Source organism: Leucoraja erinacea, chromosome 33 (assembly GCF_028641065.1).
Source record: "Leucoraja erinacea ecotype New England chromosome 33, Leri_hhj_1, whole genome shotgun sequence".
Classification (NCBI taxonomy): Eukaryota; Metazoa; Chordata; class Chondrichthyes; order Rajiformes; family Rajidae; genus Leucoraja; species Leucoraja erinaceus.
In genome coordinates, this window is record NC_073409.1 from 11,908,545 (window position 1) to 12,119,262 (window position 210,718).

Genomic DNA, 210,718 nt, shown 5'->3' on the forward strand with positions numbered 1-210,718 from the left:
CAAGTCACTCTGTCATTCAATCATGGATAATCTATCTTTCCCTCCCAACCCCATTATCCTGCCTTCGCCCCATAACACCAGCCACCCTTCCTAATCAATAATCTGTCAATCTCCGCCTTAAAAATATCCATTGACTTGGCCTCCACAGCTGTCTGTGGCAATGAATTTCACTGTGTCTCAAAACTATTCTTTCCTCAACATGAGATAATGAGTAGCAATGGGCAAAATATTATGCAGACTGATGCTTGTTTTCCTGAGTAACAACCACACACATCTTAAGGGAATCAATGGCGCCATTATGACTTGAAGAGAATACTCAGAGCAAATGTAACCCCAAGAGATCACAAACTCACAGTGGTGTCCATGAAACACAATCTCATACAGCTGAATTCCACCTGTAACATTTTGCAAAAGATAGATACAAATAGCTGGAGTAACTCAGTGTGTCAGGCAACATCTCTGGAGAAAATGGATAGGTGATGTTTCGGGTCAGGACCCTTCTTCAGACCTGTATCATTCTACAGCCCGAGTTAGCCCGTGTTTCAGATTTACTCTGTGTGGCAGATTGCAGCACTGGAACGCAATTGAAGGAACTGGTTACACTTCAATTCCCAGCTCCTGATCTCAGGCAGAGGGGAAAGAGCAGCTGGAGAAACTGGGGATGGTTTCTCAGCCTGATAAGACAAACATGCATAGATCGTAGACAAAAATGCTGGTGTTTCCGCTGAGTTTCTCCAGCATTTTTGTCTACCTTCGATTTTCCAGCATCTGCAGTTCCTTCTTAAACATGTATAGATTGTACTTGGGCTGGCTTACATGAATTTTAGTATCAGTGGGGAGTAGGAAGAACTGTGTAAGAGAAAATTGACATGGAGAATCATAAATCAATGATTCCCTCTATTCAGTACCCTGAAGATTTGCAGAATTGAAAATTGGGTTGCTTTGTTATCTATATTACTAAAAATCTGATCTTGACCACTTCCTGTAGTTCTGTATATTGATTTTAGAAAAAACGCTGCCACTTTCGGTTGTGATTTTTGGCCATCATACTCGGAGTCCTCTGCTGCTCATCAGATGCCGAGGATTTTTCCCATTGATGAAAAATAACCCAGAAGTGTGGGAGTGGCTCAGTCGCTGCAAGATGGAGGAGGGGGAGGTCACGACTCGCTGTCTTTAGTGGCCTTGCACCCTGCTTGAAATGGTATGAAACTGCACTTGAATTTGGTGGCCTTGCATCCTGCTTGAAGTGGTAAGAAACTGCACTTGAATTTGGTGGCCCTGCACCATGCTTTAAATAGAATTTCAAGGAATAGCCATAAGTCAACTGCCAGCCCACCAGCCATGAGTAAGTGAGCTGCCAGCACAACAGGCTTGAGTGACTGAGCCACCAGCGCAAGAATCCATTCGGCCCACAATGTCCATACAAGTCCTCTGGAAACCAGTCCCTTCAGCCCACAACACCCGCAGTAGCGCTCCTGAAAGCCCCCCCCCCCCCCCCCACCCGTTGGGGGACCAGCCCTCCCGTGTGATGCTGGGAGCCAACAGGTCCCCCTCAGTCTAGTCTTATTATATTAATTCTTCAACTCACTTTCTACTGACTGCTTTGAATTTGTCTTTTTGGATTTCGGAATTTGGAATTTGGTCACCGTGCATCATATATCAAATATATGAGAATGTATGTGGCATGCTTACCAAGTTTGTGGATCACAGCAAAAGTGGTGGTATGGTGAACAGTGCAGAAGGTTGTCTGAGGTTACAACAAAATCTAGTTCAACTGGGCAAGGAATAGCAGATGGAATTTAACTCAAACTGCAAAGTAATGCATTTTAGGACGTTAAACCAGGGAACGACGTACACAGAGAATTTAATGATTGAAAGATACAGCATGGAAACAGGCCGTTCGGCCCATCGAGTTCATGTTGACCTCAATCACCTGTTCATACTAGTTCCATGTCATCCCACTTTTGCATCCACCTCCTACACACGAGGGCAATTTACAGAAGTTAATTAACCTAATAAAAACTTTGGATATGGGAGGAAACCAGAGCACCCGAGGGAACCCACATGGTCACAGGGAGAGCATGCAAACTCCACACCAGACAGAACTGAAGGTCAGGATCAAACCTGGATCTCTGGCGCTGTAAGGCAGCGGTTCTATCAACTGCATGCTGTGCTACCCCACACAGCAGGCTGTGTGGTGTGTTGCAGAGCTGAGAGACCTGGGGTACTAGTGCATGGTTCCTTAAAGGTAGCAACACATATAGTCAATGTGGTAAAATGTGGTAATATGGCATGCTTGCCTTCATCAGATGGGACAATGAGTACACAATTGGGATGTCATATTACAGCTGTGGAAAACGTTAGAGAGACCGCACCTGGAAGTACAGTTCTGGTTGCCACGCTACAGGAAGGTGCAGAAAATATTCAAAAGGATGTTGCCAAGACTGGTCTGCAGTACTGCTTCAGTACTGTCCCTCCGACATTATGGCAGTCCTGCAGCGGTGGTCATTTTGTGGGCTGGCACTCCCTCAGCACTGTTCCTCCCACTGTGCTGAGTTCCCTCAGCACTGCCACTACAGCAATGCAACACTCGCTCAGTACTGTCCATTTCACATTACATAACCTTCTTCAGTACTGGTCCTCTGACAGTATAATCCTCTCTCACTGCAGCCCTCTCTCAGTTTTGCCCCCCCTAACAATGTTATATCTCCCCAGTACTGTTCCTGCAACAGTACTATGTTCCCTCGATAGAGCCCTCTGCCAGACTGCCCCTCCAAAAACAGCAGTCCTTCACTAATAAAGAGTGCCAGCCGAGGTTATTGAGCTTAGGTCCCTGGCATGGGATTGAACCTACAAACATCTGCCTCAGATGCAAGAACACTGAGACAGATGTTGTTGAAAAGCCAACCAAGCACAAATTCTCCTGAATGCTTTGACCTCGAACTGAATTTGCAGCCAACCTGTATTTACTCTGATATCCTCCACGCCTGATTAACTGACAGCACCCTCTGCAGGCACGCATCAGTTCTACAGGGCTGTCAATGTTTTCTGTCGAATTCCTTCCCACTTCCTCTTTGAAAGCCATTATTTGATCTCTTAAAACACACTCCCACCCTGCCCCCCTCACCCACCCTCCCACCACACACCCGCCGCCCACCCACTGCCGCCCACACCCCCTCCACAACCCTCTCCCCACCCCACAAACTCCGCCCGCCCCCCCACACCCCCCCCCCCACACACCCCTCACCCCCACACCCCTCCCCCGGCTCACACACCCCTCCACCCCACAACCCCTCCGCCCGCACACCCCTCCCCCCCACACACAAACACACCCCCACACACACACACCCCATACACACACACACACCCCACACACACACACACACCCCTTCCACATCCCTCACCCCCCCCCCCTCCCCCCTCCCGCCCACATACACATCACCCCCCGCCACACACCCCCTCCCCCACAAGGGGAGTTGTGTAGATGGATTAAAAAGTTAGCAAGGCCATGATGGGCTAAAGGGCCCTTTTCTATGCAGTACAAATCTATGACTGTTTATGAATTAGCATTATAGGCTATTTCATTTACAATTAAGGATTAAACGTAAAGAGAAGTAAAAATATTGGATTAAGAGATAATGCAGATAGGAAGAGTAGGATTTAAAAAATATATTATAATTATACAAATTTCCAACAGATTAAAATTAAGCTGCAGGTGCAAAATCTGCTTGAATACCAGAGAGCAGATTTTTGAATAACTTTCTTCTGATGAGTTTACTTGCATTTCAATAGCAAACCTTTAGATTAATTGTTGGCGCAACACAGGTTCTGGTGTTGGAGCACACTTAGATCCGAAACTCTGTGATTTAAGGGCATGTTTTATCAAATATCAATATACAGTGAATACTGGCAGTTTCATTACAATTTCAATGCTATTGATCACAACAAGAGGTTGTTAAATTAATTTTAAATCCATTAAAGTTATCCATTCAACTTGGGCAATTGTCATTAAAACCTATGAAGAGGTTACAGCATTGAGATCTTATCCTTCAACGCAAGTTGCTTTTCTCTTCATCAGTAGGTTCCAATGAGTAATAAATAATTATCTAAGGCACACCATGATATACGGCAATTAGATGTGGCTCATTGGACACGGGTTAAGAGGAGCTGAATGGACTTTTTATACTGCTGTGGTCTCCATCTGATCGGAGTTACAACAGTTTCGCACATTGCCTCAGTGACAAAACTTCAATGAACGGTGGACTCTAAATGTTGGAGTAACTCGTCGGGACAGATAGCATCTCTAGAGAGAAGGATTAGGTGAGGTTTTGGGTGGAGACCCTTCTTCAGACAGAGTCGGGGGCACGAGGAACTAAGAAATGGAAGGGTACAGAGAGAATGTAAGATGCGAAAACGACAGATCAAAGCAGACGGTGATCAAGGAAATGTAGAATGGTTCATTGTTGGCTGAGGGGAAGTTGACAACGAGGCCTACAAACAGTAAAATTAATTAGGAGGACATTGAAACTAGTCGGAGATGAACGGGAGATTCTGAAAGGATGCGGTGGGTGGTATAGAAGTGTAAACGTGCACAGACAGGACAGGGAAGGTGCTGGGACTCAGGGCAACGAGCAGCCGACACGTCTGGAGGCCTTGGCGCAGCTTTGGACCCGCCAAGAATTGTCGGAACCAGGCTGAAGGTGCGAGCCCAGGAGTGGAGGTGGGTTCACCGGACACTGGGCGCAGCTGGGTTCAGGGCAGTACCAACCAAAGGGCTCCGCTCTATGATCTTTGGTACCAACAACCACAACAAGAAACAACATGCGGGAGGAATTAGTGTGCAAGAAGGAACTGCTGATGCTGGTTTAAAGCGAAGTTAGACACAAGACAGACACGACCTAAAACGTCACCCATTCCTGTCCCGCTGAGTTACTCCAGCTTTTTGTGTCGATGCTGGAGCAATTAAACGGGTCAGGCGGCATCTACAAAGGGAATAGAGAGATGATGTCTCCGGGACCGGTCTCTTGCGTCACCTTGACCACGGGGTGGGCGGGACCTCTGGCGCGGGGCGGGCTGGCCTATGACGAGGGGGCGGGGCCTCTTGCGAGGGGCGGGGCTTCGGCGAAGCCTCCGTGCATTGAGGGGCGTGGCTTGCGGCAGGGGAGGAGCCACCAAAATACGGCGTGGGGGCGGGGCCACACCTCCTGCCAGTCATGCTCGGCACCGCCGCTGGGGGTGCCAGAGGCCGCCTGCACCCACCGGGTGGTGGATGGATGATTGACAGCGAGTCTGTCCAATCCCAACTCGCACCTCGACCACTGGCGTCCCTCCCCCTCCTGCCAATGACGTAAGAATATCGCCCAATTTCAAAAGCTGATCTATGAAACTTGCTATCCTCCACCAGTGACAGAGTCTGGAGGGATTTTGTAATATTCCCAATTAAACCCAATAGGAATCGCGTAAAATAATTGCAGGACTGAAGCAGAAGCTTTTTTTAATGAACTTTGGCCCGGAAGAGGAAGTGCAGAGTCAGTGTTCTATTGGACTGGCGTTTGGTTGCTGTCTCCAACTTTTCCTTTAATTTTATTTTTAATACCGACAGGAATGGGGACGCGAGACGACGAGTATGATTACCTGTTCAAAGGTGAGTGTCCTTCACCTCCTTCCGCGGCGGCTGATCTCTCAGTCCCGGGGAGAGGCAACTGACCCGCTGCGGTGGGCGGTTTCTGCGACGCGGGCGCCTCAAGCCGTGGCTGATTCCCCCGCCCTGGAATCTTCCTCTGGCCCCGGCCCTTCCTCTTGCCCCGGCCCTTCCTCTGGCTCTCTCCCTTCTCCAGTTGCCGTGTTCCTTGTGATTAAGGGTGACACTGACTGTCTTAGACTCTCCGCCTGCGCTGAGCCAGGACCAGGTTTATTCGATAAATTGCTTTTTCCCTCGCTGCGCCAAGGTTTCTGACCCGACGAGATCCTTTTATAATCACATGTCTGTTTTCACAGCGTACCTTGGGCTTTACTCCGTGAAATACAGTCTCGAAGTATTATCCTGTGTTAAAATTAGTCCCTGTTTTAAAAAAAAATAAATAATAATATTTGGTAGTTTAGGAATTTGATCATCTGATTAGGCCCAGACCAATAACATGTCTATGTTGTGGAGTAACATAAAGATTATTAAACAAATTTGAAGCGCATAGTATTGGGATAATATACTGAAGTGACATTTTAAAACCTTGTCTGGGGGGAAAACAGAGCAGGCAATGGGTTATTTTAGCGTTGCATGGGACGCCAGTTCACAACTTGTCACTGAATTGGATAAGGAGATCAGGAATAATATTCATGCTTGCCCTCAGAACTAAACTAGGTGGCAGTAGACTGCGAAGAGAATGTGGAGACGCTTTGGAGATCGAGACAAATTAAGGAAATGGGCCAGGACATGCCAGATAGAATGTAGACTAGAAAAAGTGAGGTCATCCATTGTGGTAGATAAAATAGTTGTTTTTTTTAATTTGAGGGATTGGCAGTTGTCTGTATTCAGAGAGCCAGAGTCTTTAACCATGAGTCACTACACCTACAACAAGCAGTTAAGAAGGCAATGATAATCTGCTTTTGTTTTACGGGTGATTTTAATGCAAACATGGAAATGTTTGGCTTCAGGTTTAGAGAGCCTGGAGACACTATCTGGAATACGAGTACAGGTCTGGTTTTCCTACCCACGGAGTCAGAATAGTACATCACAGAAAGAGTCCTTGCTGCTCACCATGTCCTCAATTACCTTTCCGACCATGTACATGAATCCCATTTGCCTACACAAGGATTGGATACTTTTATCCCTCAAGTAAAAATCTCTTAAACAAAGTAATTGTATCTGATTGCACCACCTCCTCTGGCAGTGAGCTCCAGATATGAATCACTCTCTGTATTATATTAAAAAAAGGGAAAAAAAGCCTCTCTAAAGCTCCTACTTTCAACCAATGATCTCTTGTTTTTTGATTCCCCTGCAATGTCAAATGATTTTGAGTATGTTTTCTATTTAAAACTCATACTTCTATCAGGTCACCTCGACCTCCTTTGCTCCAGGGAAAACAGACCCAGCCTATCCATGACCAAGTGCAGGCTCGGCGATTGTTTCGCTGAACACCTCCACTCAGTCTGCCTAAATCTACCTGATCTGCCGGTTGCTCAACACTTTAACTCCCCCTCCCATTCCCACACTGACCGTTCTGTCCTGGGCCTCCTCCATTGTCAGAGTGAGGCCCAGCACAAATTAGAGGAACAGCACCTCGCATTTCGCTTGGGTGGCTTCCACCCCAGTGGTATGAACATTGACCTCTAACTTCAAGTAGCCCTTGCTTTTCCTCTCTCTCCATACCCTTCCCAGTTCTCCTACCAGTCTTGCTGTCTCTGACTACATTTTATCTCTGTACTGCCCATTTCCCTGACATCAGTCTGAAGAAGGGAAGTGACCGAAATGTCACCCATTCCTTCTTTCCAGAGATGCTGCCTGTCCCGCTGAGTTACTCCAGCATTTTGTGTCTACGTTTTAAACCAGCATCTGTTGTTCATTCCTGCACACCCAGCCTATCCAATCTCTCCCTATAACCGAAGGCATCTCATCTGGGCAAGATTCTGGTAAATCTCCTCTTTACTCTTTCCAGAGCAATCATGTCCTATTGTGTGGTGACCAGAACTACACACAACAGTCCAAGTGCAGCAAGCCATGTGCTGCCTTTAACACCCTATGACTCGTATATCTCTCTGTTCATTAATGCCCTTAGCACCCTACCAGTTACTATATATCCTACCCCAACTTTGCTTTGTATTTGTGATAGAGGGAGTGCAGTGCATCAGCATGAGTCTAAGACTGAACAGTTTGAACCGTCAAGTGGGATTAAGCAAACTGGGATCTCGACTCTCAAGCTTTTGGAAGAATAATGGGTGATCTCATTGCAATATTTCAAACTCTGAAGGTGTTTAGCAGGGTGATATGGAATTGATAGATTTTAGAATCAGTGGTCACAGTTTCTAAGGAAAGGGTCAATCATTTTAGAGATAACGGGGTTCCTCTTCACCTAGAGTCCTTGGAACCCCCTGCCCAAGGAGGATGTGGGGGCACAGGTGAAAAGTATATTTAGGGCAGGTTGTTATATTTTAAATGTATGGAATTAAAGGATATGGGGATAGCGCAGGAAAGTAGTACGGAAGTAAATGATCAGCCATTATCGTGGTGAATGACAAAGGGCTGAATGGCCACCTCTTTCTATACATCTGAACGAAAATGTTTGCCTGTTAGGTTTGCTGTAATTGCTGTTGAGCAGGAGAGATGTGATGAAGTAAGCAGTTGTTTAATTTTTAATGCAACCAAAGCTGCTTTACTAAAAGCACAGTTCCTGTTGCTTCACTCTTTTTGTTATTTTAAACTTGCATTATCCAACCATGTCTGTAATTGGACAAAATTTGATCATTAACCTGAACTGGGTTTATGGTGCATGGCTTCAAGATCTGTGAACGCACAACTGTTTGATTGTTTAATATTAATCTGTCTATTAAAAATCAGCTGTCTTTAGCAATCTGGTCATGGGCTTGGGTTGCATTGTCACTTTAGCAAATTCACCATTCCTTTTTATGCAATAGGCCACAGAGTTTGCTGATTGTATGAACTGACTTCAATTGACACATTCTTTCTAAATACTGTTTTGCAATGCTTCTCAATAAAATATGGAAGTTTGTCTTTTGTGAGCTCATCAGGGCGAAGTGCAGTATATAAAACAGAGGAATAGTCCTTCTCAGCCCTCCATGCTGACCATAAGGCCAATTTAAACTGCACATCTGCCTGTTCATGTGTTCGTCTTAAAGCTTCTTAAACATTATCATTTCTGCTTTCACCATTTCAGTCAGTTGTGCGTTCCAGGCACCTTTCATTCTGTTTAAAAAAAAAAAAATAAAAAAAATTATTGCCTTGTCATCTTCATTACATTTCCACATCTTGCCTCAATGCTATGCCCTCTAATATTTGATATTTCAACCATGAGAAATATTTCATTTTAACCCTGAGAAAGACTCTCCCTGCCCTATCAATGCCCCTCATAATTCTATATACATCTGTTGGGTTGCCTCTATTACTGCTCTAAAGACACCAGTCCAAGTTAAGCTAATATTCTTACTAATATAGTATCCTGCTCTGTTTATTTTATCTTGGGCACTGCGTGATGTCCTTGCATAGTTGCCTCAATAGCTCAATTTTGTTTTTTATTGTATCTCAGTATGCTTGACAATAATAAGCCCGCACTGATATACTCTAACCCCCTCCAAAGCTGCCACATCCCGTAAAGTGCTGAGGAGAGCTACACAAAATATTAAAATATGGCTTACATTTTTTTTTTACCGAATTTGTTTGGAGTTGCAACATTACTTTGTACATTAAACACATTTTGGATTACTAAATTTTGTATACCGTACCCTTCCTTTACCATCTATCTACTTGTGTTGCCACTTTGTTTGAACTATGGACTTGTATCCTAAGATCCATTTGTGCATCAATGCAGTTAAGGGGCAACCAGTGCTACCCAGAATCTATAGCTCATAATGTTCAGGCTCATGGACTGTGAAGAAGGATCTCGATCCAAAATATCACTATCCATGTTTTGCAGAGATGCTGCCTGACCGGCTGAATTACTCCAGCACATTTTGTAAACCAGCATCTGCAGCTCCTTGTTTCTACATTTTACCTGCTAATGTATATCCTTGTTCGGTTCGCCTACCTGACTTTCCCTTAGCAGTTAAACTATACCCAATCTTATGCCCAGCTTCTCCTCTGGGATATGGTGATATTGTGTCTAGTCAAACAAATTCTAACTGACAGTCATTTGTAACCACACTCGGTGCAATGGCGCAGTGTTTGCGTGTATGGTCTGAAATTAAATCCTTTTCCAATACTTGGATTTACCTGTGCATTTCCATCTAAGAAGCAGGCGTCTGTGGGGGAAAAAAAGGCTGTAGACAATGTTATGCTTCCATGACCTAATGTTGGATTTCATACTGATGTCTGAATCAACAGAAAAAGTGACTTGTGCTTTTTTGCTATCTTGTCATTGAGCCAGCTGCTACAGCTTTTGCTTGCAACACTGAACACTGAATTGATCAGGTATTCCAGAATCTTTGGTGCAGAACATTGCTGACATTGTGATAATATAAATAGCCATTGGAGGGTTTTTTTTTTTTTTACTGCTGTTGGATAGTTGGAATTTCCAACAAAATATATCTGGATGAACTATAAGTGAATCTGCTTGTCATAAAAATGTGAATCTGTTTAATTGGGAAAATGAAATTGCTGATTCTTTATTGAGATGCAGCTCGTGCCCAGCATTACCTAAATCTTGCTGGGAATGAAACCAGCTGTTCTTGCCCAGGCTAAGGCTTTTATTGTGACGGCATGGATGGCACTTTCCTTTGATTTTGTGACCCAGCCAATGGCTCCATCCGATGTTTTAAGCTGACCAACAATAATCTCCGCAAAATTATCTTTTCCTGATTTAATTTCTTTGTTGCCTTGACCGTTCACCTCAACATAAAATGGACATAATCACTTTTGAAAGATCATGCAACATTTGGATATAAATATGAAACCATTTTTACAAAACCAGGTAATTACGTGCTCTTTACAATTTAGAAAGCACCTGGGAGGGGACATTTTAGATTGAACCTTTCATTAAAGTAAATGTGAAAAGTCATCTACCTGCAATGTTTACCATTTCACGCTCCTTGGGTGTTATCTGATCCAAGCAGTTCCTATTTTTTTTCTAAGTTCAAATCTGCAGTAAGTTGCTTCTGTAATGTATTTTGGTTGTCATCAGCATTAAATAAGAGAATGTTTCCTTTGTAATGTTTGTGGAATGGTATTGGGTAACGACAATATCTAAGGTCAATTTAATTAGTAAATAAGGGTGAGGGGTTTGAGATTCAAACTGAAACAGCAGAAGCTTCAGTTTGGCCCTCAATTGAACCAGTCTGTAGCTCTCCAGTAGATCATAGAAATGTTCCTAATTTATTATTTTAAAGACTTGAATGAGTTTAGTTCTAGATAATTGTTGCTCATGGCAACTATCCGCCTATTCCACATCTTCATTGTGTGTGGATTAAAAAATTCTCTGGAAAGTCAATTTAAATATCAGCTATTTAAAACAATCCCTATCTGTTTTGGCATACAGTTTAATGCATGATCACCTCTCGACCTTCTGCTCCAGCTTTGATTATACACAAGTCATTCTTTCCAGAAACACCCAGCTTATCAGCAGCTGCGATATGTTTCCTCCACCATTTGAGATCTGGACATGCTCAAAACTCTCATCCTGCTACTGGCTGCATACTTTGAAATTGTTAATCAAAAATCCAGGCTTGCATCTGAAATTTAAACTCGAGTCAGCCTTGGTTGGGTTCTAAAAGGACTGATATAATCGTTCTCACAGCAGCCCTGCCTGGATCCAGCCAGATGCAGAAAGGAAAGGTTTGCCATTTAGACAGAAATGCTGATCAAATGTTACCTTTCCTTCCCAAAATGTCCACCTCCCAGTGACCTGTCATTTTTTTGGCTTTAGATTCAGGGTTGACGGATTGAAAATATTACACTGTGTTTGTCTGTTCAATAAACAGGTCACCGACTGTCCATAACTATTCAAGCATAATTTAATTTGTTGCAACAAGAAATCATGCCTCAGAGAAACTAAAGCCAATTACTAATTTTATTGTCTCATTGTGGGGCAGAGGGAGGAAAGAACGGTAAGGGTAGAGTGTGTTCCAGGTAAAGAACTGAGAAAACTACAAAACAAGTGATTTAAATTCTAGGAAGAAGGATGTGGCAAATAAAAGGAAGTGTCTGGGATGCTCTCCAAAGTTGTTAAGGTAACAATTACTTAATAAACCAGTAGTTGGAGACAACGAAACAAACTTAAATTTAAATATCCAGTAACCTCCGTGTAAAGGGAGGGGGGGGGGGGGGGGGGGGGGAGAAACTGTGAACATGTTAACTTCAGTGAATGGAGGTCTGCATTGTGCCCAGATGGAGGATGAAATGTTGCTCAAGTTTACCCTGAGCGTCATTGGAACAGTGTAGGAGGCCAAAGACTGGGGTCAGAGTGGGAGTAGGTTGGTGAGGTTAAATGCCATGTATCTAAACCTCGGGGTCACCTTGCTGACAGGATTGAGATGTTTTGAGAAATGGTCTCCCAATTTGCACAGTGTAACGGAGACCATATCATGAGCACTGAATAATGTACACTAAACAAAGTGTGAGTGAATTGCTGCTTCAATTAAAGGCCTGCTTGCCTGCTTGGATGGTGGAAGGGAAGAGGTTGGATAAGTGATACAGCTCCCCACGTTGTGTTGGAAAGTGCCAGGGAATGAGATCTGATTGGTGGAGATGGAAGAATGGAGTAGGGAGTCAATGGAATAGTCACTACGAAATATTAGAAGGATGTGTGGAATTCTGTTGAAGATGGCAAAAATAATGGCAGATGATCTGAAGAATGTGTAAGGTGAGGACATTTGTTATTCTGGTCGAGAGGAAAGCAGGAGTAGCAGCAGTGCAGAAAGAATGAGACACAGTGGAGAGCCCTGTTAACTGGCAGAGGGAGAGGCCAGCAGTATGGAGAAAGCAAGGCATCTCAAAGTCTTGACTTTTTAGTAAAAATGTGAAAACTGAGGCCCCTTCTGCCTCTTAGCTGGTTATAGGAGTTCTCTGAAATCCCTGACAATGTTTATCCTAGCATCATTAAAACTAATGAACTGATCAGTTATCTTAATGTTATTTGTAAGTCTTTGCTCTGCAAATTGGCAGCTGCATTTCCTACTTTACAATAGAAGCAAAGTGCTTTGAGACTTCCTGAGATGGTGAAAGGTTTGTAGAAATGCAAGCATTTATTTTCCAAAGGAAGCTTATCAATAGCACAACTGTGCTGAATAGAACAAATGCTTTCCAACAAAAGCTGATTACTTTTTTGTTAGTTATTATCACAGTTCAGTTATAACAGTTTCCCCTGAGTCGAAGTGGATTGACCCACTCTGAGAGCTTGAGTGGACATCCAAAGTGAACCTTGTATGGACTTTCAAATGAAATATTAAACTAGGATCCACCTGCTGTCTAGGTGGAACAACTGGAAAAGACAGGAACTTTCTCAATGACTACATATTTGCATATCTGCTGTCATCTACAACATATTTCCCTTTTCTGTGTGAGATCTTGCCACATGCAGATGTTACGACACCTCAGTTAACGCATTACCAGTAAAAAGCTTTGAATTGTCCTGAGGTTGTGAAAGGTGCTTGGAATATCTCTAGTTATGTTTTGCAATTCTGCGAATTGGATGCGAACCAGAAATCAGCAAGCAACTCTATCTTGGGCCTGTGCTGATGCCTCATAGCATTCTGAGTTTAATATCTCTGCCCTACCCCAACTGTGTCACTTAAAGAAATTTGGATAATGGGTTTCTTTGGGTGCTGGGGGAGGGATCGGTGAGCAGGCACACAGAACATGCAGAAACCTGTCGTGGTCCAGAGAAATTTCACCCATGGTGCTCATCACTGAGGTCGGGTTGCTGATTCATTCTCCATGAGTCAGTGTCTTATCAATTCCTAAATGGCTTGGTATTTTAATCCCTTGTGTGGGAATATTTGTTGTCTTAAGGGCAATGTATAAGTGTAATTTTGTCCTGCTCCCTGCCCTCCACACCCAGGGTTTTGGGGATGAAAGTGTTTGCTTGGTTGCTTTGTTTTTCATCCTACAATGCAGCAATGAGTTGAAAGCGGGAGGATCTTCTGTAGATTATGTCATAGTATCTTTAAGGATTGCAATATAAAGTATCTTTGTTGGGTGGGGCTGCATTGTAACACTGCCTCAATTTTGTACAAGGTCAAAGTAAAGCTGAAATTAGAGTGCAACGTGAAGTGTAACCTAAGTTTCTTGAGGCAGGACTAAGCCACTGGCTTTGCTCCTGCATTTGAAGTCTGTAATTGGGGTCCAGCTGAGTGTTATGAATAATGAAGATATTTGCTTTAACAATGTGATAACATGGTTGGCAGTGTAATCTGAGGCCTGCCTGGAGTTTCCATTTTCTGCTTGCGATCAACTTCTGCTTGCACAATGGCAAGTTTGTAATGATGAGGTCATGCATTAAAGGAACTGCTGTGAGGTTCGACTTTGCCGACTAGTTTTTCCTGCTCTGCTGACAGGTGGCCATTGTTTAATGTGATTCCCTGCTCTGGACAAGTTGCCACTGTTTGATGCCCGAGTGGTGAAATCATGTTTATCTTAGAAACTTTAATTGTCCAGGAAGGACTGAAGTGAAGGAACTTGATGTTAAGTGGGCTTTATATGCTGATTTCACTGATGCAGCATGGAATATCATAGTCGAAACAAACTCTTTATTGTTAATAGGGACTGCTAATAAGTGATATCAGTGGAGATGGGTGAGAGCATTTTGGGGCAGAGGAGGTTCCTCTGGAGTTTGGAGGCTGTCATTGGAAGGACATTAAAGGGAGCAGTCAGTGAGGAGGGAGGAGAAAAGATTAGGTACTCTCTCTAGGGCAAAGTCGGTGAGAAGGGGATTAGTTGTGGACTGGTGATATTTACACAAACAACGGCAAAGTCAAATAGTCATTATTTGGGATTATCTCTTAACCAACAACCAAAGCAATATGTTATTACATTTGGTTGGGCTCTTGCTGTGCATGCTGTTGTATTCCACTATCCTAACCAGATGTTCTCTCCAGGAGTAAAACATTTACAGAAAACACCTCCTGTTCATAAATGATAGGAAAACTGTGCCATAGCTGTCTCCAATATTAGTACACGGACCACACTTCAAAAGTTTTGTTTTGGTGTGTCCTGAGATTGTTGAAGGCATTTAAAAAATGCGAGATCTTGATTTGTGATAAATTGGGTCTGAACAGATTGTAGCACTGAACAATATGGCCAGGTTATTGTATTGGATGGCAAAAGGCTGGGTGACTGCAGTTACAAATCTGTTTTTCTGAATTTCTAGACTGACAATAAGTTGTCTCTGTTCCTGCTCCACAAGTGATTGTACTGTCCTGATACTATTCTCTGTGCCTATCCTGAGTTAAAATCAACCAGTGCCGGTTGTAGTCAGTTGATCGTATTGGCTAGAATAATGCAATGATGCCACAATGCTTGCCTCTTACCTGCAAGAAAGCTGTGCAGAAAGGTCAAGTAATGTCCTGGGCAGATTTGGAAATATTTGTGAGGGAATTACTGATCGTATGGAAGAGAAATCTGTGTTTTAGGACCAGAGGATTCTCCAGTATCCATGCTTTTACAACACAGTGCGATGTTATGTGGGGATTTCTTTGGGAAATCTGAAGTCTTCAATGACTTTCGGATGTTGAGGATTTTGGGATGTGGGGGTGGTGCTAATGTTTTGCCATGATAATAGATCTTGGTGAATGTTGATGCAGGGTTGCATCCCAGGGCCTCCCATTTCTTGTTTGGATTTGCTGACTCCTGCTGTCTCCCGCACAATCCATTGCATTCCTCGGAGGAGCTGGGAATCATTGTCTGGCCACATGCAGTCCAGACTCTCCCTTTTCGGCAGTGTGATGATGGCAGTTGATGACAATTCCTAACATTAGTCGATTAAAGGCTGTTAACTCTGGACTTGCTGCTGTCGTTGATTGTAGGATTTGAGTACGAGGCAGTGAATGATTTTTTCATATGTCGCTTCTAACTGCATCTGGCCACAGGCCTTTGGATTAGTGCACTGCATTTGATCAATAATTGTTTCACTATTCTGCAGTTGTCCTGATTGGTGATTCGGGAGTGGGGAAAAGCAACCTCTTATCACGCTTCACACGCAATGAGTTTAACCTTGAAAGCAAGAGCACAATTGGAGTGGAATTTGCAACAAGAAGCATCCAGGTGGATGGGAAGACGATTAAAGCCCAAATCTGGGACACAGCTGGTCAGGAGAGATACCGAGCTATCACATCAGCGTAAGTTTGCCTTTTACTGGATCATGGAATTATCTTTGTATGGAATTCTCCTTCCTCTTACCGCTCCCATATGCAGGTACAGAGATGAAGTGGGTGCAGTGGGGTGAAGTATTTATGGGCTTGGGAAAGCAGGCTGTCCAACTGAGAACTTTCAGACACAGCTAGAGGGCAAGCTGGATATTTGAATAGCAGTGAAGAAAGGAATTGCAGATGCTGCAATCTTGAGCAAAGTGCTGGAGTAACTCAGCAGGGCAGGCAGCATCTGGGGAGGAAACAGATATATTTTGGCTCTGGTTTGCATAGAGATGGTGGGGAAGGGAAGCGGTGATGAGATATGGGTGGGGTGTGAGGAAGGCTGGGTGTTAACAGGGTGTTGCTGTTTGCAAATGTCAGATCAGCCAATTTGGTTTGATGTTCCCTGTTTTAGTCTTTTACTCAATAGTGAATGAGGTCAGTTTAGAGTACAGGTGCTTCCCGATTTACGATGCTTCGACTTGCAATATTTTGACTTTATGATCGGCAAACGATCGGCAACGGCAGCGAGTCGCACGTCACCTCCGCTCACGTGATCGCAATATATCGCATTGCGTATTCGATGTGCGATATTTTCGATTTACGATGGGTTTATTGGAACGTAACCCCATCGTAGGTCGAGGAGCAGCTGTATACAGCAAATGTAAACATATAAGCCATTAAACTGTTTCAGTTTGGGTGAACTAGCATTTTATTCTAGTTCAATCATCCAACATTACAGTCTAACTTAAAGGTTGAATTCCTCTTTAGTGTTACTGAGCTAATTTGTGATTTTGTTTTGTGATAGGTATTATCGTGGAGCTGTAGGTGCGTTATTGGTTTATGATATTGCCAAACACCTAACATACGAGAATGTGGAGAGGTGGTTAAAGGAGCTGCGGGATCATGCGGACAATAATATAGTCATCATGCTGGTGGGGAACAAAAGTGATCTGCGTCACCTCCGAGCTGTGCCCACAGACGAGGCAAAGGCCTTTGCAGGTTTGTGATCCAGGCCAGTTTTTGAGCCGTTTCTATTTAATAATGGATTTCACAAATTAATGTGTAGAGAAGGGTGGTTTCTTCCAACTCTTTGCAGGATTTGACTGAACTTGGGTTTCTTGTGAGGGACTTTGCTCTGTGGCTGATCAACATTTGCCTTGGGGATAGGACCCGTCTCCTGCAGATTATATGTTCAGTATTTTAAGGCATCAAAACAAATCTTGATTTCCACCCAGTTTCCCCGGGGATGGACCTGCCACGTTTAGAGCAATCTGTCAGGTGGCTGGTTCTCTGGTGCAACTTCACTTGGGCCAAATCATTCCCTGTGATCCTGGGTAGTCGAGAGTTTTTCACCCATTCACAAAGCTGTTTATAAATTCATATAAAAACAGAATTTATAAAACTAGATTAAATTTATTAAAATATACAAACAAGTAACAATTTGAGGAGCAGGTGAACAATTTGGGGAACATCTCCGATGACCTCTCTTGGACCCACAATCTCAACTCTGGTCAAGAAGGCTCACCAGCGTCTCTTCATCCTGAGGCGACTAAGGAAGGTCCATCTGACTCCTCTGATTCTGGTGAACTTCTACCGCTGCACCATCGAGAGCATCCTTACCAACTGTATCACAGTATGGTATGGCAACTGCTCTGTCTCCAACCGGAAAGCACTGCAGAGGCTGGTGAAAACGGCAACGCATCACCGGTTCCTCACTCCCATCCATTGAATCTGTCCAAAGCAAGCGATGTCTGCAAAGGGCGCGCAGCATCGTCAAGGACTGCTCTCACCCCAGCCACAGACTGTTTACCCTCCTACCATCCGGGAGGCGCTATAGGTTTCACCGTTCCAGGAACAGCTTCTTCCCTGTGGCTGTGACACTACTTAACTCTGCACCTTAGCGATTGCCAGTCACCCCCCCCCCCCCCCCCCCCCCCCCCCCCCCCCCCCCCCCCCCCCCCCCCCCCCCCCCCCCCCCTCCCTCCCCCAGAAAAAATTGCACTACTACTACTACTGTTTGTACATATATATATATATTTTACTGCCCATTATTCTATGTTTGCTCTTCTGGGTGAGATGCTAACTGCATTTTGTTGTCTCTGTACTGTACACTGCACAATGACAATATAGATTGAATCTGAATCCGAGGTGAGCATGGCAGATCAGTGGAGATTTCGTGCTGTGCTAAAACGAACCACTGCAAGGTTGCAGTGGAAAGCAGTGATGGTTGGGGAACCATTTGAGTGATGGTTGGGGAACTGGCTGGGGCTTGGTTGCCTGTCACCATGAGGGTGGGAGGAGGAACATTCTGCCACCATGGAATTTGTGCGGTGATTTGGACATCCTCTATTGGTCACTGAAAAGGAGCAACTGATCTGCCCTTTGCCCAGACCTGACAAACAAGCTGAAAATAACATAAGGATTTGTTTTGTGATGAAATTGTTATGGCTTTCATTCCAGAGAAAAATGGACTGTCATTTATTGAAACTTCAGCCTTGGACTCGACAAATGTAGAGACTGCATTCCAGACTATTCTCACAGGTATGTTCTTCCTGTGTATGGTGTGCACAGCCTAAAGTTGTAGGTCAACTTGTTCTATTTGATCTATTTGTGCACGTGAAGGTTGTAATCTCCCACCCCACAAGTATGTTGATTCATTGGGGCTAAAATAAAGATTGTCTTAAAATGCAAGATGCAGACCTGATAAACAATGTGCTAATAGTTACATTGTGCAAAATAAAGGTAATTGCGGTTTTTATTTGTGACACTAGCTTCCTCTCGTGTGGGGGACAGTGGTGGTTTTTTTGGGTGATTTGTCTTCCTGAGGGAGGCTTCTGTGGCTTGTCTCTGCACGTCCAGAGTGCGGTCACTCAAAGACGTCAGGGCATGCAGCTTGGAACAACTTCCTGTCATTTACAGCTGTAACTTGATGAAAAACAAGAATTCCCACTGCCATCAGCCTCTGAGATGGGGAGGAAATCTTGCAAGAGATATTAAAAAAATCTCACTGTTTTGTGTGCAATATTTTGGGTGGTGATTGTGAATAGTTCAGATAACCAGTGCTTGCACTACACACCCAGTAAGTAATATCTCTCGGTAGATAAAAAGATCTTTTCCTCTGCCTTAATATAACAACTCGTACAGACTTTCACATTAGTCCACTTTGGACAGCAGACTTCTCTGGTGGATTCATCATACTTGATTTGACTCGTATCATGCAGAAAGATCTTGATGCCTTTGGAGAGCCTCATTTTATTGTCTCGATCAGAACCCTGTACAAGTGGTGAAATAGCCACTAACCCAGGGTTTAACCTCTCATCCAGCTAAACAAGTACCAAGGCAGAACGGTGGCAGAATTTCAGAAGTGATGAGCTGGCTGTGTAATTATTTCTGTGCTGGACAAACCTCAATGTGGTTGTCAAATGAGCTGCCAATACAGTCTAGCAAGTGCAGAGTTTGGGAGAAAAAAATCCAAGCTGCTGGTGGAAGTCAGTGGGTCAGATATCATTTATGGTGGCAAAGAGATAGTTGTCATTGCCTGCACAGATACGACCTGACCTGCTGAGTTCCTCTTGCTGTTTAAAAATAAAAAAAGTTTGCTCTAGATCTTAGCATCTCTTGTGTTTTGTCTCCAGTTTGAATTCAGTGTAAGTTTCCGTATTATTATTGTGTGATTGCATGGGACAGGACAGCCGAGCTGTTTTTTTACAAGCGTACCTTTGTGGGCACTTTAATAGTAGTTCAGTCAGAATGAGGTGTTGCATTTTTCCAAAGGAGAAAAGGCATCTTAATATTTGGGCATTATTGGGATTGTGGACACTGAGAATTGACATGAGTATGGAGTATTAGTTTGGGTATGAAAAGGATGTGGAATGGTGTTATTGATTATAAAGGAAAGTGAGAAAGGATATTGATTCCAATGATGTGGCCCAGTGCAAATTGAAGGAACAGCACCTCCTATTTAGTTTGGGCAGCTTACACCTCAGTGGTATGAATATTGACTTCTCTAACTTCAAGTAACCCCTGCTTTCCCCCCTCACTCCAGGCCTCCCTTTCCCAGTTCTATGGCCAGTCTGACTGTCCCTGATTACATTTTATCCGTTTGCTTGTTGTTACCTAACAAACTAACAATGATCTATTCTACATTTTCCTTTATCTCCACTCCTTTGATGTCTCGTTCATACACCTTGCACTTCCTTATCTCTGTATCTCCCCTGACTCTCGGTCTGAAGAAGGGTCTCAACCCGAAACATCACCCTTTCCTTTGCCCCAGAGATGCTACCTGTCCCGCTGAGTTACTCCAACATTTTGTCTACCAATGATGTGAAATCTTTAGGGGTACGGCTTCTTAATACATAAGAAGTATTATGGGACAAAAAATAGACTGTCTACAGAACCCCCCCCCCCCCCCCCCCCCCCCCCATAGTAGTAGGGGATATTGGGGATGGCACTAACAGAACGTGTGCATTGACGATATAACTGCAATCATGGGTGACTTGAATCCACCCACAACTTGGGCTAACCAAATTAGTAGCAATAGTATGGAGGGGAAATTCCTGGAATCTACATGGGATGATTTTCTGCACAAATATGTCAAAGAACTAACCACAGAACAGGCAATCCTGGACTGGGAATTGTGTGATCCAAACAGATTAATTAACAGTTTTGATGCTGGAGACCCTTGACGTAGTGTGACTGCTACATGGTAGAGTTCTTCATTGAGATGGAGAGAGGGGTGTGGTGGATTGAGATGACTGTCATAATTTTAAATAAAGAAAATTACACTGATATACAATACAATAAAATGTTATTCATCCCTGGAGGGAAATTGGTCTGCCAACAGTCACAACACCACAACACACAACAAGGTACACAAAAACTTGAAATTAAAATTAAATTAAAAGTGAAATTGGAAAAGACGAGCAACTGTTGGCTGGCTGCCATGTGCACGGCACCTTAATGAACAAATGAACGCAAGCTTATCCCCTGGGCAGAGGGTTCTACAACTAGAGTGTGTGTCCCCCCCCCACTCTGGGTCCCCCTTTGTTCTCACACCGTCCCTCACGGCGGTCCCCCCACTCCGGGTCCTCCATAGTTCTTCACGGTGGTCTCACACCCCCCTCCCCAATGTCTTTCTTTCCCCCCCCCCCCACCAATGCTCATCGACTGCTGATTGCGCCATCATGAGAGTCGCACTGATCGCCCCACAACGCTGCCGAGTCGTCTCCTGAAGCCTCCGTGGTGCTGACCCAGGCCCCAGCCGCCGACTCTGACCCGCGAGGCGAGGTTCCTCCTACTGACACGCGGTAGTAGGTGAATGAGGGATAGTATTGAATCCAATAAGATGTATTCCCTAAGAAAGCCACAGACCTGAGGCCTGCAAACAATTGAGAACTAAGCAGAGGTACACCAGGGGATTTGAAATAAAAGGAGAAACATTGGGTATACGAGTAATCTTACAGAAAAAGTCTGAAGTGTAAACTGAAGTTTTGAGTACTGGAGCATGGATGTTTTGCTGCAATTGTAAGGGTGGGGGGGGTTGGTGAGAACACCTTGATAATGTGTCCCATTTGAGGAAGGATATTCTGGTAGCAGGAGTGCAGTGAGGGTTACTCAGACTGACTCGTAGGATGTCAGTGTGTGTTACTGAGGAGAGATTGGAAAGGTTGGGCATTTCCACTGGAGATCAGAAGAATGAGAGAGGATCGCATTGAATCTTGTAAAGTTGCGATGGGAATCAACAGTGGATGTTCCTGTTAATGAGGATTTTGGAACCAGGGGTCATGGGTCAAGGATGTGGGACAAGTTGTTTGAGGCGGAGGAGGGAGAATGTCTTCAAGTCAGGAATTCTCTGTAGATGGGGGAATTCGCTATCAGACAGTTGAGGTTAGATTGTTAAATTTAATGTGGGGTTGCTGTCAGAAAGGAGATCCAATGCACAAATTTATATGCTCAGCCATCATGTTGAATGGTAGAACAGGTTTAAGGGCCAAATAGCCCAGTGCTCCCTTTCAATTTTCTAATTTTCTACGTTTTCTTATCTATATACAATGGGACTTCTGGAAAACTAATGGTGTGAGAATGAGCCTGTTATTGGGGCATAATTAGTGCAGCGATGACCTATGAATCGCCCTGTCACAAGGGAGTTTGCACTGTTCTACTATTAGCTCATCCTTGATTTTGTGAAATTCATGTGTTGTTAATTGTGTGTTAAACTTCCACTAAAATCATGTAATTAATAGCAGTCTACTCTTGCCAGCAAATTAACAATTAAATCCTTCAGATAGATAATTCAGATTTTAATACTACAAATATTTTATTTTTCCTCTGTGCAGTATTTCTTTCTGAACTTGGCTCATTTCTTTTAATTTCTTTATCAATCCTATACTCTCACTCGTTCACTGGATACCTTTGCCTTGTCAGTTACCTGAGATTTCTGTTGTCCTTGCCCCATCGTTCCTGGAAGTTGGAACGGAGGGTGAAAATGATGGGACAGATCCACCAGTAAATTCCAACCCAATCAAATTCTGATGACTTGTCCTCCAAGCTGCTCTTGGTCTGAAAGGGTTTGGTTATGTTATTGGGTGGTGGCAATGCAGAGTCCCAAATTTTCACCAGTCTCTTCATGACAACAGAGCAAACTTTGTTTGAAGCTATCTTCCAATAAACCGCAAGCGATGACTGGGTCGTGTTGTACAATAAGCAATTTACAAATCCCGTTGACCTTTTTGTGATTGTGTTCTATGGCTGGCAACTGTTGAATTCCATGCACTGAAGTTACGGAACTCAACTCTCCAGTTATCGGATATCTAGAACGTCCTTTGTGGAATGTAGAGCTGTATCCAAGGTCATCACTCAGCAGTGTTGTTGATTTTGCATATAGATGAAGCCACATTCATAAATTAAAGTGGAAATTAAAAAGCTTTTTCAAAGATTGAGTTAATCCAAAGTTGTATCCACCAATGTTTGTGGAGGGCAGAATGATCCACTGTCTAATCTGAGTTGCTGCATTAACTGGCAAAAGACGGTGTAGTCTGTAACCATGATCTCTGAGCCTGGAGATAATCGGGGAGCTTGGGGAGATTTGCTTGTTTTGATCATGTGTTTGGTGTAGGCTTTATTTCAATTGGCATTAGTGTTGAAATTGATGCGGCAAAAGGTAGCAGGATCAAAGATTTTCTTACAACCATATGGGAGCTGCTGGTGATGGGGGTAGGGGGGGTCCAGGTGTATGTTGCCGCATTTTGCTGGATATGAAGTAGTCACTGAGAAGATCAATTGGGCTTCTTGGTACTGCCTAAAGGGCAAGACTAACAACGCTAACAAGATTAACATTCCAGGGTCTGGAATCTGTTGGTGTGGCCTAGGGATGCAAAAGAGGAGGTGACAATGCAATGTCGATTGTCCATGATTGTGGTAATGAGGAAATTCAAAAAGGGATGCTCACCTTCATTATCTCATCACAGTGAGAGTGTGAGAGAAATTCTGGATATGAAAATTCAGAGATATGACTAGTAAGTTTGCAGGTCTTGTTGATTGTAAGGAAAATAGTTGTACGATGATACCGGATGGTATTGATCAATTACTAACATAAGCAGAACAGATTGTGTTGAACCTTTAATTGTGATACTCATTTGGAGGACTGATAAGGATGGGACATACTCTAGGGTGCTTGAGAATGTGAGGTAAAGAGGGTCTTTAAAGAGGGTGTACAGGTTCAAGCTACAAATTGTTGTTGTGTATAACATGTCACAGTGAAAATGCATTTGTGTACTATCCAGGTAAATCGTACCATACACGAGTACAACACAAGTACAACAAAGTGCAGAGAGAAAAATAACCAGAATGCAAATAGTGTTACAGTTAAAGAAAGTGCAGACAGCAACAAATTGAAGGGCTGAGATAGGTTGCGAGATTGGGACTACACCCATGGCGTATGAGAGGCCCATTCAATAGTCTGAAATCAGAAGACAAAGCGGTTCCTGAGTCTGATTGTATGTGCTTTCAGGGTGTATCTTCTGCCTGACGATGATGCAGTGACTGAAGTATGGGTGGTCCATGGTTAGGTTGGCTGCTTTCCTGAGGCAATATGAAGTGTAGACGGAGTCTGAGGGTGGAGAGGGGGAAAGAAAGCTGGTTGTGATGCATGCAAATAGGATGCTTTTTATGGTGCATCTGTAGTAATCGGTAATGCGTCATTACAGCAGCTCTTCAGGGCTTAGTTGATTTTGAATTTGCCCCACACTATGACTATTGGCACTTAATGACAATGGCCCAATGCATTCTTTTGGAGTTTGTATTGACTGTAGAGATATTGCACTCCAACAGACTGGCGAAACCTACCTTTTTGCTCCTGGCACGACCAGTCTTGGCCTCTTGGTCCTGCTATTGAATTGTGGTTCAATGTTGCTTTCTTACCCCTGGTGAACAAAGCAAAAGCTACTGCATTGGCTAGTAAACTAGGAGACGGGAAAATAAAATAATGGGAAAATAAACAAGGTTTAAAGTCCACTTCCTTTAGTTGAATTGTGGAAAATTCTTAGTTTGTGTGACTTTTTCTTTATTTAAAGATATACTGTTGGATCTTATGAATTTAGTTTTTTCACAAAATGAAACACAAATAAGATTGTTTTCAGTTAATGTAAAAACCTGTTTTTTGGTTAGGCTGTTTTAGCCTAACTTTTCACGACGTTATTTGAAATGATTCAAACTGTCTCTCCTGGGGAACATTCAACTCCTGCTTACTGGCTAAAGGCAGATTATAATGCACCTGGCAGAGATCACTTTAGATTAAATTTAACAATGTAAACTAATGGCCATTATTTCATAGTTGATTTGTGATTACCCATGTACTGAAAACATTGTAACCTACTAAGAACAAGGTTTGGGCTTACTGCTTGTTTGTTTCTGAGATGACAATCTTGGCTTGGCATCAAACTTGGGCGAAGGGAGGTGAGTAAATAACGAAAAAGGGCTTGTCCATTTTTATTCTAGGGACACTCCTATATTGTCACCAAGATTTTTGTCAATGCTAAATTAATACATTTGGTAAAATGAGCAAAAATGATCCCTGAATTAGTTAGCTTAATTTTTTTTTTCAGTTTGAGGATTGTCGTACTAATTCTTTAATTTCCCTTTAGAAATTTATCGTATTGTGTCTCAAAAGCAAATATCGGACAAGCGTGAAAATGACATGTCACCAAGTAATAATGTGGTCCCCATTCACATGCCTCCAACTACTGAAAACAAACCAAAGATGCAGTGCTGTCAAAACATCTGAACTGACTTCCTTCACCATTCCCTGGGCCTCGGTATATTGTATGTACGTCATGCTTGCCGTTTGTTTTTTGTAATTCAAACCTTGCTGATTAATGTGACAATTATCTTAAACATGTTGCACTGTCTTTCTAAGCAAATTACTGCATTAAATTAATTTCAGCTTTGGAACATTTTTATAATATTCACAAGTAGTGTAAAAATAAGTTTATCATGTAAAGTGATGGTTTTTCTAAGTGGTGTTTAGCAAAAGGGCAAATTGAATAAAACACCCATATAGCCTTACTATCGTAGGTGGTTTACAAGATTCACAAGATTCACGTGCTGTTTAACAATAGGAATGTTCATGAAGTGTTAACCACACAGACGGCGTTTCTTTTCCACTCAATCACTAATTTGTCCTTCCATTTCTTTCTGTCACGTTTCTTGGTATTAAATGTAATTGTTGTTTTGTAAATTACTCCTGTGTATTTTATGCATGTACTATGATTGTTTTCCAAATTTTCAGTTTATAACCGTTTAAAATATATTCTGTGCATTTAAATCTTAATTAAAATGAAATGTTGGGGAATTTGTTTTGTTTATTTCAAGGCAAGGTAAGGCTACCATTTGCAGGACTGGGCGTTAGACGATGGTAGACAAATGACAATTCCTTGGTGTTGGAACCAATCCTGGTCTTGGGCCGAGCATGTGCTCCACAGATACACTCTACCACGTGTGTATTTAAATTTAACACACGTACCCAGATTGTCCCAGATCTCTGGGGGGGGGGGATTATCCCATTATGTATGGGACATTGTTGGTGGTATCAATTCTGTCTGTCTCCAGAAGGATAATGATTAAATACGTCTATCACACAGAATCCATACATCTAAAGCTGCTTTGCCTAATCCACACACTTGTTTCTGTTCTTCAGGAGTTCCAGAAGCATTGATGTTCAGTGCTTGTGGAGCTGTTGTAAAAAAGTGTAGCAAACCTGTCTGCCAGCTAAATGGAGTTATTTGGATTAGTTCTATTTCACAACCTTGGTGCTTAGCTGAGGGTTGCAGCTCTTCAGGAGCTCATCAGGCACGTTTTAAATGCAGTGAAAGTTTTTGCCTGTGAATTCCATACCCCACATCTGGGTAAAAGGTTTGCTCCTCCACTCTAACCCTGTCAATCTTCACTTTGTTTAAAACCCCACGAGGTTCAATCCTGACCTTGAAGTTTGCTCGTTCTCCCTGTGTCCGCATGGATTTCCTCCATGTGTTTTGCTTTCTTCCATATCCCAAGATGTGGGTTTGTAGGTTAATTGGCCTTTGTAAATTACCCCTCGTGTGTAGGGAGTGGATGAGAAAGTGGGATGACATAGAACTCACGTGAGCAGGTGATCCATAGTCGGCTTGCTCTCGATGGACCATGCAGTATCGCTAAACTATATACTTCAACTAAGTTGGGGTTATTTTCTTTGGAACAAAAAATGAACTAATTGATCTTCCCCTGTAACAGTCCTGACAATAGCATGGAGGCCCTTCAGCCCATCATGAACCATGTTGATCAAGTGTCAATCTATACTAATTCAATTTACTAGCATAGATACATGGTTCTCTATGCCTTAGCATTTAAATATGTACATGATCATTAAATAACTAAGAGTATTTCTCCACCATATAAACCACCCTCTTGGTGAAAAAAGTATTCCTCCAATCCTCTGTAAACCTCTTTCCCTAAGCCTAACTTTAGATATCTCTGCTGATAAAACGTTACCCACTATCTACCCTGTCTATACCCTGCAATTTTATATTTTGCTCCCACCTCTAACCTGAGCAAACCAAATCCAGTCTCTCTTAACTGCTCCCTATCCTTGTATCTCTGCACGTTCTCTAATGCTGTTCAATCCCCCTAGTGTTGTGACCAGAACTGTATGTGCACTAACTGGGAATCATTTAGTTCTAGCCTTGTGTCTTTGTGAATTTCAGTTTTTCTCCTTGCCTCTGCAATTGACATGTCCTTGAAACCATCTCCTGTCCCTTGTTTAACCAAAACAAGTGAACTGCTTCACAATTCTGAAGATTGCATTTCATTTGTCACTTGTGCCCACCTATTTACTGATTTTTGGAGCTGCAGCTTTGAACTTTCTTCTTTGGTAATCCTATTACCAGTTTTGGTATCAAAGGCAAACATGCTTCCAGTCTAGAGTCTGTATCTGTCAAGAAAAGCAATAAGTCTAGTACTGAATCACATACCCACAACTCGTGTTGGTTAGTACCTTTTGACCAGTTTTTTACTACTTCTGTTATGAGACCAGCATGTTACTACTTTTCTCTAGAAACTTGTCACATGCTTTTCTAAAACCATGCCGGCTGCTTCAATTATGCTGCTCTCGTGAGCACTCCTTATAACCTCAAAACAATCATGTTGGGCAGAGTTTCTTCTTAATAATCAACATTGACCAACTTTGATTAGTCAGCATTTCTCTAAATGCTAATTTCTGTTTGCATTTCTCCACATTTTTTGTACATTGATTTTGGGTTGACTGCCTGTGACTTATTTAAATTGAGTCTGCCTGATCAGCATTCTGGCATTAATGATGCTCCTTGATAGCATTGACTGGAAAACCAATTGGAGTTGATCCATACCAAACAGTGAAACCATCTAATACCTTTCCCCTTGATTGTTGTCCCAAAGAAATTGAATAAAGTGATTGCATATTGAAAGGCATTAAAATATAATGTTGGTGAAAGTAACATTTATTTTTAAAGTGAAAACAGCAAATATGACAAAATAGGTCGTAAATGGAGAAGTACCTGCAATTATGGTGTTATCCATACTGTTAATGGAGCCAGTGCCACTGATCTGTTTTGCACTAATCTATTACATGTTTTGACTAAAGGGAAATGTGAAGCATTCTGTCAAGTTACAATTTGAGCTGCAATTTCAAAGGTTAGTATGGTAAAACCAGTTCAAACTTCTAGATGTTTCACTTCTGTATGTTGGGCACAAAACCTACTAAAAGGTTATCTGCCTTAAACTGAAAAGAACAAGATTGTTAATCCTTGAACATTAAATTATTAATAGGATATGCAAGAATGAACTTACAAACAAACCTCAAGATACAGTGACTTTGGAAATGCTCCAATAATCTTTTGGCAGTTAAAATGAAATATTCCCCTTTTACTACTTTCGGAAATAACTTTGCTGCTGTTTTATATTGATTGGTGCCTGGGGGAATGGGCAGGCAGTCACTATCACGATTGTTTTGTGTTTTTTTGGAGTTGTACAACAGTGACCCGGGGGGGAGGGGGGACATTTCATATGGAACTTTCACCTAACTCATTGTACAAATATTAACTGCTTTCTTTCATAGCGACACCTAGCTTTTTTCACTGCTAAAACCTACCTCTTCCTTGTTCATGTGATTTAATTTATTTCACCTCCTGGCATTGCTGCCAACTATTCATTAAACAAACTACTTTAACCCTTGATCACTGCTCTTTCTAATTCAGGAATATTGAATGGGGAAACTAAGTCCTATTGCTACTTCCTACTGATACTGTGCATTCATCCCACTCCCAGACAAATCTGTGAATAGTTTGTCCTGATCTCTGATTACAGAATTGCTATTAATTTCATTACTCTTCATCTCAGCAGTTTGTGTAAATGATGATTTCTGATCTCAGCACCACAATTTATTTGATAATTTGCAACTGTCTCTATTTAATCCTGTAATTTTAGTTTATTCCCAACCAATTGTGTTCCAAGATTTTGTAAGAATTAACAGACAGTATCAACTGCTAACTGCTTAGATTTTGGTCCTAGTATACTCCCAGGTAAAACATCTGATCACAAGCTTAAAAAAACTTACTTTTTTAAAAACTGAGGACATGATGGAAAGTTTAAGAACTGAAATATATTGCAATTTGACAGTAAATAGCTCACTGCAGTGGTGAAAAATAATCCCTGCCTTCATGTTAGGTTTATTTTCACATGTAGGAAGTTGGTGAATGATATTTAATTTCCTTGTTACTATAGTATTCCTGTAGGTGTAACTATACTCACTGCAATTTAGTCTGAAGTTTAATTTCAATTGCCAATTTTTGTGCTGGTGCCTTTTCTGTCACTTGTATTTGGGGACATTTCCCATTGCTCCTGCTTGTCTCCATCTCAACTGTCTCTGACGACAACTAACCAATTAGGTTGGGGGGGAGGGAGGAGAGGAGAATGAATAGTTCATGTGGCAGGTAGTATTATGTTAAAACTGAGGTGCAAATTGCAGCATTGCTCAAACCAGGCCAATGTTTAATGGGAGTGTTGGAGTTTCAGAAAACCCTATACAATAAACATTCTAAAACGGGGAAATATGAAAAAAAAAAATTAAATAAAAAATGGTATTGGTGGCCTTCAAATCTTGGTATTGTTGTAGTGGTTTGCAGTTCAATTACAGATATACAAGCCAGACAATAGCAAAATAATCACTAAATTGGAAAGACAAAACCATGCACATATACTGTGAATGTTTTTGATAAGAAATCTGCTTCAAGGACCCATGAGCTGTTACTCTTGTAATATTGTAACCTCCTACAAGAGGACAGCATGAACATTCTTTTTATAATTAGTTGCAGATGTCCAACTGGAGAATCCTAACACTAATATTATATGTTAACATAATTCAACCTGAATAATGCAATATGTCAGTGTCAATCTTTTTAAAAATATAGAATTATCATTTTATTGCGCAAAGCAAAATTCTGTCCCAGGGAATGTTGATGGTGCAGCTGCTGCTAGGTTTCCATAGCCCTCATAGCTTCAACCTATGCAGCAGAGATTGAGTGGATGCTATCTTATAACTATTTTACAAAAAAAACATTCTCATTGCTAATTGTAGTCTCTTTCTGTTCCTACCCTGACCACACACACAATCTGTATCAAGTAATATCCTTGACAAATATTCTGCTCAACCACCTGCCAATGGCACAGAAATTAACCAGGACAAGAAGCTGAACAATAGTGATGGATAACACATCTCAGTGGTGTCTCACACTATTTCATTGTTAATCAATTGAAAACATGCTTGATTGTGGAGCTTGTAACTGTCTGCCCACTATGTATCTGTCCACTATGACCAATGGATTTTGTGATCTCCATTGCAATTCTGCCAAGGATTATTTATTACAGTGACAAAACCAATTTTGTCTTCCTCAGAATTTTATTAATAGCAGATGCCCTCAATACTTTAAGTTGGCATGCCACCTACTTGGGACTTCCTTTGTGTCTGATGTTTGTTTCAGCACAATACCTATTCTTATGGTTTATTTATTGGACAGTGTGATCTCAATACAACATGCAGGCAAACCTGTCAGGAAAACTCATCCTCATGGCAAATCCAAACATGAATATTAAAGTCAGAGATTCAATCTGACCCCAGAATAATTCATGGTGATTTGAACATAAAGATAAAGGTGGATATAGTCATTCATTTCCCCTTCAATATCTTAAACTATTTGACCCTGCAGTCCTTTTGGGGGGCCCAGCTGACCAAACTATACACTGCTCCTGATGCGCTTAAGTGACTGAACCAGAATGGTCAATTAAGCTGTGGCTACAATATTATTAATATTCTTAACTGATGCCACTCATTCAATGCCATTAGAATTAAGTGACAATAAAGTCATTAATACAAATTAATGTCAACGCAATGTTTGCTAATTTTGTTATTGCCTCAATCGTAAAATTGTATTTACAACATTCAATTCTGCTGCTGTGTGATTGAATCATTTCCCTGACACCTTAGGTTACAGTGCATGAATCATTGTTGGTTTAACCCTGTACTACAGTGCCCTTCCTAATGTTTGGGACAAAGACCCATCATTTATTTATTTGCCTCTGTACTCCACAATTTGAGATTTGGAATAGTAAAAGGTCACGTGGTTAAAGTGCACGTCAGATTTTATTAAATACCATATTTATACATTTTGGATTTACCATGTAGAAATTACAGCTGTGTTTACACATAGTTTCCCCCCCCCCCCCATTTCAGGGCATCATAATGTTTGGGACACATGGCTTCACAGGCGTTTGTAAATGTGTTTAATTGTCTCCTTAATGCAGGTATAAGAGAGCTCTCAGTCTTTCCTCCACCTTTCCATCACCTTTGGAAACTTTTATTGCTGTTTATCAAGATGAGGACCAAAGTTGTGACAATGAAAGTCATAGAAGCCATTATGAGACTGAGAAACACGATTAAAACTATTAGAGACATCAGCCAAACCTTAGGCTTACCAAAATCAACTATTTAGAACATCATTAAGAAGAAAGAGAGCACTTGGTGAGCTTACTAATCACAAAAAAGACTGGCAGACCAAGGATTCCACTGCTGATGACAGAAGAATTCTCTCAATAATAAAGAAAAATCCCCAAACACCTGTCCAACCGATCAGAAACACTCTTCAGGAGTCAGGTGTGGATTTGTCAATGACCACTGTCCGCAGAAGACTTCATGAACAGAAATAGAGGCTACACTGCAAGATGCAAACCACTGGTTAGCCGCAAAAATAGGATGGCCAGGTTGCAGTTTGCCAAGAAGTACTTAAAAGAGTAACCACAGTTCTGGGATAAGGTCTTGTGGACGGGATGAGTCGAAGATTAACTTATGTCAGAGGGATGGCAAGAGCAAAGTATGGAGGAGAGAAGGAACTTCCCAAGATCCAAAGCATACCACCTCATCTGTGAAACACGGTGGTGGGGGTGCTATGGCGTGGGCATGTATGGCTGCTGAAGGTACTGGCTCACTTATCTTCATTGATGATACAACTGCTGATGGTAGTAGCATAATGAATTGTGAAGTGTCTCGACACATCCTATGCTCAAGTTCAAATAAATGCCTCAAAACTCATTGCCCGGCAGTTCATTCTACAGCAAGACAGTGATCCCAAACATACTGCTAAAGCAACAAAGGAGTTTTTCAAAGCTAAAAAATGGTCAATTCTTGAGTGGCCAAGTCAATCACCCGATCTGAACCCAACTGAGCATCCCTTTTATATGCTGAAGTGAAAACTGAAAAGGACTAGCCCCCAAAACAAGCATAAGCTAAAGATGGCTGCAATACAGGCCAGGCATAACATCACCAGAGAAGACACCCAACAACTGGTGATGTCCATGAATCGCAGACTTCAAGTAGTCATTGCATGCAAAGGATATGCAACAAAATACTAAACATGACTACTTTCATTTACATGACATTACTGTGTCCCAAACATTGTGGTGCCCTGAAATGGGGGACTATGTGTAAACACTGCTGTAATTTCTACATGGTGAAATCAAAATGTATAAAAATGGCCTTTTTTAAAATCTGACAATGTGCACTTTAACCACATGTGATATTTTTCTATTCCAAATCTCAAATTGTGGAGTACAGAGACAAATAAATAAATGATGAGTCTTTGTCCCAAACATTATGGAGGGCACTGTAGTTGAGCTTGGCAGTGCCGGCAAACTTTTATTTCAGAAAAAGTTAATTTCTGAGTCTGGACTTACACCTTCTCATTTGATTAAATTAAATACTTTGTCTTAAATACCATACAGAAAATCCCATGAGGCTGACAGGTTGCCAGTATGCAATGTCCACATTAGGCTCAGTATCAAAGTTTATTTTCAAGTTATCTTTGAGTTTCAGCATATTTTAGGGCAAAAAGATTGTCTTCTCTGCCATTTCTCGTGAGCAACAGGCTGATGTGTGGATCATTCTTTAATCGGCTGGTGTGGTTTGTCCCCAGGGATGTGTACTGGGCTAAGCCTCACTGGGAGCAGGTCATAGTGACTTGGGATGTGGCTGTTCTTCGGCAGGTCATACGGGTTCTGGTTGCAGCTTGGGGCAAATGCCTGCCCACCTTGGACCACGCTTATAGTTGGCTCTAGAAAGAAATGAAAACAAAATTGTAGCAAAGATCGACATTGTTTTGGTAACTTCAAATCCTGAGAACCTGGAGGGCAAGAATAATAGTTGTGACTTCCACTCTGTACCCACTCTGTGCTAATTATGAGATGGCAATTCAGTTTGAGCAATTGTCCCCCTACATCTCCATTTATATTATTCGAATAGATTGGTTTTAAGAGATTGTCCTTGGCTAAAATGCAATAGATCCTTAGATAGGCAAACATTCAAACTGAACATTTGGATTCAGAATGGTGTTGACTTAATTAGTAGCCAAAAATTAGGAGAAATAGGAACAAGGCCACAATCCTACAGCACAAGGCTCTTGCTCCATCCTCCTAGTTGACTGCTGGGATATGTGGAAAAGGTCAGAGCCACTGCCACAACTGTGTAAAAACTGGGCATCAGATTCTGGTCAGAGAGTCAAGAAGTGAATGGAACCTTGCGTCATCGTTTTTATATTTTAACAAGAGAAAGTCACTACAATGATCAGAAAAGTTGATCCAAGGACTTGTTCAATACAAGTCTTAATCGTAAGACTTCTCCCGCCCGAGTTGCGGGGTCGAAGAGCTCCTGGAGCAGGGCCTACATCACTGCCCCGCGCGGCTGGAATGGCCGCGGACTCTGCGAGCGCACACCGGGGGCTCCAACATCAAGACCCGGTGTGCGACCTCGCACCACCCGGCGTGGCTTTAATGGCCGCGGGACAATCGCCATCGCCAGCCGGGGGCTATGACTTTGACTCTGACATCGGGGGGGGGGGAGAGTGCAGTGGAGAGAGAAGTTTATTTGGCCTTCCATCACAGCTATGTGATGGATGTTTATGTTAAATGTAATTATGTTGTGTCTGGGGTCTATTTGTCTGTAATGTATGGCTGCAGAAACGGCATTTCGTTTGGACCTCCAGGGGTCCAAATGACAATTAAATTGACTCTTGACTCTTGACTCTTAAGTCTTTTGATATCCTGAACTAAAGTAAATTTCGCATCTGCGTGGATCCTGGTCAATTAGGGATGAGACAATCATGGAACTAATTATGGGTCAAGACCATGGAGTCTGTAAGAACCCAATAAATAATGGGCTGAAATCAAAATACCAATCTCTAAAAATTCACATGAAGTAGGGTGGAGATAATCGAGGCAGGGTCTGCAGGAATGTGAGGTGGGTGACTGGAAAGATGATAGAGATAAGCATGGATAAATAATGTTTGACCATAATATTACCCTTAGAATTATGACATGTGCAGGATAAATGCAGAAAAAAAAAAAAATATTATAAAAAAATATTGGGTGGTTCCCGATATGCACTTGCCGACTTCGTAGATGTTTCTGTTTTTGGTGGTTTCGGTCTCTGGGTAGGGAAGGTCTCTATGGACAGGGGACTTCATCTCTACGTAACTGCTCTCAGAATGTTTGCAGGTCAGCACTGGTGGGTCTTTAATGGTGGCGTAAGGGTTTTCACTGCTGTTTAGTGAACATGTGCTGGAACTGCAGACCGAACCCTTCACATAGTCTGTAAAAATAACAAAAAGCAAATTAGAGATCCCATTTAGTTCTGAGAAAGCAGAAAAACATAAAACTAGGTACACAAAAAAGCTGGAGAAACTCAGCGGGTGCAGCAGCGACTGGAGCGAAGGAAAAAGGCAATGTTTCGGCCTGAAACGTTGCCTTTTTCCTTCGCTCCATAGATGCTGCTGCACCCGCTGAGTTTATCCAGCTTTTTTGTGTACCTTCGATTTTCCAGCATCTGCAGTTCCTTCTTAAACATAAAACTGTAATGTTTTATACCTCAGTGTGCAGTGCAATTGTGCAGTGTAAACATCTTCAATTGTAAACTTCAGCAAGAATCCTTGATCTGGAACACTGACTTACCTCCTCTCCTAGAGTACGCAAAGCACTCTCGATGTGATTTATTCTCACATCTTACCCAATTACACTCTATGCAATAGGACCAGATGCCTCTCTGATACGATCAACAATACCCATCTCTGCTCACTTTAAAAATGTCTTCTGCCCTCTCTCCCTTTCTCACAATTTCATATGAATTTTCCCAGTCATACAGTCCACTCTCACTTCCTGACTACGACAGCCAGTTATAGTTTTCAGACGGTGCCATTTTCTGCGGTGATCATACTGGGACTCAAGTTTGTCCCGGTATTGTCTCTTGACATCCTTAATAGCTTTACAAAAAACATAGTGAGCTTTCTTGTAACGCTCGAGATCGTTTGACTTATGACAGTTGTTGGGGACATGCTGAACCTCCTAAGCCGTCTAAGGAAGAAGAGGCGTTGGTGTGCTTTCTTGACCATTGCTTCAATAGGGTTATAATAGGACATCAGGCAACATCAATGGTGATAGTGCAGCCCTGCCTAATGTGCAGTGCTTTCTATGTTCACTTGAGCAGAAGGCCAATAGGGCTATGACATCTGTCCCATCAGACTCGTGTGCTCTTCCAGGGTCACTGTTGCAGAAGTTAGACTGGCCTTCCTGACGGTGAACCCACGGAAAACAGCTGGCCCGAGCAGAGTCCATGGTCGTGTCCTTAGAAACTGTGGATCATCTAGCGGGAGTATTCACGGACATCTTTAATCTCTCCCTTCTCCATTCTGAGGTACCCACCTGCTTCAAGAAGGCCACTATCATCCTGGTACTGAAGAAAAACAAGATTTCATGCCTTAATAACTACCGACCAGTGGCCTTGACATCCACCATCAAGAAGAGCTTGCGAGGCTATTAAGGAACGCATTAAATCCAGTCTACAAAGCACTGACCCACTGCAATTGGCCTACCCCCATAACAGGTCCACGACTGATGGCATCTCCCTGGCCCTATTCTCATCCCTGGAACACCTGGATAAGAGGCACACTTACATCAGACTTCTATTCATAGACCACAGCTCAGTTTTTAATACCATTATTCCATCCAAGCTCATCTCCAAACTCCTGGAACCTATAGTCATCCCTCTAACTGGATCCTCGTCTACCTGACCAACAGGCGACAGACAGTCAGTGAGGATAAGAGACAAATCATGCTCTACAATAATCCTCAACACTGGTGTTCTCAGACCCCTTCTTTATTCCTTATACATCCATGACTGTGCAGCCAAGTACAAATCCAATTCAGTTTACAAATTCGCGGACAACTCCACCGTAGTGGGCCGGCCATCAAATAATGACGACATGGAGTACAGGAAGGAGATTGAGAACTTTGTGACCTGGTGGCAAGACAACCTTTCAATGTCAGCAACACAAAGATAGTGATAGACTTCAGGAAGCAAAGCAGTACGCATACATTGACGGCGCTGAAATAGAGATGGTTGAAAGCTTCAAGTTCCTAGGAATAAATATCACCAGCAACTTGTGTTCGACCACCCAAGAAAGCACACCAATGCTTCTATTTGTTTAGAACTTGTTTAGGACTTTCAGCATGTCCCCAACAATCTCCGCAACTTCTACAGATACGCCATAGAAAACATTTTATCGGGATGCATCACAGTATCAACTGAACCATCCTATCAACAACTAGAGAGCGGTCCTGAGCTACTATCTATTGCTACTTTCTATTGAGCTTCTATCTATTGCAATCTGGCACACTGACCTCATTGGAGACCCTCAGACTAATCTTTAATCAGACTTTATCATGCACTAAATGTTATTCTCATTATCATGTATCTGTACATTGTGGACAGTGTGATTGTAATGTATAGTCTTTCCGCTGACTGGTTAGCACGCTAGAAAAAGCTTTTCACTGCACCTCAGAAACAATAAACTAAACTACTTTCTCCTGCCTCACTTCCATTCCTGCTCATTCATTCCTCACCACAACAAGTTGAAAAAGAGTCCTGACCCGTAACGCCACCTATCCAAGTTCTCCAGAGATGCTGCCTGACCCGCTGAGTTATTCCAGCACTTTGTGCCTTTTTTTTTGTAAACCAACATCTGTAGCTCCTGATTTATCCTTGGAAACATAACATCTAGTCTCTTCAGCTAAACTGTTGATGTCAATTGTGAATAGCTGGTGTCCAAGCATCAAACCTGCCCCAGCCTGCTCACCTGAGAAGCATCTTATACCTACTCTATGCTTTCTGTCTGATAACTATTTCTTAATCCATGTCAGTTCATCACCCCGTTTCTGTGTTCCCTAACCTTGTTGACCAACCTGCTCCGTGGATCATTATTGAAAGCCTTTTGTAAATACAAACAGGTCATATCCACTGGTTCACCGTATCAATTCTACAAGTCATAAATGCAAAGTACCCCTATAGATTTTCATTTCATAAATCTATGCTGACACTGCTTGGTCCTTTTATTCTTTTCAAGATGTTCTACCTTATATCCTTCAGTGAAAACACCATGTTGCACCTAACAGGTCAGTAATGATGTGCTTTCTGTGTCCTTTACCTTTTAAGTAAGACCTCCACAAACAAGTAAGACCTCCACAAACAGTAAGACTAAAATAATTTGACATCAGTGATTTCCCTGGTTTTCTGGGCTAACGGGACCTTCAGCTGTGCTGTAATGTATTTTGAGTGGTGGGACCCACATAATCTCAGGACCTGCCAAAACCAACAGCAGTAGCCATAAAGATTGTAGCAACTTTAATAAGGGAAACACCCAAAGATGCACTGCTGAAGCATGCAATGAGCTACATAATGAGATCTAGGGGGAAAAAAGCTTAGTTAAACAGATAGATTTAGAGCACATCTTAAAAGTAGAAATTAGTTCAAGAGGATTGGAGAGGAAGCACCGAGTTAAGACTTTAGAATTTGAAACCATTAACTCGGTAACAGAATCCCTTGTTATTGGCTCTAGCCTTCTTGATGTCATTTAAAATGTGCTCAAAATCCATCTGTCTATCTTTATGCTGTGTGTTTATGGGAGAGCGATGGGTGGGGACTTCACACAGCATCTCCCATTTTTCTTTCAAGGTTTGTGTTTGATCACTAAGTCCCCAGGACGTCCCAGTCCATATTCATCTCTCAGTGAGCTTGGCCATAACAACTGCCCTTACACCATCATTGAGTGCGTAAGAGATGCATACATATACAAACAGGTAATAAATAAACACAATGAGATTGAGGGAAGCAACGGAAAAAACATACATAGTGCATCCTGATGCGCAGGAAGCACAAGGGGCAGCTTACCAAGCTCGGGCTGTTTCTCTAACAAACATCACAAAGATTTGTAGCAAACTAGCAACATTTCACACTTCAAAACTAACCCATTATTTCACACGTAAAAACATTGAGTGACAGCTGTAAAAATTCAAACATACGGGAAGTGAACTTTACAAATAATATTTGAATAATGCAGAATAATGACTGAAAGAGGGAAAGAACTACTCCTGCCCCCTCCAGCTGCCCCTCTGCCACTGACAGTAATCCGCTGAAACTTCCTCCAAGCTCCAGAAATGGCTGGAAAGGAAGAAAGAGGAAAAGTTGGTTAATGGCAGAGATACCCAGACATCTCACCACAGTGTTGGCCAGGTTTGCTTTGCCAATTACATTTGTTTGGTTTTGCTTGGTCATGACTTGACTCTGCGTTTCATATCATCAGGCTCCCTAACACCCCTCACAGTTACGTCCACGTGTCTAGGAAGCTGCTCCTGGGGGAAAGGGTCAATTTAACAATGCAAATACCAAGGGCCAACACACAGAATCCCAGGTGCACTTGGCCCTGGAGCATTACTGTTGCAGCATCTCCTCTTCCTGATGACCCCCTTCACTGTGTGTAGGTCCAAATCCTGATGGCACTTCACCAAAAGCATAAATTGAAGGTGTGCCTAGATGGTGCAGGAAGCATTACAACTGAGTCAGACCTGGTCCTCATGTTACAATGACGGAGAGCGGTTACAGTGCTGGCAAAGCCAACCTTACTGAGATAAATATGGAATTTAGTTAAAACCCGGAACCAGCTGGGACTAGCAGAATCTGCTTTACTGTAGGAGTAAAAATCTGAAAGAAAAACTAAAAATGCTGTAAAAGCAACTGAATGCATTTGGAAATAATTATAGGGCGACGAGGGAAATGTTGAGCAGTGGAAACAAACTGGAATGCTCTTTAAAAGAGCGAGCACAGACACATTCTGTGATCCGACATTCACAGCAGAACAAGCAGCATCTGTGGAAAGAGACGATGGATTATGCGGTTTTAATTGGATATATATGTGAAGATATGGTAACAGAGACTAAACAGCTGAATTGTCCTTTCTTTCTGAGGGACAGCACTTAGTTAATCATGTATTATAAAGGGAGAGTGCCTTCCACGACGAGAGGCTGAATGAGATCTTTTCTACACCATCAAATTGAGACAAAATGTCCCACTACATTTCCAAAGAAGAGCAGGGGCATTTAGCAACAATACTTTCCCTGGATTTCACAAGGTAGATGTGGCAATGATCTTTCCCTTTGCGGAGTCCAAAATTATGGTCACAGTCTCAAAATTAATGGTCAGCCATTCCGGACAGATATGAAAAGAGTTCATGAGTTATTTTTACAGCATCAGAACAATGTGCATGGCTATCCATATGCCAGTATGTCTGAATTTCTTGCATTATAGATGCAAATTGTAAGACTGTACAGCTGTCTGCAGCTGTATTTCCACACTGTGAGAGGGCATTCCATAACCTCACACTGCAACTTTCATACACAAATCAATAATGCATCAACCTCAATTATCATGTCGAGCTCCTTGCTGTGATCGTAGTTTGGGTTGTCAGTCCACAGCTTCGCAATAGAGGCACATCAGTAATTCTGTTCAAATAAAGAAATCAAAGGCTGTGCAGTACTTTGGCAGCAATGTGATTCTATGGGAGCTATAGAGGGGAGATAGGACAGTAAAGTGAGCATTCACCTTGTCACCAGTGAACGAGGTTCATCTACAATATTACCACTGCCATTTTAGCCAAAACATTTCAAAGTAAAATCATGTTGAGGGCTTACTGACCTAAATCATTCAAGTTACTGTAGTTTCGCCATTCAGGATGCAATGAGTTGTTGACATCTTGTCTACAGCCTTCATGCCCAGAAAGCTCTACACTCTTGAGACTTGAGAAAAGCTGTTTTTTTGTCTGTTTGTGAATTAATAAAAGATTCAAATTTAGTTCATCGGGCTAACGTTTGGTATGACAGAGTTGTCACTTCAATTTTAAAGCTCATTTTACATAATGTAATGCATAGCCCAGTGTGTATCAGGACATCGTTCTAAGGGGTCAAATAAATGATTACAAGTAATTAATTGATTAATATTCTCTGCTGCGATCTGACGATGGAACAGATCCTACAAATTTTAATATGTTTTTTAAAATACTGCCACATGTCCTCGGTGATTAGATGTGATCAGGTACCAAACTCATAGCTGCGTTTTGTTTAGTGTATTTCCCCTTCCTCTGGCCCCTTGTTTACCGCTTGAAATTTCTCTCCCAGACATGGTATCTGCATCGTGGCTGTGTATAATCCCAAGGGAGATTGCCTCCCAGGCGAGAGGCTGACCTGAGGGAAATCTCAAGTCTTAACTATATAAAACTGCCATTGTGTAACAGAGCTTCTTGACACAATGACACCAAGCTGCTTTAGTTTAAGCGTATGGCTCCAATTTAATCTACTTTTCTCTGTTCTCAGCTGTAGCTTTGAGAACAGGTAGCATGCTCTTGGCTCTGCCTTTCTGATCATTATTGCCAGGACATTTGAAAACATTGCACAGTGATAGGGTTCCCAATGTTCTCTCTGCCACAATGATTAGCAGCAAAGCTATCTCCATAACTTGAGCCTGCTGCAGTGTTTTATGCATTTATCTTGCTCGGATGTCAGTTTGGGGAGAAATATCAGTAAAACATTTTGCTGCATTTAAAAGGTGGATGGAAATTATTTAATAAGTTGCGATTGTCTTTAATGCTTGCCAATTTTACCCAAAGTAATTATCTAATTAGATTTGCAGCATTTGTGGCTTTAGATCACAAGGTCACAAGTGAGTGTTACAGCCACTGCAATTTAGTGGAATATTGTTTTGATACATACCTTAATGTGACAGCTTCCATCTGAGTTATTGATAATACGAGTGAGTCGGCCACATTGGGAGAGTGTGTGGTAACTAGGGTTGGTGAAACAGTGAAGGGTGCTGGTACTCTGAGATGGATCTAAGGAAAGATAAGTCAGCACAAAATATACGCACATGGAGTAAATATAAATATATCTAAGAGTGAGACAAGCAAAGACTGAGCAGAGGGACAGACAGTAGGAAATGTATGGTCCAAAAGAAGTCTGAAAAGCAGGAACGAGAATAAGAAAGGAAATAGAGACAGAGAAAGAAAATTAATGAAAGATTAATGATCTCCAGTATCATAATCACCAATATCTTCTACATTAAATGCCTGTGGACACTTTAATGCTATTAAGACTTTCAAATAAGACACAAGTGTGAAGCAGAAACAAAATACATTGAAGTAGAATAAATAAGCACACATCGCCACAATATAACACACTGGTTGTATTTTGCAAACAAATCTGAGCCAAGAATAAATGCTGTAGAGACACTGAAATGCACCAATACGTACCAACTCTGCAGAAAGAACATCTGAGATGTTGAAGGAATTCTTGAGACCAGTCACTTACACAAAGTCACTGTAAAGATTACATCAGTTCAACCCTGCAAATGTTTGCTGAACACATTATTTCTGACATCAATAAGATTTTGTGGAAAATTGGAAACTTAAACACATTACTCGAGGAATTGAGTTACCAGCCTGAACTACTCCGAGGGGAACAAAGCATTTGGGAGTGAGAAATGTTTGACTTAAACTTTCTTTTTATTTTCAGTCCGTAAGATTAGTTCTCTTATACTTTAGATCTTCCCATAATTATATCACCCACAGTTTCCTATTCATTGTATGTTGTCTGTAGGATACCTATTAAAGTGAATGGGATAAATTGAGAGCTTTTTCCAAAAAAACATCACCAGCAGGATGGGAAGAATGTCCTTCTTCTGTATTGTAGAATTCAATAACTTACAGCTAGCTGCCAAAAGTTGAATTAGTGGTGATATTGAGGTTTGTTTATTTGGCCGAGACTGAGAAAATACTGCAAAGCCAAATGCCACAGAGATATTAAATAAAAACAGAAATGGCTGGAAATATTCTGCTGGTCATGCCACATCTGTTGCAAGAGAAACAGAGTTCACGTTTCAAGTCAAAGACCTTTTATCAGAACATTCAAATGGGACTTTGATCTGAAATGTTAAGTCCGTTTTTCTCCCCACAGATGCTGCCTGACCTGCTGAGTATTTTCAGCAGCGTTTTTAAATTTTCATGTTCAAACAGTCCCCAACTTACACCACATGCACCTCTATTCAAGTTCCATCCTTCACATTCAAAGTCAGGTGGGATCACAGATAGGTTCAAACATCTCCAACTCCAAGTACCATTCAGACATTCACTACTCTGTGTGAAATCCGTACCCAGACATGTCCCTCGGTGAAGCATGGTAGCGTTACAGATGGTGAATACTAGCAGGGCAGTTCATTGGTTTCAATGGCAGGATCAAGTATTACCATGAATCATATCTAACTACTAAATAAGAAACACAAACATTTCTCGTCACATACCTAACGATATAAACTAAACCAAGTGAGTTACAGTTTGACTGGTCCAAGAGAGTTTTATTTTTTCCCCCCCAAAAGGTTCTTACAATTAGCCTCATGAGCGAAAGGCAATGGTGACACACAAATGACCTATGATATCAAGATGAAGTAGAACTATGCAATACAGAGAATTGCAGACAAAAATATTAAACATTTTGTACCTCCAAAAGGTCAAAGGTATCAGCTATAATTCTGTGACGGGAAACATAATGGCTCGGACTAAAACATTTTCCTACCTTCCCTGCCTCATATCATACCTTGGACCAGACGCTCTAATTCACAGACACTCTAGCAAAATAGAATAGATCATTCTAAAACTCCATTCACAATCAATTAATGACATTTCAACTGAATTATTTATCCATGGCACATAGTTTCCCAGAACAGATATTTTATCTATCATGGTGAAAATTGTAACAATATGAAAAATATATAAATTTACAAAATGGCATTCAAGAATGAGCCACGGATCATGTTGATTTTTTGAATCTCTTCCTCTTCCCCACCATTACTGACCTTGGACTCACTGCCCAGTCATTCTCACCCCTCCCTACCATACGCCCACTCCATTAGTCACTACACTACACATTAGTGATACAATGACTATCTCCCTTCTAGATTCTTATGCCAGTATAGAATAATCACACACTGTCCAGCCTGGTGAAACGGTAATTGATGGATGTTGATACAGGTTTTTTTGTTAAAGAGAATGAGGATTCCACCAAAACTATTCAACCCTAAAAAGCAGTTGAACTGTTTAATCTCCCACAGCAACCCTGACGTTAATATTAACTACAATTTGTACTGGACCACCAATGTTGAAGTTATAGCCAAGAAAGCACACCAACACCACTACTTTCACTGAAGTCTAAGAAAGTTCAGCACGTCTTCAATAACGCTTATCAACTTATGGAATGCACTACAGGAAACATCTGATCAGGACACATCACAACTTGATATGGCAACAGCCCCACCCAAGAAGCAAGAAATTGAAATGATTTGTGGATGTAACCCAATCCATCTCATACACTGCTTTCCTCTCATCAATTCCATCAAACCAGCCTCCCACCACATTGACTTCATCTACATTTCACACAGCCTCAAGAAAGCAGCCAATATAATAAGAATCAATTACATCATTCCCTCTGCCCCTCTTGTCAGGCAGAAGATATATAAAAGCTTGAAACCATGTACCACCAGATTCAGAAACAGTTCCTTCTCCAATATTATTAGACTAGTGAACGGTCCTCTCATAAGCCAAGGGTGTAATCCTGTGCACGAAGGAAATGCAGATCCTGGTTTACACCGAAGATAGACACAAAATGCTGGAATAACTCAGTGGGTCAGGCAGCATCTCTGAAGAAAAGCAATAGGTAATTCTGATCTCCCAATCTACCTCAATGCACCCATTACACATTTTTAATACTCTGCACTCTCTTTGTAATTGAAACTGTAATTCTATAACACCATATTCTACACTCTGGCATGTTCTCTTTGCACTATTTGTACTTGTGTATGGCTCGATTGTACTCATGTATGGTATGATTTGACAGTGTAGCACACAAACAGTTTTTCATTGTAGAGTGATACGTGTGACAATAATAAACAAATACCAATAAATTGTCCTTACCAGAGAGGGAATAATCTTGATTAGTCATCCGCATGGCAGGTGTGTAGGATACACTGGGCATGCCATGCCCTTTCTCCTTTTGCTTCCATTTGTACCATATGAAGAGAGTCAGCAGCATTACTATAATCAGGAGAAGAAGAATGATCCCAGTAATGGCTCCAACAGAGTGTCTGTCTGATGCTAGAGCTGGACTAATTCTTGTATAGGGGTTCAGTTCATCCATTAACAGGGCAGCTGTATGATAGAATATGCTCATTAGATGAAGAATGCTTGCAATTAGACCACATTACATGGAATGACAAAGAATGTACAGCATGGTAACTGACCATTCAGCCCATTTCCCTCCCACACAGCCCGCACAAGCCTTCTTCGCATCTCCCTACCACAATATCCCTCTCATAACCCCTCCAACTCTCCTTTAATATAAAGAAACAAAAGCAGGCCACTGGCCTTTGATGCATGATCTACCATTCAGTACGTTCATGGTTAATCTTAAACTCAGACCACTTTCCTGCACTAGCCCCATATTCCCCAATTCTATCAATATCTAAACATCTATTGATAGCTATCTTGAATATACTCTGTGACTGAAGCGTCATGGCCTCCAAAGGCTCAACATCCATTGGTTGAGGAAATTTCATCCAAACTCAGTCCTGAATGGCTAGTTTAGTTTAGAGATACAGCATGACAACAAGCCCTTTGGCCCACCGTCCACACCAACCAGCGATCACCCCATACACTAGCACTATCCTACACCCCAGGGACAATTTACACCATACAAAAGCCAATTAACCGACAAAACTGTATGTCTTTGGAAAGTGCAAGGATTCCAGTGCTCTCGGAGAAAACCCACGCAGCCACAAGGAGAATGTACAAACTCCATACAGACTGCACCCGCAGTCAGGATCATACCTGGGTCTCTGGTGCTACAAGGCACCAACTCTACCACTGCGCCACCGTGCTACCACAAGTTCCTATTTTGAACCTACGATCCCAGGTTCTAAACACCTCAGTCAGGGGATATATCCCTCTGCATCTAATCATGAAAGAACCCTAAAATGAACAGAGTACATGTCCAGTCTGTTTAATCTATCCTGATGTGATGAACATGTAGCTGAGGAATTAATCAGATGAACCTTTAAGGCTTGCCAAAGCAGATAGACCTGAATTGTACATGATATTCTAGGTGTGGTCTTAAACACATCATTCCTCTCACTACAATTACCTTGTCACCACCTGGTATGCGGTGAATTTTACTTTCCGGAGATTAAAGGGTGAAGTCAAACAAAAAGTTATTCTGATGTTTATGCAAACTTTGACAAAGCCTTTCCAGTTTTCATTAAAATCACTCCCAGATTCTGGCATCCAATATATGACTGCAGTGTGACTGCAGTGAACAGAAGCTGCAATTGCATAGACACAAGACCCACTTCCCACAAGTTCCCACTTTATTTACAATGTTCATTTAAATGCCACTTGCAATTCCTCAGTGAATTAGATCAAGATTTCCCAAATACCCAAATCTTAGATTTAGATTCAGGCCGGTAATCCAACTGGCAACTACTTTGTTTTGTAGTCACATGATCCAAGTACCTTGGTCACAGCGGATGCCTTTGAATCCAGGTGTGCAATAGCAAGTCCCAGTCACGTGATCGCAGGTGGCATTATTCAAACACTTGCACAATTGTTGACAGCTATAGCCAAATGTACCAGGAGGACATTCTGAAATACAATGAAAAAGGATGTAATTAGGTCCCCCTTGAGATCAATATTTCAGTAACATAAGGTTTATAGCAGTTTGTAACAGTGAGCATCAGAATTAGCAGTTCTTCTTGGAAATATTCTTTAAACAGTTGTACTTGTTTATTTTTTCCCCCATATAAAAGGTTTTTATATTGAACAAGCAAGGATGCTTTATTAGGCTTTCCTACTATTTATTCAGAACCTATTAAAAATCTTGCCTCTCTGCCCTTGTCCCATCAACCCTCTACATTATAAATGCTCTGTCCTCATTTATATAAGAGTCTGACTATATAGATTTCTTTCTCATTACCAGTGAAGTATGTAATTATAAACTAGTCAACCCCTTGTCAAGCAGAGGCAGGCAATCAAAATGTCATTTTCAGGTTGTAGTATAAAGCATAAATGGACCCACACAGCAACATGGTACAGATCTCTACACTCAACTGAGATGAGTATCAACTGCTGTTAGATGACTATCAGTTTGTCGAATGATTCACTTTGATTTTCTCGAAACTTGCAAGTCATCTAGTTCAAGAAGCTTTCCATGGCCCAATGGGGCACATTCAAAAGGGCCAGAGTATGTGCTTAGTGGACACACTGAAGCTCGTGCAGACCAGAGAAGAAAGGAAAGGTCTGAGAGGAAAGGTGGCAGATTAAGGCCCACCCACCAATGCACACTAAGGGGCTGGAAGAGATAAGTGAATGGATAGGAGGTCCAGATACAGTTCCCTTTTCACTTAGTTCTGTTTCTTTTAATTCATGCAACATTTCCTTATTTTATATTTGCATTGTAGACATTTTATTCTCAAAATTTGTTAGTTACTTTTCAAACTGGAAATACTCAGAAATTACAATTCCTCAGTGATTTCCCAAAGACCCAAATCTTAGATGCCATTAGAGAACGCCATTCTAATTGCGTGGTGGTCATATAAATTGTGACAGGAAACTTGGCACTTGCTTTGACTCAGTCTGTGCTGCAATTTGAATTTCAGGCTTTGCAGGCCAGGCCTAAAATATTTATGGTACAACCTAAACTTACAGAAGATAGATAGGGAAGTTTCATCAAGATAATGTAAAACATTTGCAAAGGTGTTTGTGTATTTATCAGACCTTTGCTATATTAGCCCAGCATTTCATGTCTGGTTATACCATAAATGCTGATTATTCTGTGATCAAAAACCAAATGCTTCCATGTGTTATGTGCAGTCAATCCATTGACAAAGTGAAAATAGAGGCATTGTCAACAGCCCAGCTTGCTTTGGTGCAATGACAGGTTCAGTACCTACTCATCTTCAAATGGGGATGTGCTGGCACCAATAGAGAAGTAGTGGGAGACAATGAACAGCTGGTGAATTGGCTCCTACAGAAGAGCTCTAATTCTGTCAGACAATGCATTACTCCAGTAAACAACCAAGGTTCACGAGTGCAGCTCCTTTGAAATACAGTACTGACAATTAAGCAAACATTAATCTGTGAATATAACTGCTGTCATGTCGCAGGCAGAATACTTCACTAGCAAATTATTATGTGTTGCCTTGAGGCTGTAAGAATAAAACAGAAAAAAATGGATCAATACATACAATGTTGAACCTTATTCCTACTTTACTTAAATGTCCTGTCCATTAATGATTCAATTTCCATCCAACCTAATACGTGAGAAAATGGATAATATTGTTGGGTCCCTAACTTTGGTAGATTCATCCGTGACTGCAATTTTTGGTGCCTACAAAAGTATGATATGGAGTGGTTTCCCAAACACAGGGAAATCCAGACTTAACATGCATTACATGAATAATCCCTGTGATGACGAAACATGTAGAACTAACTGAATTTCATGGTTTCCTGTTAAAGAGGGAGGACCAATCTTCACAGCACAGCTACAACCAAGAGACACATGGTGTGCAGACAGGTAGGAATGTAATTACAGAGAGGGGTTTGTACATTAATTGGAGTGAGCTTGGGGAGAAAAGATATACAGATTGGTTTTTGGTTCTCATTTTGTGTCTACACCACTATCATTGCATGAGTGACAAGTAGTTCTCTGCAACATGGCTCTGTACTAAAAATATGCAGAAACACCTTTAAATACCACTCCCAACAGCTCATTAAGGTTATGTCTAATGGCTAGTGAGGAACTGAAAAGGTTTAAACTCATCCTATTCTCGAAAGGAACTACTTCCTGCATTAATGACTGGTTCTATTGTTGAACTTCAGAGATATTCATGGGGAATTAAAATATCAGCACCTGAGGGTTCCCCCCATTGAAATTAATACAGGGAAATTTCACATCATGTGTTCTGCTAGAAGTACCAAGTGGGCTTAAGTAAATTGTGTGGTATTTTAATTGCAAGAAAACCCCTACTAATTTTTTTAAAGACGTGAAGCAAAAGCACAGTGGTTTTACCATCAGGTATGTTGTGTCCCAGAAAATATCACGTAGTTGAACCTTTGATTAAGACTGACAGGGAAACTGGATGATGCAGTTAGCAGATTGCTAAATACATGAATGGTAAATCTTGAAATCTCCAATATATATGGTAGGAATGTGTGCGTTAATGGGAAACCTTCCCTTTGGCACCTCTGTCTCACTCACTCTGTTCACAATATTTCCCGAAGAATCCCGTTCGACACTTGCATCCTCCTGTCTCGTGATCACAATCTGCTCCATTCTGGCACTTGCAGAGTTGGATGCAATCTTTTCCAAAAAATCCCACTGGACATCCTTGAACATAAATTCTCTGTTAGAAAAAGCTCTGTAAGGTTTTAATACTTCCTGAACCATGGCATTCCGAACCATGAGGGAAGAGCAGGGTTTGAGAACTGCAACTAGTTCCAAGGCGTCCTAACTACAGATCTCCTGTTCCCAGCATCAGCAACTCTGGGAGGTTCGCAGAGGCTAGAAACAGAGACATGTTGTGTTTGGGACTTTTGCTAAAATCTGCCATAACAGTGAGAAAATAGGGAGGAATTTGTGCAGATATGGAGGCATGTTTAAGGTGCTTTAAAACAGAAACACTCGAATCCTACAGCTCAGATACATCTGTGGAAAGAAAAAAAGAGTGAATGTTTTAGAAAAACGTCAAACAGATTATAAGCAAATGCAGAGGCTGGGTAAAGAGGGAAGTGAGAAAAGAATAAATGGTGGCGGCAGGCAGCAGACAGGCAACAACCAAAGGGACAATAGTGCAAAGTGAAAAGCTGGTGGAAATGAGTTAGACAGAATTGTCAGAAGACTTGCTCATTCAATACATGAATGGATTGGTTGTCTTAAGAGGAAAGCTTGGACAGTCTATGTTGTGGATACTGGAGATTAGAAGATTGAGAGGGGGTGATAGAAGTATACTAGATCTTGAAGTTTCTCGATAGGGTGGGTGTGGAGAAGATGCCTCCTCTACTGGGTGGATGATCTAAACCAGGGTCACTGATTAAAAATAGGTCCTTTTAAGTCAGAAATTTAGCAACTATTTTGTCTTAGGTGTGTGTCTTTGAAATTAATTTCCTTAAAGGGCAGTGAAAGTAGACTTTGGATACTTTTACTATAGAGGAAATGTAGTCTTCATAAGCAAAACATGAAAGGTTACCAGGCGGAGAGGGACTAAATGGAAAAGTAGAATTGAAGTTATCATCAGATTAGCCATGATCTTATTGAATGCCCCACTGGTTCGAGAGGCCAAGTGGCCACCCCCTCCTGCTCATGTGTTCAGATATTCCAAATTTGCATGACAAGTAAATGTGGCAAAGACAGGGTTGGATAAGGAGTAAATAGAAAGAATAAAATTATTATATTAATTCCTGGGAGATGTCAAATATAGAAGAATGTAAAGTGTCCTGCTGGAAGACAAGGTGCTGGCCTCGAGCTCGTATTGAGCTTTATTTGAAAAGTGGACGTGAACAGAGAGCTCAGAGGGGGAATCTGATGGAGAACTACAGGTAACTGGAGGCTCAAATGTAGGCATTTTAGAGGTGATCACCCATTGCATTTAGTCTCCTCAGTGCTGAGGAAATGATGTTGAGAGCCGCAAGTACAATAAATGCAGCTGTGAACAGCTTCAGTCACAAATTCACAATCTGATCATCCACATGTGGGAAATAAACCTTATACTAGTGGACTGCAGAGATGCCGTAATTGTGGTCGTGGTCAAGAAAGGACACATCGGATTGTGGTAACACTGCTGCTTAATCCATGGAACAGTTCCACAGTTGCCAGAGTTCCTCACAACCGCCTTGTCCTATTGGCTGAAAAGGTAAAACCTAATCCAGTATGGATTCCATACATCATGAGGGACAATGAGTATAATCTTCACCATGTGAATACTCCAAGACAATGCTGAGAGCAGTACCAGTCACTTTACATGGCCCTTTTAACCTCACTAATGCCTTTAACTCCTGTAATTGGCAGGGACTGCGGAACACTTTTAAAAGATTCCCACAGAAATTTGTCTCCATTTTGTTAGCTCCAAGATAGTATGAAAGTCGTGACACCAACCAATAGAAGATCGCAGTGAAGACCTCATGTGGAATAAGGCTGCATCATTCCATTCTCGAATCTTTTCCTTGCAATGCTACTGTTCACCCACCACAAACTTGCTGGTGTAAGGCTAACCTTCAGAACCAATGGGAAACGTCACCCACTGAGCCTATGTACTACCCTTTGTAACTGGATGCTTGACTTTTTAATAGGCAGATCTCAATTGGTGCGGATTGCTAACCACATCTCCTCCTCAGTGACCATAGACGCAGGTGTACCTCAAAGCTGTGTGCTTATTCCTCTGCTCTACTATCTTTATTTTGTGACTGTGTGGTTCAGTGGTTCTTAACCTTTTTGACACCAGTACATGCATACGTGAACAAAATACTGTATGTGGTATGTACCTTTGTTAGGTTCCTAAACATGGGCTCAACAAATTGATATGTTATTTGTGTCCCCTTCATGCCCCCCGGCAAAGCCCCAAATGACCCCCAGGTTAAGAACCACTGGTGTAGTTAAACTCAGCTCATTTGCCATGGATAAATTTGCCAATGAAGCCACTGTTGGTGGCCGAATCACGGGTGGGGCGATAAGTTAACGTACAGTAGAAGTAAAACACCTGGTTGAGTAGTGCCACAATCTCTCACTCAACATCAACAAGACCAAGGCACTGATCATTAACTTCTGAAAGGAGATGCCGGAAGACCACTTGCTACGTTCCATTTGTGGGTCGGCAGTGGAGACCCACAATTCCTTGCTTCAAATTCCTTGACATTAACATTTCAGATGACCTGTGGACCACTTCCCATAACTCAGCGAGTGGTGAGCCTGTGGAATTCTCTGCCTCAGAGGGCGGTGGAGGCAGGTTCTCTTGATGCTTTCAAGAGAGAGTTAGATAGGGCTCTTAAAAATAGCGGAGTCAGGGGATATGGGGAGAAGGCAGGAACGGGGTACTGATTAGGGATGATCAGCCATGATTACATTGAATGGTGGTGCTGGCTCGAAGGGCCGTATGGCCTACTCCTGCATCTATTGTATATTGTCTAACTCGGGAGCTACCATTGCCAGCGGTAGACATTGATGTTAAAGTTCACCATCGCCTTCATTGTTCCAGCAGAGTTGGTTGACTGAGGTTATCTGAAGATCAAGACTTCAGACCTGCATAAAACCTGTCATCTACAAGTGGCCACTACCCTGCTCTATGCTTCAGAGACCTGAACTTCCGTCCAACAGGCATCTCAAAGCACTGGAAATAAAAAAATCCTTCAAATACACAATGAGGAGGAAATGATGAGGCACAAGGAGAGTTGCTAAATTTTATGTGACTGTGTGGGGTGGAGCTGGTTTTGGTGGTGACCAAGGAAGACACCAGAAGGCAGCAGCGAGAAGTCTCACTCCAGAATACCGAAAGGGGAGAGAAACCGAAAATGTGGTTGGAGTGGCATCACAGGGAAGGTGAATAATGGGGTGGGTAAAGGCAGGGCAGGGATTCTCTGTGTAAACTTCCTCGTTCTATGTTTAACATAGATTTATTTTGAAATCACATTCTCAGGAGGCACTTGCCCAATCACTTTCTGGGGATTTTGTCAACCTATCAGTTTCACAGAAAAATGGGCATTTTGGAATTGAGGCCTGACATCTAAGAATATCACAATTAGTTGTTGCAATTTAATCTATTGATGAAAGAATGTCATTAAACTGGCTGATCAAACATCAGCAAAACATGCATTCAAGAACAAAGATCTCTTCAATTTATTTTTAACCAAAGAAATTATGGTTTAATGACTGTACAAATGAAGGATTTGCTGTTTTATTTTATTACACCACAAGGTGGCAGACTCTTCCCAGGGTGATTTCCACTGAAAGTTACTTACTCTGCGTGCAATACATGCCAGTCCAGCCCTGTGTACATCGACACTCTCCATCATAAGCATTGCACACTGCTCCGTTATGGCAATTACATGTGTGGATGCAGTTGGGGCCCCAGTAGCTTGATTGGCAAGCTGAACAGAATGGAAAAGCAATGAACAAAGAAAGAGAAACAAAAATTACAAAATGAGTGTAGTTGCAGTATGGTTATTGCAAACAATGAAAAATGTGTCGGGTATTTCCAGGCCTGAATACTTCGTGCACACATAGAGCAGAATTGATGTTCACATTTCTTTGATGTATTCATTATTATTTTGATTAGAAACTTGTTTGGAAGGAACAGGCCCTTCGGCCCACTATGACTGCACCAATCATGATACCAATATAACTCAGCCCATCTGCCTGCCTGCTATATTTCTCCATTCCCTGTCCGTTTGTGTGTCGATTTAAATGCCTCTTAGACATTGCTATACCTGGTTCTATGACCTCGTCTGACCACCCATTCCAGGCATTTACAACTCTCTGTGTAAAAAACTTGCCTCGCCCATCTCCTCCGAACTTTCCCCCTTTTTTTTTATGTTGAAGTTATGCCCTCTACCCTGGGAGAAAGACTAACTATCTTATCCATGCTTCTCATATTTTGTTTTACTTCTATCAAGTCACCCCTCAGCCTCCAACAGTCCAGAGCAAACACTCCAATTTTATCCAACCACTCCTTACAGCTAATGCTCTCCAATCCAGCCAATATCCTGGTATGCCTTTTCTGCACCCTTTCCAATGCCTCCAAATCCTTCCTATAGTGTGGTGACAAGAACTGCACACAATACTCTGTATGCCAATTTTCTATCCAACTTACCGACTCACCATGGGTCCCATGTGACTTAATCAAATTAGGAGATGCAGCGAAAGAACCAGAGATGACATAATAATTTAGTAATGTTTCGTAAATAAAAGGAAAGTTTGATAATCGGGATCTAATTAGAGCCACAAGCATTTTGGTAAACACATTGATAGTTTTGTGTTTACTTGTATCCATGTTGATTAACGCAGCTGGTGTCATGGGAGGGAAAAATTGGTTTTGAAATCTTCCATGGAAAAAGTGCAGTGCGAGGGAAATAATCCAGAATAGCGAAAATGTGCCCAATCACAATAACTGCTGGGCAACACGGATGTGCTGAAAGCCAGAGATTCATTCAGCAACGCAATGTGTGCAATTTAACCCACATTTATGGAGCACAAAGTATCGACCCCACGTATCTGTCTCCCCCTGCTATTGAGGCAATGCAGTGTAGGTTCACTAGGTTAATCCCCGGGATGGCGGGACTGTCATATGAGGAAAGATTGGAAAGACTGGGCTTGCATTCACTGGAATTTAGGAGGATGAGAGGATATCTTAAAATAAAAACATATAAAATTATAAAAGGACTGGACTAGCTAGATGCAGGATAAATGTTCCCACTTTTGGGGGAGTCCAGAACCAGGGGCCACAGTCTAAGATTAAAGGGGTGGCTATTTAAAACTGAGATGAGAAAAAACGTTTTCACCCAGAGAGTTGTGAATGTGTGGAAATCTCTGCCATAGAAGGCAGTAGAGGCCAATTCACTAAATGAATTTAAAAGAGAGTTAAATAGAGCTCTAGGGGCTAGCTGAAGCAAGGGATATGGGGAGAAGGCAGGCACGGGTTACTGATTGTGGATGATCAGCCATGATCACAATGAATGGCGGTGCTCCTGCACCTATTTTCTATGTTTCTATGTATGCAGTAAATGCTAATAATCCAGACATGTAACTGCCCATTTCTCAATATGTTCAGCAGATAACACTTCTTTATCACAGTCAGTCATTCAAGCCCTTACTGCCATCATGTAATAGATTGCATCCAGAAGTCAGCCAGCATGGTCCACTGGTAGTAAATTGTGAAATGTGTGAAAAACAATGTCTGGAAGATGAATAGAGCATTTTTAATGTTCAGTTTCTTCGAGTGAAGCATTTCCTTCTGGTTACTTTCTGCCATGCAATGATTTATATATGACAGACTAAAGCCCATTATCAAATGAGGTTGATATAATGAGTGAGTGCATTTGTGTCTGTGAGCAGGCACAATATGGGGATGGGACACGCACACACACAGTAACTCGTATTAAAACTTAGCATCTTTTGGTCAGGCACTTTAACCAGGAGGAGAGAAGAGTTGTACATGTAGTTAGGATGAACAGGTCAGGTCTGTGCATGTCGTAATGAATAGCGAAACAAACTGCTTAAACAAAGAGGGAAGCCTTTTCTTACTGGATTCTCAAAATAAAACAAATATAAATAAATCAAAAGAAGAAATAAACCTCAGCATCTAATAACATTAAAAAAAAATCCAGTATTACATTAATGTACTATTTTAAAAAAAACTTCCAAACTAACTTTTTGTGTTGCTCACATATTTGGGCTTGGATTGGAGGCTTTGAGGCATGCCTACTGAAAGTGGCCGACTCACTCCACATCAGGCTGGAACTATTGGAAGCCGACTTAAAATGATTGTTTTATACCACAATTGCAACATTTCTTCTAACTAACAAGGTCTATACTTTGCGTGTATCTATTCATCTCCCTCAAAAGCAATAGACGAATTGCTGGTATCATGCACATTTTCAACCAATGTCTCCATTATCTTTGAGTTTTGTAATCTGACTTGACCATGGAACCTAGTTCTCATTAATGACTTGTTCCAAGGAAGTTCCAGCTCATAGCATCTAATGTTGTAGTGCAGTGATGCCCCACAGCTCCCGGCCAAGGGGAATGTGAATGATTCTTCGTGGCTCCAGTGATCAGAGGGATCCAGTGATGCTGCACATTTATCAAGGAGTTATGTAATTCGAAAAACAATTTGTTTTCTCCCATTTCAATCCTTTTATCACTTTCAGGCAAGATCAGGATAATTGGAAAAAATTCCAGATGGGAGATGAGTTCAGTATGATACAGGGGTTCATGGTCCAGGAGCACAGGCTGGAAGGGAGGTTGAGGCAGATTCAACAATAACTTTAGTGGAATATAGATTAAATTGGGGGGTTCTGCGGGACCAAAACTAACGAGAGCGTATTTTCAAAACCCATCAGAAAGATTCTCTGGAATGCTTCCATTCCAATCAACCTGCAAAGATAACGTGAAAATGCCACCTCTGCCTCAGTTTCCCCACGTTGGGGCGTCTCTGCCAATGATCTGCTGGGTCCCTGGTGAATGGTGCTCATCTCTCAATTGCTTCTGCTACATTTATATATTTACGTTTTTTTAAACAAGAATCTGCTTCAATCAGGAGTGAAATTCCAAGATAATTGGGATCGAGGGAATCATGCCTTTTATATAAAGTACAAGTGTGAATCTAACACATCGGATTGCTGGTAAGGTGCTGGATATATACATATCTTCCCATCACTTACTCTGAGCACAATCTCTTCCAATCCAGCCTGGGTAGCACTGACAGGAACCATCAATAGGGTTGCAAGTGCCATTGTTTGAGCAGAAGCAAGTGCCAGAGCAGCTCTTGCCAAACCTTCCACTTGCGCAGACTGTGGAAAGAAACAAAATGCAGACCACACTCATTAACAAGCTATTGACACACTGGACTTTTGTTTTGTTTGGTAAAATTATTTATTGAAGGGTTAAAGTAACCTGTATAAATATATACACACACACCCACACACACACACACACACACATACATACCGTGAGAGACTTTGCTGAAAGCTTTATTAAAATCCATGTAGACAACATCCTTTCCCCTACCTTCTTCAATCTTCTTGGTCATCTCCTCAAAACACTGCAAAGAAGTTGGTAAGACAAGATCTCTATCGCTCAAAGCCACTTTTTAAGAAGGGAGGGAGAGAGAAAATAATCTTAATAACATCGGTTGGGGAAACTGCTTCTCCAGATGCAAGCAATTTAGAAAGTCCTAAATCCCTACGAAAGGTAAATCTTCTTTCTTATATTTTTCTACCACTAGCATGGATAGGGGAGAACTTATGTGGCCTACAATTTCCAGAATTTTCGCAAGGTCCCACATAAGCTTAGTATACAAACTTAAAGCACATGGCATTGGGGGTTCAGTAGATGTGGATAGAGAACTGGCTGGCAAACAGGAAGCAAAGAGTAGGAGTAAACGGGTCCTTTTCACAATGGCAGGCAGTGACTAGTGGGGTACCGCAAGGCTCAGTACTGGGACCCCAGCTATTTACAATATATATTAATGATCTGGATGAGGGAATTGAAGGCAATATCTCCAAGTTTGCGGATGACACTAAGCTGGGGGGCAGTGTTAGGTGTGAGGAGGATGCTAGGAGACTGCAAGGTGACTTGGATAGGCTGGGTGAGTGGGCAAATGTTTGGCAGATGCAGTTTAATGTGGATAAATGTGAGGTTATCCATTTTGGTGGCAAAACGGGAAAGCAGATTATTATTAAACGGTGGCCGATTGGGAAAGGGGGAGATGCAGCGAGACCTGGGTGTCATGGTACACCAGTCATTGAAGGTAGGCATGCAGGTGCAGCAGGCAGTAAATAAAACGAATGGTATGTTGATTTCATAGCAAGAGGATTTGAGTATAGGAGCAGGGAGGTTCTACTGCAGTTGTACAGGGTCTTGGTGAGACCACACGTGGAGTATTGCGTGCAGTTTTGGTCTCCAAATCTGAGGAAGGACATTATTGCCATAGAGGGAGTGCAGAGAAGGTTCACCAGACTGATTCCTGGGATGTCAGGACTGTCTTATGAAGAAAGACTGGATAGACTTGGTTTATACTCTCTAGAATTTGGGAGATTGAGAGGGGATCTTATAGAAACTTACAAAATTCTTAAGGGGTTGGACTAATGCAAAGATCCGATGTTGGGGACCCAGGACAAGGGGTCACAAACAAGGATAAGATCAAAACCGAGATCTTTTTTCAGCACAGAGAGTGGTGAATCTCTGGAACTCTCTGCCACAGAGGGTAGTGACCATTTTGGCTATATTTAAGTGGAGTTAGATGTGGCCCTTGTGGCCAAGGGGATCAGAGGGTATGGAGAAAAGGCAGGTACGGGATACTGAGTTGGATGATCAGCCATGATCATATTAAATGGCGACATGCAGGCTCGAAGGGCCGAATGGCCTACTCCTGCACCTAATTTCTATGTTTCTATGTTTCTATGTTGACTACTCTTAATAAGCTTATGCTTCTCCAGGTGCGAGCAAATCCTATCCCTAACAATCTTCTTTCATATTTCCCTACCACTCATGTAAGGCTTACTGGCCTACAATTTCCTGAATTGTCGCAGCTGCTTTCTTAAACAGAGGAACAGCATTGGTTAGAGCGTGAGAATAAATGGTTGGAAGGATGAAAGTAGCGGAATGCCATGAGGATCAATACTTGACACACAATTATTTATAATCTTTATAAATAGTTTGGGGGAGTGGCAAAGTATAAGACTTCCAAGTTTACCGATGATCTGAAAAGAGGTGATATTGAAACAGGTGGGACGGCATGATTTGATGAGGATATTTGGATCTGCAACCAGATACAGGTAGGTTGAGGGAGTGGGTGAAAACTTGGCAAATAGATTTTAATGCAAAAAAGTGTCAGGTCACACAATTCGGTAACAAGAATCAAAAGGCAGATTAACTAAATGTAGAGCAGTGGGAGATTGCAACCTTCACCCTGTTTCAACTAATGCAATCAACCCGACGTGCACAAACAAATAGATCAAAGTCAGCACATTTCTGGTAAGGATGCACATTTTGTGTCTTTAGCATTGGTAACCTATTGACTCGATATTACAAAGCAGTTTAGGAAATGCCATGTCATACTGTATTATAGAAAACCACATCCACAGGAGTCTCTACTTTTGACACCAAAGACACTTGCAGGTATAATAAAGGCATTCCAGTGTACACCACAGGACTGAAGAATCAGCTCATGAATCCCTGAGGAAACTCAGTGCAATAAAATGGACAAGGGGCAAGTGAGGGCAGTTAGTCTGAGAAATTCAAAACATGCACTCATACAAAGACTGCAGACTCAGCACCTGTCACACAGCACCAAGCAGTGATGAAACACAGAGCATCGAGGTAACAGCCTCATTGAGATAAGAGAGAAACAAGTGAGTGCAGCAGCTTCAGTACACTGTATAACATCAAGTAAAGGGCCTGTCCCACTTGGCCATCATTTGCGCCTCATTTACGAGTCATATGTAAAATAGGTTGATGTGTTGTGATGCGTGACGTCATTAGAATACCCTGTGGCGCACGTCGACGTAACCATGCGTCACCACGCGATACACGTGAGATGTCGGGACGCCAGCGGGAGACGCCAATGCGTCAGCGTGCGTACACCATACGTCACGCAGGTGCCATGCAAGGATTTAGTTACACTACGAAATCCTGGAGCGCCGCAAGATACTGCGCGCCACCGCATGCAATTCCACACCTCACCATTGCGCAATGAGTGCGTCACCCACGCGCACCCCATGCGTCATGACGTGTCGACCTATTTTACATATCACGCGTAAATGAGACGCAAATGACGGCCAAGTGGGACAGGCCCTTAAGGCCCTTTAGCTCAAACAGCTGGTGCTGGTGCTAATACTTTAGCTGCTCTCTCAATGGTGCTTTATGGTCACGTGAAGAGAATGGGCTAATTAGGGATAGCCAGTACGGCTCAGTACATGACAGGTCGTGTCTCACTAACTTGTTTGAGCTTTTTTGAGGAGGTAACGAAGGAGACTGATGAAGGTAGGGTGGTGGATGTTTTATACATGGGTTTTAGTTAGGTTTTTGATAAGTTATCTCGTGATAAGCTGATGCAGTAGCTTAAGATATACAGGATTTATGACAACTTAGTCATGTCATTGTCATTGTCAGTCACACTGTGATACCCTGCACAGCTGGGTATTTTGCTTGCAATTATTCCCAAGGCATACACTTGGGTGGCTGCCCAAGAATATTCACCTTCTCTGGAACTGTACAACAGTGGCAGAGTCAATGTCTTCAGGAGAAGAGGGACAAAGAAAAAATGAGAAAAATAATAATTCTCTTATGCAAAACTTTTGCCACAACACAAGTACACTTATTAGACCAACTACTCATAAACAGAATTCCTGAATTAGAGCATCTTCTTGTTTAACTATCCCCCACTGAGATACAATTTTGCTGAACCACTCACTGTTCACTGCCATTGCAAATGTTAAGCAATAAAAGCAATGTTGTAGGATTGTTAATACTGTAGATTACAAATATTTTACGACTTGAAAATAACTTATTCCACAAACTTTATTTTAGTTAATCAGGTTCCAGCCTTGAAGCCACATATAACCCTTCTAAGCCTTTTGATCAAACAAACATATCGACCTCAGACCACTCATTTGGCAGATTAAGCCCCGAGTCAATTAGAGACTCTTCTTGTTTTAAGTTGCACATGACAGGGGTTCTATAGCACAGCATAGCAAATCCTCCTTCAGATGACTTCTTTGATGGTATAGCTTGGCTTTTTAATGGACTAGGAATTAATCATATTAATCTATATTCAATCAATATTTAATTACTGTGCATAAAAACTTTATGAAGTTGGGCAAATAAACTATTTGGGGAAAAAAGTTGGGCAATCATTAGAAACTTATAATTGAACTTGCTAACAAGCTTAGCACTTATTTCAGGTACAGTGCCATGGGAATACAATCTAACTTTTCAGAAAAAAATCAAAGAGATAAGCCTGCATGGTGCCAATGAAACATCTCGTTAGTTAGAAACATTGCTTCGGAATAGGGCTACATCATTACTGCTTCATCCTCCGACATATAAACAGTGCTCATGTTCTCCAATGCCGGACACCCTTAAAATGTAGAGAATCAAGAGAAGACAGTGTTTAGGGAATGTAGAACAGTTTGGAGTCACACTTTCGGAGTCATTACCGACACGTTCCTGCAGGTGATGTGCCAAGGACAGTCACAAGGACACAGATGGATTGTGTTTGGTCAGTATCTTGCTCTATTGCTGAGCTGTCTTCTCAGGCACCAAGCGATACAGGAAATCAGCCTCGGCAAGCAGCCCAGAAATGTACAGAACAGATAACTGATGCATTATTCTACAGTATCAACACTTTGATCTTGTATACTATTGAACTGCAAACACAGCATGACAATATTCCCTACCATAACACATCAAAAGGATCTGCCGATATACTGAGGTTCTTACCACAGTAGGTATGTGTCCATTGGCACAATGGTCTATATGAACAAAATGGGAGCAGACTCCATCAAAGTGCAGCTGGGCAGTTGCACGTTACACTGACTTCTTGGCAGAAATCACAATACTTTTCATATTAAAATCATGTAAGCCCATGTCAGGTTTACTTGATCTGAGAGTTAGCCTAATGTAGTCAAACACAATTAACATTCCAGTCAGTAGTCACTGACAGAAGAAGAAAAAACTACAAGGAACTGCAACCAATTCATTATGGCATGAACTGCTGAGTCTCAGCAGTCCTTCAGAAACCATAACAGGTGGGATGCACTGTAATGAAGCCCTCCAGCAGTTCCAGGATTACTGATGACTGATGATACCATGCAACGCTGCTACCCAAGGAGGAACAAACTGTCCCCATGAAGCCAGAGTAGGGACATACAATGATCAAAGCGATCAGATTTGAGGATCTCAGAGATCTACCAGCATTTTCAAATCCCTTCGGTACTTCAAGTTATCCTGTTGGCTCTACTGGCTACTCTATCAGGAAGACTGGTGAATCTTACACAATTAACCTGTCTGTGGATATGTGCTTCCACATCCCTTTAAGGAAATCTACTGTGTACAGGGATAGCTCCAAGCAGACTGAGCGACACATTGCTATCTTCCTTGTGTCACAACTCTTTAGAGATGGGGGAGAAAACGTCTCAAGATTACCCTGCAGAAACCTCTTAAACCTTGGGTGCAAGGTCGTGGTCAGAGAGTGATACAGTGTGGGAACAGGCCATTCAGCCCAACTTGCCCATACTGGCCAACATGTCCCAGCTACACTAGTCCCACCTGCCAGTTTTTGGTCCATATCCCTCCAAACCTGTCCTAGCCATGTACCTGTCAAACGGTTTCCTACATGTTGGGATAGTCCTTGCCTCAACTGCCCTCTCTGGCAGCTTGTTCCATACATCCACCACCCTTTGTGTGAAAAGGTTACTCCTCAGATTCCTAGTATATATTTTTCCCTTTGCCTTAAACCTATGTCCTCTGGTCCTCGATCCACCTACTCTGGGCAAGAGACTGTATATCTGCATGAATTATTCCACTCATTATCTTATATACCTCTATAAGATCACCCCTCATCCTCCTATGCTCCAAGGAATAGAGTCCCAGCCTACTCAACCTCTGCCTATAGCTCAGACCCTCTAATCTTGGCCACATCCTCATAAATCTTCTCTGTACCCTTTCCATTTTTCCTACAACATGGTGCCCTGATCTGAACACAATTCTCTAAATGTGGTCTCACCAACGTCTTATATAACTGCAACATGACCGCCCAACTTCTATACTTGATACTCTAGCTGATGAAGGCCATTGTACCAAAAGCCTTTTTGACCACCCGATCTACCTGTGACTTCACCTTCAGGGAACTATGCACCTGCACTCCTAGATCATTCAACTCTACAACACATTGACTATTTGATGGTCTGTAGTCCACCCACAACAAGGTGTTCATCCATTTCTTGTTCATCAACTCCAGGTCTGGGGGATGCAGATGGTAAGAGAGCCCAGGAATGAAGAAGATTGCAAAAAGTGGTGTTCTCTACCCAGACCATCATGGGTACCTACCTCCCCACCATTGAAGGGATCTACAAAAGTCGCTGCCTCAAAATGGCACCCAACATCATCAGGTACACACGCCACACTGGTCATGCTCTCATTTCACTCCTGCCATCGGGAAGAAGAGAAAGGAGCCTGAAAACATTTGCCTCCAGGTTCAGGAGCAGCTTCTTCTCTACAACCATCAGGCTATTAAACATTACAACGTCCTACTAAGCTCCAAAGAACAGGCTTGGGTGGGACAATTACTGTTATTTTTTTAATATACTGAACTTTTTGTTATTTATTACAGTGTTTGCACAGTACTATGTTTACTTAGCTGTGTGTGCTGCTGCAAGTAAGAATTTCATTGACGTTTGATCTCTTGGTCATGTCAAAGATACAACAGTCAAAACTTAAATGCGATTATAGGGAATATACACTGACCAAGAGAGTAAATCTTGATCCACCAATTTACCAATCAAAATCACGATGGTCTAAATCGAATTCACCAAGTGATCTCCTCCACCTGCCCTTGAAACTCGCCAGGGCCCCACTTGCTATGCTCCTCTGAAACCTGCCTGGGCCACAGGGTCCATACTCCACTGAAACCCTCCAGGGTTTCACTTCCCAGAAACTCATCAGGTTTTCTGGGAAATTTATTACACTACTACATAGTATCTAAAAAAGTGAAATTGTGCTGGGAAATTCATCAAAATAACGTTAAAATAGTTCACAAAATCTGACATTTTGGTAGCAGTCCAGAGAATGCTGGAATATTAGAGAATGCACATGGTAAGAGTCACTGGGAAGTACAGAAGAATGACACTGTGGGATATCTATAGAAGATTTACAACAAGAGATTTACAAGGAGTGCACACTATGAAAAGTGGGGTATATGGAGAATACATATTGAGGAAATAGAGGAGTTATATGAAGATGGTATGGAATCAGAGGATTTTAAACAACTAATAATGGTATAGAGAGATTAAGATTGGTATATTTAAGAGATTTGCACCAAAATAATGTGAGATACAAATGACAGAAATAGTCAGAGAATAGATAGGGAAGAGGGAGATGTTTGTATTATATATAGACAATATGTCAAAAGACAGTGAGAGAGACAATGAGAATTTATGGCCAAACATTCTGGTTTATCTAACAGTTAAGAACAAATCGTATTGGTTGGTTGCAACCTGAACTATACCCACATGTCATGGGATAACATAACATGAAATCATTTATGACATTCCATTCCACCTTTTGGTTATTGCAGCTTTCAAACACGACCTGAAACGTACGTGTGGAAATCCCCACTGTCAACCTTATGATGAAGGTCATTCATTTGATTTTTGATACTACATTTAATTTTACACTAAATCTGCCACTGAACTGCAGGAACACATTGTTTACTGCGAATTACATTTTCCCTTCCACCTCCAGGAGTCTATTAGTTAAAACACCAATGCGTTTCATAAAACTGTCATATATACTGAGCCTGAAAGAAGGATCGACCTCCTGGTCAGTATTATTTAATCTTGAAGAAATGCTGGTCAGAGGTATTGTTGAAGTTTGTAATGTTGGATTTTATCGTATACTTGAATGAAGCTTTAATATCACATTCTGTTCTTTACTGAGCTCACCTCCAGCATTCTAATCATTTACCACCTTGGGAAACTATAGAAAAAGTAGTGGAATGAACTAATTAAACTTCTCTTCAAAGAGTTAGCCAGATATCCTGATTCTGTGCTGCATGATTTTATCAGATTCCTGTAAAACAATAAATATGACAATTTTTTTACATAATGTAAAATAAAATAATTATATTCTTGATACTGCAAGTGCAAGAAAGTCCATTCAGCCCGGAGGAAGTGATAGAGATTTGGTCTGTTGATACCAGTGAATGCAGGTTCAAATCCACCATTCCTTACACAGTGGACTTTGAGGCTCAGACTCGCTATGCTCTTGACATCAGAGATTTTGTTACAAAGCGAAGAGTCACTTGCTAAAATGCACAAAAAATAGAATGCTGGTGGAACTCATAACAACCATAAGGTTGCCTATCTTTTTCCTCCACATATGCTGCCTGTCTGACTGAGTTCCCCAGCATGGTTTTTGCACCAGATTCCAGTATCTGCAGTCTCACATGTCTCTACTTATTAAAATGATTTCAGTTTTGTGTTCATGTAGTCTTCAGTAACTCGCATTGAATATTCATGATATTCAACATATTGCCATGTTCCTTACCTTGGTCGCAGAGGGGACCCGTAAAGCCCGATAAGCACTCACAGTGGCCTGTGACGTGATGACAAGGTCCATTACTGTGCACACACTGGGGACAAGCTTGCTTGCAATGATGGCCATAAAATCCAGGCGAACAGACTGAAAGAAAGTAGAAGCGCTCATAGACTAAACAAATTTCACAGGGTTTTATTTTCATAAAATGCTGATCAGAAGATTATCAAGCACTGAAAGAAATGTCAGAGCTTAGGTCTTGGATGAATGATCAAAATCAGTGATGTGCCAGAGGCCGGAATTACCTCTTCTTAAGCAGACATCTGAGAGACAGAGTGATTTCCTTCCTTCTTGCCAAGGGTAATATGTGGAGATCAAATGTATGAAAGGAAAACAGCTTTTGAAAACCCATTAAATGCAACCAGGCTAGGCTTCATACTTACTCCTCTGGCATGTAGCTCCTCGATATCCAGGCGCACACTCACAAGTTCCATCCTCGGGTGAGCACGTACCCCCATTGTCACAGTTACAGGAATTGGAGCAATTTGAACCCCAACGTCCCTGCACACATATATTATCACAGTGAATCCCTGGAAAAAGCAAATAGGACAGTGTTAAACACAACCAGATGTACACCACAAATCCGCAAACTCCGTGGGGGGGGAGAAGAGGTTAAAATACTTAGGATCAGGCTTGGACCTCCATTGATTGTACCTATTCAGCAGTGATTTGAATGAAAATGCAGGTGGTTTGATTTGTAAGTTTTCAGACGAAACAAAAAATTGAGGCCAATGGGGAAGGTTTTCAAAGTACACCGCACAATATAGATCAATTGGATATTTGGGCAGGGAAATGGCAGTTAGAGATTAATCAGGGCAAGAGAGGCGTTGTATTTTGGCAAGTCAAATGTACGAAGAAAGTATATGGTTATTGGCAGGAGCCTTCAGAGCATTATGTATGCAGGGATCATGGAGTTCAAACCCATAGTTCCCTCTAAATGACAACACAAGTGGATGGGGTGGTAAGGCATGCAGCATGCTTGCCTTCATTGGTCAGGACATAGAATATAAACATTTGCAAGTTACATAATATAAAACATTTTGGTTAGGCCCCTTTTGGAGTATTGTGCACAGTTCTGAAGGATGTGGAGGCTTTGGATAGGGTGCAGGAAAAGTTTACTAGAATAGTTGCCACGAATAGAGGGGATAGAGTCATAGAAAGTCATAGGGTTATACAACGTGGAAACAGGCCTTTCACCCCAACTAGTCCACTACACTAGTCCAATCCACCGGCGCTTGGCCCAAAATCCTCTGAACCTATCCTACCCATGTACTCATTCAAATGTCTCTTGAACATTAAGATAGTACCTGCTTCAACTACCTCCTCCAGCAGCTCGTTCCATATACCCATCACCTTTTGTGCAAAAACGTTATCCCTCAGATTCCTATTAAATCTTTCTCCCCTCACCTAAAATCCATGTCCTCTCGATCTCGATTCCCCTTCTATGGACAAAAGGCTGTGCATTTACCTGATCTATTCCCCTCATGATCTTGTACACCTTTATATGATCACCCCTGTGCTCCAAGGAATAACATCCTAGCTTGCTCAACCTCTCTCTATAGCTCAGACCCTCGAGTCCTGGCAACATCCTCGTAAATCTTCTCTGTACCCTTTCCAGCTTATTAGCTATGCAGAGAAGTTGGATAAAGTTGGACTCTGGACCACGAGAGGTTTATAAAAATTGTAATACTAGAGGGCACAGGTTTAAGGTTAGAGGGAGAAAGTTTAAAGGAGATGTGTAGGGCAAGTTTTTCTTTAAACAGGAGAGTGCCTCGAATCCTCTACTAGGGGAGGTGGTGGTAGCAGATATTATAACACCAGGCTTTTAGGCAAACACATGAACATGCAGGAAGTAAGATATGGACTATGTGCAGGCAGACGGGATTAGATAGATTGGCATCATGGTTAGCGCCGACGTGGTGGACCAAAGGGCCTGTTCCATGCTGCACTTATCTATATGTCACAAAACATAGTCATGTCAAGATTCTGACCCACTCATTATAGCTAATTAATCTCCAATATTCAATGATGTATAGCTCTTCCACAGATTTTAATGACTTAGGAGGAGATTCGGGCAAATGGCAAAAACACCAGCTTCCATGCTGTATGACACTACAACTCCCTATGACTTTATGGGGAATAGTTTTTCTCTTGGGACTAGGGACTAACAGTTTCTTAATATTAGCTTGCATAAGGTGAGGCATGATCCCAAAGACTGGGTTTGACTTCTGACTTTGACTTACTAACTTCTTCTTGGAACCCTGTGACCCCCAGTTGATAAAAAAAAACTGATAAGACACTCTGACTGAACACATCTGTGATGACAGAAAAATATCAGGAAACCAGCCAATGGTTCCTTCTGCTGCCTAAACAATGTGTCCCGTCCCTCTGGTATAAACAGATTCTCCAAGTGTTAGTAACAGTGGGAATATTATTGTACTCATTAGCAGCTGTTATGTTTAAATGCTCTGGGGTGAAGTTCTGCAAGCCCTTGAGGTCCTGGCAGACAAACAAAACCCAGTGGGAATTCACAGCACAGCTCGAAGTAAATGTGCTGGTAGACTACTGCACGTGCTGCCTGACACCAACAATCCAATAGCAATGGCACAAGGCTTGAACCACTGAGATCTCATTTACATTTCATCTTTCCATATACTATGTGCTCTTAGAAGTTTCTTTGCTCCCACTATGTGGGAGTGTCTGTGCTTAAATGAACAGCTCTGTGGTAATCAGATATATATACAAATTTAACTCTCCCAGAAAAAAAAATATTCAAAACATTTCCTATCCTTAATCGCTACTGAATAGTGTTCATGTCAAAGGTTCTCTGACTGGAAGGTCAAGTGGAGTTCCATTCCAAGACTTTACCAATGTTGAAGGCATCCTTGATTACACTTATTACTACCACTCTGTGGGGAAGTACATAACATGTTAATGTCTAATGACAGCACAAAAGAAGTGGGGTTTCAAGTATGAAAGGTCAATGTAAATTTCTACCATACCAATTTATTAAGTATTTTACATCATCTCCACAACTTGAGTATTATGTCTTGTTAAAAAAACAATTATAATATAAAAAAGTGCATCCTTATCATTCTGTATTGCAAGATACTCAAACCGCTGAAGCTCTCACAACAAATAAAAACTGATAAATCGTATTTTAACTTTTGACCCATAACTCCACAATTCACTCACAACTCCTGTTTATGGTCCTGTACCCAGGAGAGCAAACATTCAGCAAATGACAGCTTTCTTCATGACAGTACACCGCCTGCCATTGGTCCCAATCTTGGCTTTTAATAGATAGTACATACATCACTAGAGTCAGGAAATAATGTTCAGGATTAACCTTTTCAAAGTGACATAAACCTTATATACCTCTACAACATTTCCTGTCTTTTTCGGGATTTAGTGTTCAAGTTGCTAAAACTATTCCTCATCACTCATTTTTGTGACAGTCGAACTTGGTCTTGTGGGACTTCTGTATATCACTTCCAAGACAGGAATGTTTCCCTTGTGCCTTGTTGACCAGAAATGATCATATTATTCAAGGTGCAATGTGGCCAGAGCATTACACAGCTGCAGCACAATAGCCCAATAAAACATTGTTTGCTTTGTTCCTGTCGATTGATGACTGGATAATACTGTTGCCTCTAATCTCTTTCTTAGCTACTGTAGCGATGTTCACTCAATGCCCATTTTGCCTTTTATAGCTTAACACCCTGAACTTATTTATCACTAATGTCATCCGTTGTACTTCTGCTCATTTGAAAATATTGTTGGGAAATTATTGCATGGAATCTTCTTTACATTCCATGGCATTTTATCCATAAAAGGGGTGTGGGTGCCATTAGCATTTAAAGTTAGTAAGTAGATGACAAAACTGGCATTTTATCTAATTAATTTCTTGGAACCCTCTGCCCCAAACCATTGACAACATTTCTATATTTAATATTATGCTTTTTTGAGGAATGTGGCGTTAGGTAGAACAGATGGAGGAGATCATAATATAAATTTGTGAGGAGCAAGTTTCTTCGAGTTACGTTAACAGAGCAAATGGTAAGGTGTTAGGTGATTTATTTTATTTCTGTACCATGAATCTGAAAATACTGTTGGTCGTGAATGCTATACTCAGAATAGGTGGCATTTTATCAACAGCAGGTACGATGAAATAATGCGCAATGCATTTACTTAACGGCCCTGACATGTTTCAAGTCAAAAAGCAGACCATGCTCCTTGAACACTTATCACCTTAATTTTAATGTTTTCACCATTATAAAATAAGTAATAAGGTTTTTCCAGAATTTTAAAGGCTAGTATTATTTTTTTAATATCAAAATGTAATTTTCCCCACACATTTTGAGAGTATTTTCATTTTCACCTTTTGGGGTACACTAGGAATGAGGAATGAGGAAATAGTCTTGACGTTTGTAGCCGTGGCCTGCGTTCTGGCAGCCTACAGAATCTGGGGATAGTTTCATTGTGTATTATGCCGGACAGCATCTGAACTATATTTGGGGATTCCATCAGATATAATGTATCAGATTTTAAAATTCATCATAAAAGGCGTTAGATGATATGTCTGTACCCTGATACTGTTCATATATAGATTTGAAATAAGTTATAGTTTGGATCAGCCCAAATTCTTTCTCCTTTCACAAGGACGTGAATAATCTCATCATCAAGGGGATCTGCAAGTAGAACAAGATGCAGCTTTGGAAGTGATGAAGAGCATTGTAGATTTAATTTTCTTATATATCATTTAAGTTGATTTTGGTCTCTTTAGATGAGATAGTTCACCACCAAGACATGAGACAATTTTGCTTATGTGACTCAGCATTTACTGCTCAAACTCCAAACTCAAGACTGCCTCTACATCACCAAAAACTTCCAATAACTCTCAATTTCTTGAGTGTGTATGATGTGTATGAATCTGTGATGTTATTCGTTTTGATCTCTATCCTACTTTCAGGCCTTCACCCCAACCCCTTCTCACAACAGTCTGGAAATAATACAACCTCTAACAATCCCTCCTGGCAATAGGCAATTGTGATTAGGAACACAGTGACATTAAAAATGAACCTTCTCGGTTATTAGTCCATATAGCAGCACGTTAAACAGGAACAGTGCTGCACAGCCTGTTACATTGCCGATTCATGTGGCATCCATTGAGACTTCTAACTTAAAATTAGGGGAGTTTCTGCCACTTCTTTCCTTTTCTTTGGAAACTGCATTGAAAAATAGTTATTTCACAAAGCACGTCTATAACTTTCATCTCATGCATTAAAAAGGAAGCTATGATCACAAGGGAGCCTGTAACTGTGTTCTGGACTAGCCAAAGATAGACACAAACCACCCTTTTTCAACCGCTCCTTGCAGTTCATGCCTTGCCAAATTCCTTTCAAATTCAGAAGGAGATACATTTTAATTAAAGGATTTTTTTTAATGTGCTGCATCATTAAATCAAAATTAATCAACCCGTTTAAATTTATTGAGATAAGAGTATGAAGCCAATTTTAAACAGGGCATATATTACATTTAATAATTATTAGAAAGAACATCAGTCAGAGTTTAAACATAAAAAAGAATTCCATATTCAGAAAGTCAGAGGTCTAGTTCCAATTTTGGAAGTGCATGAGATACCGTCTCTCTGCAGAAAAATCTTGCCACGTATGCAAGTTTCTCTTTTAAAACTGGTGTGGCAAAAATCATAAATATTTCTATCTGCTTGAAAGTGAAGCTTAACATTTTCTTTCAATTCTTAGATCTTTTCTCTTCTAACAATTCTACATGGTGCACATTCTGTAAATGACCCCTACATTAGATAGCAGTGCATTTATCACAACAGAGAACAGGAGACATATCTGCATCTGGATTCTCCACTTGGGGGAGGGGGGGGGGGGGGGGGGGGGGGGGGGGGGGTCCTCAAGTCAGTCTCTCTAGTCCGCACCCTCATGCACAACTTTCATTCGTCCTTCACCATTAATTTAGTGAAAATCAAGTCACTGCAGGAGTGTTATCAAACAAAAATAATTGATGGTGAGGTGTCAAAGATGCAGGTTTTGAGGATGGGGATGGAGGCAGAGTACTTGAGAGAAGATAGTCCAGAGCTTGCAGCCTTGGCAGCAGAAAGTTATCGTCATGGTGCTGCAATTAAATTACAAGATGAGGGAGAGGATAGAAATAAAGAGCAGATATTTTGATGGGTTATTGAGTGAGGGAAATGACTGAGTGGTGAGGCATGGAGGCATTTGAAAAATAGAATGAGCATTTTAAAACTGGGGATAGCTTATCTGGGGATCTATGTGGGTCATTTGCAACCACAGAGAAGCCTGGTTAATGGGTCTTGCAGTATCACGATAGAGATTGGAAAGTTTTGGATGAGAAAGTGAGCTTATTGGAAGCTAACGATGCAATAATCAGGACGAGAGGCAGATGAGCTTCTTGGCAGTGGAGCAGATGAGGCAGTGGCTGAGATGAGTGACGTTACAGAGTTGTGAATAGACGGTCTTACTGAAAGCAGGGAAGCAGAGTTTGAAGCTCAGCTCGGTCAAATGACACAAACTTGTGAAGAGCCCAAATCATAAAATCAATACAGCACAATAAGACCATGTCAGTTCCTGCTGAACAATTTAGTCTGTTCCATTCTTCAAAGTTTTCCTATTGGCTTGTAAATTACTTTCCTCAGGTGACTACCCACTTCCCTGCCAATGACCGTTCCCTCTACCTTTATAAACAGGCCATTTTACTCCACACGCACACACATGTTGTATCTTTCATGCTTCCCTATGTAAATGCAAGCTTCCAGGCTGAGCCAACTAGAGCAATCTCTCTCTATTTAGACCATTACAATCTTGAACATCCAGTCAAATCTCTTCCCCACTGACCTTGCACAAAGGAAAAATGCAGCTTCTCCAGTCTATTCCTGGAACCATACTTGTGCATCTTCTTTAGGACCTTCACAATCTTTGTCAAGTATAGCAACGATAATTTGGATGGAACACTCCAGTTGTGGCCAACCAACCTGTTGCAATAATTCACGCTGACCACTGCTTTTGTATTTTTGATATACCAATGAAGATCTAGTTTCCATATATTTTATTAAAACACATGGATATGGAGAGCATGTACATTTGTTAGAGAATCTAGAACTAGGGGTCACTATTTAAAAATAAGGGCCTCCTATTTAACACGGAGATAAGGCATCTTTGCTTCCAGAGGGTGGGGGTTAAGGTTACGTTTTTTAAATCATGAAACTGTCTTCCTCATAAGATACGGAAGCAAACAATTTGAATAATTTTAAGGCAGCAGTAGATAGATTCTAGATAAGCTTGGGAGTGGAAGGTAAGCAGTAATGCAGAGTTGAGTTTATAATCAGATCCACCATGACCTTAGTTAATGGTAAGGAGTCTCGAAGACCGTAGCCTCCTGGTGCTCTAATTTGTACATTCATGTGTAGCAGCTTTGTATATATTCTTCTTCCCAGGGCTACCTTTTATTATGTGTTGGAAGTTCAAAACTCAAGAGGGAGAATCCAAGATATACACTTCTTAACAGGACTAACAAACTTGTTATAAGATCTTGTTGAATAATACCAAACCTATTTTTATTTCTTATCATAATACATACTATTGCTGTGGCAGAATATGTTTTACTGATCTCTATGACCTTTCAGGAAGCAGCATCAGATGTCTACGGTATTTTGAAGCAAAACATCAATGGAAATACCATTCCAAAGCATTACACTGGAATGGTATGTTATGTTAACGAGCTGGATTAAATTTCTAGTTTTTTGATTAGTAGGAAAGTAAAATAAAGTGGAATAAAAATAATACATCAATATCAGGGTTGTACTCCAAAATGGTAACCAAAGAATATTCAACTGTATTAATATTTACCAGTCCAGCCTGACACACAGTGACAGAATCCAGTGACTGGATCACAACCATCTGCATGACAGCAGTCGCAATGTTCACTGCAGTCTAAACCGTAGGTTCCATCCTACAACAGAGAAGAGAGGGTTAAAAGCACAATCCCCAATTCAGTATTATGCAATAATTTTGGTATTTTCTCGGTATTTTCTGCAATAATTGTCACTGCTCAAGTCGTGGGGATATGAGAGAGGGCCGAGTGGTTCAGACATGTGATCGAGGGGGGAGTGAGGATTATCACTGTTGTGGGAGGTGATGAGAAACCAGAGATAGTCATAGAAGGCAAATATTTAGTTTAAAGCAGGACTACATGAGGCCGGTTCCCAGCTCTGGATCCTGTAAGGCTGATACTCTTTAATTAGTGAGTACTGTGAAAGCATGAGTACCTTGTGACATATATGGATGGATCAAATAAAAATCACAACATCCTGCCATTGGATGTAACTGTGCATATCTGGGCTGCCCCAGAAGAAACTGTAGATTTTGAACAACTCACAAAATCCCTGACTTTACTGTATGATAGTTTAATTCCAATGGGAAAAGAAACAAAAATCAATGGAGTGCATGGAAGTGTAATATAATCCCATCGACTCTATCAATATTTAACGCTGCCTCAGGAGAGCAGTCAACATAATAAAGAACCGTTTCCACCCTGATCATTCCCTCATCTTTCCTCGCCCGAGCAGTAGAAGATAAAAAAGCTTGACAGCATGTACCATCAGATTCAGGAAAAGCTTACTCACTGTTATCAGAGCACTGCGCAGGCTTCCCTTCTGCTAGGGTGTAGTCCAGATCTCCCAACCTACCTCAATGCAAACCTTGAAATAATTGTCACATTCTCTGTAACTGTGATGCTGCAACTATAATATTCAATCTGTTTTTTTTCTTTGTACTACCCATTGTCCTTGTATATGGCTTAAGTGCATTCAAGATTTGACAAGGATAGCACACAAAAATTTGCACTATTTCTCAGTCCTCATGAAAATACTGACCCGGGTGGAAACGGTTCTTTATTATGTTGACTGTTCTCCTGGGGCAGCGTTAAATATTGAGAGACTCCAGGCTATCATTTCAAATGTGAATAATCACCCAGCTTACCTAAATATTACAATTAGGACGACGTCTATGATTAGAAATGAAACAGGAGTATCAGTCTTGTCAGATAATTTAATTGACATACTAACAGCCAATTGTGATAAGACATTTGCACACATAGGGATTTGGGTTGTTCTTTGTAGTTTGAGAGATACAGCATGGAAACATGCCCTTAGGCCCACCAAGTCCACGCTGACCATTGATCACCCATTCATACTAGTTCTATGTTATCCTTCTTTCCCTACACATTAGGGGCAAGTTACAGAGGCCAATTAACCTATAAACTCACACGTCTTTGGGATATGGGAGGAAACTGAAGCACCCAGAGGAACCCCACGTGGTCACAGAGAGAACTCCACACAGACAGCACCCAAGATTAGGATTGAATCCGGGTCTCTGGCGCTACAAGGTAGCAGTTCCGGCAGCTGTGCCATGGTGCTGCTCTACATCACAAGCATGTTGCTACGTAGGTAGTGGAATGTGGATTTTCACCAGTGTTGCATATTCTCAAGGTAAACCAGAAATTTAAAACAAAACTTACTGGGCATGGCAGGTTGCAATGTTTGCCACTCCAGCCTGAAGAACATGTGCACGAGCCATTTTCTGGATTACAATCTGCTCCATTGGCACAGTGGCAACTATTATTGCACTTAAGTCCCCATGTACCACTGGAACAAGAAATGGAGCAGTCCACTCCCTGCCATCCTGAAAGACAAGCACCATCAATCAAGGCAAGAGAACTTTTGTCAGTAATAAACATTAAATCCAATCCCACTTTAACTTTTCAGCATATGAGAAACACTTCCAAAGATCCCACGGCAAATGATTCATTCAAGTGTTTCATTTGGAATGTCTGTGTATTTTGGGAATGGCATGAAGCAGAGGTAAATCTTCCCTGGGGAGAACAGTCTCAGCTTTCATCAGGGCAATTCAGAAGTGGTTCGGACCAGAACTGGGCCTGGAATCCAGGTGAGTTGACGGCCCCGGCCTGTTGTCAGTCTCACAACCTGTTGTCGTTGACTGATGGATACTCCAGTGGATGCTCCAGTCTGGTTCTGCATCCAGCAGATACCCAAAAGGTAAGTATATCTCTTTGCTGGCCTCTACCGTTTGTGCTTCTTAATTTTCAAATACAGTCTTGCAGACCGTTGACCCAAAACATTAACTGTTTCTTCTTCCACAGATGCTGATTGACCCGCTGAGTGCTTCCAGCTTTTTTCCATTTTGGTGCGTTGCTGATCTACATTGGTTTCCAGTCCCTAAATATTACAATTCTTGTCCTGCTTTCCATGCCGACCCCATTCTATCTTTGCAACCTGCCAAATGGAAACCAACTCCTGCCCTTTGGTGCATTCTGATTCCAAGCCACAAGCTCTCCCAACCACAGACACCTACCCAAACCCTCTTTCAACCTACTCTTGTGGGCAAAGTTTTAAGCCATCTCAGTTAACGTGCCAGGGATTTGTAAATTTGTCACCAAAATTTAGAATCATATTTCTGAACCTTATTGAACATTCCTGCTAATTTATTCCTAGACTCTTTGAAATACCAATTTTATTTTCTCATTCTTAGAAAGCATATTGGGACATTATTGATATCACTGTTCCTAATATTGTTAAATTTCTGTGTGATTTATCTTCCAAGCTTTTTAAGATTTCACCGTACATTAGTAGTCATGCCCACCCATAATAACTGTAGAGAGATGCAAGAATTACTGGCAAGGAGTGCTCTATTCCTCTTATAAAAAGTGGCGGAATAGATACCATAAGAGGAATTTCCTTTTCAATTACATTTCTCACCTCATTTCATAAAGAAAGAGCATTTATGATAGAACAATGAAAGGCAGATGTCTGTACCTTCTTTACAAATACAGGTACCATCAATAGGAGAACAAGTTGCACCATGTTTGCAGTTACAAGTGGATGAACAATTGGACGCAAATTTACCAGGAGAGCACGAAGAGGAGCAATCTTCCCCCTGTAATGCAAAGGAAATGCATTTTGCCAGATAAAGAACAAATGTGTTATTTGAAAGTACATCAATGTTAGCCAAAGTAATCTGAGCTATCCCACAGCAGTTGTCATGTTTTGTTTAATTTTTACTAATGCACAATGCAATCAGACACAATCTGTATTTATCCAAAAACTCAGCTGTTTATTTACAAGGCAGTACACAAATACATATGTTTGGCTTAAGCTCCGCTAAACTGTTTGACTGTTTGAGAAGTATACACACCACATGACTCTGATCTCCAAAAGGAGTACAGTGTAAACACACAGATATAGAGAAAAGCGTTTTATTGTGTGCATAAGGATGCATTACATTCTGCTCTCCACGTTTTGAAAACAATAGCCTTTTATTATTCATTTATGCAACTTCCGACATTTATTACCTATCGCAATAAGGTCCAGTCAGATAGATGGGCGAATGTTGGAGGGGGCAAGCAGGCAGCGTAGCTTTCTCAGCATAGCGTCCTCTCTCAAGCATGTTTACTGCTTCAGAAACAGTTGGGGCGAATGGCCCCTTGGGGAAAAGAGAGCTGTAGTGACTCAGTAGTTAGGGAGATGTAGTGGCCACAAACAAGACTACAGGATGATATGTTGCCTCCCAGATGCCAGGGTCTAAGATTTATCCAAGCAGTTGCAGAACATTCTCGGGGGAAGAGAGAGTAACTAGAGGTTGTTATATATATTGGTACAAACCAGAAAGGGATAAGTTCTGCAAAGCGAATAGAAGGAGTTACGAATGGATAAAAGCAGGAACTCTTGGACTGTAATCTCCAGATTACTCCCAATGTCATCTGCTAGTGAGGGTAGAAATAGTAGGTTAGGGCAGAACTACATCGCTCAGCTTAAATGTAATTGTTTATGACATTTTTGGATAGTTTGATATTTTGTTTAAAAGTATGTTTTTGAACTTCAGAGACACTCACTAATGTTCAAGTTCCTTAAGCCTGAAAAGTGACTTAAATGGCAACCAAAGTGCTTTGTGGGATTTACAACTGGGAAAAATTGCAAGCCCAGGAATCAAATATTAGAGGAAAGCTTTAAAGAGAAAGGGGCAATGTTAAAGGGGATGTGCAGGGCAAGTTTTTTTTAAAAAACAGTGGGTGACAAATGCCTGGGGTGGGGGTGGTGGTGGATGCAGATACGATAGTGAGATTTAAGAGACATGGATTTGTAAGGAATTGAGAGATATGTTGGTCTTCGCATAGTGTTCGGCACAGACATTGTGATTTGAGGGGCCTGTTCTTGTGCTGTATTGTTCTATGTTCTATACTTACATTCCCTGTCCTGTCTGACAACCAATTCTGAATTCACAGCAGCATATTAACACCAATCCCATGTGTCTTAACTTTGCATAATTACCTCTTATGTAGAACTTTCCGAAATTCCAAACACACATCTACTGGTTCTCCGTTATCAATTCTACCATTTACATCCTCAAGCAGTCCTGTAGATATGTTCAGTTTGATTTCATTGTAATAAACCCATGTTGACTTTGTCCAATACCGTTAATGCTTTCTAAGTGGTCTGTTACTGCATCTTAACACATTCCAGCATTTCCCCACTGCTGACATTAGGATACTGGTCTGCAGTTCATCATTTTCTCCCTTATCTCTTTTTGTCAATGGTGGGGTTACATTTGTCACCCTTCAATCAAAATAAACTGCTGTGGAGTTGGAAGAACTTTGGAAAATGATCACCAATGCATCCACTATTTCCAGGGCCACTTATTACCCTGAGATGTAGATTAGCAGACCCTGGGGACTTGTCAGTTGGCAGACCTATGAATTTTCCAGACACAATTTCATAATCATACTGGAGAAGAAAGATCTTTGCTCAAATCATAGCTGCCTGTCACATCGGGGATTATATTTGTGCACTCCTTTGTGAAGACAGAATCAAAGTATGTGTATGTTTATTCTACTAATTCTTAATTTCAAATTATAATTTTGGTTGGGAAGTCTCTATAATATAATCTGGGCAAATGTCCATCCACATCATCATAATGACTTCCTCCTTCACTAACAACATCTCATCACCTTGTTCCCTTTGGCTTGTCGTTCCTTGTATCAAATACCCTAGTTATTCAGTGAACTGGGCATGGGAAATGACCATCCTGGGCCGAGTGCTGTTCACACAGTGACAAGGCATGGGATGCACCCTGATCTGGCCTCCATTGTACTCCTGACATCTGAGGGTAACAAAAAAACTGACGAGGAAAATCACAATCATGAAGACCTGCACAATGCTGCTGAGAGAAATGGACATTTCAGGATTATCATCTTTCACTGTTGATTTTTTTTCCTCTCAAGAGAGAGACCACTGATTACATAATTTGAACATTTTCTGAGTTTATTTTTAGCAGTTGTGCTTTATTTAAACAAAATGGGGTTTTTTTAATGAAACAAAATATTTAAACAAAATATGTTTTTTATATTTTTCTGCCTTTCTGGGGGAAATAAACCTGTTTAACAGAATTCTGAGACAAGAGCAGTTCTGGCTGAAACAGTATTTCATATCTTCAATGAATCTTATTGTTTGTAATTATTGAATGCCAGGCAGGCTTACTTTAACTAAAATTAGGGACTTGGTCATGAAAAATGACATGTGCAATGATGCATGGCAGAATCTGTTCTGCTGCTCTGACTTCATTTTATCAGGTGTCATGATGTTTGTTATTCAATAGCAAGTTTTCCGATTGAAGGACTATGTTGATGTTAATTCTCATCTAATTAATGCCTATGCACTTTTCAATGCTATCTTAAATAACTGTTATATGTGCAAAGAGTTTGATCTCCTAAGAAGAGGAAATAATGGAGGAGGAATATCTTACTCAAGCCACCTAGCAACTAGGAGACACAGTGGTGGAGTGGCTCAGCAAGTTAGGCAGCATCTTAGGAAAACATGGATAGATTAGGTTTTGGGTCAGGACTCCTCTTCAGACTGTTCTCCGGAGATGCTACTTGGCCCGCAGAGCTACTCCAACACTTTGTGTCTTTTGTAAACCAGCACCTGCGGTTCCTTGTTTCCACGTAGCAACTAACTGTGTAGCTCCCGTGAAATGTTCTAATCACCTGTTTAAAGTACTGGGCACCCTGCTATAGAAAGGAAGGCTGACATAATGCAGAAAAGATACGACAGGGGGGCTTGTGTTAGAAAGGGAAACTGGACAAGCTGGCGTGTTTCCTCCTGTCATGTAGGAGGCCAAGGAGTGACCTTGTAGAGGTATATAAAATCTTTAAAATGTAGACAGTTTTTTTCCATGGTAGGAATTAAGGTGAGAGGGATATGTTGGGTTTAAGAGCCCCTTCCAGTACAGTGTAATTCTATGTCTCTATGTTCCTCCCTCTGTTCATGGAGGAGAAACATTTCAATTACTTTCTTCACCATGGATAACTAAAAATGCCAAAAGGCCACATGAAGAACCAACTGGTTAGATGGCAACTGTGGAAAGAGAAACAGAGTTTGTCTCTCGTCCGAGACAAACAGACCCTTGTTACAGACTAGAAATGTTAAACCTATTTCTCCTGTCACAGGTGTTGTCTGACCTGCTGCATATTTCAGATTGTCAGAATATGCCATTCTTCCTTTGTAGACCAACCAACCTTCCCTTGAGCATGACACTCAGTTGACACTCTCGGAGTAAGTTTCTAAATTGTCGGTATACAGAACGCAAGAGAACTGAAGTATGAAAAGCCAACCAGTACACTAGCTCTTTTTCTATTGCATCCAGATATTGTGGTACCCTTTCTTTTTGCTTTAAAACTCTTGACAGATAAAATTAGCAGGCATCTCATCCACTACGCTAAACATTCCTTCCCTCAACTGCTGCTGCACAGAGGCTGCAATGTACACCATCTACACAACAAATACTCTGATATCACCTTCCAAACTCACAGTCCTCTATCTCCTAGACAGATTGAGCTATAAGTCCAAGGGGGAGCATCGCTACCTGCGGCACCCCCTCCAAACTGCACATCATCTTGATTTGGTAACAAATCACCGGTCCTTCCTCAATCACTGGGTTTAAATCCTGGAACTCCCTATCCAACTGTATTATGGTTGTACCTTCAGCATCATTTAAAAGGTAGCTGCTCACCACCATCTTGTGAAGCGTAGTTAGGGATAGGCAATAAATGGCAATTTTACTGATGATCCCAATTCAAGAAAATGACTGAAAATAAAAAGCACCATTGAGGCAGAGAAAATGTCTACTATTTAAATTTGCTTTTTCAAATTTAGCCATCTGCATTATCCATTATTTTATGAAGATCATTCTGTTTAAGCATCCTATATGAGAATATGATCTGTATTAAGCAGCTCAACATGCAATTTATTGGTTTAAACATGAACTGCAGCAAAGGAAGGGTAAGCAACCAGTTTCCAGGTCCATCGTAGCCATTCTTGAGTCAAATACTCCGAAGTTGGTGATGAAATGACACTCTTGTCATATTCGCTCTCCATCAATGATAAAATCTCAAGTTAGCACCGACTGGCTGTGATGTCAGGTGTGCAGTAGGAAAAGTTAAAGACTCTAAGTTACACACAGTATGGAGGAAGCACAGTACCTTCAATAACTAAACCAATGGGCTATTGTCTCTCTTCATTATCATCCAATGCATATAAATAAAACATTCACCTTATATCCTGGAGCACAGGCACATTTGCCAGTGACACCATCACAATTAGCTCCATTCTGACAGACACAGATTTGCTGGCAGCCCTCTCCATGAAAGCCAGGGGGACACATCTCATTGCAGTCCTGCCCAGTCCAGCCTGCTCTGCAGGAACATTCACCAGACAATGGATGGCAGCTGAAAAGAGTATCAAAGAACCAACTACATAATCCTCAATTTAATTAATTGATCACATAAGACGCAAAGTTGTTTTATTCAATAAAACAATAAAAGAAAACATCAACAAAGACCAATCGCAATTCCGTGTTAATTCAGGGTTAACGTTAATCACTGGAATGGGATTTGTAGGAAACTCAATAACTGAAGGTTTCTTATAAGGAATTATAATTGATTTGTTAACCCATTATTGCTGATATTTTGAATATTTTAATTGGAACTGCAATAACCAATGGAATATCAGGGAAATAAGCTTCACTGTATTATTTCAATGCCTCATACCCCTGGCTGCTGGAACTGTATGGTGGGCGCAACTATAAAATTACACAAACATGCAGGAAATGATAGAAAATTAGACATTCTGTCCAATTTTAAAACGTTTATCTGTCCGAATGATTATTTCTCCAAAAACAGGCAGCACATGGAGGAAAGGTAGATTTGGATTTTTGCATCAAAGTCATTGTGCATGTGCGGACTGACTGGTTGAGATATCTTTTGACATCATGGAAAACAAATTAGTTCAAGAAATTTACCAGCATAAGAAATTAGTAAGTTGTTCTTCTTAGACTGTTATTACCTTTGGGTATGTTTGCCATTGCAAGGACACTGTTTATTGCACTTTAGTCCATACAGCCCATCTGGACACATTCTGTCTTGGCAACGATCACCAGTAAATCCTGGCTTGCAAAGACAAGCTCCATTAACATGATAACATTCAGCTCCATTCTGGCACTCACACCTTTGGGCACACTGCAAGCCGTAACTGCCGATAGGACACTCCTCCTGACACCTATATGAAGCAAAACATGTAGAGAGTTACAATAAGAAGATGAAGTCCCACAAGGATTAATTTTCACGACACTAAATAAATACATGTTTTTCATACCAGTTAGCTTACAGAGCATCTAAATTTACTTTGTGTGAAATGTATGCTATTAAATCGCTTGACTGGGTGCATTAATAGAAGAATTGATCTGTAGGTCGAGTAAAGAGCATTTATTTGTCAAATGCTCTGCATATGAACCAGAACAAAGATACAATAAATAAGCAGTTAATCTGGGTAAAGCAGACCTTGATATTGCAAAAAGCAAAGTACCTATAGCAACCTTAGTGGTGCAAAGTGGTTCAACAATGAGGTAGGGCTGTGGATAAGGTTGTGCAGGGTATTTTAAGCACCTTATCCACAACGTTGAACCACTTTGCACACACTCATGGGTATAGAGAGAGTAAAGTAGGGGACTAAGCACGTGGCCCTAAGCAAGGTGGAGGTGTTGCCAATGCGTCCTGATTAAGATCTGCCTATGAGGAAGTCAAGGATCCAGTTGCTTAGGGATGAACAGAGACCCAGTTTCCTTAGTTTAATAATGAGTTTGGAAGGGATGATGGTGTTGAACCATAGTTGTTGAACAACAACCTGAAGAACATGTCCCTGTAGTCCAAGTGATTCAGGGCAGAGTACAGAACTCAAGAGATCACATCCAATGTTGACCTGTTGTGGTGGTAGGTAAATTGAAGTTTGAAGGTATGTCGTGTCCTCTCTTCAATCAAGCACAGATAGCATTGAACTCATTTGAGAGTAATACGATACTGTCTCTTGAACTACTTGGTTTAATCTTGTAAAAATTGATGGCATGCAAGTCCTGCCATAGTTGCTGAGCATCCAGTTTCATCTGGAAATAATGGATACCAATATTAATAAATACTTCAACCTCATCAGACAATGCAATTCCAAGAATAATCCTCTTCTCAAGTGGGCCCTCAGAATAAAGGATGACTTGTTTCCAATCAATTTCCAAGAATTATGAGAAGGCAGATGAGCATTCTGGGACCTTTTCATTCTGCTGTTGGTGTCGGAAGTAACTGGGAGGTTGTGCAGTTGTTTGGGAGGTGATGTGTTCCTTCCACTAATACTAAACTAGGCACTGATTTAAAATTTGATGTGATTGTGAGTACAATGAATGATGTATGGAGGCTTCAAGGGGATATCAACAAGTTTAATGAATAAATGAAAACAGGGCAAATAGAATATAAAGTGAAAAAATGTGAGTTCATCCACAAAAGCAGTTGATCAGTATTGGGCATGGGTAATGTTGCTGTTTAAAAGGACCGTTTTTTTCAGGAACTTTGCTGAATTTGAACAAGTAATTAGGAGGGCAATTATATTATTTAGTATGAAAAGGTTTGATTTGAGAAGTAAAGAAATTTTATTGTACTTATATAGAGCTTTGGTGAGACTGCACGAACTACTACGAAGTTTTGGTCTCCTTACCGAAAAAGGATATACTTGCCATAGAGTGCAGCAAAAATTCACTAGATTGGCTTAAGGAAGGTAGGTTGGATGAGGAATTCACTGGACTCTGAATCTTTTATAATTTAGAGGGATGAGAGGAGATCCAATTGAAACTTTTCAAAATTCTTAAAGGTTGTTAGATCAAGTGGGGTATTTCAGCTGACTGACTGGGGCACTATAGGGACTGAAGTAAGGAAAAATGTATTTACTCAGTTGTAATGGGCATGTTGGAAGGAAACATCATCAGCTGAAGATGTCAAGGATTAAGATTACCTTGTGTATTTTATCAGTAAAACCCTTCTGCCTGTTGAAGATGAAGTCAGATATGGTTGTTCTGGCCGCAAACAAGCAGGACTGCTATGTGAAATATGGGGCAATAACCCCACTGAAACACCATCTTGCTTTACTCTTCATTGCAACCCAAGGTCTTAACAATAATAGATTGAAAGCCGTCTTAGGGCATCACGAGTGCTTACATCAATACCAGAAAGTGACTGATAGACCTGGCCATGAAACCAACAGATGCAGAGAAGGAAAGGGGATCTCCATGTGTTGGATGCTAGGGCTTAATGAGTGCAGAAGCAACCAATGTATCACTTCTATGCATCTGGATTTATAGACAGATGAAGGGTAACGCATTAATCATTGGTAAAACTGTCGGTAAGGAGCCCAAGTTTGCACAAAGTAAGGATGATCACAGTATCACAATTGAGAGAGGATTCCGAGAACACAGCTGGGGCAGGATGGAGGATTGACAGACCTGTGTGCAGGTTAAACAAAATTGTGTCAACCTCAATCAGACTCTGTTGAGATTGACTATTAAAATGTGAACCTTTGGAGTGCCCTACCCCAGAGGCTCAGTCACTGGGTTCATTTAAAACAGAGAACAGAAGATTTCTAGCCATTTAGGAAATAAAGGAATATAGAAATACTGTTGGAAAATGGCACTTGGGTAGAAGATCAGCCATGATCTTATGAACGGTGGGGCAGATGGTCAACTCCTGTTTCTTATGTTCATTCTGAGCTTCTATGTGCTCCTGATACATGGTTTTCAACCCCAACCCAAATGCTCCATTTTCTTCATGAGCTTAAGATTTCCAGCAGTCAGTGGGAATGTTGTTGATTTTTAAAATGGCCTCAAGCACATCCTAGAATCTTTTCCCTTATCTACCTAGTGATCTCTCTCCATGCCAGAGGTTGAAAATAGAAAGTTTCTTTCAGGAGTCTGGTGTCAGGCAAGTGAATAACATGCTCTGTCCAGCAGAGTCTATTGAGTGTAATCAGGACTTCAGTCCTGGGGATTATTGGTCTGTGAAAGAATGCTAATGTAGATTTGTTTATTCTTTCAGTAGATTTGTACGTTTATTTTGCATTGGTAGTATGTTGGTGGTTTCCTAGAGTGCCTGTTCCTGACAAGGCCCTGGGAAACATTGACCACAGCGCATACCTCAGGAGCCATCTAGTATCCGAGGTAAACATTGATGAAGGAAAACATTATCACCTTTAGTGAACCAGCACAGCGTTTGGACACCTGCGGAAAAGAGTGCTTGATGAGCAGGAACTGAAGCCTAGCATAAAACACACTGACTACTGAATAGTTGTGACCCTGTCCTCTTAGCTTTTGTTATAAACCACTAATAACTAGCAGCTCAAGGCACAAGAGAAAAATCAAGATTAATCACTGCTTAGCTGTTACTGTAAGATTTGTATCTCAATTACGTTAAATTCTAATTGAGGGTAGGGAATTTGGTCAGGGACAGCTTTCACAGACGTTTTACAAAGCAATACATTTCATTTTTAAAGATAGTTTTCTCTGTATATGTCCTCCCTCCAGCAAAAACAGAAGGCTCCCTAAAGACAACTGAACCAGCAAATAGATTATTTCTGTTAGTGTAAAAACGGATTTAAAGTCTTGATATGATTTACGCCAAACAGAAATCACCGTATATATTCTCACAACTACGATAAAGCTACTTATCATAGAGATTAGATAGTTTATATATTCTTGTTGGAAGATGGTTGGACAAAAGCTAGAGATGAAAAGACAAAAGATGGAGACAAAAGGATTGAAGAGTTGCAAATTGTGAAGGAAAGGGGGAAGGGAGAAATTGGTGTGAGCGCAGATGGGTCACAAGGGAGGGGCAAAGAAAAGAGGTGTCTAGAGGAAGAAAGGGGGGGGGGGGGGTTTAGTTACCTAGAATTGGAGAATTCAATGTTCAGACCAATGGCTGCCCATGAGGTGCCATATCTCCAGTTTTAGTGTGGCCTCACACAAGCAATGGAGGAGGCCCTGAATAGAAAAGTCAGCATGGGAATGGGAAGAGGTGTTAAATGGTTAGCCACCAGGAGATCCAGAGGGCTTTGGCAGACCATGCACAAGAGTTCGGCGAAACAGGTGCTGAGTCTACGCTTGGTATCCCAAATGTACAATACAATACAATACAATTTATTTGTTGTCATTTGAACCTCATTGAGGTTCAAACGAAATTTGGTTTCTGCAGTCATACAAACAAGAAAAAGAACCAAGACACAACATAATTTACACAGACATCCATCACAGTGAATCTCCTCCTCACTGTGATGGAAGGCAAAGTCTTATCTCTCCCCTGCACTCCTCATTCTCCTCCCGATGTCAGAGTCAAAGCCCCCGGCGGGCGATGGTAAGTGTCCCGCGGCCATTAAAACCGCGCCGGGTGATGCAAGGCCACGCTCCGGGTCTTGGTGTTGGAGCCCCCGGCGGGCGCTAACAAGTCCCGCAGCCATTCAAAGCCGTGCCGGGCGATGATGTAAGGCCCCGCTCCAGGTACTCTTCAACCCCACAACTCGGGCGGGAGAAGTCGCCGTTGCGGAAGCCCGAAAAGCAGTCTCCCAGCAGGGACCCGCGGGCTCCCGGTGTTACCGTCCACCAGACCTGCGGAAAGTCTCCGAATCTCCGGGGTCAGGCCGCAGCAGCGCGCCACCACAGCTCCACCCGCTCCGAACTCGGTGACTGGAGCCCCGGGTCGTTCCGGTTGGAGGCCGCTCCACGGTGCTCGGCCCCAACGACAACGGAGACCCGACAAAGAAAAGGCTACAGAAGGCTACCTTGAGAATACTGGATGCAGTAAACAAGGTGCATGTGAACCTTTATCTCACCTAAAGGGCTATTTGGGGGTCACTGGATGGAGGTGCGGGAGGAGGTATGGGGATAGGGAGATAACTGAACTTGAGAACTTTGCTAACTACAAATAAATAATCAGACCACTTTTATTAAAACAGCAGAAGATCTGTAGTTTACTGCACAAGTGCTAAAGCATACATTGGCTTTAAAAATAATAAACACCAAAGAATAAAAGGTTCTTTAGCCCATCACATCTCCTCTATTGGACTTCCTTCACACACTCTCTATTAATCCTGGTTCTGTGTCATGTACTGCAGAACTACACTGAATGTTGGTTCAAATTTGACTTCAGATGTTTCTGTGTGCAATTTGCAAATTCTCTGCATGTCCACATGTATTTCCCTCGGCTGCTCCAGTTTCCTCCCACATCCCCATTGCATTCTGGTAAATTATCTCTCAGTATAATTGAAAACTAGTCATTACTGCAGTCTCACCTATCATTATTCCACCTTCTCCTGGAATAAATAGACATCATTTTTGAGCTTTTCCCCATGCTCAGACCCCAGAGCTGGAACCATCTTGAAGTCTGTTCTCTTAAACCTTTTTAATGCGTCCACATCTTTCTCAGATTCAGAGTCCAAAAGTACAAACATATCGCCATGTTGGCCTTGTCACTGAAGAGATGCCCAGCCTCTTTTGTCACTCTGGGCAATGTCAGTAGTTCTCAGTTGCCTGAAAATATTCATTTATCTCATTAATGATTGCCTGTGACCAAAAGCTTACTAATATGATAAATGCTCAGTTGCAATCCTTTTCCCTTTAGCAGCTGGTGGATGAAGAGGCTGTTTTAAGTCTTTTTAGTTAGTTTTGGTTAAAGGATGCGAACTGTTCTGGAGATTTTCATATCACCCTTCAGGGAAGCTTTTGATTATTTTCCCATGAGAAGCTGAGTTTGCTTGCCCTTAGTTTTTCATCTATCACATAATAGATTCCTTCTCGTTTACATGCATGCTCACTGTTGCTATGTACATTATATATCCACATTAAAATTCATCTGCTGTTTTTTGGTCTAGATTCATTCATGAATCAAATAGCAAATCCCATTTTTATGTGTTATCATTTTTATGTCGCCAGCAAATTTAGTAATATCATTTTGAACAGTTATTCAACTTAATTTGCAAATATTTGACAGGTTGGGAGAGTGAGCAAAGAAGTGGCAGATGGAATACAGTGTAGCAAAGTGTGCAGTCATACACTTTGGTAGTAGGAATAAAGGCATAGATTATTTTCTAAATGAGGAGCGGATTCTGAAATCAAATGGACGTGGCAACACTGCTGCAGTATTCTCAAAAGTTTAATTTGCAGGTTGAATTGGTGGAATGGAAGGCAAATGCAATGTTAGCATTTCTTTCGAGAGGAATAGAATATAAAGCATGGATGTAATGCTATGGCTTTATAGGGCACAGATCAAACCACATTTGGAATACTGTGAGCAGTTCTGGGCCCCATATCTGAGGAGGGATGTGCTGGCTTTGCGGAGGGTCCAGAGTAGGTTTACAAAAAGATCATGATCGGGTCAACATATGATGAGCGTTTGATGGCTCTTGGCCCGTATTTGCTTTAGTTTAGAAGGCTGAGGAGGGGATCTCATTGAAACTTACTGAACACTGAAATGCCTGCATAAAGTGGATGTGGAGAGGATGTTTCCATTAGTGGGAGAGTCTAAGACCAAAGGCACAGCCTCAGAATAAAAGGAAGTACCTTTAGAAAGGAGAGGAGGAATTTCTTTAGCCAGAGAGTGGTGAATCTGTGGAATTCATTGTCAAGCACAGCTATAGAGGCCAAATCTTTGGGTATTTACATAGCGGAGATCGATAGGTTCTTGATTAGTAAGGGTGTCAAGGTTACGGGGAGAAGGCAGGAGAATGGGGTTGAGTGGGAAAGATAGATCATCCATGATTGAATGGCAGAGTAGACCCGATGTGCTGAATGGTCTAATTCTGAGGAAATATATAAATGGGGTTGCAAATAGTTTGTGCTTAATGGGAGTGACGTGGAGTGGCAGGAACATGATCGAGCTTGGCAGATGAAGTGAAGTGTCAGGAACATAATTGGGCTAGGTAGAGGGGTGGGGGGCAACAAAAGAGACTCAATAACCATTGGTTAGTCTTTTTATACATTGTAGGTCCCCCTCAGTCATGACTGACCATGGGTGATGCATCTGGTCGGATGCAAACCTGGGCAATGCCATATGGAGGACAGGCTGTTGCCCATGCGGCACGTCCTCCCTCTCCACGTCGCTGATCGATCCAAAGGATCAGCAGGGCCGTTACAGTTTGGCACCAGCGCCATCGCAGGAGCTGCCAGAGCGAGGTTGTAGACAACGACGAACTGCCTTAGGAGCTCCGACTCCAGATTTTCTTGAGGTTTACTCCTGGAGCCTTTTCCATGACAGGATATGGTCACAGGGCAGTGGAGGTTTTAAATCAGAGTTTTCCCTCTCCTAGATGGACAGCCTTCCCAGGCTGACGGGCCCCATCTGCCCGAGACTCGTGGGGGCGGGAGCGTGTTCCTTCCCGTGCAGGTCTACAGCACCTGCCCACTGCCCACTTATACAGCGAACTGTCTATTTAAAGTTTCTTTCTGTGAGTGTTCACAGGATTTGCACAAGTAGCATGAAATGTGTTTAGCACACCATTCAGGGTTGCTGCACCCTCCGAGCACATTTACATTATAAGTGCAGAAGACCTGGGCAGCCCTCACCCAAAGGACAAAATCTGATTTGGGGTACAATTCAATAGTCCGTGCACAAAAATGTTGCACCTCATGATCAAATTTCTAAGCCTGGGTGTTTTCATAAGTTCATAAGTTATAGGAGCAGAATTAGGCCATTCAGCCCATCAAGTCTACATCACCATTCAATCATGGCTGATCCACGGTCGTCTGTTGTAATGAATTCCACAGTTTCACCACCCTATGACTAAAAGAGTTCCACCTCATCTCCTTTCTAAAGGTATGTCCTTTTATTTTGAAACTATAACCCCCACACTACCTGCCTCTACACCTGTCTTTGTATCATCTGCACACTTGGTCACAAACCCTTCAATTCCCTCATCCAAATCAATGATATACATCGTGCAGAGTAACGGCCCCAGCACTGACCTCTGCGGAACATCGTTAGTCACTGGCAGCCAACCAGAAAAAGCCCCCATTTATTGCCACTCCTTGCCTTCTGCCATTCGGCCAACCTGCAATCCATGTTAGTATCTTCCTTTTTATACCATGGGCTTTCATCTTTTTTAGCAGCATCAAAGGTCTTCTAAAAAGCCAGGTAAACCACACCCACTGATCAGTCTGAAGAAGGGTCTCGACCCAAAACGTCACCCATTCCGTCTTTCCCGAGATGCCGCCTGACCCGCTGAGTTACTCCAGCATTTTGTGTCCACTACTCTCCTTTGTCTATCCTATTATTTATTTCCTAAAAGAATTCCAACAGATTCACCAGACAAGATCTCCCTTTCACAAAACAATGCTCACTTTGGCCTATTTTATCATGTTCTTCTAAGTACTCATGAAATATTTCATCTTTTCACTGCAATATTATTGACTAATTGTCTACTGCTGACTATAAAGAAAGTTTATATTGCATCCGCTGCTCTAGATGTCAGCAGATCTATATCGGTGAGACCAAGCGGAGGTTGGGCGATCGTTTCGCCGAACACCTCCGCTCGGTCCGCAATAACCAAGCTGACCTCCCGGTGGCTCAGCACTTCAACTCCCCCTCCTACTCCGTCTCCGACCTCTCTGTCCTGGGTCTCCTCCATGGCCACAGCGAGCAACACCAGAAATTGGAGGAACAGCACCTCATATTCCGCTTGGGGAGTCTGAATCCTGGGGGCATGAACATCGAATTCTCCCAATTTTGTTAGTCCTGGCTGTCTCCTCCCCTTCCTCAGTCCCCCTGCTGTCTCCTCCCATCCCCCAGCCTTTGGGCTCCTCCTCCTTTTCCCTTCCTTGTCCCCCCCCCCCCCCCCCCCCCCCCCCAGTCTGAAGAAGGGTTTCGGCCCGAAGCGTTGCCTACTTCCTTCGCTCTTCCTTCCTTAGATGCTGCTGCACCCGCTGAGTTTCTCCAGCTTTTTTGTGTACCATAAAGAAAGTTAATATCTGCTGCATAATCAACATCTATACTTTAATTTTGTTTATTAAAAGTTTATTGAAAACAATTTAATTTCCAGCAAGGCCTTGGAACTATACAGCTTAAACATTTATAAAAACCATTAAAAATTCTTCGAGCAAATGAAAGTGGATGTAAATGAAAATATTAAAACCAATCTGAAACTCATTTAATTTTTTATTTGCTAGAAAGACTAAACAATTTCTTGCAAGTTCCTATTTTTTGTGCCACCACATCACTATCTGGACTCATTGACAGTTTTTTTATTACAACTCTCTGAGTTGTGTCTTGTTTCTCTGAAGAGTTCATGCGATGATGATAGTGATCTGGAATGTATCTAAGCTTACAAACTCCACCTCACTGACTACAAAGATGCTCTCATTGCTGCAAAATCTGCCTACCTCTCCTCCATATTCACCGATCCCTGCCTAAACCACAGAACCCTCTTCCCCACAGTGGGCAACCTCCTCAAGCCTCGAGCCAACACTCTCCCTACCTCTACTCCGGATCTCTGCAACTCGTTCCTCCACTTTTTCGCTGATAAAATCAGCACCATCTATCAATCTTTATCCCCTGTACCCGAATCCCCAGCATCTACTCCACCATCTACCAAGGCCCCTCCTTTCAACATCTCCACTGACCTCCTTACCCCTCCTCCACACTGCTTCCTCTCCCAGTTTGACCTGGTCACCCCTATTGAAATCTCCAAACTCATCAGCTCTTCCAAACCCACTACCTGCTCCCTCGACCCTCTCCCCACTCCCCTGTTGAAGTCCTGCCTCCCCGTTCTCTGCCCTACCTCACTAATCTCTTCAACTCCTCATTGACCCAAGGAATTGTCCCCTCCGCTTTCAAAACTGCTGCTGTTACACCAATCTTAAAGAAACCTGGTCTTGATCCCTCCTCTCTCATTAACTACCGCCCAATCTCAAACCTTCCCTTTCTTTCAAAAACCCTGGAGCGTATCGTTGCGTCGCAACTTCATTCCCACCTCCTTGCGTATAACCTACTTGAACCCCTCCAATCTGGCTTTCGCCCCCTCCATAGCACAGAAACTGCTCTCCTCAAAGTCCTCAATGACCTCCTCACCTCTGCTGACACTGTTCCCTCAACATCCTCATCCTCCTCGACCTGAGCACAGCCTTCAATACAGTGAACCATAACATCCTGCTCACCAGACTCAAAGACCTCGGCATTGAAGGCTCTGCACTCAGCTGGCTCTGTCCCTACCTTTCCAACAGATCCCACTTCATCTCTCTCCACAACCACACCTCTGCTACAGCCACAGTCACTCAAGGCGTTCCCCAAAGCTCCGTACTCAGCCCCCTCCTCTTCATCATGTACATCCTCCCCCTTGGTCAGATACTCCGCCACTTCAATCTGGACTCACACTGTTACGCTGATGACACCCAGATCTACCTTGGCACCAAATCCCCCCACAACCCCCCCCTCTCCCATATCAACTCCTGTTTGTCAGCTATAAAAACCTGGATGCAACATAATTTCCTCAAACTCAACAGCGATAAGACAGAATTCCTCCCCATAGGCTCCAAAGCCACACTCAGCAAAATCAATAACCCCACTCTCACCATCAAAGGCACCACTGTCTCCCCAGGCCCGCAACCTTGGCGTGATCTTTGATTCCACCCTCTCCCTTGAGCCTCACATCCGCCATGGCATTAAAACCTCCTTCTTTCATCTCCGCAACATCGCCAAACTCAGACCCTCTCTCACACCGCCCGCTGCTGAAAGACTCATCCATGCCTTCATCTCCTCCCGACTGGACTATTGCAACTCACTTCTCCTTGGCATCAGCTCCACCTACATCAACCGACTCCAACTGGTCCAGAACACAGCCGCCTGACTCATCACCCTCACCAAATCCTGGCATCACATCACTCCAGTCCTCAAACAACTTCACTGGCTTCCCATCTCCCACCGGATCACCTACAAAATCCTGATCCTCACCTACAAAGCCCTCCACCATCTGGCCCCCCCATATCTCACTGACCTCCTCTCCCCCTACCAACCCTCACGGTCCCTCAGATCCACATCAGCCGGTCTCCTCTCCATCCACAAGTCCAACCTCCGCAGTTTTGGGGACAGAGCCTTCTCCAGGGCAGCTCCCAGGCTCTTGAACTCCCTCCTCCAACTGATCCGCAATTCCGTGTCCCTCACCATCTTCCAGTCCTGCCTCAAGACCCATCTCTTCACCTCTGCTTATCCTTAGCCCCACGTGCCGTCCCTTTTCATCTGTGCATTAATTGCCTCATACTGTGTTTTGTATTGAATTCTGTATTTACTTTGTGTACTAGTCATGTCTCTACTATTCCCCTTACATGTTTTTCCTCTACCTGCTAAATTTTTGTAAGGTGTCCTTGGGACTCTTGAAAGGCGCCCATAAAAAATAAAATGTATTATTATTATTATTATTATTATGTTGAGTTTATGTGAGGGAAGAAGAACAAAGGCATGCAGTTGACCATGGCAAGCTAAATTCAACTGTGGATTAGATTTAGCCCATACCAAGCATTTAACTTTATTCCAATCTTTTTTTTTATTTATCAGACATTGCTGAGAAGTTATCAGATGATATCAGAACTGTACATTAAAAAAAAAGAAATGTTTAATTTGATAAAAGCTGAAGCTTCCTACAATTTGTTCCGAAACCGTCCTTTAACTCAGCTTTACAAAAGTATTTAACCTTTTATTCCAAAGGAGTTATACATAGATCCCTTCACCATGAAGCTGCAAATTTGATAGCCAAGTTGTAACTCGCCGTACCCACTTCATAGATAGGAAAAAATAAATATTCCATCCAAATGGTTTGTTTAATATGTGATTAACATAGAAACGTACAAATCAGTAACATGCCTGTGCCAACATTAATGCCAAATTAAGTGAATCCTCTCTGCCTGCATATGGTGCATGTCCCTATTTTCCTGCATTTTTGTGTGTCTTCTTCCCTTGCACTGCATTCCAAGCACCTACTACTCTGTATAAAACAAAATTTGCCTCTCAAATTTAAACTTTAAAATTTCTCCAACTTAACTTAAAGCTGTGCCCTGTAGCATTTATAATTTCCATCCTGGGAAAAAGACTCTGACTAACCTACCCTATCTCTGCCTCTCATTATTTTATGACCATTACTCAGACTCAGACACTTCAGAGAAAACAACCCAAGTTTGTTCAACCTCTGACGAGAGGCCTCAGGTGGATAGAATTAGTCATAATATTTCCTCTACCCTGATTCTCAATACTGATAGTCCTCAGGGTATAATGTACTCAATCCCCTTCTCCATTACCTGTACACCCAGGACTGAGTGGCCAAGTACAGCGCCAACTTGATCTTTAAATTCACAAATGATACCATTGGCAGCCAGATCAACAACAATGATGAGACGGAGTACAGGAAAAGTATCCCAAATCTTGTGTCGTGGTGTCAGATCAACAACCTAGCTCTTATTGCCAGCAGGAGGGAATAGTTGGTTGTTGATCTAAGGAAGCAGGAGAATAAACATAACACTGTCCTCATCGATTAGTTAACCCTTTCACCTAATCTCCAAAATTAATTACAGCAAGTCATTCACCAAGAAATATAAAATTGAATATTTCTTTGTGCTACTCCTGACAACAAAGAATTTTTGGTAGAAAATCTGTTATCCAACACTGACCTGATTTCCTGCTTAACCTGATATGTAAATAACATAGAGAAGCTTGAGCCTGATGTTAATCTGGCCGATTTTTTTTGTTTTCTGTCACTGACTACCTGCCATGTGGGATCACCAGGAGAGCAGTCTCTTCATATGGGGGGGGGCAAAGGCCCTAAACTTCGACCTTTTACTGACTCGGGTCAGGCTGAAAATTAACATTCATGAAACGTTTGACCCCATGAGACCTGCCCTGGAGAGGGGGGGGCTTCTCTGGGCAGTGGGAATCCTGCCGGGAGCTCATTCGTGAATTAGAAGCAATGACTCAGAGAAATGGACTGAAATTATAGTGGGAATGCTACAACAGTAAAAGCCCAATTCAATCTCCCCCTGATGGAATGCAGGAGAAACCTGGTGTCTAAGTTTTAATATGCATCACCCTAATGTGGCAAATTGATATTCAGAGCCAAAATCCAAATTAAATGATGTCCTGGCGCAATAGTAACAACAAATGCCACTTAGTCACGCTGCTGCTGTCTATCCATAGAAGCAACCAATGATCCTTGTTGGAAGCGCAGTTTTTACTACCACATGCAGTGAGTTTGACCTCATCTGCCTTCTGTGGTGGAACTGTGAAGAAACAAGCTGCATCCATAGAAACCAGATCAAGAAATTCCAGAAAATATATATAATTTCGAAGTCTGGTAAGAATAATCCTGCTTTAATTTGAGAAAGATTGCAGATGGTGTTTCTTCGTCGTTTTCTCACTCTGACTGCACTTTGAAAAGCATCCGATCAATTGTCCCAGTTGGGAAGGATTAATATGTAGGAGCGATTGTAAAAGAAAAGGCTGACTGGAATGTTAGATCAAATAGGTGACATCTAGGATAGGTTAGTACAGCAAAGGATGATGTGGAGATGAAGGAATTTGGAAGAATGGGCTCTGACCAACAGCTCATTTCAGGTTTGAAAATTACTTGTGAAAAACATAAAAATGAGAAGTTGGCAGCTTTCAGCCTTTCTTCCCTTCTAACTCTGTCATCAGCAAAAACACCAGGCACAAACAAATCAGAAAAGTGACAAATGATCTATAGTGTCTCATTACCTCTCTGTGCACTGTTAACGGCATCATACTCATTTATTCAAACAGATTACAAATGTTTAGTTCACTCTAAACACCACAAATAGTCACTGAGGGACTCTGTTAGTGAGTTAAATATCTTTTTCCATACAAACCATAAATCTATTACAACAGTATTAGAGGCTAGACATATTTCAATTACATTATAAATTTATGATTACGTGTAGCTCCATTTAGTGGTGAGAATGCACTGGTGATGCTTTCCAACTGCAGAGAGTAGGATTATTGCCAGTAGGGAATACTAAAACAATCTATAATTATCAGTCCAGCTGGGTTAAATCTGTTGGTGCTCACAAAATTAATGAGGCAATTTATGGAAATATTAAATACTGGCTGATATGTCTTCATGAAAAAAAAATCAACTAAATTATTGCATGTACAGGATCCTATATAATAATTCCCAAATATGATTACATTTTTCACAATATTCCTGTTGAATATGCTGCAAGAACTGTGTAACCACTGGACATTTTCAGCCATTCATAATTAACTCTTTCATCTCAGAATGCTATTATTTTAGTAAGACTGTAATCGACAATTGACAGTGATCCTATATAAGCATCTGATCCCAGAATCACAGAAATCAAAATGTATTTGCTCAACTGACTGGACAATTATTCAGTCTCAGGAACTATTGCTGCTTCATTACACTCATTATACCTCCACACAATTTAAACCCACACTCCCATCCCCACACTCTTGGTAGATATAAATGACAACCTTTCCACAGTCAGAATTTTGACACAACACTAAAGTGCAGGCAAATATTCTACCAAGCATTACATAGGAACACACAGAAGTCACAGATGGAAAAAAACCCTTCAGATTCTGAATTAAGTGGCTTGTGAGTGTCATGACAGGTAATACAACTGAGTTGTCACTATTTTTCAAGGGAAATGAAGAAGTATGCATCAATGAAAGTGAACAAAGTGCCTCTGTGGTACATTAAATGTGGTGCCTGTTTGCATTTTCTGACTAGTAAACTATACTTCTTGTTGTGCACATCTTTCATACTTTAAAATCAAACTCTTTTCCACTATAAATTCTAAACCCATCTAAATCTATAATGGAAAGCACTGATATAAATGCGTCTCTCTGTAACACCTCGTCTTTGTCTCAGCTTCTCAGCCTTAGAAAAACTCTTAGGCTTCTTGCAATGTGTGAATTATCATCTAACTGTAAATAATAATCAGTTAACTCCAAACTACTTCAAGGTGTTTTTAACTCTTCAAGGCCCAAAAATACAATTGGCAGTACGGGTGACACCACTCCACTTCTTCCAGAAATATTTTATAATAATTCAATGATTGAATTATACTTTATTGTCACTTGTACATAGGTGCAGTGAAATGCTTTGTTTTACATATAATCTGGTAAAATCGTACAGCAGTCATTACACTACGTGTTTGGCACTGACAAAGTTTCAAAAGTTCACTGCCTGCCTGCTGTCGCATGTGGCAGCAGGTGGTCTCCCGCTGGGACCTCCATCGTTGTCTGCGGCTTCCCACCACCCCCCCCCCCCCCCCCCCCTTCATTCTCATCGGCGTGGGTCCACGTATGGTACATCTCTCTCTCTCAACTGTCCACTTCACTCTTGGCGGCGTGGGTCCCGTCAACGCCGGTGGCTCAGTGCATAGTTCGGAGTCCGCGGTGGGCGTGCCTGGCTTCCTGGTGAGACCTCCGTCCATGGCCAGTGAGTCCCCAGTGGGTGGCGGAAAGCCCGAACTGCTGGTGGGCTTGATAGTTAATAATATTAGCAAAACATGCAAGGGAAAGTCAGAAGATTGTGGTAACATAAGATGGCTTTAGTTCTGTACAGGATCCTTTTGGAAGTCCAGTTACAACCTTGATAAAGGGCCTGTCCCACTGTTCTACTATCTCTATACCCATGGCTGCGTAGCCAGATACAGTTCCAACAACCATCTTTAAATTCATTCACAATACCACGGTTGTTGGATGGATAACAGTTAACGATGAATCAAACAGGAAATAATAAAAGGGAAATGAAAATATTTTTGAATGGTGTCAGAACAACAATCTTGCTTCAATGTTAGCAAGATGAAGGAGTTTATTATTGACCAGGCAGGGAAAGCCAGGAATCCACAATCCTGTCTTCATCGACGGGGCGGCGGTGGAGAGAGTCAACAGCTTCAAATTCCTGGGCATTCATATCGCTGAACATCTGTCCTGGGCCCAGCACATTGATGCAGTTACAAAGAAAGCTCATCAATGCCTCTCCTTCCTTAGAAGATTGATGGGATTCAGTATGGCAATGAATATTCTATCAAACGTCTTTAGGTGTATGAGAGAACATACTGACTAATTGAATCACCACCTGGTTCAGCAACTTAAATGCCCATCCGCTTGACCTCCCCACCAGCGAATGGATCTATAGGAGATGCTGCCTCAAGTAGGCAGCCATTATAATCAAAGATGCACACTCTAGTCACAATCTCATTTTGCTATTGCCATTGGGAAGAAGGTACAAGAGCCTGAAAAAAGTGATAACCAGTTTCAAGAACAGCTTCTTCTTAGCAACGATCAGGCTCTTGAACATTACACAACACTAACCTGGGCAACTATGATCTTCTATGAACTGTGTCTTTGGTTGCACTCCAGACTTTGGTCTTTGCACTATTATGGTTACGGCTATTAATTTATTGAATTTTTAATTACAATATTATTCCTGTGTCATCACACCTTGACCCTGCTTTTTTCTCGCATTCCCCATTGGATGATGAGAGCTTCCATAGGTCAGGCGAATATGCCGATCTGTTACGTGCTAATGCTGCCATCTTAATACTATTACACGCAAAATTGCTCAGTTATTATTGAGGCAACACTGGTCAGGTTTTCATCAATGCAATTAGTGTTAAATATTTCTTCTCGGCAATTACTCCAGAACTATTTATGACAGCGTTTGCTCAGATATCTTTAAATAACCCATTCTAATTTTCAGAGGGATCAATGGCTTTGAATTGAGGATTGGGGTGGGGGGACCATTCCATCACTGACATGTATTTCTGATAATGTAATGCATACAGCAGAGGTAGCAGGCACATCAATTTTAACCTGGATAGAATAAATGAGCAAGAAAGCTAATCATTTCAGTGATTATCCTATTGAGACCAGCAAGGTTCCTCATTCTGTGAGCATTTGGGAAAATCATTGTGTTTTTCTTACACTAGGACATAACAGTGTGGTATGTTGAGAATGTTCTTACCTGTCACCTGCATATCCAGCTATACAATGGCATTTGCCCGTCACATGGTCACAATGCCCTCCATTATGGCAAGGGCACTCCTGGGTACAATTGATCCCAAATTTACCAAAAGGACAAGGTTGTGCACATACTGACCCCTACAAAAAGGATAAAGTAAAATTCCATTTCAGTTGCACTCTTTACGGAATCGTCAAGGTATTTGAATAATCCTCCAATACAATCCAATGCCTTACTTTCCAAGGAATAGTGTGGATCGTCATCAATTTGCACAATAATCTAATGGTATGATAAACATGGAGCTGACAATAGTAATATGTTGTGCAGTTTCCTCAGTGCTTAATTTGTTGTATTTAACGTGTTTCATGTTATTTGTAATGTTTATGAGCAAATATTTAATTTATTCAACATGGCAGCATGCACCAATCTTTCCTAAATACATTTTCAGATCCAACGTTCCAGTTGCATTCTTGTGACCTCGTACTGTACTTTTCTCATAGAATCATTTAGAAGGTGCCTCAAATAAGTGAGCAAGAAATCTATTCATCTTAGTAATCACTTTAAGATCTGCTAATTGTTTTCATCTGTGGCAAGGATAAAATTTTGCTGGAAGCTATCACATTTATACCAAGAAATGGGCAAATTCTTCTGCAGAAAGGTGTGATGTATTGTAATTCTGCACATCATGCTTTACGGCCACATTTAGTACATTAGTAGAGTTAAAGAACTTTGCCTTCTGTATACCATTACTTTCTATCAATTTCATAAAAGGCCAATGTTGAAGATGCCGAAAATTTACAATGAAAGAAATGCTGACAATGTTCTGCAAAACAGTTCTAATGGAAGTAACCTAACCAGAATTGTTAACTTTGCTTATATCGCCACATTTCCTGTCTGGCATACTGTGTAGATCCAGCAATTACTGTTGGTACACAAACTAATTAAAACCTAATTGAATAAACTATCCTGGTAGAGCAATTCCACTCTATGTCATTAAAGAGTACTTGCCTGCTTTCTGACAGGTAATATGGGCAGCTTGTTGTCATTTCAAATTTAATTCCTGAATTCACATACGCTCTGCACTGAAACTGAACTACTGTAGCTTAATAGAACTATATTGTTCAGTACAGCATGCACATGTACTTTTTTTTGCTGCAGAAATTTATTCTCAGAATTTAATTCAAAGTTTGGATTTTGTGAACCTCAGTGTCCACCCATGATGAAATATTACCCCTGCTAGCTCTCATGTCCAGTTCCAGAGATACATTTGGTAGGGAAAAACTGTACCAAATTATTTTATCAGATCCCATTTGAAAATAGAAAAAAGTAAAAATGCTGGGAATTATCAGTAAGTCAGACAGAATCTGCAGATAAGTAGTGTTAATATTTTAGGTCAATGGTCTCTCAACAGAACTATCAGCCTCTTGAGACATTAATGTTTTGCAGTGGGAATGCTAAGTTGTCAGAGGAGCCATATTACAAATGAAACATTAAACTGAATATATTATTGGTGGACATGAAAAAGCACAGAATCCGTTACCATAGAATACAGACAAGAAAGCTATTTGGCACATTGTTTTTGCTGCCATATTACACCAAAACATGAAGGAATTTTATTTATTTTTACCATCCATCCAGCTGGACAGGAGCACTCTCCAGTAATGTGATGACATTTCCCACCATTCTGACACGGGCACCGTGACTCACACTGAGCTCCATGGCTGCCAGGCGGGCATCGTTCTTCACAGCTGCAGGTTAATAGCAGGTCATTATTGCTGGTCATTGCAATACTGAACCAAAGCATCACAAGAGTTTACTAAAAAAGATTGCATTATTTGGAAAAATCTAATAAAATGGGTATCTCTGTGGGATAATACAATTATTGCTGAATACACTATATACACTGTACATTCTTGAGCAAACATTTTTTGTTTGCCATAGTTTTAATGCAGGCAATACTTTTAGTATGATAAACGGATTAAAGGAAAAAAGAAACAAATAAATATTGTGACATATCTGAAGACACTTATAATGTTTTTTACATGCCAAGGTTTAATAACAAGTTTGCCTTTAGTGTTTTTTTATTGACAGTAGCATTTGATTGAATCAAACTTTGAAGTCAGTTTTTATAATTCACAATGTTATATGTTATTGTTAAGGACAGGATCCACAAGAAGCAATAGCAGGAGAGGGTGCCCTCGGGACTATTTTCATACATTGTACGATTAACATTTTTCTCATTTATATAATCTTCTTTGGTATTTGAATGCAAAGCATTCAAGAGTGCAAAACTGAAATTTCTTTCCCGTTTCCAAAAGCAACTGTCTGTTTAGTTTATTGATACAGCATAGAAACAGGCCCTTCGGCCCACCAAGTCCGTGCTGACCAGTGATCCCCTGTACACTAGTTACATCCTATACACTAGACAATTTATAGAAGACAATTAACACACAGAGATGGACAGCTTTGGAATGTGGGAAGACCCCGGAGCACCCAGAGAAAACCCATGCGGTCACAGGGTGCCCATGCAAACTCTGAAAACTTGAGAAAGAACTTTTAAATATTTAGGGCTCTAGAGATATGTCTATTAATCGTGTGGCTGTATGAAATCATCATATTAAGTTATTTCATATTTTAAACTGTGAATTGATATTGCAATATCAAAATATTCTGGTCATATTCATTTCAATCAAGGGTCTTTCCATTCAATACACAACTTCCTTCAAATTACCCTTGGAAATATATTGTTGTGATACTGGTTTATGCACTAACCATCCTTTGTTTTCTTCTGAGTTGCAAATGAATTGTGCAATAATTCTCACCACACAAAACATCAACTTTGCATGAGCACAGGGGACTGATTACTAAACAAAATTTCACTGCAATCTGCATATATACACAATACAACCCAAATTGTAATTAGGAACTTTGAAAGAATACAAGAAACTTTTATTTGTACTTACAAGGCCCCCGTGTAACCAGGAGGACAGTGGCATTCTCCAGTTTCATGATCACAAGTAGCTGTATTTTGGCATTGACAGTTATACTGACATCCTTTGCCATACGTTCCTTGGTCACAGGGCTCTTCACAGCGCCATCCCTCATATCCATCAGCACAGACACAAGCTCCAGTGATGGGATTACACAAGGCTTTATTCTGACATTGGCAGCGGTTACTGCAGTGTGGTCCCCAGTGTTCACTGTCACAGCCTACATGGGGGGGGGGGGGGGGGGGGGGGGGGGGGGGGGGGGGGGGGAAGAAGAACCATTATTATATAGCAGGAGCTACATTAATATGGCAACTTGTGACCGGGTTGTACAACAAAAGCCTCAGCAGTCAAATGGAGCTTTCCCCATCTTGATTAATGACACTCATTTACTGATGACATTTATCTGCTGAACCACAAGAGAACTTTCATTTGGTAACACTGCATTGGTAGTGTTGTGTATGGAAGATATTTTCCTGTTCCTATTCAATATTTAAATAGTTTTACAGCTTCGGTGATCAGCAAAATAAAAATAAAGCAGAGTTGACAATTTTTAATGTAAAAAACATGAGCATTTTTTCACCACAACTCTATTTCAGTAAGTTTATAATAGAGAAAAGAGGGTTTGTAATAAATGTCCATGTATAAATGGAAACTATACGCTGCTCACAATTCACCACATTTCCTCTTTATGGTTAAGCAAATACAATAGAGAGATGAAGTGTTGCATCAGTCCATATTGAGAACTACCTACACAGGAGCAGTGATTTATATTTTATGTGTTTGTGTAATGAAGGTGAACTCATTCACTGCAGGACTGAATCTGGAGCTCTCATTCACAGCAATTCTATTTTTACAGTATACTGGAAGTCAAATAGACTATTTTGCTTTCACCTTCTTACACATATACCCACTTTAATCCATCCAGCACCATTTTGCAGGCTACTGAAGCTGCAATATGGCACTGTCACATATTTGGCTAGCGATCCATTGCTGCTACATTGGCAAGCAGCAAACACACCCATCTTTTATAGACGCAAAATGCTGGAGTAACTCAGCGGGACGGGCAACATGTGTGGAGAGAAGGAATGAGTGACGTTTCAGGTCGAGACCCTTCTTCAGAGGAAATGTCACCCATTCCTTCTCTCCAAAGATGCTGCCTGTCCCGCTGAGTTACTTCAGCATTTTGTATCTATCTTCAGTTTAAACCAGCATCTGCAGTTCCTTCCTACACACTGAAATACTCTTTAGATCCCTTGTTTGTGTATATTACTGGCTTAACATTTGTTTGGATTCTCTGTCCATGACTATTTTGAAGCAACACAATTGGTGACAGGACGTTTGTCCTGACAATCACCTGCAATCCCAATCAAGAAAGCAATGGACAAGTTAGACAGCTGTCCTTGATCTGAGTGGTCCTTCTTATGGTTTATTTATTTATATGCTATAATTCTCAATTTGATTGGCATATTAATTAAACTGTTTACTTCCCAGCTTCCAAATTCCATTCATCATTTAGACCCACATCTCCACTTCCAGTCTACAAAATCTACTCTCATCCACTCCCTGCTCTCAATTATCAATCTTTCAATATCCAGAGCTAATCCCACCCACCCACACATGGCCCAAATGTTGACCTACTTTTACACTTTAGAGATACAGCACGGAAACTGTTGCTATTGCCCACCGAGTCCACGCCGATCAATAATCACCCTGTACACTAACACCATCCTACACACTAGAGACAATTTTTTTAATTTACCAAACCCAATTACATCTTTGTAGTGTGGGAGGAAACTGGAGCACATAGAGAAAACCCACACAGTGACAGGGAAAATGTACAAAACAGGGAAGACAGCACCGGTAGTCAGGATCAAACCTGGTCTTTGGTGCTGTACCACTGTGCCTAATTGAAGATTAATCCTCAGAGGATTAATCAAGAGTGTTTTATTGTCATATGTCCCGAATGGGATAGTGAAATTCTTATTTGCTGCAGCACAACAGAATTTGTGATTATGTAAACATAGCACATAAAGGGGAAAGAGATAAAAGAAAAAGTTCAATAAATAACAAATAATAATAGTCTTTTGCAGTTCAGAGCTTATCCGTTGTTGTGTTTAATAGCTTGATGGCTGTAGGGAAGAAGCTGTTCCTAAACCTGGATGTTACAGTTTTCAGGCTCCTGTACCTTCTCCCTGATGGCAGTGGTGAAATGAGTGTGTGGCCAGGATGATGTGGGTCTTTGATGATTTTGGCTGCCTTTTTGAGGCAGTGACTACGATAGATCCCTTCGACAGTGGGGAGGTCAAAGCCGGTGATGGACTGGGCAGTGATCACAACTTTTTGTAGTCTTTTTCGCTCCTGGGCGTTCAAGTTGCCGATCGAGTCCACGATGCAACCAGTCAGAATGCTCTCTACCGTGCACCTATAGAAGTTTAGGAGAATCCTCTTCGACATGCCGAATCTCCGTAATCTTCTCAGGAAGTCGCTGATGTGCCTTCTTTATAATTGCATCGGCGTGCTGGGTCCAGGAAAGATCTTTGATTAAATGGGGACAAGGCTGTTTTACAACTTACCGAAGCCAATTAACCTACAAACCTGTACACCTTTGGAATGTGGGTAGAAACCAGAGCACATGAAGAAAACCCACACGGTGACAGAGAGAACTTACTAGCTCCATACGGACAGCACCCGTAGTCAGGATCAAACCATGGTCTCTGGAGCTGTAAGGCAGCAACTCTACCACTGCGACACAGTGCCTCACATGCAACATTGGCTCTACCATATAAGCCCAACCCCTCACAGCCCATTCCTCCAATTTCCAGGCTACTGTACTTCCCTGTACCCAGCTTTAATCTTCTACATAAAAACCCAACGTTTCCCCTCAGCAACCTCTCTCTTGTCCAAATTTAACCCTATCCCTAATTTCTAACTCTCCTAACCCCAAATTCACTCTCTATCTAACTTTTAAAATATTTTGTTCAGATCTTTGCATTCAGTCACTCCTCAAATTCAGGACAGTGAATTATCCTATCCCTCCAATCCCCAATTCCATTTTGCCAAGCTCTTTTATTTGTGACTTACCAATTCTCAGACACCAGGTTCCATGATGTGCACTGAAACTCTAAGTGTGACTAGCTTATACTGCTGGTACTGAATGGAGTCAAAAGGATTGAAGTCACTGTTTATCACGTAGGTTGTCAGATCGAACATAAGTGGATGCAATGACCCCTACTCACTTTCTGTTTGGAGAGTCTCCCTTCAGCTGACTGTGGGCATTTGGAGGTGCCATTTAGATAAATAATGAACGAGTTACCAAAAATAAGTATTTTAGTCATTAAATGAAAATGTTCATCAATGGCTCACCAGAGGAATTAAAAAAATAGAGTATTAAAATCAAAGAACGAGGCTTATAAAATTCCAGAAACAGTAGGTCTAAGCATTAGGTGCATTTCAGAAGTCAGCAAAGAATGGCCAAAGATTAGAAAAAAGAAAAAATCAGAATACACGAGTAGACTGGTGAAAAACAGATTAGGTACATTAAATGGAAATGACCAACAGGGGAATGTGTGGTACCCTGCAGAGACAGAATCATGGATATGACATGGCAGATGCATTAAACAACTCTTTGACTATGGAAGAATGCCGCAGAATTTGCTGGATAAATGAAAGAATTGAGAGTCTAGTGGGAATGAGGAAATGAAATAACTAAGTAACAGTCAAAAAATAGCTCTGGGAAACTTGGTGAGCTTGATAGCTGATGAATCCCAAGGAGCTGAGGATCTACATCTCAGTTTTGAAAGAAGTGTCTTTAGAGAAAGTGAATGTTCTTGGTATCATCTTTCACAGTTCTGTAGATTCTGGATTGGTTTATGTGGTCTGGAGTGGAGCCAAATACTTAAGGAATAAAGAAGAGATAAAACAGGAGATAAAATAGGATAAAGCCTGTAAGCCTAATGTCAGTGGCTGGAATCTATAATGATGGGCATGATAACAGAAGAAGATAGAACAGAGAACAATACAGCATAGGAACAGGCCCATCAGCCCACACTGTTTGTGCCAAATATTATCCCAAGTTAAACTAATCACATCTGCCTGCATGTGATCCATATCTCCTAATTCCCTGCATATCTACAATCCTATCTAAAAGCCTCTTAAATGCCCCTATCTTATCTGCTTCCACTACCACCCCGGCAGTGTGTTACAGATACCTACATTTTTCTGTGTAAAAAAATATTTCCCTGCACGTCACCTTTAAACTTTCCCCCTCCCATCTTAAATCTATGTTCTCTCTTTATTGACATTTCCAGCCCGTGAAAACGGTTCTGACTGTCAGCCTGATCTATGCCTCTCAATTTGACATACTTAAGAGCTAGTAGATAAGAAAGACTTCTAGAAAGGTCCCACACGGAGGATTGATTAACCATGTTGGAGCATGTAAAATTGGGAATAATGAGCTGACACAGACTAAGAAATGGTTATTGAACAGGAAGCAAAGAGTGGGAATAAACTGATACGTCGCAAGCTGGTCAAGCAGTAACCAATGAGATAGCAACGTTTCGGGCCAAAACCCTTCTTCAGACTTCTTCGGTCCGAAGAAGGGTTTTGGCCTGAAAAGTTGCCTATTTCCTTCGCTCCATAGATGCTGCCGCATCCACTGAGTTTCTCCAGCACTTTTGTGTACCTTCGATTTTCCAGCATCTGCAGTTCCTTCTTAAACATGAGATACTGCAAGGATTGATACTTAAGCTCTGGGTTTTCATAATCATTCTCAACACATTGGCTGAGGGAATTAAATGTCACATTTCCAGGTTTTTGTTGATACTAACTTCGGTGCAATTATGAATGCGGAGGAAGATGTAAAGAGGCTTCAAGGGGTGTGGACTGAGTGAATAGGCAAGAATGTGGCAGATAGAATATCATGTGAAAAAATGTGAGCTCATCCACTTTGGTGAACAAAAATAAAGAAAGCAAAACATTTGTTAACTTATGAATTAAAAGACTTCAAATGGGGGTGGTTGGTGAAAGCATCCTTCTTGCCCGCTAGATTTTCACTTACTGTAACTGCAGGAAAAATGTTCCTGATGTTGGGGGCGCTCAGAACCATGGATCACAGTTTAAGATTAAAGGGACTTAACTGTGTTAGGACTGAGATGAGAACAAACTTTCTTCACGTAGAGAGTTGTGAATCTGTGGAACTCTCTGCCACAGAAGGCAGTGCAGGCCAATTCACTGGATGTTTTCAAGAGTGAGTTACATTTAGTTCTTTGGGCTAACGACATCAAGGGATATGGGGAAAAAACAGGAAAGAGGTACTGATTTTAGATGAATAGTCATGATCATATTGAATGGCAGTGCTGGCTCGAAGGGCCGATGGCCTATTCCTGCACCTATTTTCTATGTTTCTATGCTTGAGTATATGGCAATAAAACTCGATCACTTGATTTTGAAGCATTCATGCATGGTGGAGGTATAATGTAGTCATAGTGTGAAAACAGGCCCTTCGGCGCAACTTGCCCACACCCGCCAACATGTCCCAGCTTCGCCACCTGCTTTTGGTCCATACCTCCAAACTTGTCCTATCCATGTTTCAGTCTAACTTTTTCTTAAATATTGGGATGGTCCCTGCCTCAACTACCTCCTCTGGCACTTTGCTCCATACACCCATCACCCTTTGTGTGGATAAAGTTACCCCTTAAAAATACTTAAAACAAAAAACATTGAAATATACTTCTCCAGTGCACTAAAACATGATTTTAATACATCAAATTTCAAAATGTTCCTACCCTGGGAGGGGGGCCATCCTTCTTCCACACCCTCTCCCCACTCGGTTGCTCCACTCCCTCACCGGGTACCCCCAAGGCCAGTGATCAGTGATCGCACAGCCTCCCCCTTTCAAAAACGCTCCAATCCAATTTAAAGCATATATATTGCATTCAAGTGTAAGTTAAAAGACTCGCTACAGTATGCACCATATTGCACAATTTCAAGCTGAAAAATGCAAATGTTCCATACCAATGGGAGGGGGACTCCCCCCCCTGGCCGCTATACTCCCTCGGGCTTGGTCTCTCGCAATTTCTCACTCCCAACTCTCACCCAATGTTGGCAGCCCTGCTCTAAACTAAACTAAATTTTGAAATAGATCAGCAAGGACAGAATCACAAAATAATAATGTCACAATAAAAATGGAATGCAAAGCACTTTTCTCACTCTGGGCTTTCTGCAAATAGCTAATCACTTACTCTTCTTCCAGTGATTGAACACTGTTTTTGTTCATTGAAGACCTTTCACCATCAGTAAGGTGTTAACTCGGGCATATAGAATGCATGTCACCCTATTCTCTCCCTCCATCGGCTGACGCAGGCCTGGGTCAATCTCAGTCATATCCCATTGAGCTCATATCTACAGTACCAAATTTCACATAATGTGGCAGTACATTTTGAAATTTATCACAAAAGTATATCAGAAATCGATTCAAGCTATTTTATACTGATCTTTATTTTTGCTGAAAATGTTAGATTCCAAAATTTAAAGATTTTCTTCCATCTCTTAGAACTGTCATTGATAAGCATACAAATATTCAAAGTTCTAAATTAGAGAAAAAAGGCCCTGCTGGTCACCTACATAATTGTCAAAAGGTTATGAGGGAAAGTAAACTAAAAAGTTTGGCTTTTATTGTCCCTGATGTTTTCCCCGTTAATGTAAGTCCAATGGCAATATATTTCTCATTATATCTCTGGGGGCAGATTTTGTTTTTTTCTACCAGCATCACTCTTGTAGCAGCGTACCAGACAAGACGAGAAGAATGTCAATAACTTTTCGGTAAATCAAACATTATAAACGGAAGAAACCCACAATCTCTCCCATACAAAGACGAAAATGGTTGGTTTGAGTAAGCTTTGTATGCATATTAAAGTAAATGAAGACAGAGAATACAAACTTAACTTAATAGAATACTCCTCAGCAATTGAGCAATTGAAAAATTTCCTTTCTTCTTTCCAGTTTTTATTATTTTTTTTTTTTTAATCAATCACTCTCATAAGCACTTGAAAGAAATAAAGCTCCTTTTGTAAATTTAAGATTAATTCCACTGCCCTTTTTCTTCCGGAAAGGATGGCATAATATTTAACCTCTGATCAATAATATGCTACCACTAATCATGCAGTATGTAGGAGCCCCATTATGTGCCTCAGCACAATCTTGTCGGACCCTTATAATTTTCTTTCCAATGTTCAAAAAGATCACAGAGAAGCTTCAGGTGAGAACACAATGTAGAATCAAACCTTGTTTCCATCCATAGAGTCTTAACTCTAGCAACAGACTCACTGACATCATCCGTAAAATAATTTAAATTACTTCACTGAGGTCTATTGTTCCTGATACCTAAGTACATCGATAGTGGATGTTTGTGTAAAGACCAATAGGAGCAGATGGACTAGTTTTACATAGATTAAAAAATGTAGATGCATGAAAATCCGAAGCAAAACAGAAAGTATTGGAAAAATCTGCAGGTCAGAGCGCATCTGTGTAAAGAGAAACAGTAGGCAGTGTTTAGTTTAGTGTAATAATACAGTGCGGAAACAGGCCCTTCAGCACGAGTCGACCAGCAATCGCCCTGTGCACTATCCTACACACACGACGGACAATTTACAATTTCACCAAGCCAATTCACCTACGTCTTTGGAGTGTGGGTGGAAACTGGAGCACTGAGGGAAATCCCACACAGGTCATGGGGAAAACATACAAACTCCGTACAGACAGTCAGGATCGAACCCATGTCTTTGGGGCTGTAAGGCGGCAATTCTATCACTGCGCAACCAAGCCGTGGTGGTTTTTTTCCCCTTTATTCCCCACCATTCTCAGGTGTTTGTTTTCTCATTCAAAAACTGACTCAAGAAGAAAGATTTTTGCTTGCTTAGCAACTTGTTAATGGGCAATCAGAAGAAATTTATCAAGGATTATGTTGGATACAGTAAGAGAGTCTCTAACATATTGATTTGATATCATAATCTTGAAAATAAAAATGTAATTAGAACATTGTTGATATAACTGTACATTTTTTCTTGTAAATGAAGGTATTTCTATAATTTGAACATTCAATCAAGGAGACACAGTTCATTTTGATGAGTAAAAGATATGGGACCAGCCAACAGCCCAGCTGAAATACTGAAGACCTATGTTCCAAAACTAGATGCATCTCGAGCCAAGTTATTCCAGCACTGATACAACGCTGGCATCTTCCTGCCAATGTGGAAAATTGCCCAGGTAAATCCTGCTCATCAAATGCAGTACAAATCCAATCCAGCTAATTACCAACCAGTCAGTTTATTCACAATAATCAGGAAATTATGGGATCTCTTATTGACAGTATTATCAAGGGACACTTACTCAACAACGTCCTACCCATTGTTGCCCAATTTGGGGTTTACCAAGATTACACTCCTCCAGATCTCAGCACAGCCTTCATACAAACACCAAAAAGATTAATTTGATACGATACGATAAAACTTTATTCAGCCCGGAGTGAAATTGGTTTGTCAACAGTCACAACACATAACAAGGCACATGAAAACTTGGAATTAAAAGTGAAAACAAAAAGAAAAAGACAATCGACTGTTGGCTGGCTGCCGTGTGCACAGCGCCTTCACCGGAACTAATGAACAGACAAACAAAAACAGGCTTATCCCATGGGCAGAGGATTCTAAACTAGAGTGCCTCCCCCCTTCCACACACCGCCTCCACTTTGTTCACTACGCATCCCTCACGGCAATCCCCCCACGCCGGGTCCCCATTGTCTTCTCCATCCCCCCTCATGCTCATTGATGGCTGATCGCGAGGCCCCACCTAGATACCCACTGCCGCCGCCGAGGCTCCCATCGCCATCACGGCTGAGAATCCTTTGGGCCAGACAGGCCTATTTGCCGGGTTTCACTGCATTCCCTGGGAGGCCTGTGGGGCGAGCCGGGCCTACCGGGGTGTGCAGTTGGCGGCGCAGTTGTTCAGAGTGGGGATCGGGCCCGCGTGGCTCCCTGGGATACTCCCACCACACATGCGGTTCCCCAGGACACTCATTCCAGAGGTGAGGTGAGAGTGACTGCTATCTAGAGACCTGATTAAACTGGGGTCAATGAGTACCAAAAAGAAAATACTCCAGTAGTTGAAATCATAACTCCTACACCTCAACGAGTTCCGCGTACGCCACGATGTTGAGCTTTTCTTCCGTCGCCTCAGCGCCTTTTTCTATGGGAAGGTGTCGTCACCACCCAATGATGACCCATTCTCCCATCTCCACCAGTCCCCCTCCTCTTAGACTCCCCTGGATGGCCCTCTACCCTCTTTAGAACTTTTTATTTCCAACTGCCGATATGGCATAAACCGTCTCAACTTTTCCACTACCCTTAGCTACTCTAACCTCTCCCACATTGAACATACAGCAGCAACCTCACTCTGCAACAGCCACGACATTATAATCAAACCCGCTGACAAGGGAGGTGCCATGGCAGTCTGGCGTGCTGACCTGTACCCGGCTGAGGCCAGGCAACAACTCTCGGGCACCTCCTCCTACTTATCCTTGGACCATGATCCCACAGACGAGCACCAGGACTTAATATCATACACCATTAGTGATTTCATTACTTCCGGCTGTCTGTCCTCCAAAGCCTCCAAATTTATCGTTCCCCAGCCCCACACGGCCCGATTTTACCTTCTGCCCAAAATCCACAAACAGAACTGCCCTGGCAGACCCATTGTTTCTGCTTGTTCATGTCCCACTGAATTAATTTCCACATACTTCGACTCCATCCTATCCCCCTGGTCCAATCCCTTCCTACCTATGTCCAAGACACCTCACACGCCCTTAGTCTCTTCAATGACTTCCGTTTTCCAGGCCCCCACTACCTTATCTTTAATCTGGATGTTCAGTCAGTCTACACCTCCATCCCCCACCAGGAAGGTCTGAAAGCCCTCCGTTTCTTCCTCGACCACTGAAACAGCCAATTTCTGTCTACTAACACTCTCCTCCACCTAGCAGAGCTGGTCCTTAACCTTAACTTCTCCTTCGAGTCCTCCCTCCAAATCCAAGGCGTAGCTATAGGACTTGCATGGGCCCAAGCTACGCCTGCCTTGTTGTAGGGTACGTCGAACAATCACTGTTCCAGGTGTACACTGGCCCTGTCCCCAAACTCGACCTCCGCTGCATTCACGACTGCTTCGGTGCTACCCCCTGCAGAACTCACTGACTTCATTAACATCATGACTAATTTCCGTCCTGCACTCATCCGACATCTCCCTACCATTTTTAGAACCTCTATTACAAACCCACTGACTCCCATAGCTATCTAGACTACACTTCTTCCCACCCTGCTTTCTTTGAACCTCTGCCTCACCTGTGAAGACTGTTTAGGTCCTTGGATGGAGTCGAGGTGGGAGGTAAAGGAACAGGTGTTGCATCTCCTGCGGTTGCAGGGGAATGTACCTGGGGAAGGGGTGGTTTGGGTGGGAAGGGACGAGTTTGACCAGGGAGTTATGGAGCGAACAGCCTCTGCAGAAAGCAGAAAGGGGTGGAGATTGGATGATGTGGCCATAGTGAGATCCCGTTGCAGGTGGCGAAAAATAAAAACTGTAAACCTTTAGCCAGGAATGGTGCAAATACAAAAAAAAATGTCTACTTGTGCGTCAGTTCTGTCACAGTCAACAATGGGGACTGCAGAGACAATGTCGAAGAAATTAAAACACAGTTCACTGACATGCAATTTGTGTTGATTGATTTCCTATTTTTAATTAATAATTCTAATTATACAGCAAATTTAGCCAAAAGCTCAAGGTGGATCAATCGCACGGCATCGATCGAGGCAGCACCATTATCTCTGCATACCTGAAGTTATTGATTTTCTGCTGAGCATGTTAGAAAACAGAACCAACTTGTCCCAATCGCCTGCCAGCACTGCAGATTAAACCAGACCCAGTCATTCCCACATAGTGCCTGACCTTAGAAATTAAACAAAGAAAACTGCACCATTTCACAAAAATGCCACAATGCGTTTGTCAAACGAGAACATTTCTTCTTAAGAGCCTTTAGTCATTTTAATAGCCCAATGTCAACATCCAAATGCTGATTATTCTTTCTATTGTTCAGAGAAATACTAGCTGTTAGTTAAATCTTCTACAATATAAAAAGCATATTCAAATTTTCTATCATTAAACCTGGCAACATCAGATGTCTGATAAAACAATTATCCGTAATAATGCATGGTTGACTAGTTGGAATAACAACCCAAGATAATGACATTCATTTAGTTTTCACAACATCATCTTCAAAAATATTCCAATGTAAAATAATTATTGCATACTCTTTATTTCAATTTTTATTTTGATTTGATGAAAGGCGTGTGTTAACCATAATTTATACTGTTCTTTAATTAATGGAAATTGATGGTTACTCTGAAGCATTTTTATGGAAGATCTCACCATCATTTGTGGAACCCAACATTGAATTCATATTTACTGTGTGCTGCATTAGGATTTTTCTCCATCAGTAATATTAGCTCTGAGCCTGTATCCCATTGATATGACCACAGGCAAGAATAACCTCAATGATCTTGGCAGACCTTGATTCTGTGTCGAGGTCATTCAGTGTATCTGCTCCATAATCATAATCACTGCTTGAAAATAAGTGCTTATAAATTTCCAAATAACATAATGTTTACATTTTTACTATTAAAATTAACGTTGTTGCTTTAATTCATCTAAATGGTTTAATACATTGAACTGTATAACTTCAATTGTGAATACAGCATGTAATCAGCAAATGTATTCACAAATCCATGCTCTAGTAACTATATTTCATTACAGTCTTCTGGTGCTGAACTGCATCACACAGCTGGGAATTGATAAGGAAAATTAAGCCATATTTTTTCTGTAAAGAGTTCAATTTTCTTAATTACTACAATTGGTGTATAATTACCATAGTTTCAGAATAACCTGGGGTTTCCCAGTATATTTGAATGAGATTAACTCCATTGTTCTTAGAATAGTCAAATTATATCCTCTTATTTCCTGACACATGTTAAAGGTTGTTTTCTTTTCTTATTTTCTTTTAAATATCACTGGGAAAGATGTCAAAGCTGGGTGCATCATAATCAATCTGACTCCTCTCAAGTCAGTCCGCAGAAGAACAAAGGTTACTGTGTTTTTTCTTTTCTTTTCATCTTTGACACAAATTCATTGCTTTCTAGAGCTAAATAGGAGTTACACTGTCAGCAACCTACTGTCCCACTGACTGAAGTCCATGAAACTAAATATCATGTGGCAAATACAACAGGCAGCCAAGTGGCTGTTTGGCATGAGCAACCATGGATTTATTTGCGGTCCCCATTTCCTATTTTCCCTGTGCCAATCCCCACTGCCTCAGGATTAAGAATAGCAAGATAGTGCATGATATCATGGTTTGATATTGGCCATCTTTACAACTCACCACACTGGATACTCAAGGTAGTCAATGTCAGAAGGTAGACAAAAGTGCTGGAGAAACTCAGCGGGTGCAGCAGCATTTATGGAGCGAAGGAAATAGGCAACGTTTCAGGTCGAAACCCTTCTTCAGTCTGCACCCGCTGAGTTTCTCCAGCATTTTTGTCTACTGTGGCGGTCCCTGGGGGGCAGGCCACTCCTTGGATCATCCCCCTCGACGATTGAGGGATAGGGGCGTAGGTCTGCCACGGGGTTTACCGGTCGACTCCCCAGGGGTAGAGATAAGAGTGTCGGTGTGTGTTCTTGAACTGTGGTAATTAAAAAGCTTCTTTTGAATCCGCCTGGCGTCCGGTCTTTTCCTGACCTTGACCAGGCCACTACACTGGTGACCCCGACGTGGGCAAGATGGTGGGCAAGCTGGCGCCGGTGCCCACTTCTCGTCATGGGTCCTTCCGTCCACACGTTCCCTCTGCTCTGGAGGACTGCCAGTTTGTTTTTCTGCGCAGGGATGCATATCGGACACCTCTACAGCGGCCGTACGAAGGTCCCTTCCGGGTCTTGGAACAGGGCTCGTCGACGTTCGTCCTGGACATGGGGGGTCGGCGGGAGACTGTTTCAGTTGCGCGGTTGAAGCCAGCACATATCGATATCGATCGGCCGGCGCTGGTAGCACTGCCCCGTAAGCGAGGGAGACCTCTGTCTAGGGTACCTCCTCCTTTGCTTACTTCGTACCCCGCACTTGTTGATCAGGCGCCTGTTACGGGTCCGAGCGTAGTGTGCACCCGGTCTGGCCGTCGTGTACGCCGTCCTGTCCGTTTCGTACCTCGGGTACTTGGTGGGGGTCCTGTGGCGGTCCCTGGGGGGTAGGCCACTCCTTGGATCATCCCCCTCGACGATTGAGGGACAGGGGCGTAGGTCTGCCACGGGGTTTACCGGTCGACTCCCCAGGGGTAGAGATAAGAGTGTCGGTGTGTGTTCTTGAACTGTGGTAATTAAAAAGCTTCTTTTGAATCCGCCTGGCGTCCGGTCTTTTCCTGACCTTGACCAGGCCACTACACTACCTTCGATTTTCCAGCATCTGCAGTTCCTTCTTAAAGTCAATGTCACATACCCCATAAACACCATAGAATATTTTCTGCCTTATATACAAGCAAATAAAATAAACAAATATTTTTGGTAATGGAAGACGACCAAGAAAACCTAGAAATTGTGTAGGGTGGTAGGTTTAAAGTAAATGAGGCGCTCAAAGAATAAATTATTGTAAGAAATGGTATTGAAGAATTTAATGGAACTGAAAACTGAACATTTCCCAGGGATTATGACTCGTGGATCTTGAAGTTGATGATGGCAATGGTGGCTATGTTAGTTGTCATTAAAAGCAATAAAAAAAAGTACAAGAGTAGAGGCATCTTGCTCCTGCTGGTCTCAATGGCTCATTGGTAAAATGAACCATTAATATCATTTATATCCTTTAATCAATCCTTCTAGAGCACTGGTGAGATTGCATGTGTAATATCATGCGGAGGTCTGGTCATGAAAGGAGGTAATTACAATGGAGGGTGTGCAGCAAAGTTTCACCAGACTGATTGCAGCAATGAAGGTATTGTCCAATGAGGAGAGATTAGCAGACTAGTCCTACACTTGGCTTTAGTAGGAAAGCTGATCTAATTAAAATGTGCAAAACAATTAGGTGGTTTAACAGGGTAGATGTAGAGTTATACAAAATTGCTGGAGAAACTCAGCGGGTGCAGCAGCATCTATGGAGCGAAGGAAATAGGCAACGTTTCGGGCCGAAACCCTTCTTCAGACTGATGAAGGGTTTCAGTCTGAAGAAGGGTTTCGGCCCGAAACGTTGCCTATTTCCTTCGCTCCATAGATGCTGCTGCACCTGCTGAGTTTCTCCAGCAATTTTGTGTATCTTCGATTTTCCAGCATCTGCAGTTCCTTCTTGAACACGTAGATGTAGAGTTGATGTTTCCCCTGGCTAAGTAGTTGAGAACCAAGGATCCCATTCAGAACTGAGATGAAGAGGCATTTTTTTTTCATCGGACGGCAATGAAACCGTGGACTTCCTGATACAAGAGCGGTGGGGGGCTGAGGTGCGAAGTACATTCAAGGTTAATAATTTTGTGGATATGAAAGGAATCAAAGAAAGATCTTACTGAACAGTAGAGCAGGCACAAGGTATAGGATGGCCTACTCCACTATTTGTTATGTTCTCAAATTATGTGAAGCAATATATTGATGGGGAACTACATCTGAACCACTGGATGACTACATGAAAAATGAATAATTGGCCAGATCGTGCTTGCTTTTGCTCCTTTTGTGTTATCACATATGGATGAGCACAGAAACTGATAGATCCTGAAGGCCAAATTTACCTCGTCGTCCTGTACTGGACTCAACAGGAAGTCTAGCAACGAGGCCCAGTCTTACTGTGATGGCCCAGCATGACACAGGGAAATCACCACTTCAACCTCCACCAAGTCAGATCACGCACACAATTCAATATCCCACAAATTTCAATAGGGATTGTGCAACAGAAAACTACGAGACAAAGTTCCAACTTTTAAAATTATTTTGTTTGAATTTTTTTCATTATTTTTATGCTTTAGTTTATTTCTAAAATTTAATCGTTGGTATTTCTGTTAATTGTATACTTCAATTTTGGGCAAAGCACTGCCCCAGATTTGCCAAAGGATGGTAGGGGTCTAATAGGGGCAGGCCTAATGTCAGGCAGCAAGTACCTTCCTGTACTGTCTAAGGCCAACTCCAGGCAATGCTGTTGGCTTCCAGCATGTGGAAAGCCAGTCTGGGTATGTGCATGAAGTAAAGGCCAACCAGAACTGACTGGCTAATGCTCCAAATATTTTGCTGCAATTAGGCATTCATTTGCAATGTTGTTTATATAAGTATTACCCGCTGGTAAAGTTCAGCACTTCAAATATAGAAAAAATAATCGCAGCTCAGGAAAGATGATCAATTCATTTTAAATTCTTGACCCTGAAAGGCCCTTCTGGTCTTATTTCACCACCTAATTATTTCAGGTAGTTTCTAATGTTTTATCTCCAAGACTTTGTCTCGAGTTCATTTCATAAAATGTTGTGTGAAAATTTCCAGATGCCAGCCTTCTATTTATTTTTATTAGTTTGAACTTTTGTCCGTTTTCCAAATCTGCAATTTAAGTTATGATAATTTTTCCAGACTTACCTTTTACAAACTGTTAAATAGCTTAATCTGCCCTGTAGCAGAGGCAGAATATTTGACATCAAAAAAGAATGTTACTCGAGCACGGTATGGTTTGAGCACAGTGCTCCTCTGTAGTCTTAGAGGATTTACATTAGTGACAGTGGCATGAGTTTATTTTAGTATGTTTTATAGTTAGACCTTGGTAATGTAGTTAGAAGCCTTTGTGGCTTTAATCTGCAGCTTTTAGTTGAGTGATAAACAAGAAATATTGGGGGGGGGGGGGGGGGGGGGGGGGGGGGGGGGGAACGGGTGGTGCTTTTAAAAAAAAACCTTTAAATATCAATAAAGTGAAATGTGAAGAATGTGAAGAAGCTTGAACGACCACAGGAAAAAGCGGAGTAAGATTCAGAAAACAATGTTTGCGCTATTGTGTAGCAATGTTACAAAATGTTGAGATTTTCAAAATCTTCAAGATTTTCAAAATCAAAAAATCAATCAATTTATCCCATCAGGTAAAGCATAATAAGAAGTTTAATTTGACACCTAATTCACTTTCATATCTTCAGTATTAAAGAAGTTATGACCATTTTCATACTCTGAAATTAGCATCTTGTTCCCTATTGCTTTTCTATTGACTTAACTCAAAAGCTGTGATCGAGAACAGCCCATAACGTTCTTAAAAATTAAGAGAACTGAATTTTCAGTTATTATATACTGAAGCATTCCGAAACAAATATGAAACAATCTTACTTGGATGACCTGAAATTAAAGCATATAATTAGTTAGTTACCTAATTGTAGCTAATTACAAAATTCAATTACTAGATCTAAACATCTATCCATTTCTTAAGAAAAGATTAACATTTTCAAATAGCCTAAGTGTCCAAATAACATTCACACAAGAATTCACAATATAATATGATTTTTAAATCTCATTGTCATGAATTTTTAGGACAAATGCAAGGAATTTAATGTTTAATTGCCGTAAATTAATGGCCATTTAAATCATCTTGCTAGTGGGTTTTTGCGGAACGCGATCGATTGGAATGTTGCGGTTGCAGTGAATTTGAACCCCATATCGGCAGGAAAAACACTGCCGGTTCGTATGGGGCCAAAATCACATTTTCACCAATGAAATTTGGATTAGAGTCATCCTAAGAAGCAAGTTTATATGTAAAATAAATGACTTGCCTTATGTTTTGTCCCCTACGTGAGACCCGTCCCGTTGTAGGCGTTGAAGGCATTAGAAGTAGTTTTTTATTTTACTCCAGGGATTAAATTGTCCCGTGATTTATTTTTTTAAACTTCCGAGAACGGTAGTCAAAACGATTTTTCTGCAGCAGCTGAACAGCCTGAGAAAGTTCAACTCCGACAGGCAGGAGAAAACGGTATTTTAATCCTGCCCCCTCCCCCCCTCAAAGGCGCCAAAGTCGCGCACACGGCCAGTGGCAGAACTGCAGCGGTGCTGAAGGTGAGTATTGTAACATCGCTATATTGTGTACTGTTTTGGCGTAGCTCCTGAGATCACAGACAGACAAACAAGTCGAGACTTTTAATAGTATACTAGACCAAGTGCAGACCCGTTGGGTCTGCTCCCCCAACGCAGCCGTTCCCTACCCGTAGCCCCCATGGGAGATGTGGTCCTCCAAGTCAAGCGGCTCGGGAATCAGCAGTGTAGCTGTTTTTAAATGGCGTCTTTGAGGTGAGATGAAGGCGCCAGCGGCCGTTATGGTCGCTGGCCAGCAGGAGGCAACAACATTCACCAGGGGCTGGGGGGGGAGCTGTTTCTGTGACTGAGAAGCCAGTGTTTTTTGAAATATTGGGAGGGGGAGAAGGATTTGATTAAAAAAGTGTACATAAACACAACAAAATTTAATGAGGAGTGGATACTTGGAATGAAAAGTGAAATCTCTACCGAAATGGAAAAAATCAGGGCGTTTCTGGTTCGGGTGTTGGCGTAGCAACGAAACATAGGCTGGCAGCCACAAGTCAGGCAGAAACACACACAGCCAGCTGGCAGCCACACAGTTTTTTATATATATATAGATCGAATGATAGATAGATAGATAGATATAGATATAGAAGATACATAGATATAGATCTGGAACCCTAGTCCTCACCTTTCACCCCACCAGCCGTCACATACAAAAAGTTTTGCCACCTCCAATGTGACCCCACCACTCGCCACATCTTCCCATCTCCCCCCATATCTGCCTTCCGCAAAGACCGCTCCCTCCATAACTCCCTTGTCAATTCTTCCCTTCCCTCTCATACCACCCCCTCCCCGGGCACTTTCCCTTGCAACCGCAAGAGATGCAACACTTGTCCCTTTACCTCCCCCCTCGACTCCGTTCAAGGACCCAAGCAATCGTTCCAGGTGCGACAGAGGTTTACCTGCATCTCCTCCAACCTCATCTATTGCATCCACTGCTCTAGATGTCAGCAGATCTATATCGGTGAGACCAAGCGGAGGTTGGGCGATCGTTTCGCCGAACACCTCCGCTCGGTCCGCAATAACCAAGCAGACCTCCCGGTGGCTCAGCACTTCAACTCCCCCTCCCACTCTGTCTCCGACCTCTCTGTCCTGGGTCTCCTCCATGGCCACAGCGAGCAGCACTGGAAATTGGAGGAACAGCACCTCATATTCCGTTTGGGGAGTCTGCATCCTGGGGGCATGAACATCGAATTCTCCCAATTTTGTTAGTCCTTGCTGTCACTCTTGCTATAACTAATTATTTATGGGGGCCTAGGATGAAATCCATCACGTTTTGGGGACTTATCCGATTTATCTGCCTGATTTTCTCCTGAAGACAGAAATTTATTACTGTTACCTTTTTTCATGGTTTTACTTGGATATTCTCAGTATAAACAATAATGCAAAATATAAGTTTAATTCCTCTGTCATTTTCTTGTTTCCCACAACTATTTCCCCAGTTTCATTCTCTCGAAAGCCTATATTCACTTTCACCTCGCTCTCCCCTTTTTTATGAACTTAAAGTTGCTCTTATTGTCAATTTTTATTTTTCTTGTTGGTTAATATTCTCCCTATTTAGTTTTTTTTGCAGTGCAGGTCTTCAGACAAACTCTTATTTTAAGCTATCCTATTGTTTTCATTCAATTCAATACTTGCTGTAACATCCTTGTTCAGCCACAATTGCTTCATCCCCTCCTTAGAATCTCTCCTCCTCATTGTGATACACTTTTGCTGGGAATTGTGAATTATCTCCTTAAATTGCTGCCGCTGCTTGTCCATTGTCTTTACTACTCATCTACCTGACCAGTCCAGTTTAGATAACTCCCCCTCATTTCTTTGTAATTTCTCTTATTTAAGTTTAACTCAGTTGTAACAGACCTAAGTTTTTTACTTCAAAGCTTAACACTAAAATCTATCAGGCTGCAATTGCTGCTCTGAGATCATTTATTACAAGTGTCACATTGCACATTATCAGCTCCAAAAAAGCCTGCTCTCTGGATGATTCGGTAACACATTGCGCTAAGAAACTATCCTAACCGCATTCTATGAATTAATTTATAAGCCGCCATTTTCAATTTGATTAACCCAGTTTACTCAAGGATTTATTGCAGGTCACTCGTGATTAACACACAAGATCCATAGTTTCTAGCTTTTTTCCCTTTTCTACAATGTGGCTACTGTTTGGAAGCCAATACATTACTCCTACCATCATCGTCTACCCATTGCTTTTTTTTAAAACTATGCCCAAATTGTACTTTGTTCACATCTCATTAGCAGAGATACCCACCACATTTTTCTTCTTGTCTGACAAAAGGTATGGTTTCTAAGTTTACTAATGATACAAAAATAGGTGAAGGAGTGTGCTGTGATAAAGACATTGTAATATCCAAAGGAATATTGATAGAGCAAAAATCACCTGACAAATGGAGTTAAATGAGGGGAAATATGAGGACATGCACTTCAGGAAGAGGAATAAAAGACAGATTATTATTATCTAAAGGGAGTGAGACTGCAAATGAGTGAACTTCAGAGGGATCCAGGTGTTCTAGTGCATGAATCACAAAATGTTACTAGGCAGTTCCAACTGTAGTTAAGAAGATAAAAAGCATGTTGGCCTTTATTGGACTAGTGAGGTTCTGTTACTGTTTTACAGGGTGTTAGTGGGGCCACACCTGGAATACTGTGTGCCCTTAACTGAAAAGATTAAAGATAATTTACCAGGTTACATTTTACAATGAGAGAGTTTTCCTACCATGTGAAGCTATGTTGTTTGGGCCTGCATTCCTTGAAGTTAAGAAGAACAAGGGGTAAATTTATGATTATATGATCCTAAGGGGCCTTGACAGGGTAGATGCTTCCACTGGTGGAAGAATCACAAATAAGGTGACATAACGGAAAAATAAGGGTCCGGTCATTTAAAACTGAAGTGCCCAGAAAAGTATATTCTGAAGGGTATGAACCACTGAAAAATTCTGCCACTGAGGAAGAATTCTCTCCCACCTGGGAAGACCCGATTTTTCAAATATATTGAACGTGGAGATAGCTAAATATTTGAAAGATTGAGGAATTGAGGATTATGGGGAACAGTCACAGAAGAGAGAGACAGATCTGCCAAGATTATATTGAATGGTGGGGCAGGCTTGAGGAACTGTGGCCTACTCCTGTGGCTACTGTCTTGTGTTCATCCTAAAAGTTATTTTTTATCCACGAATATTGCATTCCTAGCTTTGATGCCCTTATAACCATGTCTCCAACTGTCCACAGGTGTACAATGGCTGCCTTGCCAACGGTCTGTCTCGTCTTTTTCCTTCTTTCTGTTTTTAGTTTGTTGTAAAATGTATGTTTTAGTTTATCTTTAGTTTTGTATCATGTGGGAGGGGGGGAACTATTTTATCTCACTCCTCGACAGAGATGCGACTTTTTCCGTGTCATATCTCTGTCTGCACCGCGGTTCAACATCGAGGAGCTGGCGGCCTTTTGCTGTAACCTCGGGAGCTCCGACCACCTGCGCCTGTGGACGTAGCATCACGGAGCTTGCAATCCCTTTGCCAGGGATCGACCTCTGTGCTCCAAACACGGGTGCCCACGCTTTAGCTACGTGGAGCTTGCGGTCCCTGGTTAGTGACTGACTTCGGGAGCTCCAAGCCACAAGAGCTTCAACTGCCCCGATCGCGGGAGCTTCGATTGCCCCGACGCGGGAGCTTCGATCGCTGCATGTGGGAGCTTCAATCTCCCCGACTGCGGATGGTTCAACTCCCCTGACCGCGAGAGAAAAGGAAGAAAGAAGATAAGACTTTATTGCCTACCATCACAGTGGGGAATGGGGAGGAGCCACTGAGGTGGATGTTTATGTAGTTGTGTGTCTTGTCTCTTTTTTGGTATGACTATGGCAAACAAAATTCCGCATGCTTTGCAAAACATACTTGGCTAATAAATTACGATTATGATTACGATAATGGCTATGTTTATATCTGTTTATCTCTATTTGTGTTGTTAGTTCATTAGTTTCAGATGCCATGTACATTTAGATGGAGGACCTCTTGATTTTGTCTTTCTCCCACCTCTCTTTTCATAACCCCATCTACTGGACCTATATTCTTCTTCCCTTTCTTTCCCCAGTTTCCTATTTGGCTTTATATTTCTATCTTTCATTTCTATCGGAGTTTCCTCCCAACTTTTGCCATACTTGTTTAAACTTATCTAATAACACCAATAAACACTTAGGAGGATAAGAGTCTCATTGCCTGTGTGTAACCCGTCCACTTGTACAGACCCAATCTTCCCCAGAACAGATCCTGATGCCTTTGAAGTCTAAATCTCCTATACTGTCAAAGCATACCGCGGAATATAGATCAGTTACAGAAATGGGTGGAGAAATGGCAGATGGAGTTTAATCTGAGAACATGTGGGGCAAAACGGCTGGCAACATAGCCACTTGGTTGAAGACATCTGTTAGAGGATAATCCTTCTACATCCTACAGCTGGGTGTGAATCTCGATCAGATGATGTGCATTATGAAAGAGTAGCCTGAAGATGGGATTTGCTGCCAGAATGCCATCAACCCATATCTGGATTTATTTCTCACCAGAAACTGGGATTGTTTGGCTGTGCATGTGTAGCTCTATTGTGCCAAGAAATTATAATTCAGAATCAGAATCAGAATCGCACTTTATTCGCCAAATATGTTTTGCAACATACGAGGAATTTCATTGGTCAGGTCAGTCAGTCAAAACAGCAAATCACTCAAAAACACATTTTAACATGAACATCCACCACAGTGACTCCTAAACATTACTCACTGTGATGAAAGGCGAAATAAAGTTCAAGTCCTTCCCTTAGTTCTTCCTCGGTCGGGGGCCTCGAGCCCTCCATTGACGGGACGATCTTGACTGCAGTAGCCAGCGGCATTCGGGCCCTCCGCATCGAGGCTTTTAGCTCCTGCATCAGGGGAATGTCAGCTCCCCCGCGCCGGGCGATCGAACCTCGCGTCGGGGCTGGTCGAGCCTTCCGCGGCATTGGAGCTCCCGACTAGCCTTTCCCGAGACTGCGATGGTAAGTCCACGGTGATCGCGATGGGAACGATCCCAGGCAAGGGATCCGCACCGATGTTAAGTCCGCGCCCCGCGGTGGAACTCACGACAATCCGAGGAGGTCTCCAGCTCCAGGGATGGTAGGCTGCAGAGCCCGTAGAATGTGATCCGAAAATTGATCACATATCCGGGAAGGTAGGAACTTGAAAAAAAGTTTCCCCCGATGTCCTCCCCCCTACCTCCCACATAAAACATACCGAAGAACAGCAAAACAAACTTTTAACGCACTAAAAAATAACAAATAGAAAGAAAAAACGAACAGACTGCCGGCAGGGCTGCCATCGCCCTTGGTAGTCTTATTCTGCCATCCATATTACTTCACTGTAAAAATAAACACTGACAAGGTTCTTCATACTATTATTAACATAATGAATAAAGAAGGCATGAATGGGGAGTGCCTTCAGTGAGATGCAGTTATCATTGTTCCCAAGAATAAAAAAAATAAGTCTCCCTTCACTTGTTTCGTGTCTCTGGCTTACTACCCCTACACACCTTAGACTATACATCAGTTTAAATATCATAATTTAGAGGAGCTGATGATTAAAGTGATGCTAGTCTGCCATGAAGGAAGAGGGAAGGGATTGCAGCCAGCTGCAGCTTCTCCCAGGCCTGGGACAAGGTCAGCTGCTTAGCTTTTCATCAGTTGAATGGTAATAACATGAGAGCTAAGGAAAGAAGTATCTAAAAAATAACAAGTAATTTAAAAAGGGCACCTGCTTGCTCTCTGTGAAATGAATGGTGCTCAGCAAACTAAGAGAAGGAATGAAAAAAAATTGCAAAATGCAATGCATTTAGAAAGGAAAATCCTAATCCAACTCGCTGTGTTCAGAAACAGCAATTTCTTTTTTGGTTTCAATCCATTTGCAGCCGTCAGAGAAAGCCTTCAGTGCCTCACACTGAACATTTGTATTACAATAGAATCCACTGCTGAAAATCTCCTGTTAATTACAAAGAGTAATTTAATGCAGTCTGAGGGGAAAGGGGGACCCATTTCTGGGAGGCCAAAAGTGAGACATCATTCATGATATTTTTACTGTGAGTGACTGCATACAGACACAGTAGAAAGCCACATTATCAGGCGAGCAGGTGTGCAGAGATAAGACTCTAATGCCCCACTGTGGGACATGAGGAATTTATTAAGCAGCTACTGAGAGAGACTTCAAATACTGGCACAGTCGGCTTCTGTCAAATGAGAGCTTTTCAGATATTCATGAGCATTACAAATTGTCCAACACAACTCGCTTTCACAATTAAAGCCAAAGTGATGTAGACACTTAAATCATAATAAATGTGTTCTGAACATCGGACACTCATATCTACCAAATTTTAAAAATTGTGCTGACGTGAATTTCTTATAGTGCTTGTATTTAGTACACATTCAAAAAACATACAATGCATCATTCTGCAGAGACTGCAAAGGTGGAGACAAAATGTCTTTCTCAACACTTTGCTTGATTTGACAAGGTGATGCCCGATAACTGTTTTCCTCAAATTTCTCCTTTCTTTGACTGAAGCGGCTGTTTCATGCTGAACCAAGGTCCCATTAGCCTTTTACCAGAATGAGTAGCAGCAGGTGATCTATGAAATGGGGATTCCTTACTGCGCCAAATCTTGTTTTCATCCAATGTCCATTATTCAACTTTTTGCAACTGTCACAAAATCACTATTGAGAAAGGTAATCCAACCTTTTCTTTACTGAACTGGACATTTGGGCTTGCACTATTTTGAGTGCATGGAGACAGGGATGGGGCTCTGTAGGGAGGGTGTGTGGTGCATGGATATGTGGAAACAGGGGTATGTGAAACTTCAACATTCTCCTTGAATTTCATTTACTTAATGTTGTGCCTATTTTCAATCATCCCCCACTTCATGGTACAACTGTTACTAGAACTTTGTATACTGAACCTACTTGATATCTTTCTAGAGTACAGTTTGTCAGCAAACATGCAGAGCTCGCAAGTGATATAACCTTTGCCCGAATCAACGAATGTTTCAATATTCAAAGCGTTTTTTTCATGATGTACCTTCAATAGACAATAAACAATAGACAATAGGTGCAGGAGTAGACCATTCAGCCCTTCGAGCCAGCTCTGTCATTCACTGTGATCATGGCTGATCATCCACAATCAGTACCCCGTTCCTGGCTTCACCCCGTTTCCCTTGACTCCGCTATCTTTAAAAGCTCTATCTAACTCTGTCTTGAAAGCATCCAGAGAATTGGCCTCCACTGCCTTCTGAGGCAGAGAATTCCAAAGATCCACAACTCTGGGTGAAAAAGTTTTTCCTCATCTCCATTCTAAATGGCCAACACCTTATTCTTAAACTGTGACCCTGGTTCTGGACTCCCCCAACATCGGGAACTTGTTTCCTGCCTCTAGTGTGTCCAATCCCTTAATAATCTTGTATGTTTCAGTAAGATACCCTCTCATCCTTCTAAATTCCAGTGTGTACAAGCACATCAGTTATGAAACTGGTTTCAGTTTAAATGTAGGTTGATCATAATTCAGTTGGCCTAGTCCTTTCTAAAAATATCATTATGACTGAAAACTTGTACATGGAGAGTAATTTGTTAATTCAAGGTCTGCCAACCTTTCTTATGCTTAGCTTCCTTGTGACAGAGTGTTAAAGTCAGCAGAAAGTTGAGCTTGCTGACTCCTTGCACATCTGCAACTGAGTGAAGATGGATTAACTGTCCAACTAAATTGACTCGCTTCAGTTTTCACACTGCTGTTAGCTCCCGTCAGCAAAGCAGCCCGGTGCCAAGAACACAAATACAATACAAACATAACATGGTTGCTTGCTTCCTCCCTTAGTTTACATCTAGTTTCTTTAGTAAATGTACTCTGGATAAATATATGCTTTTATGGTTCGGCAACGAAGGGCAAATGATGCTCAGATGTCCAATGCCAATATCTTGATTAGGAAAGAACAGCAGATGCTGGTTTAAACCGAAGATAAAAACAAAATGATGGAGTAACTCAGTGGAACAGGCAGCATCTCTGTAGAGAAGGAATGGGTGACGTTTCGGGTCGAGAACTTTCTTGAGACCAGATTTCATTCTGGAGAAACCTTCGATGTCACTGTTTATACTCGGATCTTTCAGCAAATACTTATCTTGTAATACGCAATAATGACAGCAATAACATGCCAGTTTACAATAAGAGGTGACATATGCAGGTGGCTCTTCATTCAGGAGAATTAGTTTCCATTCTGTTCCAATCATAAGCAGCTCTCATGCAAATATATCTGCCAGTATAACATAAACAAAATGCAGCATTATTATCATATTCTTCTGAAAAGAACCTGCTGCCTTCCAACCATGTCCACAATTAATGGTGTAACCACCTCACTATCAATAATTACCAGATTCCATTATTCCAGACACTAATATATCCCCAATAACATATTAATTTAAAACAATTCTCAAACACAAAGCATTGCTCTTGGATGAATTTTAACCAAACTTACTTGAGAGAACAGGTTTAATATGGAGTACCCTCTGTAATCTGGTTTCTCAATTACCCAGAAAGGACGAACAAGTCTCATAATTTGCTGATCATGCCCCCGTGTTACTTAATCGATTTTAACTTGGGCAGTAACACTGGGGTCTGCACATATATCCCATAGGCTGAAGCAGTGAGAGGATCAAGGGACTTTATTTTATTGTTCTTGGAGAGACAGAGTTTGCTCAATGACTTCCACAGATTAAATCATGGCCTTAACTGACATCCATTAGTTTGGAGTCTTTTCTCTCAAGATCTTTCTAGGTTATGAAAACTTACAACTCTTTGTTACTAACAGGTTAGCTACTACACAAAAATGAGATAAGCTGAAGGAAGATGCAGTATAATGTGGGGATAAATGTGAGGGAAGGGGGAGATGCAGCGAGACCTATACCATTTTGAAGGTAGGCATGGGTGCAGCAAAGTAAAGGGAAAGCAACCAAACGGGAAGGATTATCTAAATGGTGGACCGATTGGGAAAGGGGGAGAGGGAGTGCAGCGAGGGACCTCTTATGATGGGTGTCATGGTACACCAGTCATAGAAAACCTGAGAGGGAGTGAAGAGACGGTGAAGGTAGGCATGCAGGCTAGATGCAGCAGGTTCCCGTAAAGAAAAGCGAAGGATGGTATGTTGGCTTACATCTGCCAGAGGAAGAGGATTTGAGGGAGTATAGGGCCAGGGGATCAGGGAGGTTCTACTGCAGTTGTACAGGGTGCTTGGTGAGACCACACACCTGGAGTATTGCGTGCAGTTTTGGTCTCCAAATCTGAGGAAGGACATTATTACCATAGAGGGAGTGAAGAGAAGGTTCACCAGACTGATTCCTGGGATGTTTGAAAATTTAATTAAAATATATTTAAAATAATGAGAGAAAATGAAGTGTTTTTAAATGTGAGAAGCTGAAAACAATAGAAGAACAATAAGAATCATGAGGTAAATATAAAGTTATCAATAGAGACAAACAAAAAAGAATTACCACTTCAACCCACTATGCATCCCACTATTCAGTTGTACAAAGCCTTGGTCAGACTTCATTCTAGAGCAATTATGTTAAGTTTTGGGAAATGCATCCGAGCAAGGTTATCTGGAACTTGAAAGGGGAGTGGAGATTTATTAATAATTATATGGGGGAGAGAATTAAATTATAAGCATAGGTTCACGCGCATATTCTGTTGCTTTCCAACCTAGTCTGGTCTCTGAGATTCTACTGATTTATTTAGATAAGACGAGGCTGAGAACAGTATAATAGGATGGGGAAACTTGAAAAGTAAAACAAAGACTTTCAGGAGTGAAATTACAATGCAGTTTTCTATACAAAGAGCCCGTAAATCAAGAACATTCTTCCTCAAACGTTTGTGGAGGCTGGGATGCGAAACTGGAACAGATGTGTTAATGGTGGTTGGTCCAATTTGCGCTGGGTTAAGGTTAAAGTGTTAAACAATTTAACTCCCCCTCCCATTCCCACACTCTGTCTTGGGCCTCCTCCATTATCAGAATCACAACCACTTCAGCTGTGAACCCAAGGAACCCCCCAGTTGAATCCAGGACAGGAATGAAATAGAGTTATAGATCTTTGGCCCAACTCATCTGTGCCAGCCAATTACCTATCTGAGCTAGTCCCATTGGCCTGTGTTTGGCACATATCCCTCTAAACCTTTCCTGTCCATGTATCTAGCCAAATGTCGTAATTGTACATGCCTCTACCACATTCTCTTGCATGCTATTCCATGCACCAACCACCCACTGTTTGATTTCCCACACAAAGCCAAGCTAACTATCCTTAATCAGCCCATTACTTTCCAAATGCATATAGATCCTATCTCACAGAATCCCCTCCAGTAACTTTACAGCCACTGCTATCAAGCTCACCAGCCTGTAGTTCACTGATTTATTCTTGAAGCCCTGAAATAAAGGCACAAAATTAGACACCTACCAATCTTCCAATACCTTCCTCATGGCTAACGATTATACAAATATCTCTGCCAGAGCCCCAGTAATTTATTTGCTGGTTTCCCACAATGTCTTCGGACTTGGTCAGGACTGGTGCAAGTTCCTGGGCCAGTCATATTAGGCCTGCACTTTGGACACAACTATATCTCAGCTAAAAATGTTTTCAAATTTAAATCAAAATGGTGTACAACATGCTAGTTTGCTATGATGTGATTCACAGCCCACCCTGCCTCCTGCAAGGAATGCATTACATTATTCCAGTGCCTCCATCTCTGTAACATTTACACAGCTGTGGACTTTCTCTGAGAGCTGGCATAAACTAGATGGCCTGAATGGTCTTATTGTGTGTCTTTATTTCTATTTTTAAAAATTACATTTTTATGTAATGCTCAAAGTGTTGAAACTTAAACAACAGTACACAATAAACTGACTTATTGACTGCCTGACAATTTCAGGAATATGCTTGCTGTATGCATTTGCTTATGAATTGACAGAGATTTCCTTAACATACAAACAATTTAAAGACAGCAATATCATTACCTAATCAGGCTTGCCATTTGTGTTTTCTCATTGCTGTTCTAAGCTCATTCGCTTGCATCAGTCTCAGCACTAGAATGTCCAGGTAGCAGTCTTCAACTGAATGTTGCTAATAGCCGTTATCTAACATCCTCCTCGTACAATTCATCCTGCTATACCAGCCCTTAGGGAAATATGCAGCACTTAGCATAACTCCTGATGACAAGGTGCAGTGCAACCCATCACATTAACAATGAACGAAACCCTCAATAATAGTTCGTGGACTTACTGAATTAATAGTTTAGAAAGTCATGGCTGCAAAATAAGACATTGCTTAATGCACCAGAAATGCATTTACAGGAGTGACAAGAATTTTTGATGATTTTCGAACAGAAATTAATTAATTTCAGTGACTCATTTGATATTGGGAGTGTTGTTGTGGTCTGGTACCACTGTCGCTGCTGTAAATTGGTATTCAAGGTTCTGCACTTTCAGGCGAGCTGTAGATTAATAATGTTATCAGAGTTGCTTTGGTACCAGGGTATGGACAAGTGAAGACAGAAGGCAGGGGCAAATTTGTACTTGATTATACTTTAGTATAGTTGGAAGCTATTTTCTGGATCAAGCGGAAGTTACACCCTGTTATGAGTGGGAAACAAAGTATTGGTGCATACTTATGAGTAGGTAGTAAGTCAAGATGTGTGAAAATGTTATGTAAACATATTTTCTACATTTGGATAAGAAAATTGCTAGATTTGCATATTTCTCAAGTAGTTAAGCAGCTTGCAGCTACTTGTGAACCATGCAATTGCCCGTCAGTGCAGGGAAATGCCTGCCAGGCAAGATTATTAAATTTGTGAGCCATGAATCTGAAAACAGGAAACTCAGATACAATCACCAGTTTGATTGATGGGTAATATTACTGAAGAGAAATGGATAAACTCTAATCATTCTTTCCAGAGGAAGAAAATATCAGCCTGTGTCTGGTTCTGAAGGTATCAACCATCCTTCTTCTGAACTTGAAATTTCCTAACCTGAGATGGTACAATTGTGCAAAGGTGGACAGAGCTTTAGCACAGGAAATTACTGACTATTGTAGGTCCTTAAAGGCAGCGACTAATGGCAAAGATATTTGAGTGTTTTGCGTATTACATCAATATCTTAAGACACTGAGTGCAAATTTAGAATACTGCCAATCACTGGCTTGGCAAGATGCTTTACATTGGTTCTACGTAAAAAGTACACCATTTATTAAAGTAATAAAATAAGTGTATTTATGTCCACAAAGGTTTGGCAGTAAAGTTCTATATTATACAACATGGATATTTTATGGAATGTCTTAAACTAACAAACACGATTAAACTGTGCAGATGGTGCATAAATTATCATTGAAACGTTATATTGCTGTTAACACTTTAATTAGTCCTGATACTGAGCTGACTTTTCAGTATTAACTATGAGGTGGAAGATTGCAACCTTCACGTGGTCCGCCCAATTTCGACGAATGCTATCAACCCAGCATGCACAATCAAATAAGATCAAATAGAACAAGTTGCCCTACAACTTTAAGCTGTGCACGCCATACGCAAGAAGAAGTAGTATTATCTATAAAACTATTATCTGACTTGTTCATCTACCCACACACATTAAATGTCTTGGAAAATATAACATTTTAAAATAATAATACATTATTTTTGTTCCTGCTGCACAACAATTTTGCAGCGAGAACTCTGCTGGGAGTGAGCTGTTTCCAATGCCCCCATTTCACATCTTGGACCCAATGTATCAGGGCATCTTTATTTTATATATATATATATACATTCATTCTTTACATCTGCACATATCCTGTGACTGAATATACCAAATGAGGTCTATCTTTTGTGGATGAGTGATTGTTGCCACCATAAAGCAGTTAATTATGAAGTATCTTTGACAACAGTTTTGCATCTGACCAACAGGTCAATGTTTTCTGTTTTAGTTGAGGCATCTGAAAGGTGAGACTCTTTAATGATGTACTGATGCTGCAGAAATGCTGTTCGACACTGAAACAATTAAATTTGCAAAATCATAGACGTCAATCCACCTGCTCCAGTTTAAATAACCCCAATTAATATAAATGAAACTGTTGATATGTAAATTATATATTCATGATAAATATATATCATTTGGGCTAAAGCAGCATTTCCAATCCTATGTTGTTCCTGCAATATCTTGTAATATGTAAGTTACCCTTTTCAATAATTAGTCAAATATTTTTAATACAGTATTTCTATTTACAAAACGCTAATGTGTTGGTATATCAGGATCCAAAAATGTTTTCCAGAGTACCAAAGTATTAGTAGCTTTAAAGAAGACTGTAGCCAAGAGATAGATAATTAGTTAATTCATCAACATGCTAAGCTAATAGCATGAAAAGCGCACACTCCTGAGTGAAAATTTTAATTGGAATTTGAATTTCGAATTCTACTTCCTAAAAGAATGCTGTTGTCAGTTTTATCAATGCCACACAAAATCATTATGTAAACATCATTCAACCACATTTGCAAATAAGTGTATACATACACGAAAAATATCCTTTGTGAGATTTTGGATCCCAGCCATCATACATCGGGTGGAGAATAAGCAACAGCCAGCTGCTTCCTCCCAGGGCAGCTTGACACAATACAAGCACAATTTCTTAGTGGCCAATTATAAAGAGGGAACGACGGGGGCTGCTCTTAGCTCCTAATTTTATTCAGTACAATTTAAAAAACAGAAAGTATCATGCAAATCAAAGGGGCGCAGCAGTAGAGTTGCTGCCTTACAGCACTTGCAGCGCCAGAGTCCCGGGTTTAATCCCAACTACGGGAGCTGTATGTACGAAGTTTGTACATTCTCCCCGTGACCGCATGGTTTTTTCGGAGAACTTCGTTTTCTTCCCACACTCCAAAGACGTACAGGTTTGTAGGTTAATTGGCTTGGTATAAGCATAAATTGTCCCTAGTGTGTGTAGGATAGTGCTAATGTGCGGGGATTGCTAATCGGCGTGGACTTGGTGGGCTGAAGGGCCTGTTTCCGTGCTGTATCTCCAAACTAAATCGAAACTAACTGCATTAACATGCCATCGACAAAATTCAAAGTAAAAAATATAAAAAAAAGTTCACCCGAACAATCAGAGAGAAAAATGAATGAGATCCCTTAAATTTTAAATATCGAGGGCCAATTACATGGTGGTGAAAGAGTCAGGTTCATAGAATTGGGTATAGAACAAAGAGCAGGAAGTTATCTTGTGAACCACTGGTCTCCCACAAGATCAGGCATTCCTTCAGCTGAGTGAGAAAGTTAATTGCAATCTTTAAGAGCAGGAGAGTAGACCACTATGGGGGATCCAGATCATCAATAACATGAACAACACCAACACCAATTTTTTATAAATCTTTAAAGCAAACGACCCCATTCAGAGTAACAATATCAAACAAAATCTGGCACATTAGGAGACATTAAGCAATGAGCAAACACTTGGCCAAAATGGTAGGTTTTGATCAGCACCTTAAAGGAAGAATGTTTAGTAGGGAGCATCAATGAGGAATTGCAGCACTCAAGATCCTGGGACTATTGGCAGTCATGCCTTCAATGGTTGAGCTTTTAAATTAAAAAATCCCCTCCCTAAATCCCCCCTCCCCTTAAAGATGCACCATAAAACCTACTTTTCTGACCAAATATTTGGTCATCTGTCCCAAAATGTAAGCCAATGTCAAATTTTGAACGCTTCTATAATGAGGCTTGGGAAATTTCATGACTTTAAAGAAGCTGTTGAAATTTATATATTGTTGTTTTTGCTTTAAAATAAAACCACATTCCTCTGTATAGTACATTGAAAGAAAAATAGAAGTGATGCAGTAATTCTGCTTGAAAAATGAGACTTTCTCATCTGAAAGCTCCAGTGGAATAAAGTAAATATTGATGATAGCAGCAGGAAAAGAGATGGAACTCTTACAGAATGCATTAAGATTTAAATTACATGACACCAACAAAAAGTACCCATGATTTCAATATTTGACAACATTCTGGAGCTGATTAACTAAAAACTATGGCTCTATAGTAAAAGCAGCCATAATGAATCATGAACCATGATTATTAATAGGAAACACCCACGTATCACTTCTTTTAAAGAGCTCTTCGCATTATGTCTGCCATATATCTTGGAACCCCTGTGTAAAGGTCATCAGCACAACATTCCAAATTATATCTGATTTTTGTTCCTGCTTGTTAAGAGAAACAGTGTCTCTGGTGGTTCCCAAGATCAGAGAGAAATATAAATTTAGTAGGATGCAAGTCCTATTATCCCAGTCCCTATGCTGTGCAGTAGGAATTGGGAAATGGTAACACTGCTTATCACAGAATAACTTGCCTTGCAGTCTCAGTAAAAGAAAAAAATAACATTGTCTTCCAACATTTGTGAAAGCCCTTCCCTTTGCCAAAGATTGCTAAACCATTTAAAATTTAAATCCAGCCTCTCAGTGACTGTAACAACACTGCATGTCAGAAACTCACCCAAAATCAGCTTTTCAGCAGTTAGGACATCAATGGCAAGAAATCTGTCCCAACAGGTTCTGTGAATGTGATTTGAATATTACATAGTAATATTCAACATGGGAACAGGCCCTTCAACCATTGTATGTCTGCCCCAACATTGATGTAAGATTAAACTAATCCCATCTGCTTGCACACGGTCAATATACCTTTATTGTCTGCTCTTAAATGTTGTTGGACCTTCTACCACCATCCCTGGTAGCGTATTCCAGACACCTATCTCTTCCTGTTTTTAAAACTAAATATTGCTTTATGTTTAAACTTTAAACATTTCCCCCTCTCACCCTAAAGCTGGACACTAATATTTGAAAATTCCATTTTTGGAAACTGAATACGTACCCTATCTAAGCCTCAAAATGTTATGGTCAACGCTCAATCTCCCACATTTCAGAGAAAACAATCCAATTTTATACATTGCATGATTGTGGACCTCAGTCAGATAGAATTGGTCATACCATTTCCTTCACCCTTACCTCAAACACTCATGCTCCTCGGGATAATGTGCTTACTCGCCTGCTCCATTCTCTGTACATCCATGATAGTATGACCAAGTGCAGCGCCAACTCGTTGTTTATGTTCGCCGATGTCACTGTTGTTGGCCTGATCAACAACAATGATGACACATAGTACAGGTCAGAGATTTGGAATCGCCTTTCATGGTGTCAGCAAGACGAAAAAGTTTGTTGTCAACCCAAGGAAGCAGGAAGGTGAGTGCAGCCCAAGATAAAAGCTAAACCAAGCAGCGCCATTTTTGCTGTGGAAATATACTTTTAAATGCCTTTCAATAGTAGCCATGATGACCCTACTGAAAGTTCAGCAGCGAGACTTCAACCAAGATGTCTGTCTGCAATGATCAGCATTTTCAGATAAGGGTATATACGTTAGTCCATTTAAGGGCCTGTCCCACTTGGGCGTAATTTGTGCGTCATCTACGCGGCATCATTTACGCGTGGTGATGCACATGGTGTGCATTACACGCGCGTGGTGACGTAGGCAGGGTCGCGTGCGGCACCCCAAGATTTTGGGATTCACAAAATCTTCGCGCGCCACCGGCATGACGCGCAAATGACACCCAAGTGGGACAGGCCCTTTAGTAACAAATATGTACAGAGGCATGATTAACATTTAAAAGGAACTATGACAATTAGTCAGGTGACCTATTTACAAGCTACTCAATAGTTATTTTCCTTGAGTTAGTTTTGAACAGAGTTACACTGACATTAGTAATGAGGGCAGACACAAGGGGATTCCACTAGATTTAATTAACCTACCATATTTATTGCATTGTTACTGAACAAAGTGTATTTACAGGACTGCAAAGAGATAATTATAAAAGTTTAAAAAATAATTTCCAAAGCAATAGTACTTATAGAAATATTTATCAACAATATATCTGGTTTGAACCGTAGGTCTGCGATTCTTTCTAAATAGTGCATGATTTTTGCCGTATAAGATTAGACGTGCCAATTTTGGGATTTGACAACAGCGACGGCTAAATACATTCAATCTTAATTGAACAAGAATAGTGTTAGTAGTTCCATTACAACTGTGAGGTGTTGCATTTAGGGAGGTCAAATGCAAAAGGAAACTATACAGTAAATGGTCGGTCTCTTGAGGGAATTTGGGGTGAAAATCCACAGCTCCCTGAGGGTGGCAACACAAATGGATATGGTGGTAAAGAAGGCATGCTTGCCCTCATTAGTCAGGGCTTTAAGTATAAAAGTTGGGAAGTCATGTACTCCAGCTCCAGTGTATCTTCAGACTGAGCCTGAGCCTGGAGAGGGTTCCTGTGATGTGGAAGACATCCTGCCTGGTTCCTGTACCAAAGAGGACGCGCCCCAGCTCCTCCAATGACTACAGACTGGTGGGGCTGACTTCACACACCATGAAGTCCCTGGAGAGGCTGGTGCTCCCTCACGTGCAACCCCTGGTAAAACCCTACCTGGACCCCCTGCAGTTCATTCACCAAACATAGATAGGGGTTGAGAATCCACCTGCTCCATCGTTCCTATGCTCACTGGGATAAGCTGGGAAGCATTGTGATACTCATGTTTTTGTTTACTTCTCCAGTGCTTTTAACACCATCCGGCCTGCACTGCTAGGGAGCAAATTGATGAAGATGCGGGTGGATGCTCCATTGGTGTCCTGCATCACCATCTACCTGACTGGACGACAACAATATGTCAGGCTACAGAACTGCGTCTCGGACATGGTAGTGAGCAACACAGGGATCCCACAGGGGACCGTCCTCTCTCCCTTCCTTTTCACCATCTACACCTCGGACTTCAGATATAACTTAGACTCCTGAACCTGCTGATGTTTTCAGATGACTCTGCAATTGTGGGCTGCATCAGTGAGTGGAGGGAAGCTGAATACAGAGGTGTGGTCAACAACTTTGTCAATTACCTGCAGCTCAACACCGACAAGACTAAGCAGTTGGTGATGGACTTTATGAGGTCAGGAACACCCCTGTCACCTGTCTCCATCAATGGTGTGGTTGTGCAGTTTACCCGGGAGTACAAATACTTTAGAGTGTACCTGGACTGTAAACTGAACTGGCCCAGGAATGCTGAGGCCCTGTACAAGAACGGACAGTGCCAGCTGTACTTTTTGAGAAGGCTCAGCACTAAGATGTTCTACTAATCGGTGGTAACTAGTGCCATCTTCTTTGCTGTCGTGTGCTGGGACAGCAGGGCGTAGGGCGCAGACGCCAATAGGATTAACAAACTCATCAGGAAGACTGGCTCTGTCCGGGGGGGCAGTGGGAATCATGGGAGGTGGTCTTGGAGGGGAGGATGCTCCTCAAACTGCAGAGCATCCTGGACAATACAGCTCACCCCCTCCATGACACACTGGTCAACCTGAGGAGTAACTGCAGCAACTGTCTGGTTTCACGAAGATGCAGGACAGAGCTACACATGAGACCCTTTTCCCCCTGTGGCTATCAAACTATACAACTCCTCTCGCTTCTGTCATTGGGTAGACTGAGGCTGACTCCCCTCCCCCCTCCCGAATCTTTGCACATCCCCAATTCTTTCCACTCGTCACTTTAATTTCATGTTTCATGTATTTTGTGTTTTTATGACTGTTGGCAGGTCAATTTCCCTCCTGGGATAAATTAAGTTCTATCGTATCATATGTTGCATGGAAACGTTTGTCAGGCCAAATGTGGATTATTGTATGAAGTTTTGGCCACTGCAATATCAAGGTTTCAAGGTCAGTTTATAGTCACATGTACCAATTAAGTTACAGTGAAATTTGAGTTACCACAGAGCCATACTAAGTGAAAAGCTACAAGACCCACACAACCACATAAAATAATAGTTAACATAAACATCCACCACAGTGGCTCCTCATATTCCCCACTGTGATGGAAGGTAATAAAGTCCAATCCTCTCCCTCTTTATCCTCCCGGTCGGGGCTGTCGAACCATCTGCAATCTGGACCATCAAAGCTCTTGCAGCCGGCGATCCGAAGCCCTCATTTCAGGGTGATCGAAACCCCCTCGTAGGGACAGTTGAAACTCTCCGTGGCTTGGAGCTCCCGAATAGGTCTCTAACCAGGGACCACGGGCTCTCCACAGTTGATCCCCGGCAAAGGATCGCAAACTCTATCATAGTAAGTCCACGCCGCGCTCACAGTTGAAGTGCCGGGTCGGTCTCCAGGAAAAGCCGCGCCGCTCCACGATGTTAGGCCGCAGTGGGGACGGAAATACGATACGGAAAAAAAAATTGCATCTCCGTCGAAGTAAGAGATTGAAAATGTTTCTCCCAGACCCCCCAAAACAACAAACCAAGGAACACTGAAACATACTCTGTAGCAGATACAAGACTATTTATCCAAACTTTCCTCAAACACAACTTGCTCAAATCATTTGCAAATCTAATAAATCAGCCTAATAAACCTTCCCAGAACTGCTTCCAAAGACAAGAACTGCTTTTAAGACAATACTGCCATTATACTCCAGATGCGGTTTTAGTGGTGCCCAATATAAATGAAGCATCACCTTCCTATTTTTGCATTTAATTCCCCTCACAATAAGTGACACCATTCTGTTAGCTATCCTAATTACCTACCTGCATAATAGCCTTTTGAAATTTGTTCATTAAGATACCCAGAGCTTTCCGATTTCTCATTTAGATCTATTTTCTTTATCCTTTTTTCCTGTCAAAATGGACAATTTCACATTTTTCCACACTATGCTCCATTGCCCATACATTTTAACTATCTATGTTACTATGTAACCTCTTTATATTGGTCCGCAGTCTACTTTCCAACCCATCTTTAGGTTAAATTCCGCAAATGTATTTTCCATGCGTTACCTAAGTAATTAACGTGAATTGTAAATAGTCCCAGCACCGACCCCTGTGGCACAACTCTCATTACATCTTACTAAAACCAGAAAGAACATCCACCATCTATCTTTTATCCATAGCATGTTACTTTTTCAAAGGACTCCACTAAATCCCTTTCACAAAACTACATTGATTTTACTTGATTGCATTGAGTTTTCCTAAGTGCCTGCTATAATTCTTTTAATAATAGTTTCTAACATTTCATGTGACAAATGTTAAGCTGTCTGCCCTGGAGTTTCCTGCTTTCTGATTCCCTCCCTTTTTAATGGGTTTACTTTTGTTTTGTTTTTCCAACCTAATGGAATCTTCCCAGAATTTAGGGAATTTTTGAAAAGTAAAATCACACATTGACCATCTTGTTATTATTTTCTTTTAAGTCCCTAGCCCTCACCTCCAACTATTAGCTCATATAGCCCACCACACCAAGATTAGCAAGATCATCCACATGTGAGTGAAGGGTTTGAAATATCTGCGAATCACCCGCTCCTCATTCTATTATTCCATTAACTAAAAATGTAAGCTGTTAGTTTTCATTGAAATGCTGCAGTTATGACAGGTATTTATGATGGTACTGGTAGCTGTAAAACAAAGATCTGCTTTACGATCTGTGCTTTTCTGCTCATCATTTAGCAGCAGTTGCCTTTCCAAATAATTGCCATTAAATGATCAGACATTAATGCAAATTGGATTCATCCGGAAATAAATCCTGCAGTGAGTTTACAATTCTCAACAGGTAGCATTCCCGCCAGCAGATGAAAATATGTCCAACTGCGTTGAGGCCCAGATATTTGTTTTTCAGACAGACTGAGCCCCAGACAAGGGACAATAACAGCAGTCCATGTCATCAAGTGGGAGGCCTGCTGATTACCTAATGATGTATTGTGTTAATGTCTGGTGAGCATAAAGTCAGAACGCCCTCTTTCTACAACCTTCAACCGAATACATTTTAAGTTCAATAATTTTCCCCATTAAACAGGAAACAATAGTCTGTTATTAAAGTAGTACTGCCTTTCTGTAGGCATGCTTCTGTGTTAATTATGTTCTTTGCAATGCCAATAATCTGTCTTTGATATGATGCTATAATTGCAAATGTCAAATTAGAAGAAAGGCACAATTCTATTAGAATATAGGTTTTCCAAACAGATCGCCAGGATCCTCCAAGAAATTGAATTTGTGTTGTGTTCACTATTGTATGGAATTGTTCACGTGGCCTGGAGGGAGTCTTCCTACTTGAAAATCTGCTTTTAAAGCATAATACATAATACATGATGTGTCTGTACTTGAATGATACCAAATAGTAGTATTGCTTTACGTCACTGCTGTGGTGCTGGTACTTGGGTGTTACTCAGAAATAACATGGTTTTACAATTCATAACAGAAGGAAGCAAACCTGACCAGTTCCATGTTCCTTGAAGAGATTGTTCATGTTAAGATATGGTGGGCACAGTGGCTATCAGAGAGTTTTATGTTCAATCCTAATTTCAGGGGCTGTCAGTGAAGAATCTACATGTTTTATTCAGGTGCTTATGTTTCCTTCATATTCAAAAGATGTTTAGATAGGTTCATTAGATAATCTGAATTTAGTGTATCTGGTAGGAGAATCAGAAGGATGTTAATGGGCATACACAAGAGAATAAATTATAGGGAAATAAATGGGGAATTGTTCTAAGAGACAGAATAGAATCAATGGGATTAAGAGGAAGTATAAAATGAATTTTTGACAATATTGACCATCTTGAAAGGAAGTAATACATATAAACTGATAAGGGATCTCTAAAGCTTACTGCCTCAACAGCTGGTAGGTATGGCCTCCAATGGTGGATTCATTAAAATTAAAATGGTCAAGAGCCACTAAATGAAGGATCACAGACCTCAGAGGGTACTAGGATCATGAAATTTACTGATATGGAGACCCAAGAGAGAGAGGGAATTAAAACAAAGGATGAGAAGTTTAAAACAAATGTTCAGCTTAATCAATAACCACTGCACATCAGCAGTAAGATCAGTATGAGGAATACTAATAAGCAAAGGAAGTTTGAGATTAAGAAGGAGATAATGTTGGGAAGAGCATTAAAGTGGATACATTCTCAGGGCCTGATGGGATCAATTGAAATGCAAGAGAGGAGATTGCAGGAGCTTTGAGAAAGATTTCTGTACCTTCGCTAGCCACAGACGAGGTCCCAGAAGACTGGAGAGTTGGTCCTTTGTTTAAAAAGGGAAGGAGAGTTAATACAGGAAATTATAGGCCATTGAAAATCACATCAGTGGTGAGGAAGCTATTGGAGAGGATTCTTCAGGATACGATTTACTTGTATTTGGATGAGAATGGGATAATTGGGGACAATCAGAATGGCTTTTTCCACAGCGTCATGTTTTACGAATTAGATTGAGATATTTGAGGCGGTGACGATGAGGGTAGGGCAGTGGATGTCTACATGTTTTTTAAGAAGATATTTGATAAAGTCCCTCAAGGTAGGCTAATCCAGAAGATTAGGATGCATGGAATCCACAGCGAGTTGACCATTTGGATTCAGAACTGGCTTTCTCAAGGAAGACAGAATGTTGTGGTGAATGGGTATTATTCTGTCTGGAGGTCTGTGACCAGTGGAGTTCCACAGGTATCAGTGCTGGGACCTCTGTTGTTTTGTGATATATATCTATAAATGGTAAGTTTGCCAACATCAGTAAAAGTGATGGAATTGAGGACAGTGAGGAAGGCTGCCAAAGTATACTGCAGGATATAGATCAGCTACAGAAATAGGCGGAGATGTGACAGATGGAGTTTAATCAAAGCAAATGTGAAATGCTGCACTTTGGATGGTCAAATGTAAAGGGAAAATATACAGTTAAGACCTTTAACAGCATTGATATACAGAAGGATCTTGGGTCCAAGTCCAACGTTTGCTGAAAGTGGCAACACACGTAGATAAATTGGTGAAAGAGGAGTACGGTATGTTTGCCTTCATCAGTGGGGGCAGCTTCTATTCAAATGTGTACGTAAAGTAATGAGTATAATTTAACAGCATATACAATCACCGAAGCAACAATATCACTTTATCACACTGCATGTAGCAACTATTTTATTATTGATCAGTGGTTGGAGACTGGCCCAAGCACTTCCTCCTGTGGATCTGACACTATTGTGGCATCTGCTGGATTCCTAATGTCAACAATGTGTGCACATATATGTCCTAATACACTTATATGTCCTAATTTCATTTAGTTTAGCCACAGGGCAGAAATGCTTTCTCCCAGAGAATGTTCAGACATATCACATCTTACCTGGATCCCTCTAATGAACAAAGCCAAAGAGGTTACCAGCATGGAGATGAATAACATTTTCACAAAAATCTTTGGCAACAATCTTATGCCTTCTCCATCAAGGTCAAGGTCATATTGACTACCAACTTCCATTTTTTTCCAAATTTACTATTTTCAGATAAGCCACGTAGATGATCTTCACATGGAGAGATGTGTTCTCTCCACATGGAGATGTGTTATTGGTCTTCATTTTCTAGTGAAGAATAGGTAGAATGTTAAGCACTGGAATTTGGTAATATTGCTGGCTTCCCACCCGATTAGGCAGCTATTGACTGCAACCATGGATACATAATGGTTCATTTTAACCACATGGATCTTTTTCTCAGCAGGAAGGATTTCCATTCACTCAACTTCCAGCTGCTGCACATAATCAGAAAATGTGTTTGATAGTAAATTTAATGTTTCTGGGAAACAGCCATACATATGCTGTTGCTATGACTAAATAAAAATGCAAAGATCAGGTAAATATGGTACCATGTGAGAATAAATATAAAATTGCCCATTGTGGCGGGGAAAAAAATAGAAAAAGGATGTTATTGAAATAATGAGAGATTAAAAAGCAAGAAAACTAACACAGAATATTGTTTATTGCAATAGGATGTGAATACGAAAATAGGAAGATTATACTTCAATTATATAGACAGTCGGGGACACCATATCTGGAGTATAAGCACAGCATTGAGTTCATTATTTAAGGAAGTTTGTATAGGCATTGGAAGCAGTTCAGAAAAGATTCACTTGGCTGAAATTTGGAAATTAAAAAAAAAACTGCAAATGCTGCAAATCTGAAATATAAACGGAAAATGCTGGTAAAACTCAGTAGCATACTCAGCATCTGTGGAAACAAAAGTAGTGAATATTTTGGCTCTGGGAGACCACTCATCAAAGCTAAGAGAGAAACGTTAGCCTGGGGTAGCAAAAAAGGTGGGAAGAGTGATGAATGTAATAATGGGTATTTCCTAGACTGACTAAAATAATGGGGTAGTTAAAATAAGATTAAGTCTCTGTGTAAGGTTGCATAGTCTTTTCCATTAAAAAACAGAAAAGCAATAAAGGGGTGGCTGGCAAAAATAGCTATTTGAGTTCTACAAACAATCCCACTCCCCCACTAATTTCCTAAATCTATTCTCTCATATAGAGTCATACAGCACAAAATGTGCCCTTAAACTGGGATAATTTGCAGTGGTTATTTAACTTACCAGCATTTGTTTTGTGGGTGGAAGGAAATCAGAGCATAAAGTAAAAGTCCACATAGTCATAGAGAGAATGTGCATTAAGAGCTGATTCCCTTTTAAAATTAGTGAGGAAATAAACAAATGTGGAAGAACTACAGACGGTTAAGTCTATTCAAGGACTGCCATTTTAATGCATGATTGCCAACCAGCCGAACAAATTTTAACAGTGGTTTTGCAACATTTTGCAGATGACCAGATTGCTGCATATATTTGTGCAATTTCTTGGCATATTTATTATCTATATTTGTAATACATTTCATTATAAACAATTAAAACACATTTAGACAGGTTTGCAGATAGGGACATTTTAGAGGGTACATCAGACCAGCGTAGATGGGAATGTTCATTGGCATGGATGAATTGGGCTGAAAGGCCTGTTTCCATGCTGTCTGACTCTATGACTCTATTTATGTACACAGCACCATAGTTCTTTAGGTTGTGGATTATGGAGATTCACACCCCTCAGATTAATTTTGTTCTTATCTCGGTCTGAGACGTTGCATATCAATCAAATCCCCTCCCTTTCTTCTAAACTCACATTTCTATTTTTTTTAAATTAGTAGTTTATAATTTATAACAATTGGTATAGTATGAAACTGGTTCTAATTTTCCCTTCATGATTACATATGAAGGTTACGTTTTCCAGCTGTAAAATTTCATTAATATTTCTTTTTTTTTTGCTAGAAAATATTGACTGCCAAAAAAGTCAAATCCACAACATTATTTTTTCCAATGCATATGACAATCAGTAACTTCTGATGTGAAATGTGGATGTGGTAATTTCCTGTTTGAAGCACACCACTGTAACATTTTGACTGGTTACTTTTGGTCACAGTTTACATTAATCTGATTTCCACGTCATGTGCAATTGAAATGTCATAATTCCACATGCAATGCGCCTCTGGAGATTTGCCCAACAAATAGATGCACTAGCATTGGGCATTGTTAGCACAACTACATTTTCCAAGAGATACTTCAGTACTGGTCCTTACCTGGGCTCAGAACCCCCTCGGGTTTCAACTTTGGGCCTCCCTCTCCACCAGTACCAAATACACCCCTAACCTACTACAGCCAACAATCACACTGCATATTCTGACCTCACTTCCTAACATACTTTGCTCCAATTACTGTCCCTGGCTGGAACTACATGGATAAACCCAAACCCTGACACATGGTCCCAACTCCAGAATCCAAGCCTTGAATGGATTCCCAACACAAGTTGAACTTCACGTCTACCAAATGTTCTCCCTCTTTAGCCCACAACTCAACCCTACTCTCAGATTTAGTTGAAACTTTAATAGTCAAGGGTCAACGCACCGACAGTGGAACAATGAAGTTATACATTGTATATACATATAGATAATAATGTACATAATAAACAAAAATTCAATACAAACTCCAACACTAATACAAAAAAGCTCAAACTACTTATCGCAACCAAAGACAGCCCATGGTTTATGTTGAGATACTATTGTGATGTGTTCAAGAGCCTGATTGTTGTTGGGAAGAAGCTATTTTTGAACCTGCTGGTCACTGATTTCAGACTCCTATTGCCTTCTTTCTGATGGTAGAAGTGAAATTAGAGCATGGCCAGAGTGGGGGTGGGTCTTTGATGATGCTGGCTGCTTTTTTGAGGCAGTGCCTCCGATAGATTCCACAATGGTGGTGAGGTCAGTTAATGGGCTTTCTTTGTGATTACATCAATGTGTAGGGCCCAGGAAAAATCCTCAGAGATATGCATGCCCAGGAACTTGAAGTTGATGACACTCTCCACCGCCAACCTGTCAATGAAGACAGGTTCCTGGATCCTTGGCTTTTCCCTTTTAAAGTCAACCATTGGCTTCTTTGTCTTGCTGACGTTGAGAGCAAGATTATTGTTCTGGCACCATTCAGTCAGATTTTCAATCTCCCTCCTATACTCTGACTCATCGCTACCCGTTATTTGTCCAACAGTGGTGGTATCTTTGGTAAATCTGTGTCTGGCTGCACAATCATGGATATAGAGTGAGTTGAGCAGGGGACTGAGCACACAGCGCTGAGATCCTCCTGTGCTGATGGTTATCGAGGAGGAGTTGTTGCCAATTCGTACTGATTGTAGTCAACCGATGAGGAAGTTAAGGATCCAATTGCATACGGATGAGCAGAGACCAAGTTTCCTAATTTATAAACAAGCTTGAAGGGGTGATGGTAATGAATGCAGAGCTGTAGTCAATGAACACCAGCGTGATGTACATGTCCGTACAGGTCCAAGTGCTCCATTGCAGAGTGGAAAGCCAGAGAGATCGCCTTCCCCATTGATCTATTGCAGTGTTAGGCAAATTGTAGTGGGTTCAGGTCCTTGCTGAGGTAGGAGCTATTTTGCACCATAATCAATCTCTCAATGAACCTCATCGTCATGGACATTAGTGCCACCAATCAGTAGTTATTGAGATATATCACCTTACTCTTCTTGGGCACTGGTAATCTTGATGCCCTTTTAAAGCAGGTAGGAACCTCAGAAATTCTGCAGGATCTGATGCTGTGCCAAGAACCAAATCAGTCGCTAGCCTGCCACCCATCAACAAATACTTCACTAATTCAGTGCTAATATATTTCCTGGGTCAACATTTTTAGAAATTCAAGCTATATTTCAAACTACATTGTATTGCTACTGTTCCTGAAACTGTAAAATCTTGTTCTAAGCAGCTGCGAATGTGTTTTTTAGAGGTTTTTAAAAAAAAAAAGAGTTTTAGAGACACAGTGTGGAAACAGGCTCTTCAGCCCACCGAGTCCACATCAACCAGTGATCCCTGCACATTAACACTATCCTACACTAGGGACTATTTTAACTTTTACACCAAGCCAATTAACCTACAAACATGTACGTCTTTGGAGTGTGGGAATCGGAGAAAACCCACGCAGGTCACGGGGAGAACATACAAACTCCGTACAGACAAGCGCCCATAGCCAGGATCAAACCTGGGTCTCTGCCTTTTGTGACTTCTACAATTCTACTGCCTTTTGCGACTTATTTTGTTAAAAAATTGGCATGAAATGCATCTGCAGCTTGTGCTCCAATTAGCTTCTGGGTATACAAGACATAATCAACAGTTCTCAACAGGACTACCCAAGGATAACAAGAACAGATGGGTGTTTAATGTTTTTCCACAAACTTATGTAATGCCAGAAAGAACACCACACCCCCCCATCCAAGGACTTACCCACGTGTCAGTTCAGTATTCTGAGGGCCCCAATTGGTGAGTTTTATCACCAGGCTCGATTAGAATCTGAAGTCTGCTGACTTTAGATTGGTAAGACCAAGGAACAGTTCCCAGTGAGCTTCCATCTGTCATCTTCGGGCATATACTGCAGGCTCACCAGATTATGTCGCAACCAAATGTTTGGATACTGTGTTGGCCAATCAAACCGCCATGGTGCACAGCTCCTGTTCTCTGATCTATGACAGAAAATCTGTCATGTCAGCAAAAGCTTTTCAGTCCATGGTCATTTATTCTGGTTCTGTTGCAAAGTTTATTTCCTTTGTAAAACTTTGTCAGTCCAGTGGGTTTCCATCCTACTAGGAAGCTGGACTTAATAATTGATCAAGGAGACTCATTGAAGTCAAGACCTTTTATATATGAGAGAATGGTTCCTTACCAGGAGGGAAGTTACAGGTATCTTTCTCCTGCTAGATGAATTGTAGAGTATTCAAATCAAAGGTTGGGACTCAGGTACAGTGCAGAATAAAGGCACAACATCATTACTTGCACATCATTATGCAGAACTGCTCAGGAGACCATAACACATGAACTATATTGCGGGGAGTGTTTTTACATTACATTACATTAGGGGAGTGTTTATTCTCAAGGGTACTCAAGTTAGTATGCCCATGCAGAAAGAAATTATTAATCATTGTTTGTGTTACATCAAGAGGGTGGAGTTATGTATAATCTCCACATCATGATCATTTTACAGCAGAAACAGAGAAGTAAAATACATAGGGATTGAGATGAAGAATGACTGAACGCAGATACATAACTTGGTAATGTAATCTATTCCACTACCCAGAGCCCATAGTGTGTCTCAACACCCACTTTGCTTTCCAATGTCTATTCATGCTTCCTGAACCTCTTTTGCCTGCATCTCACGGTTGCCAAAGGGCCGTTGGTCTTGGATTCCAAGATACAGCAGACATTTTTTTGTCAGAAGCAGAAATAGAAGTAGGCCCTTGCAATTCAATCATGGCTGATCTTCTGCTCTGGTGCCACTTTTCTGTAATAATTCCATATCTCTCAATTTTCTTAATATCCAAAAATCTAACATCTCTGTCTTAGATGTACTCAGTGACTGAGCTTATAAAGCCCTCTTAGACAGATCATATCATAGGCTCGCTACTCTCGAGGTGGATAAATTCTTTCTCGTCACAGTGCTGAGAAGCTAAACCCTTTTCTCGAGGCAGTAACCCCTGAATTAGATATTCTGCCAAGTGAAAGCATGCTCTCTGCATTTATACCATTGAGCCTTGAAAGAATTTTCAATGGGATCACCTCTCATTCTTCTAAACTCTAGCGAGTACAAGCCCAGTATTCTTAATCTCTGAAAATGGAAAATGTATTAAGGGAAAAGAAAAAAAAAAGGCAAGATCAGTTGGGCAGTTTTTTCCCCAAAGACTCATCTAATCACAATCTGCATTTTGGGAAGTTTAACATGGGCAGGACCAACACAGTGAATGAAAGGGCTCTGGGTAGTGTTATAGAGCAGAGTGATCTAGGAGTGCAGGTGCATAGTTCCCTGAAGGTGGAGTCGCAGGTAGATCAGGTGGTCAAAAATACTTTTGTCAAATGGGGCTTCATCAGTCAGAGTATTTAGTATAGAAGTTGGGAGGTCATGTTGCAGATGTAAGCCGTTGGTGAGGCCAATATCCGAGTCCTGTGTTCAGTTCCGGGCACCGTGTTATAAGCTGAAGAATAGTTGATGGAATTAAAGGCAGAAAACTGAGGTGTTGCATTTTGGGAAGTCTAACATGGGCATGGGCAAAGATCTTAGAGCAGAGCAAGATGGGTTACTCTCACGCAAACGTGTAGTACGCTCATGGGCAGGGTCATGGGTGACCAGCCCCCCCATTTTAGCAACCAGCCCCCGCCATCTTGCTCCGCCATCTTGCTCCGCCATCTTGTTCCGCCATCTTGCTTCCGGCCAAAGATCAGATCTTTGTTTCCGCAGCGGGGAGAGGGAGTGTGCGGCCCGGTAAAGCGGGAGAGGGAGTGTGGGGCCCGGGGCAGCGGGGCCCGGGGGCAGCGGGGGGAGGGGGGGGGGGGGCCGGGGAGAGGGGGGGGGGGGGCGGGGGGAGCGGGGAGAGGGAGGGTGGGTGCCGGGGCAGCGGGTTGAGGAGTGGGATAAGGCCTAATGTGTGTGAAGTTGCGGGGAGGTTTACAATGTTTCTTATTTAATGTCCCTTGTCTAGTCTGAAATAAAGTTCATCATTGGATCAGAAGAAATATAATTGTGTGTGTTATATGATTATATACATTTATATCACATTCATGTATGTGTGTTTATAAACATTTTATTCTTTAACAAGAATTAACAGAATTATGAATCTAACCCTATATCACACACAAAAACTTCCCCCGCAATGTCAATTACCCTGCGAGTCGGGTCGGGTAGGTTCCGGTTACTACAAAATCAACTCAAACACTGCTTGTGAGCCATTTAAAAAGAAATTATTTAAAAAACATTAAAAAAGATAATTACCAGAGTCAAATTTTATTCTTGACAAGAAGTAAGAACTGACAGAATTATAAATCTAACCCTATATCACACACACAAACTGTTGCCCCGCAACATTGATTACACTGCGAGTCGGGTCGGGTCAGGTAGGCTCCGGTTACTAAAATGGGCGGGGAAAAATGCCCAGGATCCCCTCCGTAGCGTACTACACGTCAGCCCATTGTATTTCGCAGGAGAGTGGCCTATCTTGCTCTGCTCTAAGATCTTTGGGCATGGGCAGGGCCCACACAGTGAATGGTAGGGCTCTGGGGAGTGTTGTAGAGCAGAGAGATACAGGAGTGCAGTTGCATTGTTCCCTGAAGGTGGGGTGCAGGTAGATCAGGTGGTCATAAAGTTATTTGGCACATTGGCCTTCATCAGCTAGAGTATTAAGTATGGAAGTTGGGAGGTCATGTTGCAGTTATATAAGACATTGGTGAGACCACATTTAGAGTATTGTGTTCAGATCTAAGCACCGTGTTGTAGGAAATATGTTGTCAAGCTGGAAAGGATACAGAGAAGATTTATGAGGATATGGCCAGGACTAGAAGGTCTGAGCTATAGGCAGAGGTTGAGTAGGCTGGGACTATTCCTTGGAGCACAGGAGGATGAGGGGTGATCTTATAGAGGTGTATAAGATCATGAGAGGAATAGTTCATGTAGATATTCAGTCCTTTGTCCAGGGTAGGTGAATCGAGGGCCAGAGGACATAGGTTTAAGGCAAAGGGAAAAAGATTTAATAGGAATCTGAGGGGTAACTTTTTCATAAAAAGGGTGGTGGATGTATGGAACAAACTGCCAGAAGAAGCAGTTGAGGCAAGGACTATCCCAACATTTAAGAAACAGTTAGACAGGAACAAGGATAGGAGAGGTTTGGAAGGATATGGACCAAATACTTTTAGGTGGGACTAGTGTAGCTGGGACATGTTGGCCAGTGTGGGCAAGTTAGGAGAAGGGCCTGGTTCCACATGGTATCACTCTATGACACTGACTGTAAATGCACAGCAAAACTGTGAGGCAAATCCAGTTAAATCCATTTCTTCTCTCTGCCCTTCCCCCTGCCTCAGCAATCTGTGACCTTTTTCAAATGTTTGATTTATAGACCAAATTTGGAAAGAAATGTGTGAAAATGACACATCAGTGGTTTGCTTGAAGCAACGCCACATGTTAATAGTCCAATCTTTTCTATATCAGTATGGGTAACAGCAAGTGGTGGATGGCTTGCTGCTCTTCATTGTTCCAGAATGAATGTTGCCATGGGTTGAGGGGAGAGGACATCAAATACTTGTATTTGGTGAGGGAGGTTGAAACCATCTGTATTATCACAGAAAACCTGCTGCTGGCAAAGATCCTGCTTCATTTCCTTTGCACAATTTCCCTCCATCGCCATTTCTGGCATTGTCTTTTAAATCAAATGATTCATTTTCTCAGAGTAAATTTCCGGCGCAGTAAGGCAGCAACTCTACCTCTGCGCCACTGTGCCGCACTAAATCTTTAAATTAAACTAAACTACACCAGTGTGTTGCCCTAAGTTCAGTTTGACTGATGCAGCTGAAGATTGATTTGTCACCTACAAATGAAAAAAATCATTTGCTGGTTATTCTAGTGTACAGTATATTTTTATAACATGCCAAATAATTTTAGTCTTTAACTCATTATCATAAATCTACAGTTAAGTGCAATCATTTTAAATAAATATATTGATTCAGTTATACCAGTCTGAAGAAGGGTTTCGGCCCGAAACGTTGCCTATTTCCTTCACTCCATAGATGCTGCTGCACCCGCTGAGTTTCTCCAGCTTTTTTGTATACCAGGAACAAGTCCAGTTTTAGAGACAGGGCTAGCTTTCCTCGTGGTTTTTTGTAAATAAAATTGAAAAGTGCTGCAAACTTAATTTGCAGTGAAGATAATTTGCACTGAAATTTCAACAACATTTTTCACCAAGTTTCCTTATATTGGACAAATCGTGCAAAAAATCCTTCAATTTCATCAATTTCACACCACAGACCTTTGCGTAAAATCATGTTCCATTTTGGAGTGCAATAAATTCCCACTTTATACTGCAACATAAATTCCCACTTTATACTGATGTTTCCCATCAGTGCCACTCCCTTTACCAGTAAAAAAAACACTTGGCTAATGCCACAGCATTTCTTTGAGCGATAATATTTATCTGATTGTCCAAAAGAAAATCAAATATTTGCTGGTATGTGCTGCGCCATCAGGGATGAAGCCGGATTTGGCAGTGACCACGCCAGAGCTCGCAATAGGTGAGCACAGTGATATGTTTTATTTGGACTGACATGAAAGTCCAGGTCCACATAGGGGAGCTGTCCCTCATCGTCACGACGCACATGAGATCCTGGCGATCTTGGGCTTGTCTCCGCAGCTTAGTCCTAGTCTTGAAGGAGGAGGCATGGCGATCTCAGGCTTATCCTAGCGGCTCAGCTTTGGGCTTGACAAGGCAGACTGGCGGTCTCAGGTTTATCCTGGTGGCTCAGTCGTTGCCTCTGTGCGTGGGTGTAGTCCCTCATTGTTTGTGCACAGGTAAGAGGCACTGGCAGTCTCAGGCTTGCCCCGGCCACACAAACGTGGCCTAAGTTGAGGAGCTTGGTGTCTAGAGCTTCTTCCCGGCAGCTCAGTCTTGAGTTCAGGGTGACGTTGGTGGTCTCGGGTTTGTCCCAGTAGTTCAGTCTTCCGCCGCCTGTAACAGGTAAACACAGCTACCAGGAACGCACTCCACTTTCTCTCCCTTCCTCTCTCTCTTCTTTCTTCCTTCCTTTTTTCTTCCTCTTTCTCTTCTGCTTCGTCTCTCACCCACTACCATCTCGCTTCCTGGCTGGAATGTCTGGGTTTTATAAAGAGCGATGTTTAGATGGGTCAATTCAATGTTAGCTAATTGGATCTAGTTGTTACCGAGAATGCTGAGGATTGGCCTTCCCCAGCCTGTCTGCCTGTGATAGGGATGAGAGCAGCACCTGAGAGAGGGGGCGCTATCCCAGTGCACAATGACGTTATTTTCTGATCATATTTAGCTTTCTATCATTTGGTCCAAGCGATTGGGGGGGGGGGGGGGGGGGGGGGGGGGGGGGATGTAGGCAATTCCAATGCACAGGAACGCAAGACTTTGCAGAGAGTGGTGAACTCAGCTTGGTCCACCACTCCCTACCATTGAAAGCATCACGAGGCAAAGCCTCAGAAAGTCACATATTTTACAGACAAAAGTGCAGCAACTGGGTTTCAGTGCAGGCAAAAATAAGGTCATCCGCTGCAACTGGACATATGATTATTTTTTCTTCGTAACACCATGTCAGTAGTAGAGGTCGAAAGTGACCAAAGTATTACAAACAGAAAATAAGATAAAAGCAAATGGAGTGCAGGTCTTTATACCCTGGGAATGGGAATACGAAAGCAAAAAGCCATGCAACTGCCATATATAGCATTGGATACACAATAGCTGGAGCAATGTGTTCAGCTCTGGACACCACACTGTTGAAAGGATACATTGTCCTTGGAAGAGTGCTGTGCAGATTTTCCACTATGATACCTGAAATTCAAGGACTAAACAACAAGGAGAAAATCTGCATGTTTTCCATGGAAATTAAAGGATGATATAATCAATGCTTTAATCTAATAAATGAAACTATTTTAGCGGGTTACAAGATAGCTCAGAGGGGGGGGGGGGGGGGGGGGGGGGAAAGAGGCAAAACATTAAAGGCAGTTCTTTCAGAAACAGATAGGAAACATTTTTGCACATGAAGTGAATTAGAAATTCTCTATGAAAGACAGTATTTAATGGCTAATTATTGTTTAAGTCTAAGATTGGTACACGCTCACCAGCAAGGTTTTAAACACATATGGGAAAAGGCAAGAGTGTGGAATTAAATCACAGGTCAATCATGATCTTTGAATTGCAGAAGAGTTGACAAATTATATCTTCCTGTCCCTATATACATACATTGTTTTGATTCATACTTTTGTTAGACCAAGAGTTGTGTCATGATTGGGAGCTGATTAATCCTGACAAAACCCAAACAGGGCATCAGAGAGTAGGATATCACAGATGAGACACATGAGACTGCCAATGCTGGAAAATTGAGCATAAAACTAAGTGTGGGAGAAGCTCAGTGAAGCAGTAAGCATCTGCAGAGGGAATGGACAGCGATGTTTCAAGTTGTGATCCTTTATCAGTCTGAAGTAGGGTCCCAACCCGAAACATTGTCACTCAGTCCAAAGAGAGTCCTGACCAGAAACATTGTCTGCCCACTCTGTCCAGAGATATTGCCTGACCTCGAGTTGCTCCAGTGCATTTCTTTGCTCAAGATATCAGAGAGTAAATCCATCTTGATAGTATTGTCAATGATGCCTTTGCTAGAGAATGATTGGCAGATAATTAGGTGGATTGGATCTGTTCTTTTCTTTGGGGGGGGGGGGGGGAATGGGGGGAAACACGGGGGGGGGGGGGGGGGGGGGGGGGGGGGGGGGACACAGGGGGGGATGGGGGGGGGGACACGGGGGGGGATGGGGGGGACACGGGGACACGGGGGGGATGGGGGGGGGGGGGGAACACAGGGAGTGATACCTTGGAATCCTCTATAATGGTTTCCATGAAGATAAGAGAGGAAGATGAGGTATCAGAATGATAATGGTCAGTACTAGTGAAAGTCCAGAGCTGTGCAAATAGATCTGACAAATACATATGGACAAAGTGGTGTGTGTCTAAATGGAATTGATGGCTAAAAATTGATGTTGATAATATTGGAGCAAGCTTCCTAATTGTTTGGGATTGGCTGGTGCAAAGTGGAGAGTGAGGGAGAAGTTATGAAATTGTAACAATCATGGTTTGGTTTTCTTCTTCATTCTCTACATTTACTAATTACTGAAATGCAATTGTAAAATAGGACAGCTACATATACAATAGGATGGTTTAAATGATGATGGATGCAAAGAAAGTGTCAGGATGTAACATGTTGCGTAGTGATTCCTTGGATGGAAATGGGGAAAAAACATAGCATGGGAAATAGAGGGCAATTAGAGAATGGCTACGGAGCAAGAGTGGATTTGAGCCAAAAGATAGGAATGAGAGGATTCAATAGTAACCTTGAGTGAACATTCTGTAGCAAGCTTGCATGGTTACATTTCACACACAGATGCATTTTGTTGTATTTTACTATGTGAAATGTTGCTGATAAGGAAAGGATATAACACAGTCGGGGGGCACTCAGTGATTGGGACTTCGCCCATGGACTGGGTCATGACCAGTGCCAAGGGAAAGTTGCACGCCATGCAGCGGACAGAGCCGCCTGCCACCGACCACCAGGCGTTGTTAAGTATAAGTATTGATGGTTTGCCACCATAAAGCTTGTATTAATCAATACCTTTTTTGTGTGGTCTCTGGTTCCAAAATCAAATGCTCGCAGTCAAAATACCTATAGTAAGTGCTGCTTGTTACATTACAATGGATCTTTAACTTCCTGAAGCAAGGATACCCTTTGTGTTTATAACTCATCCAGTGGTTCTTGCTGAACAAAGTTGATTAGATTTGATGTATAAAGGTTATTTCAATCTGAAGAGCAAAATTGCTATCTGCTTTCAATGACCTTGCAAAAATCAGTTAAACTCTGGTATGTCAATGATTGTATCCAGGATTGTGTACTTCTATGAGAGTGGAATGGGGCGTGTAATATTGATCCGGGTTAACAAATGACTGCCGAATTATGATGAACAACATAACAAATATTTGGATGGCACTGTTATTAAATTTATTCTACATTTCTGCCGATACTTGCTATGAGCATAAAGAGACAGTGCAATTTATTTTCAGATAGGAGACACTGCAGTTTATTTTTCTTCTTAACATTTTCTGAGAAGAAGTAGATTATGAGGTACATGATACTCATTTGATCGCACAATGAGAAATATTTGTCATTAAGAAACTGATTTCTTGCCAAACTAGCAGGCAGATGAGTTGGTACATGTTATTATAGTACTTGATTAGATATGCTGCTTTCTCGTGTAGTTTGAAATACAGATAGTATTATGGAGGAACTGGATTTTACATTTCAAAATATTATCACATTCCCATTTTAATAATATAATTAGTATATAATTACAATTGCATTTACAAAGAATATCAGAATTATAACAGAATAACATTAAGCAATGAGTTGGCTCACTACCAGACTAGATACAAGTATAGTAAACAGTATAGTCCCTCATTTTTATGGACCTCTTTATAACGGATTTCAGTTATAGTGGACTGACCTATCGATTTTCACTGCCAGGCTGGGCTGCTGATGCCACCCCGGCCCGTGCCACTCTTTGGCCATTCCCGCCGCTGCTACCACCACTGCGGCTGAAAACGCCGCAGTTGCTGTTGCTGCTGCCGCCTTCACTGCCGCAACCACGATCACTGCCACCGCCACCGTCCCTTACCTGCACTTTGGCCACCTGAGGGCTGCAACAGTTACTGCACTGGTCATCACCTCTCCCTGACTATTAAGTCACCTACATTCGAGGTCCAGTTCCAGACCAAGAAGGGTCAGGACACAAGACGTCACCTATCCATGTTCTCCACCGATGCTGCCTGAACCACTGACTTACTCCAGTACTTTGTATCCGTTTGTATATTAAATAGCAAATGTAGTTGTCTGCATCTACCATTTATACAATGATAATCTCTTACTCGGTTATAGCGGACAATCGGTAATAACGGACATCACCTCCCGTTCTATGGTCCTTTATAATGTGGGTTTACTGTAGTCAAAATTCTGTTAGGAATTGGGGCTTTAAGAATGCCATTAGACTGATTAAATCTGCTCAATAAAGGACTGGTGTTTGACACTTGCCCCTTACCTCCACCAGTAGGTTTATCTGTCCATGGCAATAGAATTATTTTTTGGCATTTAACCATGCCACTTCACTTAATTAAATGAGCTGGAGTTTAATCCTCCTGCATGCTTCAGCCCATGACTAGATTCAGTTTTTAAAATATACATCCTAGGAAACATACATGCTAGTTCTGTGATTTCATTGATCAAGGCTCCAGGAATTGATCAAGGATCATTCATTAGAAAGGCGCACTGTCGAAGTCAAGCATATTCTGCAGAATTTAACACAGTTTAGCTCAGAATGAAGGCTTTAGCAATTTGGTCAATTTAACTGTCAAAGACAAAATTAAAATCAACATGTTTTAACTTTTTGGCAGTTTGTGCCTTTGTGAAAAATAAATAATATCTGGGCTTTGCTCTTCGAAAGGGTCTTTGATGAGGGCATGCTGTTGAACTAATGGGCCTGTCCCACTTAGGCTATTTTTAGGCAACTGCCTGCGACTGTCATAGTTGTAGCAGGTCGCCGATAACCCGGCGACTGGACCCCCCTTCGACATAAAATTTAAAATAAAATCATTACTTTAACAACAAAAAAAAAGGTCAGCACCGGCAACAACCTACGTTAATCTGGAAACAAGCCTACCTTAACCTGGCGACATCCTACGTTAACCTGTCGAAAACTACGACAGCACCTATGTCATGAGAAGTCAAGCTACGCTCATTGGCGTCAAACCCACTGTCGCCGACTGTCTCCGAAAATTTTCAAAATCCAGCGGCAACCAGAAAGACGCTACGACTCTTTGGGCGACTGAGGAGACTACTCACGACCATACAGGCGACACCCCGGCGACCATGTGGCGACAGCTTAGTTGCCTGTAGTCGCCTAAAAAAATAGCCTAAGTGGGACAGACCCATGAAACTTTTTTTTCCCTGCCATCTTTAACTTTACATTTGTCTCTTTAAAAGTTTTGGGTTCAACTATCATTCAATAACACATTGAAACTTTCTTTTGATGCAGCTGACATATGCATTGATAAATAACTAAACTGTTAATGATTTTTTAAATTACTTCTAAAGTATCATTCATATCTGGCAATTTTAGTCCGTAAATTGCAGCAAATTAGAGCAATTTCTTCCCTTGTGAGATACAAGCTATTACTTTGCTAGAATCCTGATAATCATAGATGGGGATTTATCTTATTTATTCATTCATGCAAGGTGAGTTTTGCTGGCATGCTAACATTTATTGTCCATTCCTAACTGTTCCTTGACAAGAGTAATGCGCTAGACCATTTCAGAAGACAGTTATTAGTCAAGGGCTTGATGGGTCCTGGGTCACATGTAGTTGTACAAAATAGAAACAGGTCCTCAGTCCTACGCCGATGATCATGCTTATCTACACTAATCCCACGTGTTCATTAATTCCATATTCTCTATGCCTTCTTCATTCAAGTAACTGTCCAGATTTCTCTTAAACGTTACTCTTACCGTTCCTTCCTCCGCCTTCTCCTCGGGCAGCTCATTCCAGGTACCAACTCTTCTTTGTGTGGAAAGCATTACCCCTCAGATTTCCTTTAAACTTCTTCCTTCTCACCATAAACCTTTCCCGTTACATTTAGACTCCCCTACCATGGGAAACTGACTGGCTATCTACTCTATCTATGCCTCTCATTCATATGCCGCTATCATGTCATTTCTCAGCCTCTTTTGCTCTAGGGGAAAAAGACCCAACTTATGCAATCTCTCCTTGTAATTCAAGTCCTCCAATCCAAGTAATATACACTTCTTCACACACTTTAGTTTAACATATCTTTCCTGTAATGCAGCAACCAGAATGGCACAAAATACTCCGTGCCCAAGACCAGACTGAATAAGAATTGTGGATTTTCTTCCCTGAATATTAAAGAACCAGATGGGTTTTTGTGACAATTTGGTAATTTGGTGCTTCCTGTACTCCAGAAATATTGAATAACCTGCATTTAAAACTCTCTAGCAACTGCAGTGGGATTTTAATTCATGTCACTGGATCAGCAGTTCAGCAATGTAATTACAGTGTTACTGTACTTTTCCATCAGCTAATCTTAATTTATTCATTCAAACCCTAAAGTCACCCACAGTAGCATCCAATTAGCTCTAAAGTGGTTCCAGATTTCCTTCTCACTCTTTAATCTGGTTGTCCATTCCTTGGATTTGTCATTCTTCACATGAGGAATTTCCTAATTATCTTTTCTAAATTGGCCTTTGTTTAGTTTAAACATATAACCCCTTGCTCCATGTCAAAATCAAAATTTATGATAATATTTACTCAGCTGATCCTGTGCTATCAACCATACCCTTAGGTTACATCTAAGGCACCAAAATTGAAAACTTCCTTCCAATGTTCATCTTAACTCGGCTCTTTGACACTAAGGGTCAGTCTTGTGCCTCTACTAGCATGGGCACCTCTCCTTGTGACTTGTGACTGTTCACAATTTAAGATATGTCAACAACACTACTTTTTTTCTGAGGTGTAGTATGACTTTAAAAACAAAAGGAATTTTGGTGGAATTAAACTTTCCACATTTATTGTGATATCTCTGCAGACTAATCTCCGAGGAACCTTTTTGATAGACAGGCTAAGGTACAGGATGGTGTGAATATGTTCATACCAATAAATTGTTCAATTTTTTCAAGCAACAAAATTGCAGGTCCAGCTCCTCATGTGACATGAGCAAAGAGAATAAAGGAACCACAAATAAAGCAGCAAATTTAAAATGGTTGGCATAGGTAATATTCTACAATTCTGCAAGTTTACATAATTAACCTGCTATCTTGGCCTGATGTTGATAATGACAAAGTTAACCAAAGCTTGGCTTATTCTAGTATTTTAATTCTTCATTGATGCAGAATAAACAACACAGGTCCTGCATTCACTGCAGAACAATTCCTTGGAACTCACTCAATTACCTTTCTAAGTAAGGCAAGAATAAGCTTTCTAAATTAAATCCAACTCTTTAATTTTCTACAGGAAAGAATTGTATGCTCTCCCTTCATTGACTTTGCAGAAAATGATATATCGCAAGTCACTTAAAATCTTAGTGCAATAATCTTGGCAAACAAGCAGATTGTTTCATTTTGCTGTAAGCAAAAGAACAATCATTCCAGTGTTTCCTTACAAGTTCATTGGCATTGGCAGGATGCAAGTTAACTCATCTCTGTTTAGAGGATTTGTTGGCAAATACTGCTGCATGATGTCCCAGAAGATAATTTTATTTTGCAGTGATTATAAACTAAGTCTTTGGTTAAACATCTTGGGATCAGAAGTGAAAGTAAGACTCTATTGAATGTTAATGCATTACCTTTCCCAAGCTGGCCAAGATCATCTTGGGATCATAAATGAAAGCAGAACCTTACTGAATGTTAACTGAGGCTAAAACAGGGATTAAAGAAAGTTTAGCACACTCTGCATCCAATTGCATATCATCAGCAATTAGGCAAGATAAATGATTGAGTTTCTGTCTAACTCAGTTCACAGTGTCTAAAATTTAAAGTAGAAAAAGTAAAACTTGTAGTAGAAAAAGGAAAGTCAAAATGTTATTGAGCAAACCCAATCCCAACCTGCTCATGTGACTACAGTATTTATGATCCAACTATAAATCTTGCTTTTTCTGCAAACCCTCAGAATTATTTTTTTGCACAGTCCTTTTCTTTTCACTATCTGGAACTTCTGCAATTTAATTGCAGAATCAATTATTTTCCAAATGTATGTTAATCCTATCCCGAATAATAATTTTCTCCACTAACTTCCCTATCATTGACGTGAGGCTTCTTAAACAAAGGAACAACAGTGAATACTCTCCAGTTCTTCAGGACCTCACCTTTGGCTAGAGTAGATACAAAGATCTTTGTCAAGGCCTCTACAATCTCCTCTCTAGGTTTCTCAATAACCAGGGATAGATCCCATCAGGCCCTAGGGATTTATCCACTTTCAGGCTCTTCAAGAGTCTCAACAACTCCTTCTTGATCTTAGCTGTAGCATAATATTATTTCCAAACTGATCGCAGTCCCCCATCTCATTCTCTTTTGTGAATACAAGTACAAAATACTCGTTTAGTACCTCGACTACATCCCCAAATTCCAAGCATAAAATCCCTCCTTAATCCTTTTGTTTTTAATGTACATCTAAAATGCCTTGGGGTTTTCTTTAATCCAACTCACCAATGACATTTCCTGGCCCCTTTGGCCGTTCTACTTGCTTATTTCTAATTGCTTAATTGTCTCCTGCTTGCTTTCTATTCCACAAAGGCACTATCCGATTTCATATTTGTAAAGCGTCCATAGATATTCTTTTATTTCTTTTTAATCAACTTTGCAACCACTTTGGTCAACCAAGATATATTACTCTGCCATCCTTATCCCTCCTCCTTACTGGAACATGCCAGGCTTCAACTCTGATCAGTTCCTCTTTAAACGAGTCTCACATGTCAGATGTGGACTTACGCAATCTACATACTGTTTCAAGTAACCTACATAGGTACTCCTAACAAATTCTGCCCCACCCAAGCCATTTGCACTGAGCAAAGCCCAGTCATTATTGGAGAAGTTACAATCGCCCACTATGCCAACCCTGTTGCTTTTGCGTCTTTTTGTTGTCTGTCTACATATCTTATCCTCTATTCCCCATTGGCTATTAGAGCAGGAATGGCCACTAAATTGCTCAACTGTGCCTGGTCATTCGATATGAACATGGCCATGTGCCCAGGCCACACTTCTTCTATGTCACACACCCCTCTGATTTAATCTAGTCATCTATCACATAGCCAGTCGCTCAATTATGTCGCAGGAGCACTGTGCTCTCCTTTATCAACATTGTGTTCCTCCTTGTCCTTTCCTTCCATTAACCCCTCATTTTTGTCTTGCTGCATGTTATCCTATTCTGGGAAGGAATAAAATGTAAGTCTATCTTAATGATATTTGTGCTGCTATATTCTAAAATAAATGTTACAGTTATGCAGCAGCATGGATGTCAATGTTTGTATTTACTATACGTTAATTCAAAAGAGACAGAGTCAGAAACACTAACAGTAAGTTTACTTGGTAAACTAAATTGCTTTTGAACTTGAGGTGGTTTGAGGGTCTGTGGCTCCTTTGGACTTTAGGTTCAGCATGCACGTATTTGCTGGAGAAAGGTGATGGAGAGCCAGGGGCTGTTAATCTGCATAGTGAGTGGGTTATAGGGAAATAAATAGGGTAATGGAATTGATGGAAGTGCTCTGAGAGCTGGCTTGGATGAAATGAATGATTGCCAACTACATTGTAAATTAAAGTAATATGAAACTTTTAATTATCCTCTCTTTAGAGGCTCCAGTGTGCCTGGTGGAGGAGGCTGATGTAGAAGAGATGTGAGAGGGATAAATGTGTAGACAAGTCATTTGCTTTAATACTTACACAATTAGATGAGGTATCTCCCTCGGTTTTGTAGCATCTCCCTCAGTGGCTGATACCCACTCCCACCCCCACCCCACTCCATTGAGGGCTGATACCCATTTTCCTTTAAAGCACAGCAGTTTAAAGCAGTTTCTGCAATGTAAAATTTGGTGAAGAATCAGCTATTTCCTGTTTATTATATATGAAATATGCCACCCAAAGCTGTTGTAAGTGTCTTTTTAGCCAATTTCACAGCTTTTTCTGATTGAGCTAATTCATTGTCAGAATGACAATACAACATTGGTATACACATCCAAGCAAGCTGAAACACAGTTTTGAGGCCTCGGTGCCAAATTAAAGGTAGGTCATCACACTAGCACAGACCAAGTGGTCTATTACAAATTTCAAATCTAAATTGGTATTTTATATTCAATATCACCAATTTCCTGTAAATCTCTAATTCTAATCTCTGGATTATAGAAAGGATTTTGCACTGGAAAATGAGAAAAGGAGAATTACATGATGATACCAGAATTGAGGAGGTTATAAAGATAAAGATCACCAAGTTGGAGCTCTTTACGCTCAAAAAGAGAAAGCTCAGGAATGGACTAATAAAAGCTTTCAAATAAAAGAAAACGTTTTGAGGGTAATGGTGATCAAAAATGATGATGGGACATAAACAAAATGACACCTTATCAACTAATTATGTGAAAACATGCTGAAAGTCATAACATTCTGCAATCCTGTACATACCCATAAATATTTCTTATGATTTCTGGGAATTTGGATTAATAAGCATTTTTCTCAATTAACAAATTCTGTTTATTTTCATATGAATGAACAATCCCTCAGTGAGTTTTAGCAATTTCCCATTGCTCTTCCTAAAATTAAAATTATATGGGATTATAAATTTTGCTCTTATACAATTTTACCTAACTTTACAAATCAACATTTTTAATCCATTGAATGTACTGCAAAATTGAGAATCCAACAAGATTCATATTTCTTCTCTCTCATGGGCAAAAAACATTTGAAAAAGCGCAATTTAACTTAATTTATTCTGAATGAGGAGTTATCAATTGAGATGTAATCAGGGCAAATTGAATATATATTTAAATTCTATTTTTGATATTATTATATTTTAGCAACTATGATAAAAAACCTGACTCGAGCAAATTTCACAGTATAGTGTCAGTACAAATTGCCTTATATGTTGACCGTTACCCTTTTTAAATACCCACAAGAATTGATCTGTTAACAGATCTAGTCATTACCTCAGAGGAGATGACCATGATACAGTATGGTTTAAGATCCAATCAATAACAGAAAAAAAAACCACACTATCTAATCTGCCCAACCATAATTGGGCACGTTTGAGCCAGATACCCAATTTACATAACGTCCATAAAAAGTCATACGTTTTAACAATGAGAAACTGGACTACAGATCTCAATCCAATAATCTTAGATCATTCTACTACATAGTCTGAAGTAGATGCATCTTGGAATGACTAAATCTCCTGGTTTATCTTTGGTTTTCTCAAGTTCAAGGTCTCTAACAGAACAATATACTATGTTAGTGTGCGGAATTACTCTGGAAATTCCATATTTGCTGCCCAGACAGTGTATGAACCCACTGTGCAATATTCCATACTTAGATTGTTGTTGGCCAAATATGCCATCTTTCACCTCCATTGAATCTACCTAAAAAATAATTAAGATTCTACCTCCATGGCCTTTGAGTATATGAATTACAAGTATTCAAAACTACAAGAGAAAAAAATGTCATAATCTCTTCTTCTTAAATGGGTAAACCTATATTGTCAAAACAAATAATTTTTCCCTTGTTCTAGATTCTGCCACATCCAGTAAAATGTAAACGCAATGAACTGCGGACGCTGGACTCAGCGGTCAGGCAGTCTCTCTGGAGCACATGGAAAGGTGGCGTTTTGACTCAGGTCCCTTATTCCTCATCCTCACTGGAACGTGCTTTCCACATCCATTATGTCAAGATCTGTCTGAATTTTATATGCTAAATCAAGCATCCTCTAACTCATGTGTTCCAGCAGATGCAAGCAAAACTTGTTCAATACCTGCTCATTCTAGGTATTAGTTTAATAAATCTTTTTTGAACAGCTTTCAATACATTAACATGGTACACAATAAATAGTCACCCCCTTACAGGAAGAATGTGGAAATTTTGAGAAGAATGCAGGAGAGGTTTGCTAGGATCTGCCTGATTAGAGGGTATTAGTTATTAGAAGAGGTTGGACAAATTTGGATTATTTTCTCTGAAGATCCAGTGGCTGAAAGGATGCCTGATAGAAATCTGTAAAAGTACGAGAGGCATAGATAGGGTAGACAGTCAGAATCTTTTTCCCCAGGATGAAAATATCAAATACTAGAAGGCATAGGTGAGAGGGAGAAAGTTTATAGAGGATGTGTAGGGCAAGTATTTTACACAGAGGGTGGATGCCTAGAATGCACTGCCAGTGGTGATGAAGCAAGCAGATACTATAGTGGTATTTAAGAGGCTTTTTAATAGGCATTTGAAAATGCAGGGAGTGGATGGATATGGATCCTGTGCAGGCAATGGGGATTAGATTAAATTGGCACCATCTTTGATACAGACAAAGATGGGCCAAAGGGCATTTTCCTGTGCTGTATTATTCTATGTTCTATATTAAACATCTTTCCATACATAAGGAGACTGATCATAGTACTCCAGATAAGGTTCCATCACAGCTCAATGTATCTGAAGCACAATCTCCATATTTGGCAAACCGCTCACAATAAACAATCACAATCTGTTAGCTTTCCGGAGTTCTTATTTAGTCTGCGCACTAGCCTTTTGTTAATCATGTAGTAGAACAATCAGATCTCACCATGTTGAAAGTCCTATAATCTTTCACTATTTAAATATACTTTTTTTTTAACCTTTCCTATTAAATCCACAAATCCACATTTTTGCATAATGTATTCCACTTGGCACATCTTGACAACTCATTTTATCTAATTATCCTCTCCATAACTTACTTTCCGACCTATCTTTCTGTCATCAGCAAATTTAGCAACCATACCTTTGATGACTTCATCGTCATTTATAAAAATTGTATAAAGCTGGCACAGCAGCACTGATCCCTATGGCATTCCTCTCATTATATCTTGCTGAGCAGTAAAAGGCCCATTTGGTGCTTACTCTCCGTTTCCTGCTCGGCAGCCAATCTTGTAAACTGCTAGGCAACCAATCTTGTACATTAACATGTTACCTTCTATGTGAGCATTTAGTTTCCACAATATTTTTTGTTGTGTTATTGCATTAATTAGTTCTCCTATAACCATTGTACATATTACATCTTCAAAGAACCTCAATAAACACGTCAAATTAGATTTCCTTTGCCACAAATGTAACTCCTTTATTACATTTATTTGTTTCCTATTCAATAGACTCTTCCCTTAATCTAGGGGTTTTGGAAAATTGAAACTAATTTATCAATTATTTCATTTGTCACTTCCTTTAATCTGCCAGGATAATGTCCATCTGTACATTTCAACCTGCAAGCCACAGCTCCAATCATTTGCTCAATCATCAACAATGGGCTGGAGAGTACCACTGGCAGTACTCAGGAAGCACCTAGCACCAATAAACTGCTTATCAATACTTTGCAATTTGCCAAGGCCATTCAAGTCCAACCTCATCACAGTTGTGATCCAAACACGATCTAAAGTGCTGAATTCTAAAGATGAAGTGAGAGTGACTGCCCTGGAATCACAAAATACAAAAGTAAACAATTGTGCCGACTGGAGATTAATAATCTATTCTTCAGATGATTAATGCCAGTGTTTCTCAGGACATTGTCCTAAACTCAACCATCTTTAGCTGCTTCCTCGATGATCTTCTTTCCATGACAAGGTCAAAAGTCAGGATGTTTTCTCATGCTGATGCAATATTCAGCAAGACCTGGGTAACATTTCAACATGGCTTCGAGTCGCAAGTAATATTTTGGCACTAACGTGTCAGGCCATGGCCATCTCTAACAAAAGAGAATTTAACCACCTATCTTTTGCATTCATTTGTATTAATATCACTATATATCCCCAACATCAACATACTGTGGATCACCAGAGATTCTTATGGATAAGCCACATAAACACTGTGGGTACAAATGTGGCTCAGAGGTTTGGTGTCTTGTGACTAATAAATAACTTTTTGGAATGCCAAAGTGCATCTGCAAGTCACAAGTCAGAAGCATGATGAATTCACTTTCCTTACCAGGATGAGTATAGTGCAACAACTCTTAAGAAGGTCAACATCATTCAGATCAAAGGAGCTTGCTTTGTTGGAACCCCATCAATCACCACATTCATTTCTTCCAAAGTCAAGCGTGGTAGTTGCAATGTGTATCATTTTCAAAATTAACTGTAGCTATTCACCCATGCTACACAAGAGCACTTACCAATCCTGCAACCTCTACCACCAAGGATATTAGCTGCCATTGCATGGGAACACCTTCAAAGTAGTACAATGCCAGTGCTTAATTATTACTGGGTCTAACTGCTGACATTTTAAGGAGATCTGAGTGGTGTTTCTCCATATAGTTTTTGGTTATCTGGAATGAGTTGCCAGAGGTGGTGATAGAAGGCAGGAACGATTAAAACATTTAAAAGGCATTTGGCCAGACACTTGAATTGGAAATGTATAGAAGGTTACAGACCTAATGATGACAAGTTGGATTAGCATGTAACTGCTCATCATCTTCTCCAGGGCAAATGGGCCATAGATGCTAACAATGCCAGTGATACCCAGATAGAAATAGTGAATAAAGAAATAAAATCTAATAAAATATCTACATCTTTAGCCTTACACAAAATTACATCTGGTCTGCAGCAAAAACACTGGCCGGTCAGTCTTGGTCTATGCTCACGTTTATATTTCACAGAAACATTCCCCACCCTTTTACCCTTGCCATGACAATACTTCCTTATCTTCCTTTCTATTTCACTTGCTTATCTCACTTTCTCTTAATTGTACTCATTGTCCAACATAATTAGACAGCGAGTTAGTGAGTTCTACATTCATAATACTCTTACACCCTTATTCCATGGAATTTCCATTTACAGCTCCTAAAGATGGTTTCAGCTAGAGTTGGAAACTGCTTTTCTACATCTGCTCATTTTATAAAGATCAGAAGGTCTTCCTTTCCAGAAAAAAAATCCCAGGCTGTTCAATGTTTCCTCATATAAGCATTTTCCACAGTTCTAATATTTCCCTTGTCTATTTTTCAAATTTTCAAGATTGTACTTCTGAATCATAATATGGAGACTGGAACAGTGCACATTACCCCAAGCATTATTCAATCAAGATTTCAGACAAATTTAGCATATATTTTCTGACTTTTAATTCTATTCCTCTAGAAATTAATGCAAGAGCCTGGTGTTTTAATGAGGTTATTAACCCCTGTCACTACTCTAGTGATTGTGTAGCCATAACCTTTTGCTACTCTCCCCAAAAGTCAAAATTCTAGATATAACTATAGATACAAACATTGGTCCTATCATAATGAAAGCATACTGAACGCAACCTACAATGCTGGCAATTAAGAGGTTCTGCTGATTCATTACTCCGTTTTGTGCCTCATTTAGCAGCTCAATGTGATGTATTAGAAAGTTAGCATGCTGATTAATCCACCTAATTGAGCAAAAACAAATCATTCCAGTACAACTATCTACAGTTACATGCTGATAAAGAACTGTGTTTGGAGCTTTAGTCCAGCAAAGGAAGATAAACAGCATTAACCATAAACCTTTTGCACTGTAACACCAGTAATTTAGCCTCCCAGCAATAGGGTGATTAATGGGTTGCTGAAACAAAATATCAAAGACCTGTTTAAAAACCACAATGTTAGTGTCTTCAATTTTAAGAATTAATAAAGATAGACTGTATGGTATGTATATTCAATTTAAGCACCTTTCTGCCTCTGTGTGCACAAGGTTAATTATAACCTTATAATGCCTTATTAAAAGATTTAGCGAGATACGGGACAAATACAGGAAAATGGGATTAGCTCAGATTGACATACTGGAGGGAAAGACAAGTTGGGCCTAAAAGACTGTTTCAATGCTGCATAAATCTAATTCAATAACCAGTATTGTTAATATTAGATTTGCGTATCTGTACTTCTAGATTCCATTAAGCCCTAACCTCAGTGAGATATCACTGTATAACTTTTACTGTATCATATAAGCATCTCAAATAAACCTCACAGAAAGGGAAGTCTAATTTGAATTTGAAACATAAAAGTATAAAACCAAATGAATCTTTGACTACCACCAGAGTTTAAAGTTTAAATTATTAAGATGTACATAAGTTATATTCCGTTTTCCTACACCTGGTGATCCAGCAGTACCAGATCCAGAGAACATTAGATCTAGTTCATTTGTGAATGAAATGAAACGGTTAATCCCCAAATGATTCATATAAATTGCAACCCCAGAATTAACACAACAATGGAGCTTTTTAACTTAATTTTCATACTAACATTTTCTCAGACTTTAGAGATACAGAATGTAAACAAGCTCTTCGGCCCATGAGTCTGTGCCAACCAACTATCACCCCGTATACTAGCACCATCCTGCACACTTGACAAAAGTCACAGAAGCCAATTAACTTACAAACCTGTACATCATTGGAGTGTGGGAGGAAAACGGAGCACCCAGTGAAAACCCACGTGGTTGCAGGGAGAATATATAAACTCCGTACAGACTGCACCCATAGTCAGGATTAAACACGGGTCTCTGCAACTGTAAGGCAGCAACTCTACTGCTGCACCACCACAGTAATGAAAATGTGTGTATGATCCCAAATTACTATGGATGCTTATGGATAATTGGAACTTTCAAACCTCAGATCAATAGATTTTTGTTGCATCAGGCCAACATGACAAATGGAACAAACATGGGTAAATGAATTTCTGCTATTGGGGTTTACCAAGTACACAGAAGTGATATTAGCCAAGATATCAGACAAGCCTTATTTAGTGGGTAGCATCATACAGTATTTGGCAATAATAGGTTAATTTATTTACTAGTATAGAAACCAAAGTTGGTTTAACCATATTACAAACTTTCCCCTAGTCCCTGAATGCTCAGCATAGCAGACAAATTGTCCATGCTGTAACTCAGAGCTCATTACTCTTCACATCACCCCAGATGTTTGTGTAAAAATGCAGATGGTAAAATTAATATGATACATTATTGTGCTAATTTTGGAGTTACTGAAGTTGCGATTTACATGAATCATTTAAGGATCAATTGCTTTGATACTGTCCTTGCCGTGTGGGCTATCTAATAGCTATAATTTATTTTTGGTGCCCTTTTATTCATTTCATCCATCAAAAACACATCTATTCCACAAGATATTGTTGAAATATTTAAAGTAGATCTGGTTAATGCAAAAAACTGCATTTCATATAATAGAAGCAATCTTTCAGCATAATTATCTGTATTTTTCATCACATATCACTGGCTTGAAATTTCCTTTAAGTTTATACTATATCGTAACTTGGTTAAAAATCTACCCAAGTTCAAGGATTTCTGCCAGATCTTCAAATTTCCAAATATTAATGAGAAGGTTGGAGAAAATTTCTATGATTATGATTGTCCTGTCCTAAGTGAGGTATCGACAGAATCCAGCACTTTAAACGTCCATTCCCCTTTTCCCACTATCTCTACAGGTCCTCTGCTGCAAGGATGCATTTCAATAAGTAACCAAACTTCTTTGTTCAAGTTCAAATTTACATTTATTGTCACATGCACCAATTGGTACAGTGAAATTTGGGTTAACATGCAGCCATATGAATAAAAAAGAACACAACACACGATAGAATTTAACATAAACATCCCCACACAGCGGAATCAACGTTTCCCACTACGAGAGAAGGCAACAAAGTTCAGTCATCTTCCTTCCTCTTTGTTGTTCACCCATGGTCGGGGCCTCCCGAGCCCTCCGCAGTGGCCGCTACGGCAGCCCGATGTTCAGGTCCTCTCGCCAGGATGATCAGAACTCCGAAGTTGGAACGGAAGAACATTCTCAACGGCTTGGAGTTCTGAATCGGCCACTTCTTACCAGAGACCGCGGTTCCCGAAGTCCACAGGCCGAGCTGGGCAGGGATTCAACACTGCCGGCCCTCAGCAAAGGGATCACCAGGACTCTGCGATGTTGAAGTCAGCGCCGCCCACGACTGGAAGCTCCGCAACCATAACTCCACGATAATAAAGCAGCAGGCCCAACACACCGGAGCTTCAACAAGCGATCCCCGGTGAGGCATCGCCTGCTCCGTGATGGCAAATCAGTGCTGCATCGCCGCTGAAGCTCTGGTCGGTCTCTGGCAAGAAAGGTTGCGGCAATCCGGATGGTAGGCCGCGAGTGGGGGGTTGGTTGGGGGGGGGGGGGGGGGCAATGACGCGACTCAGAGAATAGTTGCATCCTCGCCAGGAAGTGACTGAGAAACGTTTCGCCCTTACCCTCTCCACATAAAAAGACTAAGAAACCTTCGAAACATACTTTTAAACAGACTAAAAGTAACAAAAAGATGAAAAAACAGACAGTCAGTTAGTGCTTCCCCCAACTTTATCTCTACAGACTAGAGGGACATGGACAGCAGATACATGAAATGCTAGTCTCTTCAAGATTATTTCTTAAATCTCAGACTAAGTTGACGAACATGTATTACTGGTCCTTTCTCATCAATATCCTGGGACCTCATGAATAACATGGAGCAACTTCACAATACAAAATGCCTTGGTAAGCAGTTCTGAAGAGGACAAATCATGATCTAGTTAGTAATGTCCATTCCTTAAGAATGAAAGAACAGGCAGGGAAAGAAACTATAATTTGTACAAGTATGGTTTACATGTAACACAAGTCCTTGGTAATTGTTTGCTTTTCAATATCCTATGCATTAAGCTTTTTATTATACAAATTGTCAGTTGTAAAGACAATCTATATGTATACAAGGCAACAGTTGGCACTTTTTGCTCACGGCAATTTGGCATGACAGTAACAACGCCAGCATCGACCCCACTCCAAAATCAAATGAAAAGGAAATTTAACTAGACATTCTTGAGTACCCAATGGTGTGCTGATGGGCGCAGTGCTGAAGGCCAAGGACTGTTGGCCACCCTTGACATTTTTATTTTATGCCCAAGTCTCAAGCTAAAAGACCATTTTTGGAAAAAATATTTATTTTAATATTTTTGGAAAATTATTATCCAATTATCATTTTGCTGGAGAGCATCAAGGGTCTGTTCTGATTTTGTTACCGTTGGTGTGGAAAGGGGCACATGCAGCCTGGCACGTCACCTAGTAATGGTGGTGGTGAGAGGAGATGGTAAAGCATTGGAAAGCACAGGTGGGATATCTGGCACATATCTTCACCAGGGGTGCTTTTGAGATTGGGGAAAGTGGTGATGGGAGAGGGGTGGGTAAGAAATTAATTTATTCAGCAGGTGAACAAAAATGTCAATATATTAGGCCAACCAAGCACCCAACAACAATTGCCATCAGGACAATATGATCCAATTTCATGTGCAATCCTCCAAAAGCTATACATGAACATTGACTTTTGGACCCCTACTATGGTAGGTCTCTGGGTGCTCGAGAGAATCACGCAAGTAAATACCAAGTCAGATTTCCAGAGTGATATGAAATGACCAGGATATGCAGTTGCTGTTTGTCACTTTGGGTAAAAAGGTATTTTGGATAAGGCCACAATCCTCTGTTATTAATGTATGCCACAACTTTAATCATGAAAAACTATACGAATGAACCAAGGTACAGGGCATATGATCAGACTCGGAGACCTGATCTCAAATCAACTTACCCAAGCGTTTTTGCTGCATAATGCTATTTCTACATGAAAACATAAGCCCTACACTGCATTTTTAAATATGGGCATTTGTCCCTTTTAAACTACTTAATATTGCAGAGAACAATCCAAGCAGATTGAGTGTTAACATGGGAACTGAGAATTAGAAAAGTATACAGTAGAAACAAGGAACTGCAAATGCTGGTTTACAAGTAAGGATACAAAGTGCCAGAGTCAGGCAGCATCAGGCAGCAGGTCAGCAGAACCTCTGGCGAACATAGATAGGTGACGTTTCTTTTCCCAATGCCCTTACAATTTCTAACCTCACACATTTGGCCATCTCATGTGAGTGCATTTTTGTCCGAATTCTGCTTCTCAACTGGATTTCTTCCATACGTCCTCCCTTATCTCAGTCCTCAGTGCCCATTCATTTTATCTCAAACACATTTTTTCTGCTAGTCTTTAACTCATTTCTTTTGATATATTTTGCCCTCTACTGCCCTCTATATTTTGTTTTCATTTTGTCTTCAAATCTTTTTAATATCACAAAAAAGCAAAACGTCAATAGCACAGCTAAATTATTTGGGAGTTCCAAACTGCAATATGATCTCAGAAATGAGACACTTGTGAACTGCTTAAACTATACTCTTGTGGTCTGTTATTGACATCTGAATCCTAATCTTATCTCAGAGCCTTGGATATTTTTTCTCCATGATATCACTGGTGTACAGCACCTGAATTGGATCATAGCTCTACCACAGCTACCCGTTACTCTATATTTACAAAGTGTTCAAAAACACTCAATAATCTGTTATTAAGTTAGGGTTTCCAAAGGAATATTGCAGACATATGCTTTTCTCTTGAAACACATGCAATAAAAATAATAAACCATCTTTGAACAGAGCACAAACTGTTATTTATTACAAACCCACTAATTCCCACAGCTACCTACACCACGCCTCCTCAAAATATATATTTTGTAAAGATGCCATCCCTTTCTCTCAATTTTGCCACTGCATCTGTTCGTGAGATGAGGCCATCCACTCCAGGACCGATTTGTCCTCCTTTGTCAGGAAACAGGCCACCAATTCCCTCCCCCCCTCCACAGTGGAAGAAGGGTAAAGCCTGCCCCTATTATTAATATGTTCAAGAAGGAACTGCAGATGCTGGAAAATCGAAGGTAGACAAAAATGTTGGAGAAACTCAGCGGGTGCGGCAGCATCTATGGAGCGAAGGAAATAGGCAACATTTTAAGCCGAAACCTTTCTTCAGACTGAAGATCAGTCTGAAGAAGGGTTTCGGCCCGAGACGTTGCCTATTTCCTTCGCTCCATAGATGCTGCCACACCTGCTGAGTTTCTCCAGTACTTTTGTCTACCTATTATTAATATCCCTGCATGCCATCTGGACTATGACAATATAGAGAAGGAAAGCTGAAAGAGATGTGGCAGCAGACAAAGCTTGGCGAGTGATAGGTGGATGCAGATGTGGATTTGTTTGTTTTTAATCGGCAGATGATTGGACAAAGGCCAATAATAAAGAGACAAAAAAGTGAGATAAGAATAGAAGATGTGCGAATTGTGAAGCTAGCGGAAGGAATATACATGGAAGGAAATGGGGGGGGGGGGGGGGGGAGAGTGGGAAGGGGATAAATTGGTGCAAATCCAGCAGTGACACAGGGAAGAGAGGAGGGGAGGGGGGGGGGGGGGGGGGGGGGGGGGGGGGTGGGTGGGGGGTGGGTGGAGAAGAGATGCTTGGAGGTTAGTTGCTTTAAATTGAAGAATTCAATGTTCATGCTGTTAGGTTGTAACCTGCTCAAGAAGAATATGAGGAGCTGGTCATCCAGTTTGCACATGGCCCCACTCTGGCAATGGAGGGAGCTCAGGACAGAAAGGTCCGTATTGCATGGAGTTAAAACAGTCAGCAACCAGGAGATCCAGGAGATCCAGCAGGCCATGCTGGACCAAGAGCAAATATTCAGCGAAACGGTCGCATAGTCTATGCTTGGTCTCATGGTTGCCCAGCAATATATTTAAGTAAAAACGTAGGCCAACCAGTGTGACATGCAGTTAAACCAGAATATTTAAATCAACCACTCAGATATCGAACCAAGTTCCCATACACCAGAAGATGCCTACAACCACTCCAAAGACGTACTAGTTTGTAGGCTAACTGTCTTGGTAAAATTGTAAATTATCCCTGGTGCGTGTAGGATAGTGTTAGTGTATGGGGATCGCTGGTCAGCATGGACGGTGAGCCAAAGGGCCTGTTTCCATGCTGTATTTCTAAACCAAACTAAAAACCCCACAGCAATTGGCAAATCGATACTCCCAGTCTCCCAAGTGCTCGTTCATATCTACTTCTGTACACCAGTTAGGCGTTCGTAATCTCTGGAGGACCTGTATCTTAAACTCCATTTAGACAAATTTTTGTAAGAGGCCACTGGCATATGACTAGTAAACCAGATATAGATACTTAGAGCAAAACCATTAAATAATTTCAGGAGCTGGCCATAAAAAATATCCCCCCTCCTTACAGTTATGAAACCTTTGGTGACATTTTTCAACTGTGTGCTTTTTTGGGGTAGGGGTATGAAGCCATGGATATCTGCTGAGAGGCATCACCCAGGGCTTTCATGTCAATCACCTGTGAAATGAGGAAAATTACTTTATCAGCTAATGCAAAACTGGCCATGTGTTCTTCAGCATGCTGATATCTGTGTGGTGCAGGATTCATCAGATAAGCTCAGGCTAAACTCAGATTTTCAGCATCCACAGTACTTAGTTTTTATTTAATTAAATTCTCTATCATACGCATGCACAGGTAGGTTCATTCAATACTGCATCTCAGAGTTATTTACCAGAAAACATTTAATATATGTTCCTGGGGTGGGTGGAAATCTAAACCAAAGGGATTATTGGTTTAGAAGCTGTCAGCATTCAGGCCAGGGCTACACTAGCAGATGCCTGGGATCTTTTTAGTAACAGTAAATATATGAGATTGGAAGGAAAAATGTAGCTCACCACATGGTCAAGTATAAAAAATATTCATTTGCTACTGAGACATGCTACATCAGAGTTCATTTGCATGGTTTCTTAAATTAAGATCGCACCTTTTTCTGCATTGCAGTAGCGCATCAATTTATTGTTGCAATCAAAAAATGCATCATGTCTAAAAATACTTACTAAATGAAAATTTCAGAGGCTAATGTGGAGCCAAGGAATAGCATTAGCAAATGCTTAAAATTACAGACGCTGGTTATGAAATTTTTGTAACCATATTGGCACAATGTGGATTTTACTTGGAAAATAAGTCTTGATATGTCATTTATAAAAATTAACAAGGCAGATTTAATTTAAAAGTTGGCTCCTGATCCCAGTTTTAGTAAATGAAAGACTGCAACTGGGAAAAAAATTGTTGGAATGCAGCCCAGGATAGAAATAAAAGTTATGAAAGATGTGTGCAATTAAATCATTGTGAACATTTTTATCCCCCAAAGTAAAATACAATGCTCAATGTGATAATCTGAAAACCTTTAATTTATTTATGTATTTTACTTACACATGATTGTGGCAACGTTTATGAAATTTGCTTGGTCATTGATAACACACTCTTTGACTGGATATTCTCTAGCTCTGATTAATGATATTACAAGAGCAGTGTTTCCCTCCAGCAAAAAATTCTCTAATTGATCTCATAACAGTAATGAAAATAAAATCCCTTACACTTGTGAAGTCATTCAATTAATTTAGCTTTAATAACCTTTCTGATAAAGTTTATTTCTTTTCATGTAAAAGCTTAAACATGTAATAGTAAAGATAATTTTAACATAATAGTAAAAAAAAAACTTCTTATTTAGCTAGAATCTACCTTGGTATAAAATTAGTCCTTTTACCAATAGCGGTACAATTACTAATTTTATACCATGATAGATTCCATGAAGTGTTAAAATTATATTTTCTTTCATTCTACTTGTAATTTCATTTTCTTCAATCCCATACTTCTGACCATACTGCAATCCCTTAGCCAGGAGAACAAGCGGGTAAGTTTCCTCTGCACCTCTACACATATGGCTCTGATGCCTCCAGACAAAGACTACTCTTTATCCGAGTCAGCCATTGGATTAACGTACATATCAAATCCTAACGGTAACCTTTCTGTCATTTGTCAGAGTCATGAAATCACACAGCTTCAAAAGAAACCCTTCAGCCCACCTGTTCTATTCTGACCATAAAGTACCTACTTATACCAACTCCATTCACCAGTGCTTGGCCTGCAGACATCTCTGGAACAGGCTTAGTACACATTGACACTAATGGCAGATGTAGGAATATGGATGAGATCCTGCAAAGTGAATTTAGGGTGCAAGGCAAAGGGTTAAAAAGCTGGATCAGAAGGGGCAGCATCTTCTCCAGAAGAACTGTTTACTATGTGAAAAGCCTTTTTCACAGCAGTATGTGCAAACATGAAGGTAAAGAAATTGTACTGCCCACAGAGAATACATGTATGCATCGTTCACATATCACCCACTTATCCATTGCATTTGAGAGAAGCAGGAGAAAGCATTTGCCCCTTCAAATCAATGTCCCTTACTCTCATGATATGTAGTCACTTCCAGGACCAATTTTGACAGCTCTGTATAGACAACTTTCATTATTCACAAAATGTTAGAATTATGTCTGCCTAAGGCAAGCAATCAAAGCAGCACATTCATTACATCATCTCACGTTAATGAGTTCTGTCAACATAAATAAATTATCAGGACAAGCAACCAAACTATATTCCATATGATCACCGTACAGTATGGCAAGAAACAGAAGGCGGAAGCATCAACGGGAAAAGGGGCCGCTGAAGGTGAAAAGCCTCCCTTGCATTATACTATCCAGTTCCGAATTATTTTCACGTTAATCATTAGAACAATTTAATCAACAAATAGAAAAATACAATACCGTCCAATATAAATATTGTTAAACAAAAAATATAATTACTATATAATGATTAGAAGAATCATTTTATATTTTTGGGTTGAAAGGCTAATTTTATAGCACAATGTATTTAAATCAAACCTTTACAGTTCTAACCCATCCAATCACAAACAGTAGACACAAAATGTTGAAGTAACTCAGCTGGTCAGGGAGCATCCCTTCATCAGATGGTCTCGACTCAAAACGTCCAGAGATGCTGCCTTACCCAGTGAGTTACTCCAGCATTTTGTGTCTATCTTCAGTGTGAACCAGCATCTGCAGTTACATAGAAAACATAAAAAATAGTTGCAGGAGGATGTATTCGGCCCTTTGTGCCAGCACCGCCATTCAATATGATCATGGCTGATCATCCACAATCAGTAACCCGTTCCTGCCTTCTCCCCATATCCCTTGATTCCGCAAGCCCTAAGAGCTCTATCAAACTCTCTTTTAAATGGATCCAGTGAATCGGCCTCCACTGCCTTCTGAGGCAGAGACTTCCACAAATACACAACTCTCTGGGTGAAAAGGTTTATCCTCATCTCTGTTCTAAATGGCCTACCCCTTATTCTTAAACTGTGGCTCTGGTTTTGGACTCCCCCAACATCAGGAACATGTTTCCTGCATCTAGCTTGTCCAATCCCTTAATAATTTTCTATGTTTCTATATGATGGCCTCTCATCCTTCTAAATTCCAGTGAATACAAGCCCAGTTATTTTATCACATGACAGTCCTGCCATCCCGGGAATTAACCTTGTGAACCTATGCTGCACTCCCTCAATAGCAAGAATGCCCTTCTTCAATTTAGGAGACCAAAACTGCAAACAATACTCCAGGTGTGGTCTCACCAGGGCCCTGTACAACTGCAGAAGGACCTCTTTGCTCCTATACTCAAATCCTCTCGTTATGAAGGCCAACATGCCATTAGCTTTCTTCACTGCCTGCTGTATCTGCATGCTTACTTTCAGTGACTGATGTACAAGGCCACCCAGGTCTCGTTGCACTTCCCCTTTTCCTAATTTGACACCATTCAGATAATAATCTGCCTTCTTGTTCTTACCACCAAAGTGGATAACCTCACATTTATCCACATTATCTGCAACTGCCATGCATTTGCCCATTCACCAAACCTGTCCAAGTCACCCAGCATCCTCTTCACAGTTCATCATGCCACCCAGCTTTGTGTCATCTGCAAATTTGCTAATGTTACGTTTAATTCCTTCATCTAAATCATTAATATATATTGTAAATAGTTGCGGTCCCAGCACCGAGCCTTGAGGCACCCCACTAGTCACTGCCTGCCATTCTGAAAGGGACCCGTTAATTCCTACTTGTTTCCTGTCTGCTTACCAAATTTCTATCCATGTCCATGTCCATGTCTTCCTCTGTTCCTGTAGTCCCATACATTGATCCTTAAGAAAACCTACTCTCTCTCCTGAGCTACCCTTTTGTTCTTAAAATACCTCTGAAATCTTCTAGGATTTCCCTTATCATGTCTGCCAGGAAAATCTCATGGCCCTTTTCTGCCATCCTAATTTCCTTCCTATGTTCTTCATCCTTATGCCCTCATGGGATTTGCTTGATCCCGACTCCCTATACCTGTTGTATGCCTCCTTTTTCCTAACCTTTAATATCCTTCATCAACCAAGGTTCCTTGATTTTGTCTTTCACTATAACATAAAGATGTTGATTCTGAAGAAGTTCCTTTATGTGCAAACAACCTCCTTTATGTGCAAACAAAACTCAACTTTCGTGAGTTTTGGCCCTATACTATTGAAATTAACCTTCCCCCAATTTAGGACTTCAACTTGAGGGCCAATCCTATCTGTTTCCATAACTATCTTGAAATTAATAAAATTATAGTTACTGCTGTCAAAGTGAACCTCCATTCACACACCAATCACTTATGAAGCCTCATATCCTCAGAGGAGATCGAGGGTAGCTCCTTTTCTAGTAGGGCCATTTATATTTTGCTTCAGAATACTTTCTTGGACTCACTTAGCAAATTCTATTGCATCTAATCTCTTAGCACTGAAGCAGTTCCAGTCAATATTAGGGAAGTTAGAATCACCCACAAATACACCCACATAATACTTACACCGATCTGCAATATCCCTACATATCTCTATCTCTGTTGCGACATTCTCCTTAATCAGAAGTGCAACTGCCCCTCTTCTCTTACCTTAACCTCTATCACATTGTAAGCATTGATGCCCTAGAATATTGAGTTTCCAATCCTGCCCATCTCTCAACCATGTTTCCGATTATAACTATAATATCACAATCCATGCTTGGATTTCAACTCCTTACCCATGAGGCATCTTACTTTAAAGTAAATGCACTTTACTCTATCAGGCCTTCCACGCCCCCTGGCCTGCTCTTGCCTGACCTGCCTATTCGACTTGCTCTTACCTTCATTTTCTGCTTCATATTTTTCATCTGATACATTACTACATTGTGTCCGAGCTTGCACCCAGACCAGTTCAAGTGTGCACACGTAGCATTAGCTACTTATTGCAAGAATATTGATCCCTCTCCTATCCCGTGTGCAAGGCACCTCTGCCCCAGAGAGATCCCAATGGTCTAAATAGCTAAAGTCCTTCTGCCTGCACCTGGCCCTCAGCCATTCTAGCCATTTGTCCTATCCTCCCGTTACTACCTTTAGAACTATTGAGATCCCATTTTTTAACCTTCTGTCTGTCTCCCAATATTCACTTTACAGAAGCACATCTCTCTTCCTGCCTATATTGTTAGTACCAATATGGACCATGACCTATGGCTGCTCACCCTCTTCTGTCAGAATGTCTTGTATCAGCTCTTAATATAGGCACTTGGGAAGCAACATATCATCCTGGAGTCAGACTCATGGTCACAGAAACACCTATGTGTACTCCTGGCTTTCGCATTCCCCATCACTACTGCTTGCCAAGACTTTAGCCATCCCTGGTGTACAACAGAACCAATTGTGACACCACTGTTGTGCTGCTGCTATAGCTTCCCCCTGAGAGGCTATCAACCTCTCCCCAACAGTATTCAAATTGGTATACTTATAGCACATACAGTGCAAATTCTGCAGTAATGTGACTACATTTCAAAATAAATAAATTGTACAAGTTACTCATTGGTATTCTCACTCACCACTCGAGCAGTCTGTTCCTCCCCAGCCAGGTTCACACTGACAGGTGTCTGGGGAAACACACTTTCCATGCATGCATTCTTCTGTGCACAATGCTACAAAGAATGGATAAATAACTTGTTAATATTAACATATTTTTAAACAACATGAAACTGAAATTTAGTTGTATCACATAATAAAGATTTTTATTATAATTACTTTAAAAAAAAGTGACATAAAAATCACTGTTAAATTTTGTTTTTCAGACCCCCACACCTGTATCCACCTATTGTTTCCAGGCTTTATCCCATCCAAATTTTACTTTTCAAGCTTTCTCCCCCTCCCCACCCTTACTCTCCCACTGAAGAAGAATCCCAACCCAAAATGTTGTCTGTCCATTTTCCTTTACAAATGCTGCCTGACCCATGGAGTTCCTCCAACTACCCATCTATACGAGTCCTATTTACCCGTGTTGTCCCATACACTTCCAAACCTTTCCCATCTGTGCCTGTCCCAACATGTTTTAAATGTTGCAATACTTGCCTCAACTATTTCCCCTGGCAGCTCGTTCCATATATGTACCATCCCCTGTGTGAAAAAAATAAATCTTTCCTCACTCACCTTAAATCTATGCCCTCTAGTTCCTGATATACCAACCCGGGAAACAGATTGTGCATTCACCCTATCTATTTCCTCGTAATTTTACTGTGTACATTCATCTTATCTTTGTCTGAAATGTTTTTATACACCTCTATAAGTTCATCCCTCAGTGCGCTATGCTCCACGGAATAATGTCCTAGCCTGCCCAATCTCTCCCTATAATTCAGTCCCTTGAGTCTTTGTAACATCCTCTTAATTCTTTTCTGCACTCTTTTCAATTTAATGGCATCTTTCCTATAGCTGGGTGACCAAAAGTGAACACAATTCTCCAAGTGCAGCTTAACCAATGTCTTGTACAATTGCAGCATGTCACAACTTTTATATGCAATACCCTTGCTGATAAAGGCCAGAGGACAAAAGCTTTCTTCTACACCCTGTCCACTTTCTGAGAATTATGTACTTGTACACCTTGGTTCCTCCGTTTTAAAACTCTCCCAAGGCCACACCATTCATTGTAAAAGTCCTAACCTGCTTTGGCATCCCAAATTACAATAGCTTGTACTTCAATCTGAATTCAACTCCATTTGCCATTCCTCAGATCCCTTACCCTGTTGATCAAAATCCCATTGCAATAAATTAATAACCTTTTCCAACTGTCTACGATTTTAGTAAAATCTGCAAAATTATATAGATGACAAACAACAATGGGCCCAGCACCAAACACTGAGGCACACAAATTGTCTTGGGCTTTTTGTAAAAAAAACAACCTTCCACCATTACCTTCTACTTCCTGCAACAAGCAAAATATGTATCCAATAAAATAGTTCTCCTTGGATACCAAGTCATCTAACCTTCCGTCATCACCTTCAGCTTCCTGTCATTAAGCCAAATATGTATCCAATTAGCTACATTCTCCGTGAATCCCAAGTGATGTAACCTTCCATCTCTCACAATGAATTCTAACATTTTCACTGATGTCAGGCTAACCTGTTTATAATTCCTTGTTTTCTCTCTATCTATCTTAGATTAGCTAACCTCCAATCTACTGGAACTCTTTCAAAATCTAAAGAATGTTCAAAGCGAATGGATATTGGGCTGTATTCCCAATTCCCCAAATCTACCCAATTGTGGTCCTTGCAATTTCTTTATTTTTATCTACACTTTCGCTATAGCTGTAACACTTTATACGGCATGATTTGATTGTATTCACATTTGGATGATCTACCAGTATTGCATTTTTTTCTTAAATCCCTGTATCTTGGTACACGGGTAACAATAATAAACCAATGCCGATACCAATGTTGATCAATGACCACCAATATATCTACTTTTTCTGGGCCACTTCCTTAAGTATTCTTGGATACAAACTGTCAGGCACTGGAGATTTGTTGGTTTTTAATTCCATTAGTTTCCCTAACGCTATTATTGCATAATAATAAAGTAGTGGTGGACGGTTGTTTTTCTGCCTGGAAATATATTACCAGTAGAGCACCACAGGGATACATTCTGGGTCTGCTGTTTTTTTTGTGATTTATGTAAATAATTTGAATGAGTATGGCTGTGGTAACAACACAAACAATGGTGAAGTTATAGATAATGAAGAAAGTTGCCTGAAGGTTCAGAAGGATATAGATCAGCTGGATGGAACAGCAACAGATGGGATTTAATTGAGGTAAGTGTGAAGTAATACATTTTAGGTTGTCTAATGCTGGCCTTGCATAAACAGTAAATGGCAGGGACATTAGAAGCATTGATGTACAGAGGAACTTCAGGTGCAAGTTCATAGCTCCCTGAAAATGGCAACAGGGGGCAACATAGCGTACTGAAAAAGTGTTTGGCTTGCTGTCCTTCATAGGCAGGGATATTTAGTATAACAGTTATGATATCATGTTGCAGATGCGCATGACATTAGTAAGGCTACCCTAGGGATACCATGTGCAGTTCTGGTCAGCGCACTATAAAAAAGATGTACCTGTAGTGCCTTCAGAAAAGGTGAAAGAGAGATTTTACTGAATGTTGCTTGGAATGGAAAGGCTTAGTTACAAAAAGAGATTGGATAGGCACTGAATGTTCTGGAGTGCAGTACCATAACAGGTGACCTTACAGAGGTATATAAAATAATGAAGGGCATACTTAGATAGTTACAGACTTTTTTTCCAAGGATAGGGAAGTCTATAATTAGAGGACACTAGACCAAGACCCGTTGGGTCTGCTCCCCCAATGCACCTATCCCCTACCCGTAGCCCCCACAGGAGGCGTGGTCCTCCAACTCAACCCGTTGCTGAAGGTAAGATTCGAGCACTCATCGGCAAAGATCACAGCTTGTGATCCTCATCCAGCACTGGAGTTAAAAAATAAAATCCCAATCCCCAATTGCAATACCAATTGACCCTCCTCCCCCTGTCCTGCCAGGAGCTATAATGGCAAAATTGTTGCAAATGTCAGGAGCACTTGCTGTGAGATGCCATTGAGCTGAAAAGTTCAGAGTGTTGCTGCCAGTGTTCCTGCAACTTTGTATCAAAGTGTGTGAGGGATGATTTTGGCATAATGTTGTGAAATGGCATAACATATTTAGGCATCACAGTCAGCATGGACAAGTCCAGACCAAAGGGCCTCCAGCAACAAAGGACCAAATACTTTGGACCATTGTTACTTCACCACCAAAGACGCTAATGGCTCCATCCGTCGCCCCCGCTTTGGAAAATCAGACCATCTGGTTATGTTCCTTCTTCCTGTGTACAGGCACCAACTGAAGTGTGCAGCTCCAGCAGGAAGAATTACACAGAGCTTGTCAGGGGAGGCAGAGGAACGACTCCACAATAGCATGGAGGTGGTGAACACGGCAATGTTGAAGGACCCACCAAAGGGCCTAAAAGAATATGCAACGGTTGTTACTGACTTCATTAGGTAAAGTGTAGAGGAATGTGTTTCTACCAAGACCATCTGAGTGTTCCCTAACCAGAAGCCTTGGATTAACCAAGAAGTTCATTGTCTACTGAAGACCGGCTCTCAGGCATCGAAGTCTGGGAATACAGAATACAGGAAGTCCAGGTATGACCTCGATAAGGCCGTCAGAAACACAAAGACAACCTTTTTCTCTAAACGGAGGATGAGATGGACGTTTGTCAGCTGTGGCAGGGCTTTCATGTCATCACTTCCTATATGGCAAAACCAAGCGACTGCAAGGCATCACCCCCAAACAACCTCATTAAAGATCCTACCATCAAGGAGTGGTGGTATAGACACCTGAAAATCGTGACCAACAAGTTCAAGAATAGCTTCTTCCCAACAACCATCAGGTTTTTGAACACTACATAATACCAACCTCAGTAACTATAAACTTCTGTGGAATATGTCTTTGATTGCACTATGGACATAGTGGTGGAGGATGTTTTTTGGCCAGTGGTGTTCCGCATGGATCTGTGCTTGAACTGATTGATGTGACTGGGAGAAAAGGCAGATGGGCTGACTGGTAAATTTGCAGTTGACTCAAAAATATATTGAATAGTGGATTGTGAAAAGGAGGTTATAGAGCAGTTGGAAATAAGGGCAGAGAAATGGCAGATGGTTTAATCTGGACAAGTATGGTGTTACACTTCGGAGAGATCAAATGTAAAGAGAAAGTATACAATTAAAGGTAGAACCCTTAGGTGTATTGATGCACAGACGGATCTTGGGGTGCAATATCATCTATCTATATTTAAAACTGTGTGTGTGTGTGTGTGCGTTTCTGCCTGTCTTGTGGTTGCCAGCCTGTGGGTGCCAGCCTTTGATTAGTTGCTACGCTAACACCAGACCACAAACACCCAGATTTTTTCCATTTCGGTAGAGATTTCACTTTCATTCCAAGTATCCACTCCTCATTAAATTTTGTCGTGTTTATGTACACATTTTTAATAAGATCCTTCTTCCCCCCCCCCCCCCCCCCCCACTCACTCATTCTGTCGCCTCCTGCTGGCCAGCGACCATAACGGTTGCTGGCGCCCGCCTCTCGCCTCAAAGACGCCATTTAAAAACAGCCGCACTGCTGAGTGCTCGAATCTTCAGTTGGAGAACCACGTCTCCCGTGGGGGCTACGGGTAGGGAACGGCTGCATTGGGGGAGCAGACCCAACGGGTCTGCACTTGGTCTAGTAGCTCCCTAAAAGTGGCCACATAAGTAGATAGGATGGTAAAGAAAGTGTATGGCATGCCTTCATCGATTGGGGCATTGAGTTTCAAAGTCAGGAGGTCATGATATAAAACCTTTGGTTAGACCAAATTTGAAGTTCAGGTTGCTACGTTACAGGAAGGACATGGTGGCTTTGGAGAGGGTGGGAAGACGATCACCAGTATGTTGCCTGGATTAGAGTAGTATACAAAAAGAAGAGAGGCAAAGATAGGGTACATAGTCAGGAATCTTTCTCACAGAATAGAAAATTCAAATACTAGATGGCATGACATTAAGGCGAGAGTGGGAAAGGTTAAGGGGCTTTTTGTGGTAAATTTTCTTCATGCCGGGAATGAGCGATTATGGACCATGTGCCGGCAGAAGGGATTATTTAATTTGCCATAATAGTCAGTACAGATGATGTGTCAGAAGGCCTGTTGTACTGTTACAATTTCTACATAAAACTCTCTGTCCATAGAAATGTCACCTCTGCACTAACCTCCTTTTCCTGTCTAAAGTTAGCATCACATATTGTTGCCATGAAAATTTACATCCTTCTTTCCAATAGACATGTCTATTTCTTTCAATCAAATTTATTTACGACTACAACGACAGTCCCTTGTAACATTTAATACAGATCTTCTCTCATCTATCAGTCACAGTGTAGTTCAATAGAATTCACTTGGTCCCACTTTCACTAATTTGATTTTGCTACCATAGCTACTATATTTGTCTTGCCATCAGTTCGATCAAGGACACACAAGAAACTGCAGATGCTGGAATCTTGAGCAAAGGCAAAGAGCTGGGGGAACTCAGCAGGTCAGGCATCAACTGTGGAGGTAATAGACAGACAACACTACGGGTTATAACCGTTCACAGCATGGAAAGGATGGGGACAGGGCGATGTGACTGATGGTTGGATCACGTTGAAAGTGGCGGAAATGTCAGAGAATGATGTGGTGAACACAGAGGCTGATAGAGTGAAATGTGGGGACTAGGTGAACTCTATCCATGTTTTGTCTGGAGCGAGGGGGAGTGGGAGCAGAACTGTGGGACATGGATAGGACACAGATGATGTCCCCATTCACAACACTGCGGACGGAAACCACGTTTACTTAAGCAAGAGGAATCTTGGAAGTCCTGGAGTTGAAGGTGTTCCAGTCTGAAGAAATATCCCGTCCCAAAATGTCATCTGTCCATCCCTCCACAGATGTAGCCTAGCCCACTGAGTTCCTCCAGAACTTTGTTTTTTTGCAGAAGATCTATCAGGGATCTATCCTTGTTCTCCTTCTCATCGGACTCGCCTGGCTTTTCAATTATGAAGTATTTATAGATTTTATGTGTTGTCAAAAACAAGACATTACTGTATAAATGTAACCTACCTGATTTTTGCAGCTTACAAGTTTTTTCCATTGGTGTGTTTTAAGTTAATGATATTATAAGCTTTGTGGACATGTATGCCACTTTTTTTAAGCAGACTAGTTTTGTTTGATTGACTTCATTGAACAATTATGTTCAGATGCATTGATCTGATAATATTAGCATTCTTGTCAGAATGCTAAAATTAGTTCCATTCAAGCTAGCAATAAAAATGACCTACATAGCAAACTGTAATCATGCCAGCTCGGTAGTAATTTGATTATCATGAATTATTCTAGCTTTTCCAAGGTCAAACAGCTAGTTAAGCTATTTCACAGAAAAAGTCAACATGAAGAATTTAAAAACAACTCACTTAAAACTTGTCATCTTTTCAAGTTCTACTGAACTAAATTATATGGCTCTAAGATTTTGATGGTATTGTACCTTAGATAAACTGAAGTTAAAATTTAAAATTTTAATAATTCTGTACTCAAAATAAGCAACATTCACATTAGGAAAGATTAAGTCATAGAGTCATACTGCATAGAAACTGGCCCTTCGGCCCAACTTGCCCACACCGACCAATTTGTCCCATCTATCCTAGTCCCACCCATGCCCGCATTTGACCCATATCCCTCTAAACCTATCCTATTTTTGTACCTGTCTAAATGTTTCTTAAATATTACGGACATTTGAACAGAAAAAATTATGCAATTATAAAATTAAAGGAATAATTGCAAGCACAATGAACAAAAAATCTTGTTCACTGGTGTCACTGTAAATTCTCAAATCTCACATCAATAGTATTATCGATTGCCGTTAATATGTCTAACATGTTTCACATCATACTGGAATCTTTTGCCCTCTGCTGAATTAATAAATTTCTCTTTCTGTTGGCTAATCATAATCCATGAAAATCCAACTACTGCAGTTGGCATTTGTAAATTCAGCTTTAAATAAATTAAGAAAAATAAGGCAAGAATTTTGCACCACTGCTTAGACAATGTGGGCATTGACTTGAGTCTGCATAGATCTACAATGAAAACACAGACAATTTATCAAGAGCCACTGCAACCATCAAAATAGATACATCCACTAGAAATGTGCAGAGCAGGCACACCAAGACTTCAATCACCAAGTTGAGACCAACACTGTCAACTCAAGCACCACACTCTTAAGTTATACTTAGTTTAAGTTTAAAGTTGTACTGAAAGTATTCTCTTAAGTTTGCAGTGATAGTCTCCCTAGAATAATTCTCCTACCAGGATCTCCACAAAGATGTTGGTACAATTTTTCTACATTTCTGAAACAGCATCTACATTAAAACGGAATGCCACCTTCACCAGAAATGCCTTTATCAAAACAAGGTAGGGACATTTGTGGCTAGAAAGGGACCTGCACCCACTCCAAGAATTCCTGCACCACAGACAAGTGTATTCTGTTCCTCAGCTTCCAAGCCAATCTGAAATGTTTTTGTGTCTCAGCCAGCACAGTGCACCATTCATAGAAAAGGATGCTTCAGCTGGTACTTACAATTTTTTTCTGAGAAGTAGCTGCTAATCAGTTCCCAAGAATTAAATGTGCTATTTTGTTTATAGCATTTCCATGCAAGTTTAAGTCATGGTAATAATCAATTAACCTTCAAGAGTGCAGAGCAAAGCCAGGCTCTCAAGCAGATTAGCCTTCCAACATTAGTATCACTCGACACAATCGCTTTTTAAATGATTTAATTGTTAGAAAGATCTTTGGCTGTCATAATAAAGAAAACATTCAGTTCACACAGTCAAAGTAGATGGTTACACAGGACAAGTATCACAACTGGTCTCCAATGTCAGACAGTCCGGGAATACTTATTATGATATTGCCTGTGGATTTGTAGATTCATTGATTAATCAAGAGCAGACTATCACAGTAATAAGAGATCTGGTGGTCAGTTGCAAAGGGAGCAGATTCAGCAATTCCCAAGGTTATTTTTAGACAAAATCAAAGTAATTTAAAGAATGCAGCGGTTTCTCTAATTTTTAATTTTTAAACAAAAGCTTTCTTAAATTTGAGTTGCATTGCAAGAAATTTGAAAAATAAACTAGATTTATATTGTCAGCATAAATAATAATGCTTCAGAGCACCACTACTATGTACGGTGAATTATGATAAAGTATAATGATGCTTGTGACATTACTAACAGGGGCAAGTGAGCAGAGTGTACTTTCAATTATTCAAAAATATTTTAAATAATTATTTTAAAATAAATAACATTTAAAGCAAAACGACATTGACTCAATCTATCTTTCATGCTCTTCAGAAACTATTTTGAGATTGTCTTAAAAACACCACATTTCTGTGATTGTGTCAGCTGCTCCTTCAAGAAGAATTTCAGGAAGAGAGAGTATTTAACTCCTGATTGACTGACAATGATCAAAAATAAATTAAAATTCCACCAAACATGCTATGAGACCATGCGGCCTTTGTTGAAAGCAACTTTATAAAAACTAAATGCAACATTGCAAAGCCTAAAGGAAAAGTATTTTCCAATCACAACACGATTAACCCAAGGACACAATTTATGTTATCTTATTTTTTCTCCACAATCTAACTGTCTGCAGAATTTCAGTAAACCAGGAACTTTTCAAAGTGCTGATAAAGTCAGAGCTTTTTCCCATCAAAATGAACTTTCTGTGAAAATTGATAGTGCAAGATTAAATGGGTAAGGGTACATAACCTTTTAAGGAATAAAATGAGCAAGGAAGGAACAATCCCAAAGCATGAGGTATGTGTTACCTATTATTGTGGGCTTGATTCTTTAACACAGGAAAAGTAACACCTGCCCTTATACCTCCTCCCTTGACTCCATCCAGAGACCCTGACTGCCCTTCCAGGTGAGACAAAGGTCCACATGCACCTCCTCTAACCTCATCTACTGCTCCCAGTGTTCCCGATGTTGGCTCCTGTACAAGACCAAGCATAGACTCGGCGTTCATTTCGCTGAAGGCTTACACTCAGTTTGCCAAAGCCTACTGGATCTCCCGGTTGCTAGCTATTTTAACTAGCCTTTCCATTCCCATACTATCCCTTCTGTCCTGGACCTCGTTCATTGCCAGAATGAGGCCACATAGAAATAGAAGGAACAGCACCTCATATTTCACTTGGGTAGCTTACAACTCAGCGGTAAAAATATCAAATTCTTTAATTTTAGCTAACTTCTACATGCCCATCCCACCAATTACCCTCCTCCCCACCACTGGACTTCATCGTGCCAAAAAATATTTGGCCTGTCAGTAGGCAGAGGTTCGGTAGCCACACAAGAGTAGAAGAGTAAGTACAGATTGTCATCCTTCTACCTTACTGAACAACACTGTCAACATACCTTTCAACTTCTACGTACTTCCCTGTCTGCCTGCCATGAATTGTAAGCAGTATACCTAAGGTAGCCAAAGATACTACTGGTTATATTTTCACGCTATTGTATCGAATTGTTTGTTTTATTAAATTTTTTGAGGATAACTATATTTTTGCCTGCTGCCAGACATTACTGAAGTATAGAATTGTTGTCAAGTGCTCATCCGACCATCCATTTAGTTTCTTTAAAGGGTGACAGTTGAAGGATCTCTTAATCTGCTAAATTGTGCATTTCTTGGCTGGTTGAAATCATTTATTCATTCTGTCTCCATACATATAGCTACATGACAAAAGACACAGAACCACCACATTTTGGGTTATTGCCTCATAAAATATGCACCTTTGGGAGCTTAAAATAATAATGTTGATTTACAAATGTAAGCTGACAAAATAAAACAGTAGCATACAGTAGCCATTAATATTCATGTTACTGTTCACAAAAAGTTACCTCCTTATTTTACACATGCGGGTGGTAATTTTTTTATTTTTAAATAAATAATTTTGTACTGGTGACTGTGACAATGTGATGGCACTTCAGAACTGATGACCTTTGGGACCTTTCAGTTATTTGTGCAGATAACCACACTGAAAATCTCAGCAATATCACTGATTGATAACTGAATAGACTAATAGAATACAATACAATAATACTTTATTAGCCAAGTATGTTTTGCAACATACGAGGAATTTCATTTGCCAAGTCAGTCATACAAATAAAAAGCAACAGAACACACAAAATACATTTTAACATAAACATCCACCACAGTGACTCCTCCACATTCCTCACTGTGATGGAAGGCGAAAAAAAGTTCAATCTCTTCCCTTCTTTGTTCTCCCGCGGACAGTGGCCTCGAGCCTTCCATTGACAGGACGATCTTACTCCCGTAGCCGGAAGGTCGGGCCCTCCATGTTTGGGCGATCCAGCTCTTGCAACGGGGGGGAAAATCTCAGCGCCCCCGCACCTGGTGACCTGACCCCGGGTCGGGGCTTGTCGAACCTTCAGCGTCGTTGCAGCATCCCGACTCGGTCTCTCCCGAAACTGCGAGCTCTTGATGGTAAAGTCCGCAGTTGGATCATCGATCCCAGGGAAGGGGTCGGCTCCGATGGTAATTCCACGCCGCTCGGTGGGGCTCAAAGTCGGTCCCGAGTGAGGCCTCCAGCTCCAAGTTGTTAGGCCGCAGAGCAACTGGAGACACGATCAGGAAAACAATCGCATCTCCGGCAAGGTAAGAGACTGAAAAATAGTTTCCTCCGATCAATCCCCCACCCACCACATAAAACAAACCAGAGAACATTTACACAAACTTTTAAAACACACTAAAAATAACCAAAAAAAAGACAAAAAGCCAGACTGTTGGCGAGGCTGCCAATCGTGCGGCACTCCTGATGGTAAAATTAGCCATGTTTAAACCAAACGTACAATGAACACCATTTGTCATAGAAAAGCAAGGATAGGTGATATTTTGGATCAGGACCCTTCTTCAGACCGATTGTGAAGGAAGAGGAGAAAACTAGAAGAGGTGGGGAGCAGAACAAAGCCTGTCGAGTGATAGGTGGATACAGATCGAGGGTTTTGATAGACAGATGGTTGGACAAACTTCAGATGAAAAGACAAAAAGGTGTCTCCCCCCCACCACAATCAATTTGAAGAGGAAGCCAGACCTGACATGTCACCTGTCCATAGATGCTATCAGACCCGCTGAGTTACTATAGCACGTTGTGCATTTATTTTAAATGATAAACTATTGTTCTTTTCTATTTTCTTTTATTAAGTGTGGCAAAAACTCTTTGTTCCTAGAATCATAGAGTGATGCAGTGTGGAAACAGGCCCTTTGGCCCAACTTGCCCACACCTGCGAACATGTCCCTGATACACTAGTCCCACCTACCTGCGTTTGGTCCATATCCCCCCAAACCTGTCCTATGTACCTGCCCAAATGTTTTTTAAACATTCTCAATTACCTCCTCAATTGAGGACCCCTCCTCAATTACCTCCTCTGGCAGCTTGATCCATACATCCACCACCTTTTGTGTGAAAAAGATACCACTCAGATTCCTATTAAATCTTTTCCCCTTCACCTTAAACCTATGTCCTCTGGTCCTCGATTCACCTAATCTGGGCAAGAGACTCTGTGCATCTACCTGATCTATTCCTCTCACAAATGTATACACCTCTATAAGATCACCCCTCATCCTCCTGCCCTCCAGGGAATAGTCTACTCAACCTCTCCCCATAGCTCAGACCCTCTAGTCCTGGCAACATCCTCATAAATCTTCTCTGTACACTTTCCAGCTTGACATCTTTCCAATAACACGGTGCCCAGAACTGAACACAATACTCTAAATGCCAACGTCATGTACAACTGCAACATGACCTCCCAACTTCTATACTCAATACTCTTATGAAGGCCAATGTGCCAAACGCCTTTTTGACCATGCTATCTACCTGCGTCACCCATTCCTTCTCTCCAGAGAAGCTGCCTGTCCCGCTGAGTTACTCCACCATTTTGTGTCTAACTTGCTAATCTTGCCATGTATGTTCTTATCCAAATCATTGATATAGATGACAAACAGTAATGGGCCCAGCACAAAATCCTGAGGCACACCACTAGGCTTCCAGTCCGAGAAGCAACCTTCCACCATCACCCTCTGCTTCCTTCCATGAAGTCAATTTTCTATCCATTCATTTCTATCCATTCAGGTAACGCACCTTGGATCCAATGCGATCTAACCTTCCAGGGCAGTCTACCGTGCAGATCCTTTTTAATGCTTTGCTGAAGTCCATATATAAAACATCTATAGTTCTGCCCTCATCGACCTTTTTGGTCACGTCTTCAAAAACTCAAACAGAATTGTGAGACATGACCTCCCACGTACAAACCCATGCTGACTATCCCTAATCAGCCCTTGTCCGTCTAAATGCCTGTATATCCTATCCTTCAAAATATTCTCTAGTAGCTTTACTGTGCTTCTCGTGGTTCACCATTTCTCCAAGTTTTGTGTCACCTGTAAATTTGGAAGTGGCTCCCCATACATCCAAAAGCAAGCTGTTAGCATACAACCTTGAGGAAATTAATTGAATCACGGGCTGACTTTGCTAGTTTTTCACATGATGAGTTTTTCTGTCCACCATTTGTTCATATATTTTCTGAAAACCTATAAATCTCTCCAAAACGTTCTTCCGGTCATTTTCCATTCTCCGGATATTCATTTCCAGTGATTTATCATAATTTGAGAAGAACTTGACAAACAATTCACAAAACAGACATCAAGCAGTTCACAAAATCGAAATGAGGTGAGGAAGTCACAGCGAGAGATCGTAAAGTTGGTAGGGGTGAACCAACCTTCTCCATCAAAGCTTGTCAAGCAAGGGTCCAAAATAAGATCACTAACACCCAAGAGAACATGCAAATGTGAACGTAAAAGGAAGATGATCATAGAGATGGGGCTTTGCTAATTTGGGAAAGTGAGAAGGATCTGAGGAAGAGAAGCAATGCCCTGATGAAAGATTTGGAGGCAGGAGTTTCAATAAGCTCAAGCAATATGCCCCAATGCCTCATTGAAATTGGTCGTATTGCCAGAAGACATGTGGAAAAAAAAATCTAATTGTTGCGATGAAGGAACGATACCAGTAGGCCTTAAAATATAATGATTGTAAATGGGTGGACAGACAAAAGTAATTTCCTGGTTCAGGGCCAACATAGCCAACATATTCGGAAATCAGTCGCAGAGCGGGTGAGAAAATGACCTGAACAGATGATGTTCTGAGGATGTTTCAGCTACTATGGTGGTCTGTTGCACTCAGTTGATGGAATAATGAGATCACCGCAATATATTGTTGTATTACGGAGAAAAGCTGGAGATGGCAAAGACTTTTGCAGGTGGATCTGGGATATTGCAGCAAGATCTTGCACTGTGCTCTGCATCAAAGATGGTGACCCAATTTTTCCTAAAGAAGGGGATACATGTACTGGCCTGGTAACTCACCTAACCTGAATCAGATTGAGAAGTTGTGGTCAATTATCAAGGAGTGACTAAAAGAAAAGGACTGAGCCACGAGGCAGAAGCTCAACGAAGCCATAATCCAGCTGTGGTATCAAGATTAAAAAACCTCTGTAAATGTCAGAACCTTGTTGATTCCATGCCAAATCGTATCGAAGACTTGATAGGACTGTGGTGGACATATAATATACTATAGACATAATGATAATGAATAAAAGGTAGCCTTGTGACATGTATATTGACCTGTGATATCCGAGTTCCAGCTTCATTAAATTAATTTGTACAAGGATGTACATTAAGAAAACCATTGTTCATGTACTAATCACTAAGGAAATCCACTGTGCACTTGCCTCCAGCCTAAAAGGAACATCTTTCTGTTTTATTACAGTTATTTTCCCCTCCATGCATCCACATTCCCTTTTATTTCATGGTCTTCAATGTTGATGATGCCTAATCTGCAGGACCATACGACGTGCCTGTTAAAAGTATATATATGTCACAAACTGCATTTCTTTCATGAACCCTCTCTTACTTCATCAAAAAGCTTAATCAAGTTAGCTGGACATGGCATGCTTAAACAAACCAATTCAGCCTTTCTCTAATCAATCCACACTTGTGCATCTGACTGCTAATTCTGTTCTTTATTACTGTTTCTAAAACTTACCCCTGTTACACATGCCAGTCAGTAATTGATGGGTTTACCCCTACACTTACATTTTGAACAAGGCCGTAACATTTGCAATTTAGCAATCCTTAAGCACTACCCCTAAATCTGTAGATGTTTTGAAGATTATGGCCAGGGTCTTTGCAATTTTCTCCCTTGCTACCCCCACTATCCCAGCGGGATCAGATGATTTATCCACCAATTGCAACTGCCTTTTCTTGTACCTGTTTAGCTATTTTTTAGGTCAGAAATCAACCAATAAGGAACTCAATCTTCAAAATGGATATAGATAGATTAAACAACTAGAAAAAAAAAAGTTAAGTGGACCTTAATTTGGGGAAATTCACACTTCTTTTCATATTCTATAACAATTTGTCTATATTGGATCTCTCTCAGTGCACTCCCGTTCCCCATACCAGTTATTATGCTGTAACCCAATCTCACATGCCTATCAACTACAACCTAATTCTCCCTTCATCCATCTGGACTTGGCACAGTGGCAATTAAAACCACCAGACAGCGTCTTTTGCATGTGGGAATAAAACAAAACCCATGTGTAAGGGGGCTCATACTTCAATTGAAGGCAATTATGAGAAAACTGATTCCTGGTTATGGATGTTTTGTCAAAAGAGGAGAAGTTGGATCTACATTCAACTGAATTCAAAAGAATAAGTGATGATATAATTGAAATGAGCAAGATTCTGGGGGGATTTCACAAGGTGAATTATATGTTGTGAACAGTTGCAGTTTCACGTGGAGAATCTCAAATGATAGGACTAGATTACAAACGGCCAGTTATTCAAAGCAAAGATTTGATTTTTGTGGAGGTTAGTGAATATCTGGAATTCTCTATCCTAGAGTACCGCGGAGGCTAAATTATTCCAAGCATTTAACATTGAGGTAGTTGAATTTTTGAAAATCAAGGAATTGCAGGCTACAGGGGGGGGGGGGGGGGATATGGCACAGAAGAATAAATGAAGTCAGTGTCTATCAGCCATGATCTTATTGAGTGATTTGGCAGGCTTGATAGGTCACATGACCTAATCCTGTTTCTATATTTCTATATTCTTGTGTTCTTAAAAGTCTCCTTTATTTTGTCAATTGTCTTAAATCAGTCCTCTGTCTTCAGTCTTTTATCATTGAAAGCATTTCTATTTATTTACTTTATCTAGACCATTAATGATTTTGGACACTTCTATCATGTATTTTTTCAACCATCTCTACTTTTAGGAGAACAAATGCAGTCTAACCATTTAACTAATCTCCCTCACCCTCAGGACTATTTTGTTAAAGGTTTCTGCACAGACTCCACAGATTTCACATCCTTCCTGTTGTGCAGTGGGCGGTAAATCGTTTGAGCCCCACCCCTTAGATCAATAGCTTCAGTTTAATTTAAAATGTAGTGGGTTGACCTTTTCTGTCCTCTTTGCAGTTCAACATTTTTGCAGTTTGAAATCCCAGTTGAACAGCCTTGTGAGAATTTTATTTTGACATATTCCACCGGTGTTGATTCTGCTGCCAGTTGAAACTAGCAGAAAATTAAAACATATGTCCAAAATGAAAGGTATCTGCTTTCTTAAAAAAAATAGAGAACCGTGATAATGATTTGCTTTCTAATCCAATGTCACTCCTCTCTCTGCTTTAGTTTGTATTTGCTGATAGCATTAAATACTGCTTTGCTTAATCAGGATGCAGATGATCATCATGCATCTTGCTTATAGTTTCATACCATTTCCCACTATGCATTTTTACAGAATGGTTGACAATTACTTGACATGGGCCACTGGACCTTACATTTTATTAAATGATCAAGAAAATCTATGTACCCGTTTCTTCTCTCCAGAGATGCTGCCTGTCCTGCTGAATTACTCCAGCATTTTGTGACTACCAGTATCTGAATTATGTCAGATTAGGAAAAAGGGAGGTGCAATGAGGCCTAGTTGACCTTGTACATCAGTCACTGAAAGTAAGCATGCAGATACAGCAGGCAATGAAGAAAGCAAATGGCATGTTGAGGGGGTTTGAGTATAGGAGCAAGGAGGTCCTACTGCGTTGTATATGATGAGACCGCACTTGGAGTATTGTGTGCTGTTTTGGTCTCCTAGTTTGTGGAAGAACATTCTTGCTATTGAGGGAGTGCAGCATAGTTTCACCAGGTTAATTCCTGGGATGGCTGGACTGACATATAATGAAAGAATGGATCGACGGCTTATATTCACTGGAATTTAAAAGGATGAGACGGAATCTTATGGAAACATATAAAATTATTAAGGGATTGGACCGGCTAGATGCAGGAAAAATGTTCTCGAAATTGGGTGAGTCCAGAACCAGGGGTCACAGTTTAAGAATAAGGGTTAGGCCATTTAGGACTGAGATGAGGAAAAACCTTTTCACCTAGAGAGTTGTGAATCTGTGGAATTCTCTGCTACAGAAGGCAGTGGATGTCAATTCACTGGATGTATTCAAGAGAGTTAGATACAGATCTTAGGGATAACGGAATCAAGGAAAATGGGGAGAAAGCAGGAACGGGGTACTGATTCAGGATGATCAGCCATGATCATATTGAATGGCGGTGCTGGCTCGAAGGGCCGAATGACCTACTCCTGCACCTGTTTTCTATGTTTCATGATATACATGTAGTTTGCTGCCTATTTATTAAACAGTTGTAGGGTGGGGCAGTTGGTAGAGCTGCTGCCTCCCAATTCCAGCAATCTGTGTTCAATCCTGACTTTGGGAGCCATTTATGTGCAGTTGGAACATTCCCAGTTGACCATGTGGGTTTGATTGATTGATTGATTGATAGAACTTATTGCCACACAACCAGGGTCGGTGGAATTTTGGGTTGTCAGCAGCGGTACAATAATAAAGAACACACAACCACAATAAAAAAAATAACACAAACATCCACCACAGCATTCGTCACTGTGGTGGAAGGCACAGAACTTGGCCAGACCTCCTCCATTTTCCCCTGTAGTCGGGACCTCCACCCTCCGCAGCCATTGCTGCGGGCGTCCAGATGGTAAGGGACAAAGTCAAAGGCAAGGTAAGTTCAGTTTCCACACATTCCAAAAGATGTGCAGATTGGTAGATGCACTGGCCAAAAAGAGGTGATGGGAATGTGGGGATATTTGGTTACAGGGAACATTTATGAGAAAATCTGATTGTTCAGATGAACCCAATTTGCTTCATTTAATATGGTAAAGAAACATGTTCTGAAATAAAATTCCATTGTATGTAGATTAGTGCAGAAAATAATGTAACAGCATGGCATTTCAAAGCTTTAATCTACAGCTCAATTATAGAGTTACTGAGTAAAATTTCACACATATATACTTGAATGAAGTATGAATATGCTAATTAGATTTAGAGGTTATTTACACCTCTTCTCATACCATCTACAGACTAATGGCACTGCAGCATGGGTAAAAATCCACTGTATAATTTGTGTGCATCCACTTTATTGTAGGGCATTGGAAGTCCTAGATAATCAAACAAGCAAACTAAATATTTCATTCAAAAGAGAGACATTATTTTTTACTTAACTGTATACTTCTTAAAGTATTGTGTCTATAAATTACTCTTCTATTATAGTCATTGCATTTTAGAGATTTTTATATGTAATCTTTCTGAAAAGCATATCTTGATTTTCTTTTAGCTGCTACATCCTAAGTAAATCGATGTGCTCAATAGAATGCTTTGAAACCTTTGAAATTGCTGTGGCATCTTGAAGTAATTCATTATCGGGAGTAGATGTGCCAAATGCACATCAGATGGAATGAAATGACAACAAAGGGACTTCTATAATTTGTCTTAAGGCATTCTGTCTAAACAGCGCTTGCTTTTATTCTTTTTTTTTTTTTGCCCCTGTCCACAGATAAATAAAGAAAACCTAGTAAATGTACAATAACTGTGACTGATAAATCTTTAGCTTTTCTGTTTCAATTAGGGTCAAATGTATTATAGACAGTTATAGAGCGGAAATGTCATGTTAAAATATTCAAGTGTTTCTGAATTCTCTTTCGCCTTTCATTCTTCAAGCAACCTTTGTTGGTGCGGAAGCTTGAAGTATCTGACATGAAAAAATTACACAACATTTTACTCCTACCAGTGGGCTATACAGATACAAATGCTTGAATACCATAGATTTACATGTCATAGGGACATATAAACCTACGGCACAACAGCATCTATGCCAGCTAAAATTGAACTAGTTATTTCATCGCCACTTTTCAACAAAATTCTATCATGTAGCACAACATTTTTAATATAAATCGGTTGGATAAAAGAAACAGATTTCATTCAAAGTGTGACAGCGAAACATGATTGCGTACCTATCCTGGAATATTGTACGTGTATGGAGACCGTGAGGGTTTCACAATGAGGGTTACACTGCACTGATAAGCCTCAGGCACCACAGACTGAATATGATCTTTACAGGAGGTTTGAAGCTTCTCACAACATTATTTTGAAGAGGCATGACTTCATCTGGATTGCTACCAGGGAACCTAAAGAACCCATCTTCATCCTGATATCTATTTCTTTAGGTGTTACCTTCAGTGCTCCCATCTTCTCTGAAATCTTGTTGATCTCTGCATTACCTATTCTCTCCCTACCTTCACCAACCACATAACTTTCCTGGAACGCAAGTGGCAAATATTTTATCCACCCTTTCTAGGATCTTCACATCCTTCCTAAGGTATGGCCCCCAGCATTTCAGTTGCAGATGTGCACAATATGACTGCTTGCTCTTGTACCCTTTGTCTTCACATATAACCCAATCCTAAAATACCTTATAGTTTACTAAGAGACCTGTCAATATGTGTTACTACATTGGTCAAAGTTTAAAAAAAAATTAAGAACAGTCTTTCTTTAAGGCAGAGAATGCATGGAAGCATCATGATATTGCCCTTCCCTTTGTGTGTTTGTACAAACATATCCCAATCCGTGTGTGTGACCTCATGGGTCTCATGTATTGCTTCTGGAGCCCACATATAAAATAAATGCTGGCTCACCCTGTGTTGCAGTTAACATGCCTTTAGTGACAGGAATAGTTTCTAGGTTGCTACTCTTTAAACTTTAAATGAGCCTTCTAAAACAGTCAATTGGTGCTTTCTTTATCAGTGCTTCCAAAGTTCTTTTCTGTATAGTTAGATACCGGGTTTTCCATTACACTGTGTAAATTATAAATGATATGGGTCCAAAATAAATAAATTAGCCAATTTTAATGAAGGAAGTCACCAAACATCAACCGCATATTTTGCTTTAACCCCTGACTGACCAACTGTTTAATCACAATATATCTGAATTTATTGTTCTTGAGAAATGTAAAAATCACATGTCATTAACGCATTATTAACAGTGTTGTTCGAGCTGCTTGTTCTTTGCTCCACTTTCCAGCATCTACAGTTTCCATTAATACTGTGTTAGATATTGTTCAAAGTACTGTAACTTTCCTAATCCCTTCCCCATCTGATTCCTTCTGCCTATCATCCCTCTGCAATTTCTTCTTACTAATTTCCATCTATCACCATCAACCTCCGTTCCTAAAATCCCCCTGCCCCTCCCCCAACAATCCCCATTCCACCAAGGTTCCAACTACCAACCTCTATTTCACCCCTCCCTCTCACCTATTCATATTGGTTACCTTCGTTCTACAATTTCAGTCATGATCCAAAATGTAAACTACCCCTTTGCCTCGGCAAATGCTGCTTGACCCTTTGAGCTTCTCCAGCAATTTGTTTTTGCATTAAAGTTAAGTAAACAATTCTTTAAATTAAACCAATGAAAAACGGAATCATTTCATTTTCTGTAATGGAAACAAGTAGGATAATTTCTGTATTGCAGGATTAGTCACAACACAAGACCATCTAAATTCAGTACTGATGGTTGGGGGCAACTATTGCCTTGCTGATGTTTTGAATAAAATGCAAAGCTTCTAAGTATTCCTCACACTGAAACTTTTGCATCTTGTTTGAATTACAATAAAATCATTTGACCATATAGGAACAGATTAAGAAACAATGCCCCAGAATTCTCTTCAACACTGAAAAGGTCCACTAAGTAAATCCTCATAAGATACTGTTACTTTTAAAAAAAAAGCATGGATTAAGCCAACAGGAAAATACATCTTAAACAAACAATGGGCTAAACCAATACTCTGCTTAAATATTTACTTCACTTGACCGAACATATTGCATCATGAAATGGCAAAGGAAAGAGAAAAACTAGAAGCTATTGAACATGTTGATGTGATTGAGATCAAAAGGTTAATACAGATATTGAGTATTCTGAGCAACAATCTCTTTTAACTGCAAACATAATTAAAAGGCATCTCTATGACACACGTATGGTTTAATCAAGCAACTGCATTTCCAGTGTTAATGTCCCTGCAGAAAACTATTAAAATAAATTGTGTTTCAGAAGAATGATAAAATCTAGGACAAATCATCATTGGTTAATACATTTTAGCACCAAATAATTTAATAATGATAGTTTTCAAGAGTTTTATTTTACCATCCTAAAATTGGCTTAATTCTATCTGCTTTTCTCTTTACCTCTCTTAATGACTGAGACAATTTCTTTCCTGACATCTAAATATTCCAATTTGTCATTAGGTTTTCTCATTATGGTAGATTAATGGATTGAAGTTCTGGATCAGTACAGCAAACACTCTTCTTTAAAATAAAAAAAACATTACAGCTAATTCACAATTATTCAAAGTAATGGAAAGGAGTGTCACCAAGAATAATTCAAAAATATTGATAAAGCGAAATATTTTATACCTCATTGAAAGTCATCAAATGTATTGCAAAATCTATCTTCTTTCTCTATATTACTAAAACTCCCATCTTGTTTGTTTGTCCGTTTGTTCGCCTGGCTTGTATTGCGCAAAAACGGTACACGATAGCGCTACAATTTTTGGCCCACCTTACTCACCATTGTCCTGTGATGTAAATTAAACAAGTTTTGTTCCGATTGATGGTATATTTTACACGTTATTGACGTTTAAAACTTTTTTAAAAAGTGTCCCCACTTTACTTGACAGGCGTCACAAAGGACACCCCACAGGTTCTCATCGCGGCCTATGCACCATTTCAGACCTTTTTTTCCCCCGTCACAACGGCGACCCGACGGTTCCACGGGCAGGTTTCCTTCCATTTTAATTTCTGCACCCCACCCCCGGGGACCGGGGGGCAGGAACAGGCTGCGCCAGGTGCCCTCGGTCTCTCCCTCCCTTCCTCCAGCTCTAATGCTCATCCCTCTTCTCCCCCAATCCCCCCCAACAGCACCCGCCTCAAGCCCTCCCCCGGCTCCAGGACGCTCGTCGTTCCCCCCCCCCCCCCAAGTACAACTTCATCGCTGCTCTGATGGAGAAAACGGAGCCGGCAGTGGTTTACATCGAGATCCTGGGGAGGTGAGGAGGGAGGCTGAGGGGATTGAGGAAGAGGAGGTGGTAGGGAGGGAGAGGGGAGGGGAAAGTGGGGGAGGTGAGGAGGGAGAGTGGGGGAGGAGGAGGGATAGAGGGTTATGGAGGGAGGGAGGGAGTGACTGAGGGTAGGGGAAAGGAGAGGAAGGGAGAGGTGAGGGAGGGAGTGGGTGAGGGAAGGAAGACAGGAGAAAGAAGAGGGAGGGTGAAGAGGAGGGGGGGTGAGTCCTGGGGATGGGGGGGAATGGAGGAGGATAAGGGTAGGAAGAGGGATGGTGAGGCGTAGTTGGTGGATGGTTGCCGTGATGGTGAGGTGCAGTTGGGGGAGGGTTGCCGTGACTCACGTCACAACGGGGATCTCTGGCATTACAACGGGAACCCCTCAGCTGCGCCTGCGCAGTTGGGGGCTATGGGTGAGTGCTGGAATATTGCGTTGGGGGAATGGGACCCAACAGGTCCCACTTGGTCTATATGTTGTTAAAAGTACTCAGCATGTTTCTGTTTAAAATGTGTTTTAGTGGTATATGTTTCCAATATCACAAGCAAACCACGTTTCTCAATATTTAAAATCATTCATTTTCATTTGCAGACAGATTTACTGGACAGCGCTGCACATCAAAATTAATGCATCGTTGTATTTTAATGTATGACAGTAATTAATGTGCCATTACTGTTCTAACTGCAGTTTATTCTTACAGGAGTGAATATACTCCTATTGTATTCTGTGGAAGCAGGCTTCAAAGCCTGGAAGCATAGGCTTTTTAAACTGACATAACTGTCTTTTGAAAAGGATGTTACAGTGGCATAGCGGTAGAGTTGCTGCCATATAGGGCCAGAGACCCGGCTTCGATTCTGACTATGAGAAGTCTGTACGTTCAGCCTGTGACCGCGTGGATTTTCCCCAGGTGCTCTGGTTTTCTCCCACATTCCAAAGACATACAGGTTTGTTCATTAATTTACATCCCTAGTGTGTAGGTCTAGAACTAGTGTACGGGTGATCGCTGTTCGGCGTGGATTCAGTGTGCTAAAGGGCCTATTTCCATCTTGTATCTCTAAACTAAGATTATGCCCGCATAGCAGTAAATCAACTGCTTGTTAATCAAAGCTCCACTGTATAATATGCTCACAAGTATAAAAACATTTTACATCCAACTAATTACATCTATATTGTAGTCACTGTTGTGGCACAGACAGGAAGTAACAACTAATCTTAATTTATGTAAATCTGACCAACAGAGTGCTGTAGTCTAATCTGGCAATGATTAGGTACAAGATGATTTCAGCTTTGTCATGATATTTAAATACATGATAGTCTAATGAGGCCCATCAAAATCATGCTAGAGAGAAGTTTACAAACAAATCCAGATGATCAACATATTTATGGAGAATGTATTGCAGGTGAATCGGTGGCGGGCGTGGTGGTAATGTTGAGCAGCCTGGTCCCAAATTATTATTGTGGGGTGGTCAATGGAGTATTCCTACACTATGCTGCTCGAACATAAAATGTTAGGATCCCATGTGATTCCCAAACTATCTCCTCCCATATAATGAGGGTTCTTCTGCTTGAAACAAAAATACCAAAATTCCAAACTACAAAAGTGTTGGCAAACTTGTAGACTAATCTACCAGCCTCAAATAATACCAAATTCAATAGGTTAAATTTTACGTTCTCACAGCAAAAAATAATGGTGATTAGATAATAAATGTTCAGCAAGACACCAGAACATCTTTAATAAGCAACTCTATAGCTGAAAGTCGTATTCGTAAGAAATTACAACACAGCAGACACAAGAGACCACAGATGCTGGAATCTGGATCGTAACAAAAATTGATGGAGGAACTCAGCCGATCGAGTAGCATCCATTGAGAGAAATAAATTGTTGATATTTTGGTCCGAGACCCTACATCAGGAATGATATTCCAGCATTGTTCAGTACTGAATTATGTCAACTTACGGTAACTCTAACTCTCAACAGTCTAAATCAAAGATCAAAGGAACCAAACTATCACTGCAGGGTACATCATGTGAGTTCCCTTGTTTACTGAGGGATATTTACATACATATGGCCAGTGATTCTTCCATAGAGATTGCTCCATACAGTGTTTACTATTTTGCAAAATCTTTCTGTGGCTGCCCTAACACTCCAAGGTGTCTCAGAGCAGCTGACTGATATAAGTACACCACGATTATGCTAAGCATTGAAATATATTGGTTAGGCTGTACTTGAACTGTGTGCAAGCCCAGTTTCATATTTTAAGAAAACTTTCATCACAAAAAAGACTGAGCAAAGCAAACTGTTTCAATAAACTATTAGAACAATTTCAAAAATATTGATTGATAGTTTGAAACTGAACTACAACAACCGGTGAAATGTGGACTTCACATGAATAACATTGCAAACACCCTCTCAGAAGATAAAGAAACAAAATATAGGAAAAGTGATAGTCCAGCAAAGTACATTTAGTTAAAAATCAACACTTACGGACACAAAAATCTTCACTTTCATAGTATCCAGGGCAGCATTGTGATCTCCTTCTATACATTGTTCTTAGACCTCTACGATAAGCTGTTTTGTAGCTTATTCTGGAGAAAATATTAAATTTCTGTGATTTTTGGTATCTAAAGATTTGCGCAAATCACACTTACAATTAATTTATGTAATTAGCAACTAGAAAGTTCACAAATTTTCAATGATATGCAAATCAACACAACAATCTTACCACACATATTTAACATCCATTTATTTATATATCTAATAGAAACATATTGGCATTAAAATAGTTAAGATAATTAATAATGCACCTGTAGGCAAAATAATCTTGAAGTATCAAATCTACATGCTGAAGTTATTACAGAAATGAGTCAATTTCTAACACAAGGATAAGGTGCAGGGGTGGCCTGACCATCGTTTTAGTCCCCTGTAACATTCCAAAATGTTACAGGTGCCAAGAGTCCAAATGGTAAAGAATTAGATTACACAGACCAAAACTCCTTTAGGTTCTCAAATTATAGGGCCCTGACGGAGAAAACACTTTTGAGTTCTATGATGCCATTAAACTGTTAATATCATATTGTACTTTTCCTCACAGAGGTTTACTGGGAGACAAGTTAATAAAAAAATAATAATTAAGTAACATATTTTGTTTTGCGATGTGTATACGAGTGTATTTGCATATACGGCATATTATTTTTTGAAACCGTTAATGATTATAATGCAGCAATTGGCCCAGAGTTTGGGATAGCTTTTAAAAATAACAATTATCTTCAAACTTTAAAGTAAATTTATCATGAGAATATAAGACATAGCAGAATTAGGCCATTTGGCCCATCGAATCTGCTCCACCATTTGATAAAATATGTATGTATGTGTATATATCTATTTTTCCCTCTCAACCCAATTCTCCTTCCTTCTCCCCATAACCATTGATGACTTTACTAATCAAGAACCTATCAATCTCGGTTTAAAAAATACTCAATGACCTGACCTCTATTGCCATCTGTGGCAATAAATTCCACAGATTCGCCACCATCTGGCTAAAGAAGTGCCTCCTCATCTCCATTCTAAACATACATCCTTTTATTCTGAGGCGGTGCCATCAGCTCCTGAACTCTCCCAGTCCTGGAAATATCCTCTCCACATCCACTCTATCGAGTCCTTTCATTATTCGGTAGATTTCAATGAGATCCCCATCATCCATCTAAGCTCCAACGGCTACAAGCCCAGTGCCATTGCATGCTCCTCGTACATTAAAACAATCATCCCCATGAACACTTTTGTAAACCTCCTCTGGACCTTTCCAATGTCAGCACATCCTGCCTCAGATATGGAGCAATATTCACAATATGTGAAATGTGGCCTGACCAACATCATGGAAAGCCTCAGCATTACATCCTTGCTTTTATTCTATTATCTTTTTATCCTAGTCCTCTTGAAATGAATGCTAACATTGCGTTTGCCTTCCTTATCATCAACTCGACCTGAAAATTGTTGTTTTGGGAATTCTGCACCAGCACTTCCAAAACCATTTGCACCTCCAATATCTGAATCCTCTCATCATTTAGAAAATAATTTACGCTTTTGTTCCTTGTACCAAAGTGCAGGACCATACATTTTGCTGCCCAGTATTCCATTTGCCACTTCTTTGTCCACTCTCCCGATATCTCCAAGCCCTTCTGCAGACTCTCTGCTTCCTCGGTACTACCTGCCCTCCACCTATCTTTGTATCATCCATGGGGTCATAGATGATATTAGGACATTCTTCTCCTTATTTATAACAATTACCTAAACCAATTGATGATATTATTACCTGGGCCATTCTCATGTATCCACTATTTTTTTTTAATTATATGCCATGGTGTGCTATTTAAATATGTTTTATGTCAACAACGGACACCAAGGTAGCTGTGAATAACAAGAAATGAACAGGTAAACAATGAAATACCCACTGAAATATTATTTTTTGCTCTATATAATGAATGTTTACCCATTTCATACCAACCTGTGTCTGGTGCATTTAAACCAATTAAGAATATCCGTGCATCTAGTATAGTAGACCTGGTCAAATGGATGGGCATACGATTCCTGAACTGTGACAGCATAACTGAAAAAAAGCACAATAAATAATTTTAATGATCTTGAGCTGATAATGAGAACAGACATCAATATATATCATCATATACTTATTAAAAGTCTGAACTTGTACGTGTGTGTGTATATGTGTGTGTATATGTGGTCGTCTTTACATCTTCGCAAAAGCACTACGTGGTAACGATCACATTTTTACATGTTCTGATTGACATTTTTCCCCTCGAGGCCGAGAGCACCTCCACTGAACATTTTATGCTTTATTTCTCGACTTATTACTGATTAAAAGTCAGAAGTTTAAAAGCATCAAAAGACTTTGAATTTAAAAGGACCAGCTTTCACTGATGATGTCACAATGGCTCGGCTAGCAGTGATCAGCTTCTCTGAAGATTTAGACAATAGGCAATAGGTGCATGAGTAGGCCATTCGGCCCTTCGAGCCAGCACCGCCATTCAATGTGATCATGGCTGATCATCCCTAATCAGTATCCCATTCCTACCTACTCCCCATATCCCCTGACTCCGCTATCTTTAAGAGCCCTATCTAGCTCTCTTGAAAGTATCCAGACAACCGACAGAGAATTCCACACTCACTTTTTCACAACTCTCTGTGTGAAAAGGCCTTTCCTCATCTCAGTTCTAAATGGCTTACCCCTTATTCTTGAACAGTGGCCCCTGGTTCTGGTCTCCCCCAACATCGGGAACATTGTTTCCTGCCTCTAGCGTGTCCAAACCCTTAATAAACTTATATGTTTCAATCAGATCCCCTCTCATCCTTCTAAACTCCAGAGCATACAAGCCCAGCAGCTCCACTCACTCAGCATATGACAGTCCCGCATTCCCGGGAATTAACCTTGTAAACCTATGCTGCACTCCCTCAATAGCAATAAAGTCATTCCTCAAATTAGGGGACCAAAACTGCACACAATACTCCAGGTGTGGTCTCACTAGGGCCCTATACAACTGCAGAATTACCTCTTTGCTCCTATACTCAACTCCACTTGTTACGAAGGCCAACATGCCATTCGCTTTCTCCACTGCCTGTATTTACCTATATCATCCTATATTTCACGTTATTCGCAATTAAAGCTTTAAAAATGCCAACTTTCACAAGATTTTTACTGTTAAAATCATTCCTGCCAGCTTCCAACGCACTACGATCCAATGTTGCGACACAGGAACACTATAAACGTTTTACCTCACAGGAGGGGGAGGGCGAATTGCTATTGCAACATGCAGGGCAAGTGCAATTGGGGGCTATGGGTAGGGAACGGGTGCGTTGGGGGAGCAGACCCAACCGGATCTGCACTTGATCTGGTGTATATGTATATGTATGTATGTGTATGTATGTATGTGTATATATATATATTATATACATATATATGTGTGTGTGTGTGTGTGTGTACATATACATATACACACACACATATATATAAAATACACATATATACACATATATATGTGTTTTGTGTGTGTGTGTGTGTGTGTATATATATATATATATATATATATATATATATATCTCTCTCTACAATATATATATATATATCTACAAGGCCGGTTACTAATCTTATTAATATTAATAGCAATATTATTATTTCTGTCACTTTCAACAAAAAAGCATGGCTTTATAAAAGGTTATGTAAGTAATTTTGAAATTCATTGAAATCGTAACGTAGTTCAGCTGTAAGTCAAAAAGTTGTTGCAATTACACAATCATAGAAATTGAATAAATTATAGCCATGTGATTGAAGGGCTCGTTTAGACACTTATCAAGAGATGTCAGCAACTCTGCTTCCATCACTGTCTTAGGCCGTGTATTCCAGGTACACCATTCTCTGGGTGAGAAAGGTCCTCCTCAGATCTCCACTAAAAACCTCTTACCCCTTACCCTATATCTATGTCTTGTAGTTTTATTGACCTCTGATGTGGAGAAAGGTTTCCTGCATCCTATTGATACCCCTCACCATTTTATGTATCTCAAACATATTCCTCATTTGCTCTGCGAAAAATACATTGCTTCTCCAGCCGCTCCTCATAACTGAATTATGCCTTCCCAGTCAACATCCTGACGAATCTTCTGTGAACCATCTCCAGTACTATCAAATCTTTTCTATACTGTGGTGACCAGAGCTGCAGGCAGTATTCCAGCCCCAGCAATCTTCTCACTTACTCCCTATAGCAGTATGGCATAAATCCCATCTGGCTGTGGAGATTGATCTGCCTTTAAGCTTGCTGAGATATTGAGCAAATTTCCCTTTATTTCAGGAGACCTTCAATAGACTTTCACCTACCCCTTTACTGATTTTGTCAACACAAATAGACCCAAAATGATGGAGTAACTCAGTGGGTCAGGCAGGATCGCTGGAGAAAAAGGATGGGTGATGTTTTGGGTCGGGTCCCGTCTTCAGGCAAGGTCTGTTCTTTTTGTGAATACTGATGAAAAGTATTTATTTAGGACCTTACTTATACCTCTGGTTCCGAGTCCTTCTTGTCCCTAATGTGCTAAACTCTTCTCCTTGTTATTTCTTTTTGTCTGTAATATACATAAAATGTCTTTTGTTTTATTTTAATCCTGTCCACTAGTGATAATTCTAGTTGTCATCATAATTTCCTTTTTAAGCACAACTCTACACTTTCGATGCTCTTGACGGGCCTGCCCTGTCTTTAGTACTCAATACCTCCCATATGCTTCCTTTGCAGGTTTCCCCACATTAGTGCATAAAATGATGAAAACGAGTCTTCCCTTGGCAATATCTTCTTTCTGCAACTATACGATGAAGTAGTGTTCGAAAAAGTTGTATGCCATGTTTTGTGGGATCTGAGAAGCTTCCGTTACTAACTCATTTCTCAGTGCCAGACCCTACCAGCTAATGGTATAAATAGCTCCACCAAAATTAACTGCAGGAAGCTGAGTAGACTTCATCTATTGCTCAAAGGCATTGGAGCTGAAGCACCACTACCTAAGAACACTGCGATACTACTAGAAAGACCCGTGTGCGAGCACCCCGGCGCAAAATCGCCATCAGATCCTTTACTCTGACAGAGTTGATGATTCATTAAAGCATGTGATGGATGTTTATGTAAAAAATTATGTTGTGTCTATCTACAATGTATGGCTGCAGAAACGGCATTTCATTTGGACCTCCAGGGGTCCAAATGACAATTAAATAGACTATTGACTATTGACTAGTGTTCGAAATAGTTGTATGCCATGTTTTGTGGAATCTGAGAAGCTTCCGTTTCTAACTAATTTCTCAGTGCCAGACCCTACCAGCTAATGGTATAAATAGCTCCACCAAAATTAACTGCAGGAAGCTGAGTAGACCATCTATCTCAAAGGCATTCTGAACTACCTAAGAAATATACTACTAGAAAGAGTGTAGACCAGCAAAATCAGATCCTTTAATCTGACAGAGTTGATGATTCATTAAACAAAGTTATACAAAGTCTATCACTATCTTGGTGAAAAATCATGTTTCCATTCTACTTTTTAAGAACGATGGCTGAGATCAGGAATCATGATTGCAAAGCTTGCCATTTTCATTTGGGGCATTCTACTGTCTACTTCTACAAGTCATTTGATTCCTATCATGAAATTCCAAGAAAAGACACAAAATGCTGGAATAACTCAGCGAGTCCTACTGCATTCCTGGACCACGTGGATTAGTGACGTTTTGGGTTGGCTCGGCACCCTTCTTTAGACCCAAATCTTCAGATGAAATTCCAATTTTGTTATATTGTAGATGCTATTATATATGCACATTAAATTAAACGTTTCTTTGAGAGAATCAGACACATTGTTGGTAACTGCTTAATAATCAACATTTAATCCCAAAGGGCAATAAAGGCTACTCACTGCAGGCTTCCACTGCAATGTGATTTATTAACGTGTACTTGACAAAGTCATCATGTGAAATACAGCAAATCAATACAAGTATTTAATCTAGCTTTTCTCTTGATTAGAATGTTGCACTCATACCAATTTGCCCAATCAATAGTTTGAGGTGTGCTTTTTGGTTTGCAAATGCTTTATTTAAAAAAAAGTAGGAAGGTTTGGCCACTTGATTAACCTCAATCATTCTATTAATGAATTTGTTGTTACTTTAACAAGCTTGTTTTAAATGACCTCGGCTTTGTTTTAAATTCTAATGGTATGTACTTCATGCTCTGCATTTTATTATATCCAGTCTTTTGCTTTTTTCCCTTTGGTTTTTCCATGTAACTGTTTTAACCACACTCACATTTTGTTTGATGGTAAAAATCCAGCTACATAAGCAAAACTGAATTCTGTCTTAATACTTTTTTTAACCTAATATAATCATATTGTGTAACAAGAAATTGTACTAACATCAGGTAAAATATTGCTTCCATTTATTGAAAGTTTTTCATCTTTCACGATAGAAAATTGAATTTATCATCTTAATAGTAGATTATTATTTTTAATTTTATAAAAACCAAGCTCCAAATTATTATTGTTCATTATGTTCAATGTACATTTGCCTCTTAATGTGGTACATATTTTCTTGTTGCACAACAATCTTCTTTTATATATGATTTTATTTAAACACAGTTTAAGTACAGATATATTTATCAATCCTATAACTTTATTTCATTTTTACAATAGTTATCCTTTAAGTTGATTTAAGTAATACACCTGCTCATCCATCAAAAAAACATAATTTATGAATTATACTGATATTAAGTTTAATTTATTTAGGAACCTCATAGAATTACAAAGAATACAGAAGAAATTATTGCAGCCCTTGCTGATGAGCATGATAAGGCAACAAAATTAAAATAAAGTTACTATAAACACAAGAAAAAATTAAAAGGATACAGCATTATGCCTATTGCCAAATCTCCTCAATTTCATGACTAAAAACTTAACATTGCACATAAAATTCATGAAGGAATAAACAAAAACAGATTGCATTTACCTTTCCCAGTGGCTGCACACATTAGGATCATCGGGATTTAGACACAATACCACTCTTTCAAGGTAACAAATTAACAACGCCCATTGGCACCAACGCGAGGCAGCACAAACCATTCTCCCAAATCTAAAGAAAACAAAAAACTGATTAAAAATTCAGTGCTTGTAATGCTAAATTTTAGCACACATGCAAGTTCATGTTTTATCAAAACAATTTCCATCATTACATGATATTTACATATTTTGCACATATTGTCATATGCATCGGATATGAACAGGAACAGGAACAATGAATTCGTACTTACAGTAGTTTTACTGGCAAATTAGATGCAACAATAAACTTTCAGTAATTTTTGGTAAACTCGGCCATGATAGTGAAAAAACCCAAAGTATGTAGAGCAACCAAAGTAGTTCAAGAACCACATGTTTGATGGAAAAAAAACATGTGCTTGAACCTGAAAAGTAATGATTCTCCGGCTCCTGTACTATGCTCCCAGTGGAAACAGCAAGAAGAGAGCATGGCAAGTTGGTATTGTCTTTGATGATATTCGCTGCCTTCTTGAGGCAGCACTTCCTATAGATGCCTTTAACAGTAGTGAGTTCAATATCCGTGACAGATGGTGTAATGTGCACCACTGTTTCTTGAACATTTGAATGTCTGAACCAGCCTGTAATGCAAATCACTTTGCATGATCTGTACTGAAGAGAGGATACGGTGGAGAGGATATGGTGGAAAGTGTAGAAGTTCAATAGAGTATTCAGCGACATATCAAATCTCCCCAAACTCTTGCATAAGTAGAGGTGTTTGTGAGATTTATTTGTGATCAATGCGTAGGGCCCAGAATATATCAAAGATATGTCTGTCTAGGAACTTGAAGCTTTTGGCCCTATCCACCACCATCCAACCAAAAAGGCCAGGTGCATAGTTCCTTGACTTTCCCTTC

At 40.9% G+C, this 210,718-nt stretch overlaps 2 protein-coding genes across 2 annotated transcripts; one reads left to right on the forward strand and one right to left on the reverse strand.

Annotated features, from left to right (window-relative positions):
- Window positions 1-5,374: 5,374 nt before the first annotated feature.
- Window positions 5,375-25,858, forward strand: rab11a (RAB11a, member RAS oncogene family). Its single transcript, XM_055661342.1, has 5 exons — window positions 5,375-5,644; window positions 15,801-15,996; window positions 16,817-17,010; window positions 18,472-18,552; window positions 25,152-25,858. Exons 1-5 carry the CDS (start codon window positions 5,605-5,607, stop codon window positions 25,289-25,291), a joined length of 651 nt encoding a protein of 216 aa, XP_055517317.1. The 5' UTR covers window positions 5,375-5,604; the 3' UTR covers window positions 25,292-25,858.
- Window positions 25,859-32,496: 6,638 nt separating this feature from the next.
- Window positions 32,497-210,000, reverse strand: megf11 (multiple EGF-like-domains 11). Its single transcript, XM_055661343.1, has 23 exons — window positions 209,779-210,000; window positions 204,754-204,855; window positions 202,737-202,837; window positions 178,682-178,774; window positions 101,038-101,284; window positions 99,702-99,822; window positions 98,078-98,214; window positions 81,077-81,289; window positions 80,286-80,460; window positions 75,497-75,617; window positions 74,182-74,345; window positions 72,513-72,615; window positions 64,998-65,144; window positions 64,567-64,701; window positions 55,962-56,090; window positions 52,542-52,670; window positions 48,793-48,921; window positions 46,050-46,178; window positions 44,457-44,690; window positions 41,209-41,327; window positions 40,139-40,262; window positions 34,508-34,708; window positions 32,497-33,176 (listed from the first exon to the last, which is right to left on the reverse strand). Exons 1-23 carry the CDS (start codon window positions 209,889-209,891, stop codon window positions 33,004-33,006), a joined length of 3,339 nt encoding a protein of 1,112 aa, XP_055517318.1. The 5' UTR covers window positions 209,892-210,000; the 3' UTR covers window positions 32,497-33,003.
- Between the last annotated feature and the right edge of the window lie 718 nt (window positions 210,001-210,718).

Bases quoted from the DNA above. Each gene is read 5' to 3' on its own strand.
- rab11a (XM_055661342.1), top strand. From the start codon at position 5,605: ATGGGGACGCGAGACGACGAGTATGATTACCTGTTCAAAG. The intron at 5,645-15,800 runs GTGAGTGTCCTT...ACTATTCTGCAG, and splicing joins GTATGATTACCTGTTCAAAG to TTGTCCTGATTGGTGATTCG. The intron at 15,997-16,816 runs GTAAGTTTGCCT...GTTTTGTGATAG, and splicing joins TACCGAGCTATCACATCAGC to GTATTATCGTGGAGCTGTAG.
- megf11 (XM_055661343.1), bottom strand. From the start codon at position 209,891: ATGGTTTGTGCTGCCTCGCGTTGGTGCCAATGGGCGTTGTTAATTTGT. The intron at 52,671-55,961 runs GTAAGTGATGGG...CATTCTGTTCAG, and splicing joins TGGAAGAGATTGTGCTCAGA to CTTGCCAATCAAGCTACTGG. The intron at 41,328-44,456 runs GTAAGGACAATT...ATCTTTCCTTAG, and splicing joins TCAAGATTATTCCCTCTCTG to ATCCATCTCAGAGTACCAGC.